Here is a 288,358-nt window from a genome sequence, read left to right as displayed (position 1 = left end):
TTACTGTTTGCTTACTCAGGTGGGCCAACAGGAGTCTCTCTAGGACCTTCATGATGTGAGATGTCAGGGCAACAGGTCTATAGTCATTGAGGACTGATGAGTGAGTTTTCTTTGGTACCGGAACAAGACAGGAGGTCTTCCACAACACCGGAACCTTCTTCTGGGCCAGGCTAAGGTTGAAGAGGTGCTGCAGATTCCCACAGAGCTGCTCTGCACAGGCCTTCAGGACTCTAGGGCTGACATGATCTGGACCTGCAGCCTTATTCCTATTCAGTCTCTCCAGTTGTCTCTTCACCTGACTTCTTGAGACACACAGGTGGAAGGGGGAAGCAAAGGAAGCATCAGCATCTTCTGATATGGTTGATGGCAAACATGTAGAAGGGTCTAGGGCTGAGGTGGAAGATAGAAAATGTGAGGTGTTACTGGACAGCTGTGGGTCCTGTGGGTCAAAGGAGGATGGGATATCTGTTTGGCTGTGAGCAGGAGAGGAGGATGCTGAGCTTCTTTCTGAACTGAACCTATTGAAGAATAGGTTCAGTTCATTGGCTCTGTCCAGACCTCCATTGGTCTGATCATCCTTCTGCTTGAAGCCTGTGATGTTCTTCATCCCTGTCCACACATCTCTGATATTGTTTTGCTGGAGCTTGCTCTCCAGCTTCTTCTTGTACACCTCCTTGCTGTCTCTTATCTTAACTTTAAGTTGCTTCTGTAAACTCCTCAATAATTCTCTGTCTCCCTCTCTGAAGGCTCTTTTTTTCTTGTTAAGCAGGTCCTTCAGGTCACTGGTGATACAAGGTTTGTTATTGGGGAAGCATCTCACGGTTCTGGTGGGGATGATGTTATCCACACAGAAGTTTATATAGTCGGTTACACACTCAGTCATGGCATTGATGTCCTCTCCATGTGGCTGGCACAGTGCGTCCCAGTCTGTAGCCTCAAAGCAACCTTGCAGAGCTTCTTCAGCTTCCTATGACCATTTTCTCACAGTCCTCTTTATTACAGGTTGCCTCTGAACAAGGGGCTTATATTTCGAGCAGAGAAAAACAAGATTGTGATCTGATTTGCCTAGCGGAGGTCTTGCTGTAGAGATGTATGAGTCCTTGACATTTGCATAAAACAAATCCAATGTCTTGTTTTCTCTGGTAGGGCAGCTGACAAACTGTTGAAACGTTGGAAGTGTAGCAGAGAGTGAAGCATGGTTAAAATCACCAGAAATTGCCACAAAAGCATTGGGGTTTTGTGTCTGTAGCTTAGCAACAACTGAGCTGATGGCATCACATGCAGTGTCGGCAACAGCGGAAGGTGGAACGTAAACTATTGCCAAAATAACACTGGTGAACTCTGGGTAAATAATATGGACGAAAACTTACTGCCAACAGTTCAATATCTGGACTGCAGAGTTGACACTTCACAGTAACATGTCCTGGATGACACCATCTGTTGTTCACAAATACTGCCAGTCCACCTCCTTTACATTTGCCGCTCCTCTTTAAGTCTCTGTCTGCTCGTATGGTTAAAAAGCCCGGCAGAGAGACGCTGGAGTCGGGGATATGATCCTGCAGCCATGTCTCAGTAAAACACATGATACTGCATGTCCGGTACTCTGGCTGGGTCCTTTGTAGGGCTTGGAGTTCATCCAACTTGTTTCCCAACGATCTCACATTGCCCATCATAATCAACGGAAGAGATGGTTTGAACTTCCTCCTTCTCTCTCTTCTCTTAGCTCCTGCTCTGCATCCACGGCGTCTCCTTTTCAACTCATCAGGGATTTGGGGTTGTAGTTGAAGTATTATTTGAGCTTTTGAGATATTAATCAGCTGCTCCCGGTTGTAAGAAACAACCCCGTTGCCATGGCAATGCATCATAACAAATGTACAAAAATAGAAAGTATCAAGAACAATCCTCCAAGCTGCACAGCATCCAACACCGGAGTGGACAGTAGTCCAAAAAAAATCAACTGTATCCACCACAAGAGGTTTAGTTCCCAAAAAAGAATAAATCAGAATCAAAAGTAACAGAGCTACTCCAACCTGCTGCCACCTTGAGCGGCGCAATTCTAGAAATATACATGATTCCACTTTTTTTATTTCTCCCAGGAGCACAAGAATCCCATCATCCCTCAGTGTCAGCATCGTCGTTGTACTTCTCAACTTATTATCATATTATTCCCATTCTCTTTCCTCGCTACTCATACATGTCAGATGAACTGCTCCTGGGAATCATAGAAGGGTATCTTTTTTTCGGGCTCGGATTTCTTCTTTCTTACTTTGCTGATCATGCCTTTATATCCTCGTGTGCACACACACACCCACCTACAGACACCCATTCAAATACGCAAATACAATCAGGAAGCACAGACATTTTAAAGAGAGACTGAATCTATTTCGTTTTAATTTTTAAAGCAATACATAATTATAACTATAAACCTAATTTTAACCACAATTGATAAATGCCGAACGCTTAATTTACATGATATGACGGCGTTAGGTTGGACCATCACATTGCATCACACAATGGCCAACCAAGATGGAAGTAGTGATAGTTACTTCAGCTTAAATTTGAGTTCATTTGACAAATAATTATAGGGAGGTTTTCCAGTGAGGGGAAAGAAGTTAGGAGAAATTACCTTACATATGAGCACCCTATACAGGAAATATGGTTCTGGTGGTAGTCCAGTCTGCCTTCAGTTTGCTATAGTGGTGAATGCAAGCTTGAGAAATAAATTTTAAATCATCAAACTTAAATTCTTTCTGTATTGACCTAGAACTGTATTGATAGCATCAAAAGGAGCAGCTCAAAGTCCCCCTTTTCAACATATAATATATCTGTGTTTTAGTTCTGATAGCATAAGTGCACAACAGAAATAAAATTCACACTATTTTGACTCGTGTTATTTATTTATTTTTTTTAAAAGATGCATGTTGTCTGTTCCTAAAATTAAACTTCAAGCTAATAGTACAATGTGTTTGTAAAAGGCAAGTCAAAATAGTTTTTTAATTTGTCATTTATTTGGCTCACACACCTGGAAAAAGTGTTGCAGTTAATCATTGTTGGTAAACATTAAGGACAAATCTTTAGATAGAGCAGTCAATAATAATTCAGACTACAATTAGCAGCAGTTTTGTACAAACTGATAACTCAAAATGTGAAAACTGTATGAAAATGACATTTTCTTTGCTGAGAAACTTTGTGTTTCTAAACAACTTCTACAGTTACCTCGATGGTCAGGCCGCTGACTCCAATAGAACAATGTGTCAGCCATTGGCACTTAGGATGCGCCTTCCTTTCAAGCCAAGATTCCAATGGTTTCATTATCCTTAGGCAAAAAAGTGTTTCAATGAAGAGACTGATTTTGGTGGGGAGGAGAGGTCCATCAACTTCACCTGTTTACTTTTAAGGATATCACGCACTTTTCCTACATAGCATAATCTTAGGGAAAGTAAAGAATGTATTTTAAGGCAACACCTCATGCACAATAATTCCTTGTGTGACATCATGGAAAAAAAAAAAAAAAAAAAGCAGACATGATATCAGGAAGTATATTGTAGACTTTCACAAGTCTGGTTCATTTTTGTGTACAATTTTCAGAAAGCTGAAGGTGCTACTCTCTTCAGTTCAAATAATGATATGCAGTGCTGTGCCATATAATCCTTAAGAAGAACTACTTCTAAATTCAGCTCATCGGGTTAAAATTAATTAATCCATGTCCATAATTCAGCACCTAAATATTTTGAAATATGTTCAGAGCTTTATCCTGCACTAGTTCTTGTTCATTTACTATGGGCCTGATCTTCAAAAGATTTGCAGGTACAAAACCACACGCTAACCTGTTTGCGCCCGCAAAGCTGATCTACAGCCCAGGTGCTAATCTGATTGCATGAGCAAAATCAGCGGAACGACGGGCGCAAACCTTTTAGCTTGTTGCCTTAATGAATATGCAGAACGTATGATAATGACCCAAACGCTCAAATTTATGGGAGGGAGATATGCAAATTTATGGGAGGGAGATATGGAGATATGATCCCTTAACACCTGCAGTGTGATTTATCAAACCTGACAAGGTCTCCGGTGCTGTTTTTGCACCCAGATTTAGCACATTTGAAATGCAGTTGCTAACTGGGACCAAAAATGTCTGCTGTCACTGAGGCATAGATAGAATGGCAGATGACGGGGAAAGCAAATCTTCTGTACATAAGTCAACAGATTTGGATTGTCAAAAAAAAATAAAAAATAGATGAGAATAGAGAATTATCTGTATGATTGTCTAAGATCTCACTGCATGAAAAGCGGGATTATCGGCTGTTAATTATACGTAAAATTGCAGCAGAACTTCAGGGTAGTGGCTGAAAACGGCAGTTTTCAATCTGCACCGTATATTGCCAGGAATTGACGTGAGCTTTCTTTATCAGCGTTGCCCCCCTGACCCCCTCTCCTCAGGTCTAGTGGTTATATGTTTATGTAGTATGTGCAAGTGGGTCTCAGAAGGCCCTTGTTTTTTGGTTATCCTTCCCTGCTTCTATCTGTGTATGTTGCATGTATATTGTGTTTTGGAGTTTACCATTTGTGGTTCCTTTCTAAAGCTCCCCTTTTCTTTAATGAGTTGTAAAAAAAAACTTTTTACTATGAGATATTTGAAGGTGATATAAATTTGTGTAGATTTTGATCACTGTCCTATACATTATCTACATGTTCTAGATCTCAACCACTGTGGAGAGTGGCATAACAACAGTCACCCTCTATACTGTCCTGCTGAAATGGACAACACATCTTCCAGCAATGCGCTCAATGGGTAGAAATGATGCTGGGTATGAGGTGTATATTCCTTGCAAGATTCAAACTTCTATTGGCTTTACATAAAAATGTCTGTCTGGATGGGGATTGAGCCAGGAGACTTGTGCAATGACATGTTTAAATGTAGTACCTTCTGACATAATGTTGAGAACCATAAACTGCTTTATAATGGCTGGCTGTGGTTCTGGTAAAGGGTCAAAGACAGGTTCCTCGAAACTGTTTGTATTTTTTATGGAAGAGGAAGTTTTTCATGGGTGCATAGACCTATCAGGACTGTATGACATGATTAGCTGGGGATGTCTAATGCTGAAAATGACAATAAATACATGACTGTGCATTGACAAGTTGAATAGTATAGCTATCTGTTGGCTATCTCTCTCTATATATATTTTTTGGTCTCTCTCTCATATATATATATATATATATAACGGGTACAGAGTCTGTGATTGATTTAACAATTGTGTCAAATTCTGTTGCTAATAACTGTGAGTGGAACATTGACAAAGATTAGGCAATGATCATTACCCCATTAAAATCATAACAGGAATATTAAGAAATAACAGGAATACAGGATTATATAAAAGACTAAACTTTAATAAGGCTGATGGGAAAAATTTAAAAATTGAAATATTTAAGTCAAAAGAAATTGGAAGAAATAGATGTGTCGATTGATGTGAATAGTTTAAATATAAATATCTGTAAAACAATCTTACAAGCTGCAGAAGAGTCAATTAAAAAAGGAGGAAGACAGAACGATAAAAAAATTGTGCCATGGTGGACAAAAAAATGTACTGAAGTAATAAAACTAAGAGATAAAGCATTTAAAATGTTAAAAAGTAACCCAATTTATCAGAATCTAATTGAGTGCAAAGGAAAGCTAGCAAAGGTAAGAAAGATCATTAAGAATGCAAACAGAGAATATTGGAGAAACGTTTGTAATAACGTAGGGAGATAAACAAAAATTGACCAAATTTGGAAAACAATTAAAAGAATGAATGATATTAGAAAGAAATATGGATATCCTATATTAAAAATAGATAATACAACTATAACGGAAGATAAAGAAAAAGCTGAAATATTAGCTAAAACATTTAGTAAAATTCATAGTTCAAGTAATATTAGTGAACAGGGAAAGAAAGGTAAGGTAATCACAAAGATGAAATATCAGAATCAGAATCAGAAAAGCTTTATTGCCAGGTACGTTTTTGGACATACAAGGAATTTGTTTTGGCGTAGTCGGTGCAATACAATACAAATTAAACAGTATTAACATATCTACAATATAATCTATATAAAGACTTAATGCGAAATAACGTAGATATGTTACACCCCTGAACATAGGGGAGAAAGAATCACGCGAGTGATTACTTGTTGCTTTTCTCTTGCAGTAGTTTAATGCAATGGAGGACAGCGTGCGAAAGCCCCCTAGTGGACAATGGACCCACTACCAATCGATCCCAGAAAAGGCTTACTAGCTGATTCCTGATGCACACATCGCCATTCCATTGAATGAAATTACATTAATTCAACATGAAACCTAACTTTATAACACTTTGTTTTACTGTATTTACATTGTTGTTTAGGCTTATGCTTATTAATATGAATTAATATTTATGTAACCCTTTTTACTGTCAACTCTTAAGTATGAAATCAACATATGAGCACAGCTATATAAAATCTTTTAGTACCACATTGGGGGTACAATAGTAGTCTTTCCAACTTGACACACTCTCCCCCACGCAAAAAATGTCATCCCGACATTAAAACAAAATTATTTTGCACGCTATATGCTCTCATTGTCAGTTATTAATAGTTGAGTGACCCATATTTATCAAGTCTGTGGCTTTAACACCTGCTTCAGCACAGTCCATGACTGAAGACTGGAGACTAAGAGTTTATAACCAGTCCATATGTGAGTCTCCAGAAAACAGTCTATTGTTCATGGTTATGATCCATAAGGAACAAAATAGAAAAGTATGTCATTGTGTTGATGACAGTCCAAAACTAGTCTTTAAGCCATCAACGGAAGACTGTCAACTTACATTTGCTGAAGTCCATACAAACCAATGGGCTGAACATAATATGGCTGCAGAGCCGGGAGCCATGGGGCCAGACCTGGGTACACAGAAAGCAATGGCTGTGCTGGTTGGACACTGTAGCAGGATGGGGTACCCAGTTGGTCGTACGTCATCCGTCTTGGCGGGTATCTTTCTCGCCGTGGCCGCTGGAGTATCTCCTCGGGTCTCTCGGGTGCAGCAGGTGATGGAGGGGCAGGTTCGTAATCGGCAGGCTCTGCCCGCTCACAAGTCGTCACTACAGCAGCTGGGTCAGGCGCCGCCAGATGGTCTCCAGTAGGGGGCTCAGGTGGCGGCGCAACAGCAGAGACGAGCTGGAGGCTGAGGTGTCGCTGTGGCGGGTTCTGGTTTGGATGGCTGAGGCACAGAAAGCCGAGGTAATACGGGTATTAGGTCATGATGACAGCCGTAGTCATCACCACTGTCATCATCTGATGGATTCACCAGCTTTTGTCTGTTTATACTTTGTAGGATTGTCTTTTTTTGGCACTCTTTCAAAAGGTAAGTGGTCACATGACATAAGCAGGTTTCTGTGAAGCACTCAGAATCAGAATCAGAATCAGAAAAGCTTTATTGCCAAGTACGTTTTTGGACATACAAGGAATTTGTTTTGGCGTAGTCGGTGCAATACAGTACAAGTTAAACAGTACAAACATATCTACAATATAATATAAATATAAGTGCACAGTTTTAAGTGAGTGAGAGTAAATATAGAGCAGTATAAGATGAGTCCAGTATAAGAGAGTCCAAGCTGAGCGTTAATGTAACGCATAGTTACAGGTTACAAGTGTCCTGTCAGCAAAAAAAGGGGGGGTGTGGGGGAAAGGGACAGTGTCAGGGTGGTTTCCGGGCTTTGTTAACCAGGCTGGTGGCAGATGGGAAAAAACTGTTCTTGTGGCGTGAGGTTTTGGTCCGGATGGACCGCAGCCTCCTGCCAGAGGGGAGAGTCTCAAAGAGTCTGTGACCGGGGTGGGAGGGATCAGCCAGAATCTTCCCTGCCCGCTTCAGGGTCCTGGAGGTGTACAGTTCCTGGAGCGACAGTAGACTGCAGCCAATCACCTTCTCAGCAGACCGAATGACACGCTGCAGCCTGCCCTTATCCTTGGCTGTAGCAGCGGCGTACCAGATGGTGATGGAGGAGGTGAGGATGGACTCAATGATGGCTGTGTAGAAGTGCACCATCATAGTCTTTGGCAGGTTGAATTTCTTCAGCTGCCGCAGGAAGAACATCCTCTGCTGGGCTTTCTTGATGAGGGAGCTGATGTTTGGCTCCCACTTGAGATCCTGGGAGATGATGGTTCCCAGGAAGCGGAAAGATTCCACAGTGTCAATTGTGGAGTCACAGAGGGTGATGGGGGCAGGTGGGGCTGGGTTCTGCCTGAAGTTCACAACCATCTCCACTGTCTTTAGAGCGTTGAGCTCAAGGCTGTTCTGGCTGCACCAGTCCAACAGATGGTCCACTTCCCATCTGTACGCGGACTCGTCACCATCAGAGATGAGTCCGATCAGGGTGGTGTCGTCCGCAAACTTCAGAAGCTTGACAGACTGGTGACTGGAGGTGCAGCTGTTGGTGTACAGGGAGAAGAGCAGAGGAGAGAGAACACAGCCTTGGGGGGAACCGGTGCTGATGGTCAGGGAGTCAGAGACATGCTTCCCCAGCCTCACGCGCTGCTTCCTGTCAGACAGGAAGTCAGTGATCCACCTGCAGGTGGAGTCGGGCACACTCAGCTGGGAGAGCTTCTCCTGGAGCAGAGCTGGGACGATGGTGTTGAAGGCAGAGCTGAAATCCACAAACAGGATCCTGGCATAGGTTCCTGTGGAGTCCAGGTGCCGGAGGATGAAGTGAAGGGCTAGGTTGACTGCATCATCTACAGACCTGTTGGCTCTGTAGGCAAACTGCAGGGGGTCCAGGAGGGGGTCGGTGATGTCTTTTAGGTGTGAGAGCACAAGGCGCTCAAAGGACTTCATCACCACAGAGGTCAGGGCGACGGGTCTGAAGTCATTAAGCCCTGTGGTCCTTGGCTTCTTGGGAACAGGGACGATGGTGGAGGACTTGAAGCAGGCTGGCACATGACATGTCTCCAGTGAGGTGTTAAAAATGTCTGTGAAGACTGGAGACAGCTGATCAGCGCAGTGCTTCAGGCTGGCTGGTGAGACAGAATCCGGACCAGCAGCTTTCCGGGGGTTCTGTCTCCTGAAGAGTTTGTTGACGTCCCTCTCCTGGATGGAAAGAGCCGTCCTCGGCGTGGGTAGGGGGCTGGTGGGGGGGAACTTCAGGGTGGGGGTTGGAGGTGCCAAGGCCCCTCTTGAGGTTGGGGAGGTGGGGGTGGTGGATTGTGGCTGCAGCTGTTGGGGGGCGTCGTGGGGGATTTTTGCAGGACTGTCCCTTTGTCTTTCAAAGCGGCAGTAGAACTCGTTCAGGTCGTTGGCGAGGCGTCGGTCGTTGATGGAGTGGGGGGCTTTCGGCTTGTAGTTGGTGATTTGCTTGAGCCCTTTCCAGACAGACGCAGAGTCGTTGGCTGAGAACTGGATTTGGAGCTTCTCAGAGTACAGTCGTTTGGCCTCTTTCACTGCCTTGCCAAACTTGTACTTAGCCTCTCTGTATATGTCTTTGTCCCCACTCCTGAAGGCCTCTTCCTTATCCAGTCTTAACCTTCTGAGTTTAGCTGTGAACCAGGGTTTGTCGTTGTTGTAACTCACCCTGGTGCATGATGGTACACAGCTGTCCTCACAGAAGCTGATGTAGGAAGTCACAGCCTCTGTGTACTCGTCCAGACTGTTGGTAGTAGTCCTGAACACATCCCAGTCTGTACAGCCTAAACACGCCTGGAGATTCTCCACAGCCTCACTGCTCCACTTCCTTGACGTCCTCACAACAGGTTTGCAGAGCTTTAGTTTCTGCCTGTATGCAGGAATCAGGTGGACCATGATGTGGTCGGATTGGCCCAGTGCAGCACGTGGGACGGCGTGATAAGCGTCTCTGATGGTGGTGTAACAGTGATCCAGAATGTTGTCCTCTCTGGTCGGACATTTTATAAACTGTCTGTATTTGGGAAGTTCGTGGGTGAGATTACCTTTGTTAAAGTCACCAGCGACGATTACTAAGGAGTCCGGGTTGGTCCGCTCCACACTCAGTATCTGGTCGGCGAGCATGCGCTGTGCGACCTGCACGTTAGCTTGCGGTGGGATGTAAACACCGACCAGGATGAACGAAGCGAACTCACGGGGGGAATAGAAAGGCTTACAGTTTATGATGAAGGATTCCAGGTCTGGAGAACAGTGCTGCTGAATCACTGTCACGTCGTTGCACCAACCACTGTTGAGGTAAAAACAGATTCCTCCACCTTTCGCTTTGCCGGAGAGTTCCGTGTCTCTGTCCGCTCTGTAGAGCTGGAATCCTGCCAGCTGCAGCGCGGAGTCCGGTATTAATCCACACAGCCACGTCTCCGTGAAGCACAAAACTGCCGATGAATAAAAGTCCCTGTTTTTCCCCAACAACAGTTGTAGTTCCTCCATTTTGTTGGGAAGTGAGCGCACGTTAGAGAGAAATATTCCAGGTAACGGTGTTCGTAGTCCACGCTGGCGAAGACGTACCAGCACCCCAGCCCGTTTCCCTCTCTTCCGGCGTTTCACCGCGTGAACAAAGGTGAGCGCACCTTTGACCAGAATGTCCAAATATTCCAGAGCAGTAGGCAGAAAAGTGGGAAATAACTCCTCTGGTGTAGTAGCCCTGATGTTCATGAGTTCTTCTCTGGTGAAAGAGCTCCGGGTACCATCACAGAAGACCGTTTTAAAGCAAAAAACAAAACAAAACAATGCGCACCAACACGCCGAGGCGACCATCTGCGGCGCCATCTTGTTATATAACTCTAGAGCGTCCTTTGCCTCTTTCTGTTCTCACTTCATACATAGGGAGGTCAGGCCCCATTTGTCTGACTACTGTGTAAATAGTGTCTTCCCAATAGTCTCTTAGTTTCCCTGGATCCCCTCTTGGTGCCAGATTTTTGACCAGGACTCTCTCTCCCACTTGTAACACAGAACTTCTGACTTTTGTGTCATAATGTCTTTTGCTCTTTTCAGCAGCTTTCTTTGCATTCTCAGTTGCTATAGCATATGCTTCCTCCATGCCCTTTCTCCATTTCTCAACATAGTCTCTGTAGTCACGGAAACTTGTTTCTGAGTACAGTCCAAAAACCATATCTAATGGTAGCCTGGGTGACCGCCCAAACAGTAGATGAAATGAAGAGTAGCCAGTAACATCACAACGTGTACAGTTATATGCATACATTAGCTTGTTGATGGATTCCTTCCAGTTTGACTTTTGTATTTCAGTTAGTGTCCTAAACATTTGCAGCAACGTCCTGTTCATATGTTCAACTTGACCATTGCCCATCGGGTGATAAGGTGTTGTTCTAGAACCGGACATGCCACAGAGTGTCTTGAGCTGACTAAATAACTGATTTTCAAATTCACCTCCTTGGTCATGGTGAATACGACAAGGGAAGCTGAACTTCAGGGCATAGTCATTGAAAATGAGGTTTGCAGCGGTTTTGCCTGACTTTGAGGTGGTGGCATAGGCTTGTGCAAAACGTGTGAAGTGATCAGTTATCACTAAAATATATTTATAACCGCCCTTGCATTTTTCAAGATGGAGAAAGTCTATACAAATCAGCTCAAAGGGCTGCATAGTAACAATGTTTGTTAAGGGAGCTTTTGTGTCATGACAGGGCTTTTTTTGTTTGACACAGGAACAAACTTTGGTTACATAGTGCTCAATGTCCGCCTGCATATGTGGCCAAAAGAAGCGATCACGTATCAAAGACACTGTGCGGTCAACACCTTGATGGCCCATGTAATTGTGCAGTTCTTCAAGTACTGTCTTTTGTACTGGTCTGGCAGAATTAGCTGTTTACGAGTAGAGGTGACTCTGTACAAGAAACCATTGTTTTCTGGCATTAACCTGCCCCACTCTCTGAACAAGCATTTTGTCTTTGGGTCAAATGTTTTTAACTCTTTGGGTAGTGGCTTTGAATTTCTTTGTTTACACTGTAAAACGGGACTTATAATAGGATCTGACTTTTGCGCTTCACTTAACTGTTCCCTTGGTATGGGTGTGAATGTTTCTTCTGCTGACTCACCTTCTGCCGTGACTGACATAGCTTCAACTGACAGTGTCCATGTAGCAGGTGTGTCTTTCTGTACCTCAATGGCCTGGATCGCAGCCGCAATAGTGTCTGGTGGCAATTCCTCAGAGCAGCCTCTCATTAAAATCTCTACATCAAGTGGCATCCTTGATAAAGCATCTGCGTCACTGTTTTCTTTTCCTGGTTTGTACTTAATGGTGAAGTGGAAATCAGCGAGCTCTGCGACCCACCTTGATGTGGTTGCATTCAGTTTGGCTGTTGACAAGATGTATGTTAGCGGGTTGTTTTTGCTATAGACAGTAAACGTTGGGGCATAGTATAAATAGTCTTTGAATTTGTCCGTGATGGCCCACTTCAAGGCTAAACATTCGAGTTTGCCTGCATGGAAGTGGTAATTTTTTTCAGCTGCAGTTAGAGTACGGGAGCCATAAGCAATAACTCTCAGCTTACCAGCTTGTCTCTGGTACAGCACTGCACCTAGTCCTTTGTGTGAAGCGTCTGTGTGCACGTCAAACGGTTGTGTAAAATCTGGAAAGCCAAGCACTGGTGGATGAAGCAAACAATCTATTAGTTCCTCAAGTGCACTTTGATGCTGGTCAGTCCACACAATTTGTTTCGAGGAGGCCACAACTTGACTGGCTTTCTTTGGTCTTGTCTTTGTCACTTTTGTTGTGTCTGAGTTCTCTGTGTTTTTGTCAGCTTTTAATAGTTCATACAGACAACTCGCTTTTCTGGAAAAGTCTTTTATGTATTGTCTGTAGTAGGAAAGAAGACCTAACATTTTTCTGAGCTGACCAACATTCTGTGGTCTTGTAGTTTTGAGTGCTTTAACTGCTTCAAAGTCTGCACGATCAACTCTACTGCCCTCTGCTGACACTATTCTGCCCAAATAGCGCACTTCTGGTTTAAACATGTTGCACTTACTTGGCTTGAGCTTTATGCCAAAGTCTCTTAATCTCTGGAGCACTTTCCTCACATCCTCCACATGATCTTTGAACGTTTTACTGTAGACCAATGTGTCATCCAGGTAGGGGACGCAGATGTTGTCACGCAGTCTCTCCAAGCACTCCTCCATACAGCGCTGGAATGCTGCAGGGGCATTCATGAGTCCAAAGGGGATGTGAATCCACTCGTACAATCCCCAGGGGGTCACAAAAGCAGTGAGTGGACGACTTTCTTCTGAGATGAACCCCTGGTGGTACGCTTTACCCTGGTCTAAGAGCGAAAACCAGCAGTTTCCACCTAAACTGTTCAAAATGTCCTGGACGCGTGGGATGGGCTGACGGTCAGGATGGGTTTTCCTATTCAAGTCTCTGTAATCTATACACAGTCTTAAAGTGCCATCTTTTTTTCTAACGCACACAACTGGTGAGGAGTATGATGAGTCGGACTTTCTGACCCAGCCTTGTGCTATTAAATCATGATGGTAGTTTTTCATCTCTTGGTAGAGTGGTCGTGGCACAGACAGGTATGTGCGTTTAACTGGCTCTGTTACGGTTTACTTAATATTGGACCCCAGAATGCAGACGAGCAGGCAGCGTGATGGTAAGTGAAAAAAGGTTTGATTACAAAAACTCACTCACAGCAGGAGGCAGGAACAAAACAAACGGGCAGGCAAGACAGGCATGGCATGATCAAAAAGACAAGACCTGGTTTGCGAACAAGACATGAGCATGAGAACAAGGCATGAGAATGAGAAAAATGTTTCCGCCATGACTAACTGAACAGGTGTGTTTAAATGGAGCATTGTACAGGTGGAAAACAACACTGATTAACATGGTGCAGGTGAACCGAATAAACCTAATTGACAGACAGAACAAAATGTGACTGGAGCAAAACAGACTCTTGAACACAAACTAGAAAAACATGAAGCAAAAGCATAACCAGATCCGAAAACCAAACATGAACAAGACGACAAAAACAAAAGCATGACCAGGAAAATAACAAAAGAACAAGTCAAAACCTTATCTGTGAAAAACATAAGAAAAAAACAGAAACCAAAAACCAAACAACCCCTCATCATAACAGGCTCATTGTCTTTGAGTGAAATAGTCATTTTCAAATTTTCAATGCGGCCTATATCACTGTCTGTTTTCGAGAAAGACTGGCATTCCTCTCTGAGCATCTGCTTCACTAATACTTTCTGCTCTTCACTAAGGTGGCTAAGATCTACAGGTGGGTCCCACTCTTCACTAGAGCTACACTGGGCCTGCATACTTGTCTGGTTAACGGTAGCTACACATGTGGCTTTTTCAAACATCTGGGCAGGTAAAACAGCTGTAACAATCTGAACTGAGCCAACTACTGTACGGCCTGAAATGACAATTTCATGGTTAGTGGGATAAGAGACACCTAGTGTTATGACAAAAGGTAAACCACCTTTCTTAACTTTAACCACAGCGTCAAAAAATTCAAGATTGTCTGGCCACTGGGGATTTAAGTCTGGCTCAAACATCATTATCATGTCTTGCTTAAATGGCGCTGCTGCTATGCGACTCTCACCCTGTATGTGACTTTGTTTAGGTACAGTAATAGAGTCTTTCTTTGTAATTACTTTGTACTCATTAACTCTCTCTGCACTAACAGCCTGTACAAAAGTTTTCACCTTGTGTCTTTTGAGGCTAGGAAATGCTTTTCTTACTGTACTGTACTGATTAGCCTGGTCGATCTTAGTCAGAATGTATTCAATGACATTGTAGCCTATAATGGGGAGTGTCAGCTGAAAACCTTTCATTACCAACATGGGGATGGTCAGTTTCTCCACTTCTTTAATCCCAGAAACAAGTTGGAAGGTTGTCTCAATCCACCCAAGATACAGCATGCTGGTCCCATTTGCTGCAGTCAGGGTAAGTTCAGATGCGTCTATAATTTCTGCAACATCTTATTGAACATAAAATATAGGATGAGATTATTAGAATAGAACAATGGGCATATCAAGTATAATACATGAATATATAAACAATTACTATCAATATGTTCAGATTTACACAGACGCATAAAAAACAGATGAAAAAATAGGAGTAGCATTTATATTACCAGAATTTAAAATAAAATAGGAAAAAGAATTACAAATGGATTATCAATATCTTCAGGAGAATTATTAGCAGTGCAGTGGGTGGAGGATGTAAAACCATTAAAAACAATAATTTCTTCAGACTCAAGTTCAGCATTATTAATTTAAAAACATAATCAATCAGATGGTAGGCCAGACATTTTGATGGAAATAAAACATACTTTAGTCAGAATACAAAGGATTGGATTAATATTAGTATTTTTATGGGTACCAGCACATGTAGGAGTTGGAAGGAATAAGACGGCAGACAGGATGGCAAAGAAGGCAACACAAAACCCCATTAGCTTTATAATTAACATTAGTAGGTCAGAGGCGAGAAATATCATTAAACAGAAAATCAAGAAAGAGTGGTAAAAAAAGGTGGGATGAAGAAAGGAAACGAAGATGGTTCTATAGAATCAACAAGATGGTAGAAGAAGTAAGAACTGGAAGAAGGAGCAGAAAAGAGGAAAGGTTAATTACAAGATTAAGATTTGGACATACAGGACTCAATTCTACATTATTTAAGATAAAGAAACATAATACAGGAAAATTAGATTATTGTGGAGAGGGGGAAACAATAGAACATGTAATATTGAAGTGTCAGAAAAATGAACAAGAAAGAACAATTTTGAGGAGAGAATTTGTAGGTATTAAAGAAAATTTTAATTTGACCGATACATTGCAAAGAACTTTAGGTAGCAGACATATTCAAATCATAGTTAGATTTTTCAAGAAAACTAAATTAATAAATAGAATTTGATTATTGTAATAGTAAATAAGTACATTTAAAACCATGAAGAACCACACTCCATACCAGTCGGTGGCCGTAATGCACACCATAAAGTTATTTGCCAACCGCCACAAAGTAATACCAGAACAAGAAGAAGAGATGCACACTAGCTCAACACGACTTCTCCGAAACACGATGTTTGACCTTTCATAGTTACTGTAGTTTCCCTGTGGTGTGAGCACAGCGTGGCGGTTCCGAGCCTGCAACAAGCATGCACGCTTTTTGCTCCCTGGGTGGTAAGGAGATGTAGGGGGAACCCTATCTGATCATACCTCTAATTCGAATTTCAGCCGCTACGACCCACGACAAAGGTAAGAATAACAAACTGTGTGAAAGCCGGTGTCGCTGGAATAGGGGGGTCCAGGGGACCGTCGGCCCCCCCACTTTACGGCCCTGGCCGGCCGTGATCTGGTCCCAACAAAAATTCACCTGGGCTTGACCCGATTGTGCTGAGAGGCTGTGACGGATCTCTCTCTCTCCCTCTCTGGCGCTCTTGCTGTCTAGAGACAGACAAACAAAACGTTTGTGCCTCTTGAAACCTGACAGCATCCGCAAAAACACGAGCAGCGTGATATACTTACATGCGCAATGATATCAGAAGCGCAAAAAACATCCCTGTCCAGTTGCCTTGTGCAATACTGGACGTTTCAGCGCAAAGTTGTCAAATTCTGGGAAGAGTTGATGCCAATATGTTTCTATAACACCTGTAGTGTTAGTATCTCACTAAAACTGCAAATAGCTGCGTTCATTATTAGTCTGTCATCCATGCGTGATCCAAAAATAATCAGGACCTCTTGCAGTCTGTCAGGGTCATTGTTTCGTTTTCTGAATGCAACGCCAGTCAGGAACGGCTGTCACATAATCTCTCCAGACACCAGGATGTACGAAACTGTTTTTAATGAATGAAGAACTTCTATTTTACTTTTTCTTTTATTAAAGACAATTGGTTAATATGAAAAAAAGCAAATAAAACGGTTGTTTTGTCAGCAGAAGTTCTGCAAAAACTGTTTAACCTCATAACGACAAAAGGAGGCAATGTTTTATTTTATTTTTTAATTTTCTTTATTTTAATAAGAAAATATTACATCTAACACATCAGGTGTACAATGAAAACACCCCTCTTTATCACTATTCTACCGGGTTGTGTTTCATTGTAGGCCTAATGATTGTTCTTAATAAATTGTTGGGATTATTTGTGATATAATAATAGCCTGTAACATGAACATACTTGGTATTTCCCGGGCTATATTAGATTTCAATTCAGTGACGTGCGGTGAGGTCCATGACTGGTGAAGCCCTTAGAGTCGGATGTACAAATATATGAACCCAATATAGAAACTGATATTTAATTGTTTTTAACTCAGTTAAAATTTAGTTGTTTTAAAAGCTTTTAATTATGTTTTAATTAATTCTATACTGTTCAATATGACAGCAAGAAAAACTAAATATTTAATATAAGGTCAAATTTGATTATCTAAAATTATTTTGTATTTTCCGCTGATCCTGTGGATCCTCCATGGGTTGCAGGAGGAACTGTGACCCGATCCGGAGGCTGCGGGTTCAGCCGAACTGGAGCAAAACCACAAAGGAGCGTGTGAGGGAAGTTGTCCACTCCTGATGGCGGATCCTCCTGTGGACTCAGTGAGAACCACAGCTGGCCTGGCACTGCGTGTTTTCCCGTGCAGCAAACAGATGCCCTCTGCTCTGGCCACTTGAAGCACGCAGGAGGTTGTTGTGCTGCATCATTATGATCCAGCTGCTGATGTTTTTCCTTCTGTTATGTTTTGCTCCTGCTTTTCTGGATTGTTACAGTTTGTCAAGCTGTGTCATCACTGTCCACAGCAGTAGGTTTGTCCTCCCTGTTCATTTGCACAGGGTGCCTCTGACTGCGTATTTATGCACTCGAAGCCTTTACGCTTCTGGGGTTACATAACCCCAGATTATTTGAGAATAAGCACAGCCCTTTAAGGTCTGGGGTTTACTGGTTCCTTAAGGCTGAAGAAAAAACATCTTCTTGGGAACCATTTGTCCGGTCTCATCATTTATACTGAGAGAAATAACGGGTCATACATAGAGAGCGTGTTCAGTCCACCTGGACCTCCAGTAATCCACTGACCACCACTGTGTCAGATGTTCGATACTGGATGATGATTGTGAGGTACTTTGACCAGTTATTTCTCCAAAACCCTACATTAAAATTATGAAATATTTATTCTGGTTACAGTATAGATGACCCTTTAATATAATCTGAAGAGATTGTGTTGTCACTTCTCATGAGTTTGGAGAAATACATTCCTGAAAGTGACACAAATGCCTATAATGGTGAGCATTAGTAGGTATTATTTCACCAAACATCCTCAGTGAAATGATAAAATATATATATATATATATTTTACGTAAAACATGTATGTGAACGTTGTAAAAATGTCATTAATATAAATGTTCTGAAGGTTACTTTCCCGTTTTCCTCTTATTTTCTCAACTGATCGGCATCCTTTCTGCTCCATTACCGTAATGCACCTTTGTATGCGCGACGCTAATCTTTAAGAAAGAGCTGGTGTCGGCTGGCGTGACCGCGGTAGCAGGAGGAATAAACATAGAGGTCAAAACACATAAACAGAGACTGTAAAGGGCAGCTTTTAAAGAGAGAACAGGAGGAAGGAGGGTTCTGGGCTAAAGCCCCCAATATATCAAGTCTCTAAAACACCCCTTAACTACCCACCGACATTATAGTGTGACTAAATTGAGTATGTGCAACGCAACACCCCCACGGCCCTCCCACCTCTAAAATGAATCCAGCGTCGCTGGTGAAAGCTAGTAATTTTAAGTATGCATTTGCAGGGGCTCTCTTTTATTTTCACTCTTACTTAATTGCGGCGTTTGTTTTCACAGACTTTGTTCGCCATATAACGTGGGGGTCACATCTGCATTGGCCGTGGCCCTGAAGTCAAGCCCAGTGTAACATGGTGTGGATTATGCGTCCATTGTGTGTAAGTATCACTATCATTGTGGTGTGTATGGTTCTGTGTATTTTATTTAATTTAATTTTTTCACTTGGTTATAGTTATTGGTCACGCTATGTATTTACAGCGTAAAATGTTTTCCAGCTGGATGCAAGACACACTATGAAACGGTGCGCCGGAACGTCCGGTACAGCCAGCCAGATCACGCAGAGAAAGCGACAGCCATTAAAAAGTCTGCTCGGTGCCGGTCAAGAAGTAAGTGGATAAGATTACTTCTAAATAAGTAGAAAGTCAAGTAGAAGAGGAAATTATACATAATTTGAATTTTTTTTTTACGTAAACATGCACTGCTACTTTTTACTGTGACACTGCTCTTTTTATTTTTATTTTCTCTCTGCATTTCATGTGCATTCTAAACAAAGTGTCTCCCAAAAAAGTTAATTATGGCTTAGAATGACAAAGACTCGTTATTCTTTGATGCATGGATAATGACTATCTGTTCTGTGTTTTCAGCTGCTGGAGGCGAGGCAGAGTGTGCTAGAAGCAGAGGAGCTTTCATTTTGGAAAGGGGTCACCATTGATCTCATGTCAGATGAGGAAGATGGCAGTTTCGAGGGGGTTTCTGGTTGGATTGTGCGGCCTCCACGTTTCCGCAGCCAGGAGCTCAGTGACCTCTGTGTGAAAGTACAGAAGAGACTGGAGGCAGATCCTAAGTACAGTTTGACCCACCACAGGCGTCTGCACATTGGGGAATTTTCATCAAGAACACCACCTTTACATGGTTCAGAACTGGACAAATTATTTTCCTCTACTGTTTAATTGCATGTTTTATTTTATTTTTTTTTTTTAATAAATAAGTGAGTGAAGCATGCATCTCATGTCCTTTATTCAGATATAGATCAGTGGATCTATATTCGGGCCTTCAAGTGCATGAGCAGGATTGAGAACCATTTGGTTACATCATTAGCCCAGCATGAATGAAACAACATATGAAAATTGTTTGGATAAGGGCTATATTTTTGATACAGGGTTATTATAATTCATAAGGGAGAAAGGCTCAGGTTGTCCAATGAGGATAGAGCTACCTATGGTATGAAAATATGTATGACAATACATTTTCGGTCTTAGGCCTAGATGATGCGAGCTTCGCCTGCCGAAGACGGCTGTAAAAAGCTGCAAAGTAGTGGGATTCATGGCAGTTTAAGGGACCGAAAATCCCGCTGTGGTGTCTGATTTGGAGCCAATCACAAACAAAAGCCATTACATCTCTCCTATTATAAAACTCCTTGCAACACTTTTTCTTGCGTCTGGATCATTCTAGTGCACCATTGCTGTCAGTGAGATCATCTGCTGCTGAAGCACAAACCTGATCATGGTGAAGTGCGCACATAACTGATCAATCGAGAAGCTTGCACAGCCTATGTAACTAATTGCACATCATGTAAAGGACCTATTGTACTTTCATGTTGATAATATAATTAGTAGGAGTAAATAAAGTCATTATAACGCAGAATTAATCCTTCATTTGCAAACTGGATGCTAAAATCACTTCTCAGAAGGTGAAATATCACTTTTTAAGATGCCCTATTCCATATGGTGAGTGTATGCTTTAACCTTGTCACTAAACAAAGACATGGCATTACTGACAATAACATTGTGTCATTGCAGAGCAATTGGAAGTTGATCAGGTTGATTATGTTTTTTGAATGTGGACATCTGCCAGGGAAGGGTTTATACAGTAAAAAAATACTTTTTGTCATCAAATATTGGCAAAACAAATTCAGTAAAACCATTGGAAAAAAAATATTTTTTGTATATATAAATGTCAAATTTAAATTCTTTGCAGGGCAGTTATGTGATGTTATGTTTTTAAATTACCAAAGCTATAACATACAGATAGCCAACTCCTACAACAAGCTATATTTGTGTTGTTAATATTGCATTGGGGCTTGAATATTGTGGCTGTTTATGATAAACCCTGAACTGTTCAAAAACATACTCTAAACAAAAAAACTAACACGGTGACTTTCCGAAAAGAATTAAACGTTTTAAGGGAGGCAAACCTCTAATAAATTCCTTGACAGACATGTTTGTCTTTTTCATTTTTAAAATTGATGGGACAATTTGTAAGATGCAACCATTCAAACCGCAAACATAAAGCATCTGCTCGCAGAACACCTTCAAACTCAGCTTTATGCAAGCACAATTATGCTCTCAGAGGTGCCAAGAGCAAATGAATAGGAAGGAGGAATAATCTAATCAGAGCAGAAGTTGCGATGACAAACCCGCTGCTGTGAATAGCACTGAGAAAACTTAACAAATTCTAACAGTCCAGAAAAGCCGGAGCAGATTGGAACCGAAGGAAAAAAATCAACAACTGGATCATTCATAATGATGCAGTGCAGAAACTCCTGCATGTTTAAAGAGCCACAGTTTTTGTTTGCTTTTTCTCTTGTTCCGCTGGGGGCAGTAGCGTCCAGCCAGTAGCACACACAATTTCCTCATTTAAATAGGGCGGTCTGCCCCTTCTTTTACACCTGTTATCCATTCTATGCATAATCTTTGAAGAATGCGCACAACACGCCCACTTATTGCAAGTGCAATTTATTTTTGCACAAGCAATTTAGCACCCCTTTTTGGGATCTTTGAAGATCAGACCCAATGTCTGTTGTTCTTCTTATGCACAAATAAAAATGCACATTTTGTAAATTTTTTTAAAATTATCCTACTGAGCTGAGCATGCTATTATCAGTAACTATACATTATTTTTCACCTAAAATTTCCATCATTTTATATTGTACATTTGCCCATACTGCACAGTCTGTTATTCTTGGTTTTTTTGTTTTTATATTGTTACCTTTGTGTGAACTTGCATGCTTCCATTTGCCAGTCACTTGGCTGTGGTATACCTGAATTTACCTGCTGAGGGACAATAAAGGATATTTCTATTTAATTTATAAGCAAGGTTTAAAAAATTATATAGACATGAGGTTCTTTTTTAGCATAGCATCCCATTGCCTAGCATCTGTTGTATTCTCTCCTGTTGTCTTTGTTCACATAATCTGCATTTTATAGTGTTTTTTTAATTGCTGAATTCCCAAAACAGTTGCTCTCATACACATATTTTAGTGTTTTAATCAACAAAAAAACAACTTTAATTTTGGCCAAAAAGGAAATGCTTTAGACCAAGTTTGTTGCTATGATGATGTGATTAATAAGAGGGTTACAAGTCACTCTTACTACCATCAAGTCAGCGGAGACAGGATGTGCCAGGAGTTTTGTTCTTTTTTTGCTCTTTAAACTGTTATAGCACAGTAGAAAATCCAGAGTAATATTGAAAACATCCAAAACATAAAGGTTGAAGTTGTCTTGGTCAAAAGTAATCATTCATTAAACATTTTCTGAAAATTCTACAGCTATAAACTCAAAATAAATTAAAGTTCCTTATGTATAATTTTGGTAACCCACTACAATGTTCCGCTTCAATACAATCTTGAATCTGTTTAAGCACATTAGCTGACAACATTTTCAATCATGTAAATCAAGGCCATCTCTGTTCTTTCAGTTACTTATCTGCAGGGTAGTCAGGACAAAGACTTCAGAGCTGCAGCTTCTCTGCACATGGTCCACCTCCTGGCTATAAACGTCAACAAAAAATCAGGCAGCAAAAAACAACCTCAGTGTAGCCTGATTTTAAAGTTGGAGTTTGAGCCATGAGTTATTATCTTTATGTATAAAGCAAAGACAAATGCAACCTTGTCAAGTTTAAAGCAAGAGGGAGGTGCATAGGCCTAAATTACAAAAGTAGGTCCTCACAAAGCTTAACTGAGTCTCTGCTGCCCTTGCGCACACAGACACTGAGTACACCCTGAGCATGTGCTTTTAGGGGAAAAGCTGCAGGTTTGTCTCTGTAAAATATCAAACGTTTTGCCGTAAAAAAACAAAAATCTTTTGTTCACTCTCATAACGAGAGCCGTTAAATAATGTTTAGATTTTCTAAGTTCACTTTACACTCCTAACTTAAAGAACAGCATAGTTTGGTTCAAAGTTCTAAAAAATGTGAACTTTACACATGAACTCATTTGTACACAACTCTGATTATATGCCAGTAAATACACCATGGCAAGGTACCCATTATGCACACTGAAACTGTGCTGGCATTAGCTGAAATTGAAATTAGAGTGGAAGAAGCCATTATTTAAAACAAAACATAAAAAAGACAGATTACAAATAGCAAATGCACTCAGGGCAAAGACCTTAACATTTTGAAGATTTGTCCTGTGATCTGTGAAACCAAAATTGAATGTTTGACCATAGTGGCCAACGTAATATTTGGAGGAAAAGGGTGAAAACTTACAAGCCTGAGAACACCATCCAAACTGTGTAGTAAAGGGCCGGGGGCACCATGTTGTGGGGGTGTTTTGCTGCAGGAGGGACTGGGGCACTTCACAAAATAGATGGCACTATGAGAATATAACTTTATGTCAAAATATTAAAGCAGCATCTAAAGACATCAGCCAGGAAGTTAAAGGTCATGCACAGATGAGTTGAAATTAGTTTCAAAGTAGCTTAAAGACAACGAAGTCAATGTTTTGGAGTGGTCATCATTATCTGATCTCATCTCCATAGAAGGTTTTGTGGGCAGAGCTAAAATTTCTCATTTTTTGTCATTTAGCAAACAGAAATAATTTAAATAATGCTAAAAAGCAGATTTACTAAAAGGTATGATTTACTTTCAGACAATTAAAAAAAGCCAGTGGGTATTTTTTATACAGTGTATGTGAACATCTGGTTTTACCTCTATAGAAGCATGTGCTCTTATTTGTATTTCTATCTGTTTGACCTTTCCCTTTAAACCTTTTCAGATAAATGTTATCCACAAGCCTAACCCATCGTAATAGAACAGCCAACTGCAATGGCTGCAAGAAGACACATAATCCCTACTTGAGTGTCAGCTGGAGGTCATGTAAGTACTGGCGGGCTGATCAGAGTGGTGTCAGGAGCTTGTAGACTTTTTCTTAGTAGAGAGTTGTAATTGCCTAAACTCTGCCTGCAGCTCTCCTTTTAATCTAGAGTAAAAGACATCTGCTGTTCTACAACTACTAGACACAGCGAACAACTTGTATATCCTTTAAAAGATTATAAGGGTACACTGAGTGACTCCACCTCAATTTCCCCCTGCGGTAGAACCAGGTAAAAGCATTAATCGATTATCTTCAGTGGAAAGTTTTTCCTTTGAAGCAGCAGCAAGAAATATTGAGCATTTATTAATGTATAAACACGGTGTAATGCCATTACTCTAAAATAAATGCAGAAGATACCTCACCAAAAGTGAAAAAGTATGTCCTGCAAATTCCAGCAGAGCAATAAGTTGTTACAGACAGTATCATGCATTTAGAAGAATATAGTCTTTCTAATATTTATGACTTTCACATTGAAGCACAAAACAACCCTGAAAGTAACAGATGTGGAGAGTCAAACCCAATTTGGGCCAGCACTGTTAGAGACCTTGGGGCCAAAAGGTATCTGGTGTCCTGATGACCTGATGTGACTGATTAAATGAGACTTCATTCCATTCAACAAGGGCAGGAGGAATGAAACAAATAAGTCTGCATCTTTTTACAGCTGTGTTCTATCGCCCCCTACTGTGATTTTTGGCAATTAATCAGTAGTTCTGAGATAAGTATTGCATCAGGATGAATAGTGAAATAAAAGTGCAATTTAAGTCAACTAAATGGGCATAATCCTTTGAGACGGCAGAACAAACAGAAGCTTTTCCTTACCATGAAAAATGGTCAAACCTGGCTAGACATTTTAGAAAATGGGCTTCTAACGGGCATGTGGGAAAATTCTTCTATGGATCGGATGAAACTAAGGTTGAACTTTTTTGCATTTTATCTAAAAGGTATGTTTGGTTTAAAAAGGAGTCTTTACATCACCATATGAACACCACAGACACATTAAAGCGTTGTAAAATCATCATGCTTTGGGTTGTTTTTATTCACTTGGAACTGGGAAAAGGAACACCAACATTTAGCATGACAATGACCCAAAGTATCCTTCCATATCAATAAAAGAATATGTCTGAAGGTCTGTAGGATTATGTGAACAGGGCTGTGCACAAGAGATACCAAAGCAATCTCACAGATTTAGATGTGGGATGAGAATAGACTTAAGCCCAAAAAGACTGTGCTAATACAATTAAATCTAAAGGTGTTTCAACCATGTATTAATTTAAAGGTGAGCAGCTACATTATTTTAGTTTTTCTTCTTTGTTTTTTGCCTTAAAAGATTTCAGTATTTTGTTTTCAGTTGTATTCTAAAATTGAAAACTTATCATGCTATTAAGTGACATTAAAAGTAGAAAAAGTCATCAAATAATATATCTTGGTCTAATTTGTTAAACCTACAAAATCTTGGCATTATAGCAGGTGTTTGAAGACATTTTATAACAAGTCTATAACACTTGCAGAAATACGCTATGATCAGTAGATGGCAGCAGCTTTCCTATTAAATATTCTAAGCTTCCACCTCAGTCACCACCACAGTAAAGTTGTAGCCATCATTTATTGTAGGAAAGGGGCAGTGCAGTGTTAGAGAAGTAAAAATGACCTCTGATTGGATGAAAGTTTTAGGGATTTTTTTTTTTCTCACTGAGGCAGTCCTTAAAAATCATCTAATGCTGGTAAAGTTTCATTCTTTTGAAGTTTGCAGCAGGTCTCATTTGGTGGATTGCCTGAGGAAAAGCTTACATGTTTTACTGGATTTAACCTTTAAATTGGAATATCAGTTCTAGATTAGATTTCGTTTTCCACATTTTGACAGATTTATTAACCCGACTCAAACATTTGTGACCCTGGGATAAGTGCTCTTGACGCAAGCTTTGTGCCATGGCAAACTCTTGTCTCCAACTGTGCGGCTTTCTTCTCAGCAGCCTTGGCTGGCTCGGGATTGTGATTGCCACATCCACGAACGACTGGGTGACAATGTGTAAATACGGTGTGAACACCTGCAAGAAGATGGATGAGCTGCTATCCAAGGGACCATGGGAGGAGTGTGTCATCTCCACAGCACTTTACCACTGTGCCTCCTTTACACAGATCCTGGAACTGCCAGGTAGACATTGTTCTCTTACTGTACCTCATACCTCTATTTTCTGTTGATTCATTCTTTCACTTGAAGTAATGCAGATCAAGAAATGTTTGCTCATGATTAGCCCACTAACTTCGTATAAATAGGAAAGAATTGCAGTTAAAAAAGGAATTTCGTTCCACAGCCTACATCCAGACTACTCGAGCCCTTATGATCATAGGGTCTATCCTGGGTCTCCCTGCGGTGGGACTCCTCCTCATGTCTATGCCTTGTATCAACCTTGGAAATGAAACCCAGAGCTCAAAGAACAAACGTGCCATCCTGGGAGGAGTGCTGATGCTTATTGTTGGTGAGAAACCTAATTATTTTATTTACATATACTACTTTGGATACAATAGTTCTTATCAAAATGCCACAATTAATAAGAATAATACAAATACTGACATTAACTTCTCTTAACGTCCCCATTATGACCTATTATGACCTGGGCTCAAAAGCATTTTGTGGGTAGAGAGTGTTAAATAAAACTTTTCCTCTGAAGGGTCCACACAGATGCACGTGTTTATGTTCTATTGAACCCTTCCCCCCCAAAAAGACCCCATCACATTCCTCATATCCACCTACTCTCATCCACGCCCTGCTTTTGTCCTGAGCCAGATGGAAATTCCCTTAGCGGCCAACATTTTACTGAGATTACAAGTACGCAGCTGTTGCTACAGCGTTTTTCCACTACCCGCTTCCCTGAAGAGCAACTTTAACACCTTTTTAGGAATCATTTTACCTTTCCAAAACACACAAAAAAAAAAAAAACGTTGCCAACCCCAACAGATATCTCCACATTTCCTTCAAAAAAAGACAATCTAAACATGTTTTTTCGCATAACGTACTTCAGGGAGGATTGTTTTTCTATGTATGTTTGTGTTCTTTTATTTGTCAGATCCTTGATTCTTCAAGTAGCATGCTAGGATAGTGGTAAACAACTATTAGCTCTTCTACCTCTTAATATCAGCAGGGTCAGTCTTTGTGAAGGAGGACTTCATATTTTATAAAGCAGCAGTATTTTCTGACTGATTTGTCCTTTGAATAAAGCCTGTTTGTGCTGATTGCACTCTAAAAGCTAATGGGTTAAGGATAGACGTGCTGATCAAGCTTTCACACCTTCTAAATCCAATTCCATTTTTTCCTTTTTATTCCGAAGAACTCTGACACATAGATGAGAAAAAAATGCTAAAAGTCCTTAGATACAGGTTATAATTTTGAAACCAACTGAAAATGAAGAGTTTATAAGATAAACCCGATGTATTCACCAAAAATTCTGTCTCTAATTTTTACCTGGTTTTTATCAAACTCATAAAAATGTACATGCTGTTAGTTTTGATGGAATACTATATTTAAAAAGACAAATAATTACAGTATTTAACCAAACAATCATAGATAAGGTCTGATCGGAAGAACATTTTCCATTTCCAACTGATTGGTCAATCTCTAGTTAAAAACAACCATGTTTGAGTTATTTTGCCAAACCAGTCCTTGGTCAAATATGCAATTCAGGGTTCATGTATCAGAACAGGGTTGTGTTATGAGTAGCCAGCAACCTGGAGTAGATTTTCAACCCCCCAAAATTGCTTAAACTGACCAACATGTAACGTTTAGGGTAGCAAAGTGTGTTGAAGTCAATAATTTATAACCTGAATTACCAAGTAAGTAATATTTGAGTTTACAATATTGGTGTCTATTTTTAGTTTTATTCTATAAAATAATCAGATAAAATACATAACAACATTATCATGTCAAGTAACACATTTATTAACAATCAACTTTGCATTTTCAAAATTTAAACTCAATATGTAACGCTGTATTTAATATTCTCTAAACAACTGTGTCGACAGAATACTCTATATAAGCAAGTTGTGCAGTGGTTGCATAAAGCATAGTGGCAGGGAATAGAACCAGCTGAAAGACTCACTTTTCTACACATAAGTGGTTTGTGTTTGACTTGTGAAAGTTGAGCAGCATTACAGTATTGTAGCTGTCAAAACATTACTTCAAGAACACCATCTGTCACCCCACTTGGTCTCTGTAAGTTCAGCTAGTTTTCCCACAACAGCATATTATTTGGCACTAAAAAGTAACTTCAAGCAAATGCTACATTTGTGTTGGTTGGAAGGGAGTCTTCCCAGTCTCTCATATATTTGGCTCAGACACAGAAAGAAACTGACATTGCTGCAGATAATTATTGTAGGTAAACATGTAGGATGAATGCTTAGGGAACACCTTCTACAAAATAGATTAGACACTTTTACTGACGGACAACCGCAGGACAGCAATGTATTCTACATTAAAAATGATCAGATAAAAAATAAAAATAAAAGCAACATCCTTGTATTGTTTTAAAAAGACTTATTGGTAAAAACTACTGAATTTGGATAACAATATTCCTCCTCAGTATTTAACACTATAAAACTTTACTTCACTTTATATTTATTTTAGAAAACATTCATTGGTCAAAGTGTGATTCTTTAACAAAGTTAGCAGCTCAGCTAAGTTAAGTACTCAGCATGTATGAGGCTAATGTTATCTTCAGTGAACAAACTGCTCCCTGGAGTTGACTAAAGTCATTAACACATTATTTTTTATACATTTATTATTTTATATTGCAGGAGGTTCAGTGAAATTTTAGCAGTTTGTTGTATAAGTCATTTTGACCATCTATAAAAGACGATCAGGCTCCTTCTAGTCTCTTTTCTAACTCAACTGACTTTGTCACAGTTTTTGAACCAATTTTTATCTAAAGCTACCAGTATTCTGTCCCAACACCTTAAACCCTACATTTGTGTTACAGAAACAACCCAGCTTTTTGTGTGTAGGTGCTACTTTGCATCCTCAGTTTCTTCTGGTGCTGTGCAGCACAGGATCTTTGAGTGTATTTTTCAGAACCATTTGAACTCCCAACCAAGCATTTTTTCTGTCTGCCTCCTTAGCACTGTGCGCTATGGTGCCAACCATCTGGTTCCCCATCGGTGCCAACCAGGAGCTCCGGCTCATGTCTTTCGGTTTCTCCCTCTACACCGGATGGGTGGGCACCGTTTTCTGCCTGCTGGGTGGCATGATGCTCATGTGCTCATCAGACTCCTCCACCTCCTCTTCGCGCACCTACCAGGACAACAACCACTTTTACTACTCCAAACAGGGAGGTGGCAATCAGCCAGCGGCGTCCTCCAACAATCATGCCAAAAGTGCCCATGTCTAAGTTTGGATACATTGTAGATTCTGCATGGTTTCTTGTAAATAGAGACATTTGCACAAAAGCAATCAAAGATTTATGATATTCATGTTCATTGTACAATGTGAAGAAAAACAACCAAGAACTTGACTTATCATGCACACAAATAGAAAATTTGAATGCAAACAGTTTGAGCTGAGCTTTGTTTTTGTCCTGAAGTGCCAATTTTCCAACCTCCTCGTGAGGGATGTGGTGTGGACTCACCCCACTGTTACATAAATGTACATGTAATGTAATACAATGTACATGTAATGTAATGCAAAACTTGTTTAATGAGTACCCTAACGGTCAATCTGATCAGGGCCTTTTGTCATTGAATATAGTTTTTAAACCTGTTTAGTGTTAGGTTGTATTGTTTTGATCAAATATGGGTATGGCAGTGTTAATCTGAACTGAAATTTGTTCTCATTGTTCATGTACATAGACTTTTTTGACAGTATTAATAACTCATAAGTGATGGATGTAATTCAAACAATGTTTGGTAACTGGATTTAAATATAGACTCTAAAGCAAAGTTTTACCAAGCAGTGATTTAATCCATGTATTTGCACTGTAAACGTTTTTTTACTAAAACAGTTAACATAAAGCAAACATTAAACGTCTCGTTTTATGTTTTTACTACTTTTGTTCTGTTTTAGATTTAATGAATAATAGTTTGACCTTAAAGCATGTGGCATTAAACATTTCTCAACTATACGTCTAAGTTCTTTCTGTTTTATAGGTGTGCTCTAAATAATAAATAACCATTTCCTTAAAACTGTAACCACCACTGGTTGTTATTCCTAAATTGAACCTCAAATCAAATACATTTTAAAATGCATCAAATATATGTTTAAGCGTCAGCTATTTACTGTTACAAAGTTTTACTCTTTTATCTTCAGTACTAAATGCCAATAAAGTAAAATTTTACAAAAATATTGTGCTATATATTTAATTTATATCCTGGGTTTATGATGTGGGACTGAAGTTGGTTTTAGTTTTAACCTACCTTGGGTTTGAAAGCGGAAAACTGTGACCCAGTTCTGTCGGTTAAAAGAGAAACTGGAAGGAGTCGCCAATATTGAGCACTTAGCAACTTAATTGCTATATTTAGTTTGTAATTAGACTGCTCCTCTTAAAAAAACCAAGCTGCATTTATTTTTGTGGTGGTGTTGGAAGCATTTAGAGAATCTCAAATGAAAGTATGTGTCATTCTTACTCTGTTTAACAAGCAGCAGGTGCTACCACGGGCCCTCTGTCCCATTCCCAAAGCATTCACGTGCAGCCCTGTCCTTTACCAGACTGCAAATTAATCGTTCCTAAGTGGACACCAAGATTAAAGACACACCAGACTTGTGAATACTAAGCAATAAAACATACAACAATAACAACACAACTTAAAACAAAAAAAGGCAAACCAGAAAGTAATGACTCCAACAGAATGCCCTTTTTTGGTCACTTTTGCAGGTCGCAAGCCAAACTAAAGAAAGAGGACTGGAATTGTGTTGGATATACATAATGAATGGATGGATTAACAAAAAAATCTGTTTAACCCGATATCGCTTACTTGACTATGCATTTTATAAATTATTCTTTTTATCCCACTCTTTGGTATCCTTGACATTAGACTTTAGTAACTTGTAAGCACTTTTTGAGTTGAAAACTTGCTGGCTAAAACCCATTATCTAACCCTGTTATTTTAAGTAGCATCAGGTCTGTTTCGGTCCATATTTGATTCAGGACTGTCAGGGATATACCAAAATTGGAAAATGGGTTCAAAATGTCTTGTTTTAAACCCATTATTTTTTAGAGTGCAGTTTTTTCAACTACTACTTTTTGATGTGATATTTTTATCTCATTCATCCTTTTTGTATAGTAATGGAAACAGATCGGAAGTGATGCATGTGTGAGATAAGAGGTAATGTGCATCGCAATGATGTGTGATAAGATTTCCGCCACAGCTGAGGGACTCAGACTGACTGTCCTACAATTTCTGAGTATTTGTGTGTACATTAGCAATGTGAATCTAAGCTGAAACAAGAAGAAAATATGTTGTTTTGCTACAATTAATCTTTGTGACCTTGACTGAGATAAGGACAGAAGAATCTGTCCCTTAGACTCAGAGAACCTCGGATTCTCTTCTGGTAACCACACACATACACAGTGGGAGATAACTGTGCCCAATTTGTGTACTCCTTAGCCCAAATCAAGGTCACTGAGTCATTGCAGAGATGAAAACAACATGTGACATCTCCTCGTCGTCAGTTTATCTTTAAACAGACACAAACACACACACACACGTCTGAGCACCGATCCTTCTTCAGGTACTGTTTCATTTCTACTTTTCATGTGAATTTCCTGGCATGCCTGTGATTGCAGGTATGTCATCACAGCAGAGTGCGTATTCCCTGAAAAGGGATGGTGTTCCTGGTACAGAGCCATGTCCTTTACAAGAGACAGATGGAAGGATACTGAGCAAATAACCTGCCTTGTATTGATTAAACTTGATGATATTAAATGCACTGATTAAACACTTACTGACAAAAACTGCTGTTGATTTTTGTCTAATTTTATGCTTGAGTATCCAGTGTACATAAGCATAGTGTGTTAATTATATTGCACCTGGAATGACTCCAAAAAAACTCTTTTTTATGTTTCCAGAATTAAAAGAAGAAGGAAAAATGTATACTTTTAAAGCATTTCAGTAGTCCATATTAAAACAGAGGACAAATGACTCCAATCGGTCACAATATGCGACCTATATAACATTTTGAGGTTTTTGCATTGCTTTATGGCTCTTATATCATATGCAGTGCTTTGCAAAACAATTCACATCACTTGACGGTTTTCACATTATGCCACCTCACAACCACAAACTTCAACATGTTTGATTGGGATTTAATCTGATAGACCATGAGTAATTGTAATGGGTAAAGAAATGTATACAATTTTTTAAATTAAAATAAAATTTAAAAAATCTGAGAACCTTTTGGGTATGCTACTGCTTATTTCTTCTTTGCAAATACAGGTCCTTCTCAAAATATTAGCATATTGTGATAAAGTTCATTATTTTCCATAATGTCATGATGAAAATTTAACATTCATATATTTTAGATTCATTGCACACTAACTGAAATATTTCAGGTCTTTTATTGTCTTAATACGGATGATTTTGGCATACAGCTCATGAAAACCCAAAATTCATATCTCACAAAATTAGCATATCATTAAAAGGGTCTCTAAACGAGCTATGAATCTAATCATCTGAATCAACGAGTTAACTCTAAACACCTGCAAAAGATTCTTGAGGCCTTTAAAACTCCCAGCCTGGTTCATCACTCAAAACCCCCAATCATGGGTAAGACTGCCGACCTGACTGCTGTCCAGAAGGCCACTATTGACACCCTCAAGCAAGAGGGTAAGACACAGAAAGACATTTCTGAACGAATAGGCTGTTCCCAGAGTGCTGTATCAAGGCACCTCAGTGGGAAGTCTGTGGGAAGGAAAAAGTGTGGCAGAAAACACTGCACAACGAGAAGAGGTGACCGGACCCTGAGGAAGATTGTGGAGAAGGGCCGATTCCAGACCTTGGGGGACCTGCGGAAGTAATGGACTGAGTCTGGAGTAGAAACATCCAGAGCCACCGTGCACATGCGTGTGCAGGAAATGGGCTACAGGTGCCGCATTCCCCAGACCTGGGCTACAGAGAAGCAGCACTGGACTGTTGCTCAGTGGTCCAAAGTACTTTTTTCGGATGAAAGCAAATTCTGCATGTCATTCGGAAATCAAGGTGCCAGAGTCTGGAGGAAGACTGGGGAGAAGGAAATGCCAAAATGCCAGAAGTCCAGTGTCAAGTACCCACAGTCAGTGATGGTCTGGGGTGCCGTGTCAGCTGCTGGTGGTGGTCCACTGTGTTTTATCAAGGGCAGGGTCAATGCAGCTAGCTATCAGGAGATTTTGGAGCACTTCATGCTTCCATCTGCTGAAAAGCTTTATGGAGATGAAGATTTCATTTTTCAGCACGACCTGGCACCTGCTCACAGTGCCAAAACCACTGGTAAATGGTTTACTGACCATGGTATCACTGTGCTCAATTGGCCTGCCAACTCTCCTGACCTGAACCCCATAGAGAATCTGTGGGATATTGTGAAGAGAACGTTGAGAGACTCAAGACCCAACACTCTGGATGAGCTAAAGGCCGCTATCGAAGCATCCTGGGCCTCCATAAGACCTCAGCAGTGCCACAGGCTGATTGCCTCCATGCCACGCCGCATTGAAGCAGTCATTTCTGCAAAAGGATTCCCGACCAAGGATTGAGTGCATAACTGTACATGATTATTTGAAGGTTGACGTTTTTTGTATTAAAAACACTTTTTTTTTATTGGTCAGATGAAATATGCTAATTTTGTGAGATAGGAATTTTGGGTTTTCATGAGCTGTATGCCAAAATCATCCATATTAAGACAATAAAAGACCTGAAATATTTCAGTTAGTGTGCAATGAATCTAAAATATATGAATGTTAAATTGTCATCATTACATTATAGAAAATAATTAACTTTATCACAATATGCTAATTTTTTGAGAAGGACCTGTATGCTAAGGGGCATTGTCCTGCTGGAAGGTGAATCTCTCTCCCAGTCTCAAGACTTTTGCAGCCTCTCAGGCTGGTTTACTTGCAGGTTTACCTGCCTTTATTTAGCTCAGTTGAGCTTCCCATCAACTCTGGAAAACTTGACAAGTTGAAGTACATTTCCAACAGCATGATGCTGCTACCAACATGGTTTATGATAGGAATGGTGTGTTTAGGTTGATGTGCAGTGTAGTTTTCTTTCACATAAAGCATTATTCAGGTAAGGCAAGAAGTTAAATTTGCATCCCATCTGCCTTCTTTCACATATTTTATGTGTGTTCTACACTGTTTGGCATTCATGGCTTTCGTTCAACAATGTGTTTCTTATTGCCACATTTCCATAAAGGCAAATTTGTGGAACTCTCTACTTCTACTTCTGTGAACAGATTGTGCTACCTTAAGCTGTGGATCTCTACTTCACCTCCAGAATTAAAATGAACCTCTTGACTGCTTAGCTATACCTGCATGTTACTTTAGGTGGGTGGGCATGTTTCCCTAGGTTTGCTTTTGTGTCATCATCATTTCATTTTCAGATAATGAACTGACCACTGCTCGTTGAGATATAGAAAGCTCAGAATGCAGTTTTATGTCCTAACTCTGCTTTAAAATCCACAACTTTTCCTGAAATCATTCTGGTGATTTCCGTCACCTTCATAATGCAGTTTGTTCTCTAATGGCCTGTTTACAAAACTACTGTATTCATATTGTGATTAAATACCCCACTGAGAGGCTCTGTTTTTTATAGGATGACTTCCGTTGGCGATTAGTTGCACTGGATTTTATTCAGAAATTTTAGAATAAAAAGGCTCTAAATACAAATTCATATCTGACTTTTTAAGTTTAAACATTTTAAAAACATTTCATTCTGTTTCTTCAACTTTACAAGTTTGCACTACCTTGTATTGGTCTATTAGATAAAATCACAGTAGTATTGTGGCTGCAATGTGGCAAAATGTACCAATAAGAAAAATCAGGGGGAATAAATACTTTTGCAAGACACTATCACCCTGGAGTTAATTGATTATTAATTTAAAAGTTGGCCTTGCTTAATACTAAAAATATATATTTTTTTTTAATTAGGTTATGGCTCTTTATTTGCCTTATATAAACAAGACTATATTGCGGAAGTCTTTAAAAAACTATATAATAAATTAATAAAATGATCATAAAGGGAAGTAATTGATCATTTACCTGAACAGTTTGCTTAAACAAACAGTGGCACAGATACAAAGACGATTACACTGTACCCCTGAAAAATACATGATGTGGTCATTTTTACCTTGATGTTTACTGTGTAAGAAAGCAAATAGCACATAAATGTAACTATTAATTGATGGACACGCCCTGTTTACAGTCTGAAAACTATTGGGCCACAGTTTGGTCATACCTCCATAAGTTCAGATATTCGAAAATTAAAGGGCTGATTTTAGATACAGTAGTTTATCTTTTTCTTAGTTTTTAATTACTTCAGTATTTTATTTGTAATAAATCTCTTCTAAACATTTACTCCCATAGTGTCATTTGTTTTGTACCAGATTATTGCTGAGTCTTTGGTTCTGCCAGCCGTTTTTTCACTCATAGCTCATGTTGAGTGTGTTTTGTTTACTTAAAATTCTTCTAAAAAAAAAAAACACCCGAGCAGCTTTACCTGTCTGACTGCTGCCTCGCTCTCATTTGTTTGGGACTTTAAAATGTGACCAGTTTGGTTAAACATGGCATCTGGGTCGTTTTACACAAGTTCTTACTCACCCCAGTATACGCATAAATTACAACCCAGTATGCACAGTCAGTGGAATAACAAAATACACCCTTTTCAAGTAAATGCTTTTACATATCAGAACAACCTGTCGTGTTGGCTGATTAATAGCCTAACATTTGGTTATTAGGTGAACACCACATAATATCTAACTGTGATAAAGTAGCAAGGAAGAGAATAACAGCAGCAGTAATTCATGGTACTCCCAGGATTAATATAGAGACAGACAGGGGATGATAAGAAGACTATTAATAATGATGTCAGGACATGTGAAGGATTGCAGCGGTACATTTATGAGCATAACAATGGGATGATGAGCTAACTGAGCTGCTGGGGGACCACCCAAACTGATGTGTTCTATGTCTTTTGTTGTTATTTTGGTTACAATGTGAGATGAGATGATCATTTTATTGGTAATGTGCAAAGAAATTCATTTTCTGTTGTGGCTTTATGTTTTGATTAACTATTACAATTTTAAGAGATCATTTACATTTAATGACATCCTACCTCGATAAATACACATGCACCAGCTTGTGTGCAGCCTGTGACGAGCTCTCCTAATCACAGGATCTCTTTATTTTTCCTACTTTTTATTATTTTTCTCTGACACCATTTTCACTTCAACCAAGCTACCATGAGGGCTGCAAGAGTTTTGGTGCTTTTGTTCGTTGTTGAAAAACCTTTTTTTTACACCAGGGATCAGCTGATTGACCTCTATCATCAAGGGGAATGAGAGGTTCCTCGGGAATAAGTTGGATGAGCTGACGGCACTGGCCCAGAGTCAGATGGAGTACTGGGAGTGAAGTTTAATGTGCTTCATGGAGACATGGCTGCACCTGTTCAAGGGTGTGTAAGCGTGTAGGTGGAGGGCTTGCAGTTCTTGTGAACAACCGGCAGTATATCACCATGAAGGAACTCAGATGTTAAACTTTTCTATTATCATCAAGGTGGCTGTTTATGCCCACTCTCCTCAGCAAACCCCACCACTGTGTATGATTCCCACTTTCACCCAATTAGTGAACTGCACTACCAGAGAGGGAAGAAAAATAGACCTACTGCATGCTATTGTTAAAGATGCTTACAGCTCTTCAACCCTCCCCCACTGGGTAGGTCAGACCACAATCTGATTCACCTCTCTCCCTGCTATGTGCCTCTTGTAAAGACACTGCCTGCCACATCAAAGATGGTGAAGAGATCGACATATGAGACCCTGCAATGATGCTTCGAGGTGATGGACTGGCAGACACTCTCTGATTCCCACAGTGACTTTGATGCGTGCAGAGAGTGCATAACTGGTTGCATCAACCTCTGTGTGGACAACATTATTTCAACTAGGAGTGTCAGTTGTTACCCCAACAACAAGCTGTGGGTAACAACTGACATCAAAGCTATCTTAAATGACAAGAACTGGCATGAGGGAGGAGGTGAGAGGAGTGTAACATGAACTGAGATCTAAGATCAGGGAGGCTAAGGAGAAGTACAGGAGGAAATTGGAGTGGAAACCCAAACAGAAATTCATGAGAGAGGTATGGAGTGGCAAGAAGACCAGTGATGGTCTTCATGCCAACCGGAGGTTAAGGAGTAGATGGCAATGTTGAAATGGTAAATGACCTGAATCTATACTTGAACAGTTTCGAAGGTGTGACACTTAAAAGAACACCGCCACACTCTCTCCCCTCCCAAGCTTCCTCTTGCTCAAACTCATTTCCTCCTCATGACGTTGCTGAGCACACACTCCCAATAAATACTTTCATCCCTCTGCCGCCAGTCACAACAAATATGACAGGAATGGACTGAAAATGATTATTGTTTTTAGTTTTTTATTACCTAAATGATAGTGATCTACTGAACAACATAGTCAGTGAAGCTTAGAACATGGAACAATAATTCCTCGCTTCATCCATTTTTACTTCGTACTCGTATTGTCCATGTTTGTGTGAACAAACAAGGAATTTGACTTTGGTTTTCAGCACTCCGTGGATGGAGGAATTGTCAGCCCCAATAATTCCTTCTCCTGACCTAACTGTTTGTTGCAGTCTGGACCAGCCCTGTTTTGTGGATGAGCCAAACCACACAGAGACTGCACAGGACAGAGTGAATAATAGAAGTGTACAAGATAGCCAGCAGCTCCTGTGGAAGTTGTACTTCTTGAGTTGCCGTGGGACGTACAGTCTCTGCTACGCCTACTTCTGAACAGTGTCTATGTGTGAAGACCACCTCAGGTCCTAAGAAAGGGAGGTTCTAAGGAACCAGAAGTGATCCACAGTAGTTTTTGAGGATGGTGAGGGGAGGACGTTAGGGGTGAGATCTCCAGAAGTCCGCAGTCATCTCCACAGCCTTGAGCGGGTTAAGCTTCAGGTGGTTCTGACCACACAAGTGAACCAACTGATCCTCCGTCTGTCTGTATGCCGACTCATCACTGTCCTGGATCAGACCAATGACAGTGGAGTCATCTGCAAACTTCAGGAGTTTCACAGACGGATCTGCTAAGGTGTAGTCATTTGTGTAGAGGGAGAAGTGGGGAAAGAAAACACCCCTGGGGGGTCCTGGTGCTAATGGTTCTTGTGGGGGAGAAGATGCTCCCCAGCCCCACCCACCGCTGCCTGCAAGTCAGGAAGATGGTGATCCATGGACAGGTAGAGGCTGGCATTGTGTGCTAGGTGAGCTTATAGTGGAGAAAGTCTGGGTTGATGGTGTTGAAGGCAGAACTTAAGTCTACAATCAGGATCCTGTCTTCTGCCCATAGGTGCTTGAGGTGGTGAAGAATGAAGTGTAGTCCCAGGCTGACTGCATCATCTTCTGACCTGATTGTCTTTTAAGCAAACTGCAGGGGGTCCAGCAGGGGACCTGTAATATCCTTCAGATGCTTTAAACCCTGTCTCTAGCACATTTAACACTGTGATAGTGGGCTTCTTGGGTACCGGGATGATAGTGGAGCGTTTATAGCAAGAGGAAACCTCACACAGCTCCAGAGATTTGCTGAAGATCTGAGTCAAGATGGGGGCCAGTTGATCAGCGCAGGCTTTCAGGCAGAAGGGGGAAATACCATCAGGTCCTGGAATTTTTCTGTTCTTCCGATGCTGAAAGAGCCTATTAACATACACTCACCGGCCACTTTATTAGGTACACCTTGCTAGTACTGGGTTGAACCCCCTTTTGCCTTCAGAACTGCCTTAATCCTTCATGGTAAAGATTTAAGAAGGTACTGTAAACATTCCTCAGAGAGTATCACATATTTGTCGGCTGCACATCCATGATGCTAATCTCCCGTTCCACCACAATTCAAAGGTGCTCTATTGGATTGAGATCTGGTGACTGTGGAGGCCATTTGAGTCCAGTGAACTCATTGTCATGTTCAAGAAACCAGTCTGAGATGATTTGTGCATTAAGACATGGCGCGTTACCCTTCTGGAAGTAACCATCAGAAGATGGGGACACTGTGGTCATAAAGGGATGGACATGGTCAGCAACAATACTCAGGTAGGCTGTGGTGTTGACACGATGCTCAATTTGTACTAAGGGGCCCAAAGTGTACCAAGAAAATATTCCCCACACCATTACACCACCACTACCACCAGCCTGAACCGTTGATACAAGGCAGGATAGATCCATGCTTTCATGTTGTTGACGCCAAATTTTGCCCCTACCCTCCAAATGTCACAGCAGAAATCGAGACTCTTCAGACCAGGCAACGTTTTTCCAATCTTCTACTGTCCAATTTTGGTGAGCCTGTGAGAATTGTAGCCTCAGTTTGCTGTTCTTAGCTGACAGGAGTGGCACCCGGTGTGGTCTTCTGCTGCTGTAGCCCATCCGCCTCGAGGTTTGACGTGTTGTGCGTTCAGAGATGCTCTTCTGCATACCTTGGTTGTAACAAGTGATTATTTGAGTTACTGTTGCCTTTCTATCAGCTGGAACCAGTCCGGCCATTCTCCTCTGACCTCTGGAATTAACAAGGCATTTGCGCCCACAGAACTGCCGCTCACCGGATATTTTCGATTTTTCAGACCATTCTTTGTAAACCCTAGAGATGGTAGTGCGTGAAAATCCCAGTAGATCAGCAGTTTCTGAAATACTCAGATCAGCCCGTCTGGCACCAACAACCATGCCACGTTCAAAGTCACTTAAATCACCTTTCTTCCCCGTTCTGATGCTTAGTTTGAACTGCAGCAGATCATCTTGACCATGTCTACACTCCTAAATGCATGGAGTTGCTGCCATGTGATTAGCTGATTAGAAATTTGCGTTAACGAGCAGTTGGACAGGTGTACCTAATAAAGTGGCCGGTGAGTGTATTTCTCAGTGATCTTCATTGCAGGCAGAATGTCAGAGGGGAGAAGGGAAGATGCTGTGAAGTTGATGGAGTTGCAGGTCACCCTTTTGTGTGGCTGTGAGTGGCTGGTTTTCAAATCTACAGAAGAAGCTGTTGTTGTTGCTATTTGCTCATTTTCATAATCGCAGCATTTTCCTTTTGCTTCTATTTCCTCTGATTGCAGCATTTTTCTTTAGCAATGCTTTTCTGTTGCATTGGATTTTTGTTTTGTGTTTTGGAGTTTGCATTATTCATGTCTTTGCTGCACGTTGGCACCTGTCGGTCATCATACTTTTATGCTTGAGACCAGCAAACTGCCATACTTCCTGCTTTTTGATGTAATCATGGTTGCCAATGATCAGGTGATCACACTGCATTTGTTTAACAGCTGCTGGCTGCTATGCCTGTTCTTAAATCATTTGGAGGCTGTATGGGTGTACTTTTTTTGCAGACACAGCTTTTTATATTTTGGCTTCATTATAGTTTAATTAACAATGACAGTTAGGACTCTCTCTGTGTTGTATGTTCATACATCTGAGGTGAGATTTAAATATTAGAACCTACTACACATGTTTTTCATTTTGTTCTGATGCAGCTGAAATCAGATGTTTAAATGCACTGAATATAAATACACACAGCCAAATTCTTTCCTCCCTATAGACATTAAATAAGACAAAATGTTTCCTGTTTTGGATAATTTATGATTACCAAAATTATTTCTAAATGACAGCATAACAAGCAGAAGAAACTTTGCAAAAACTTTAATCCTACCTGACCTTGGACAGGAAATGTTTAGTCTGAATTAACATCAGACAGTGATAACTAAAAACATGCCTTTTTAAATAATGCATGCAACCATCTGGTTTTCAACTGTATGTGAATCACTAGTACTTAAAGAGGGTGTGTTTTTCATTCTGTGACTGTATGTCTCCATTTATTGCATATGTTAATAAATTAACAAACCTCTGTTTAGTTTTTGCAATAAATAACTTTTCATTGATACATGGAAGCAATAATAACAGTTCAGAAAAAACAGTGCAAACCAGGAGAAAAAGTAATCACACATTTGAAAGAAACTATCAAAAACCAACACAGCAATAGTATACAGGTTTGTGGCAAATTCACAGAATAGCAACAAAATATTTAGTCAATCCAAGGGAAGCCAATCTCAACAACTCTAACACACATGGACTGGACACTTGCCTCCAAACATAGAACATGTACATGGCATTCTTTCTCCAACACAAAATAAACACAGAGTAGCTGACTTTAAAAGCAACAGCGGCAATATTTTTGATTATTTCTTTGTAGTTTAGCTCTTATAGATTGGTAATAAAATAATTTCAACATTTTCTTCTATTTTAAACATCCTAAACCATCTAAATCCTATGAACATCTACAACCAACTCAAAAACATTCAAGGGAACGCTTACAAATTAGCTCTATCTTTCTAGAAACTAAGTTTATTCAAAAATATATTTTAGCAGTTTATACCAGGCCTCCTTATGATTAAAGAAACACTCATAAAGTACAGACTAATAACCCCACCTAGTTCAGCTCAGCACACCCATCCAAGGAGGTCCTGTAGATGGGAAACAGCTGTAGAAAAATACTCTTTTTTTCAGTCACTCTTTCTTTATCACTGTACTTTCATCTGGAACATCTGCATGGAGGACAAATTACTCTAATAAAGTCACTGAAGTCTGGAGTAATAATTTATAATTTTGATAAAACATCAGCAAATAATAGCTGGTGAATAAAACCAACATTGCATTTTTGTTTTCTGATTCTCTTATAAAAGAAATTATGTCCTTGTTGTAAAATAGTTTATAAGCTGATAATAACAAAGAAGTCAGCTCTACTGTAGATTAAGAAACTAGCTTTCGGTAAATGAAAAGTGAGAAAAAAAATGTTCTCTGGCTTGGTTGTGGTTGAGAGGATAGATGCACACAAAAAACTGCTGAGTTATTTATTTAACCCAAAGGCTGGATTTATGCTGTTAGGTAGAAGTTGGGTAGTTTAACCAAGCGGGTCAAAAAACTAGTTGGCCAGTTTGTTGTATTTATTGGAAATTCTGAACTACACAAAGTACTGATCCGACTTTACTGAAATCATTCAACTGGATGAAATAAGAACTAGAATGTAAAATTTCAGTGTCAGTGGTTTGTGTTAAGGACTTTTGTTCACTAGAGAACAAGTTTGTTCACCTAAGTTAATATTCACCTTTTACCTGCTTAGTAGTTAGCACAAGCTAGTGCAAGCTATGTGCAACATTCACTCTTGAACCAAAGAACTGGATTGTGTAGATGAAATCAGCAACTGCTCTCTCCATACTTCCCACTGACGTGTTTACCCATGATTATTAGCTGCAGCTGACTAATTCTTTCTTAGTGTCTGAGCCAAATGAATAACAGATAATGTATCAGGAGTTCCCTTCTTACCACCACATATGTAGCATTAGCTTGAAGTGACATTTAGAGTCAAACAACATGCTTTGGGAAAACTAACCATGCAAATCAATGTCCTCAACATAATGCTGTGATAGCTACTTAACTGTAACAGTTAGCAGTTAAATCTTCAAAGGTAAAACATAAACTGATCATGCTCCGAAAAGTGAGATTTTCAGCTACTTCCATTCACTACCACAATGTTTTACGTGTCTACAAGCTTAACCCAGTATGCTAGGTAAAACCTACAAACCCACCCAGATTATGGTGGATGATGAGCAAAATTCCTTCCACTGAGCTGTTTTTAAACGCAGCAGTTTTCAGAGTGTATACGGGAAGTGAGCATTTTATACTGTAGATATCTGAGAAAGGTGTGAAGGGAGTCAGTCTTTGCATCAGACTGTTTGCTACATAGTTCTGTCAAACGGAGCCATGGTTTTCAGTGAACAAGTGAATTATTACCACAACAATTTTACACCCAATTAAAATTTCAGGTTAAAAAACCTAAAAATAACCTTAAAAAAAGACACTAATGCAATTAACATAAACAGAAGAATCCTAGGCAGTGTTTTTAGAAGCTAAAAAGTTTTTAAAACTAAACAAAAAAACTACCTGTACCACTCTCTCTAAATTACTAAAACCAGGGCTCCAAGGCAAAGAAGAACAAAGCCTGAATTTGGATTTGTCAAATGTCTACCGCAACCACATGCAAGAACAATATTTAGAAACTGAGCCTTGTGCACAGGAGCATGCTGAACGTTCACCAGACAGTCACATTTAGGCGCAGGCGTGGACCACAAGTGGACATCGGAACACAAAATCACATACATCTGCACTGCACATGCATTCACATGGTCTTTTATTCAAATACGCAAAACAGAAAAAAAATTTAAAGATGACTGTACAGTCCGAAATCTGAGACATGAAATCAAAAATATTTTCATGGTTGTTTTGACTGGACTGTGACTGCAATTCTATTGAAAGTTATTTAATTCTATTGAAAGTTTTGGACAGAGAAGGGAAGTGATTTGGTCATGTAGGGTGGGTGATATATTCAAAATATCAAATCATATTTGTTTACAATAAAATCAAGATTTTATCAAATGTTCCTATGCAAAATTATAGCTGTTAAAGAAAAAGCATAGAGCATTTAGGTCGGAGAACATTTCTAAGCAGATTTTATTCAGTTTGCCAAATCAATGAAGGAGAGCTCCTTCAATGACAGACTGCTGCATTCTTGGAGCATAAAAAGGCATTACCACAGATCCTTCCTCCCAGTGGCTGTTAGACTTTATAGTCATCACCACTGCCAACAAACACAATGTGTTTACATATCTGCTGTTATTTGCACAGTTTGTCCATTTCTTTTAGTCAGTTGCTCTTTTTTATGCACAAATATACATGCACATGTACATTTTTATAATATATATATCCAGTTGCACATTTCTTGGACTCTCAATATGCTATTTTTTTCTTATGCAGTAAATTTGCCCTTACTGTACTGTCTCTCATTCTTGCTTTCTGTTTTTAAACGTTTAAACTTCTCTGAATCTGCGTGTAATTTGAATCTGAACAACTTGCCTCTCATTTTAGTGCTGGTACACCTGAGTTGAGGAAAAAAAAGGTTATTTCTATTCTGTTCTAACTTGTCAATTTGTGTTAGGCACAATTGACAGTTAATAAGCACATACTTAAGACTTGTTTACCAAGGTAGACAGAAGCAACACTCAAGTAAAGTGCACTTTTGCTACTTAGTGGGGAAATAACTGTATGTAAATATTCTAAAATGATCAGTGTGTTCATTCGTGATGAGTGTGTTCAAATTTATCAGTTATCAGTTTATCAGTTATCAATCATAACAGTTATCAATCGGATGTAATCTAGTTGATGTTTTCTATTTGATGTCATCTCATGGTACCAAGATTAAAATTAAAAGCTAATATTAGCAGTAGTAGTAGTAATATTTTTCATCATTTCACACCTAGAATTGAGCCTGTGGTTTTTATAACATGTTTTTGCTTTGGAAAATATGCTATCATAGGTTTAAGGCTCGGTATACAAATGCTTGAGCCTATAATGGTGAAGGTTTGAAGGAACTAGTGTCTCAGTTTATCAACTGTCTTGACACTATAAAACAAACTCTCCTAAAACTGCTTTAGGCCAAAAAGCCCTATTATCCCGGTAGCCCAGGAGATCTGAAAAGCTGGTAGCAAGTTAAACTGATATATCAGACCCTAGCCACCTGGAGGTAGAGAACTTCTCATGTTGCTTCCCTCCAGGTTGAGTGAGGACAAATATATCTTCATAAAGTCTTCTTTGTGCTGATCTGAAGTCCTAAATACAGAGCTATATTTCAGATTCAGGGCTCTATAGTGGTTTAAACAACTCCCACTTTGACTGGCTTTTTAATGAGTATGTGACAAAGCATGTGTGATGCTGCATTGCATATACAGTTCAAATGCATTTTTCTGTCATTTTAAAGCATTTAAAAAATCTTTACCAGATAATTCAAATAACTGCTGCATAACAACAACTGTACATAGAAACTATCCTTTGAAGCTGAAAGGAAACAGGAAAATGAGGCCTTGCAAAACTACCCCATATATTTTGCAAAATGGAGAGTTTCTGAACCGTTTGCAGCTAATGTCCACACAAAACCCACTATTGGTGCCAAAAACTGAAATATTAAAAAGACCTCTTTAAAGTGGACATTTTTAAAAACCTATAGTTTGCACCTACATGTGCAAAGGATATCCAGAGTGTAACAGAACTAAAACCATAATATGCTTACCATACCATACCATACATGCTTTCTCTGGCTTTCAAAGCCACAACAGCATTAAAGCCATAGGGTTTTTTTCACATCTGTTTCATTCTGCCTCTATTTCCATTAAACCTAATATGTAAGCTGAAGAAGCTAAAGACAGAACAAAAGTTAAAAAGTGTAAAAGAATCTGCTTTAGCAGAACGATAACAAATTCTAATTGTTCACAATCTCATCGTTATAACAACCACCCCTTGCTGGGTAATATACAATAAAAGAAAATGTATGTTTGAATCTGTACAATTTCTTTGAGAGTACTTGTGTAACAGAAATAATGGATAACTCATCATGACCTCAGATTATGTTCATTTCTGATGTATTCAGTCTTTTTGAAAATAAGATTTTACAGTTATTTTCTGCTGATTTGTTTTATATTTTCTTTAAAAATGTTTATCAATAAGAAAAGCCAGACCTTGCAATAAACTAGATCATTTTGATGTTTCATCCTTAGCATTGACAAGCCCCATTTAGCTATGACAGTAAGTTCATGCAACACAAAGCTATGTTTATTTGCAAGTACCTTTAACATATGATATTCCAGAACTGCAAGGAAAGGATCTTTATTTTTCATAGTTTTGATGATTGTGATACAAGGAGAGGCTGGGTGAGGGGGGGGGGGGGGGGGGGATGGTTAGCGTGGCATCCTTAGATTTAGTGCATTAGACAAATAAGGCTTCCCTAATAGGGACTAATGCAGCAACAGAGGGGCGCAAGGAAAAGGTAGAGGGACAGCAACAATCAGGTCAGACAGCAGCACCAGAAGCAGTTGAAGGAGCATCCCCACCCCCAGTGAGATAGCATAACAGTGTGCTATTTGGTGTTTGTAAAAATCCAACTCACTATATAGAAATATCTCTGCATATGTTTCACAATGCCTTTTTATGTAAAGCTCTTTTTCTAACTAGTGCTTGTCTTGTCTTTTTTAACTGTAACAACAAGCCCATGTTTTGAATGCAATAATTAAATATCTTTAGGATGTTGCAACATCTGATACTGTTGGCGTATGCAACATAAATAAAAACTGAAAAGGAGTGAAATAAGTACTCTGGTGACAAATTAGATGACAAATAGCAGACACAATTAAATCAAATTGTGGATCAACAGATCATGAGCAGATCGCTGTTACATTTCCAGAAGGCAAGCCAATCTTTGGTGGTCTATTACTTGCGAGTCGGAGAGGTTACTTCCTGATGACACAGCCCGATTGACATCAAGAGAGGAGTAAAATGGTAAATGGATGATGGAAGAGTTGAGCTGGAGGAGAAAATTAGTGGTGGAAATTTGTAGCAATAAACTAAAGGAAAACCATGAAGGTGGAGCAGAGGAGAGAAGAGATTATGAATAGGAAGGATTCGATTTCAGCTTTTCTTTTCTCCTCACTAGTATATAAGATAGCCAAAAGGTAACAATTTAAATGTTTCAAAATTATAGAGAAAATAAATTTCTTACAGGTGTAAGAACACAGAGAAAGAACCTCAGAGGCTGGGATACAAAAGACACACAGAAAAGACTGAAAAAAACGGCATGACTTTCATTTCTATAAACACAGCAGGTTGCCAACTACGATTCAACCTATGTTCTCTTTCTGTTTATCTACTAAGTCTAATCTAAATCTAAATTAAGGTAAACTGATGAGCAATTTTCATTGCACATTTGTTTTTGGTTGCAAGTGGACTGATTTCATTTTCATGCAAGGGAATAATAGAAAAACTAACAAACATACTTTAAAAAAAAAATCTGAAGAGCCCACTTTGTTCAAACACAGACAGAAAATATATATATATAAAGACTGAGTTTGAGTGCACAAAGTGTACAGTGCCATGTAAAAGTATGCACACCTTCTTACATTTTGTCATGTTAAAACCAAAACCGAACCTTCTGTATTTTAATGAGAGTTTATGTGATGGACCAACACAAAGCAGTTTATTATTGTGAAATGGAATGTAAACTTAAAAAAAAATAAAAATCTGAAACGTTTGTCATCCATTTGTTCTTAGCCCCAATAACCATAAATGAAAATAAGCGCCGTTAATCACCTTCTAAAGTCATCTAATTAGTAAATGGACCCAGCCTTTGTAATTTAATCTTAGTTTACAAACAGCTGTTCTCTGAAGGCCTTGTTATAGAACATGAAGAAACAAAAAGCATCATGAAGACCAACAAAAACACCAGGCAGATCAGAGATAAAGTTATAAAAAAGATTAAAGCACAGTTTGGTAGATAATATCTTGAGCATTTTACGATTACACAGATTAATCCATCATCCAAAAATGGAAATAGTACGACACAGCTGCAAACCTATGAAGATATGGCTATCCATCTAAACTGGCAGGTCAGTATTAATCACAGAAGCAGCAAAGAGTCTTAGAAGCAGCTGCAGAAATCCATATTTCAGGTAGGAGGATATTATCACATTACCACTATTAACTTTAAACTTCACAAATGTGGCTTTTATGAAAAAGCGGAAAGAAGGAACTATTTTTAAAAGTAACCAGTAGGAGGTCTCATTAGGAGTTTGCCATCAGTCTTGTAAGGAACACACCAAACATGTGGAAGAGGGTGTGCTGGTCAGATGAGACCAAAATGAAACATTTTTGTCTATAGGTAAACTTCTATCCTGAGCATTATTCTAAACACACCCCATGGTGAATGATGTTGGTGGCAGCGTTATGCTATGGGAATTGTTTTCTTTAGGAGTGAAATATAGGAAACCTGGAAGAAAACCTGTTAAAGGCTTCCACAGATATGAGGCCAAAGGGAAGAGGTTCACCTTCCAGAAAGAAAACAATTTTAATCTCCAACCAGAGCTACAATTGAATGGTTTGAATACAACTGTTACTTTGTGTTGGTCTCACATTAAATCCCAATAAAATAGGTTGAAGTCTGCATATGAACAAGTTTAAGATATATGACTACTTTTGCAAGGCACAGTACGAAAGACCACACATGTACACTGGCAAAATCAAAGTAGAGAACTGACACAACCAGAAAACAAACACAGTAGATGAAGGCACTATTACAAGCAAAGTCCAAGTACTAGTTGTCACAGAAAACATCAACACCCATTACCCCAAATCCCTGGTAAAACCCCTCAGGCTAGATGTTTAATTTAGGTTTAGGAATATATTTTAAAGTTTTTCCAGATTTTTGTACAAAAAAATGTTAACAGGCAAAGTTAGACTTTGCCATAGGAAGGCATTTGTATTTATCGTACTGTCATTACACTTTCCTGTCTGTCTGCCTGTGCTGGAACAGGAAGACAGTTGCTGACTCATCATTCCACTCCCATCACCCTTTTCTCTCCTATGCCAAAGTTCTTGACTAAACAGTTACAAATATGCTCAGTACAGCATGTAATTTCTTCACTTCATCACTAAAACACATTATATCTTATCTTTCACTTTGTTTGCACTTTTTTCACATGCTTTCCTTTGTTTGGGAGGTTGACTGAAGAGCCTGAATCTCTAAAAGTGTGAAGACATTTATGTCTGCATTTGTGTGGGGGCAGCATGCCAAGCGTAGTTGAGAATGATAAAAGACAAACTGTTCCAACACACAAACACAATCTAGCCCTAGGGATTGATACATAAAATAAATACACTCGTGCAAGCATGCAGACATACTCACACACCCACAATCAGTCATACACTCACATATGACCCCCCCCCCCCCACCCCAGGCAGCAGACAAGGCAGTACATTCAATTTAACACAGAATTCAGTCCCATTAGAAATCCATTGGGTCCTCCTCCGCAAGGCCATTGTTAGCAATGGTTCTGCCTCCACCTTTTGATGAAATCCCATCATTTTCTGGTTTTGCCTTTGAAGGTGGGGTCGCCCCTGATTCCTCCTCGAGTGCACCCCAGGTGTCAGTGGTGGGCGGGTAGAAGTCGTCGTCAAAGCCGCAGAAGCCCTCGTCCACGCCCTGATCGTAGCGCTGGTAGGTGGAGGCGTGCACTTCGTTCTCCCGGGCGGTGATCTCCAAGGTGCTGTTCCACATGCCGTAGCCAAAGTAGATGAGCACACCTGAAGGATACATAAATACATCTCACTAAACAAAAAGGAAACAATGTGAGACAGCATATGAAAAAGTACGCAGAAAGTTCAACTTTTCCACTGATGTCTAAAATGCTTTGCTCAGACACAAACTTGGAGACTGAAACAAAGTGTGCACAATAAGGCATTGTTAACTTTTATTCAATCCAATGGTGATCTTTCATGACTGTAAAGATAAAACTACATTTTTTGCATTACTTTTAATTTTATTTATTTTAATTAATTTAGACACTTTTAAAGAAGGATGCAACAGATGAAACATTTTGCATATTTTGCTAATGTAGTCCTGTTTTTCTATGTCTGTGTAAAAACCTGTAAAAACGTACTCACATAAACACATTTTTATACAAATTTTATAAAATTCAAATTTTTACAACAAACATAAAAAATTTCAATGTAATATATTTGGATTTTATGTGGCCAACATAAAATACCACGTATTTGTGAAGCACAGATTTCAAAGTTTGCTGAGATTTTAGACTTTTCTCCTTTTACTCCGATACCCTAATTAAAATAATGCATGCCACAAACAGGTGGAAGAAGGTGCTTTGGTCAGACAAGGAGCTGCATGAATAGCAAGAGAGAACAACAAGACCTGCAACCCCCAAGGTTTTTTCTCAATACTATTAAAACAGGAAGAGCTGCACAGATTAACAAAGAAGCTTACAAATGAAGAAATGGAAAAAAAAAAAAAAAAACTACTACTTCTTTCCTGCTAAAAACCAAAAAACAAATGTTAGGCTTTCTTGGCAAAGTGAACCACTAGATAAATATTTCCTTTTGTTAATAAAGGTAATTTTAGCAGTTATTGCTTAAAACCAAAACTTGGTTCTCATCTGTCCTGGATGAAAACTGTATTCTGTCTGTCACAAACCTTTCCTGGCAAACAAACTCTTTGGAAAGATGTTGCTTACCAACGAGGCACCAGATTGAAAACCGAATCCAAGTAATGGCAGATAGCTTAAGCATGAGGTAGATATTGACCAGCATGGCCGAAGCAGGTACGAACGGCACGCAGGGGGCCATATAAGGCAGCCTCTTAGGGTTTTCTGGCTGCTGGAGAATGATGAAGATCAGTAGGGCAATGAAGATTATGAGGGAGATTAATAGCAGTAAGGCCCACCAACGACCCTCCGTAATACAGTTCGCTCCTGAAACAGAAGGAAGAAAGAGTGAATGGATGATGCAGTACCCTTGTAACTTGCTGTAAGGTGTTACTGATTTGTTCTCACCAAAAATGATGAAGGAGCAGAAAGCAAAGAACAAGATGAACAGCAGTAGCACACACACAGTGACGGTTTTCCCTGTGACTGGAGTTGGCCTGTCCATTTTTCCAGGGAGGCCAAGACGGATTCTTAACGTATAGTAGTGAGGTCCGATCAGCTTCTTGAGCCGCCGGGACATCCCTCCTTCTGACTCCTCTGCTTCAATGCCTGTTGTCATATCCACTGTGCCATAGTTGGGATGGGTGGCGCTGTATGCATTTTTATCCGGTTTTCCAATCAGCATCTCGTTGTCACCCAGCGATGGTAAGTTTTTGGCCCCGCAGGTGTTTGTGGGCGCGCCTCCGTACTCGTCGGCCTCGCTGGTTGGCGAGCAGGCGTCTTTCTCGCACTCAGCCAGAACGCCCTCCTTCCTCTTCTTAGTCTGTTCCTCGGAGAGGAAGTTTACAAAGCCGTGGATGTCGCCCTCAGGTTGGTAACGTAAGAGGAGCACGCAAAGGCTCACCTGTGCATATGAGAAAGAAAAAGATGTTTTTTTTCTTTAATATTCAGAAATCAAACACTAAGAATGTTTTGTGCATGCTTTGTGCAGTCGTGTTCCCACTACTTAAGCATGTATTTTTATTGGCTCTAAAGCTAACACATACACATACTGAAATTATTCTGCATTTGGTTCAAAGCATTACATCTGAATGTTGCAGATTTTTTCCTGACCCCATTAAGATCATACTGTCACCATTTCAACAGAACTCGGCTTACTTCGCATACAGATCCTAAAAAAAGTTCTACATACACACATTTTGGCATGTTAAAATTCTAAACTTCAGTGTATTTTACTGAAATCTATGTGATAGACCAACACAAAGTAGCACATAATTGCCAGGTTTTAGGCTGGATTTAAGTTTGGACTTTGACTGGGCCATTCAATCAGCTAGCTGTGGTTGTACAGGTCCTTCTCAAAATATTAGCATATTGTGATAAAGTTCATTATTTTCCATAATGTCATGATGAAAATTTAACATTCATATATTTTAGATTCATTGCACACTAACTGAAATATTTCAGGTCTTTTATTGTCTTAATACGGATGATTTTGGCATACAGCTCATGAAAACCCAAAATTCCTATCTCACAAAATTAGCATATCATTAAAAGGGTCTCTAAACAAGCTATGAACCTAATCATCTGAATCAACAAGTTAACTCTAAACACCTGCAAAAGATTCCTGAGGTCTTTAAAACTCCCAGCCTGGTTCATCACTCAAAACCCCAATCATGGGTAAGACTGCCGACCTGACTGCTGTCCAGAAGGCCACTATTGACACCCTCAAGCAAGAGAGTAAGACACAGAAAGACATTTCTGAACAAATAGGCTGTTCCCAGAGTGCTGTATCAAGGCACCTCAGTGGGAAGTCTGTGGGAAGGAAAAAGTGTGGCAGAAAACGCTGCACAACGAGAAGAGGTGACAGGACCCTGAGGAAGATTGTGGAGAAGGGCCGATTCCAGACCTTGGGGGACCTGCGGAAGCAGTGGACTGAGTCTGGAGTAGAAACATCCAGAGCCACCGTGCACAGGCGTGTGCAGGAAATGGGCTACAGGTGCCGCATTCCCCAGGTCAAGCCACTTTTGAACCAGAAACAGCGGCAGAAGCGCCTGACCTGGGCTACAGAGACGCAGCACTGGACTGTTGCTCAGTGGTCCAAAGTACTTTTTTCGGATGAAAGCAAATTCTGCATGTCATTCGGAAATCAAGGTGCCAGAGTCTGGAGGAAGACTGGGGAGAAGGAAATGCCAAAATGCCAGAAGTCCAGTGTCAAGTACCCACAGTCAGTGATGGTCTGGGGTGCCGTGTCAGCTGCTGGTGTTGGTCCACTGTGTTTTATCAAGGGCAGGGTCAATGCAGCTAGCTATCAGGAGATTTTGGAGCACTTCATGCTTCCATCTGCTGAAAAGCTTTATGGAGATGAAGATTTCATTTTTCAGCATGACCTGGTACCTGCTCACAGTGCCAAAACCACTGGTAAATGGTTTACTGACCATGGTATCACTGTGCTCAATTGGCCTGCCAACTCTCCTGACCTGAACCCCCTCGAGAATCTGTGGGATATTGTGAAGAAAACGTTGAGAGACTCAAGACCCAACACTCTGGATGAGCTAAAGGCTGCTATCGAAGCATCCTGGGCCTCCATAAGACCTCAGCAGTGCCACAGGCTGATTGCCTCCATGCCACGCCACATTGAAGCAGTCATTTCTGCAAAAGGATTCCCGACCAAGTATTGAGTGCATAACTGTACATGATTATTTGAAGATTGACGTTTTTTGTATTAAAAACACTTTTATTTTATTGGTCGGATGAAATATGCTAATTTTGTGAGATATGAATTTTGGGTTTTCATGAGCTGTATGCCACAATCATCCGTATTAAGACAATAAAAGACCTGAAATATTTCAGTTAGTGTGCAATGAATCTAAAATATATGAATGTTAAATTTTCATCATTACATTAATGAAAATAATGAACTTTATCACAATATGCTAATATTTTGAGAAGGACCTGTATGTGGTTTATACCAAATGTCAAATACGATTTCCTACAGCTTGCTTTCAACAATTACTTTCTTCTTACCACTCTTTCGAAAGGCCAGATTTGCAAAGTGCACGACTGATAGTTGTACTGTCAAAAGATTCTCCCACCTGAGCTGTCAATTTTTGCAGCTCCTCCAGTTGCCATGGGGCTCTTGGTTGATTATCTGGTAAATGCTCTCCTTGCCCAGCCTGTCAATTTAAATGAGCAGCTATAGCCTTGTAGGTTTGTAATGGCAACTTTCCATTTGTTGACGATGCACTGAATAGTGCTCCCAGAGATTTTCAATGCTTGTTATTATTTTATTGTTTGCTATTGTTTTACAACCTTAGCGTGCTTTAAATGTCTCCACATGTATTTCCCTGACCTATCTCCTGTCTTCCTTAGCCTTCATGATAAAATAAACATGGATGGATTTACTAATTAGATTATTTCTGAAGGCAGTTGGATGACCTGGATTTTATTTAAGGCTAACAGAGTAAAAGGCTCTGAATATGAATGCAAACATTTTAAAATTGTGCCTTTTTGCAGTACTTTGAGCTGGCTTATCACAAGAAAATACCAATAAAATTCCCTGAAGTTTGACAAAATGCAGAAAAAGTACAAGGGGATGAATACTTTTGCAACACAGTCATGTATAAGTCAGGCCAGCTTTAGACCCCAAAGCAGTTAAAGAAATTAAATTTAAGAAGGATGAAGCAGAAAAAGAATGCATTTTCATTTGTGGTCAGATGCTACCCATCCCTACCACAGGTAAAATATTTTCCAGCACCAGTATTCATCACTCACTAGAGTATAGGCCAGCAAAGTGCCTATGGACATCATCTCTATGAGGTCTCTGAGGCTGACCAGAAGGGACAAAAGGGAGGCCAGAAATCCAGACACCACACAAGCCACAGCAGGGGTCTCTGTGTATGAAGAAACACTGGCCAGGAACCTACACACAGTGGTATAAAGTCAGGCTCAGATACACATGATATGACATTTTTTCTGATATGAAAATTCAAAATAATAACGTAAGAGCATATACTTACTTAAACAGGAGACCATCTCCTGCCATGGCGTAGATGACCCTGGGCATGGGGAACAAGGATCCCAGCAGGGAAACAGTCAGCCCAGCTATGGACCCCACAGCAACTATGTACTTTGCAAACATACAGCCATGCATCGAAAACATCTCCATTAGCGGGGCGTCTGCATCTATTTCATTGTATGGGACCATCAGTGTTAGTATCACAGAGACCTGAGGGAAAGGCACAAATATGGTGTTGCTTGTTACCGAGAATGCCAAAATTTTTATCTTTTGACAAAGATGAGGACATTAACACATTTTATATTTAAAAATAAATACAAAGGTGGAGTAACAAATTATCAAATTTTTTATAAAACCTGAACTTTTTTCTTGGTTTGACTAAAGTGCATTTTGTTATCACACAAATATTTAGACTTTAGTGGCTACTAAATGAGAACTATATTCATACATTTGGCTTAACAGAAATATTGTGTTGAGCTCAAGTTATGTTTCTCTCTCTTATTGGGTTTGGTTCTGAGTGTGTGCATGTGCCCATGTTTTTGTCCTTGTGTGTGGTGTGTGTAATCATGCAGGGGCCATCTGTCACAGTTGCTGTGCTTCAACAGAGCTGGATTTGCATAACTGCTACAAAAAAGAGAGAGTGATTAAAAAGACAGACCACACACACACACATGAAATAGAGGAATGTCTTTCAGTAAAAGATTTAGCCCCTGAGAGGAAATGCCATGAACAAAATGTTCACCACAGCTCTCTTTAGAATCTATTAATAGCTTTATGGGGATAAATAAATGTTGGATTAAAAATTACAGCACTGTTGTCATAATGTATTCTAAAATATTTCAGTTATAGGAAAACATGTTCACCCAAGTTGTATGTTATGGGTGTTTCCGTGATCGTTCTTTTCATTTACACCAGCACATACCTTCTCCACCTTCAAACCAATCAATATTGACAAAGCGACCAACATTTGAAAGTATTTATTTTAAAAGGCCTGTATGTGTTGCCAGAAACAAGGCATTAATCGTCAAGCCTAATAAATGGCATTTAGAGTGTTTTTACTGTCAAATTGGGTCTTTTTTTAAAAGAACAGTTTGTCCCTGACAGGCATTTTGAACTAATTTGCTCTGGCAATAACTAAAAAGCAAGGATGTAAAGAAATACATATAAAACACATAAGTGAAAAAACTGGAGGAAAGGAGTTGGGCCATCATGGATGAAGGGGTTTGCTTTACAGTCTTTCAGTCAAGCATATTGAAAAATCAGTGTTACCAGAGAAGGGAGTCAACACTTAATTAAGTCTAGAAAATGAGCTTTAGTAGCTACAGGATCCTCATGGGAGCAGGAAGGTTTCTCCAAGATGCCAAGAGTTTGAGACAGATCAAAGAAAGGCAGAGGTTAAAAATAGAGTAAAAACAATTTAGAGCACAGAGAAGGGGTGATGTGGAGAAGCTGATGTGACAAGGAGAAGACAGCTAAAGTTGATGCAACTTTTGCTTCAGGTAACTTTTGAGTTTTAATTGGCTGCTATTCCACAGAACCCGCAGAGACAACCACTCAAGTACAAGGCAAACTTAATTTTGTCTGAGTTGACTACATAAGGATTGTGGACCAGATATACTCTCCCACAGTTCAAATGTAGAGAGAGGATCTTTTCATCTCTCCATTAGGTAAGCCACATTTGGGACAACCTCAGTTTGTATTCATGAGATGGCCAATAAGAACTGAAAGAAAAGCTGAAATTCAGGTGTGAAGTTCAGGATTAAAAATAAAATGTAATTAAAATTGGAAGTAGTATATTGCTTTGTTTGTTGGTCTGGTGCCTGTCTCCAGGGGTCATTGGGCAAATGGCAGAACACATCCTGGACAGGTTGCCAGTCCATCAGAGGGAATTACTCAAAATATCTTTTATACTTTAGATTCAACAAAATAGCCCCCTTTGCTTTGATTGCTGCTTTGCATTCTCACGATGAGCTTCATGAGGTGCTTACCTGAAATGATTTAACAACAGTCTTAAAGGAGTTCCCAGATGTAGTAATAAAAATAAAGACAAACCATTGAACGACAAGGTTTCAGACGTTTGACTGGTGTGTATTTAAAGTTAAAAAATGAAGACTTTCCAATTTATTTCTGTAAAATGTAATACAAAAAAAAGAAACACTGATGAGGAATAAAGGCGATTTAGGCTATTTTAATTCCATTAAAAATGACCAAAACACACACAGACATATAACATCAGAGGCAGATGATTAGAATATCCACACTCAGCATTTTGACTTTAGTGTATTGTGCTCCCGGCTTTTGAAGTGAGAGGGAAAATCATGGTGATATGAAAATAGCTGCCAGGCCTTCAGAAAGGAGATTACGAGTCCGGTAAGGAAATCAAAAAATCTCAAAAGAATTTGAGATCAGTCATTTCCCTGTACAGAAACTCCTGAATAAGTGGAGGACATGCAAAACAAGTGCCAACATTCCCAGGTCTGGTTGCCTAAGCAAGTTTATCTTAAATTCAAATCGCAACATGCTAAAAGAAGTCTTCAGAAATACTAAAATTCATCACACCAACGGTGCATGCAGATGAAATCGGAAAGAGGCGGCAATGGGTTCATTTTAATGGTGGCAGTGTGAGGAGAAAACCTTGCTTACTAAAAAGAACTTAAAGGTCAGACTGAAGTTTGCTAGAAAAAACACAAAAATCTGGACTTTGAACAGATGAATCTAAAAATAAATTATTACATCAGCATAGAGGATAGTTACAGTATTTCAGGGAAACAATCTAAAACCAACTGTGAGGCAAGGAGATGGAAATGTCATGGTTTGGGATGCTTTTCTGTAGCAGAACCTGGCCCATCATGAAATCTACTGTGTATCAGAGGGTGCTGGAGTAAAATGAGAGACCATATGTAAAAAAATTATTAATGCTGAAGCAGAACTGAATGCTGCAACATGACAACAACAAAACTACCAGTATGGGTCACCATGGACTGGCTGAGAAGAAAGAAAGGGAAAGTCCTAGGTTGAGTTAAAGTTCAGATCTTGATCTCATTGAGGTGCAGCGGATCAGGTGCGTCGTTAGAACTTGGCTTCCGGGCCTGAAGCCCCAGATGTTTTCTGAATAGCCCTGGATCTCTTAAAAAACAAAATTAAGAAGTATTGAAACGATGCACTAAGCCACAAAATGGCATTGCATTTCACACTTTTATCTAAAAAACAAAATGATTTGTTTCTGTTGTGCTCCATATGATCACTGCCCGCTTCACCTAACCTGGGAATGAGTTACAAGACAAAAAATAATAAATTATTTGCGCACACAGACGGCATCGCGACTGCGCAAATACGTGCACAAAAGTTACACTGGGCGCCTCGAACAGGGCTTATTTGAGAGCAACCTCGGAGCCAAACGGAGAGCTGAGTCTGGTGCGTGTTTGCGCACAGGAACAGGTGGAAGCAGAGCAGCATAACTCAGGCTTAAATTAGCAATAAAACCTGAATGCTGACTCAGAATGGCCTGATCGTAAGTTACAGCTAATCACTTGTTCACCCAGCAAGACATGATGCAGAGGTTTACTCTAATGAGCATCATCAGGGTCATGTTCGAGACTTTCATTTGAGCTACATGTAAAGTTAAATGGCCTGGCCATGATAGAAAACAGTAGGAATCCTCTCTGTGAGCTTCTAGCCGGATTAGTCATGATGTGAAAAATATCTGGTCCTTTAGTTCAGTCAAAATAAAAGTTACTAAACACATTAAAAAGGTTCTTCAGATCATAACATTGCATCTCATTGCTGCAGCCAGTCCTATAGTCCAGTTCTACACGTAGAAAGAATAAATTGTTGCTGAATATACCGGGACAATATCTACTGCTGCCACTAAGATATAGAAGAAAGGCTTCTTTTTCATATCTTCTGTGCTGATTCTAAACATACATCTTGTTTAAAGGTTCAGTATGAGAAATAAAAATCATAGAAATTAATCACAGGTGTAGTTAACTGTGTTATTTTTCTGAATAACACATGATATTATATAAACTAATTAAACAAAGATACAGGATTACTCAAGGCAAGATATTCACACCATATGTATACAGTTATTAATAACTGTAATATTAATACTAATAACAGAAAAAAAGATTACAGTCCATAAAAAGGTCCAGGATGAGACTCTATGTTATGTTTCAAACACCACAACTTAACACCCATTTCTCTCTTAAAGTGTTAAATAGTTAGAACTTAACTCATGTCTCACATGCTCAGTGGAGAACAACACATTCTGCTGTAAATGTTTCATTTATTATATTGGCAGGCCACATTTCTTCATAAGTGGAATGAAGGGCTGAAAAGATGGCAGTAAAACAGTACAGGTTCATGTAAGAAGGAACAATCTTAATCAAATGTTTGGAAAACTCTTAGCATACACTTATGGGGTTCCATTAGTGCCACAAATATGTATACGTGTCTATGTATATGTTTATGTGTCTATGTATATGTATATGTGCTGTGCTCATGTCTATGTACGCTGTGTGTGTGAGGTGCTAATGTTAAGTGTATATGTTAGATGCTTATGTTAGCCCCCCCCCCCCTCCAAAAAAACCCAACAAAACAGATGGGGTAGTCATTATATACGGAGAGCTCATTAATTCAAAATGAAAAGAAATACTATTATAATTATTCATAAATACTCCGTCCAATAAATAAATGTCCCCGTGAAATAAAACAAAATATATAATAGAAATAATCTTTTTTTAGTTTGTCAGGTATTTACTTACTTCCAGATTTATGCATTTAAGATTTATTTTGCAATTTATTTCAAGATTACTCTGTTTAATAATGGTATTTTATTTTTTGATACTTTTAGTTAGTAAAGCTACTTTAGGTATTTCTGGGACTTTTATTTTTTAACCCCATTGTGTCTAGCAATCTTCAATGAAAATCCATGCTCTACATCAGAGATCTTTAACATGGAGGTGACACCATATCTGTACTTTGGCAACCCCACACTGGAATAAAATAAAAACAGTTGGGGAAAGTCACTATAGGCTTTATTTGCAAGAATATGTTCCTTAAAATAATGAAATAAATCCACAACCAAAACTGCTCATCTCACAAATTACAAACATTTTGCAACCATAACTGACAATCATGAAAATAACTTTTATTCATTTTAACTGAAAATGCATTATTTTATTTTCTATCGCAGACAAACTTAAACTGATGTCTATAAAACTAACCTTTGACCTCACACACTAGAACAACAACAAAAAAAGTAAATCAAGTTTGATTCTAAAGGAATCCAAACGTTGGAGCCTGTATCAGGCCAGACTCCATGTAGTGCACAAAGCTGTCATAGGTCTGGTGGATGGGGAGGCGCAGAGTGACCTCGCAGGTGTTCGCCTCTGGATAAAGTTTTCTACTGCCATCATCACATTGAAGAAACTCAATGGTTGGACGTCGGGGAAACCCAAGTGGGGGGATTGAGTTCAATCCTGAAACAAACACTAATATTTGTTGCAGTGTCACTGGTCGCGATCCTCTATAAAAAGTAAAACACAGAAAGTAAAAAATGTTACATTGACATTATACTGTGGTTTCTAAGTGTCCTAATTATCAATTGATTCTTTAACTGGTTTCATAACAATAACTACATACATGAGAAAGGCCGGACATTAAAACAGGGATGGCATTTACAGTAAAGTAATTTTGATATTTAAGTATTGATCTTTTAATGCACTAAATCTACAAATATCTTCTGAGCAATGCAATACCTGTATGTTGAGTAAACAATAAAACACTACCTCCACTCCAGCTGTAAGCATGAAATCTAACACAGTTCATTACAAAATAGAAAAGTCATTATCAAAGATTAATTCTAATTAGGCACGCTCATCAAATGCCTGAAGGAAAACTAGGGTATAATTGAAGCATCCAATGTGAAGCCATGCCATCCACCTCAATCAGCCAGTCATTCCTAAACATGACTGTTTGGTTCTGTGCTCTGCGCCTCTTGCTTCCTGGTTCAGCAAAAGATACACTGAAAAGATCCAGGAGGTCCTGGAGCTGAAGGGCTTTGGGTCCACCCACAAATAGTGGTTCCAGTTCCTCTATGTGGCTTCTTATTTTTTCAGCAAGGCCCATGGCATTCATCCCATCCACAAATCTAACCAAACAGAAGAAAGCAAGGCACCTTGTGTTAGTTTTCATATATGACCTGGCAAGAATAACTTAAAATGTCTTGCTGTTTCCCCTTTGGCAAAGTAATTTAAAGGAAATACAAGGTGTAGCAGAATATATAAATTAGAAACCTAAACATAACATTCATATCATAACGTTCCTGCTTGAAGCAGAACATATAAGACATATACAGAACATATAAAATGTAAACATGTAAAACATGTAAAATCTCTCTTTGAAGTCATTAAAAGAGTGTTTACCAAAGAAAAGCTCTTACTTATGTTCAATTGCATAAATTTAAATGGGCCATCTCATTTTCCCACTTTGACATAAAACAAAATATTTAAGATCAAATATAAAATTTTGTTTTTGTTTACTGCTCCAAAGCTTTCTGTGTCCTTCCTTCGACATATGCCCTTAGAGCTTGTTGTGTAAAGTACTCCTTTTCATCCAGACTTCGGAGACCCGCAGAGCAGCCAAGAAGACAAAGAGAACCTGAAGCCTCCGCTTCTGCCAGAGTGTCTGCAGTTATTACCTGTGTAACAGCAAATGGGGAAAAAATAAACATACACTTAATTTTAGCCATTCAAGGAAGCTTATTTGGATGACCAAATGTGATATTTGTGAGCAATTTCAGTTCCAATATGTCATGACCCCACAGCTTATAGACTTTTCTTCAATATCTTCCTGGTCTCATACTCAGTTTACCCAAATATAACAGTATTACCTACCCTTTGCAGTTGCTCCTGCAGTTCCGTCATCCACCTCTTCAAGAGTGACTGGGGGTGTTGGACGACTGGCTATGCTGTGGTATAATCGCCGGGAATAAAATAAGGGCTTGATTCCTCCATGGACAAGGGCCACACTTATCATTTGTCCCAGATTCCTGTAGTCGCCATTATCTACACCTAAAAAATTTAATTGAAACCACCAAACACATGGACACAAGAAAACAGTTTGTCAGAATTGACATCACAGTGCCAAAATGTTAAAAACAAGCAAGTGACTTCAAATCGTATGATAGTGTGGCATACTCCGAGACACCAAGGACAGATTCTTGTTGTAGTCAGTGCCATTAAAAAAAGAGCTGTCTTTTATTTCTGTGATTTGCAGACGAAGGAACTCCCTGGTTGGCCCCCCATCATCCAGAGCTCCTTCTGGTACCCCGGCAGTGTCGACAAAGGTAACATTGAGCCTATGCCAAGGAGAAAATCTTCTTTTGAATGCTCTAAAAGCAGGAGAACTATGTCAATGTGATGAGGGACTCTTATGAGGGACTCTTGAAAGTGCTTTTAGAGCATTCAAAAGAAGATTTTCTCCTTGGCATAGGCTCAATGTTACCTTTGTCGACACTGCCGGGGTACCAGAAGGAGCTCTGGATGATGGGGGGCCAACCAGGGAGTTCCTTCGTCTGCAAATCACAGAAATAAAAGACAGCTCTTTTTTTAATGGCACTGACTACAACAAGAATCTGTCCTTGGTGTCTCGGAGTATGCCACACTATCATACGATTTGAAGTCACTTGCTTGTTTTTAACATTTTGGCACTGTGATGTCAATTCTGACAAACTGTTTTCTTGTGTCCATGTGTTTGGTGGTTTCAATTAAATTTTTTAGGTGTAGATAATGGCGACTACAGGAATCTGGGACAAATGATAAGTGTGGCCCTTGTCCATGGAGGAATCAAGCCCTTATTTTATTCCCGGCGATTATACCACAGCATAGCCAGTCGTCCAACACCCCCAGTCACTCTTGAAGAGGTGGATGACGGAACTGCAGGAGCAACTGCAAAGGGTAGGTAATACTGTTATATTTGGGTAAACTGAGTATGAGACCAGGAAGATATTGAAGAAAAGTCTATAAGCTGTGGGGTCATGACATATTGGAACTGAAATTGCTCACAAATATCACATTTGGTCATCCAAATAAGCTTCCTTGAATGGCTCAAATTAAGTGTATGTTTATTTTTTCCCCATTTGCTGTTACACAGGTAATAACTGCAGACACTCTGGCAGAAGCGGAGGCTTCAGGTTCTCTTTGTCTTCTCGGCTGCTCTGCGGGTCTCCGAAGTCTGGATGAAAAGGAGTACTTTACACAACAAGCTCTAAGGGCATATGTCGAAGGAAGGACACAGAAAGCTTTGGAGCAGTAAACAAAAACAAAATTTTATATTTGATCTTAAATATTTTGTTTTATGTCAAAGTGGGAAAATGAGATGGCCCATTTAAATTTATGCAATTGAACATAAGTAAGAGCTTTTCTTTGGTAAACACTCTTTTAATGACTTCAAAGAGAGATTTTACATGTTTTACATGTTTACATTTTATATGTTCTGTATATGTCTTATATGTTCTGCTTCAAGCAGGAACGTTATGATATGAATGTTATGTTTAGGTTTCTAATTTATATATTCTGCTACACCTTGTATTTCCTTTAAATTACTTTGCCAAAGGGGAAACAGCAAGACATTTTAAGTTATTCTTGCCAGGTCATATATGAAAACTAACACAAGGTGCCTTGCTTTCTTCTGTTTGGTTAGATTTGTGGATGGGATGAATGCCTTGCTGAAAAAATAAGAAGCCACATAGAGGAACTGGAACCACTATTTGTGGGTGGACCCAAAGCCCTTCAGCTCCAGGACCTCCTGGATCTTTTCAGTGTATCTTTTGCTGAACCAGGAAGCAAGAGGCGCAGAGCACAGAACCAAACAGTCATGTTTAGGAATGACTGGCTGATTGAGGTGGATGGCATGGCTTCACATTGGATGCTTCAATTATACCCTAGTTTTCCTTCAGGCATTTGATGAGCGTGCCTAATTAGAATTAATCTTTGATAATGACTTTTCTATTTTGTAATGAACTGTGTTAGATTTCATGCTTACAGCTGGAGTGGAGGTAGTGTTTTATTGTTTACTCAACATACAGGTATTGCATTGCTCAGAAGATATTTGTAGATTTAGTGCATTAAAAGATCAATACTTAAATATCAAAATTACTTTACTGTAAATGCCATCCCTGTTTTAATGTCCGGCCTTTCTCATGTATGTAGTTATTGTTATGAAACCAGTTAAAGAATCAATTGATAATTAGGACACTTAGAAACCACAGTATAATGTCAATGTAACATTTTTTACTTTCTGTGTTTTACTTTTTATAGAGGATCGCGACCAGTGACACTGCAACAAATATTAGTGTTTGTTTCAGGATTGAACTCAATCCCCCCACTTGGGTTTCCCCGACGTCCAACCATTAAGTTTCTTCAATGTGATGATGGCAGTAGAAAACTTTATCCAGAGGCGAACACCTGCGAGGTCACTCTGCGCCTCCCCATCCACCAGACCTGACAGCTTTGTGCTCTACATGGAGTCTGGCCTGATACAGGCTCCAACGTTTGGATTCCTTTAGAATCAAACTTGATTTACTTTTTTTGTTGTTGTTCTAGTGTTTGAGGTCAAAGGTTAGTTTTATAGACATCAGTTTAAGTTTGTCTGCGATATAAAATAAAATAATGCATTTTCAGTTAAAATGAATAAAAGTTATTTTCATGATTGTCAGTTATGGTTGCAAAATGTTTGTAATTTGTGAGATGAGCAGTTTTGGTTCTGGATTTATTTCATTATTTTAAGGAACATATTCTTGCAAATAAAGCCTATAGTGACTTTCCCCAACTGTTTTTATTTTATTCCAGTGTGGGGTTGCCAAAGTACAGATATGGTGTCACCTCCATGTTGAAGATCTCTGATGTAGAGCATGGATTTTCATTGAAGATTGCTAGACACAATGGGGTTAAAAAATAAAAGTCCCAGAAATACCTAAAGTAGCTTTACTAACTAAAAGTATCAAAAAATAAAATACCATTATTAAACAGAGTAATCTTGAAATAAATTGCAAAATAAATCTTAAATGCATAAATCTGGAAGTAAGTAAATACCTGACAAACTAAAAAAAGATTATTTCTATTATATATTTTGTTTTATTTCACGGGGACATTTATTTATTGGACGGAGTATTTATGAATAATTATAATAGTATTTCTTTTCATTTTGAATTAATGAGCTCTCCGTATATAATGACTACCCCCATCTGTTTTGTTGGGTTTTTTTGGAGGGGGGGGGGGGGGGGGGAGGGGGCTAACATAAGCATCTAACATATACACTTAACATTAGCACCTCACACACACAGCGTACATAGACATGAGCACAGCACATATACATATACATAGACACATAAACATATTTGTGGCTCTAATGGAACCCCATATAGTTTAAATAAATGTGGTTTTAGGATCGTACCGTTTGACTAAGTTTTAAATAAGTCAGCTTTATATTTTTTGAAATGTAAAAAATTAAGACCATGGAGCCTCAGGAGTGAAACATTTGGATGAGAGTGTAACATTTAAAAAGGTCATTTCCATAGATGAGAAAAGAAGCACCTTTTTTTGGCCCATAGTAAATATCTCTGAGTGTAAGAACACATTTTTGTCAGCAAAAATTTAGATTAGGTTTTTTCTTCTAAATACAACAAAATGTGTCAATTTCTGCTTCAGCAAAATGTTTTTTAATTAATCCTAAACTCTGTTTCTCCTTCATTCAGCTTCTAAAAAAAAACAAAAAACAAGTACAATTATTGTAAACGTTTTTGTTTGATTCACAATAATTTACATTCAATCAAAACCCTGTCTAGAAAGAGAATTGGTACAACATGTCCTATGTTATTTTAACGTTAAATGACTTAGAAACGTGCCACTGTCTTATGAAAATTAAAATATTTGGGTCTGGGCTAAAGCCCCCAATGTTTCAAGACCCTAAAAACGCCCTTGCAGTGGAGTGATTTGAAATAGGCAGTACACGCAGGAAACCTCTAAGAAAACCTTTGCTCAGACTGATGTCAGACTGGTACATGGCTACATGAAGTGAGATACTTCTTGTAGCCATCTACAAGGGGGTTCTTCTCACCCCCTAATCTAACCACCTTTTGTTTTAACAAAGTGGGGCAAGACTAGTTATTATAAAGTAGGTTGTCCTAACTTCTATGAGCTGTCCTATTTTTCACATGACTGTACAAGAAGGTAGAATGAAGACTGTTAAAAAAGAAAAAGCAAGTTTTTATTATATAAATGATGTGATCATATACAGAAAATCATTTCATGAAGTAATTGAGTCACATTAATATGAATACATAGCAAACACTTAAAGCTACACATTTCAAACTCACAGTGATGCTTTATGAAAAAAAAACTAAAGCAAAAATTGAGTCCAAAATGAGATTAAAAAGAATAAATTACAAATTGAAGTAACTCACGGAGACATAGGCAGTGAGGCAGGTGATGAGCGAGGCAGTGATGGCGTAGGGGATGGAGGTGTTGGGGCTTTTGGCCTCTTCTCCTGTTGTAGCAATGATGTCAAACCCGATGAAGGCATAAAAGCAGGTGGCTGCACCCTGCATTACCTGCACCGCACCATAGAAACCATAACTCATTAAAAGAATAGGAAAAGATGTGCTTGAACATTTTGGATTATATACACAGTGTGAGACACATTGATGGACCCTGGTAAACAATTTTAAAAAGCCTTAAAATAAAATAGCTAAAAATATTTTTTAACTCCAGCCTTAATTTGAGTTTTATTTATTATGTGAAACTAACCAAATCCCTTGTAAGGAAATGAGTGTAAAAATAAAATCACAAGTGGCATGATAGTTGTTAGCCCTTTAAATGGGACAGCCCATAGCTAGATGTTTTGGATCATTACCCTCTTGCAAGACCTAGTGATTCTCAGTTTAATGATTTTATTTAAAACCTCCTGGTATTTCAAAAGGTTTATGATGCTATGCAATCTCTCAAAGTTCCCATGCTTTTGGAAGAGAAAGAGACCTGTGACATAACGTATCCACCAGCATTCTTAACAGTGTGCATGAGGTGCTTTTCCACATGTTTTCCTGTTGTGGAAAATACTTTTTTTTTAAGCATTGTTGTCATTGTTGTCAAAGAACCAATTGGCAAATAGTCTCATGCTGCTATGGAGATTCTGTGACATAAAAATACTACTCTGCTGCAGTTCCCTAACTGTGAGCTTTGACGATTTGTTACCTTCCTTCCCATCCTCCTAAGTATGCATGGTGGCATTGTAACTGTGGTACCTCGTCTAGCCTATTTTCTAGAGGCTAAAAAAAACGGCTTCTGTGTCACAACAAATCTGTAAACTAATTAAGCAGAAAGTCATTGATTACCAATTACAGGCTTCTAGAAACTCAAGTATTTTCAGTAAACTGTTAGGGGTACCATTAATGGTGCTTCAGGTGATTTTGTAAAAACATTATTTAATACTACAAATATATATTCAAAATATAAAAATCCACTATAAGTAAAGGTGGGATTTTTCAAAATTATTTAATTATTTCAGTTTGAAATCATGCCCCTGCATTACAAGATTAATTTATTGTAAGGCTTTTTACACATCTTTACCAGAGGTGCCAATATTTGTTGCTGTGAGTGCATGCATGCATACCCCTGACCAGCCAAAGGGCAGGAATCTCCCTTCATCCCAGTTCTCTCCGTTGACAAAGAACAGCCCAGCAATCATTATGAACACCCACACGATGAGGTTGATGATGTTCAGCGCATTGTTGAAGCCAACAGAGTTCTTCACTCCCAAAGCCACTATCGCTGTCACCAGCAAAGCTATCAGCAGCGCCAGCAGATCTGGGTATGACTGTTCCCCTTTACCTAGAAATAAGACACACACACATTCCTCAAAGCATAAACATGTATGCATGTATTTCATTTAGCAACTTTGGTGACAACTAGAATAAAGATCCCACATACTAAATAAAAAGATCAAAAATGTTTTATGTTTTATGTACTTGCTCTTCTAATCCATGCCTGGGTTTACTCTCGAGACTCCGGCTTCCTCCAAAGGTTCAAGCATATGTATGTTAGGTTACCTGGTCTCTCTGAACTCCCCTTTGGTCTGAGTATGTGTATGGGTAGTTGTTTGTCTTGTGTATCCCTGTGTTGCCCTGTGATAGATTCGCAACCTTTGCAGACAGTAGAAACATGGATATTTTATGCTGAACAATAAACGGAATAGAGGTAATAAATTCCTAAAAGAAATTTGGAGATTGAAAGTTCCAGCAGTAGATTTTTAAATTCACAAAAAAATATTTACCATCAATTCAAACTGTTGTTTAATTCAAAAGCTTAAACTTGTATTTAGCTCACTAGCAAGGCAATAAAATTAAAACATCACAAAATGACAGCCATATGTTCTAATGTGTGCATGATAAAACATATACTATATTTGGCAATAAAACAAATCCAACTTTTCATTTAATCCATAGGCATTAAGATGATCGTGCAATTTTGACCTTGTGTGCATTATAAAAAAAATTTATTGGCAAAGCTTAATATTTGTGTGTTGTTAATTATTCCACCTGGATAAATAATGATTTAAATGAATCCTTAAAAGCTTACATTTATTAGGACATTTATGAAGATGGGGAGTGTACTTACACTTCTGACCAGAACTGAATATTTTTAGCAAAATTCCACAACTTCCCTTGGGTGGGGAGGAACAATTCACCAGCTGGAAAGGGAAACAACACTTCTAATATAATATGGAACAGCTGGTCATGCTGCAAGCCATGTGAGCACTCCTACTATGTTTTCAGTATTCACTGGTAGATTCAACTGGATGCAGGTGCAAAGGGAAGGGCACTTCACGGTTAGCTGTTCAGTTAAGGTTACTTTGGGTCAGATGGTGGAACTGGCTCTGTCTGGCAATATACATCATCCTGGAGTACAAAGTCAGAATCTGACAAGTCAGGGACATTGAAAATAAAATTGCTGGCTCAGAAACAAAGCTGTTTACACCAGAGCGAGTGGCCCTCTTTACATGGCTACGACTTGGAAAGCTATGTTGGAGGACTTTTTTCATAACTCAAGATGGATCAACAGATGCTATTTACCAGTATGCCTTGGTTTCCAAGATTAGCAGTGACATGTCATTAAAATTTGGAGGAAAAGGATATGGTCAATTTTAAACAAGAAATTAATTATTTTTAGGTATACAAATACTGAACAACAGCAAAGGTGAGAGTTTCCTAAACCTGCTTTTTTGGATCTTCAGATTTGCATCTCACTATCTAACCTCTGTTTTTACCACTGCTGTACCAATAGCTTGTTTTCTGTTTTCTTGGCAAAAAATACCTTTGATAAATATCTGGTCATCCCTGTAAACAAAGCATCTGAGTTATTTTCTTAATCCAAATGCTGGGTTTTGCGCTTTTGGGACTGAAGTTGGATAATTTAAACAGGATATGACAAACCCAGTTTGTCCAGCTATAAAAGTGGCTCGTAGAAGCTTCAATCTTTCATACCACTGTTTAGGACAGTTTGTATTCTAATTGACCAATGGTACAAATAAATTGATTTATTTACTTAATTTGCCCATAATCGTCAAAAAAGAACCCTCTGGCACATTTATTTGACAGAAACATTGACAGCGTGACACCCAAGATGCAAAGGCACTGCCACTTATAAAAATTTCCCTCCTTATGAAGCTAAAGTTAGCGTCTCCTTGTTAACTTCCTATCAGCATTGACCTACAGAACTATTTAAGTGTTTTTAGGAAATTTTGCCAAAATTATAATTTGCTAAATCTTTATTTGTTAAAACAAAGAAAATTGATTCTTAGTTTCCCAAAAATATAGCTTAAATTGCACCTCGATTTTATGAACTCAACATCCTGTATCATGTCGTATCATGAGCTTGATATGTTGCCACACCCCTGGTGGTATACATCGAATATACATTTTTCTATCCAAATTCAGTTGTCTGACAATTAAAGTATTTTCAAACAATATGAGATTATTGGCTTGATTGTTTTTGTCTGATAATTTTTAATAGCTTTGACTAAAGAAAAAAGCAGGAAAGGCATCCAGGCTAGAAAGTCCTGGGTTTGAATCCTTGTGTGTGTCGGGTTTACATGTAGGCTTCCTCCTGCTGTCCAAAAACATTTAGGTTGGGTTAATTGTCCACTTGTGTGTGTGCATTGTTAGCTATCCTGTGACTCTATACCCAGGTTTACCCTACCTTTTGCCCATAACAGCACTAAAGATAGGCATCAGCCCCTTATGATGTTGCTAGGATATTATACCTACTATAGAAAAAGATTCGCTGGATACAAATATAATACATTTTATCAAAACTAACGCGTCTAATGCTAGCCTTAGTGTAAGACATTAGTCACTTTCAGCACTTTTGGAATAAACCCCTAACTTGGTATCTTGGGACACACCCATAACCCAAACCTGTTATTTAAAACCAACCCAGGGCTCGATCAGTCCAGGACTGAGCTACCTCAATAACAAACGTAAGGTGGTTTAACCTAGTTTTTAGAGTGCACCTAGAAACATATGACTTTAACTGACAAGCTGTATATTACTGTGAGTCCCAAACAAGGCAAAATTAAAAACAACAACAAACCACTATTAGTTTCATCTCAAGGAATTCATGAATCACCCAAAATTAAATAAACCAATGAAGTTTAAAGCCAAATAAAAAGTGAATTAATAATCCCAAAGCCTCTTACCCAAGCCGTTGAGTGTGCCGATATGTGAAATCATGAAGGTGCTGATGCTGTGATTGGCCAGAGAGTCCGCCATGCTGCTGAGAGCCGACGCCCCCGCCGCAGTGCCGATGAGATACTCCAGGATTAAGTTCCAGCCGATGAAAAAAGCCACACACTCTCCTACGGTTACATAGCTGTAGGTGTAGGCCGAACCTGTAGTCTTAGGCACACGTACCCCAAACTCTGCATAACACACTCCTTCAGTAAAGGGAGGAAGATACACAAAGGCATGCAGATATAACTGAATTATTGCAGGAATAAAAGGCTGAGATAAGGGAACTGATGCTGTAGGGGAATTGAGAGACATCCCTATGAAACTAAAGCTATAATGGCTCCACCCTTGTAATAACATGCATGCTTACTGAAAGGGTCTTCATGAATCAGAGAGGTTTAACAATGATATAAATGTCTGGATCCGATTGTTGCTTTAACCACCCAAGTGTTTGTGAAATAAAGGGAGAGATTTCAAAAGGCTGCTGTAAACCACCATCACTCCTCTTTTCTCACCTGAGAGTATGGAGGCCACAGCGGCGATGATGAACGACACAATGACCCCAGGACCGGCCATCTCCTTGGCAACGAGCCCCGAGACCACATACATCCCCGTCCCGACGCAGCTGCCCACACCCAGCGACACCAAGTCCACCGTTGACAACACCCGGGCCAGTTTGGTGCCATGTGAGCTGGTACCCGACACGGCTGAATCCAGCATGGACTCCACAGGTTTGGTCCTCAGCACACGGGATGTAAAGGTGTTCCATGCTGAGCCCCACTGTATCCTGCGAGGGTCCAGCTTCCCTACCAGACCGCTCATACTGAGGGTGTGAAGTCAAAGAGTAAAAAGCTTACAAGGAAGACTTTAAGTAAGTTGTTCTTTGAAGTTTCTGCTCAAGTTCTGCAACTTCTCTGTAGACAGTTAAGTTATCCTTCATCCATGTGAGGGGAACCTGATTTTCTACCGCTGTCTGTGGCTCTCTTAGTCTAGTGGAAGGCTTTGTTAGGTCTTACCCACATGGTGAGAGAGAACGTTACCTGAAATACAAAAGAGAGAATATTGACTTTTGCACATTGCCTCTGTTACTCAAAAAAACTGCCTAAAACTGAGGCATACTTTCACTTTGACCACAAATGATTTGTACCTTAATTAGTGAGCAGCCTCATTAAAAGGCCTTTCCCTATAGCTCTGTTGCTATAGCAGCTAAGATCATCCGCAACAACCGCAGTTCATCATTTGCTTTCATTGTTTGTGCTGACAAGAGAAAGCAATATCTACATGCTTTATTGTTACCAAAAAACTTAAATGAACCTGTTTGTGTAATGTTTATTGAGCAAGCCAAAATAAAAATTTCAATGACTACTGTTTGTGGTTCAAAAAGGGAATAGCTTGCAAAAAATACAAGTGAGAACCTTCACATGTTGATGACTTTAGTAAAAATGCTTACATTACTGGTTAAATTGTCCTGTTCTCTTAATATTATACAATGATACCAATAACCATACACATGAAAGCAGATATCCAGGAACATTTAAATACTGTCAAATCACAAATACAGTTAAATACTAATAATTTAAAACAATCCGTTGCCCTTCACAAATTAAACTGTTGCAATCTGAGGTTGTTTATTGGTAGTAAGACACCAGATGTTTTTATGATATCAGAAATGTTCATCCTGAATAAACAGATGATGGCACATCATCAATGTTACACATCCCATCCTGTTGCACCATTAGCACAAAGCATTGTACAGTGGCTTTCACTTCACTTTTATGTTTGCAAATTTTTACCGCATAACAATGAGAGGCATCACTGTATTTCATTTGGATTTTATATAGTAGACCAACACAAAGTAGTGCAGAATTATGAAGGGAGGAGCATGATAAATTATTTTAAAGAGATGTTAGAAATATTAATCTGAAGTGTGGTGTGAGTCAACCAACTTTCTTTGCAATTACAGCTGAAAATTGGAATATGTCTCTGCTCCTTATGGACATCTAGACATGGAGATTATCAGTCACTCTTCTTTGTTAAATAGTTCAAGGTTAGTCAGATTTGATTAAGAATGGCTGTGAATAGCAAGCCACAGAATTTCAATTGGATTTAGATGTGGACTTTGAGTAGGCCATTCTAACTCATGAACATGATTTGATCTAAATCAGTCCATTATAGATCTTGCTGTATGGTTAGGGTCTTTGTCCAGTCTCATCTCCTTTGCTGCATCTACCAGGGTTTCTACCAGGATGGACCTGTATTTAATTCCATCCATCTTGATACTACAAATAGTGTTTTGCATGTAGACCAAAACGTTCACATGTTGTTCTTATCTTACCAGTAGCCATTCTTCCATATGGTTGCTGTATCCTCTGATAAACCTCTGCTTCTGATAAACTTTAAAGAGCTTTCTAATGGCTTTTTCCAAAAGTGGCTTTCTCCATGAGTGCACAACTAACAGTTGTCCAATCAAAATAGTCTCCAACCTGAGCTTGGTATCTTAGTAGCTCATCCAGAGTTATCATGGGCCTCTTGATTGAAATACACAAAAGTGAACCCTATTTCCTAATTAAGTGACTTTTAAAGACAACTGAATTTTGTTAGACTAAGGGAGATGAGAATAAATCATGCTCAATACAATGCATGTCACAGTTTTTTGTTTATCATAATAAAACATAACAAAAGACAGGTATCATTTTCCATTCACTTCACAAATGAAAGTGAAAACACAGTCCTAAATAATTCAATGAAGTTAAGGCAAGAAGATGTGAAAAGGCTCACGAGTTATAAATACTTAGCAAATGATTGTAGCTGCTGCCATCTCTCAATCTTAAAATGAAAACCGTAATGCCAAGAAATTAGACACTAACTTTAAAACACACAAAGATACAGCCTGAAAACCCCTAGGTTAAGATTCAATGACAGTGTAACAGAATCAGGTTATAATGCAGCTCTCCGCCGGAGAAGCTATGACAGTAACTACCCACCTAAACACTACTGTAGACTGGCAGTGGCACACCCAGAAAGCAGGAACTGCATCCTGTCAGATGATATGCTCCAAAACAGTGCAAAAACTAGTCATTTTAGTTCATTTAACAAAATTTTATTTAACTCATTTAACTAAAATGTTTCATCATTTTAGTTAAATGATGAAACATTACTGAGAAACTTACTGGCTCTGTGATTCCTTCACCTCACAGTGTTTTTGTGGATAATGATGAGATTTAGGCATACTGCGAAAAAGAGAGCTGTTACAGTTCTCAATTGGAGCCCTCGTCTCTCACTCCCTCTGAGCGGCAATGGACCAGCAATCACAATTCATCTACTTCAAGTGACAAACGCAAAGTAACTGAACAAACACTCATATGTGGCACACCCACGGTGCCTCTCAGCGATGATAACAGCAATTACCCTGCTGTTTAACCAGAACACAATGGGGCCAGTACTGTAGCTGCACTTAGTGCTACACGAGAATGTGTAGCGGTAGAATAAGCTCCAAAGGTGATGTAATTTGAGTGTTACGGTGAGCACCGAGTGGAGTAGGAGCACTTTGACTGACACAAGGGCAACTCGTGTACATTTTAAACATGAGCTTGCAGGACAAGCAGCAGGTTTAGATTGCAGAATACAATATACAAAGTAAAAAGTGTTAAAATAAATTATTTTTTATTGCAATAGCATAATCTCACACTGAAAATGTTTGACCTTTAATTTTAATGCATTTTATCAGCTGAGGAAAAATGCCACACTAAGCAGTAGTTTTTGACAAAATCAGTGTTGATCATACTTTTTGCAACGGTTGAAAATAGGACAACCGTTAACATTTTACGAAGTTGAAGCAAACGGAAAGGGGGATATAAACACAGTATTTTTGTACCTTCCAGGGTTATGGTTTTTCTCTTATGCTTCTGAAGGGATTTAGGTGTGACTGTGGTAGTCCTAAAGAAGAAGATTTGGCCATGTACTTTCTAGATCATTTCGCTGTTGAAAGACTTAATAACAGCCCATTTCCTGTTTTTGGCAGATACCGATAAATTTAGGTTTTAAATATCAAAGTATTTTAAAGAGTTAATGATGTAATGCACTCTAACTATGTTCCCAGGGCCTTTGGAAAGGGCACAGGTCAACAGCATTATACATCCTCATGAGAATTTTATTCCCCACATCTTCACACGTTTTCTTTCTCATCAAACCCAACTGTACTATTTCGTGGCGAAAAAAACATTTGGGATGGCAGGACAGAGAACATTTTGTTTCGGCATGTTCCCAGACAATTGGTTCACATGTAAACAGCATCTAATGGTTGTTGTGGGGTCTTGGGAACACCAGAATATTGCTGTTTGTTGAAGATTCTCTAACAGTGAGCTTAGGAGATTTTCTTTTATCTACTTTGCCACTGAGGGCCAAAAGCCTAACAGTTTAAAACATATTTGTTAAGCAAATATCTCTGAATAAATAAATAACTGGAACAACAGAAAAGCACTTCATCTATATGATTAAAGGTGTAATAAGAGGGTTAATTGACCACACAGGCACAACACTGTGCTGTATCGATTTGTCAAATAAGCAGACTGAGAATTAGAAACTGCATGTAGGGAAGAAGAATCAACACTAAAACGTAGATTTTCCAAAGTTTTCTCACTTCTTACTCTTTAATTAATTTAACAGTTTAATAGACCATGAGGTAAGCATTACTGATGCTTGACAAATGACTGTTCTCTATTGTCTAAGTAGTAGCTGAAAGCAAATTATACACACTCGGATGCTCGTTTAAATAGACAACAGTAAAAATTTAGCAGCTGCCATCTCTCAATCTTAAAACGAAACCGTAATGCCAAGAAATTAGACACTAACTTTAAAACACACAAAGATACAGCCTGAAAAACCCTAGGTTGAGATTCAATGACAGCGTAACAGAATCAGGTTATAATGCAGCTCTCCGCCGGACAAGCTACGACAGTAACCACCCACCTAAACACTGCTGTAGACTGGCAGTGGCACACCCAGAAAGCAGGAACTGCATCCTGTCAGATGATATGCTCCAAAACAGTGCAAAAACTAGTCTGAAGACGCTTGATAAACACAGCACAGACTCAGCAAGGCACTGGCCTGCAAACCCAGATCCCAGTTTGATGGAACATCTAATGGCTGTGCCAGACCAAGCCAGGTCTGTGAAGGCTCCACCCTACAACACAAACATTTTACTGGCAACATTAAGCAGTCAGTCAGTCACCGCAGCTCATTTCCAATCTGTTTGTGCTTTAATAGAGCTGCTACACAAGTCAAGACAGAAGGTTTTACTATGGCTGATCACCATATGTGGATGATGCAATAACATGGAAGCACACAAGGTAAAAAAAATATATTCAACAGCTTCCTGTGTGTAGGTGTTTGTTTAGGGGTTCATTTTAGAAACTATTAGAACAGGATGATAACGTGAAGCTGACCAAAAAACAGCCAATTTGTCTCGTCATTAGCACATAAAGCACTGATCATCCACTTTGGCACTGTCAATAACAAGGTATGCAACACAGAGAGATGCTCCACTGACTTCAGCAGCTTTAATCTGAAACACTGGTTGCTCTCCATTAATCCAATTATCTTCAACAAAAACAACAACAAATAATAATTGAGAGTGTAGGATGAGTGCCTTACAGATTGTCATCATTTCGTATACACACCCCCCCAACACCCCCCCCCCACACACACACACCACCCCCCACACCACCCCCACCCGAGCATCTCTGACTGTAACCGCCACCTGCCCTGTGCTGATTGTATTTTATTTGAACAGGCACAGACCAACCAAACAGAGCTATACAAAGGAGCATGCAGCAGGTGTCCTGTCTGTTCAGCACTGTAGGAAAAAGAAAGCAAATTAAAGATTGTTTATGCAAAACATTATTTCCAAAATTGCAAAGTTAAAAACTTAAATGCTTCAGTGTTTTTTAGAAATAATGCTATTTGCTGCCATTGTAACAGTATCGATTATGCAAGTGGCAGAGCAAAAGTAGAATGTGCGATTTAATCTTAGTATATATACATCTGTTATGTAAAGATCTCAGAGGTTTGTTAAAAGAACAATATTATTTAGATGGAATGGCCTATTCAAAGTCCAAACCTTAAAACAAATTGGGAACTTGTGGCAGTTTACTAATTAGGTGTTGTCTGAAAGCTATGCGTTGGACTGGAATTTATTTAGGGGTATCAGAATACCCCTAAATAAGAGGGCTGGATACAAATGCATGCCAATTTTTTCTGGTTTTTATTGGTAATGGTTTTTACCACGTATCATTTTCCTTTCCTTTCAAATGTGTCCTACTTTTGTTGGTCTACCATAAAAGATTCCAACAAAATGGGAAGTCTTGAGGTTGAAGAAGAACAAAATAAAAGGACACCCTTAGTTCAATTTACATAATAATCTTGTTTTCCCTTAATTATAGCCAATAAAATGTACGCAGATTTAGAAATAATAACTCCAATTTAATGCACGATAAGTATTTATTTAGATACTTAGGTACATGACTGCTGAAAAAGGCTTTGTTTTAGTTTCAAACATTCTTTTTTTTAATATTTGAAACAAACCGCTCCCTCTTATGAAAACTATGTATAATTTACCCTGTCTAACCATTAGGCACTACTTTGTGTTAGTCTCACATAGAATCCACAAAAAATACATTGACGTTTGTGGTTGCAATATGACAAACTGCAAAAAAAGTTCAAGTAGCATGAATACTTTTGGAAGGCACTGTAAACTTATCTTAACCTGAAATGAATGCACACAGGTCAGTGAATGGATGGCAAAACAGGAGAGAATTAAAAAAAGTAAGAGAGTTTTTGCTGAGTTTGGTGTTCTGCCACAAGCCACTTCCTGCTCTGACAGCCAGGTTTTGTTTTTGCAGGGGCCGGGGCGCTTCAGTCAAGGCAAGATGCCAAGTGGGTTTAAAGTTATCAGATAAGCTCTCATGATTATTAAGTCAATGCAGCTTAGTCTTTGGGGAGCAAATATTGGCAGAGGATGCTTTTAGCATACCTGTGAAAAAATTCTTAAGCTGTAATAAAAGTTTGGAATGTGGCTGCCTTTTTTCCTCCAACTTTGGACAATATAATGGAACTATTTAAGAAATCTGTGATCCATCATCCTTGAGAGGGTACCCCCCCAAAAATGGTTATTCAACACAACTGATGTAAACATATGAATGATTAATTATTTTGAGAATCTTCTGTCACTACATCGAGTTACATTCATGGAGGCCACATACATGTTTCCTAATCCTGATGCACGACTATGCCTTGGGATACAAGCACAGTGGCAAACTGCTTCATGAAAAAAAGGTAAAGTCTCAGCGTAGTAGTAATTTAAAATATCCTCAGGATTTACACAGTGATTTCTTAGTTAGTGATAACACAGTTCTTATGACACAACAGGGGCTGCAGGCATTATGTGAGAGCTCAGAAGGTGGCTCATTTTCTGTCAAGTCCAAGCCAAGATAAGATGAAACTACCTGTTTTTATTCAAGACAAGGTTATTTGTGCAGCACCTTTTATACAAAAAACTGTCTAAGTGCCTTTTACAGGAAAATAAAAGAACAAAGGCAAGGAAAATGCATGAAAGTAAAGAAATAAATTGAAGGAATAATATCAAAATGTAAGAATCACACAAAAAAGGACCATTAAAACATGCATTAAAAAATAAAGTAAAAACAAAAAATTGGTAAGACTTGATAAAAATGAACTGATACTACTTACTGCAGTTTTCCTTTAGTAAACAGTCTGTTCTGATGGATTTTAGATGGGTTTAGATACCTGAAAAGCAACTTTAAAATCTACTTAGGCCCAAGGCCCTCTGATTTCTTTTTTGTTTTTACAGAATTCAGAACAGGGATCATTATAATAATCTAACCTACTATTACATGCCATTTTATGCCATTTTATTTAGTACTTGAATTGATAGTGCATTGATCTTTGTCCTTGATTACTACCATCTGTTTGGGTGCTAGGGCATGCAGGTTAGGACACCACCTGGGAAATAGTCAGAGGTACAGACACACTGACTGCAGACCATGTGTGATTTAAAAAAATTGAAATATCACAGCCATCCTCCAGAGTATTAGAAAGCAGTGTCAGTAAAAAATGATATACCCTACCAAACACAGACCACTGTGCTTTCACTAGAAAATCGATAATTGAATTTCTGTCATAATCATCTCCATTGGTGTTATTGTGACTGCTCTTTTGATAAGAGAGCATCTATACTTGTGACTAATCAGCCATAACTAAGCCTGCCTCTGCCGGTATCTGAAGTGCTGGATGAATAACTGGTTGAGCTCTCAAAGCTTCGTCTTTTACAGCAAGAGCTGCATTTATTTAATAAAGGCGAAACCTCTTCTAATCACTCGAAACCAGCTTGGAAACCTGCCTACATTTAATGGCCCTGGAAAGCCAAACTGGCCCCTTCAAAAAGCCCTGGCATAGTTCTTAATGAGTGCAGACAAAACAGTACAAGTCTTATTAAGGAATGTGAAATGTGCCGTTTGTTAATCCTTACCATATATTTAGGATACCATCGGACCATCACTTTATAACTAAATTGCTTCTTTTTAAAGATTTATTGTATGTTTTTCTGTGCTACAATATAATATGAGTTAGCAGTAGTTGTAGTTGTAGTATAATGTTAGGTATCTTGAAGGTTGGACAAATACATACACAGAGAGAAAACCAAGGCTTGCTTACATGAGAAAATATTACTGTGCAAAATACATGTACAGCTGGATGTCAGTTGCTTACACTATCAGGATTTTGTCATAATGGGGTTTTTTGTTGGACCAATATGCGGGGAAGGACTCCAGAAGCTCGAAATTTGCAGGTAAGACGTCACTTCATTACTCCTGGCAGGATCGAACAGGGTAGCAAACACACAAGATCAGACATAATCTCACATGAGGAACCAGCGGGAAACAAAGGAAACAAACGGGCTTAAATAATAACTGAACAGCAGGGGGAACCAATGACAAATGTGACCAGACAATCAGGGGAAAACACAGAACAGGTGTGGGTTTGGGGTGCAGGGAGACAGAAAACAAAGGACTAGACCAGGTCATAAAATAAAAACACAAGCAGGTATGACAGATTTATGAGCATAGTCTCAGTAGAGTGCTTAGAGCTTTCTACAATCTGGATGCAAATGTCTTTATCCAATGGGTATCAATCTCTATAATATAGTTATACACATTTGCTTAATGACATGTAGGTAGGCATTATTTGGAAAAAAAAAACATTTGATCATGTATCAAGCCTCCCTTTGTCTTTTTTTAATGTAAAGAAATCAAATTTATTGTATAACAAACATCTTATTCCAAAGTTTCATGTGTGCAAATATTTATAGAGAATTTCTTCCGGAAAATACCACACTAGATTCAGTTAGTCGTGCAACTGTTAATTAGTTGGGTAGATCTCTGAAGTATGGAGATGTCCATTCTTTTTTCCCTAGCCTGACCGATATTTGTGACAGTGTAGTTGATTTACTGCCTTGGCTGGCTGACCATTGTATCCCCGTGTGAAATACCAAATGAATCTGACATAAAAAGGAAACTGCAGGCTGTCAGGTTGATTTAATTGTATGGATAATCAGCCATGCTTGAATTTTTCCAGTCAGTCTAAATTCTCTGGAGGCTAATTTTTCTATAAGAATTTTGACATTCATTTCACTTTTATGAGTGGGCTGTCAGACAGACTGAGGGCTATTGTGATGCTAGAGGGATGTGATCCCTGCTGGGAAATGGAGCATAGCCAAAACAAGAACCCTTCACCTTTTTGCTGCTGTGGGTGATTATTTTAAAAGTCTGCTAAAGAGAAACTGGTCTTATTGGAATCAGCATCCTTTAACTTTTACAGGATCTTACAAAAAAATATATATATATATCCCACCAAGACTTTTTCACTTTACGTTATGCTTCAAACACAAATTCAGTACATTTTCTTGGAATTGTATGTGATACACCAACAGGAAGTATCAGATAGTTGTAAAGGGCAGCTAAGTATTTTATTGAACAACCTTTTACTGCAATTACACCTACATTTCTTTCAGAGAATTCCACTATCAGAACATCAAGTCAGCATCATGAGGCTGCAACCAACATGTTTTAGTGTTCCCCTCATGGCTTTTGGCAAACTGCCAGCAGGACTTCTGATGGTTTTCCCTTAAAGCCAAAAAGTAAAGCTTGGTCTGTCGATATTCTGACTCTCACCTATATTTAGAGGTCAAATAAGAAATTGTCATGAGCCATTTCTCATGATCCATGTCATATGAAATAGATCGTGGCCAAAAGTCTGATCGTCCTGGATACTAGCAGCTGAAATGAGCTTCCTCCACAAAATGGCCGGGTACAGCTTTAGAGATGGAGTGAGGAGCTCTGAAGCTCTTTCATCCTGAGGCTGCTCAGAGTAGAGCCACCGATCTTCCACTATGGAGGAGTAAAGTTTTTTCTGGGTACACTACACTTGTAGGTCGGGGCAGACCCAGTTTACGCTGGATGGGTCTACCTATCTCTGCTGGCCTGGGAACAATTTGGGATCCCCAAGAATGAAAAAAGAGTGTCACCGGGAGAAGGAATGTCTGGGATTCTCTGCTGAATCTGTTTACCTTGAGATCTTATCTCAGAAACTCAGACAAGCAAAGACGACGGATAGTTGGTATGTTAACAATTCCCCCCCCTCAAACAATAAGTTACCAAAGGCTGCCTAAATGCTTCTCTTATAAAGGCTCTCCTTACTCAGCCTGTTAGTTTAGTTTGATAGAAACTGAACACTGCTCTGAGAGATGTTCAGAACCGGGGATTTTGTTTTATAACCTTGCATTAAACTTCTCGCCAACTTTATCTCAGATCTGTCTCGTGTGGTCCTTGGTCTTCATGATGCAATGTTCTCTAAAAAAACTCTGAGTAGATCAGTGAACAGCTGTTTTTCAACTAGTTGAATTTTGAATACTAATTTGGTATATTCTGAAGGCAGTAGGTTCCACTGGTTTTTATTTAGGGTATGGAAGAAAAGGCAGCTGAATTCAGTTGCACATGGCACACTTGCAGACTTTAATCAATCATTTTCTTTCTACTTAATAATTCTGAGCAACACTGTGCTAGTTCTTTAAGATTCCAAAAAAATAAACTCTTAGTTAAAGTTTGAGATGAGAAGTTTATGTGACAAAATGTAAAAATGTTTAATAGGTTTAATGTGCATATGACATTAATAAAGCTGTATAGATGTGTCCTACGAGATCTATGGTGTGTTGGGTTTGCAACATAAATGAAAGAACTTTAAAAACAGAGAAGAAATTGATTAAATATTTATAAGAGCACATTTTGCAGTATTAAAGCTGACCCGTAAGGTTGACTCAAAATGGTTCATTGCTGTGGGAGTTTTCAGTCTGAACAAATCCAGCTTACAACACTGTAGGAGTACTAAAAATGTGTTTTACTAGTTCTTAAAATACAGAGGTGAAAAAGCATTTAAAGTGTTCTTTTAGAGACTTTGCTAATTTATTAGTTAATCTTCATTGTTCACTTTGTTTGTCGTCTCCAACTCTACTCTGGGGGTAGGGTTTGTCCGGTAACCGGTGGGTCGGACCCCCACTCTGTACGTCTCAGTTGTTGTGTCCTTGGGCAAGACACTTCACCCACCTTATCTGCTGATGGCAGTCAGAGGCCCCTGTGGCGCCAATTGTATGGCATCCTCACTTCTGTCAGTCTGCCCCAGGCAGCTATGGCTACAATATGTGTATTTTCTTCTTTGGAGTCCTTGAACTTGATAAAGCCCTATACAAATGCAGACCATTTACCATTAAATTGCTAACTGACTCATGCGGTGCCCTTCAAAATGGATAATGGAACTTGTTCTGAGGTCAAATGCTTATTTGCAATGATGGCACAAAGTGTAGCCGAGGCTATGTATTGGAGGACAAACAGCAAGTGTAAAATGGCAACATGTGCAGGAGTATTGGAGAAAGCAAGTATAAAAGCCATTATTAAGGGAAGACAGGGCAGCTTTGTAAAGAAAATTTGAAGTTTAATTGATAGACTAAAGTTGACCAGATGATGAACAGCAAAAATACCCCAAATTATGAGCGCTGAGGATGTTGAAAGTTTCCTTCATTGATATAGACAATTAGTTGGTGTTGTCACTGAAGCACACATTTACATTTTATGCCAGTTAGTGGGGTTTTGCTTTTTTAACCACGGTTATATTTTGGTTTTGAAATTACTGATTTGTATCTGTAAAAATGTAAAAGAAAAACTAAAATAAAATAGACTATAACCAGATTGTCTTCATCTTTGTAATTCCACTGATTACTCTTCAGGATTTGTGATTATGATCGGTAAATTATAACATATTTAATCCCGTCTTTGTTTCTAAAAGCCACAGTTTATAACTGCTCATTAACTATATTTTGGAGAAAAACAAGAACTTTGCAGAATGATCTCAGTAGACAGTGAGTGATCCTATAAACAGAACAGTTGCAATGTGTCAACAAAGCCAGTTTATGCACAGTTTGAGCCATCACAACCTCCTCTGTCTTGCCTTATTCCAACACAGAGGCAACTTGAAGCTCTAAGCAAAATAAATCTGGTTCCAGGCTGTGAGGTAAATAGAAACAACAGTGCCACTCCCTAGAGCTCCAAGCTTACCAGCCATGATGGTAACATCTCTGTCTATCTACCCTTAAGTGGCAAACGAACAGCAAGGTCATTTAGAGAACTACTTAATGTTCAAGTATAAATATAATTTGTGAAGATATAATCTAAAATAACCCTTTATACATGAACAATACCATACAACAATGTGCTATGAAAAGGAAACAGTTGCTAATAAAAAACGATCTTACTTTTCATCCCTTCTGTTCAGTCAGAAGCATTTGTTTACCAGTCAGAGAGCATCTCTTTATCATCACGCTCTCTAACCTTCCCAGTGTTTCTCTTATTTCAATTACAATTCTTTACGCACCCACGTCTTCTCTGACAGGGGGGAGTTTATCATCTTACATACAGCTTTCCAGCAAATGAGGTCTTACTGCCTGTCCTGCTCACCGTGTTCAAACAGTCTGCAACTGGTTAAAGGTTTTTTATTCATCTGTCTTACGCCACCCACCCTCAATCACTTTCTGACTGTTTATGTTTTAATATGTTAATTTTAAGTATATACAGTACAGACCAAAAGTTTGGACACACCTTCTCATTCAAAGAGTTTTCTTTATTTTCATGACTATGAATATTGTAGCTTCACACTGAAGGCATCAAAACTATGAATTAACACATGTGGAATTATATACTGAACAAAAAAGTGTGAAACAACTGAAAATATGTCTTATATTCTAGGTTCTTCAAAGTAGCCACCTTTTGCTTTGATTACTGCTCCACACACTCTTGGCATTCTGTTGATGAGCTTCAAGAGGTAGTCACCTGAAATGGTTTTCCAACAGTCTTGAAGGAGTTCCCAGAGACGCTTAGCTCTTGTTGGCCATTTTTCCTTCACTCTGCGGTCCAGCTCACCCCAAACCATCTTGATTGGGTTCAGGTCCGGTGACTGTGGAGGCCAGGTTATCTGGCGCAGCATCCCATCACTCTCCTTCTTGGTCAAATAGCCCTTACACAGCCTGCAAGTGTGTTTGGGGTCATTGTCCTGTTGAAAAATAAATGATGGTCCAACTTGCCGCTGCAAGATGCTGTGGTAGCCATGCTGGTTCAGTATGCCTTCAATTTTGAATAAATCCCCAACAGTGTCACCAGCAAAGCACCCCCGCACCATCACACCTCCTCTTCCATGCTTCACGGTGGGAACCAGGCATGTAGAGTCCATCCGTTCACCTCTTCTGCGCCGCACAAAGACACGGTGGTTGGAACCAAAGATCTCAAACTTGGACTCATCAGACCAAAGCACAGATTTCCACTGGTCTAAAGTCCATTCCTTGTGTTCTTTAGTCCAAACAAGTCTCTTCTGCTTGTTGCCTGTCCTCAGCAGTGGTTTCCTAGCAGCTATTTTACCATGAAGGCCTGATTCACACAGTTTCCTCTTAACAGTTGTTCTAGAGATGTGTCTGCTGCTAGAACTCTGTGTGGCATTGACCTGTTCTCTAATCTGAGCTGCTGTTAACCTGCGATTTCTGAGGTTGGTGACTCGGATGAACTTATCGTCCGCAGCAGAGGTGACTCTTGGTCTTCCTTTCCTGGGGCAGTCCTCATGTGAGCCGGTTTCTTTGTAGCGCTTGATGGTTTTTGCGACTGCACTTGGGGACACTTTCAAAGTTTTCCCAATTGTTCGGACTGACTGACCTTCATTTCTTAAAGTAATGATGGCCACTTGTTTTATTTACTTAGCTGCTTTTTTCTTGACATAATACAAATTCTAACAGTCTATTCAGTAGGACTATCAGCTGTGTACTGTATCCACCTCCTGGACAACACAACTGATGGTCCCAACCCCATTTATAAGGCTTGAAATCCCACTTATTAAACCTGATAGGGCAAACCTGTGAAGTGAAAACCATTTCAGGTGACTACCTCTTGAAGCTCATCAACAGAATGCAGAGTGTGCAGAGCAGTAATCAAAGCAAAAGGTGGCTACTTTGAAGAACCTAGAATATAAGACATATTTTCAGTTGTTTCACACTTTTTTGTTCAGTATATAATTCCACATGTGTTAATTCATAGTTTTGATGCCTTCAGTGTGAAGCTACAATATTCATAGTCATGAAAATAAAGACAACTCTTTGAATGAGAAGGTGTGTCCAAACCTTTGGTCTGTACTGTATAACGACATTTTTCAGCTAAAAAATTAAAATAAGCAACGTGTGTTTTTAGATCAGACATTTTATAATTAACATTGCAGTTACTATAAAATATCATGGCAGTTTCTATTTTAACTGAATTGTTCTCCACATTGATAACAACGACAACAAAATGAGTTAAACAAAGACTACAAAATAACTGATTGTGTGAGTTTAAACGTTAGTACCATAGTTGAAGACCAGTTTCTAAACCATCAGGATTTTCTGAAATCCTGATTAAGATTTGTTTGACCATAAGCAGTTTAGCCACAGGATCTTAACCGTCGTATTTGACACACTTCTGGTTTAACAAGAAACATTATCGTGGTCAAGAAACAATATTGTGGTATCTTGAAGAGACTAACATACAATAGCATTCTGATTTCCAAATCAATCATCTTTGTTCCTATTAGCTAGCAATTTGCTTTCTCAGCATGAAAGGTACTGCTTTTTGTTACTGATTCAAAATGGCCACACAGAACCATCCCTTTTAACTGAAAACTGACAATTTCAAATGTACAGCTTACGGCTAATTCCTAATTGGCCAAACACGTAAAAATGTAATCCGTTTCAGGTCAGTAAATGCCCCGTGTTTACAACGATAAAAGGTTTAGCAAACAACACTCTTCAATGTGGAAGCTGTTAAGTCTGGAGGAAAACATAGTGATCTGAAATTAGGCAGAAACTTTTTGATCGATGCATCTCTAATTGTAACTACTTTTTCACCACTAGATAGCAGATAAGACTCTAACCTTGAAAACTGGCTCAGAGTTTATCTGTTCTTTCTTTCTAGGTGAAACGACTAAAGGAGCTACATCCATTAACATTTACTTTTCCTTCCCATAGAAAGTACTCCTGGATCAGTGCTTCTTTGTTCTTTTTGTGTCTCTGCTCTGTTCTCTCAAACCCCCAGTCGGTCGTGGCAGATGGCCGCTCACACTGAGCCTGGTTCTGCTGGAGGTTTCTTCCTGTTAAAAGGGAGTTTTTCCTCTCCACTGTCGCTACATGCATGCTCAGTATGAGGGATTGCTGCAAAGTCAACGCCAGTGACTGTCCACTGTCTCTACATGCTCATCCAGGAGGAGGGAATGCTGCAAGTCACTGACTGGATGCAATCTGCTGGGTTTCCTTAGATAGAAAAACTTTTTATCAAATTTGAATAAATAACTAACTCCGACTGCACTGTTCAATGGTTAGGATTAATAGGAATGTATGTACCTGACTGTTGTGAAGTGCCTTGAGACAACATGTGTTGTGAATTGGCGCTATATAAATAAAACTGAACTGAATTGAATTGAAATTGAATAAGGTTGAAAATACATTCAGGGGTATATTTCAGATTAATTTCAGATGGATCTGCACAGTGACTAAAAGAACATCATTCTTGAAGACCAAAGCAAACCTCCAGCAATAAGATACTTTTCATGCCTCATCATGCTCTAAGGGTTATAATTACTTGTCTCAATACTTCATGCTTTTTAGGTCTTTGAGCAACTATAGTTATAAAAGTTCAGATTACTATCTTGTGACAGTTATCAAGTCCATTTACCTCCTACACAGCTGACTTTATTCAGTCTTTTTCATTCATTTCTGTTCTGTCTTTCTCTTTCTATTCTCTTAAGTGCTTACTGTAACACAAGGATTCATTGTGTGCACCTATAGACCTTAAACAGAGACAAAGGCAAAAACACAATGTGTAAATGTGTGCAAGGCTCCGATCATATTGGCCTTCATGCGCAGGCAAGTTCTCTGACGTCAGTGCTAACCAGTAACTGATAGAAATAAAGGAGGTGGGGGTAAGCCAGCCATTCATAAATAAAATAGTATATGTGTCTGTGTGTCTTTGCTGCCACGTATAGTCAGAAAAGAGCAAAAACAAGGCTGTTTCAAAGCACTGATCCTTAGTAAATTTATAACTTTTGATTCTTTCAAATGGGCATGTAGAAGGTTTTTATCTCGTGTTGTTTTTTTTTTTTTTTATGAAAACATAAATCAGTCTTTTAAACAAAAATGAAACCAAGCTTTACCTGTTTCAGTTTGGAAGCATTCCTTCCAAACATTAGTGTTTGGAAGGAATGCTTAATGACCAGCAGAATCTGAAGGTCGAAGGGGAGTGGAGGGTTTTCTCACAGCAGACTGCAGATCAAATCAGTCCTCTGCAACAGCCCTCTCTTTCGTTTTGAGCACCTTAGCAGTAACTTATTTCTCTGAAACAAGAAATAAGTTACTGCGGTTATGTGCAGTATTAGTTTTCTGCCGTAAATAGCATTTTGTCTATAGGCCAAAAGGTTTCATTTTTGTTTAATCTTAAGCACCTTCATCCACGTTTGCTGTGTCACCTACTTGGTTTATGGCAAACTGCAAGTGGAAATTTTTCATTTAATCATGGCTATCCTCTGGTCGTTTTTCCAAAGATTTGTAGAGTGCAGCTCCCATATCCCATCGTCTTTCGTTCTTTTTATTTTAGGGTAATCAGTGAGAAGGGGAGTTGTAAAAATCATCATTATAGTCCTTTATTTTTCACGTCATCATTTTGTGTTGGTCTGTTACATAAAATCCCAACAAAACACACTGAGGTTGGTTTTTGTAACGTGACAAAATGTATAAATGGTCTGGTATGAATTCCTTTGCTAGGCACTGTAGGTCAACCGGCATGTTAACACTGTGGCGAACAGACATACTAGGCATGAAATTGCCCATTAGCAAGCAGTGACTGCAACAAGAGCCTCTGGCCCTCCATGTGAATCTGTCTTCTTAAAGAAGATCTGCATGTCTCAGAGGCTGTTTGAGAGTATGTGTGAGGGATATTCAGGGAGACAAACTGCAGTTGCTAAATTGGTCAGTTACATAATCGTCTGTTTATTCCTTCTTATTGCTATTGTTTCAGCAAATTGTTCCACATCAAAACACAATAGTCATAATGTTCCTTTTTTTATTTCTGCTATGCATTCTTTTGTTTTGGGAGAACTGGAAAATCATTATGTCTGGTAATTTTGTAAGTCTACAGGTAAGTAATGTCCTTGACAAGAGATGCAAAAATTACAGACTTTTGACAGATTTTCTTCTTTTAAGATGTAAAATATATTTTTTTGAAACAATGACAAATTTTGAAATTTATGTTAATGAGTAGTGTGGCTTGCATCCCTGGAGAATGCAAATCATCAGCGTAACACGAATCCCCCATGCTCCATTGCAAAGAGAGTTGAAAAAAACAAAATAGCAAAACAGCAACTTTGCTGTAGTCCTTTTACCATCATCTTATCTGCCTCAAGTCTTGCTCTCTCTCAATCTCTCGCAGCAGACGGAATCACAGAAATGTCTCAGGAAGTCCAGACATATTGTAGGAAACAAATAGTATGTTGCATATCGGTGCTTTCAATTACTTCATTTGTAAACACTTCAATGACACTGACAACAGCTGACTCTGAGCCTTCTGCCCTCAGTAACAACTTCCATAATGAAGAGTATTGCTGTCACCCTGACCTGGCACCACTAATTATGGTGTGTTCACTGTTTGCTCCTATTGCCTTTTTTGTCCATAGAGGCTATAGATGTTGGGAAAACTAGAAGAAAACCTAAACAATGGATCAGTGGGCCAGATTGTTTTATTTTATTTTATTTTTTATTTTTTGACTGTTCAGTTTTGAGTGCCGTTTGAAGTTTGGATGTGATTGGTCAGACACTTAAACCACCTTCTGTTTCAGAGAGTTTATAATCATTATAATGTGTTTGCTTAAAAGATGTTATGACCAAAATGTTGCTCAATTAATTTAGCAAGTTTTGCCACTGTGTTGGAGTTTTGTCTATTTATTTAACTGATCAGAATCACCCCCATTCCAATCAACTGCTGAATTATTGATGGATCTCTGGAATATGGCCCTTATAAACAAAGTCATTCAACATGCCAACATATGATATTAACTGAAATATGTCCTAACACAACTTTGTTCTGCACTATCCTCAGCATCCCTGCTGCTGTCTCTTATGGCTTTAGCCAGGCACCTGTTGAGCACTGACAGGCCCATCAAGCTTCAGCGTAGTACTGAGCCATCTGCTGACGCCTGCTTTCAGCACCACGGACAGCACGCCATCACAACTAAGTAAAACAAAGAACTAAGAGGAAGGGGAGGAAAAGTAGACAGAACCTTATGGCAACTAAAAAAACAGACAAATAGATGGAGAGAGGTGGTGGCTAGAGAGAGAGAGATCTGTCCATGTCATTAGGGATTAGCCTAGTTTGACTGCTTGAGGCTGTCAGTGTCTGAGTGCTCTTGTCCTCAAATAAACACAGACAGCCATCCAGTTGAACAGCATGTTACCTTCTTTAGATAGATAGATAGATAGATAGATAGATAGATAGATAGATAGATAGATAGATAGATAGATAGATAGATAGATAGATAGATAGATAGATAGATAGATAGATAGATAGATAGATAGATAGATAGATAGATAGATAGATAGATAGATAGATAGATAGATAGATAGATGATATAGTCAAATATGTTCACTTGCAACAAATTGTGTTTAATTATTTATATCAGCCTATTTAAGTTAGATACCTGTCTGTACAAATAGTACAGTTGCCTGCTGCAGCTTAAGTCCGGTGGGAGAAGCGACACCCACCCTAAACTCTTTCATCCTTTCTCTTCCGCAAAGAAACATCACTTTAGGTGGGGTTTAGATACAGGAAGGGACAATTCCCCGACATCTCTTTATCTGCTACTAAACAGTACGAGGTCCCATTGTTTCCACCGAGTTATGCGCCATACCTCTTGAACAAAAAAAATGGAAAACTGCACAGAGGAAGATGGAAAACAACCGTGTAGAGAGACGATAAAGGGAGATGGTGGGTGGGATAACAGCTAAGTTTAGAAAAAGCGTCACTGTGATAGCGTGCAGGAGAGAAGTGGAGGTAAATCACTCACTGTGCCGCGGCCGGATTAAAGGATGCCCATGTCGGATGCTGCAGTCGGTCGCTAACATCAGCAGCAGCAGCATCTCCGGGCTGCTTGCGCGGCGCATCGGCGGGAGGCAGCACAGGATGGAGGGGGGGGAGGGGGAGGGTGAGGCCGATGATGTAAAACGGTTTAAATCATCCAAAACGTGTGAAGGCAGACGCGGTGTAACAGTCATCCGGTTTGTTTTCCTACCCAGCCAGGATGTCGTCGTTTCGGCCCACCCACCCCAACCCGTGATTAATAAAGATCCGACAATGACACAATATTCCGGCCAGGATTCCCAATTACAGGAAAGAGACGCGTTTAGGGTAAAAAAAAAAAAGAAAAAAAGTTGCAGGGTAAGAATCAAAATAAATTGGTGTTTTTTGCTAACCCAGTTCTAGGTCAAATATGGACCGATCCAGTCCGGATTCAAAACAACAAGGTTTTGCATTGACTCAGCATAATAGATTACATTTTGGATTAAAAAAAAAATAAAGAAATTTAAAAAAAAACAGGTTACAAATGTTCATATGTAACGTTAACAAAGAGTGAATTGGAAGAATAACCAAAATAGGATTTTTTAAGTTAGATTCTGCAGATAAGCAGAACCAAGAATTATTCTTTATCACACTTAATAAAATGTTGCCAGTCTATCTTGACTTCATGACTAATTGGCTAGGTTACAAGACAATATCCTAAGCATTATACAGGGTTCTTACAGGGTTAGGGTATGTGTGAGAATGTGTGACAAGACTTGAAAATTGATGTCCACCCATGCAGTCCGTCAAATTTGATTGAAATTGGTCTATTTTGCAAAGAGAGAAGACTTGCTGCTGTAATTGCAGCAAAAGCTCAGGCAAATGTATTCCACACCTCTTAGTTTATTAGTAAGAGAAAAAAAACACATAAAAAGTGTTGTTTTCCTTCCACTTCACAATTATGCATTGTGTTGTGCTGGTCTATCACATAAGATTATAACATACATCAAAGTTTGTAGTTTCAACATGACCAAATGTGATAAGGTTCAGGAGGTAAAAATACCCTTTGCAAGGCACTGTCAGGCTATGAATATGAATGCAATGCTGTTGCTCTCATTGAGGTGGTGCTCTTCTGTGAACATGTAATTTGGTTTGCTCTTACATAGAAGAAATCAATAAATTGTGAAACTGTCACAAATGATTTTCCATTAAATCCCTCTGACCGGGCACGGTGGGCGGAACAGGTCACACAACATGTCTGTCGTGATCAACATTTTCCAATATAGAAGGTTATTTAACATTTTATTTTCATTTTCCACTGAAGAAGTATCTTAAGGACATCTTAAAGCACATCATTGTTTTTTTTAATATTCTATGGGTAAAGATATTCACCGTTTGTCTCCAAAGGCAGAGTCAGTGAGAGCCATGCAAAGGCCTAATGCTAAATTATTTATCCTGTGCTGGTGTATGATCAAATATTCAGCAGTTTTTTTGTGCCACAGCCTATTTATGTCAGTTGTATTGTGTGCATTTGTGGATCCCAAAAGAAAAAGTAAAAGAAAAAAATCAAAATGCATTTACTTTAAACCAAGTTTAAAGTGCTTGAAAGAATTACCCTTAAAGACATTTAGAGCAAAAATAGATTTTATAAAAATGTGTATGTGTTGCAACCACAAACCCTGCACAGCGGCTCAATATGCATAATGTATCCTCAGAACACTAGATTTCTGCCATTTTCATAAAAACTAATTGGTATGTCATCTTTGTTTAATTTTTGTTTGCTGTCTCCTGATGAAAATAAAACTAAAATGAACATTTGGTGGACAGCTTTGTCTGGATGGGCCAAAATTACAACAAACTATTGTAAGAAGATGGGAAGGGACAGGAAAAACATTTGGCCTAGGTCATACAGGAAAAAGACAATTCTACCAAATAGTAAACATCTGAATCTTATGAAAATGAAAAAATGCTGAAAAAATAAATAATTTTGTTATTTATTATTGGCCTAAGACAGAAAAAATTTAGTCTGATTTATTTTTAGAAAATGGGTCTTTTTTTTACAGTGCACATAAATTTCTGTTTTCAGCTGTATGAAGGAATAAGTGTTAATAAATACTGTACACCACAGCACTTATAACCTAAGTTTATTTGCATTGTCAGCCGCATGTCTGGCCTTTGGTTGCATAATACATACAAGCTATTAACTGAAAAAAATGCAGATTTTGTGTAATTATTTTTATTATGATATTTGTGGACATAAACTTCCATAACACAAGGCCGTGCACACAAAACAAAACAATGGAATCAGCATAAGAGGACAAGCAGGACTCCCAAGCAGTGCCAGACTGTATGTTTTGGTTGCAGGAATCAATAAAATTGGGCTTGGTTGGCATAACATCTTAAGAATAGGGCAACTTATTTTGACTTTTTTTTTCTGCACTTTGAGGTCATTGACACCATCATGGTTGGTGCTCCCATTTTTTTCTCCTCAGCTCCCACTGCTTTTTTTCACTTCTAAATGTCAGCTACCCTGTAGTCCAGCTACTGTGAGTGTGGGACTTTCTGTGAGAGCACGTGTCTGTGAATGAGAGGGAGGCATGAGTCACTAACACGGTGCCCTAAGCGCCAAGACAGATGTGTGAACAAAATGTCACTACCCATAATTCAGAGCAATCTGATCAGGACATTAGACAACAGGGCAGGCATGAACCCTGATTTCTGTCAGATTTGTTGCTGAAAAGTAACATGATGTTGGTGTTTATAGCAAAAGAAATGTTACATACACTCATGATGGGCATTTAATGATGCATTGCAATATTTTATTAGGGTGGATTGATGATACAACAAATAACTTGAATGACATTCAAAAACAAGAATTGGATTTATATGTTTGAATTTGTTGAATATTTTTTTTCTTCATCCACACATGGTCAAAATTATACATAAAACTCAAATATACACATACAAGTCCGATAATATTTGGCTAGCTGTCCCTCAGGAAGTTCAATAAGCTTTTGTCACAATTCTGGCTTTATGTTTGCCCATTCTAATTTAAGAAATGGTGGAGTTTATCTAAATTTGTTGATTTGAGGTTTAGGTTTTGGGAAGCCCATTCCAACAGTTTTCTCCATGTTTTAATGATCTAACAGAAGCTGTAACCCCAAAGGTAAAACAATGTTAAAGGCTTTCTGGAGAATAGTAAGGGATTAAGTAAGGGATTAATAAATCATTTATTATATAGTTACATGCACTATATGCTATTTTCAAATTGCGACTCAGTAGATAGAAGTCCCTGGAGCTGTGCAGCAAAGTGATTTTGTTGTATTTAGCTATACTGGCAACAATGGAAAAGCAATGGTTTCTCCAAAACATATATTGTTGTTAAACTTATAACACTGTTTTCTTACTGCAAAGAAGAGGACAGCAGCAGATGGGACTGTGCAGCAAAGTGACTTTGTAGTATTTAGTATTGTGTGAAACACTGCTATTGTGAAAAGGAATTTCTTGTTCAGAAACATATGTTACAATTCAACTTCAACATCCTCATTGAGCAACAGCAGCTTCAATAAAATGATCTACATAGTTGTAACAGTGAAATTTGGCTTGTTCTGTGTGTGCCTCAAGTTGCTCATTTGCATCTTATCTAAATCTACACTAATTGTAGGGGCAATATTCCTGTTAACAATAATTAATTAAGCATCTGGCAGACAGAAGAAAACACAAATAATATTTTTATATTTAATTGGATGTAAATTAAGGCAGTTAGGGTATAACTACAAAATAAATGCCATTTGGAAAAAACATTTTACAGTCAAAGAAGACAAAATCTAGTTGTTCTTCTTTTGGCTACAAGGGTCACTAGAGGTGTCACTATTACTACTACTCTTAAATGCCTGATCCATTTCGGGAAACTAACCTGATTATATCCGGTCAGAATTACGCTGGAAGCCTGTCGATGGTTATAGAAAGTCTGTAGTTTATCTGTCACTTTGTAAAGGATATTTAACTAAATATCAGTAAGGTTCTATGTATAATTCTGACCACAGGGTAGAGAAAATCCATCTTGTGCACCCAATTTTTTAATTCCTTGAAATGTGTTTTTAGGCAATAATAAAACGGTTCAAATCCATTACTGAGGGGTGGATTACTGAGGGTAGCACTTTTCAACAGCACTGTTTCTGTATGTACAGAAATAGAAAAAGGGCTCTGTTACAGTTTTCCTTTTTTTCCATTGTGAATGTATTAGATTTATAGATTCTCATGTTTCCACCCAATACCAAAACTTCCTACTCATATTTCATCCTAATAAATGCTTCACACTCACATGCTATGAAAACTCCATTCCCTACTCAGTAGTCTCTCTTCCATCTGTGTCAGCCTCCTTTGGTTTGCTTTAACAGACATGTATTATTCACTAAAATCTCCAGAAGTACTCTTCCTACACTCACCGAATGAAGCCAAGAGGACAGAAGCTTTCAAACAAAGGAGCCACAGCAAAAATATAGACTGCATACACCAAATGTAAAGTGAATGTTGGAGAAATGAGAAGGTATTTAGACAAGAAAGATAAGGGAGATGACAATGTTAAAATTTAAAAAAATAAACAGATAATAGAGCATGATGTAAAAGGGATAATAAAAACAGGGAATTGAACTAGATACGAAGGAAAACATGGATGTGGGCTTTTTATGTATTTTTTAACTGCTTGATTGAGGCTGCACAAGAACACTGCCGTTCTCTCTTACTTAAAACCTTTTTATCTCTTTCCAGAATACAGTACAGAAGACGATTTAAAGAATTAAATATATGTGTAAATGTATCTTAAAAAGCTGCCACATATCAGTCTCACGTTAAAAGAAATAAAACCCTGTGTTTTGTCTTTCCTGAATAGCAGTAAAGTCAGGATGCTGTGGTCTTGGAGTGGTTGATTTTTTATCTGCTATTACAAGGTGGCCCTGTAAGCCTCTACCTGGACTTCCTTTGAGTTTGCAACTGAGCAATCCACTGGTCTTCAAGCCCCTTCCTGGTTGACACCACCATGGTAATACTCACCGGGCATGCACACCTCTCACAACGAGTTTACCGCAACTCCTTCACTTCATTACATATGACCTTGACAGAACAATACTCAGTGTCTTCCTAAGAAAGCTGTACACAAGTCCAGTGTTTGCTATTTTCACCAGTTGAACAGTATCTAAAAGTTGTGCCTTTAAGAAAAAGAATAGGAGCAGCAATGATCAGATTTAGGACCTAAGTGATGTGTCTATCTACTTTATGCCACGTTTTTAGCAAATAGCCCTTTCTGAATTCATGCTTAATTCTAAAATATTATAAACTTGTCACACCGTGACAGATTGATAGATGTGGTATTTTTCATAGACTCAGCTAAAGAAGTGGAAACAAACTCTGTCTTGTTTCAGTCTGCTGGTAACAAAGCGGCCAAAGGTATATATTGCATTTAGATGTAGCACAGGTTTATCCCTTGCCTTCAAATGCCTTTTTGCAACAAATTGATTCATAGGTCAGATTAAAAAACAAAAGAACAGTCCTCTTAAAGGGGAGATAATGGAATCAAAACAAGTAGAAATACCAGTAAAAAAAATAAATACAAACTTTGAAAGATATTTAGAAAGCCTGAAGTAATATTACTCAGCTTAAAAGACTTTAATTACAAAAATCCATAAAGAAATGATGGTTGATTCAAGAGATTTAGTCTGTGTGATGTAATCTGCTCTGTGTATTGTGCTCAGACAGGTGTCGCTGTTAGCGGTAGCAGCAAAAAGCATCTTTAAAAGACTTATCCTTAAAGTTTCGGCCTTTCAAAGGAAGCAAGATAGCATTTTATCTGTACACATACACATTATTAACTGGAAACACAATAAAATTTGTCCCAAGCCAAATTATCAACAAACCCTATCAAAACAGTGAGTAAACATGCTAGCGTTAGCTTAGCTCTTCAGCAAACTTCTTCAGATGAAAACAAGGTCTGCAGGACCAAAACGTGAGTTCATAGAAAATTGTAGCTGTGTGTGTTGAGTGAGCTATGTCTTCCAAAACAAAAGGCTGACCTGCAGAAACTCTTCATGGGACAAAATACCTGTCGCTGTCAAGAAAATAAAAAAGTGATAAGAGTGTTTGAACATTTATGTTAGAATAGTTAAATGGGACACAATCCAAGTACTAATGTATATCATGCAAATATAATGTGTTACTTTGCTGCACTTTGAAGCCAACACACACACACGCACACACTTTGTTAAGTACATCTCTTCAATTGCTTGTTAACACAATTAGCCAATCACATAGCAGCAACCCAGGTCGTTTCGGCATCTAGACAACTTGCTGAAGTTCAATCCGAGCATCATGGGAAAGAAAGTGGATTTAAGTGCATGTTTGTTGGCCTGAGTATTTCAGAAAACTGCTGATTTGCTTGGATTGTTACCACTTAGGTTTCCAGAAAGTTGTCTAAAAAACAAAAAAATAATTCAGTGAGCAGCAGGTATCTAGACGAAAATCACGTGTTGATTTTAGAGGTCAGAGGAGAATGGGTAGGATGGTTTCAGATGATAGAAATTAAACACAAGATCAATCTTCTGAGAAATAAATAAACCAAATAACAATAACTTACCTTCCTAACTGAAATAAACAGTATATAACTGGAATAAAAATAAAAGGCAGTTCACTTCCACAAACTTCTCAAAGTATTGGCATCTACTGGACATCTCAGACAAAGGCGTGGCTGGTTGGGATGACCAGAGGAATGAATGACATGCAGTCAACAGCAGTGTCATCTTATGCATCAACTCTGCTTAGGTAACCATTACGTGTTCATCCTTCTTCTGAAGCACCTGCACACTCAGATTCACATAATTAGAAAACAAGGAAAAACAAACACTTTACGACCGCAGTTGTAACAGCATTATTATAAATTCAGATGGGTACAAACATGAAAGCTTGTCTAAACAAGTCTTGTTGTTGATGTTGGGGTAATGGTATGTTATCAGAGCCCAGTGCTAGCCAGGGATACCTGAGAAACGGGCTGGAGGTCACTATGAAGATGACGTTTTCTGGAAGTTGTGTCGACACCTAATAATAATTATAACTGCATTGAAATATCTTACAAGCCACATTATGTGTCATATCAAAACAGGGTCAACATGTTAGCATTAGCATGGTAGTATTGTTACTAATAAAAATTTTGGTATCGATGTTATTAATAGTATTTCCCTGGTTTTAAAAATAAATTTGTTTTTCAAACTACTGGCCTGACTGGGTACCCTATGTAAGTCAACACCTAAGCAAGCTAAAGCTAATCTTGTTAGGTCTGTGCAAATTCAATTTTACAGTCTTGGTCAACAAAAGAAAATGTGATGGAAATTCTTTTATTAAGTGTTCCAAAGTGTGTGACCTTTGGGTTACCTCACTTCTGTGAACATCTGTGTTAGGGAGTAAGCTGTAAAAGCCATTATCAGAAGTTTAATGGTTAAAACCCACAGTTAGGATGATGTGTTGGGAAGGACAGATGGGTTCCCAGATAACTTTGTCACCTCTGAACCCGAGAAGGGTCTGGGGTCGTAAAACACAGACTCTTTGAAGTTGAGATAACACTGTCATGTTCTGGTATAAATACTGTGTGTAAATGTTGATCGGGGCTCTGTTTCACTGACTAACCTCAGTGACAGGGTCTTCAAACGCTGAATGCCTTTGAATAAAACTTATAAAGACAAAGTCCGGATTTTCTCTTGTTATGAGTCAACTTCTACCCACTTTGATAAGGAAATTCCACAACAATTTTAGCGTCACGAACAGGATCTAACGTGCCAGAGGAGACCGCAGGACGGGACACGGACGCCTGGCCAGCCTGAGAGTTGTTCTCAGTCCACTTCCATATTACAGGAGGGGAGTCCGGGTGCCCGCCTGCGGCTTCTGGCTGATTGGATCCGAACTATTTGTCTTCAAATATATCTGGGTGAGAAGTTGCTCTGTATGATATAATGTATATTATTATTTTTATTACACATTAACCATCATCTCCTAACTAATTAATTAGGTTCCAGAGTTGCGAGAGGGAGGACATCAGCTGAGGGCCCGGTCACCCTGCAAAAGGAATTGCAGGGAGGTTCTCATTGGTAACAATGGGATAAAGCAGAACACAGGGTTTTGCGGGTGGTTTTTAGCAATTTTCTACACCTCATAAAGGAGAAAAGCCAGAAGGCAGACGTGCCGCTGAACGGGTAAAAAAAAAATGGTTCCGGAACCTTGAGGCATCAGGGGTGTCTCCTTCTTCATACTCTGATTTAAAAAATAATTAAAGGAAAAAGTGGGGATGATTGTGTTAAATGTGCTTTAATTTGGAAGATAACATTGGTTTTTTACAGTGTGGAAGTTTAAGTGTAAATAAGTAAAAAAAAAAAAAAAGGTTTAAACTTTCCTGAAGGAAGTTTCGTTTGTCTTAAATATTGCGATCAGTCGGTAAAGAAGGTAAAAGTGAAAAGGGACATTAGAGATGCGAAAAGAAAGTTGTTTTAGAAAGGAGTATAATGCATGTTGTGGAAGGAAGTGACAGGCAGGGGGACAACTGACTGACTGACTGATAATATTTCTTTGTGCAAAAATCTGAACCTATACTAAACTTTTTCTTCTGCCTCTCTCACACACATATACACACATATATGGGATTTGAGTTCAACATCTGCGTTTTTGAGTCTGGATTTTAGAAACCTGCCCTTCCCATGGCTACTCCACCAGAGACGCTTCTCCAGCACGGCCTGAAAGAGAGAGATCTGCCTTCCTGCTTGTTGAAAATCGCAGTGTGAGTTTCTACAAAAAGAAAACGAAACTCAGAAGAAGTCTGGACCCACTGAGATGGACAACGATCCATGCTGTTTGCAAGAGCCAGAAGAGTGATACACTGGATTTATATTGAAAGCATCTTATGCGGGCAGAAGAGAAACCGGAGCAAAGTTTCTTCTTTCTCCCTCCTGGAGAAGTTAAAGTGGACAAAGAATGATTCAATGTCTCACCAACAGACCTGGGAAGGGCCTGGTTGTTTTTTGGACTGATAGAGAACTGTGTGCCATGATAGTCTGACTCTGGAGCGATTTAGAAACTGATGGGGGTAACGTACAAACACACACACATTTGCATAAATCTTTTCCTATTTTCTGCAACGAAGAACGCTTATTAACCGCTGCTCATGTGACGCGCTTGCTTGACGTTGACAGATATAGCGGTTTAAAATATTATTTTAGGGTTAGAAAAGTATCTTTAAAAGGGTGATAACTTAGCTCATTTGATACTTTCCAGTTAATTCTTTTAGAGAAACAAGTTCTCTTTCATCGTGGAATATTCAGGGTCAATTATTCTAGTTATTAAAAGTTATTAAAAGCAGAGGAAGTTACAACATCTCCAAAACTCAGCAGTAACCATGTATTTCTATGTTATTCTCAGGACAGCTCTCATGAAGGAGCATTTTTAAAACCCATTGCATGCGTAAAACCTGATGGGTTTCTCCTTCAGGCATTGTTTTCTGTTGTCAGAGTTTGTATTCCATAAATCTAATGGGTAGAGACCTCATTAAAACAGGCTTAGTTCTACTGCAGATGGTCTTCATACAATTTCTGTCACGGTACTTACAGTTTGGTGCAGTTTTTGTCCGCAAGTGCTAACTGACACGTATGGAAAGTACAAATTCATTGTTTTTCACAGCAACTGCTGGGAAGAGGTTATATTAGGTTTTTCTTCCCTCTTCTGATTCATGCAGCGTGTTGATTTACACTGTACCTTATATCAAGTCCTGACAAAAACTATGAAAGGCTTGGTTCTGCAGTTTCCTTTTTTCTCCCTTTGGGGAAGGAAAGAGAAACCAGATCAGTTCTGTGTTGCATAGGAATATTAAAACACTTGTTGTTTTCTAAGATATCACCAGCTAAAAACTTTTAAAACTTTTGAGAGTAATTGGTTTTGTTAAACACATTTCCCTTGGTAAAACAAACCTTTAAAATGAGAATGAAAAATGGGGTTATTTAGAAAGAATCTGATTGGACTGTGGTACCACACAAAAATTAAACTAATCTCATGTTTCCTAAAAGACTGCATAGAAAAGGCCTTCAGAACCGTGGAGTTATTTTCCACCACAGTACCAAGTTTTTTAAGCATGCTTTTTCTTTATTTTAAAACAGATCTGGTTTTTGTTTTCTTTTTGGTTTTTTAGCATAATGATGTCTGAAGCTTCTTATGAACTGGGTTAGGAGCAAATATGATCTGAGGTAAATTAGGAGCTGTGAACTCATAATTTTAAATCTGATTATTGTCCAAGCAGAAATAATATATTTAGCCAATCCTTCAATCTCTGCAGAAAGTTAACACCATTGTTCAATGCAGTAGTACTCAACTTGTGGTTCCTGGACTCCTGAAGCCTGTAAGCCATAGATTTTGGGTCCATAAAATTATAATACTTAAATAAAGGTAGACCGATTACCTATTAAAATAGATCCAAGCCAATGATGAGTTCCAGTCATTTGATGGCTTTGAAATGCAATAATACTCAAAATTTCTACTCTGGGGACACAGATTGGGGTTGAAGAGTTTAGTTTTGGAACCAAGGTTAGGATTTTTATAACAGAATAAAGACAAGTAAAATTCTTTATTTTAGGAAAAGAAAAGAAATAAATGCTCTCTTAACAGTAAGAGGATGGTCGGCTCAAATTCCAGTCTCCTTGTTTGATTTCTTAGGGTTTAAAGATTAAAAGAATACATAGGAGTACAAAGGTACACAAGGTGATTTCAGATTACTAAGAGATAAAATATTGGAACATTTATCAGCATTTGGATTGTAAAAGAGGGTTTCTAGTAATAAGTTTTCCCCAACTCTCAAAATTTAAATAGCCCAAATTAAAGAAAATGATGTTTGTTCTTTTTGAAACACTATGTGGAAAAAAGTCCAGTTTGGAGACAAGCTTCCTATCTTAATTTCTGATTAAGTCAAACACTGCAGTTTTGTTTAGTTTGGGTATAACATAAAAATGTCAACGCTGACTTTTCTAATTTCCCCTCGGGGATCAATAAAGTTTCTTTGAATTTGAATTGAATTGAATTAAAATATTTCTTTGCATTTAACCTGAAATTCTGCAATACAGCTGCAATCAAATTGAGCCAAACAAAAAGAGAATTATAACAATAACTCTCAGGATTGTAGTTATTATTATTACAGAGTTACAGTACAAAGAATTAGCAAAAGGTTTCAGCATCAGTAAATTTGGATTCATTTAAGAGAAAACTGTTGCTGTGCTTCTAAATACTTTGAGATTTTTTGGACTATGTGCACTCATTTTAAAAAAAAGGATCCTGAAGATTGTCATAACAAAATTGATCAATTATAGCATTAAAAGATATGGCTGAGAAAACATATTCTGAATAGAGATTGTTAAAAATGTCTTTGAATTCTTGAAGGTTCAAATTTGGCCATTTGTCTGTCTTTGATGTTTTGTCTTTGTTTTGTTGGAATGAATGTTTGATTATATGTTGCATGAAACAATAATCCATGTTTAGAATAATGTTTTTAAATCCCAGATTGATTAAAACTTTGAGTTTTCAGGAGAGTTAAGAAATTGCTTGTTTCTGAGGTAGGTGCATGTTAATAGCTTTGCAGTTTAAGGATCACTGTGGGTCCCGCCCATAGGCTGCCAATCAGAGGTTAGTTCTGCCTGACTCCGCCCACCTACCAGGTTGGTTCATGCCTTTGCTGTCATGGTAACGCTCAGCACCTCCCTTCCTGAGTTTTAACACTGTTTAAGAGACAATAGAATCAAAATGCTTGTAGTGATTGTTGCCTTAAAAACATGTTTTTTTTTGTATAATAATTAAGGATGTAGCATGACTTTTAGATTTATGTGTTTTACTATTAAAAGGTTAATGAAATAGTTTAAACTAGTTTGAAGAATTAGTTTTGCATGCAGAATCATTGGTGATTTATTAGATTGAAAGTTTATCTGGTACCCTTAAACTAGCTGACAGTTCAAAATATACAAAAGTAAGGAATATATTTTTGATAAAAAATCTGAGTCATGACTTTATACTTGGTGGGAATTATTTATTAGATTCGAATTTGTAGGGTTTATGCATCTGAATTACATTAGATGTCCATTAATCTAATACTCATCTTTGTACAAGACAAATCAGGATGATATGTGACTAATTTCTAAGTGAGACATTGATGAACTGACTAATTAAAGTTTTGTGTTTTGTTGTTAATGGATTTTTTTTAATGTTGCTTTCGTTATATTCATAGTGACACATAGTTATGTCAGAATTCATTTCTTTGGTTCTAGGTTATGTGATCTTGGTTACTAGAACATTTTTGTACAAACTTTTTGCTGAATTGTCGCATGGGTTGAACCCTGCGCCAGAAGAGGGGAATGTCAGAATAAAGCAACATGGGGTTCCAAAAGTTTTAGCACTCATGGGAAAAAGGGTAGCTCAGACCTCCAGTGGGGACTTAGTGACAATGCGAGAGAGACGTTGTACTTTGTTTATATAAATGGTGCATAGCTCCCTAAGACCACATTCTGAAAACCTGTCTGAAATTATGGTGTTGATTCTTTTGTGAAATTTTACATCTCCACAGATTAGACAATTTTTGAACTTCTTTTTGGGTATTCTGAAACTATGGAAATAATGACCTGTAATCAGACCTTCCTCAAACATCATGTCACATTTTTGATATTCAGAATATTTAGCTGATGGTCACTGCTAGTATATTAGGTGAAGTCTGAAGATCAATTCTTTTGATTTTGTTGGATGTTTTGATGAAGTTCATGTAGTTAAGCACTTAGGTTTGAGAATGGGACTTTGAATTGAAACTTAGCCAAGCGTTGTGAAGGCCCTGTTCTCACTTATATGAGATTGAGACAAAGAACACAGGCAAATCTCAGTCCTTTTGAAGTGCTGTGTGGCAGGTCTCCTAATTTGGACATGGGGATATTGCCAAGATCATTTTCTTCCACATCTTTGTGTGAAGATAGGATGTTGTTTTACTGTCAAAACCTGTCCACTGTGTTTTCTCAAGTTTCACAGACAGTGAAGGCTGCATTACCAGAAACAGCCACTTCCACCCTCCAGTCCTTTATTCCTGGCGACTGGATTCTGGTCAGAGAATTTAGGAGAAAACACAGGAAGTCCAGGGCTGGAATGGCCCATATCAGATCCTACTAGACACCCAGGAAAGCTGCAGGAAAGCTCCAGCTCCTCCAGCGTCATCTGGCTTCCAGGATAAGTCATCTTCCAACTGGATCATCCACGGCTTGAAAGGTGTGAGGACAGCGGACCACCACAAGACAAAGAACTGTAAGCTGATCACTGGCGAGTGATTGAAGAGGTGGTTGAAGAACACTGTTCTTACAAGGGCACAATAATCCCTTGGGCAGTGCAACGTTATTTCAGAATCTACTTAAGGCCATCGCATTGCCTGAAAGTTAGAAATCATAAGGTCATTTGCCTCACTGCACACACCACAGTGAGAGATTCTTTCCTCCCACTTTGACAGACTGACTCTGAGGAGGAAATCTCGGATGCTTTTATCTAACTTTTATGTTTATTGCTTGATATTTATCATTATGGTATTATTACAAATTTGAATGTGTTCATTTCCACCATTGTTTAGTTGGACTATGGAAGCTTAACTTCCAGCAGGTTAGAGTTCCTGTTTCTAAACATATTTCTAGAGGAGCTTCCTACGACCGCTCAGCTGTACCAGACTGGTAACAGGGCAGCTTGAAGCCACTCAGGAGAGTGTTTTTTTTTGTTTTTTAAGTTGTGTTTATAATTTGTTTTCTTTGGGAAAAGCTGTTTGCTTTCAGTACCAGAAGAAAGGACATTTCACTTCAAGGTCACAATGCAGCTATATGGAAGATGGTCTGTTCTGATGCTAATGATTGGTATTGCAAGTATTTTTATAACTCTTGTGTTCATTTTGGGAAAGGTACAGCAAAGACAATGTGTGGTTAATCTGACTAATAATACTCATCAGCGGATTCGAAGAGAGATTCGTCACTTTTCTGACTACTATGATCATACTGATAATGTCTGGTGGCAACTGATGCATCAAAACTGTGAGGAATTATAGTGTAAGGGAAAGCAGAAATGTTAGTAGATTTTCTAGTGAGATTAATTTAACGTGTGCGTCTACAGGAACTCTTTATAGAATTCGGGGTAATAGAAATCCGATTATAGATTCAGATATTTGTATTACATAGGAGGAAAATACACCTTATTTCCTTGGGAAGACAGTAGGTTACGAAGCTATTATATCTGTTTTATGGGCTTTAATCAACAGACATAAATTTGAGTCATGTCCTATCAGAACTGATCCTTATACTATTTCAGGATCTTTGTTCCCAGATCCCTTTGTGTTAACTCTTAATCTTACAGCCTTACCGGATAGAGGTAAGTTGTATGGCATGACAGGTAAATTAACCAGGGTTTTTGTTACTTTTCCTTTATGAGATGGGTACTCATGTCCTCAGAACATGGTTTGGATGTGTAATTGGTCTGGAGTATGTTATCTAGCTCATTTACTACCTACGGTCACAACTTATAATTCAATCAGCCTAAGATATTAGAACGATGAGTTTGCAAACTAGAATGGCTTTGGCTTATCTGTTAGCTGAGAGGGGTGATGGTTTTGAAGAATTTTCCTTTAGTTGTGATTATCTTGTAATCAGAAGAAAGGAGTGTGATGGAAATTCTTTTATTAAGTGTTCCAAAGTATGTGACCTTTGGGTTACCTCACTTCTGTGAACATCTGTGTTAGGGAGTAAGCTGTAAAAGCCATTATCAGAAGTTTAATGGTTAAAACCCACAGTTAGGATGATGTGTTGGGAAGGACAGATGGGTTCCCAGATAACTTTGTCACCTCTGAACCCGAGAAGGGTCTGGGGTCGTAAAACACAGACTCTTTGAAGTTGAGATAACACTGTCATGTTCTGGTATAAATACTGTGTGTAAATGTTGATCAGGGCTCTGTTTCACTGACTAACCTCAGTGACAGGGTCTTCAAATGCTGAATGCCTTTGAATAAAACTTATAAAGACAAAGTCCGGATTTTCTCTTGTTATGAGTCAACTTCTACCCACTTTGATAAGAAAATTCCACAACAAAAACTAAAATGCCTAGAGCCTCACATTAGTAAGTGTCAGACCTGCCTTTAATGCCATGCTTTGTGAGGTCTTTTCTGAGGCATGGTGGGCTTAAACCTATGATCCTCTTCAGGTCTTCGAGGTCGTTCATACCCACAGGTGTTCACGCAATGCAATAGGTCATTAGCGACAGGCTTCACTGCTGCTTGGTCTCAGCTGCTGCTAAATCTCTTGCACAATCACATACACACACACACACACACACACACACACACACACACACACACACACACACACACACACAAATAAAACAGGTTATATAAACAATGTCATCTGTCTGTAGTTTATGCCAAGTTTATTCTGATGAGCCCTTCACATGTGCTATAAGGATAGACTCTGTGTTTTGAGGGGAATCATTATTCAGTTGTGTGTGTGTGTGTGTGTGTGTGTGTGTGTGTGTGGTCTATGTGACAGGTGTGTGCCTGTGTGATCACATCAGTCAGGTCAGGCTCATTCTAATTGCCCTCAGCATTCTGAAAGGCTGATAATCAGTGATACAATGACATATGCAGGGCACATTGAGAGAGTAACCATGGTAACCGTGTGTGTGTGTGGGAGGGGGGGGGGGGGGGTTAAAAATGAATGTGTTCATGGGTGTACACAGTTTGTCAGCCAACAACCTATTTATTGTTGAAACAAAGCATGCCTTTTTAAAAATTGTATTCCTAAGTAATATTTACATCACTATAAATCTTCAGTTTTAAATACATTAAACCAGCACACAACAGTATTTTCTGTGATGTAACTTTGGTCTAGAGAATTTCTTTTCAGGCATCTATCAGATCAAGATATTTTCAAATGTTAGAGGGGGCACAAAGAATAAGGAGTTTCTAGACAAGAAGGATTTCGATTGTTCCTTCAGGTTGTCACGGCAGACATCTAGTCTTCAGCAAATAACAGGAAGGCTGAACACAGTATAGCACAGTTGCTATGTTTTTCTGTAAAAGTCTGATTCTATCTACCATGGGATATGTTGGATTTGGAAATGTTGGAAGTCTTTTGGAAATATTGCAGTCAAGGTTAATGGAACATTTTCTGCTATTGGTTAAGGTAATTGCACTAATCGTTAATATAGGATGCTTAAGGCAGTTTAACATTACATAATCATGTTTCTTTGTTTTGCAATGTTAGTGAAATCCTGTTAAACTCCAGAACTGTGTAACACCAACTGTTCTCGCCCCCACACACACAGTGTGACATCGCCCCTAGTCCTACTATAAATAATTAATGATTATTCACAACAGGAAAGCTGCTTAAAGTGCCCGTGACATGCTTTTCCCAAAATGCAGAAATTGAAAGAAAACATCTTAATATTGAAGAAATTGGGCAGTAATTGACATTGTATTAGGATTAAAGACGTGATAAAAGACAAAATAGGAATATTTTGTTGTTAAATTTTGCAAGTCCAAAGGCGCACGGAAATAAAATCAAAGGGGAAGTCTCCAGACATTCAATGTGTAAGGGTCAATGATAAACTGTTCAGGTAGAAGCCAAGTTGTGTTAAAAACAGCGTTAATATGGTGAAACAGTGCTGGTGGTGGCAGCAATACTACAACAGCAGCCGTTAGTCTGCACTATTTTCCTGAAGAGGATCAGAGCTGCCAGGATCAGAGCTAGAAAACTGAGAAGGGACAGATGGGCTGGACCCATCAAGCACAGCCAGTTGTGATCGGAGGACTTGTCAGTAAACTGCTTAGAACAAAAAACCTCTGAATTCAAAAGAGAAATTATGTCAGAGGTCAGAATTTCTTACAAACGAAGGAGAATGTTGAAGCAGATGCTATAGCCACGCTGTTCAGTGCATTCGATGCATTTTATGCATCCAGATATTTTCCTGTGTTTTGTTCTACAATAGGTGAGTACACTGATTGCTGCAAAGCTACATTTGTTGCTTAGTTTGGTGCATTTAATGTTTAATTATATAGTTTAGAATACCTTAGTTAATGTATATAGCCAAGTAACTGAACTAATTGATCTAATGTAAACAATTGCTAATATATACATGTTTATATATAAATATAAGCATGTATTTATTGATATAGTGAGATCTGGTCCGTCTTTAGCGAATTATTTTTAAAATATGGATGTTGTGCTCGATCTGTTTCCTGTTGGTATGGTATGATTGATGCAGATTGACTCCAACCGTGCCCCGGTATCCGGCAAAAATAGGCTCTGGTCAAATTGAATGGCCATCCGCACGTCGCGGCACTTGTGCTCTGCCATCTGATGACAGCTGACTTTCTTCTGACTCTGCTTCGTCTCTCTCTAAAACAATATCAGGTTATTTGCTACTATCTGTGTTGTCAGCCATTGTACATGCCGGGGTTCCCCTTTTACGTCATAAAAGAATGCAAAGGAGTAGTCTGGAAGTGCCTTTTTAGTGAAATGTATGACCATATATCTCAACAACTGCTAATTTCAGCGCCATGAATATACGTTTTGAAATATTTTATTAATATTTCCTTTCCATAAATGTAATTGGATTTATCATAAAAATTCAATGTCACAGGCACTTTAAGGCTGAGGTATAGTAACAATAAATAAAATAACAATATAACCCACCTGACTGTAAATCAGAGCTTTGCTATCTAAAATGTTTTTCAGAGCTTTTATTTTAAAGGGAGCTTTTGAAAAATCACACCTGGAGATATGGCACATTTCTATATGTTGAGGTGTTCACAAACAGTAGTGAGCTAGTATCTGTCTTGTACAAAAATACATAAGATGTGCTGTAATTGTTTTTAATTGAATTTTTATACAGCTTTATCCTATAATCTGAAGGCTTTTTATGTATACATTTCAACTCATGCAGAGACAGATTTTCTGCTCTTTTGGAAGAAATAAAATTTATACATTTTAATAATTGATACAATAACCTTACATTTTATTTAAATTTATATATTGTTATTTCATTTAATTTTTCAATAAATATATTGTTTAGAGAAAAACATTTTCAATACATCCAGTAAAAGTTGACGTTGTTATAAATAGCTCTTGTACGTGCCGGGGTTCCCCTTTTACATCATAAAAGAGGTCTTACAGAAGTAAGAAAACTGGAAACACAAAAATAATTAACTTCCTGCAGCGCTATTTTCTCCAATGCTTTCTAGCGGGCACATAAACTCTGACAAAATGTCTCTAACCTTATTGCTTCTTGTAGTTATAGTCAGCAACATGCAGCCTGCTTCTCATTATGCAGGAACATTTAGACATTTAATGAATGGCTCAATTGTATTGCAGCTTATTAGTGTCCATGGGTGTGTCTGTGTCTCATTCATCAGGGACATTATTTTTCCATGTACTGTGCTCTGTTTATTCTCACTGAAACCAGATTCATGGTCAATTTTCCTGACAAGCTTCCTATCGATTTGATGCTGACCCAGTGCATGCATTCAGCTGTGTGAGGTGGAAACAGCATGAGAGAAGAATTAAGTGGCAATAAGGGAAACATGATTTTTGAGTAAGGCACTGGAATTGTTTCTGTTGCATTTGCTGTATTTCAAATACAACAAAAATTATGGACTTTATGTTGTGCATCCTTAAAGCTACAAAAATGTGTTAAACCCACATGGTCCGGACAGGGGTACTGCCAGAAACACATGGCACCTCAGGCACCTGTTGCCAGTTCTAATCTAGTATAATATTTTTACATCTAATAAATTGTGTAATACCAGTTAACTCAAATGTTTTTAGGTATTGAATTTATGTTTAGAAGATGTACAATTAATCATCTATCTATCAAAGTGGACATAATGCATCACTGGCTATATCTTGGCAAAAATTTAGATCTTTACTATATTGTAATTTTCTGTCAGACTACATGTCACCATGGAGATGAAGGCCAGATGTAGGAGGGGGGATGTTATGCTTTATTAAAATGTGTATAAAATACTGCTCAAGCCGTACCATCATTTATCTTTTAATATGTCTGGAATCTCCCCTCCCGTCGCTCACTTCTTTTTTCTAATGTCTCATTCTCATCCTGCTGTCTCCACGGTTTCCATTTGCCACGTTTGGCTTAATCCTGCAGTCTCCTTCTGATGTACCCTCTTCTGTCTCATCATCTTGTTTTCAGATTGTTGAGATAAATAGATGCTGCTCGACCGTTAATGAAATCCACCTAAGGCAAACGTGACTCATTCAGTGTTTATTCTGAGTGATAACCTGAGTGAAAGGGTCGACTTTATCCATCCCGTGTCCACACAAACGCACAAGACATTTACATTGATGACCTTTTTTGGTTTGTAATAAAAGACGCATGGTTAAAGGACAGCTCTGGTCATTTTAAATACTAGGTTTGTATTGGTTGCATGTGCTGCATTTCCTCATGTTTACTGGTTTATCTGTGTGTTGTTCCGAAATTAATGCTAAATTTGCCAGAAATTTTAAAGAAAAAGGTTTTAAATGCATTTTTAAATGTAGGATTATTAAAAAGTAATACTTAAGTAGACAAAAGTACACATGGACATTAGTCAACAGTGCAGCTTATATGATTTGTTACGCTTCATTTTAATAATATTCTGCTTAATCCTATTTCCAGCAGCAAGAGAAATATACTTTTTAGGAAGTGTGACTTTTTCATTCTAAACTGGTACTGCATGCCTTTCCAGAAAATTGGGACTTTTTCACAAAAACAATTTCACATTCTAGTTTTCTAGCTCAAATCTGAGTTTCTTGCTATTTTCCTTACTAATGTTATTGCTAGACATCAAACAATTTGCTGTGTTTTATCTCTGTTTTATTTCCTCTGTGTCTCCTTTCAGCTTTTAGAGTTACCACCTTATCTTCTTATGCAATTTGCGTCATCTGATTTCATATCCTGTATGGATACACATGTGCCTCATTTCCTGTGAGTGCCCTGATGGCTGGCTGTATGCTTTTGCATACATACAGGTCCTTCTCAAAATATTAGCATATTGTTATAAAGTTAATTATTTTCCATAATGTCATGATGAAAATGTAACATTCATATATTTTAGATTCATTGCACATTAACTGAAATATTTCAGGTCTTTTATTGTCTTAATACGGATGATTGTGGCATACAGCTCATGAAAACCCAAAATTCCTGTCTCACAAAATTAGCATATTTCATCCGACCAATAAAAGAAAAGTGTTTTTAATACAAAAAACGTCAACCTTCAAATAATCATGTACAGTTATGCACTCAATACTTGGTCGGGAATCCTTTTGCAGAAATGACTGCTTCAATGCGGCGTGGCATGGAGGCAATCAGCCTGTGGCACTGCTGAGGTCTTATGGAGGCCCAGGATGCTTCGATAGCGGCCTTTAGCTCATCCAGAGTGTTGGGTCTTGAGTCTCTCAAAGTTCTCTTCACAATATCCCACAGATTCTCTATGGGGTTCAGGTCAGGAGAGTTGGCAGGCCAATTGAGCACAGTGATACCATGGTCAGTAAACCATTTACCAGTGGTTTTGGCACTGTGAGCAGGTGCCAGGTCGTGCTGAAAAATGAAATCTTCATCTCCATAAAGCTTTTCAGCAGATGGAAGCATGAAGTGCTCCAAAATCTCCTGATAGCTAGCTGCATTGGCCCTGCCCTTGATAAAACACAGTGGACCAACACCAGCAGCTGACACGGCACCCCAGACCATCACTGACTGTGGGTACTTGACACTGGACTTCTGGCATTTTGGCATTTTCTTCTCCCCAGTCTTCCTCCAGACTCTGGCACCTTGATTTCCGAATGACATGCAGAATTTGCTTTCATCTGAAAAAAGTACTTTGGACCACTGAGCAACAGTCCAGTGCTGCTTCTCTGTAGCCCAGGTCAGGCGCTTCTGCCGCTGTTTCTGGTTCAAAAGTGGCTTGACCTGGGGAATGCAGCATCTGTAGCCCATTTCCTGCACACGCCTGTGCACGGTGGCTCTGGATGTTTCTACTCCAGACTCAGTCCACTGCTTCCGCAGGTCCCCCAAGGTCTGGAATCGGCCCTTCTCCACAATCTTCCTTAGGGTCCGGTCACTTCTTCTCGTTGTGCAGCGTTTTCTGCCACACTTTTTCCTTCCCACAGACTTCCCCCTGAGGTGCCTTGATACAGCACTCTGGGAACAGCCTATTCGTTCAGAAATTTCTTTCTGTGTCTTACCCTCTTGCTTGAGGGTGTCAATAGTGGCCTTCTGGACAGCAGTCAGGTCGGCAGTCTTACCCATGATTGGGGTTTTGAGTGATGAACCAGGCTGGGAGTTTTAAAGGCCTCAGGAATCTTTTGCAGGTGTTTAGAGTTAACTCGTTGATTCAGATGATTAGGTTCATAGCTCGTTTAGAGACCCTTTTAATGATATGCTAATTTTGTGAGATAGGAATTTTGGGTTTTCATGAGCTGTATGCCACAATCATCCGTATTAAGACAATAAAAGGCCTGAAATATTTCAGTTAGTGTGCAATGAATCTAAAATATATGAATGTTAAATTTTCATCATGACATTATGGAAAATAATTAACTTTATCACAATATGCTAATATTTTGAGAAGGACCTGTATATTTCTACTGATTATGTTACAAAGACAGAACTAAAATAATCACATCTAGGAAGAAATAGGTAGGTTGTGTATTTATGAAACACATTCATACTGAACATGATTCGAATGATACTTAAAACTTATCAAAGATTATTGTGAGAACATGAAGACGAGTCACTAAGGCAATGTCATCTGAGCTATTTGGGCATTTACAAGTGCACATCAGAGCAATTTGAAGTGCTAAATATTTCAGATCCAGAAAACCTGAAACATGAATAAATTCCATTTGGCCTTTCCATTATTTTTCAAAACTAATAAGTAAAACATACTTTTGTGTCACAATAAGAGCCTTTTGACCTACCCACTACCCCTAGATATGCACTTCCATAAATGGGGGGTGTAGTATATGTAACCACACCATCTCTAACCCCATCACTGTCTATTACCATAAGCAGAAAACAGACAAATGGATGTGTGGCCATTTGTGCCTAAACAATGGATTTTTAAACGTGGCACCCACTATTTTGTGACCCAAAGAAACCTCATCATTCCCTTCATTAATTTACAATAGCTCTGTTATGGTCATGATACGTTCTTAAAATACCAAAAAACAAAAATTAAAATAATTTCCAAATTGTCAGTTCCACCCTTCTTCACCTCTGAATTTAACTTAGCCTAAGTGTTTTAAGAGTGCTGTATATATTTCTGTCTGTGTGAAGATGATTGGATCCTCATGTTGTGATGAATGTTTTAGGAATTTCTATGTTTGTTTCTTGTATGCTAATTATGCTATTTATTGGACATTTTACATTCATTTTTAATTTTTTTTATGTTGTGGACTGTTTGTTGTGATTGTTGTAGCAGGTTTCCATTGTACAGAAATGATTTTTTTCAAGGGAGACAAATAAAGAATTGTGAAAAAGTTAATTAACATGAGAAAATATATTACTAATGTCATGATGTAGGGTTGTTTGGTTTTGGGGTTTTTCCTTATCTTTTTTCACTGTTCAAGTTTTGAATCATGCTTCTGTTATTTTCCTGGTCATGCTTTTGTTTTGTCATCTTGTTCATGTTTTGTCAAGTTTGTTTTTTGGATCTGGTTATGCTTTTTGTCTCATGTTTTTCTAGTTTGTGTTCAAGAGTCTCTGTTTTGCTCCAGTCACGTTTTGTTCTGTTAATTAAGTTTATTCAGTTCACCTGCTTCAAGTTAATCATTCTCCTTACTCCACCTGGTTTTCACGCCATATATTCACACCTGTTCTGTTAGTCTTCGCGGAAACATCTTTCACTCTCATGCTCATGTCAAGTTTGATGCTCAAGTCTTATTTTTTGATCATGTCATGCCTGTCTTGCCTGCCCGTTTGTTTTGTTCCTGCCTCCTATAGTGAGTGAGTTTTTGTTATTAAATGTTTTTTACTTACCATCACGCTGCCTGCTCGTCTGCCTACCCGTCAGGCTAGCTCCATCAACCTCTTTGCCTTCCTGTCTCGGGAGGCGGAGAAGTCGTTGCGCCGTTCTGCGGGGCTGTCAATGCCGCAGTCGGCTTATGAAGGATCCAGGTTGGCGATTCCAGTTCCGGGGACAGGTCCCATTCGTCGCCGTTCTCCGCCTCCTCCTCTGGTTGTGCACTCTGGTCCGGCAGTGAGGCCCATGTCCTCCTCCCTCCGCAAGAAACGCCGATGTGCAGCGGTTCCGGAGGTGGTTTCCCAGCCAGCCTACGTGAGGGTTGCAGCAAGTAAGCCCGCATCTTCGTCTGCCACAGCAATGTCTCCCAGGCTTGCTGCAGCTCCGACAATGCCGTCTGCGCTCGCTCCAGCCCGGTGTTCTGGGGCAACACCTGCCGAGCTGGAGCAGCGCTTGAGGTTCACGGCACGCCATATCAAGATCCTCAGGACGACAGGTCTCCTGTATTCCTCTCCTGAGCTGATGGAGATGATAAAGCAGATTGAGATGGAGTATGAAGCGGTAGTAAGGTTGTTTTACCGCCATCCTCCTTCATCCATGTCAAGTCTCCAGGGCGCTGCTGCAGAGCAGCCCACGTCAGGACCCCAGGGAGCTGCTGCTGCAGAGCAGCCCATGTCAGGACCCCAGGGAGCTGCTGCTGCAGAGCAGCCCACGTCAGGACCCCAGGGAGCTGCTGCTGCAGAGCAGCCCACGTCAGGACCCCTGGGAGCTGCTGCTGCAGAGCAGGCCACGCCTGAACTCTGTGCCTGCTCGGGACGACCTCCTGGTCGCCCGCCTGAACTCTGTGCCTGCTCGGGAGAACTCTGTGCCTGCTCGGGACGACCTCCTGGTTGCCCGCCTGAACTCTGTGCCTGCTCGGGACGACCTCCTGGTCGCCCGCCGGAACTCTGTGCCTGCTCGGGACGACCTCCTGGTCGCCTGCCTGAACTCTGTGCCTGCTCGGGACGACCTCCTGGTCGCCCGCCTGAACTCTGTGCCTGCTCGGGACGACCTCCTGGTCGCCTGCCTGAACTCTGTGCCTGCTTGGGACGACCTCCTGGTCGCCCGCCTGAACTCTGTGCCTGCTCGGGACGACCTCCTGGTCGCCCGCCTGAACTCTGTGCCTGCTCGGGACGACCTCCTGGTCGCCCGCCTGAACTCTGTGCCTGCTCGGGACGACCTCCCGGTCGCCCGCCTGAACTCTGTTTTTGTTTTTGGTCTGAGTCATGTTCCGCTGACTGTCTTTTGTCTGCTGCTACGGAGGTCAGTGTGGAGAATGAGGTTGAGGAGACCTATCCGGATTTATCCAAGGTACCGCAAGAATACCATGATTTAAAGGAGGTTTTTAATAAAATCAAGGCCACAGCTCTGCCACCCCATAGACCTTATGATTGTGCTATTGATTTGCTTCCTGGCACATCACCCCCTAAAGGCAGAACCTATTCATTGTCTGGTCCAGAGCACAGGGCCATGAAGAGTTATGTTGATGAGGCATTAAAAGCAGGGCACATTTAACCCTCTTCCTCTCCTGCAGGTGCTGGTTTCTTTTTTGTTGGGAAGAAGGATGGTTCATTGAGACCATGCATTGATTATAGAGGCCTTAATGAGATAACAGTTAAAAATAGATATCCCTTACCACTCATGAACACAGCTTTTGATCAGATCCAGGGAGCCAAGATATTTTCTAAGCTGGATCTAAGGAATGCATATCATCTGGTCCGAATCAGAGAAGGAGATCAGTGGAAAACAGCTTTCAACACGCCTACGGGCCATTATGAATACAAGGTCATGCCATTTGGACTTGCTAACGCTCCTGCAGTTTTTCAGTCATTGGTCAATGACGTTCTAAGAGACATGGTGGGTCAATTCGTATTTGTTTATCTTGATGACATACTGATTTATTCTCAAGATCTGGAAACCCACAGAAAACATGTCAGAGCTGTTCTCCTGCGTCTTCTCCAAAACCAGTTGTTTGTCAAGGCAGAGAAATGTGAGTTCCACATAACTACCACTTCCTTTTTGGGCTTCATCATTTCCCCAGATCAAGTGCTTGTCGACCCCTCCAAGGTTAAGGCCGTGTTGGAATGGCCTGTTCCAACTGATGGCAAGCAGCTTCAAATATTTCTGGGCTTCACAAACTTCTATAGGAGGTTTATTAGAAATTACAGCCTGGTTGCTACTCCCCTAAACGCTCTTACCTCTTCCAAGGTGAAATTTGTGTGGAATAAGGATGCAGAGAAGGCCTTCAATAGGTTAAAGGAACTCTTCACGTCAGCTCCAGTGTTACGGTCTCCTGACCCAGAGAGACAGTTTATCGTGGAGGTGGATGCCTCAAGCACTGGTGTCGGAGCTGTATTAAGCCAAAGAGGTGAGGATGATCGTGTTCACCCATGTGCCTTCTTTTCAAGGACTCTGTCACAGGCTGAGCGGAATTATGACGTGGGAGACAGAGAGTTATTGGCTGTCAAGTTGGTCTTGACAGAGTGGAGACATTGGCTGAAGGGGACTAAGGAGCCGTTTATGGTGTGGACTGACCATAAGAACTTGGAGTACCTGAAATCAGCAAAACGGCTAAACCCCAGACAGGCTAGGTGGGCTTTGTTTTTTGGTCGTTTTAATTTCTCCCTATCTTACAGGCTAGGGAGTAAAAATGGCAAACCTGACGCCCTATCCTGGATTCAAGAGCCTGAAGAATCTCAGTCTGTGGGTGAAGAGGAGTTTATCCTTCCTGAAACCGTCAGGTTGTCTGTGTCCCGAGTGGAGGTGGAAAGGGAGGTCCAGGAAGCCATTAGAGATCTGCCTATCCCACCATCATGTCCACCTGACCGCTGTTTTGTCCCTGAACGTCTTGTGCCTAAGGTACTGGAGTCTTGTCATTGCTCTCGTTTAGTTTGTCATCCAGGAATCAGCAGAACCATTCAGACAGTTCGATCTCAGTTTTGGTGGCCATCGCTGGTCAAGGATGTCAAGGACTTTGTTGCTGAATGCACTCAATGTTGTTGAGCCAAGCCTTCTCGTCGCCCCCCTGCGGGGTTGTTGCACCCTTTGCCAATTCCCCCTCGCCCATGGTCACATATTGCGATGGATTTTATGACAGGTCTATTGGTTTCTAATGGTCACTCTGTACTACTAACCATAATTGACAGATTTTCAAAAATGGTTCATCTGGTGCCCTTGGAGAAGCTTCCATCTGCTAAGGAGATGGGTGAGATATTGACCCGAGAAGTTATCAGGCTCAATGGAATTCCAAATGACATTGTTTCTGATAGAGGACCCCAATTTGTGTCACGTTTCTGGAAGGAGTTTTGTTCTTTGTTGAGAATTTCTGTTAGTCTTTCCTCAGGGTTTCATCCTCAGTCTGATGGCCAAACCGAGAGAGCCAACCAAGAAGCTGAGACCAAACTTTGTATCTTATGTAAGTGTGACCCGACCAAGTGGTCACAAAATTTGCCCTGGGTTGAATATGCCATGAACTCTATGCAATCAAGTGCCACTGGTTTGTCCCCTTTTCATGTTGTGTTTGGTTTCCAGCCACCCATGTTTTCAGTTCAGGAGAGAGAAGCTAATGTTCCGTCTGCCCAAGCGGCTGCCCTAAGGTGCCAAAGAATATGGAGAAAGGCCAAGAGATCGATGATCAGAATGTCACTGGTTCAGTCAAGAACAGCCAACCAGAGACGGATCCCTGCCCCTAACTACCAGGTGGGGCAGAAAGTTTGGCTGTCCGCCAAGGACCTCCTATTAAGGATAGAATCCCGGAAATTGGCACCCCGATTTGTTGGACCTTTCCCAATCTCCAAGATCATCAACCCTGTCGCTGTACGACTGAGATTACCCAACTCCATGAGGATTCACCCCGCGTTCCACATTTCTCAGGTCAAGCCCTTCGTGGAGCCCCGACCTGGGCGCCTCTTGTTCCGATTGTTGACCCTGTTTCTGTCCTTGGATTATTGAGCCAGCCTAGTCCTCGGATTATTCAGCCTGGAGTCATTTCTTACCTGTGCTGTGGAGATCACCGCCTGCTGCCCACTGAGGTTTCCCCTCTGGGTTTCAAGTTCCACTCAAGACAAAAGCAGGTTAGTGGCTTTTCTGATCCCTCCAAAATCTGGAGAGACTACAAGTCACTAATCCCTCTTTCTGCCTCAGTGATTCCTGGAAGCTGTGAGGAGTGTTTCCTGTGTGACGTTTTCCTGTGGCTGAATAAACCTTTTAAACTTTCAGTACTGTGTCTGGCTGAATCTTGGGTCCGCCTTTTTCTGATTCTTAGCATGACCAGGTGCCATTCAGAAAATTACTGATTGTAAGACCTGTGTGGCCAAGACCAAGTTAAATTTCCTTGTGTACCCAAGGGATAAATTGGGCAAATGTGGACATCAGCAATCTTCTCACATATGAAATATACTAGATAACCTTGCTCTCCATCAAATTATTTACTCAAACTTCTCAGTTTGTGTAAAAACCTTGATGTATGTGGATTTCCCAAGATTATAGACAAATGTAATGAATGTGGACACACGTGAATCAAACAGATAATTATTTCCTACCATTTCTTTCCCCTTTTTCTCAGTAGCATAGAGTGAACATTCCTGTGTCAGCTAGTATGAGTTCTGAGGTTGTGTACTGCAGGGTCTTTTAAACAATAGCCTACAAAAATTAAGATTTTTTTTAGAATAATTTGTGTCCAAATTTATGCATGGGTGTTCAGCTATTCTCATAAGACACAGCTCGATATAATATAGGGTTGGAGTGTCCTCACACCCTCTAACTGATTTTTAAAGGCATGTAAAGAGAGGGTTGAAAGAAATAACACATTAACCTGGTCAAAAGGTTATTTATGAAAATGTCCATAAAACAATACAAATTAAGACACTTTATTTTTAATAGAATATTCTTTTTGTAGACTTGTTATATTGATCATTCTGACGTAAAGATATGTAACCTTGCACTGCAACAGTAGTAAATAGTGAGTCAATATAACTGTATGCTAGTTCTGGTTGTTTTTATTTGCAGACATGTATTGAGGAGTCGAAGAGCTGTAAGATTAAAAATCTAAACATTCTTTGTCATAAAAAAACAAAGACATGGTTACTTAAATAAAAGATATAAATTACAATATCAATTTAGTTAGGGATCTTTGTTAAATGTGCACATTTATGCTAAACCAAGTGTAAACACTCAAAGGCATTGGGTCATTGAACATCTGCCTCCCAGACCTATGTCTACACTCCTAAGCCAGGTGCAAAAGAATAAACAGTCCTGTCATGATTTCATTATAACCCCTGAAACCAAACTGCAAAAAGTATTTTTTCTGTCTTTATTTAACCAGCTCTTGTCAACCATCTTTGTTATTTTCTATTAGTCCCCCTCTGGCTTATATAGTGTTTGTTGTTGTGATTTTTACTTACATTTACTGATTTTATCGTTTGTGCATCCTCTGTCATTGTTACCAATGTTTTTTTAGGTACATAAAGATCAACTCAACAGATGTGCCTTTCTTCTGGTGTGTGTCTTAATGTTTTCAAATATGACTACATGTCCATTTAGTCATCTTTAGCCTAGGGGTTACAACAGATCCTATGCTGTTTAGGTAACAGGAGGAAGAGATTAGAAGAGCCAGGTCAAAGGTTGCGGGAAGCAGCGAAACATGGATATTAGGATCTCCATTGGTAATTGCTCTGTCCCTCCTGACCCCAACAGTTTGTGGTATAGTGTTTCAGTGCTTTACCACTATTCATTGTTCTTGTTTTACTTGCAGTAACTCATCATGAAAATTCTGCCTTTTTAAGTGGTTTTATCAACTTCTTTGACTAAAATCTTATAGGTCAAAAGGTTTAGGTTCAAGTGAAGCTACGAGTCATTGTCGTGAAAGTCTAAGTTGAGTCCCAAGTCTTTTGTGATTTCATAAAGCCAAGTGTAGAGTCATGAAATTCTTAACTTAAATCCTAGTTATGAGTCTCAAGGCGAAACCTCTACAAAATAAAAATGTAGACCATAAAATCCTGATGAAAAGTCCTGTATTATCTTGCAACACTTTAGAGCCATTGAGTGTTCAAGTTTATACATGGGATTGATTCCAGTAAAGTATTAAATTAGGGCTTGGTATCATTGACTGCCTTTTCTCAAATTACTGTGATTGGTTTCCCAAATGAATACTTAAAACTGTGACTGCCTACTATTAAGGTTTAGGGAAAAATTATATAGGTTTCATTAAAATAGGGAATGTAGTAATTAAACCTTTTTCCACTTAATTCATGTTGAGTCTAAAGCCAGTTTAGCTAATTTCTCCAACATGGAAACCATTTTCACTAATCTAATAAATCAACGAATTCAACCACTTCATTAGATTATACAGCAGAAAATCATTAACATCCTGGAACACGGGGTCAAGTGGGAAGAGTGTGCAGGAAATATCTCTTTTTGTCTCACTACCGGTGCTGGCAGTCAGTGTGTGTGTTTGCTGTATAGCTAAAAAACCAGAGAGTGAGTCACAGACCAGGGGGAAATTTGATCAAATCAGTCTTAAAATGGAGTCTATCGAAACCAAAAGCAGATGAGAGGGATCAGCTTACATTGGCTGAGACTTGACTCCCAGCTCAGACTGTGTTTTTACATGTGTGTATCTCTGTGCCTCTGCATGCCAGTTTTTGCCATTTTTGGTAAAAACACTGCAAGGGTTTTCTGTCTCCTAAAACCCAATTAAAAGGACTCATTGTGTGATTAGAATTCATCTTTAAGTCAAACAAACGTGGCTGTGGTCATTAGAGTTTTCAGGAGTATATTGGTTGTACCTAAACATTGTGTGTATGCTCATTCCCTTTAAAAATGCCGGAGGCAAGGACTAAAACCAACACATTGGGAGGTGAAATCCCCCAAGCCTACATGTCAGAAATATCTGTGGTGAACAGCCCTCCACAAAACGCCTACATGAAGTTCAATTCAAAGCAGTTACTCTTTCTAAGTAAACAATTTGAGAAAAATTCAGCCGGTAGAGAACATCCCCTGAGATGTTATCTAACCTCCTGGCTGAAAGGTCAACACAGATGAAAGAATGCATCAAAGAGTGAGAACAAGCTGGAAATAGCAACTGGTGGTGTGTGACATGTGTGGGTGTGTATGTACAACACACTCGTGTATGTACTCATGAAATTGTATCTCAGAGTCACTATTTTTGTGTAAAATGTTACTTAGGTTTTATCTTTTGGGTAGTGCACAAAGCAGCTGCCTAATATACATCAAAAACCATTGAAGCCAGACTAACATAGCAAGCAGGCTGCCAACATAACTACACAACACACGTGTGCAAACACACAATAAAAATAAAACAATCATACTCCATAATTGCCCAAGATTTGTTTACACACTCTCTCCGAAACTATAATGACCACTCGTAGTTGTAGAACATTTAAATGGATAAAAATAAATCATTAAAATACACCATCATTGGCAAAGATAGATACTCAAACTGTGGAGAAGCATATTATACAGCTTGCCAAGTATAGATGCTATCGCTACTGCTGAGTGTCAAATTCCTTTCACACACACTCTGCAGACAAAGTAGTATTATTTAACTGCAGGCCAGGCCTAGACCTCATGTCCACTTACCAAGATCATGGTATAATTTTACGTGTTAAGTTCTAATTTCAAGGATAATCACTCCTGCATAAAGGAATAAAGCTTAGTTCACTCTCATATCCAAGCATATTTGACTTAAAGAAAAGAACATTTACACAAGTACACAAATAACCACGTGGTTGTAGAAGATAAGATCTTTGGTGTAGTTTCTGCTTTGTGAAGACAAATGTGGGTTTGGATGCTGTTCTGTTCGATGTGTTTTTGCTTTTGCTGTTACTATAAAAAAGTTATTTGGATGATTGTTACAATAACCATGACAACAATATGTTTGTTTGTTTTTTTACAAATGGGAGCAGCTGACATCTAAAATCTCAAATAATACTTAAATTACAGCCCTAAATCCCAGAAATGTTAAAGAGGAGACATCTTGGATGCAGAGCAGGCATAATGCATAATGTGAGATCTTTAGCAGACAAATTAGATGAACCTCAACTGCTGACAAGGACCAAGTCAGAGTATAATACAGTGTGGCTGCAGGATTATATCCCTAACTCTTACATTTCTCTTCTTGGATTACTGACTATATAAGCAGTGATTGGCAAAAACAAAGGAGGTGAATTAATAGTGCTTGTAAGCAACAGATATTGTAATCAAAGACATGCTGCTTAGAAAAGCATCTCTTTAGCCCAGATATTGAACTATTAGCTGTAAGTTGTGAAGAATTCACCAGTGGTGGCAACAGGATACATTCTGTCATCAGGTGCCGCTGACTTTGCATGGGTCACCAGGTCAGTTGCTGGTAAGGTACAGACACAACACCCCACTGCATTTGTGGTAATATCTAGAGATCTGAACCACAGCTACAGTAACTCTCCTCTACTCTTCCAATGCATCGACAATTTGTCGGCTGCTCTACCAGAGAAAAAAAAAACATATTAGTTTTATGGGAATATCAGGGATGAATAGGCCTCCTTAACAAGACCTCCTCTAGGCAAAGCAGGTTACATTTGTGTTAATCTTTGCATTGTGTATAAACGCCTTGTTCAGGGACAAGCTGTGATAAAAATGAATGTAGTCGCAGGAAGCTGAAGAAGCTCTGCTTGGATTCTTTTAAGGCTGGAAACTGGGATGCACTCAGCCAATCAAATGGAGATGTTACCAATGCCATTGCTGAGTTTGTGACTAAATATTTCAACTTTTGTGTGGACAACCTCATCCCCAACAAAAGATGAGATGCTTTGCCAAAAACAAACCATGGATCATAAGTGACCTAAAGGGGCTGCTAAACAAGTAAAAATAGACTTTAGGGAGGGAGAAAGGAACGTATTGAGATGTGTACAAAATCAACTTAAGTCAAGATGTAAGACAACAAGGAGGTGTACAGGAAGAAGCAAGAGAGCAAGCTCCAGCAGAACAATATAAGGGATGTTTGGTCAGGGATGAAGAAGAATCTTCCAACTAATTCATGGATCCTATTCATTCTCCTTTATAGACGCCTGACCAATGGAGTTAGACAGTTTACAGCCATTCAGATGAAAGGTGAAATGAACAGGATCTGATTCAACTTTTTTCAGTGTTATAACAGCGCTGCATCTTTCTCACTCACCGTAAAACAAATACATTACAGTAGTAAAGTTTGCAGAACATTGGTGTTGGCAGCAGGTAGCTCAGACCTCTGACCAGTCAGCAACAAACCCGCCTGCTGCAGCAGACGTGAATACATACGGCCAAGTGTCTGTTGCTCCTTACAACTTGTAAAAACAGCATCTCGTGGACTGTTTTCGAACTACAACTAGCTGGAAGATCTTTAATGGGCTTATGAATCAGCACAAAACTGACACACCAAAGAAGAAAAATGTGTTAAACTTAGGATCTCAAGCACAAAACAGAGTAAATAATGTTTCTATGCCACTTGTCCCATACTTCTTTTGATTCTCCAAGGAGAAGAATAGAAGCAGTTTACTCCATCCATGTCAACGTGGTGACTGGTGACAGTAGCAAGGAGGGGTAATGTTCTTCCACATTTGCTCCTTGATTTACAACCTAATCAATGCACCCATGTTTTCCATTATTGTCTTCATTCAATCTGGAGATTCTAGTGCTCTCTTTGTATACCTGTCCTGCCAATCTATCTTTACAAGCCAAGTGGCAGACAGCTGGAGAGATTGAACTGCAACAACGCACAAGGTCCAGATGGTATCAGCACCAGAGTCCTGAAGGCCTGTTGGTTTCTTTAGCACCTCTTCATCCTTAGTCTGATGAAAGTGAAGGTTCCAGTGCTGAGGAAGACTCCTATCTTGTTCCAGTACCAAATAAAGCTCTTCCATTAGTCCTCAGTGACTACAGACCTGTGGTCCTGACATCCAACATCATTGGGGTCTTGTTGTAATTAACGATTTTTTAAGGCCACCAAAATACTAATAAGTGCTTAAAAACAGGCAAATTAACCAGAATTTGTAATGTATTTCATAGTCAACCTGGCACTACTGGCAGCGGGACAACATGCACAAATGGCTGCTGATGGTTCCCAAAGTGTCTTAGCTCAATAGTCATGCAATTATTCAAAGGTTTGTTTCCCTTCAGTAGGGAAAGTGCAACTGAGAGCTGCAGAGGAAAGAAAGTTTACCCTGTTGCTCCAATGAGAGCTGGGCTGCTTCCTCCTGGTTGGATGGATTTTATACAGCTCATTGCAAAAAAAAAATTTAAACCATTTCGTCAATAAGAAAACAGTTATGTTGTATTTTCGTTGTCCGATGACCTAACCCCTCCCTCCTACTTCCCCATGTCTAAAGGGATTGCTCAATCCAGTTCTCCATCTAACGGGTCCGGACTTCCCTAAACCTGAAAGATCTTACTAAGCAGGTTTACTGAAAGTTCTGTTTAAGCTGGTGTCGGGAAATGACTCGCCTAGCCTCTGACAGCCTTCATCCAAAAGTCTCGCCCTTCTTCAACTGGAGGTCCGGGCAACCGTGTAGCCTATCGCAGTCATCCACACCCTCGACAGTCACTTTTGTTCACGGCTGCTCATTCCCTAATTTACAACTGGCTCTTGGTATATGGGCTAGGTTAATTTTAGTAGCTCGGCACGAGGGCGCTGTTTTAACAAACTTGGCTAAGGCAACCTATAAAAACCTCTTAAAATATCTTAGAACCAGGCAACAAGACTTTTTACCACCAATGTAAAACCAACAATACGGTGACTCAAATAACTGAATGTCCACGATTTAACTAGAATTTTAAATGCTTTCTTTTATTAGTAACGCTTTCGCAAGGGTCAGTAACAGCTTAAATTCGGCAACACAAAATAATTTCAATAATAGAAATGAATCAATCAACTCAATCTGTCTTTCCCTGATGCTGAAACTAGTGGGTTTGGAGAGGCTTTGAAGACGGAGGCTCATCCATGCACCTGATGGAGAAGATTCTTCTGGTAACGAGTGGTTTCTTGAAGGGAATACGACTTAATCTTCAGATTACTTCCTTTAAGTGGCAGGCACTGATGCTCCAGGCTTTGATGGTTAAACAGGATCTTTGTTGTTATATGTCTCAGAAGACAGTAGTTTCCAGAGGCTGAAGAGTTGAAGGAAACCCGGAGACATAAATAAAGTTGATTGAGGACTTCCAGAAGCCTGAAACTTAGAGCAATCAGCTGTTCACCGATCAAGTTCACTTTTGTTGTCTGGATAAAAAGGCTTTAGATGAAATCAGATTCTTAATTTTGAGGCACAGTTCTTTCTGGGCACACAGGGTGATCCTCTTTTTAATGCAGTCGATCAGTTGGGTTGTGTCTCTGTTCCTTTTCCATCCAAGCTTATTTTCTCCGTCCGATCTTGTTCACTGGTCTTCTGCGAGGAAACAACCCCGTTCCCTCCTTCAGCATTGCTTTTATGGTGCTTGATGCCTTCACCGGTCAGGCCCTTGTTAGGCTTCTCAGTTATTGCGCAACCTATTCTGCTCAGCTTCTTGATTATTGCTCAATACTTTAGTCATGGTCACTGTGACCTACTGATTCTGTTTCTCAGTCTTGGAGATGCCAATAATAGCCACGCTTGTCTGTAGTCGCATCCTCCCTTCCTCCCGTTGCTGTCAGCATGCAGCTGGCTCTCGTCACTCCTAGTCATCCTACAGTTCTTTCCCTAATCTGCTCAGTTTTAAACTTTACACAGTATTACACATTCCATTCTTCAGCTTTCAGCATTTACTTTAAAACACAGTTGCAAAACCATCACTTCATTCTTTTTATTCATGCTTTACAAATGATTAATGTTATATTTCTTTCATATATAGCTGATTGAGAATGTCAAACCTTAATGTTTTTCCTCTAATTCTCAGTTCTTAATCACATTTCAATCATACATCTTTTAACTTGTTAATCAAAGATTACTAATTTTATTCAATACATGTGAAAGAATGTAAAATCATCATACACCATTTCTTTGGATATATTTGTTTATATTTTTGCAAAAGATAAGACAGATAACATGTGGCAGATAATACGTGGCTCCACACAGGCCTCTCCAGTCTCTCAGCTCCAGAATATGAGAACATGCTTGTTTCATTCTCCACTGCTTCAACTGTGTGTTTTAATAATTATTGCATGGATTACACATAAGGATATAAGGATATTTATTGTAACTTTTATGGAGTTAACTGTGAGCAGTTACTAAATGTTGCATGGATTACATGGAAAGATCTCACCTTATTTTGACACCCCCTTCTTGAGATCAGACTGTATCCATGCCTAAAGTCCCAAAATTCAGAGAAAATCAAGGTCTGTATCATAAACACACAAGGAGAGGACCTCATCTTCCAAGTAGTCTGAGTAATGTGGTGATCGGGGCACTGGCGGCGGGGACCAGACGTTGAGAACCTCAAACTCGTCGATGAAGTCAGGAGGCATCAAAAGGGGAGATGACACTGGCTCCTTCTGGAGGACAGGTGGTGAGGGAGACCCATCAGCAGCAGATCCGCCTTTGCCTATCATGTAAGGTGGTGTCAACAGGGCTATGGACAGGCGAAAGGATTGGGGGTAAGGGTGAAGGGGGGGAGAAGGGTTGAGGAGGGATCATCGACATTACCTCGGCCAGCGAGCCATCAGACAGCTGTGGAGGACCTGTCTCCTCACGCATGGAGTCACCTGTTGGAGAAGTCTGGGAGACTAGCTCCTCCAGCGAGACCGGCTGGTGTTGCTCTTCATCATCACCGGCAGGAGTTTGGCAGGTGACGCTCTTGGTGGTGACAGAGGTTTGAGTGCTGCTCTCTGCAGTAGTGATTGACACCTGGCATCCTTGGATCTCTGTGCCCCGAGGAGGCGAATCAGGTGAGCCATGGGCACGAATAGCAACAACCCTCCCATCAAGTAGATGGAGGGTGGGCAACCAGAATCCATCTTTAGGATCTCTCCAGATGTAACTGATGATGGGGAGAAACATTCCCCCTTGCTGTGTCTTCATCCTAAAAGTGTGTGCAGCAGCCCCGAAGCCCGATGTCCAGGTCACCTTATATTGTGTCTGAAGATTTTGGCTCATGGTCATAGAGATATAGGGAAGATCTCCAAGACCCTCAATGCAGAAAACACTTGTCACTGTAGCATAGTTGACAGCGATAGAGAGACAGTGGTGACACCAGTGCGCCTCAAGCATGACCCAGAGGTATCTGAGCACTGAGGCTGGAATTCCACATCTGGAACAGGAGACTGTGTCCTGGAGAGATACATTGGAGGCCTGTAAGTGTTTTTTTTTTTTTTTTTTTTTTCAGGAACATAATGTGGACCCTGGATAATCACCTCCAGGGTTAAAAACTAAACGAAGAGATTAACTAATTATAGAAGCATGCATTCTAGCAGGCTAAAATCAGACTCTAGTGCTAGACTACTTCTCTGTTCCATCTCTGGGCGGCCAGCCAAAGGGAGCGAAAAGGTGGAGGTTGAGTGTCACTCGACAAGGCATCAGGGGAAGCAGCTGAGTAATGGAAGAAAGCTGCATAGGTCATAAGCCAAACCATAATGGCTAGATCAGAAGTGAGTTGCAGCCAATAAAGGAGAGAGAGTACTCCCCATCCTAAGCTCCAAGCCCCCAAGCTAGCCAATTTTGCGAGCCAAATCCATTTGCCTTGTCCTTTGAGAGAGAGTTAATTGCCCTAAATAGGCGATGACGCCAAAAGCTAGGAGTGTCTCCATTATTGCAGTTACTATCCTAGCAGGTGTGCGATGGGTGGCATGAGGTCCGCTCAGCAGTATCTCAAGCACTAAAGCAATGGTGTTGACACAAAGTCACAGTGTAACCATCAGGCTTCTCCTCCACGCAATGCTGACCCTTCCCAAAAGATAGGATGCAAACAGCAACAACGCCACTTCCCATCTACGTATCCAGAAATGGCCAAAAATTAGTTTAGCATAGCCTTGAAGCAGGATGAGAAACCGTAATGGTTGGCTGACCGACCAGGACCCGGTGTGGCAATAGCATAGCCATCCACAGAGAAGCGCATAAAACTCCACTGTACTCACTTGGACAGGCTCGGAGATAGTGGTGGGATTGGTAGTCATGATGATAAGCGACTGCTAAGGCTTAGGCTCAAGTGCTCTTTTCAAACCCGGAACTCAGAGTGACTCAAAACTCCCCAAGCCCTGGGTCTTATACCCGGGGTGGCCTCCCTCAAGGGGAGTGGCTGATAACTCCTCCTTCCAGGGCTGAGCATGGACCGAAGGAATTGTTGCACAATAACTTTACATATTATGACTACAATAATCACTCCTACAGCAGCAAGCAAATAAGGCCAAAGCATCATAAACAAATTAGCGATCCAACCTTCAACTACTGAAACCCCTTCCCCTATAATGTGTCCGGCTTCCTGAGTAACTGTAGTAACTACGTTGCTGACTGAGTGTCCTAATGTCTCATACCAACTACAAGCATGCTGATACGCTCCTTCACCACAATTCTTCCAGGTTTCTTTAAGTGGCTTATATGTGAGGTTGGAGTAGAAAAGATTATATCCAACCCAGTCTAAACCCTTATCTATGCTGCCAGAGCATAAGTGCTGTCTAAAAGCACACAATTCAGCCAGAGCAATTACTGAATCTGGAATGAAAGGCACAATAACATCCATGATGCTTTTTCTATATCGATTGTGACCCAGTACGGTCTCGGCACAGATTGAGCCTCCACCGAGAGATCTTCTCCACATTCCTCCAATTTTCTTCCACACAACTTCATGTGCATAGGTGTTGTACTTGTTATCATAATGGGATCGGCATAATTCAGTCCAACCTGTGAGCTCTTGGCAGGGCCTGCGAGCAAGGCCTATGGTGCACTGAGTATGGGCAGTGTTACACTCCATACGCCAGGGTCTTGGGTGAACAAATCTTTCCGGCCAATAGAAGAGTTGCGGCCAAATGTCTCACTCTTTGGAGTAAATCGTTGCTAAATATTTAACCCAGCAGTTATCAGTCTGAGACAAACAGGGAATAACCCATTCTTTAACATCATACTCCTGCAATCCCCACCAGGTTCAGGACCAATCTCTGCTGTGTCCTTCTGCCCAGGCCTGCAGGAGCATCTTTTCTGTTTTGATTGTAGTCAGGACGGAGCAGTCATATCACTATGTTGTCATTACTGAAAGCTTGCCACAGGTCACATCGGGGGGAAGCTCTATTGCTTGACCACACAGAGTTGTTAAGACTGTCAAAAACTTGTTGTGCCACACACTGGTCAATTCATTGTCAGGAGGTTGTTCCAGCGCAGTGCCGACACCCTCTGGACCCTGGTCTCTTTAAACCCGGAACACCAGGGGATACTGTGTGGTGGTTAAAGGTGGGCGGCTTACCTGGCCAGAGGCTGGATCATATGGCCAGGACTCCCTGATTGATGCTGTCAGCAGATCTGTTGGTCCCCCATCCAGGCCATCATCAGGTGACCCCATCCTTCGGTTCCACATAACCCTTCATAAAGAGGAGGAGCTGATGGTTGAGCTATTAATACCACACTGTCTTGGTCCTGGGTGGCTAGTCTATACAGTGCAGGCCTTCCTTCAGCAAGATGCAGTTTAAAAGATCAGAGTGAGTCATAAAATCGCTTTACTTGTCACCCTTCTGCCTGAACCACCTGCATCACCCTTCCTGATCTTGTCTGGGATCCACACGAGTCACAGTACTTAAGAAATGAACCGTCCCACAGGCCGGTACATTCTCTTGGTTTTTCTTCACGCAGATCCCACTGGGTCACAAAAACCACTCTGGGGAGAGTGGTGATTCGGCACCCCCCACAAATGAAGATGTCTGTTACCTTGACGGGCCTGTATGGCAGTTCGTCTAACTCATCGCCACCCGTGTTATGATGTAGTGGTTTCTCTCGTCCTGGTCCTTCCCAGCGGACTTTGAGCTGACTCGGGCCCGAGCAGATTGCGCAACAGTTCTTGACCTCTCGCCACCACAGCATTTCATCTTCTGTTGACAGGAATCCTTTTTTAGCAAGTTCCAATTTCTTCAAGGCTCTTCCTGCCAAAAGCCCTGAAGTGGTTCTTCTAATGGCAACCACCCCATATACAGTGGCCAGTCTGATGTAGGGTGGCATAGTGCTTGGTTCACTGGCCATCTCTCCGGTTTCTGGTTATCCTTAGCTGAGAATTGGTTTAAGCTGTTCAACTCCTTGGATCCCTCTCTTCTGTAACAACACTGTATTACAATCTAATACTTGCTTCACAATGTCAGTGGTGTCGTACTTGGGTTTCACTGCTGTCGACACAGGGGGATCTCGTGCTCTCACCCACACTTGTTGTCCCTCACGGAATGGCACCTTAGGCGTTGGCTTCCCTGTTTTCTCATTGGAGGTCCACCCCACTTCTTGTGAAGAAAATGGTCGTTGGTTGAGTTCTGCCGCAGGGGAGGGTCTACTGACTCGATGTCTGTCATTCAGTGCCTGCCCTATTTCTACAGCTTTGGTACTCCAGTCACGAGAATTAGCATTTTTTGCTATCCAGTTTTTCACCAGACCTATGGTGCGTTCCACCACTCCGTTTGCTTGGGGAGTGTATGGTGGAGAGTAAACTCTCATTACTCCATGTCTCTGGCACCAGTGGTCAACCTGTGCGTTGCGAAAATGAGTCCCATTGTCTGGTCGCAGTTCCATAGGCACCCCAAGGGAACTACAGACTTGCTCCAGCATGGCAACGACACTGCCGCCGTTGGCTCTCCTTGCTGCTCTTACAGTTACATACCCTGACATTGAGTCAACTAGCACCAGGAGGTATTTCTCACTTTTCTTCCCTGTAATCCCCATGGGACCCGCGACATCCATGCACACTGAGCCCCAGGGGATGGTGCTCTTGATGGTCAGACCTTCCAGCCGCTGTCCACAGCATCCTGCGTTGTATTGACCACATACTTCACAGTCCCGTAGTACGCAGCGGATGTGTTTCATATGGATCCAGAGCTCCTGCTCTTCCAATTCTTTACAGGTAGGCAGCACGCCTGCATGTCCTAAGGTCTCATGCATGGTCCGTACCACCTCATCCACGTACTCTTCAGGGACCGCCCGTCCTTGGGGGGTTCTGTCCCACTTCTTGATCCCAACAAAGATAACATTTCTCTGTTGAACATAGCGATCCACCTCATCGTTTCCACGCCAGTGAGCCCCTTCTCGGGTATGAGCCTTCTGGTGCTCCACTTCAAGCTCCAGGCTCATCCTCAACTCGGCGATCTTCTTCCACAGGTTGTGATGGGCCACTAGCTTTCCTTTGGTGCTTTCAAATCCATTCTCTTCCCAAATGGATAAGTCTTCGTTCAAGGCTTGTGCACAGTAGTGGCTGTCTGTGATTATCTTTGCTGTCTTGATTCTTCTCTTCATAAACTCTAACATTCCTTCCAGCACTGCTGTCACTTCTCCCGCCTGTGCACTACCGGGAGTTTTACCTTTCTGGCGGCACCTCTCTTGACCGTGCTGTTTGAGAATAAACCCCCAGTAGGCCATCTGATCCAGTCCTTTCTTCAACCCATCAGTGTATAGGACCCACTCTGGCGGCCTTTCTGTCACAGACGGCTCTAAGGGTGTTTTCTTGTTGGCTGGTTGTGCTGGGCCAATCTCAAGGTTGGGATCCAGCAGGATGTCTTCCCATTTTCCCCACCTTGTATTGGTTGCTTTTGTGCTTTCCACCGTCCCTTTCCTGAGATACTTATGGACTTGGCTCTGAGTGTTGACTTTAATCTGCTGTCTTTGTGCTAGGTCTTTTAAGGGGCTCCAGTATCTAGCAAGCACTGCTAACTCTTTTTCTTCTTGGGGGAATTTCTTCTTTACAGATGACACAGTGTAACTCCACAACATTACTAACCCCCTATTTTCATTGCTTACTTTCAGCATGGAGTCCTCATCTTCACAGCTGATCTCGGCCACCAACTTTTCAGTCAAGCTCCTCGGTTCCAACCTCACGGCTTCTTGGATTGCTCTTTTGAGCTTATCCAGGTCGTTCTGGTTTGATGCAGTCCATGTCCAGTTTTTCTTTATAATTTTTTCATCTCCTTCTCGCTTCTTTAGGCAGGCATATAATGGCTTAGCATATCTTTGATAATTAGGAACATGACCTTTCACATAATTTCAGAGTCCCACAATCTTTTGTAGATCATTTTCAGATTCAGGTGGCTTGATTTGTCCCAGCTTTTCTCGATATCCTTCTGAGAGTCCCAAATCTGTTGTCACTTGGAACCCTAGGTAGTTCACCTGAAACTGTCCAAACTGGCATTTCTTGAGATTCAGCTTCAAACCTGCTGCTGTGATTCTCTCCACCACTGTTTGCAGTCTCTCTAGGTGCTCCTCTTCGGTGTCGTCTGCGGTGAACACATCATCTATGTACACTGTTGCTCCTAGGTCACGCAAAACTTCCATTACAGCTGACTGGAACACATTAGGGGAGTTCTTGTACCCGTGAGGTAACCTTTGCCACACATAACTCTTGCCTTTGTGTGTAAATGCTGTCTTGCCTTGTGATTTATTTGCAAGTCTGAGGGAGAAAAATCCATTTGCTAGGTCAATGCAGGATTTATATTTCTTGACTCTTATCATCTTCAATGCTCCTTGGGGATTGATTAGGCTTGCTCAGTTTGCTGTGGTTCTTCGATTGAGGGCCTTGAAGTTGATTACCGGCCTCCAACCTCCTCCTGCTGACTCTGGTTTCTTTACTGCTTGAATGGGACCGTTGGTGATGGGATTTAGCTCTTCTCTGATGATTTCTAGAGCGCACAATTCTTTTACTATTTTATCCATTTCTTCAACAGCACCCGCATTCAGGGGGTACTGTCGAACAGGTGGATGCACTCCCCCTTCTATGAGGTGCACATACTTCGGTCCCAAATCTCCACAGTCATTCTTGAACCGGGCCACATTGGCTGAGGTGATGATCTTCCGTAACTTCTCTTTCCCAGCCGGGGAGAAGTTGCTTTCTTTCAGTTTCTGTTCAGTTACTTCTGGCACATCTACTGCTTTGTACCACTCTGCCCCGGTTCCACTCTGAGTCGATCCTACTTTTACTAACCTTGACCGTAGCTGGCTCAGCCTTTGAGATAGAGAGCGGCACTCTCCAAATGGTTTGTTGAGTTCTTTCAAGTCTGTGACGGTGATTAGGTTGTATGGACCCCTCACCCAAATGATTCCTTGCCAAGTTCCATACGGCATCTCTTCTACGGTCCCATTGGCAAATTGGACCGTAAGGTATCCTGTCGTCTTTAGGCCTCTGCAAGTCATGGATACCTCAGCCCCGGTGTCCACTAGATAGGGTTCTCCTCCCACCTTTGTGTAGATTTCGTCCCCCTTCCAGTAGGCATTTTCCAGGGTGACTCGCGGCCGTGTCATCATTACTTGGCTGGGACCCGGTCCCTGATCTGCGGGACTCGAAGAGGGCCTTCTTTCCTTCAGAGGACAGTTTGTCTTACCTTTCTCTAGGAAGAAAGGTGTTTTTCTTTAGTGGGCCTTGCGATGCTGGTGATCTGTAAACTTTACTTTACTTTGTGTGGGGTCATGCTCCCTGTGGCTTGAGGTGTTGGCCATACGTTGGAGGCTTCCCTTATGGCGCTCGAGGGCTGCTGATAAGAGGGCTCTCTGCCCGGCAGTCTCTTGCAGTTTTTGTCTGGCCATAGCAATCTGTTGAAGTATGTCATCCTTCGGCTTTGTGATGTATGGGGTAATAGTTGGTCCTTGGCTGGGTTCAGCTTTTCTTTGGTCTTGCTCTTGTTCTGACTCGTTGCCCTCTTCTTCACTCTCTGTTTCTTCTGTTAAATCATAAGTTGGTATCTCTAAGTGAGCTCTGTGGTCTTTTCTTTGATCCGGTCTGCCAGACTCACTACACTCCTCAAGTACACTCACTTTGTCGCCGTCTTGGATGGCTCGGAGCCTTTCTTTGAACTGGCTCATCTTCCTGATCTCCATTTCATACTCTTTCAACCTTGCCATGGCTCTGGTGTCGGGGTTTGTGAGGTACCCGTTCAGTCCAGAGTCACTACACTCCTCAAGCAAACTCTCTTTGTCGTCATTTTGGATGGCTCTGAGCTTTTCTTTGAACTGGGTCATCTTTCTAATCTCCATTTCATACTCTTTCAACCTTGCCATGGCTCTGGTGTTGGGATTTGTGAGGTACCCGTTCAGTCCAGACTCACTAGAAACCATCTTTACGATCGGGTCATATTTTTCGGATGGACTGTACAGTGACATCAGTTTCCCCAGTCCCCATAGTTCAATGAACCCTGTCCACCACCATAACCATCAACCAATTTCTTCCTTCCTCTGGACTGCCTTGGGGCATGGTACCACAACAAGTCTATATCCATGTTTTATCTCTGAACAATAAAATGCGTCATCTCTTTGGAGGTGATCTGTTAGCTCACTCTCTAGTGCTTCTTTTGATTGCTCTTTGTCGAAATTGAAGAAAATTTTCTTTACCGATGAAGCCCATGTTGAATATCCGTCCCCACCTAACAGCACCTCGGTAGGTATGCAGTGTAGCTCTAACTGTGTTGATGTCAGTTGTTCTGTTGACGGGAGTGGTCCTTCAGCTCCCCGCTCCGTCCATTCCTGCGTTTCACTCTCTTACACATAAGGATATAAGGATATTTATTGTAACTTTTATGGAGTTAACTGTGGGCAGTTACTAAATGTTGCATGGATTACATGGAAAGATCTCACCTTATTTTGACAGTATGTTAGAGTATATGAGCAGAAAAAAGACTAATAACATAAAAGAAATAGTATTTAAAAAAGGGTTAATTTTCTAAAACCTTCTGAGTCAGATTTTCTTGCAGTCTAAAGTGAGTTTTCCTAAAGTCAAACATTGCATATATTTATCTTGCTGTTGTTGTATGCCAGTCTCATGAAGAGGATGCTCAGAGTTCTCCATAATGTTCTTCGAATGTTTTCTCTAAATATCACACTGGCTAATGGCATCCTAAATATTTGTTGGTGGAGGACATTTTAGAATTGGGCCAGTCATGCTGCATTCATATTTGGATTTGGAAAATGTATGTATGTACACTCACCAGCCACTTTATTAGGTACACCTGTCCAACTGCTCGTTAACGCAAATTTATAATCAGTCAATCACATGGTAGCAACTCAATGCATTCAGGTAAGACAATCTGCTGCAGTTCAAACCGAGCATCAGAACGGGGAAGAAAGGTGATTTAAGTGACTTTAAATATGGCATGGTTGTTGGTGCCAGACGGGCTGGTCTGAGTATTTCAGAAACTGCTGATCTACTGGGATTTTCACGCACTACCATCTCTAGGGTTTACAGAGAATGGTCCGAAAAAGAGAAAATGTCCGGTGAGAGGCAGTTCTGTAGGTGCAAATGCCTTGTTGATCCCAGAGGTCAGAGGAGAATGGCCAGACTGGTTCGAGCTGATAGAAAGGCAACAGTAACTCAAATAATCACTTGTTACAACCAAGGCATGCAGAAGAGCATCTCTGAACGCACAACACGTCAAACCTCGAGGCGGATGGGCTACAGCAGCAGAAGACCACACCGGGTGCCACTCCTGTCAGCTAAGAACAGGAAACTGAAGCTACAATTTGCACAGGGTCACCAAAATTGGACAATAGAAGATTGGAAAAGCGTTGCTTGGTCTGATGAGTCTCGATTTCTGCTGCGACATTCAGATGGTAGTGTCAGAATTTGGCATCATCAACATGAAAGCATGGATCCATCCTGCCTTGTATCAATGGTCCAGGCTGGTGGTGGTGGTGTAATGGTGAGGGGGATATTTTCTTGGCACCAATGGGCTCCTTAGTACCAATTGAGCATCGTGTCAACACCACAGCCTACCTGAGTGTTGTTGCTGACCATGTCCATCCCTTTATGACCACAGTCTTCCCATCTTTTGATGGTTACTTCCAGCAGGATATCGTGCCATGCAGGGGCATTTTTAGGGTCTCAAAACATTGGGGGCTTTAGCCCAAATCCAAAATATTTAGATTTCAATAAGACAATTTATAGGTAATTTAAAATTAAAATAATATAGGACATATTGTACCAGTTCTCTGTCTTGGCTGGTTTTAGACTGAATGTAAGTTATTGTGAATCAAACAAAAAAGGTTTACAATAATTTTACTTTTTATTTTTGTTAGAAGCTGAATGAAGGACAAGGAGAAACAGAGTTTAGGATTGATGAAAAACCATTTTGCTGAAGCAAATAATGACACATTTTGAGGTACTTAGAAAAGAACTTAATCTGAATTTTTGCTGACAAGAGTTTTTCTAAAAACTCAGAGATGTTTACTTTGGGTCAGATAAACGCACTTCTTTTGTCATCTACATAAATTACCTTTTTTAAACGTTACACTCTCATCAAAGTGTTCCACTCCTGAGGCTCCATTGTCTTTATTCTTATATTTCAAAAAAGGAAAGTGGTGTAAAGTTTCCTAAATCTTGGTCAAATGGTAAAATCCTAAAACACGTTTATTTTATTATGCCAAGAGCTTTTGAAACATTTTATTAAAATTGTTCCTTCTTTTATGAATCTTTTCAGCCCTTCATTCCACTTCTGAAGAAATTTGGCCTGCCAAAAATAATAAATGAAACATTTTTCAACACAGTCTTTTGTTCTGCGCTGAACATGTGAGACATTAGTTCAGTTCTCACTATTAAACACTTTGAGAGGAAAGAGTGTTAAGTTGTGGTGTTTAAAATATAGCATAGAGCCTCATCCTGGACCTTATCAGTACTAATATTACAGTTATTAATAACTGTATACATATGTCTCATCTTCAGTAAACCTGTATCCTTGTTTAAATAGTTGAGTTTATATAATATTACATGTGGAATTCAGAAAAATAAAATAGTTAACTAATCAATGGTCCACCTGTGATCAAGTGCTATGATTTATTTCTTAATTAAACTGCATCTTTAAACCCAGAACTGTATGTTTAGAATCAGCACAGAAGATATGAAAGAGAATAGGGAGGCTTACTTTTGCTCTTTCTACTACGTCTTACTGGAACCAGGAGATATTTTCCTGGTTTATTGAGCAACACTTTTTTCTGTCTACATGTAGAACTAGACTATAAGACTGGCTGCAGCAATGAGATCAAATTGTGTTGATCTGAAGGACCTTTTAATTTGTTCAGCTATGTTAGGATTAAATGCTTTTATTTTGACCGAAGTAAAGGCCAGATTATTTCACATTATGATGCAAATCCAGCTAAAAGCTCACAGAGAAGGTTGCTGCTGTTTTCTACCACAGACAGATCATTTAACTTCACCTGTAGCTCAGGTGAAAGTTCCTCATCATGACCCTGAAGATGGTCATTAGAGTGAACCTCCACCTAATGTCTTGCTGGGTGAATAAGTGATTTGCTGTAACTTACAATTAGCCCATTATGAGTCAGCATTCAGGTTTTACTGCTATCTTCTCCTGGGTTTTACCGCTCTGCTTCCACCGGTTCCTGAACACACACACCCAGCAGGCTCCCTCTCTCCGGTTGGCTCCGCGGTTGCTCTGAAATGAGCCCTGTTTGAGCCACTCAGTGTAACTTTTCAGGTAATGAAGGAGGCAGGTCGACCTGGAGTAAACTGGTGTTCTGGACTTCTCCAGAATGGAGTCCGTGTCTGGCTGTGCGCATAGTTGCGCATTCGCGGTGCCGCGAGTGCGCAAATAACTATTTTTTGTCTTCTCCTTTTAACTCATAGTCAGGTTATTGTGGAGCGGTATATGATTATATGGAACACAATTTAAAAAATCGGATTGTTTTTAAATAAAAATGTGAAATCCAATACCATTTTATGGCTGCATCTTTTTAATACTTCTAAATTTCTTCTATCAAGACGTCCAGAGCTATTCAGAAAACATCCGGGGCTTCTGCCCCGGAAGCCCAGATCTAACAACGTGCCTGGTGCCATGTCTTAAAGCACGAATCATCTCAGACTGGTTTCTTGAACATGACAATGAGTTCACTGTACTCAAATGGCCTCTACAGTCATCAGATCTCAATCCAATAGAGCACCTTTGGGATGTAGTGGAACGGGAGATTCGCATCATGGATGCGCAGCTGACAAATCTGCAGCATCTGTGTGATCTACAGGGGTTGGACAATGAAACTGAAACACCTGGTTTTAGACCACAATAATTTATTAGTATGGTGTAGGGCCTCCTTTTGCGGCCAATCCAGCATCAATTCGTCTTGGGAATGACATATACAAGTCCTGCACAGTGGTCAGAGGGATTTTAAGCCATTCTTCTTGCAGGATAGTGGCCAGGTCACTACGTGATACTGGTGGAGGAAAACGTTTCCTGACTCGCTCCTCCAAAACACCCCAAAGTGGCTCAATAATATTTAGATCTGGTGACTGTGCAGGCCATGGGAGATGTTCAACTTCACTTTCATGTTCATGAAACCAATCTTTCACCAGTTTTGCTGTGTGTATTGGTGCATTGTCATCCTGATACACGGGACCACCTTCAGGATACAATGTTTGAACCATTGGATGCACATGGTCCTCAACAATGGTTCGGTAGTCCTTGGCAGTGACGCGCCCATCTATCACAAGTATTGGGCCAAGGGAATGCCATGATATGGCAGCCCAAACCATCACTGATCCACCCCCATGCTTCACTCTGGGCATGCAACAGTCTGGGTGGTACGCTTCTTTGGGGCTTCTCCACACCGTAACTCTCCCGGATGTGGGGAAAACAGTAAAGGTGGACTCATCAGAGAACAATACATGTTTCACATTGTCCACAGCCCAAGATTTGCGCTCCTTGCACCATTGAAACTGGCGTTTGGCATTGGCATGAATGACCAAAGGTTTGGCTATAGCAGCCCGGCCGTCTATATTGACCCTGTGGAGCACCCGACGGACAGTTCTGGTGGAAACAGGAGAGTTGAGGTGCACATTTAATTCTGCCGTGATTTGGGCAGCCGTGGTTTTATGTTTTTTGGATACAATCTGGGTTAGCACCCGAACATCCCTTTCAGACAGCTTCCACTTGCGTCCACAGTTAATCCTGTTGGATGTGGTTCGTCCTTCTTGGTGGTATGCTGACATTATCCTGGATCCCGTGGATCTTGATACATCACAAAGACTTGCTGTCTTGGTCACAGATACAACAGCAAGACGTGCACCAACAATTTGTTCTCTTTTGAACTCTGGTATGTCACCTATAATGTTGTGTGCATTTCAATAGTATGAGCAAAACTGTGCTCTTACCCTGCTAATTGAACCTTCACACTCTGCTCTTACTGGTGCAATGTGCAATCAATGAAGACTGGTTACCAGGCTGGTCCAATTTAGCCATGAAAACTCCCACACTAAAATGACAGGTGTTTCAGTTTTATTGTTCAACCTGAGGAATGTTTCCAGTACCTTGTTGAATCTATGCCACGAAGGATTAGGGCAGTTCTGAAGGCAAAAGGGGGTTCAACCCTGTACTAGCAAGGTGTACTTAATAAAGTGACCGGTGAGTGTGTGTATGTATGTGAGTGAATGAGTTCCCTTTAGGCTCCAAGGTCCCCACATCTGGAAGACCTGTTCAGAGATGCACTCATCACTTCATGACATGACATGACGAGCAGAATGGCCATGGACTGATGAGATCAGAGTTTATACCAATTTATTTAGGATTCAAGGATTTTTATTGTCATACCAGCTCACATTTACATGTTAAGGTACAAAATTAACTTTGTAAAGAACTAAATACAATGAAAAGAAACAACTTAAACTTAGAGTTTTTGTATATAAAGCCCACAATAAAGCAAAACTCTATCATAAAAGAAATTCTAACAACTGTCGAAGTGGTTTAAAATGTTTGCCTGGAAGAGTATAATTCAAACTACAAGGTGTAGTTGAAGGCTTTAACCTGAAAGGACAGCTATCATCCATGATAAAACAGTTTTGGATGTGTAGTTGTGTTTTCTTTTTATGAATGAAGAAATTAGGAAAATTGGGGGTGACAAATGTAACGTTTTGACATCATAAGATCTAAAAAGGGCATTTATGTATTTCAGATTCATAAAAACTGAATCAACATAGATTATCTCAGTTTTAGAGCAATTTTCTTGGGAAAACATAGGTAGAAACTCAGATTCAGGTAATTCTTTTTTCAAGAATATTATAAAATCCTTATTTCCACAAATTACTTTATCAATCCAAAACTCAGTTTTCTCAGTCCTCCACTTTCAGCTGCAAAAAGAAAGGATAGTTGCCAACTGTGCATGTTGGTTTTATACATATTTGTTTCAAAACAGTAAACTATAAACTATGAACAGTGAAGTATAAAACCAAACACTAAAGCATAAAACTGTTAAGAACTGTCCGAGGGAGCATTTAAAAAACACAGATACATTGCTCAGTGTGGTTCAGCGGTAGAACAGGCGCACTTTATACTGTGGCTACAGTCCCTGACACAGCTGCCACTGGTTTGACTCCCAGACCTCGGTCATTTCCTGCATCTTTCCTGTTAAGTTGCTGATCAAAAAAAGGTCAGTCTGGAGTTGGCTTTTAATTATTTGGACTGAAAAATATAAATAGCTGTAAATAAGCTATGAATTTGGAAATAAAACATTACCTCCCTCACATTATTCCTGATAGATTATAGTTGTGGTTAGATAATGTATGTCTTGACTAATGAAAGCTTTAATAAAGTGCAATATTAGTAAAAGAAAATAAAATAAACATGACCCAGACTAAAAACAAAAATCATTATAATACAGCCTGCAGAGGCTCTCAAGGTGTGAGCTATTGACTGAAAAATAATTTTTGTTTATTACAAGAAGAAAAAAACAGGTAGCGCATTTTAAAATATTTTTTAGATAATCATTCATAGTGGGTTTGTTTTAGCTCAAAGATGGCTTGTAGAGAACGGCGTCTGAAACAAACAAGGAAAGACCTGCTTGACGCAACCAAATGTTGAGGATTGTTAAACAACTGGATTAGAAAGAGTAAAACAGGTAAGAACAAAAATACTTAGATGTCATATAGTCAACACATACCTGTGTGGTAGTGGATGTATGTTGAATATTACAAGCCACCAGTTTAAGCGTAAATAATTAGGCTAAGATGTACTGTAGTTAAATGTAGATTAATTGATAGCTAATGTCTTGCCTCTAGAAGTAAAGTGATAGACCAGATGAGATGGGGGCAGAAATAACAAGAGACACTGAGCTACAGTCAACACAGGAAGGATGAGACAGTGAGGAAAAAAAAAAAAAAAAGAGTATAGACTGAGAAGAAAAAATAAGGGAAAGAAGAACATGTAATGTAATCACAAAACACAAACCTAAATAAAAGAGATTTAACCTAAAGTTCGGTGGTCAGTTAGAAGTGTCAGTAGGCTTTAACACTAAGGTAATATGTGTCAGCAACTGATTTTCATTTTATTGTCTGCAGTTCATGTTAAAGTTTGATGTAACTGTGCTGTTCTGAATGGACCATCTTAATCTCCACTGTAAGTACAAAACATCCAGGCTTCTTCATTTATTATTAGGGCCATTATTTCAGTGCACTAAAAGGTTGTATTGGGGCCCCTCGGTTTATATTTTTAACACTGTTATTGTTTAAAAACTAAATACGTTCGGTGGTCTAGCTCTCTAATTTACATATTTTGCTAATATGCAGCTTTGAATATCTCAATACTTCCCAATGATGAAAGGAGTCCTGCAGAGGGAAATTCTGATCACAATAAAATATTTAATATACATGCATATGGTGTTGTGTTATACATTATAGTTTTCCCTAAATTTGATTAAATTGTATATCTCCATGCTTACTATTTGAAGTACACTAAAGTACACTGAACTGTAATAGCTGGGTGAGATTCTTGATAGTATTTCACCCCAGAATCTGGCTGTAGAAGAGGAGAAGTTAATGGTCCTTCTGATGCTCGGTGGGTTTTGGGTAAACCCACTGAGTGTCAGTAGAAAAACTGTTCTTGCTTGAAAAAAAACAATTTGTGAAAAATAGCCTTAACTAAAGCAGTAACATGCTTTGCATTGTATGGTGTAAAATAGAGTGAGGAAAAATGATGGACCAACTAAATGGAAAAAGAGAAAAAGTCATGGATCCAAACTAAACAAGACCACCAGAGGATTGAAGGATCAGGCCACTAAGCGTTGTGTTTTATACATATGCTCAGTCAGAGTCCCACTTTCTTCCATGGTACACAGTGAACAATAGTGAAAAACATGTTTTTGGCCACTATATTTGTGGTGAGCATGGTGAGATGAGCACACGCGCTCAAAAATGCACGTACACGCTATTCCATAAATACACACAGCCATAAAGAGATAGCCCTGCTCTACAAATAAAGCCCCTGAAACTGGTGCTGTGCATGGAATTACCTCTTAGACCCTAAATCTGAAAACAGGTTTATATTTTGTGTAGTGATTCACCCCTAAATGACTGTTGCATGTTTAACTGTCTTTAGGGATAGGGAAGCTGGTAGTTAAAAGGTAAATAAATGGTGCAAAATAAAGGGAAATCCTGGAAGAAAACCTGTTACAGGATGCAAAAGACTTGAAACTGGGGTGACGGATTAATTCTTTAGATTAGTGAGTAACTCATGTTTTCAAACACAGAGATTAACACAGCCTTTCCCAACCTGTTAGCTACCTTAGAAAGCTTGACTTTATGGATTAAAAACATGGTGACTGGAAATCCGGGCATGTGTTTACCCTCCAACAAACCTAAACATACAGCCAGAGCTACAATAGAATGGTTTAAATCAAATCATATTCATGTGATAGAATGGCCCAGTCAAAGTCCAGACCTAAAGACCCATTAGAATATGTGGAAAATGCTGAAAATTTAAGTGTCTGTCTCTAGTCGTGCAAAGCTGTTAGAGACATAACCCAAAATATGTGCAGCTGTAACTGCAGTGAAATGGGGTTCTTTAAACTATTTAGTGACCAAACTTTTGATGCTCTTTTAAAAAGCTCCTCTGTGTTTAGTCAGGCATTCTGTTTTTTTCTATATACTCAGTGCTGCTTATCTCCTATAAAAAATCTACTAGTGTGGTTCAAAAAAATACAAAAGACTTATGCATGCCTTACCCACAACTATCCTTTTCTGTTGGAAAGTCAGAGGTGTAATGTCTGTTGCATGTTCCAGATCAGACATTTTAGATGTCTTATAATTGGATTAGGGCCCTTACAGACTGAAAATCAAACCTTTCGACATTTTTCCATCCTCCACAGCCCTTCTCTCCTCTCATCTTTCTCTTTCATCCTCAGATTTATTCTTTCTCAAACCCACCAAACCCTCCCCCCACCATTCACTGTCTGCAACGTGATCTTCTCATGTAGGATCTCAATGTAAAATTCAGAGGGGGCTTTGGAGCCCTAACTGCCACAACAGAGATTGACACACAGTAATTTTCAATAAATTAGAATATGTGTTCCAATGAGACTCGTTTGTCTGCTTAAAAGTACCTTTTGAAAAGAACAACCTTTAAGCCGGTATTAACCACCCTTTCATAAAATCTGCATTTCTGCATTAACAATGTTTTCCTTTTTATTGGTGTGTTGTAATATTCTAATCTTAAATGTGTTTTGATTGCCTGTAAGTGGAAAATCATAATTAACAGAAATAAAGTCTTGAAAACATTAGTCCGTGAGTAATTAATCTACTTGTATTTCATTGAATTGACTTTTTAAAAACATTCTAATTTATTGAATATGACATTTAATGTGACTGTACATCTTGTATAGCTGAAGGATAAGGCTTTTTTTTCTTTCTCCATTTCACTTAATTGTCTGTTTTTTTAACATTCTGCTTAGTTCCAGATTGAAACCTGGAGGTCCAGTTTCTGTTCATTTTCCAAAGTGGCATAATCCTTGCACACTCACAGAAAATGCTCTAAATAAAATCCTTTTATTATTGTTGATACATATCATCATAGAAGCTAAATATCTCTGGTTTTCTTCAGCTTGAGATAGGATGAGCGGGTGATGGTTTCAGGGCAAGCTAAGCCAACGTAAAGATAAATGAATGAACCAGCCTATTACTTTAAATAATTTCCATTTCAAATTATCTGATAACCTCACTGTTACTATAAAATACTATTTAAGAGAACAGATTTCTGGCTTGAAAATAAGATAAGAGTCTAAATTAGCTAAGTCTCATGTTCAGAGATTGATTTCATGTGTAATGTTCATCCCTAAAAACATTATCTGTGTTAGAACAAGAAACCAGCACAATATCAATTTATCATGTTAACTAGATAACTAAACACAAATGTGTTAAAAACAAGCAAGATTCTGATGTTAAACTGCATAAAACACTTCTATGATAAAGATGAAACTTTTTTTAGGGAATTGTTTTTCATAGGCTCATAAAAATCTTTTTAGTTTGACATCCTCTTGTTCCCAAAACAGCTAAAAGTACATTTTTAACTATAATTGTTACCTCATGTGGACTTATTTAAGAGTAAACAGAATGTGAGTCTAGTTTTTCTGTCCATCTATTGCTCCTTTTACATAGAAATAAGTCGGTCACTGAAAACAAAATATTTTAACAGATTGGAGGAGAAAAGACTAAGCTTTACATCTTCCCATCTCACCTTTAACAAAATACACTCAATCTTTATCTGTCACGTCTTTGTCAGATTATTCGTGGTAAATAGATGTAGTACATGGTGCAGGTCTGCTATTGTTTGATGGTCTGATTTTCTTAGGATAGCTATAAGAAAATAAAGTTGCCTAATAATGCTATTTTCCTATACATCCATTGTGACAGAAAACAATGTCAATTGTAGCTTTAACACAGATCATAATTTTCATTAGCATACATAGTTGCCCCATAGAACACGCACAGCATCTAATATTGATCCTATTTGACACACTTCTTTTATTTATTTTCAGTTCAATATTTTATTGAACATAACAGCAGATACTAACAGTAATATTTACTCTTGTACAATATTAACATGTTCAAAGACAGAAGTATAAACTTATATTAACCCACCCATTCCCCTGCAAAGCTATTCTTATCACTTCTTATTCATCAAGACAAACATATTATCATGGTAAAAGTTGTATGATATATGTATTAGATGGTAAATAAAGTATACTAATGAAATACAGACTGTGCCTATGTTGTTCATTGAAGTTTGACATAGGACGTATTATATCTAGAATAGCTTGTACAAATAAGTAGACTTTTATAAAATTGTTGTCCATCGACATCTCGGATGGTGGTTGTTTCGGGGGGGTGAACCACAATCTTGCTATCTGGATAATCAGAGCGTGCTATATGCTAAACTTTTTTATTAATGTATCCCTTTTTTTAAATCTTAAAGAAGCTGCACCAGTGAAGACGCTATCTGCAGCCCACTCTAACAGCCTCCTCTTCTGCAAACTGGTGGTAATCCGCCTCCAGCACAGCTCCTCGTTTTCTTGCATTGTTTGATTTCAGTATTCCTGTTTTGTAACAGATGTATTATTATTAGTGACTATTTGATGCTGCCACTGCCACAGGGATACCAAGACAGTAGGAAACCTGATTACATCCAAATTTAGACCCTAAGTGTTTTCTTCAAATTTCTTTGATCAGTACATTAAATACTTAAATAAGTGTTGAGAAAGTATTTGCAGAATATAGCTATGTGGAGTATCAGTGGCATGTATCAGTTGCATGCATGAACAGATTGCTTTAGGCCGATTGTACCATTGATGTGGAGGAGTTAATTTTAGACAGACAAATGCATCCATTGTTTGCTACATGTTTAGTTGGGAGCACTGTTTTCATTTTAGCAGGAAAATTGTGTATTATATTCAGAAAGATATATAAACTTTATTATTTTACTTTACATGTCCGTATGCCCAGATCGTCCTTCTACTCCTAAATATATAAAAAGTCATGAAAAGAACAATTAACCTGAGATTAGCATTAATTCTTGAGCAGAAGGAATGTTATATTCAACAAAAGGACTCCTCCTGCAAAACTACAACATTCCTAGCTCCCAAAAAAGTTACAAATGTTTCAAAGGAAGAGCAATTTAGTACATGGGCAAGCTGTGAGAATCAAAATCTAGATTTTTATGTTTTTATTATCAAAATCCTGTAAAATGTTCAGTTAGGCAATTATTAGCATGTGTTTGCATTTATCCATTACCAATAAATTTCCTGTAGATAAAAACTACACAGAGGTGATGCTGAATGGGTGTCCCTTAAAATCCTGCTGATTTAACCAGAACATAACATACTGTTCAGAAATAACAACAGTGAAAGATACAGTATCTTATAGTTAAGCCACACATGTTGCAATGTGTGCCTGTGTGAAGCACATCTAATCAGCGATTCCAGCTCTACTCCCACATCTGCCGTTTACTTCCACTGTGGGAAAAAGACAGAGAGTCAGAGACCTCATCATGTGTGTAGGAGATTGTGTTTTGGATTGTTTCAAGTACATCCTAAATGTTTATTATTGAATTCAGTGAAGGAGAGGCTGCTCACTGACCTCCAGCTCACACAGGACACACTGTAACTTATGTTTATTATTGGATGCTGACTAGGCTAGCAGTTTAACAACAGAAGACAGGGAACCAGTTTCCAATTGATGTATAACTTCCATGTTCTTCACACTGAGAGCTTGAAGCTATCACAGGTTGTGCGTCGACATGTTGTTGGTTGTAATCAAGTGTCAGGTTAAACACACACACAGAACAAAGGAAGCAGCATGTCTTGATTGACAACTTGTCTTGGTTTACATCACCTAAGTGTTTAGCATGAGGCTCTATAAAAAGGTCAAGGCTACCCAGATCTACTGTATCTGAGGGAGCTCTTGGTCCAAAGATAATTGCTTGGTTGTTCACCTTTCAAATTTTAATGTCTGTCAAAAAGTGGTTTGAGAAAAAAAGGAATGGTTGTGCTTTCTACACAAATATCTCTGTATCATCTGCAGAGCTATAAAAATAGATGTGTTTTCCTTAAGAGGGTTTGAAAGATAAGACCTAAACCATTACAGTACTGCCCCAATAATGCAGGGTTTTGAAACCAGACCATTCACCGTTGATCTTAATAACATTGTTATGAGTCAGTGGGTAATTTTAAAATATCCGTGAAGGGCTTTACAACCAGATCGAAACCTTTCAAAAAGCTTATGCATGTCTAAACGTTTTGCACAGTTGCATACATCAACAACACCACACATTCCGAAGGTTTTCAAATGACCCTAAAATTTAAAAGGACTAATGAATCAAGCTTTGTTTTTGTTAGCTCTTGCTTTTCTAGCTTTTACAATTTTTACAATTTTGTTGCAGTTAAACCCAAATTATTCATATCCTTATTACATTTAAAATTATTTAAAGACATAATTAGTAGATGTAACGTTTTAAGGTGGTAAAATTAAAAGATTACATTAAACCATAAATCTACAGGTAAATATAAATAATTTTGGCCTTTACTGTATCTCTATGAACATTCTCTCTACAAAATGAATGACACTTGCTCCTAATCTTGTTTATTCCTGGTCTACATCTTTACTACACTCTGGCAGAAAGAGTGGTTTCACTCAGCCTTTAAGTGTTTGACAAACACATCATCATCATTACTAGAAAAGGTACAATTAACTACATATTTGTCTAAATAACAGAAGTACTAATATGTTTTGATCCTACAATTTGTGCATTAATATGCCTCAGATCATCAACTGTCTTTGAAAGTGGGATCCATCAGACAAAAAAAAAAAAAAAAAAAAAAAAAAATATATATATATATATATATATATATATATAGTTCTTAAAAGAAAATGTTCCATGACACCATATTTCAATGGTTTCTGACCAGACTCAGGTGCAGCACAGGGCAGTTCCCTTTAAAGTGTAGATTTATTTGATGCATTGTGGCAGATCCCTCAGTCCTCCCGCTGCCACGGCAACACGATTTGGAAAACAATGATTCAGAGAGGCCCCAAGGACGATCCAGCCTTTTGTGCAAACAGCAGCCAACAGCCACATATACAAGCACAATAATTCATTATATACTGTGCAACGCTAAGTAACTATGAGCATGAGTGTTGTGAAATGGATAGAAAATAGCTTTTGTTCCAGATAGTAGACTAAGCTCAGTCATTTAACTTTTCCGATAATTAAAAAAAAATTATGACATGTTTTTCCTTTTGAGCTTGGGAATGAGTTCCTGGCTTGAGTGCAGGAGTTCAACTATCTTTGACTTTTGTTCATAATAGAAAAACAAAACAAAACAAAACAAAACAAAACAAAACAAAAGAAAAAGAGACCAAAACTGGGACATCTGCAGTTATGTGGTTGATGTACTCATCTATCTCAAGGAGAAGAGAGAACAGTAATTTACCTGTCATTCCATGTTCCAAGATTGTGAGTCGCAGGTCAACTTCACAGGAATGAGATCAAAAAACACAAGCAGTTGAATGAGCTTCCTCTGTGGTGTCTCTATGGGTGAAGAGCATGGCTATTCAGCAAAGACCTCAAGTTGGAGCCACTGCTTCACTGCTCTTAAAGGAGCCAAATTAGGAGATCTACAATAGGCTGGGGGGGGGGATGGATGGGTGGATAGATGTGTTGTTTTGGAAGCATATAATAGCTAATAGTTAACGTCCTTCAAAAATCATGATCATTCTAAAAGATTGTTAGGAGGACCAAATAAAAGACTTTGAAATATAAAGTAAAGTGGCTGATTTCGCAAACACCAAAGACAGTGCTCTAATCCAAACATCTCACACCAGCTTTAGAGGGCGCTAGAGAAGGTGGAGAATTTTAATCTACAGGACATGCCACCCTTGCAGTCTTAGAATCATCCAAAAACATCTGCGTATAAAAGATTTTTCTTGAGTGAGGCCACAGCCTATAAGAACAATGTTCAGGATGGTTCTAACAACAGTTACCAGAGGAAACAGGCATGTTCGGTATAGCATGAAAAAGATTAGATTATGAGTAATGAAAAGTTTGAGTAATGAGCCTCAGGGGAGTCTTTTTAAAGTGTGAAGTGAGATTCATCTGGTTGGTGTTCAGCATCCTCAGCTCTACGTCCCTCTTTCTCAAAGGTTGGTTAACCACTGGAAACTCTTCGCTAGTGTCAGGATTCTGTGCTGATGGAGTGAAATGACTTGGAAAGAAACTGGCAGTAGAAGTGAACGAGAGAAAAAGTGGGAAACTATTGGGATTATATAGCACTGTGTCCTTTCCCCTCATTATTTTATTACTACGTAAGAATATTTGTGTTGCATATTTATGTATAGAAGCCTTTATAGAAAAAATGCATGTTATCAGCACAAATGTCCTTGGGCTGCAAACACTGAACTTCTCAGGGATATAAATATTCATTCATTCATGAATGAATAGATATAAATAAAGAAGGCATAATCAGAAGTTCAGTGCATTCTGAACATCATTCATTTACTAACAATAATAATATTTAGCATAAATATTTAACTCTAGATCAAAAGTGGTTACAGATAATGCAATCTTGATTCTGCCCGATATGTCTGAATTTTGGACACCCGCATTTAAGTCATTTTTTTCACCCTCTTTGTTTTTCTTTTATTGTTTAGTAGATTGACTTAAGATCATAGTTCAAAGATGTAAATACTGCTTAAAAACATGCTGCACAGGTGGGAGAACTTTTGATCCTCACAAGGTCTGGAGTCTCGTGGGAAAACTGATCTCGACTGTGACAGGTGCATTCCAGATGTTAAGAGTTTGTGCTAAAAGTGGTTTGTAGGGAAAAACAGAGCAGACAGATTAGAGAAGAGAATCAAACAGTACGGCAGGATAACGAAAACAGACTTAGAAGGAATATATATCAACAAAAGTTATATTTTTATAATAAATTTAAAACAGAACAAAAGAGGAAGATTTTTTGGGTGAATCTTGGGTGAATATAAAGTTACCTATCTCAGACACTATGGCACCACCTGGTGTTTGAAAAACAAAAGACAGCGTGTCCCCCAATTAATAGGAAAAAATATGCATTGTTGCTGCTCAAGGTCTTACGCTGATCCAACTGGAAAAAACTGAAACACTGCTTTCGCTTGCATTTTCACAGTTTACAGCATTTTCATGACATCTTGACAATATACAGATCTAATGTTGTGGCAAAAAAAATAATCTTTCAGAAAGAATAAAGCAAAACAGACATTTATGTCCATCTATCAACAAGTGATGTAAGGTCCGGCTCAGGTTCAAACATTCTGCTCCTCATTTTGTACCACAGGGCACCTGTATATTTTTGCCAAACATTTTTCATTCAGTGTTTCCAATAAAAAACTTTATTGTGATGAATTAAACGTACAATAGAACTCTAGAAACATAGTCTCGGTCCTCTTCAAGTGAACCAAACGCATGAAGCAGACTAAAATGCTGTGCAGTGTAGGAAAACACAACCAAAACCAATATGCATGCACCAAGATAGCTGAGAGAAATATCTCGCCGTTAGAGGTGGAGTGAGGATGAGGTAAAGACTGATAGAAATATGGTCTGATAAAAATAGATCACATCTGCTGGTAAGCATTCACAAGAACAAAGATGTTTAAAAACTAATTAGCAGGAAAAGGGAGGCTTTTGGATTGATCTATACAGTAGAGCAGTAAAAATCTCTGCCAACAAGACATAAAAATATGTAACATTGTTAGAAGAAGGGGCAGTTCTAGAAAAGGACAGATTTAAGTGGCATGAAAGGTTTCTCAACTCTAAAACAGGCGAGGAGGTGAATGTGTCATTCAAAAGGTTCGATACATTTCATAAACTGTATTGCAAAAGCAAAACATGGCGACCCTAATTGAACTGAGTCCCCATTTGTACCGGGTCTGCTGGACTATTAGGTGTGATGACTACTTTAGAGCCGGCTAGTTTGTGAACACACTTTACTACTTCCAGCACAGTATTCACTCTGCTGCAGTATTCGCAATTATTTCTTATTTTTTGAAACAAAATTGCAGGTCTCCTGACGATATTGATATAGAAGTGTTTTTCTCTATATATAGATATGGAGATATATATGCCCCTCTGCCAACCACCATGTGGAATTAGCCAAGGATTAGGGTGATGGCAAAGAGCCCTTTCCACCTCAAAGACATGGGTCTCATCACCAAAGATAAATCAAAATCAAATCAAAATACTACTGTGAATGTACAAAAAGATTTGCAACTATAAGAAGGGTTTTATTGCTCTAATGTTTAAAAAGATGTGGTATTAACAAATTAAAGTCATCAAGGTATTTTTCATATTAAGATATACAATTCTTTACATAAAAAGTTCCAATATTTAATCAACCTATAAATTACCTGGTTATAACACTTCATGGTGTTAAAATTGGTATACATCACCATTACAGGGTATAGGGGACTATGTCATGTTTGATCTCTGTATGGTTGGGTGTAAAGAATAACACACAACATTTTAACGAGTACTCTAGTTATGAATCAGGAATATGGGATCTTCACTTTAGTTCTCCCCAAGTCCCTCAAAAACATTGCAGGACAAAATTTCTTGAGTCACAAGTAAACCAGAAAGTTTTTATTCGCAATGGTTGTCTGTTCTCTACTGAAGGCTTCTAATATCTCATGTGAGGAAGTAAGCCCTGTAATGGACTAATGACCTGCACATAATGTACGCTGTATCCAGCACATGGTAAAATGTTGTGTGTTTGAGTGCACACCAACTCTAGCTAGAATTACTACAGCAAATAAACAGGTGGAGGAATTTTAAACTACAGCTTTGCCAACAGATATTTACTTTTCTTTTGAACACAAGTCCAGGAACGAGAATATCAGAAAAGACTTTTGAAAACAACTTTATCTGCTGTAGTCATGTCACAGATGTTGATCTCCTCGTCTCTCTCTTTTATGGTCAGTAAAACATTCTTACATAAATACACAAACACAGACACACACACACACAACTGACTACACTATCCGCTCCCTACAGTGGCACAGCCTAACCCACAATCCTCTAGGGCTCTAGCCTGTGATCCAGTGGAACTGTACCCTGAGTAACACTGTTTTCACAAGCGCTCCCATCCCCTCAGTCCGCAAACATACACAATCACTGAACATATGTAGCACATTAGATACTCATTAGCTCACACATCCAAAGATGTAAAAAAAACAGCACCTCCGAATTCAACCCTGAAATATACATAAACACACACAAAACTGCTTGCTCTCTTGTTTGTTGGGGGAAATCTAGCTTAAGGCAGCCATTCAGCAAGCACACAGTGCTGTACTATAAATTAACATCTGTGCTTCTGTAGTACCAGACTTTCCCCTTTCACTCTCATTCTTTAGAGTGATTATCAGCTCAATCCACAGGTGCAGATAATGAAAAATGAGTGTCTTTAAGTATTAGTCACTATTACAGTCATTTCCAGCAAGAAAGGCGAGACCTCTGAATCAGCTACATCCCAGCCTTCTCACTGTGTTTTCCTTCAAGAAAAGACAAAACAACACTGGGTCGTTTAAACAAACGGCAGGCACAGAACGGGAAATTACTGGTTATCCTTGAGGTTGTTTTCTCTGGCTTGGCAGACCATAAATCCCAACAAATGCACATGCAGCAGCGAAATGAGATAGAGATGCATCTTTTATTTTATATCTACAAAACCAATACATCAAATTTTTTCACACTGTGCTCAATGCAAACTTTCACATAAAAGAACAGATGCAGATTTTTCTAAATGTGCAACACTTTGCATATCTTGTAAATCTAACTATATCTGAACCAGATAAGGATAGAAACGCAGACACCTGCTTTTATTTAATGATTCCATCACCTCAGAATTACACCACTATGGCCAGGAGATGCTTTTACTACCACCCAATTCAGAACATCAGCAAGAGCAATAGGTCCAAAGCAGTGATTTGCTCACTATGAACATTCTTTTGAATGCGAGGGATTTCTTCTTTTTTTTTTGCGATGGCATTAGTTTTTCTGATGTTGCAAGCAATGGTGGTTCTTGCATAAATGACACCTTGTGCAAGCCTCTCCTTCTGTCGCCCCCACCCCTACCAAGAACACCAAATGATGATGGTGGAATATCAGTGAAGCAAGAGGAGAACACTGCAACAACAAGGAGCGAGAGCTGACCAAGACAATAGCCCCACTGAAACTTGAATATATCCACATGGCCAGGACCAGTGCCTACTAGAGAAACATTTTAAGGTTAGATGAGACAAAGATTGAGCAATTTGGCCAAAACGTCGAGAAGAATGGCTTTCAAACCTAAGAACACTACACCAGGTCAAGCATGGTGCACTACATCAAGCATGGTGATGGTAGCATAATGCTGGTGGATTGCACCATGGTGAATAAAGGGGACCGTTGGAATATGGACACATTAACAACAGAACAAGGATCCAAAACACTTTATAACTGGTTTTGGAATGAATAAACAGCCTAATATTTAGGTTCAGAAATGGCCATCCCTATGCGCTGACCTCATTCTAATTGAAATTGTGTGGACTTCGGTTAAAAGTCAGATCAATGAGAGATCTATGACAGGAATTTCATAATAAATTCATTTGTTCAATCCTTTTTTTATTGCTTTTCTACTCATTATTTGTCCTAAAATCTCTTGCTTTGTAGAACTGATAGAGAAATATTAATATTTAATCGCAAACTAAACAAAGGAGAAGTAAAAGAAAATACAATGTGGTGATTTTTTTATACCATGCTTCTGAGAAGTTACCCCCATCTGGTTTGAATAATGATCTGTCTGACCCACCAGCTCTTCTCTATGCTTCTTCTGGACTCAGCCTCCAGATGTTGGACTCCAGCTTCGAACATTCCAGCTACTAAATCTACTACCTGCTCTGACAAATATACACAATACTGTGTGAGTTGCATACACACAGTACATACACAGAGAAGTTCAAAGTTGTTCGAGAGGGGAACGTACGGCCAGAAACAACACGCAGTGGCAGGAGGTTTCTGTCTGGATCAAACTCGATTTATCCAAAACAATCAGTCAGAAACAGTAACCAGTAAAGGAGCATATTGCAATAAATTAACAATATGCTTCACCTTAGAGCAAGGCTTTGAGGCAAATAATCATTTAAATGTTCTTATTATGTAGTATTTAGCTTTGCTAAACTCTAAAATGACTTCATAATGCAGTCAAATCTAGATGTTTTCCTCATGAAATCATTGAATGACTGCTCAATAGTGCATCTTCACAGCAGTCTGAGTATGACTAAAATAGAAAGTGCATGCTAAGAGCTCCTTTCTCAAATGAACACATCTGTTATCATAGCTATTTCCCAAGAAAACTCCCCTTCTGATCTTAATCACAGTATCTTATCACTCACAGAGAAACAGAGGATCACAGTGCTCCCGCATTTCTTATGAATGTGTGCGTTTAATGGATCTCAAACGTTCTTCTCGTGAAGCACTTCAAAACAGAAAAGTGGAAAGGAGAGCATTAGTGACAGATTTTGGCCTCTAACATCATTGTCTGGACTTTATGTAAATATATTTCAAATTATTAATAAACTGATATTTACAATAAGATAGAGGTCAAAGTTATTTAGGTTTAGTTGCTAAGAAAACAAAACAGCAGGTCCAACCTTTATTTAGATTTTGTACAATGCCTGGCAAAAGCATTCATATGGCTTGAACTTTATCACATTTATTCGCATAACAAGCACAAACTTCAGTGTGTTTTACTGTTTACATAATTGTGAAGTAAAAGTAAATAGATATATGGCTTTCAAGTGCGGCATGCGTCTGTACTCCCCCCCCCCGTGTGCCTTTCTTTTAATAAGGCAAACCTACAAATCTCTTTTTTGTTTTTGATACAAATAGGACTACTTTATTTGTTTCACTAAAATATTGCATGTTTATATTATTGTTAAGAGTTCTTAATTAAAACAAAAAAATCATACTGGGCCTCAACTTGACAATTTTGGCCCTGTGTGGCAAAAGAATCTGGACACCATTCTCTAACATGCGTACTTCCATCCATCCTCCCAACAATTACCAACAGCATGATGCTGCCACCACCATGCTTCTTGTTTGGGATTGTGTATTAGTTTATCTCCTCTCATAGCATTTCTATGAGTGCAGTGTCCCTTACATGGCTTACGTCAAGCTGCAGATAGAACTTCTAAACTCAACTTTCTTCTTCCCAATCTTTCCTAAAGACTATACAGTGCAGGATTACTAATTATCCTGTTGACAAATTCTTCCACTTAAGCTGTGGATCTCGGCAGGCCCTCCAGAGTTAACATGGGCCTCTTGGCTGCTTTTCTGATTAATGCTCTCATTGGACAACCTGTCAGTTTTGGTAGATTTTCAGCGCTTAGGATATGGTTCTGTAACCTAACCTTGCTTTAAAGTTCTCCCTGACCTGGCTGCTGTGTTCCTTGGTCCTTATGATCATTCTCTAAAAAAACCTCTAAGGCATAACATAACTTCTAAAGGTAATTGACTAGACAAATCTTGGTGGGGATATCATAGTAAAGAGGTTAAACAACCTACTTTTCAACATTTTAGAAACCATGTATCATTATCCTTCCACTTACCAATTATCCCCTAATCTGAGGTGCTTTGTCACATAACATGTGACATAAAATACACAGAATTGTTTTGTTGTATCAGGACAATGTGGTAATGTGCAACCCCAATATCACTGGTGTCATTATAGAATACAGCTACAATCTGTCAAGTGAGCAATAAATGGTCACTTATGTAAAAATATCCCCATCCATCAAAAGGTTACACCAATATTCTCGTTTCTCCTCCTACCCTCCGCACAAACGCATTGAAACCTTCCCAGCTGCTCGTCTCTCTGTGGGACACAGCAGATGAAAGGAGCCCAAAATGCCACCTTCTGTCCTCAATCAATCGGCTGAATGCTGTCAAAGACGACGACAGGGTTTCCGCCTGATCTGGTTTTATCTCGACATTCCTTCAGTTTCAACCTGCTGGTAGAAAAGAGCTAAAAGAAAACAGAAAAATAATATTTCCCTTCATGTTTTATGGCATTCCTTCACACACATATAGAAAGTCAAGCCTAATTAATCCCATATAGTTTCAATAAAAGCACGGTTCACACACTTGCTTTGATCTGCTCTGCCTCCATATTTCATGCTGTTTCAAGAAACAGATCCTGCAGTTACAGAAGGGCCCTTCCTATGCTTGACCCTACCTCACTGTTGATGTAGGCAACTAATGTGTGTAGAACACTTCTCTCCGTGACTTATAAAACAAGCTTTTGCAACAAAACTCTATCAAATATGGAAGCATTTCAATCCAGGTCATCTCTCCCACAAATCAGAGAGGAATCCAGCAGCTTTGCTGTCTGGATAAACAGGTTCAGGACTCTGTGGGATGGTCTGTAATACCTTCGCTAATCCTCAACGCAATCCCAGCTTCACTTTCCACATGAGCCATGAAAGAGTTCTGCATACCCTGGTAAAACATTCCTGGCAGCAAGAAGTTCAGGAGTTTCTATTGTAATGGAGTCTGTTACTGAAGTTCACCCTCAGAGGTAATCCAACGCGTTTCGTCCACTGGGAAACATTGCTGTTGGCATGTGCACATAAACGAGTATATGTGGCATTTTTCAGCCATATTATCATTGTTCTTTAACCATTTTCCCTACAACATTCATGCTATGGCACAGTTAAAATTGGGTTTAATTGAGTCTCACTTAAAAATTCAAAATGATGTGCTAGCATCCACAAAACGTTTTCCACATATGAAGGCCATACAGTTTGACTACTTAAAACCACACTAACTGCAAATCCATCAAAAGTGACGTTTTACTGCCATCTACTGTTAAGCTACGCAGTAATAGAAGCTTAGACTGAGAGTTCATACTAAAAGAGAATGCCCATTTACCTATTGTGTTTTCCCTCGAGTTAAATCTTTTACACACAAACTATAATTGGAATTACTTTTAAGTTTATTATTTAACAGGGACAGTGCAAGTTTTTCACTTCTTAGTAGTTGCCAGTATTAGAAATACCTTCATATTGCACACTAGGAAAAATTTACCTTTAAAAATAAAAGATTGAAAATTGCAATGCAAGTATTCTTTCCAGTTCTTTCTCAACTATTAGTTTTGCTCAAATGACACATTTAGCCTTGTTTTGGGAAAATAACAGTTACCTGTGTTAGCAGTAGACACTGGAGTTATTTGTCAGTCGAACAAACACTGAGACATCTGAATGAACTTTATTTTGTAAAACAATGAAAACAGAAGGACAGGTTCTAGTTTCGGGACAGCAGCCAAACATTAGTCAGAATAGAGAAAGTAGGCATCCAAATATCATTCCTTTCCAGCGGAGGCAAAAGGCCATATTTCCTCCTGGAAGCAGCAAACATACAGAACACAACAGCATATAGGTTGCTTATTTTCTACTTTAAAGATACACTGTAGTATATAATGGTCTAAACATACATATGAACCAGTTTTGTTTTTACAAATAAAAGTAGCCCTATGAAAAGCAAAAGATAATCTCCAACAAACAAGGTATTTAATATCTGATACATGAAAAAATACAGTGAACAAAATCCTATTCCCATAAAATTTCAGACAGAAAACTGTGCAAATATTAGAAAATTCTCTAACTTTAGCATTGGCAAAGAAACGGATCTCCTAATACTTTAGAGCACTTACAAAAAAACTGCACTCAAGATAGTGACCAGAAGTCCTAACAAGCCTGATCAACGATCATTTTTTGAAGGCATAAGGATCACAAACAGAACCGAAAGCAGTCATGTTAACCCTCTCTTCAGCCTCTTTCACAAAACACTTTGTGGTGGGACTTGCAAACCTTCAAGCTGGATGAAGTCAACCTCCCAGTTAGACCTCTGACCTACCAAGCAGTAGATGTATGTGATGTATGTATGTAGCAAACGGCTTCGCTGGCTTCACAGCTCGAGGGTGAGTTGTAGCAATGGCAGATGTTCTATAAGATCATTTGAAACAAACTCTCACCATTCATGCACACTGAACGGATCATGGTGAAGTCCAGTGAGACAGAGCAGATCAATGAACTTCAGTCGGGTAGTTTCTTCAGTGATAGTGATGCTAAAAACTAAAACAAACCTAAGAAGTGCCTTGCATTGTACAGCAGTGGCCAGGTGGCAATTGTTAAAATTAAAAATAACCGAGGTGTGATTTTTTTTTTAACACACCCTTCAATGATGTGTTGTACTCTTTAGGACAGAAGATGCTGTCACAAGTTGTATCTTTGTCTATCCTGCTGAATTGTAGCCTTGTCTGTGGTTCTATGATGATAGTTTTATTTAGAATGCCAATATTTCCATGAAATATGACCCCCATGATTTATGAACTGCCAGAGGACGCTTAAGGAGAGGTAATGATGGCACTGGTGTTGAAAAAACGAGAGGAATGGCCCCTTTCAGAAAACATTTCAAGGTAGGAATGCTTTCTGGTAATCTAAATGAGGTTCTGAAAGGCTCATTCCAGCATTGAGGGTTGAAGTTAAGCTACTGCTCATGAACGTCTGAGCCACCAGGTAAGGTTGTCTCAGCAACTAAACCACTATTTACCAAAGTCAGTCCTCAAGACTGGTGATGCTGCACTGATTCAACAAACCCTAATCAAATGACTGTTTCATTGGTAATGACACATCTACAATCACCCTGAGAATTGGGTTTGGACGCTTCTGACCTTAAATGCAACTTATGCCTTGTCGGCTTTGTGGCTCAAGGATATACAACCAGCTGGCCGGCAGGTTTCAGGCAAAAATCCAGCAGGAATGTCGCTGTGCGTTAATTGATGGCTTTGTTTATGAGCTCTCAAATGTGAAAAGAAGCTGATCGTCCAGAGTTAAGAACAGCCAGAGGCAGCTTTAAGGGAGGCTTGTCATTTTGACCAAATTATTGAAGTGAACAGCTCCATTTACAAAACATTCTGATGTCCTCTGGCGGTCTCTTCTTACGCTAATTTCAAACTACAATTCCGCAAAAAACATGCAACCTTTATTCACTTTATCCTTCCACATCATACAAGTCGATCGGTTGGGATCACAAGCCCTATGCTCTGTGATTACAAAACCCAAGGAGCTTGGTTTAAAACTCGTAGCATTCACCTGGGCAATGAGTAAGATGTGTGGGACAGCTAGGTTTATGTCATGACCCTCACGTAGGTTTAGTGTTTTGAATACAATCATAGTATTTGATATTGTTGGGACCTTACAATTAGATACGAGGCATAAAAACTGCTGTTAATAACAGAACAAATGGATGATCTGCAAAGGACTTTTTATTCCAACCAATTATACACGCTAAGCTGAACTGAAGACAGAACAGAACATTGGACTTTAGCCATGGGTACTTTATTCAGCAACGTTGATGGTTGCAAAAAAGGGTGACAAGTCATTGAGCTATGATCAGAAGCAGGTGCCTCGGGTCTTGGTTGTTATACTTAAAAATAATAAAGCTACATTATTTTGGAGGATGTTATATGCCGCTTATGTGTTTTATCCTTTAGAACAAGAGACAGACTTTTTATGCATAGTGCTCTAAATGGAGCCAGTGGTTCCACAAAGTCAGCCTAAATCCTGAAAGCTCAGATTGGATCATTTAATGACTCAGAGGTATCTTAAAAAGAGGCTTGTCCTTACACCTATATAATGGAACCATTTAGAGAAAGAGGCTAACTGCTGAAAGGAACAAGACATAAACAAAATCTACTTTCTGACACATATTATATAGCTGAGCATAAATGTGTTAAGAAAGACACCTCCTCTTTGGATGCCATAATAGTCATCCATAACATAAAAATAAAATATAGGACCAACTAGTAATTACTTGGTTATTAGGAATTTGTAATACACGTATACTTTTAAAGAGGCAAAACGTCTTTTGTTTTTGTACAGGCACATGTATGCAATAAAAAAAGAAAACTAATTGGACACAGTGAAGTGCTACTGTGTGCTAGAGTAACATTTGTGCAAGCTACTGATTTAGCAAAAAGTTGCTGTAGTTTGCCTATAATCTTCTTTCATTTTACTCTAACCCATTGTAAGTTTCGAATGAGGGATCGAAGTCTTAAATTCTGAGGTTTATTTACAAATATCAAACTGGTGCTTTAAATTAAAAGCTACTTTCCGAAGCTACAATTCCTCAGAGAATGCTATGTAGGAGAAATAACTATACTGGAATGATCACAAATAAAAGACACAAGACCCTTGATTGAATTAAAAAAAAACTAAATCAAATGCTTTAGGCTGACTGAAGCCCAGACAAAAATAACAGACCGGCTGCTGTTGTACAAAAACTGAAGAGAAAACCTTCAAATGTCAGATTACAATCTGCATCTTTACACACATTTAAGAAATCTGTTTAAGATCACCTTTTAAGCAGTGACCTGATCATTAATCATCATGTAAACATTTTCCTCAGCCATTCTAAGGGGCTGAGGGACTATGCTACAGAAACCAGTTAGCTTGATGTATTTTTTTTTTTTTTTACTTTTAAGTAGATTTTAACAAAAAGCTTTATGGCGGAAAACTTAAAAAGTACTTTAAAGTATTGCTTTTATTCTTTGTCGTGCAACTGAAGAACTTTCTCTGAGTCTAAATGTGTCATTACCACATCTCAGTGGCAGCAATGTGTCTCATGCAATCCCTACAGATGAGCTTCTTCAAAACATTTAATGCTTCTATCAGAGCATCGTAAACAACAGACTAAATTCTTTAGGCTACAGGGCTTCCACGATATTACTAATGTAATTAGGAGATGGAGGTCACAGAGGCCGAGAGCAACAAAACAACCTGGTGTCAGAATATCAGCAGTACCAGGAGGCCAAAGTTGAAGAGGATGGCGAGTTAGAAGACAAAGAAGATGTGGCCCAGAGAGCCACCTAGGCACTACAAGGCAACTGCTGATGCCTCAATGTATAAAAGAGTTTGTTTATTGTTTCTAGATCAGTAAATGTTGTTTTAGGGCTGTTGCCATTAGAATTGTTTTGTCCTTAATACTGATTTGAGTAAGTGGAAAGCAGGCTTTTAAACAGGTCTCTCTTGTAAATTAGATGAGTTTAATCCCAATGAGACAACCTGAATAAATTAAGGTTAAATAAGAAGTTTTATTTAAGATTCAAGATTTTTTATTTGGGGATTTTATTAGAAGGTAGCGGAAAACTGACGCTTGGAAATGCAGGTTCTCTTCCAAGCAAATGGATGCAAACAAAGACATACCCTTAAAAGATTTTAGCTTTGTGTCACATTACAACTACAAACTTCAGTGTTTGATTTAATCTGGGTTTTATGTGATTCACCAACACAAAGCGGAGTGTAGTGGAAGCGAAAGGATACATGGCGTTCATTTTTTTTTTTTTTACAAAGAAAAATCTCAACAGTGATACATGCATTTGTACTCAGCCCCCTATACTCTGATACATCAAAAGAAAATAAACCAGTTTAATCCACACACGGCATTTTGCAAAATGTAAAGTGTGGAAGAAAACTAAAACTAACCACCCCCATTTTCTTTCTTAGGGTCTTAAAACCTAGTAAGCTGGTCTTGTTCTCCCCAAATTGCTTTGTGTTGGTCCGTCACAAAAAAAATGCCCAAAATATATGAAAGTTTATGACTGTAATGTGACAAAATGCGGAAAGGTTCAATTCATTTGCACTGAAATGTCCTGCTATTATCCACGGTCACTTTTAACAAGGAGGTGATTTAACTGGAAAAGGACTGTAGCATGGAGAGTCACTGTGCAGCTGTATCTTAGAATTCAAACTCTGCACAAAAGCTCTCTAAAGTGTTTTCTTTAACTTCCCCCGACAGCCACCAAGCAGCGACTTCATATCCCGTTACTTCCCCTTAAATTAGGATGCATCATGCAAATCATAAAATGTTATCGTTTCCTCTATAATTTTGCTACACATCCCGATCTGATCTGATTTGCTAACATTTAAATGTATTTCTATGAGCGATCTCAACGTTTGCTCTTTCAAAATAATTTCTATATAATTTTTAGCTTGTGAAGGCCTCAAGTGAAGAATGAAGTTTCATAGCATAGAGGAGAAAACTGCGCCACCCAGCCTCCTCTGCTCCAGCCTGTTGGGCTGCTGAGACAGCACATTTGTCAGCTGGAAAACACTGACCTTTGGACTGGGCTACATGCAGTAGAAAACTTGCCTGCGAGTGCAGAAAAAGAAATCTTTGCGCCCTACATAAACACATAGCTGCTAAGGCATGAGCTGTGTGCATGTGAATGTCGCTGTAATATTTGTGTGCAAAAGCATAACCCAACTTAATGGAGTAATGCTCTGTTTATGCAAAGTGAAAAGACGATTGAGACGCAGTTTCATCCGAAGGGAGCTACAATACAGTTGGTGCAATATTTAAGAGAAACTGAAGTCAGCTAGTTGGTGTGAAAACAATGCACCGAAACTGGAACTTCCCATATTCAGAGGAATGTTATGATTTTCTGGAGCATGGTCAAAAATACCACTAATAATACCTGGTATGTGCTACACAGTGGTGCTGTGAAAGCATTGGATGGACATCTTAAAGGACTGAGAAGGATGCCACGCTGGCCTGAGTTTGAAGTACAGCTGAAGCTGACTGGGTCCAGTTTCCAGAATTTCAGCTGACAGAGGGGGGACACCAGTGGGGATGTGCGGTGAAGGCCAGCAGCTTTGGTGAAGCTTCAAAACCATATAGGACGTTGAGGTCTCCAACGTTGTCATGGTCTAATTAGTCATATTCTTAGTGCCAACTACATGTTCCTCATCTACAGCTTTCAACACAGACACCTGAAATGAAAAAAATAATAAGAAACCCAAAAAAGTGATTGGTGTTATTTTAATAAGTTAACCAAAAATTACTTTACTACGGGACATCTAAAGGGCCAATCAGAAATGTACATACTGTCATTTTTGATATGGGTGTCATATTCACTGAGGGCCTTTAATGATGGAGCTGAACAATTTTTTAACCACACCTTTAAACCTGGTCCATAAATTTACAACAAGGTTGAGATTTGGGCTGTTCCAGAAGCTTAACATTGCATTAAAAATCTTTCAGGTTACCTAAAATCAACAGATAGATGGTGAAAATTAGAGACAGCTTGGTGTTTACCCAGGAAAATGATCTCAGACACATCAAAACTGGTTTCGGAATCAATAAAACAGGCCAACATTAAGTTTCTGAAATGACCCTGACCTCAACCTTTTTAAAAGGAAGAATAATCCTTAAAATATTTCACATCGAATTTCAGTGCCATGAAAACTGTTGATGGCTTCACAAAGCTGGCGGTTTCTCTGCAACTTGCTAAGGAATGCAAATCTTGGGACTGTCTCTATATTACAGAATTCAAGTAACAATTTAAGCCTGTGTGGATTACAGAAAACCCACAATAATTCAAATTGTGTCAACCATTTGTTGTTTAAAAAAAAAATAATAATAATCTACTGGATTTTAATTCAGTATTAACATTCCACTCTCAGATGCGTCTTTACAAGCCCAAAGTAAATCCCATATTCATTGAGTATACGTCAACTTCTGACTGGCGCTCTATACGCTGCAGATTTTAGTTCAGTGATGGGGCTGTGAAACAAGGCAACACAGCAACTTGTTTGATAACAGTGTCAACCAGTAGAATCAAGAGTGTTTGTGCAGCAGTTGTTCAAAATCAATTCCTACCAATGAGACGATAATGCCACAGAACATGAAAACTCACCATAAACTGTTCTCCGCCGCTGTACTTTTTCTCAATTTCTTTGCCCAGGTCACCATCTGGCACTTTGAGGTCCTCTCTGGTTTCTCCATTGTCATCCATCAGGGCCAGGAAACCATCTGAGACATCAATTACCTAAAATTCGTCACCAGGCAAAGCATCCAAGGAGACAGCAGAGCACAAAAACACACTCCTGTTCAAACATGCAGTTTAAACACGCAGTCGGGTCACAATCAATCCTAAAGGCAGAATTTTCTGGATAGACAGAGCTTTGAACTGCTAAACCCAAATAATTGGGGGGTTTTTTCGGTTGAATGACATAAATATAAGTTTTGATCATTATATGATCAAACGGGTAGCTCACAATAAGCTCCAATGTAAATAATAAGATAAAGGATATGCGACAACATACAACTGAGCAATTTATGTTCTCAGCATTACAGAGTCAATTGTGCTCCCAAGATTCTTGGTATTGTAACTTTTCCATATAGCAGGATGTTTCCACATCTTTCTCAAATTCTGCATCGCTACCTATGCTGACTGAGTATTCTAAAAATAACATGATGGGATAGAAGGTGCCGATGATACAAACTAAACATTTAACAAATAACACTGCACATTATCCTGAACACATCATTCCCACAGAGAAACATGGTGGTGGAAGCATCATATTGTGAGGAGGCTTTTGGTAAACAAGGGCAGGCAAACTAAGCAGTCCTGGAAGAAAGCCTGCTCTAACATACAGAGACTGCGACAGACGTTCAACTTCCAGGAAGACAATAACTGGTTAAAGTCCAGATTTAAATGCTTGCCACACTTTTTGGACCGTTATGCCCCTTTTTTAATGGGCTCTACTTTGGCTGGCTCAACTTCACTCAACACGTCTTGCAACCATTTCCATTTCTGGCTTTTCCAGCCCGTTACTTGCTTTCTTGGTCCCTGCTCATCAGCAGATCCCACTGGGGCTGAGTAGGACTGATATGTGAAGTGAACAGACTGCCGTTTACTGATTGGCCATGAGCATGGTCAGCTGTATGTCAGCGGCACGAGAAAGTGTTTGCCAAGGTAGCAGAGAGAACGATAAGCCAGCGTCCCAGAGTGGCAGGCCCCTGCCTGGATGTCCTATGGCTCCCAGAGGTGTGTTGGGGTTGTTAAAGGCCGCAGGGGATGCCCTGGGCTCTGGTTGGTAACTCACCCTCTAGAACTCTCAGGGGGACAGGCCATCCAGAGTGAAATACAACGTGCCCCTCTTCCTTGGTATCCACAGGAGACCAAGGAGGAGGGTGCTAGGGTGCTGCTTAGTGCTAGACAATCTTGCTGCCAGGGGTTTGTGCTGGACCCGGTCCGCCGGGGGAACCGGCACCCGGACTTGGCCTGCTCGGCTGGGGGTGGCGGTGTATCTGGCTCGAGGGGGACTCGGTGCCCTGCGTCTCGCTCCTTGCCTCTCTGACCTGGGGGCTCTTTCTCTGTGCCTTGCTGGCGGCCTACATCTGTCCTGTGCGTATGGCTGACCTGGGGCAACGCTTTATGTCTGGCGGCCTCGGACTGCTGCAGCCTTCCGGAGCCAGATCTACCTGCCCTTTGATGCTCTTACGTGCTGTGGATTGCAGGCCTTCTACCTTTCTTGCCACACTTACAAATGTCCATTTCCAGATGACAAAGTCGCATTCAGACACACACCCATTCAACACAAATACACCTACTCACACCCACACACAATCTCAAATGATTGAAGGTCATACAAACCACAGGTTACTATAACATCAATGTGGCCTGCCTACTCTGATGCTGGATTGAATACGGAATTAATAAAATTAAACACGCAATTAGAATATCGTCCAAAAAATATCCTTTTGTAGAGCAAAACTGCCATGGCACATGTAGGCAACCATCAGCTCCATATGGTATGTCTGAAACACTGTGACAGGACACATTAAAATGCATAAATAAATAAATGAATAAATAAATATTGTAACCTCTCCAACAGGGTTATCTAACCTGATAGTCTTTTCTTGTCACATTTGGAACATCCATGTTATGAGTAGAAGGGCAGATATCCTCATACTTCTTCTGAGTAAAAATGTCAAGTCCCGTAAGATGCACCTGAGAATAAATTTTATTTATTAAGATATGGCTTCTAAAAAAATAAAAACATACAGCCGAGTTTTACAACAAATCCAGAAAAAACAGGCAAAATGGCATGCACAAGAACCCTTACCTTGGCATGCCCATGCTTTCCAGTCTTAGAGGTAGACATTTCAACTATCTTACAGGGACGTCCTTTCAGCATAACGAAGCCATTCTTCCTCAATGCAGAGCACTGCATCGGGTATGTAGCAGAGGCCCCAGCATCTGCGGTTGAGAAATCATCATCTGCCATAGTGGGCCACGGGCTGCTCCATATACAAAAGGAAAGGAATTCGTATGTTTCTTGAGATGTACTTGCATGAAAAAACATCTTTTTATTATCATTTTTAGAATATGATTATTTTTTACCATACTCATTTTTAGGGACAATCTGCACACAATAATAGTAATCTTGCCACTTGAAGAACGGGTTTCAGGAAAGACAAGCAGCAGCATAGATCCACTAAATACTACCGAAACAGCAATTGGTGATGACATCTTAAGAACCACCTGGAATTTACTGTTTTAAATACAGGAAGTAAAATGACCAGTAAGATTTACAGTGATAAAGATTTACATTTTCTAGAACAAAAAGGGGAAATATTGTTTTCCAGTCAATTCCTTCCGTTAGTTTAATCATACAAAAGGATACAAACAATATGGAGAAATACATGGAAACCACTCCATTTAGATTAAATTACTACTGGGGCAGCATTTAATCAGGTAAACATACAACTTGCATTGATATTCTTGTTTCAATTAACCTTAATATTTCCCCTCATTCTTTGCTGCCTTTCCCCTATCACAACAATGTTGTCAGCACTCCTGGTGAACTGTGGTGTCTTGAGCTAAAATCAATATCAAGTGGGAGTGTGCAGGGCAAATAAAAGCCCAACAAACTTTGCCTATCAGCTCTAATTAGCATATGTTTTACCAATTTAAGCTAATTTTAAAAATATATAGATACAACTATCACAACATACTATCAGTGAGTCTGTAGCTGCCATTTTTGCTCCAATCTCGAGATTTGGAAGTAACAGAGGGCGGTGCCATGTTCTCAAAAACAGCTTTTTATTTGCTGTTGTTTGGTCGCATGTTCAAGTATCCCCGACGATAACCCAGTTAAGGCAACATACCCACAATATAATTCGTTATCTGCGTTTTTTATTGCTGTTAACAACATAGCCGACGCTTAATATTGAAATGTCGGTCTGTTTGATTTACCCTGAAGCTGGCTAGATTTGATTTTATTTGAAATAACCTGATTTGATTGGTGAACCTATGCTTTATCAGCCAAGGCACGATCTGATTCCCATCAAAAACTGGGAATAGTTTTTCATCTCAATTTTAAAACGTAACTATAATGTTTAGGTTCAATAAGGAGACATGCAGAAAGCCTTTTTTTCCAAGACAAATTATTCTCCCCTGTTTTTAATGGTAAACATATATTCTACAGTAATAAATGTGAGCTTTCGGCTTAAAGTACTTTTGGTCTTGAACAGACATTTATTCTAAACATTACAAAAATAAAGAGCATTCCTCAAAGATTGTTAAACATTTAATGACAACATTGCATGCATTTCTTTGAAATTAAACACCTTTTGTGACTTTTCAGCTTCTTCAGCTTTTTTTAACGTTTAAACAAAGCACATCTCAGTCATGTGAAACAGTTCTTTTAATTTGCACTTAATTTTCCATTCCGTTTTGCATGCAGCATTTTTTAAATTGTCTTATGTTATTAAATTTTCTAAGAACCCGACTTTCAAGTTAATGCTCAAAATATGATTCATCATTCAGAACAATTATAATTTAAAGCTGAACTGAAGGGTAATATAAATAGGCTTCAGTCAGATGTAATGTGAATTTCAACCATAGTTCTTCCACCCAGGAGATGCAACCATCACTGTGTTAGCCACTCAGCCCAGAAGCTAACAGCTATAGCCAATTGCTACTGTCATTTGTGTTTGTAGACCAAGATGCTAACTACACAGTTTTATTGCGGTCACTGTTCAGTTGAACAATGCTTACTTAACTATCATACATTTCAGCAGTTTGCGATTTTTACTCTGTAGCGCAAACAAAGGCTGCAATTAGTAAACAGCGGCAAGGCAGACTGCACAGCTAAGAAACCGATTAAACGACGTGGCAAATTAGACACGGGAGCTTAAACTAAAAGCTAGTTTCAGGTTTCAGCATCTGATTTCAATACAGTTAGCCCAGCTAGCTTTCTAACCGGGGCGTACATCCACTGAAACCCCGGTTGCTAATGCTAGCTAAAGCAACACCTCTAGTGTTTTCAACTGCTCAGCTAACATCATTTCATTCGTCCCAAACCACTGCTGGAGCACCCGTGATAAAGAAGCCCACCTATTACTGCATATAAGATAAAGCGACGCTTTACCACCATCCAGTATATTGTTCAATAAACGTTTAGCTTAAAAAACTGTTTTTAAAAGTCTGTTACGCTTACCTTCTGTGTCGTTTACGCCGAAAGAGAAGAATTCGCATGCGTGGAGTTTCAGCACAGGAGGAGCGAGGGGGGGTGGGGTGGTAGGTGAACACCGGGCTGCACCGGCTTAGTGGAGTCAACGCTCCTCACTGACAGAGCGCGTGGCAACCTTCTCTCACCTTTCACAAACGTTATACATTAGCGGCGCCAATTACATTTTAAAATGTGAGTATACAGGTGTATATAGATTGGGTTCTAAAGGGATTATTAATGCTCTGATCTAATGCCAATAACTCGACAGGAGTCAGACATGTGGATGCAGCTGTAACCTGGCACCTTCTTCCTCTTTAGTTTTATTTTCAGCAACTGTAAAAGTACATTCAACTGTCGTAAAACTCAGAACAGACAACTATGCCAAACTAGTCCAAGAGGGAATGGACAATTTATACAGCTTCAGTCTGTCCTGATGCACCACCTGGGTTCCAAGGGGTGCAAAGGGTTTGTGATGCGGTACGTCATCACCGGAGGACAACACCTGCACCACCTGGTAAGGGCCTTTCCAATGTGGGGCCAACTTTGTGTGGCTCTCAGTTGGATTGATGAGACACATCAGAGAACCTGCCTAAAAGACCCTATGACAAACCATTTAATCATAATAAGATTTTTGTCTTTCCGTGGCCTCAGAGGCATGAACCCTGACAGTCTCGAAGGCCACCTTCAACCGCTCGTCTATCCCAGTAACAAAATCAGACACAGACCTGGCCCTTTCACCAACCAGCCCTGGGGGCGACCCAAGAACATTGCCATGGAATCGAGCCTCTCGGCCATGCATAAAAAAAAAATGGAGAAAACTTAGTACTGGCATGTGGAGACGTATTATATGCAAAAGCAACCTGCTTAACAAAACTGTCCCATTCACCCCCCCGAGAAAGCAACATCTTCGCCAGCTGATCAATCAATGTCTGGTTGTAGCACTCTACCATGCCATTAGATTTTGGGTTGTAAGCCATGGTGCGAATTTTCTTAACCCCCAGCAGATAGGAGAGAGTCTGCACCACTTCGGCCTCAAACTGGCGGCCCTTAACACTGTGGAGGACTTCGGGCACTCCACGCACTAGCACATAGTCTGAAAACAAATAGTGAGCCACAGCGTGGGCCATCTGATTGGGCAGAGCATAGAAGTCCACAAACTTAGTAAAATAGTCCTCCACAACTAAAGCATACCAATTCCCCCGAGAAGTCAGGGGAAGCTCCAGAATATCAGCCACCAAACGTTGAAGAGGGCGACACACCTGCATCACACCCATAGGCGCCCTAGCCCTGGGCACCGGGGACCTACGTGTCTGGCAGTCCATACATTGCTCACACCAACGTTTAATGTTCCGTAGTATAAAGGGCCAGTAACAACACTGTCTAGCCTTCTCCCAGACACGTTGCACAGCAAAATGAGCTGCAGCCGGACCCCCATGCAACTGCTGGAGAAGGTCTGGCACTAAGGAAGATGGGATCACCACCTGCAGCACCTTAGCACCAGTAGGTCAGTGAGACACGGTCCTACACAGGAGTCCATCAACCACCAAAAGACAATTAAACTCCGCCCACAATTTTCGTAGCCCAACAGCCATGGGGGCCGTGATCCGTCCATGAGGCGGTCTGTCAAACCCATTCTCAAACCATCCCAGCACAACGGTAATGTCAAGATCGTCACACTGCAAGGACCGCAAACCTGGCCCATCACAACTGAGTGAAACAACAGAAGGGGAAATCGACTGGTCGGCCTCTCCATCCCGACCCAACCCAGTGACATTCACAACCTCCACTGTAGAAACCTCTGGACCAGAAGGCCGGCAAGAAAGTGCATCCGCATTCATATGCCTCACACAATCTCTGTGAACAATTGTACAGTTTAATGGACCAAATTCCAAAATCCACTGACCCCACCAATACTGCACCTACAGCATCTTTCGAAGCAACACCTTAAAACGGAAAGGGAAAAGTCAGGTAACACAACCACAGGTGAAGAGGCCAAGACACTCTTAAAATAGGCAAATGGTGCCTCGCATTCCACATTCCATTCAAAGGGGACATTTTTGTTGGCAGGCGCGTGCTGGGAAAAGTTCTGCACAAACCAGCGATATGAGCAGAGGCCCAAAAAGGCACAAATCTCTGCTGGTGTACGAGGTGTCGGCCAATTTATTACCTTCTCTGTGTCCTGGGGATCAGGACGAAGGCCATCCCCAGACACCACATGCCTCGTTCGAAAAGACAGTGCTGAACCAAGCTGAGCCCACAAGGGCATCAAAACTGCCATCCACTCGCAAAAGAGGATGAGAGTCCTTGATTGTCCCAGCATTAAGGCGATGGTAATCAATACAGAACCGCCACTGGCCTCCCTTTTTCTTCACCAGAACCACTGGAGATGCCCAAGGACTAAAGCTTTCCTCCACCAGGCCATGACCATCTGTCCTTATGTGGTGTTTAACCTGAGAACACCGGCTACAATTACTGTCAGAGGAGCTGAAAACCCCAAACCAACACTGCAACAGCTGCTGCACTTCTACCTTCTGTCGCTCAGTGATGGGGGTGTCCTTCAGTGTAACTAGGAGGGAATCCACAGACCAATCACCGGAGTCTCTAGTGTGACAAGGCCCAAGTTCCGTAATCTTCTGAACTTCTCCTTTCTCCGCACCACGGCACCATTGTCCGGAAATGCCTCTGCAACCAGGCGACTCACATCAGCCGCATAAACCTCCAAACTCTCACCGGGAGCACGCAAATGGGCTGACAGGTTGGTTTTGAAGCGATCCATAAACTGCCTTTGTCCTAAAGCACCACCGAGTCTCTCCTTAACAACCGAATAGTCACGTTTGATCCTGTCGGAAAGGCTATCCCACAAAAGAAATGCTGACTTGCTCAAACGTGTAGGCAAAATCCTGATAAATTCATCCTCACAGTCCCCATCTCCGACATCTGCTCTCAACGCAACTTCCAGCTGCCTGACCCAGCCAAAAAACTCTGGCTCCCATCTCCGGCAAACAGAGGCGGTAAGTCCGCTTTCACATTCTTGCTGGGCAAGTGTCTATCACGTTGCCAAAAACGGATTTGAACGGATTAATGTTGTCTTTCCACATGGTGAACGGGATGAAGTAGCTGCCAGCTAACCTCGTGTAGCAACGCTAACCAAAATAAAAACTCTTGCTGTGACCACTGAACACACAGCGCAGGGGGAAAATAAAAAACAACACAAAAATCCCACCACTGCCACCAATGTAACCGAGCCAATGGATTGGGTTCTAAAAGGATTATTATTATTGACCTAATGCCAATAACTCCACAGGAGTCAGACATGTGGATGCAGACGTAACCCGGCACCTTCTTCCTCTTTATTTTTATTCTGAGCCACTGTACAGTCTCCCCAGCACAACCATAAAAGTACATTCAATTGTTGTAAAACTCAGGACAGCCAACAATTCCCAAAAAGTGTGTTACACAGGTATATTGCATAAAGCATAATAAACATTGAATGCTATGGAAGGTTATGGTCTACACAATCAAATGGAAAAATGCTGACTCTACTTGGCAGTTACTGACACCCTTTACAAGGAGGGTACAGTACCTAAGGTCATTGCTTAAGAAGCTGTATCCAAGTGTATTCATGGAAAGTTAAGTGGAAGGAAAAAGTGTTTTTAAAAAAAAGTTGCACCAGCAATAGTTATTGTGGAGCAAAGCCCATGTAAGACTTTGAAAAGATTCATTTGGTGTGTTTTAAGAGCCACCACACAGAAGTGTAACCAAAACATAAGTTACAACCGCCAGATTATTTGTGTTAAACAGCTCCTGAATCAGATACAGCATCAGAAGCATCCTTCCTGCTTTTTGGATGAAAATACATTTTCCAGAGCCTGGGGGAAGAGTGCAGACTCACATAATTCAAGTTGCTTAATGAGTTGGGGAGTGTTGAAGCACCCCCTCCAAGAGGTCTTCTGCGTGTTCGTTTATTCACCGTAAGCTGAAAGAATTCACACCCATTGAAATAACACACTCAGACACCGTTATATTGAATTAAAAGTACCTGGCCCAGGGAAGCTCTCTGTGGGACACACACCGAGACAACTTCGGAGCTTCTCACTGGGCACATGGCTTTTACTAAAACACATGAAAATGGGCAGCGCCCTGTTTACAGTTTTTTCTCACATATAGTCACGTACACACATTTTCCTGCCTACCATATTAGGACATGTTCCTGTCTCCCAGCACCTACACTCGTATCTACTAATATAAGCAGGGAGTAAGTCAGTCTCTACTTTTTCACACACTCCTTCAGCTCTCCGTATTTTCTGCTTCATCACACTCACAATGTCTTATACTAACACAGGTTATACATTTCATTTCCCACACTGGTTATGAACATAATAATAATAATGCACACACATAATATATCTCCACAAGAGCCATGTCATCTGTTGATGTTGGTTCACTGTGTCTTATCAAGTCTAAAGTCAGCATAGCTTTCTACCAGAGAATTTTGTGCATGCTTCCCTCTGGTGACAAGTTTTATGAAGATGCTGATGTTCTTTTCCAGCAGCTTATGCTGCTAAAATACCAATGTCTGTTTTAGTGATTTTTGTATTAAAAGCATTTTTCATGGGATCCATGGTTAAATCTTTACTTTGGCTTTTCCATAATCATCAAAATAATAGAAACACACACTTAAAACATGAAAGTAAAAGTGTCAAAAATGCTAATACTATTAGCTGATCATTATAAAACTGAGAAATGACAGGGGATGTAAACTTACATACTACTGTTTATTATAACAGCAATACTTTTATTGTTTTTCCAAACGAAAAGAGAACAAAATATTGAAAACTTATAACTTTTCAGATTTTGTTTTCATATTACACTGAAGAAAGATAAATGACAGAAATACATGACATAAAGGTAAAACTTTTGCAATGCAAAATTGTAATTGTATTTTTTTTACTGACATAGATACTGCATACTGCTTTTTTCAAACCTTGTGTGAATTCCAAAACAAATCCAAAGCAACTTAAAAAGTATTTTTAATTCTTTGTCTAAATATAAACATATGTTTATATTTTTGAAGATATTCATTTACAAGAGCTACGTTAACATACAAATATGTGTTCCTTCTGATAATTATGGGTGTTTACACTGTTTTTTATTCCTATAAAAGCTCCTAAGATTATCTCAAGTCTTTCATGGTCATTGTAAACACATTGTGAAATCATGTCAGACTTGGCAGGAGATCTTCTTTTACAGCATATTTTAGATAAAGCAGTGCAATTAAATTACATGTTTGCTTTGCCTTCTCTTGCCTGTTAGTTTATTCACTTTTTATATTCTCCCTCAATTACACCAGCTTTATGGCCGGTCACAGAACACAAGCTGACAAAGCTATAATAGCAGCTGGCACAGTTTTCTCTTGTAGTATCTTTACTCCCTCTACCACTGTTTCGTACTTGTTCTTTAGGACTCAAATGTATTAATGCTGTATGAGCTACTATATTTTCGTTCTGTTTTAGGTTTACATGTCTTTAATTTCTCCAGTTTTAAAAGGTTTTTTAACCTTTTGCCCACATATGGTGGTTATATGGTTTGTTATCATTGTAAAACACTTTACATAGTTGACTTTTACTTTCAATGCTGCAGTAAATGATCATAATTTGAATGCATGTAAACATTGTGCCATTTATAAGTGATATTGTTGTAAAAAAGGGATTTCTTTTGTAAATACATGTACTTTGTCCCTAATAAACAGTACTTCGAGGAAAATATAATGCCATGCAAAAATATTCAAACCCCTTGAACCTTTTTCACATTTGTCATGTTACAAAAGCACACTTCTAAATATTTAACTTGGATTTTATATGATAGAGCTACACAAAGTAGTGCATAACCATGATGTTGAAGTAAAAGGATGAACAGTTTTCAAGGAAAAAAAAAAAATCACTGTTAAAACCTGAATTTGATTTACATTATTTATCCCCCTTCTCTCTGATACCCCTTAATATAGGTCACCTTAATCAAAAAAATCTCTATCTAACTATAGATTCCACTGTTCTGAGAAGGCCTCAGCTGTTTCTAAGAGAACAATAGTGAAGAAACAGCATCATGAAGTCCAAGGAACACACAAGACAGGTCTGGCATAAAGTTAGGTTAAGAAGCAAACCTAGCCAAATGCTAAAAGTTTGGGACAATTCTACACCTACCAACCAGTGGCAATCCACCAAAGGTGACAGGATGAGCAAGGAGAGCATGATCAGAGAAGCTTAAAAGGTCCATGGTAACTCTGGAGGAGCTGGAGAGATCCACAGCTCAGGAGGGATAGTCTGTCAGCCTAACAATTGCTGGTTAAGAACTCCACAAATTTGGGCTTTATGGAAGAGTTGCAAAACACAAGCAACAGTAAGTTCCATTAAAAGTTTGCTTCAAGCCAAGTAGGAGAGAATTATGTGAAAAAAGGTACTCTGATGAGATGTGAACAAAACTGTACTTTTTGACCTGTATGCATAATGCCAGTGTGGCAGAAAACCATGCACATCGCTCTGAACACACAATCCTATACGTAAGACACACTGGTGGCAGCATCATGCTGTGGTGATTCAGAGATGAGATGATGGGCAAAAATGCTGGGTAGCATCGTAGAAAACCTCTTACAGGCTGCAAAGGGCTGTAGACTTGGCAAAAGATTGTAAGCCAATCATCATCTTCTTTGCACTTCACGATTATGCTGTACTTTGAGTTGGTCTATCATGTATTCACAATAAAACACTTCATAGTTTGTTGTTGTAACATGACAAAATGTAAGAGGTATGAATACCTCTTGCAGGGTTGCTGTTACTCGTTTAAGCATCACTGGATGTTTTGAGCTGCTGCAGTTCAGCGTTGTCTTTGTTGATCCTCTGTTTCTTTTGGAAGAAAGCAGCAATCTCCTCAAACGTTTTGCCCTTGGTCTCAGGAACCCGAAGGTAAATAAATATGGTGAAACCAAAAAGCAACACGGCAAACAGAACAAACACATACGAATCCAGCCAAGCCTGGAGAGGAATGAAAATACAAAATTACAGTCAGTGTTTGATCATGTGACCTGATGTGAGATCAGCACTAGTTTACAGAACACTGCATATGCTAGATCTGGCACCCTACCTGAATGTATGGGAAGGTCATGCCTATGATGAAGTTACTGGTCCAGTTGCAGCAGCCGGCGATGGCGATGGCTGCGGGTCGAGGTCCCTGACTGAACAGTTCAGCCACTATGAACCAGGGAATGGGACCAGGACCAATCTCAAAGAAACTCACAAACAGAAAGATGGCTGTCATGCTGACGTAGCTCATCCAGGAGAAGTTATTCTGGAGAAAAAAATAGTTGCTCTTTGCTATACAGCTCATGCTTGCATAAATTTAATTACTGAATAGATTTTGCTTGACAATCATTTCAAGACTGTAGTTATCCCTGTTGCTGGTGCACCCATTCCTTCCATACTTCTTCCTTCCACTCAACTTTCCATGAATACGGTATTTAATTTAATAGATTTTTAATTATCTGTAAAGCCTAATCATCAAAATTACAAGAAAAAAAACCGTGAAATATTTCACTCTATGTGTATTGAATCTATATAATATCTGAGTTTCACTTTCTGAAATAAGTGACAAAAAAAGTTTCCTGACATTCTCAGTTTTTGAGCTGTACTCGTATATTAGTTTGCTTCTAAGTCTCATAAACCCTGCAGCTAGTTTAAGCTGAGACTGAAGATCTTACACTCGGTTGAACAAACCTGGAATCTGAGACCCACTGTCATGGCAACGGCACAGCAGCACATCCCTCCCAGACCAACCAGAGTTAGAGTGCGCCTCCCAGCTCTGTCCACCAATGCAACCTGGGACACAGAGAACATGTTTACAGACAGAACAGGACGATGCAACACATGCACCTGGTGTTGCATATGTGAAAGTGGATTACTCACAGACACCAGAGTAAAGACTGTGTTGATGACTCCCACTCCTATCGTAGCATAGACTGGCTGACTGACACCAGCTTTGGAGAAGATGGCTGTAGAGTAGTAAAAGATCTTGGAGACAAATGCAAAAAGGAAGAATAGATTATCCAACTTGATAAAGTCACATTTTAGCAGTTTGTCTTAACTTGTTTAGAAAAAGTGGTAGAAATGTAGGTATTTCAGTCTGTGTATGTGGATGAAATCAAATCAAAAACTTTGTTACTCACTGCGTTAATGCCAGACAGCTGCTGTGAAAGGTGCATCATGAGGGAAACAAGTAGCTGCTGTCTATATACAGACGAGAGAATCTAGAAGAAAAAGGCAAGACAAAAATCTAAACAACATACATTCACTGACCCCTTCATTAGGTACACCTCTTCAGTTGCTTTTTAACACAAATAGTAAATAAGCCAACCAACTGGCCACAACTCACAGTATTTTAGCATCTAGGGATGCTAAGGACAACTTGCTGGAGTTTAAACTAAGCATCAAAAAGAAGAAAAAGGATTTTTTTCACCCACAACCCCCAGGAATACAGAGAATTGTTCAAAGGGAGGAAATATCTATTGAGCGGCATTCATATAGACAAAAACCCTGAGTTGATTTCAGAGGTCAGAGGAGAATGAGCAGATGTTCTGGACATGATATACAGTAGAGGCCGCAGTAGTTCATACATATAACTACTTGTTACAGCCGAGATATGCAGAATAGCATCTCTGAATGCACAGCAGGTCAAATCCTGGACGCAGATGGACTACAGCAGCAGAGGACCATGCTGGACACCGCCTCTGTCAGCCAAGGACAGGAACATGACATTACAATTTACACAGGCTGACCGAAACTGAATGAAATCAGATGGAAAAATGCTGCCTTTTCTGATTAGTCTTAATTGTGGTGGCAATATTCAGATGGTGGGGCCAGAAAACTTTAGCAGGATAATGTTGGATATGGTGGACGGGAGATTCACTTCATGGAGGTGCTGCCGAGAAATCTGCAGCTTTTTGCAATGCTGTCATGTTAATATGATTATTGTTTCCAACACCTTGATAAATCTATGCCAGAATTAATACAGTTCTGTAGGTGAAAGGGGCTCCAACCCAGTTCTAGCATGATATACCTAATAAAGTAGCCACATATTTTAATACAACATAATGTAATGGTCCTAGCGGGGGTGGACCAAAAAGCAATACAAGACAGGTCAAACTCCAAAAACCAAAGTTTAATTCCAGACCATTAGACCAAGTGTAGTGGCCAAATAAGACAGGTGTTTGGTAAACCCAATCCAGTCCCAAAGTTCACAACAGCAACTGTAATTAGAGCAGAACTTTGACTGAAGAGACAAACTGACCGTGAACAAATAGATTAATGGATTATGCAGACCTATCTGCTGATGATCAATTGCAAATGGAAAAAAAAAAACATAATAAAGCATAAACAAATTTATTTAATATATATATTTTGAAAATAAATTTGTTAGCAGTACCATAACCTCAACGTAGAAAAAAATGGTGTAGTTCTAACTGTGAGCCCTGAAGATATTTTTTTTATCACAGTTCCAGTGGTTTTAAACTTTCTACCTACTATCTCGCTCTGACTGCAACATTTAAGGCGAGTAGCTATTTTCATGGACTTTTTTGACTTATGAAGATATCGGTGTATCTGTGGTAGTTGTAGGTCACATTCTTTTGTCTTTTCCATTTTAAAGAAAGGCAAAGAAAGATGGGCCTTTTGCCACATCATATGCCACAAGGAAACAAGACATCATATAAACCCAAAGGTTCTGCAACACTTTCATAGATTTAAAAAGGTAAGCTTAAAGTACAATGCTTCAGCAATGTTTATTTTGTAGACTTTTTATCATTCATTCATTCATCTTCTATACTGCTTATTCCATAGTGGGTTACGGGGGGGCTGCAGACTCCAGCAGTCTACGGGTGAGAGGCAAGGTAGACCCTGGACAGGTTGCCAGTCGATTGCAGGACAACACAGAGACATACAACATGACAAACAACCATGCCTCCTAAGAGCAATTTAGATAGACCAATTAACCTAACAGTCAGGTTTTTGGACTGTTGGAGGAAGCCGGAGTACCTGGTGAGAACCCACGCATGCACAGGGAGAACATTCAAACTCCATGCAGAAAGACCCCTGGCTGGGAGTCGAACCCAGGACCTTCCTGCTACAGTGCTGCCAACTGCGCCACCATGCAGCCCTTAAGTGTAAGATTATGCAACTCATAAATTATCATCTTATTTTAGGGCATTTAGGACGCTTTTGGTACAATCAGTACTGTAAAAACTTTATGTTTATAGAGACCTACCAAAGAGCGGATTGACACCCGTGGCTGTCTGTCTGCCTCCTCCTTCTCCTTCCTCATTTCTTCCAGATCAGAAGCAGGATCATAGGCCCCCTTTAGACGATGCAGACCTGCAAAGAGAGGATGAAAACACCCAGGGGCGTAAACCTGCATAAATGATTTTTATGCAATAACAGGAAATATTGTTATATATATATAATATTTGACCTAAATAAAGGTCACTATTCCATAATATTTCTCAACTATGAGTAAAATGTTTCAAATACCTTTCCTATGCACTGATGGTAAGGGATGTATTAAAAAGTTTGCAGAATTTACTTATTCTCTGGCTATGAACACATTCCAGCAGAACCATTATCAATGCATGAACCTCTGCTGTTTTTTTTTTTTTGTTTGTTTGTTTTTTTTGGTCATTTTGTATTTTTGCATTTAACAAACTGCTGAATGAAATTTAAAAAAACTTTGCCAAATTTACCAGGCTGCCTCTAGTGGCTGTGGTGGAGTGATGTTGTGATCTGGCACTTTATGCGACGCCTGGCTGTGGGATGCACCACTGACGCACACCAGCTGTACCCTACTTTCATGGCTCGTATGTCGGCATGTATTTTTGAGTGGGATGCTGCTGATGTTAATAAACTGAGAGAGACAAAGAGTGCACAGCTTAAAGGGCATGGCTGGACAGCTCTGACTGAGAAGCAACTAGACGAAGGAAGAGTTGGAGCTGCACTGCAGGACGAGGACGCGTAGAGAAGAGCAAACCATCCAGCTGTTGGATCAGCTCATCGGTGAGCTCATCAGTGACAAGGGAAAGGATTCGCTTGGCGTTCCTCTTCTGGACCCCATCCGAATGCAGCACATCTGGGTTGTTCAGAAGAGGCATGTGAAGTGCATTCAGGATCTGATTTGCGCAGCTACTCTGGCGAACTGGTTCATAGTGTGAACACCGATTATGAGAGGGTTTTCGGCAAAAAGCTGGTTCCCTCTTTTACACCACCTGCAAAATACACAGGTATTCAATACTGTATGTTTTATGCTCATTGTCCTGTATTTAATTATCTGCTGTTTTCTTTTTTTTGTAATCCAAAATTGGTTGTGCATTTTCAGGTGAACTGATAGGAGTGCAGTACCTGCTGAGGCAGAATAATGAACCACTGCAGGATATGGCACCAGATTCTGAGGAGGCAGATGCATTGCTGGAGCAAATAGAAGTACAATAGCCAGTAGAGGCCGATGAGGGCTTTGAGGAACTTGAGAGTATTGAGGTTTCACTTGCAGATTTACTTCTGGACACATCTAATGTGATCTCAGTGGTTCCTGACCACCACCCTATACCTCAGCCAGCTCCACCCCCTGCTGAGTCCCCACACCTGCCTAGGCTCCAGCCAGCGTCCTCCGCTGTGGTCCAGTCCCCTCACCTGCCGGGGCTCCAGCCTGCATCCTCCGCTGTGGTACAATCCACTCACCTGCCGGGACTCCAGCCTGCGTCCTCCACTGTGGTACAATCCACTCACCTGCCGGGGCTCCAGCCTGCGTCGTCTGCTGTGGTCCAGTCCACTGTTTCGTCGGGGTTACCTGGGCAAACTACATCTTCAGAGCAAGTTGTAAGTTAAATATCAGTGTGCTTTGAAAATTAAGGATGTTTCAGCTTTTTGAGATATTTAAAACATAATGCAATATTTCTCCATAGGCCGTGGATGAACACAGTAGGGCAGGAATGGATCGTGTTGATGTGCTTGCGGAGTACTTGGTGGAGCTACGAAAGGAAAAAGGCCTAACTCTTACCAACAAGCAGGCCAAAACCATTGTGGGTCTTTGGCAAAAACTGGAGCAAAATGATAAGGACCAGATTTTGTATGCTGCACGACATCAGGAACGACTGCTCACTGGTCAATTTAGGTCACCCAAAAAGAAGGTTGTTTATGCAGGAGTTGAAAGCACAAAAAGGTGTGTACTTGGTTCTTCTGGTTCTGCTGCTCAATGGCCAGATTGCAGCCGACTTATTGAAATGATCTTTATCAGGTTGTGCAACATTCATAGTAGCCCCAAACAAATTGGACACCAAACTATTTCTAGGTGGTCACAAATTCTAAATGATTACAAAAAAATTCGACAGCTAATTTTGAACAATGGCATTATTATGAAAGACACAACCCTGCAACTTGTCACTGTAAACCAGACCACCTTAATACAGTGGCATAACAAAAGATTTAAAGCACAAGATGTTGCCATTCTGATACAAGGGCTGGTACTGCCTCAGGAACGGCCCATTGCCAGTGAACCACTGCTCCCAGTAAATGCTAGGCCCACTCAATTCACACCACACAAACATGAACACACTTACAACCTGACACCTGACACCACTGGCCAGGCAAAAACAAAACTCACTGTCAGAGACAGAGCTGAGCTGAAAACCATCAGCCAACAGTTTTTTATATGCCACTCCACATGCCATCAACCACTGCAGCAGGCAACAATTTGCCACTGCTTCTGCTGCCACCCCCCACTACACCAAACATCATATGCCCACCATATTCTAAAACAACACCTACAGGCCTTACCCAAACCCAAGAGACAACCCAAAAAGAAAAGCGCAAATACACAAGGACAGTCACATCCAACAGATGCACTAAATGCGGTGAGCCACGCACCACAGAAACTGGCCATAGCCAATACAAAGGCAGGATTTACTGCCCAAACAGGGAGACACTGACCAAAAGAGCAGTGGCTCAGAAGGATGAGAAAATAAGGGAGTACAATTGGGTACTTTTTCACACTAATTTTATTGTGTGTGCGTGTGTGTGTGTGTGTGTGTGTGTGTGTGTGTGTGTGTGTGTGTGTGTGTGTGTGTGTGTGTGTATATATGTTCATTTATATAAAGGATGTGTGTGTGTATATATGTTCATTTATATAAAGGATGTGTGTGTGTATATATGTTCATTTATATAAAGGATGTGTGTGTGTATATGTTCATTTATATAAAGGATGTGTGTGTGTATATGTTCATTTATATAAAGGATGTGTGTGTGTATATATGTTCATTTATATAAAGGATGTGTGTGTGTATACGTAACATGTTTTTAAATAATGAATAACAAATGAAATTTACTCAGCTTATTGACCTCTTTGTTTAGATATTTGCTGATAGTGACTGTAATGTGCTCTAGCATGCTTATGTGAAGGTAACCATATTAAAGGGAAAACAACTATATATTCAGTAGGTCCGTACATGCTAATAGGTTGCTGTATACTCTACATCATGAATAAACTGAGATATCCATGTGCAATAAATGCACATTCATTGGGGCCCATTATACCTTGAAAGTCTTGTACTTCAAACAGTAATGAAGTGTCAACAACCTTAAGTGGACTGGTCATAAAACTTAGAACAAAGGGTTTATCTGAAGGTCATGCACCTGCTGTTCTGGTGTCAAACCAACTTTGACAACTCAAATTAACCTGGCATAAGATTTACTGTGCTTTATGCTCAAATTTCCCATTTGATAATACTGGGTCCTCAATGCAGAGCTTTTTATAAAGCCAAGATCATTGTGCCCAAGTGTGCTTTAGTTACTCTTTTTGATATACATGCAAGAGTTAATGTTATTTACAGATCAATCTGTCTCCTGCCAGGTTAACTAATTGAGTGTAAAATAGAAATCATATTTAGATTACATTATTTTAGCAGTTTACAGCTCTATGATAGCACTTATGAAGCACTAAATTGTAGCTTAAAATAATTTAAAACAGTCTACAATGCACAATAAATAACCATAGTGTGCTTTATTTGTGGCCAAAAAAGTTAACAAAAAATAAGGTGCTTTAGAACGCATGTCCTTTTGGTGCGATCGAACCCGGCTCTCTCACCCCACTTCTCCCCCTCCCCCTCAAATCTTCCCCATCTTATACAGACGATTTTTCCCCAGCTTTGGCGGAGTAGGAAGAGTAGTCATCTTGCAATCAGAAGGTTGTGGGTTTGATTCCAGTTTCCTCCTGCCATATGTCGATGTGCCCCTGGGCAAGGCACTTAACCGCAAGTTGCCTACCAATCTGAGCATTAGTGATGGTGACTGGGTGAATGTGGCTCTAGTGTAAAGGGCTTTAAGTGGTCTGTATTACTGAAAAGGCGGTACATAAGTTCATACCATTTACATCCATGGAGGACAGATGAGAGAGGGGTCTGCCTTTCTTATCTTATATTGTGCAATTTAAGGTATTCACATAAGAGAAAACCAGACACTAAAAACATCATTATTGTTCTTGTATATTTCAATTCTTACTTTTCCGGGCCTCCTGCTCCTTGCCCAGCAGGATGTAAAGGTAGCGCGGACTCTCAGGGCACAGCGGCAGCATAAAGGACTGTAATATTGCAGGAGCTCCTGACAGACCGAGCAACACGTGCCACATTTCATCATTACCAAGAACAAAATCCAAACCTATTACCTGCACACAAACACCATTTATATTAGAGTACATTCTCTCTGTGTTCTTCAAGCACAGGTTATGCTCTGTACTGGTTTAGGTGCGTCAGAGTACAACCTACCTGGCTGAGAAGGATGCCAATGACAATGGCCAACTGATGTAATGTTCCCAGAGCCCCTCTGTAAGCTTTAGGTGCAATCTCTCCAATATACATCGGCACCAATCCAGATGTTAACCCTGAAATGTACATTTTAACAAATTAAAACATTTTTCTGCCAAAATATGAGAGTTGTAAAGTTAAGATAATTTCAGGTGCTTCAATGTACCACAGTAGAAGCCCATGATGGCACGCCCTGTGATGACCATTATGTGGGGCTTCCACAGCCTACAAAGACCCATCAACAGTCCAGCAGCTACAGCCAGAACGTTGATCATCAGCATGCCCTTCACTCTGCAAAACAGACAAATGAATGATCATCCTCTTCAGTGTTTTAAGATTAGTGACAGTGCTATTTTTTTTTCTAGAAATCTCTAACCTTCCTCTAAAGTCTCCGATAAATCCCACCAGGAAGGAGGATATCATGCCGCCAATGGAGAAGATGGCCACCGACAGTGACCAGTACATGACCACATCAGGATGAGTTTGGTCCTCTGAGGAACCTTCTCCCTCGGTGCTGTTTTCCAATAGGGCTGACCTCTCGGACCACACACCCAAAGACATAGCATAATGCCTCTCAATGACCTGGGACATATAAAGACAATAAAGCTGCATTTAATCCATAGTTCATATAGTATTGTTGAGGATAACCTGTAGTTTTGTGGCACAGTGTGAAAAAACTTACTTTATTCATTTTACACTCTTTTAGTGTACTGTTGCTCTATGCCAGTAAAAAAAAAGTTCTATAAAGCAAATGAACAGTGACTTGCAAATGTATTTAAATCATTTAAACTTTCATTTTTCACCACATTACAAATCAAAACGTTCATGCTTTTTATTAGGGCTTCATTTTATTTTAGGGCTCCCTTTATTTAGCTCCATCAATATTCATTTCCATATACTGTATTTCGATGTAACCTGCCTTCCTATCCATGCAAAAATAAATAAATAAATAACTGTGGAACCTTCTTGTGCCCTAATGCTTTTTGATAAACTTTAAATGCAATTCTTGAGGTGCTCCTTTAACAATGGCTTTCTTCTTGCAACTCGTCCATAAAGGCTAGATCTGAGGGGTCAGTGCACAACTGTGGAGCTGTGGATTTCCAGCTCCTCAACAGCTACTCTGGGCTTTTTGGCAGCTTCTCTAGTTAATGCTCTCCTTGCCTGACCTGTCATGCAAGTTGTATGGCCACGACTTTGTAAGTCAGCAGTTGTGCAATAAATTCGGTGAACCATGGAACATTGTCCTTCCATTTCACAATAATGCATTCCTTTGAGTTAGTGTATTACATAAAAACCCAATAAAACACATAAAAGGTTGAGGTTGTAATGTGACATAACATCTAATGTCAGAAGATGTGAATATATTGGCAAGGCACTGTATAGATCCAAGAAATATTAGGTTTATATTTTATTTTAGATGCTTGAGAAGACTGAGAAACATTTGCAATATTTGCACAGTCTGTTCTGAAGAACATTCTTTTCTTTGTAAAAACAATTATGTATCATCTCTGTCCTTGACAGTTGTCTTTGTTAAAGAAGTGTTACAGACTATAAATATCAGACAACTAACTTATTTTGGGTAAAACCAAAAAGGATCTAAACAATGTCTTTAAGGGTTTTGTATTTATATACAGCAGCACAGCAAATAATGATAAAGCACATTTTTCTTAAAGAGCAAATAGTGAGGGTGTAAAAATGTAAGCTATTTCATGGCTCAGTGAAAGTGATGAGGGTATGTTACCTTCTGGGGTGCATTGATGACTCCTAGACTATATCCAAATTGTAAGGACCCCAGAGCTGCTGTGAACACAGCTACAGCCAGTGTACCTGATAGTTGCTGCAAACCACAGACACACAGTTTAATGTCTACATCTACAGCAGTGAGCATATGAGAGTTTTTATAGCATAACTTTATATAGAAATTTAGGAAAAACACTTCTTTTGGATTTATAAAATGCATAAAGAATGTAATTTTTAAGAATTCTCGTACCTTTCCCGTCTCCATGATGGGTCCAGAGTGTTAGCCTGGAGGCTGGTAATGATCAATGAAATCTGCATGCCTGATCACACAGTGTCCACTCTCTAATCGACCAACCAACACACATACACGCACACACAGGTTTCTGCAAATATTCAAAGCATACATTGATCTTTTCCTATCTATGCTGTGAATGAGCTCTTATCATATTATTTCAGATACATTTGATGTGTGTATGTAAAATATTATGTTACAAAACACTGGTTTCAAGATATTCTGTGTGGTAACTACAAATAAAACTTAAATAAATATGGTACTAAATCACAGATTGCCCAAAGTCCCTTGGTGTAATATTCTCATCTTTTGGCAGCTAACCCTTTTCTATGCATATTCATACTTGCATTAAATTCATCTACACTGATACACGTGCAAACATGCTCCAACTTGTACATGCTTGTCAGGTTGTTAATGATATACTAGGCTGGACAAAGTCTGAGGGTCGAGGCTGATACTAACGTGCACAAACAGGCAAACAGACCCCTGTTATGCTAGTCACTTTTATTTCAACATCTCTTTAAGAAAAAAGAAACAAATCAATCCCAAAAACAGGACATTAGTAATGATATTTCAAAATAAGGAAAACACAAATTGAACAGTAAAGTTTACATTGGTTCTAGATTTGATAGAAGAGATTCCGGCATGATGACAATTAATACCTCGCTTGCGCTTGATTGGAAGCTAAGCGTGCACAACCAAGGGAAGACGGTGGTTTCTGTAGGTTGACACATTTTTGCTAAAAAAAAGCCTGCGCAGATCTGTGAACCTAATTTAGAGCTGCATGGAAGACAACATTTACAGTGTAAATGTAGTAAAAGGTGCTTTAAAATACAGCAACAAACATTTCACATGGGTAAAATTTTATTAAAAAAGTGATTGTTAAATCTTCTTATCTCTTTTGTTGACACTATAGAAGAATTTAGTAGTGTTTGCAGGAGTAAAGTTACTATAAGACAGGTCTGGAACAAAATTAAAAGTTTTAGGCTCTTAAATTTAAAAATCTGCAACTGACCCAGTTTTGGAGTAACTATGCCATAATATAATGCATTGCAGCAGATCCTATAATTATTGCAGCAAATACACTTGGAGGAACATCTCCATTATTCTGCTCTTTAACATGGACATGTTAGTATGAACCGGTTAAAAAACATTTATGAGATGTTTGTTTTAAAATGTAAAGGAATCAGGCACAGTTTGTAAAAAATAAAGTCCTGTCGTGTTGAAAAAGTCAGTGTATTGTTATAAGGATGTCCCCTGTTACAAATCTTGTCTGCGTTTTGGGATGAAGGCTGTAAAATGTACGGTTTGATAATACATAAAGAAGAAGTAAGTTACTTTGCAATGTGGCTTAACTGTCGCCGGTTTTCCCATACTTAAGAGTTTTGCCTGTCCATCTTGGGCTGAATGTTTAATGCTCTGCAGACAAGGCATTAGGTCAACATTTTCTCAACTGTTGCAGCAGTGGTGCAAATATGCAGTATGTATTGTGTCTTTAAGTCACAACACTCTGAGGCAGCCTGGATTAGCTGCAGCAGTTCCACTGGGAGAACAATCTGTTTTCTTCAACATGGACATATTAGAATGAATTGGTTAAAAGAAAAACAAAATACATTTGTACCATACCTATGGGCTGCTAAATGTTTTTTTTTTTTTTTTTGATAAAAAAGGGTTTCAATGAACAAAATCAGACTTATATTTATTGATGCAAATCTGTCAGTGAAGACAAAATAATTATCAGCAATGTGTTACATTAACATAATCAAAATCTACCTCCCCAAAACCACTATTAGAGGTAAAGAAGAAGAAAAACCCGGCAATAACAATAAAAGTATAAAACAGCAGTTAAAATGTGATCAGTAATGCTTTATATCGTTTTGGCTTCCGTTTAAATTAAATTTTGCTTACATCATGCTAGGCACTGTACAAACATTTAGGAGCCAAAATCAATGAGCCAACCAGGGGTGGAGCATGATTTAAAAAGATCCCACAGTGTTCAACAGTGAATGCTTTACACATGCACACAGTAGTTGGGACAATAGCTCAGATCCTGTTGAGGTCGAGTTCAGGACAAGCTGTTTATTAAAACGCACACATTGTTAAAGGGAAAAGAAACAAACACCCAAAATCATCTTATTCCTGTATATTGCCTTCTTTAAATGCACACTGCTCAGATGCACAAACTCAAACTTCATACTATGAAGATACAGTAATATCTGTGCATGTAAACAAACTCAATGTTGCTTTGATCGCATTGGGTAAAAGAATAAAACACAGCCTCATTTTGATTTCAATGTCTAGCTTTGATTCTGACTTGATTTAAAGGTTAGCGTCAAGTCAAATATAAACAGATGTGCGCACACACATTGATTTCAGAGACACAGATGTGCTGTATGTTTGAACCAACTTAAAGAAACCACTGATTCCAAAATGTTCATTGGAATAGGAACAGAAATGAAAAGAATGACATCCCGTCATCGTTGATTTAAGATTACAGTAAATATGATTCAGCACCTTCAGAGTTTAAAAAGTACAAAGAGGGAGAAGAAGTGGGGAGGAGGAGAAGATATGAGAGAAGACGGCAAAATGGACCAGTGATTTTATTTTAAAGGGAGAAAGATATCACACTTGCATATTGTTACGACCCATTTCACAGCAGAGTGCGCCGCTCGCTGCCTCCGTCAGGAAAATGCAGTCAATCATGAAATCAGAAGTGAGTCTGTTCAGACCACAGAAAGATGGAACTGCGAGGAAGTGGAGAAGGATGTAAATGAAAATTAAAAAGGTTGTCAACTTGTTTTTCCAAACTTCAGACTAAATTTGTAGTCCTGTAATCACTTATGTCTTGCTATTCAGACATCCTCAACTATCAAGTTCCTTCAGAGCTCTCCAGGAATGAGCTCACGCAAGGTGGATAAGAGGAAAATAGAAGACAAGGCAGTCAGATGATGGGAAATAGAATTGGCAGAAGGAGGCAGGTGTAAAGAGGTAAACCCTAGAATGCACTGGTCCATTTGAGATGAAAAAAGACAACAGAGAGTTGCAAAAGAAGAAGAAAGAGAACATGTGGAAAGTCAGTCCAAGTCAGTTAAATTGCAATGGCTTCTGCATGACCCAGATCAGTCTAGGATATTTAGTCTCTTCTGGAACTTTTTTTTCATACTACGCATTTGTCTCTAGAGCATAAAAAGGTTCATTTGCGACGATCCGGGTCGTTCTGGTTCATTTAGTTTGACGTGCATTAGCCGCATCAGACACAGCAGGTTTTAGGACTGGCCAACAGGACAGCGAGGCAGAGCGGACGAGTAGACACATCACCAGTTCATCATTGAGTTTCTGTTGAGGGTCATGAAGAACACCTGGCTGCTACCTCCCGAACGTACAGACGCAAAGAATACCTGGAAAACAGTCCAGGAAAAAAATAAATACAAACTTTTATGTGTTTTAGAGTACAATGCTTCTAAAAGAATTAGCACCATGTTAAGAGCGTTACAACAACAAACTTTAATATAATGTCCTTGTTTTTTTTTGGTGATTGACCAACACAACATTTTTACATATAAAATCATCAAAAGCTTCTCTGTCCCAACAGTATGAATCTACCACCACCACGTTTCCCCATGAGGATGATGTACACATAGGGTTTTGCATTAACGCCAAAATGTTAGATTTTGGATGCTTTTGACAGTACAGCTTCATCCACATGTATGCTGTGTCCCTTACATGGCTCGTAGCAATCTGCAAACAGGACTTCCTATGGCTTTCTTTCTTATGCTGAGGATGGCTAACTGTTGTCCTGTGAACAGGTTATCCCATCTGAGCAGTGGATCTCTGCAGCTCCCCCAGAGTTACCATAGGCCTCTTGGCTGGTTCCCTGATTAATGCTGTCATTTCTAGGTCTGTCAATTTAGGTGGACGACAATGTCTTCGTAGACCAAATTCTCAGATTTTATTAATCTACTTTGTAAACTGACGTTTGAAGTTGTAACATGACAAAATGTGGAAAAATTTAAGGGATGTGAATATCATTGCAAGGAATTGAATGAATCTATCAAGTCGGTATAAATGTCGGAAAAGTATTTGCTTTTCTGTCCTACTACAGTAAAATTAGTCTAATCTGGCAACTGATGTTTCAAACTCGTGTATAAAGTGAAGTAGGATTTCAATACATTTTCTTATAAAATGTAACATGTGGAGTGAATATTTACTCAAAAGTACAACAACCTATACTGTGTGGTAATTACCTTATCATTTCGCTCACACAGGAACTTAAGTCTCTGGGCTCTCTTGTGCATGAACACTCCATCCAGATGACCCGTCTCCACAGAGCGGATCTCTATGGCTTTCTCACCCCAGCCCATAATCTGATTAGAATGGATATAGGCTGGCAAAAGATGCAAAATGTTTTTAGTTCTCTTAAATCATAACAAAATAGGAACCAAAATATATTACAGATCTCAGTGAACATTGTTTGTTTGAGATATTAGCACTACATGCTGATTTTTTCACAAAACAAATGTCCACAGTTTAAGCAATCCTATGAATCAAAAGTTCAAATGTCACAGAAAGATGTTTCAAGTCACATTCAAAATGTATGTCCTTTTTGAAAGAAAGAGACTTTCTAAAGTAAAACAAAACAAAACAGCGAGTTCAATATTCCTAAATATGGATTCAAATCAACATGTGCAATGTTCCTAGCCGCCACATGAGGGCAGAAAAGTACAAAAAGTAAACAGCATTCTCCTTCTTCAAAGCTGCACTAGCTGCTTTTTCTCTGTCTTTCACTCCCCCCCGCCCGTATTTCTGTCAGACTTACATTTCTTTAAATACCCAATACTGATTATCCAGTATTTATTTGTCCAATATTCTCTACGTATCTGAGATTAGGTGGTAACAGTTCCAGGAGTAAAACTAAAGCATCCTTCTCCCAAATGATACTCTTCAGGTCGGTCAGAGATATCTCAAGGTGTTCCCAGGCTGAAAGGAGCTCCTGGAACTGCTCCACGGTACTCTCCCACTGGTGTCTCCACGCAAAACCTCCATCCTCACATTATGCCCAGACCAATTCAGCTGACTCCTTTGAAATTATTTGTGAACAATCTATCAAGATACTTGAACTCTCCTCCTTGAAGAAGACAAACTCCTGACTAGGAAGCAGTCCACCTTTTCCTGTTTTTTTATGATGTAATTTCCTGGAACTTTAACCTAATTTCTTGCCAAAGATGCACCAAGAAATTGCCATGAGAGTGTAGTCAGTCACTTTTAAACTTTACCAACTGGTTGGAAACCCAAATATCGTATAATCTTTCAATAAGCAGACACACCGTATCTAAGTGCTAACACATACACCTTTCACAAAATTAAGAAGATGCTAAATTAGCCATTTAGAGTGTTACTGTGTTTTCTACAAAGACTGCCTGTTGTTCATATAGGCCCGTCTGTATAGGCTGCTACAACAAAGCTAGACTTCCGTGGTTGCTGATTATTTTACTTTTTTGCATTTTGGAATGGATATTTGAACTCTATTATAAAATAAACCATGCAGTTACTTTTATGACAACATTTCTGATCTATGTAAGACACTAATACATAAGCAAGGGCTACATACGTAGGTTTTTGACGTGAAGCTGAAAAAATGTTTAACTGTAGATCTGGGGATCTATTTTTTCATTTGTTTAAATGCAGATAATAGGTACACATGTAAATTTAAGGAACACACACCAACAGATGTAGGCATCTCTCCCCACTGTAGCACCACATCCTTGGTGATGCGACCGTAGGTGTTGACGTAGACCCCCTCGTCCTCATAACACAGCAGCATTTCCATTCCATCAGTCTTAGGAAGCACAACGATGGCATGGGGTGTCACCTGACTCTGGATCTAAGATAAATACAATCAAAAATATTTCAGAGGATTTCAGCGAGTGTGGTGAAGTTGATCAAAATCAACTTGATATTAGTATACAACTGGCATTAATGCATCATTAATTTTCTTTGCCTACATTCTGTGATCTGGAAAAGAGGTGCCAAGCTCACACAAGCTTCAGATGAAGAAAAGAAAATGTAAATTTTTCTCAGATCTTTAAAGGATTGTTCAGAATTTTTAAGTTAAGGTTCTGTTAAAAGGTTTTAAGCAGTTAATATCTAACCTGTCTTGGCTGAGTTTATAAATGAGAAATGAAAAGTCATCCTGACTTTAAGTTTTCAAGTTATACCTGTTTTTTCATTGACTGGCTGAATTCATCAGACTCTATGGATAAAATATTACTGAGTATCTATGTAAAAAGTATAGAAAAGAACACTGGCTCGAGCACTGGACCTGTGGTACTCCATAACTAACTGTGGTATATGCGTTAGTTATGGAGTACCACAGGGTTTAGTGGTCTTTTTTATGTTTTTAAATACAATTTAATTATTTATTTATGACTTTGGATGCATGTCGAAGAGCTGCTACTGGGTATTTAAATTTCCCCTTAGGGATGCGGAGAGAGAAAGAGAGACTGACATCTGTGTAAAAATGCTAAATGCAAATGTGATGATGTTTTAAAGGTTTATAAAAGGGAAGGCACTGCTATATCATTGTTCAGACTGGAGATAAGGTAGTACAAGTCAGCTTTGATCCTGGCCCCTCTCAAACTACCCCTTAGCTTGGTGCTAGAGGTCCAACTATTATGTTTTTATACTCAGTGGAGACCTCAACAGACTTTACTGCTGGTAAATTCTAACCTCTAAACAGAACCCAACTTTAGAAATCCTAAGCTTTCCACTTGGATATCATAAATCATATCAGAAGATATGGAAAAAGTTACTTAACACAGAATGTTGACTAAGGATGTAATTTTAGCCTGCCGGAAATTAGGAAATTAGATTTTTATCTTTTAAGATTAGCAATGCAACAAGAGGAGCAAAAACTTGTCTCAGCCCATGACGCTCTGCTTTGACACAAGAGCTCAATATGCAAAAAGAAAACTTCTGCTCAATAAGCTGATTTTTTTGCCAAACATCTGCTTCTTCTATCAACAGTAAGAAAGTGAAATTTGCCTTCAAGTGTCATAGTGTTATTTAATTAAAGATTAGTTTTATTTCTTACTGCATGGTAATCACTTAATAGGGCATAATTCAGAGAAATTGCAGTTTAACTGCAAAACTAATATAATTAACTCTGAAACATGTAGATTATATGATTAAACTTGCTGAAATCTTTTTGCTTGGCAGCAAAACGATGTTTGAGAGCCTTGTGATGTCCACCATGGTTGAGACAAATCTTTTCCAACACGTTAATATATGACCAATTTTTGCGTTAATAGCTACACTAGTGGACTGTGCGGAACATGGACACATGTGATGCTGTTCTACATTCAACAGGGAAATTTTACTAAATATCTATTAATATAGACTATAGGGAGCATGTCACCTTCATGTGTTTGGAACACTGGAGAAGAAGTTTGGGAGGGAACGAGAGAAAAGGGATACATTGAAAGATGGAAACAGTAAGAAGACCACGTGTATTCATTCATGTTGACATGAAAGATTTGGACAAGCTTACTCCAACTTCTTCTGTTTCTTTGAAAGCTTAAGTGAGTATATATATATATATATATATATATATATATATATATATATATATATATATATATATATATATATATATATATATATATATATATATAATATATATATATATATATATATATATATATATATACATCATATATAATATATATATATATATATATATATATATATATATATATATATATACATATATACATATATATATACATACATACATACATATATATATATATATATATATATATACATATACATACATACATACATACATATATATATATATATACATATACATACATACATACATACATATTATATATATATATATATATATATACATATACATACATACATATATATATATATATATATATACATATACACACACACACACACACACACACACACATATACAGTATACAGTACACTGAAAATGTATTATTTACAACACAGTTTCAGATTTATGAAACGTTTATTCCATTTGTGAAATCACAAAAAGGGAAAATTACAATGCTGTTTTGGTATTATGATGACCTTATAACCAGACACACCTAAATACAAAAACATACAAACAAGCCAAATCCTAGTCTGGATATTGTACACTATCTAGTTTCCTAAAAACATAGTTTTTTATTTGCGAAACCTCTATTCTTGTCTCTTGTCTCCTTTTTGTAAACCCAAAATAATGTACCTTGTGAGTTGGATATATTGCTTCACCTTTTACAAATAATAGATATTATACTTGTAATAAACAATCTGTTACATTATTTCAGCAAATGCCCGGGTAACTGTTGGTTTTCTGTTTTGAGTAAAACAAATAACATCGTTTCTTTTGTTTATTGGTTTGAATTTTTGTATAAATTCGGTGCTTTATTCACATTATACTGATTTTCAAGCCTCTGCATTGGCTACCTGTCTATTTTAGAATGGATTTTAAGGTGCTCTTACAGGAATTTAAAACAAACTCTTAATCGTCTAATTTAAATTTAATGTATGTGAAAAGTGATCACCACAGAACAACTTAAAAGCTAATGTGCGTTTTTTATTCAAGCAAGTGTTTTCTGGCACATGCTTGAATACGTCATACCTGACAGAGAAGAAGCTGAATAACAACAATTACTCATTTAGTGCTTAATACTTTGACTGTAAAGTGAAAAACTAAATCACAGGCTTGCTGCCAAGACAGCTTTAGACAACTGATGACAAGTTGTGGTTGACATAAAAAACCTGGAAGGTTCTATTATTATGGTCTGTCATAAGATCGGTTCAATAATGTGTGCATTCGGTCTTTTTTACATGGGTACTCCAAGCTCCAGATTTAGCAAACTAAAAATAAAATGGATGCAGAGATGCCATCAATCCCTTTACTCCACCACAGTAAATCAATCAAATAGGTTGTTTCAAGATTTCTGCTCACTGATGACATTGACTGTAGAGGTTAAGCTAATCCTGAATTGCTTGGAATATTAAGGAATTAAACAATCCCTGTTGGAGAACATGTTTTATTTAACAAAAAGACAAGCACATAGAAAAACCATATTAAACTTACATGTGAGGGGATGTAGATGTCGTAAGGATTGCCTGAGTCCACATCGATGACATGGAAGCCCACACAGGAGCCATAGATAACTTTTAACCTCTGGCCTTCTTCCACTGTGAGGTCAACCAGCTGAGGACGGTGCTGCAACTCAGTGAACGACTGAAAATCAGAGAGTGGGGAGAAGAGTTAAGGAAACAGGCTGAAAAACCTTGATATAATGTGTAAGAGTGCAATGAGACCTTATGGCATGATGCATTAAAAGTATTTCTGTCAAAGTAACTTGGTTGCTATGGCAGCATTCCTTCAAGTTGGAGAAATTATCCTGAGCAATTAAAAGGGGTCCTGGATATGAAGAGTTAAGGAGACAACATCTACAATAAAAATCAGTCGACATTGTTTTATCTCTTAGAGCTATTGTGACTGCAGTCTGTAGTGTGTGTGTGTGTGTGTGTGTATATGTGTGGCTTTAATTTAAGAAATACGGTGGACAGAGCGTGTAATTACTCCATAATGAACCAAGTTCTAAAGTTCTAAAGTCTAAAGGTTGAAGTGGTCTAAACTATTGAAGCACTATAAATTAAGGGACAATAAACAGAAGTTTGGACGTTTTAAGTTTTGTTATAAATTGGAGCAGCAGAATGTAATGTAAACAGCACATAGACCCGAAGCTGATGGTAATATCTGTTTGTTCCCTTTTCCTGTTTTTTCATATATATGAGACAGAGCTGACTGTATTTTTGTTAATCAGCAGACTTTATGCAGAAGGCCAGATTAATATCTCTTCTTCCTATTTTAATCACATTATCTAAATAAGTGAAATTATAAAACAGTAAAATTAGTAAATGATACATGCATAATAATACTAGTTACTTTAAAGTCACTGTCTCTATTCCAACATTTTAACTAAAAAGTGTAATAAAAAATATGTTTTGCTTTGGAGTTGTCCTGTGATGGAAGAGCTATTTTTGTTTATAATCAGTTCATTCTCATTATATTTGACACTATGAAAAATCAGGTTTTTTTATTTGTAAATACATAAATAATTAAAGTTGACTTTTCTGTGTTTTTGACGTACTGGAAGCAGCATTTTATATATAAGCAACTCAATCTTTCATTCTTTAAAGTATTATTTACATTTTATTTCACTGGATGCAAAAAATACAAAAAGAAATGTAAAAACGAAACAAAATTGTTTTTTGGAGAAAAATTTTCATTTAGAAGAATCATTTAATTAACAAATTTGTCAATAGACCTAAGAACTTAATGTAAGTGGCAGCCGTACAAAGAATGGATCAGAATTTTGAATATATGAAGTCCGGTTCTTTAAAAGGTTAGAAGCAGTTAGTTCTGGAGGCTCATGCTAACAGCTAGTTCAAAAGGGTCAACAATCAATGGAGACCTCTACTGTCAAGTTAGATCACGTTTGCATTGAGCGGCTATTTATAGAGAAGCCGATAATAATTTCCACAGGGAATGGAGGTGGGAGGCGGTGCACCACCAATATTCTTCCTATGTGAAACATGTACGGAGAATGTAAAGCATTTTCAGTCAGATTAACTAACTGACAAAATGTGATGTATAAGTAAATCTATTATAGTGGTTTAAATGAATGATTTTATTGATGCTTACATTGCCTTACGTTTTAGTCAGTTGCACTGAGCAGAGATACTCTGGGACCATCTAATCTGCATCTAGGCCAAAAGAGTTGGCCACTACGGGAAAGATATTCCCTCTGTTTATAACAACTTCAACATATTAACAAAACTTCCCTTTAAAAATGCTGACTAATCCCTTTAAGCTTCTGAGATCGATGAATCGCTACCACCCTAGTGTTAATATTAAAAGCATGTTTATCCTTCTGTACCTTAAAGGCCATGAACTTGTGGTAAGGTTTAGGTGCCCAGGCATAGATTTCCACTGAGTTCTTAAGTGCAATCACCAGGAACTTGATCCTCTCATACTTCACTGGGAACAGAAAAAAGACACACTTTTAAAAAAAATGGCAGTTCCAGCATTCTCAGTAACAATTTAAGGAAATAACATATCGCTACAATTTGATAGTGTAGTGATAAAAACAGTAACTCACCAACTTTATAATGCACACAGCCCTCTAGCTCTCCAACAGTGATCCAACCCTGTTTCTTCTCGACTTCTGGGTCATTATGCAATATTCTGTTCCTCAGCCAGGATAAATAGTAGACACGCAACTTATTTTTTTTCCCTAAAGGAGAGGAAACAAACACCACCATCTAAATTACTGATAATAGATGATCAGTGAATAAAATAAATTATAAACTGGCTGTATTTACCAGATATGGTGACTAACACATTCAGACCCTCCAGCACTTCCATCTGTAAGAATCTGCGTCTTGTAATCAGGTTGTAGACTTTGCCCTGTCCACTTCGGTCAAGCAGCATTAAGCCATTTTCTGTCCCCACCAACAGGTTCACACCTAAGCACACACAAACGCACAGGGGTGAATAAAAATGAGTACATAGGGATATATAAAAAAAGGAGGACTTTTTTAGTGTGCTACAGAGAATAAACAGTGTTCCTTCCTACCCCAGAGCGCAGCACACAGGATCTCAGAGTTGAAGCGCTTCTTGTATTTACGGATCTCTGGCGTGTCGCTGTGAGGTCTGATGTTTGTAGGGTTCACATTTACAACAGAGATCTTTCTGGCTTCGTTTAGTCGTGCCTGCTCCTGCCTTAGCAGCTCATTGGCAAACATGGCTGGAACGACACGGGATGATTGGGAAAGAATTGAAGTTTAGCGTAGTCTGAGAGCTAATACAGAGTTAAAGTAGCAAAAGTAGCATTTAAAACATTACGCTTAGCTTCTACCTGCTGCTGAGGTCTCATCGTTTTCACCCGGGGAGGTTTGATAGACACGCGGGTCAACGAAGGGACTAAATGATGCTTTGGACCCACTCAAACCAAACTGAAAAACACAAAACGGATTGCTCAGCAGTAGCCTACATTAATCAGCAACACACATGGCTGAGTGTTAATGACCACAACCATGACGTTGTGATTGAGTCTAACCTCGGCCATGTCACTCAGTTCCTGCAGAGCTGTGGTCGGTGTAGAGTTGGGAGAGTTGCTCTGTTGCACTAGGTCAGGGAGGTTACCATGGTTACTGTGATTGCCAAACCCATTGCTTTCAGAGTGACCACCTCTCCTCCTTTCTTCTGCCTGAGAGACACAAGCAGAAGATAATATGAATCTTAAGTGGGGAGATTGTAGAGGAAGTAAATTTGATAGTTGGAGAGCAAAATATAAAACAAAAAACAATTTTTCACTTGAAATACGTTTGTCTATATCTACAATACTTTGCAAAAGTATTGAAAACCTTTAATGTTTTCACATTTTGTCGCATAAATATTTCATTTGGCTTAAATGTGATTGAACAACAAACAGTAACATAAAACTGTGACATATAAAGAAAAATAATTACATGGTTTTTAAATGTTTTACAAATTAAAATGTAAAACATATTGTGTGCCTTTGTACTGACCCCAACCCTTACTTGAATACCCCTAAATAAAAGTTCAGTGCAACCAACTGCCGTAGTCTATGTGCAGTTTATTCTCAGTATCAATGCAGCTTTTTAGAGGTTTGCTAAGGAACAATTGTGCACGAACAACATCTTCAAGACCTATTAACATAGTAGAAAAGTCAAGAAGAACGTTGTGGAGACGTTTAAACCAGGGTTATGTTTATTCTGAGCTCTGGACGGCTCTTGGAGCACAGTTCAATCCGTCAACCAAAAATAGAAAGAGTATAGCACAACTGCAAACCACCTCAGATACAGTAGGCTATCTAAACTGCCAGGTCGCGCAAGTACCACACTGGGCTAGGAGGCCCATCGTAACCCTGGAGAAGCTGCAGAGATCCGCAGCTCAGATGGTTAGTCATGACCTCTGGAAACCAAGCCTTTATGGAGAGGCAAGAAGAAAGCCGATGTGAAAGATAGTCAAAACATCTTACCACCAGCCATTCAGGAACACAGCAAAAATGTGGAAGAAGGCACACTGGACTGATGAGACCAAATTTGAACTTTTGGCCTACATGAGAAATGCTTTGTGGAGTGGAAAACTAACACTGCACATCATCCTAACGTCTCCATCCTCCACCATGAAACATGGTGGTGGTGTGGGAATGCCTTTTTTTTAGCAGGGAAAGGGTAGCTGGTCAGAGTTGATAAAAAGTCGGACTTAAATAAATACAGGGAAATCCTGGTAAAAAGCTTTTAAAAGAGTTGAGGCTGGACCAAGACAATGATCCTAAACATACAGGATCATTTGAATACAAAGGTGCACCATGCTTTTCAGATTTTTATTTGCCAAATGTTTAAAAAAACATGTACCATTGTCCTTCCAATATACAATTGTGTGCTACTTTAAGTCAATCTAAGACAATAAATCCCAATGAAACACATTGAAATGTGTGACTGCAATGTGACAAAATGTGCAAAAGTAAAATGGATATCAATACTATTACAAGGTGCTTTATGCATCCTGTGAGTGTGGATTATTGAGAATGAGTGTGTTTATGTGTTCACATTCATCACCTCTCTCATCATAAGAGTACTGTCCCTTGAGCTATTATAGGCATCTCCCAGAGGGTCCTCTGCCAGCCCTCCGTACGACTCAGAGCTGCTCTGTACTCCCGGCCTGCAGCACACACAGACTCCATCACTTACAAACAAATTCTGCTGGAACCGTGCTTACAAGCGTCTGACACCAAGCAAACTCCAAATGCATGCACATCTTTAAAAGTAATAAAAACTGGCAGGCAGCCCTTCATAAAAAACACAGAGAGAGAAAAATAAAACTAGAAAAGACAGCTTTACATGATGCGGGGGATGTCGCTAACGGCAACAGTTCCGTCGTGCCCCAGCACCTGCCCGTCCTCATCGCTGCTTTCCGAGTCTTCGCTGGAGGATGAGTAGTCCGTGACCTTTATCACAACGACAAACATTAAAATCAATGAAAACCCCTGTTTTCAAACAATGTACTTTAGATTAAGATTATAACAAAAATAGGTTTTTTTTTCACAGAATGTCTACACTTCTGACACACACTCAAGAGAATAAGGTAAGGACAATGCACATTTCTGTCTACACTGACTTCAAAGACATGGTGATTGGCCATTAAAAGTAATAAAAGGAATAGGAATGTTCAAAGCAGAATGGTGCAATATTTTAGGGGGCTATGTGGCATGAAGTTTCTTAGTTTTTGATGTTATCTTATATTCCTATTTTCTGCACTCATTGGGCCACAGATTTAGCATCAAATTAAAAACCTTATTGTGTATTGAATTCCAGCTGCTGGAATTCCAGAGTTCCCAGTCCTTCATGCCCACTTTAAAATATACAATACAAACATTTGAAATAAATTGGCAGATAATTCAAGCTTGTAGGTTTTAAGAACAGAAAGGGAGAAGGAAGGAAGGACACAAAATTTACACAAGGGATACAATGGGATAGATATGAAGAATGATGCATAGTAAAATACAAAAAAGTAGAAATATAAAAACAGAATGGCTAAAATCTTGGGTTGTCAGTTAGGCTTTATTCTCACTTTAAAACAGAGTCAATCTAGAATATCCCAAACTAAAAAATATCGGGATATATATTTTGCTCATTCGTTTCTTTATACCAAATGTGAGTGTACCTTGACTGGAGGCCGGCTTCCTTCCTCTACCCTCAGTTCTCTGAGTTCCTTAGCCAGTGCACTTAAGTCCTTTAACAGGGGGGCAGAGGAGGAGACAAAGACAAAATCCTTTATTTAGTACATTTGCGTGATAGTGTTTCTCTATCATTAGCCAAAAAAGCATGAAGAAAGAGAGGGTAGATCACATAAAATGGTAAAGGGTTCAGCAGCATGACAAGAGGACAATAATTGTGTTGTCACCACACACAGCTAGGCCTATAAACATGTCCTGGAACAAGAGTGCTGATTTTACAGATTTTATTGTAGCTTACCAATTTTACGACAACCTTTTGAGCGATCACAATCAGCACTTTTATTCACTCACGAGCAAATATTGACTTTAAGGACAAAAGTCGCAAGAAGAAGAGAAACACAACAGCTTCAAGGCTAATGTTCTATAAGAGGGCAGCATCTCTAGGCCTCTCACTAACCATCATCCACATGCCAACCGACCCATGGTTCTCCCCAACAACAAATCGGACCAAATCATGCAAACAGAGGTGAGGTGGATCGTCACACGCTATGGGCTTACCAGCTCCTGCTGACCAGCTATCATGACAACAAAACAACTAAGAAAAAAATATTCAGAGGTTTTTCGGGTGCTTAGCAGCTCATCTTTTACTCATATTTCCCACTAACACGCATTAACAAAAATCATGCATGTATGCAACTCGCTCAATTACTCGCTCACATATACTCTTTTAGGTATGTGTGTCAGCGCACACATGCACTGGCATTGCCCTAGCACCCTGGAATTTCAGAGTTGGGGGGAGAATAGTAGATTTGTTGTTAGACCAACTAACTTTACCATGCTAGGAGAGGAAGAGGAGCTCTGACGACTGAGGCAAACCGGACAACCGGGATAAAGACAAAGAAGAAAGGGGTACTCAGCTGTCACTAACCTCATCTATGGCTTTCTTATAGCTCTGAGGAATGGGAAGGAAATAGAGGAGCAGAGACAGAAAGAGAGAGCAGGTGAATAGTAGAAAAATAGAGAGTAAAGGCTTCCCAGAGAGGTGATAGAAAGTGATTACGTCTGTCTGTTCTGCTGGACTCACTGCAGGTCTGCTCGGTCTGGCTGATTCCCGACCCTCTTCTTGATTGGGTTTAACCTCCTCGTTGGCTCCAGGAGGAGTTCCACTTGGCTTGGTCTGGCCTTCAAAACACAAACAACTGAACTTAAATATCAGTTTACATTAAAGGCTGTTTTTGCCAAAGTAGTAGTTTTTGCCAAAGTAGTAGTTATACCCCCAGAAGTAAGCTATTGTTTAAATAAACCCACATGTTTGCTGCATCTTCTAAATGGCTTGTGAGTAACAGGAAATAGGACTTCCTTCTCACCATTCTACCATACAGGCCACATTTGGGCCCTGGTTACCATATGCTTTCTGACGGCATATCTTATAGTCTGTCGGTCTGCTTAGGTCAGGGGTCATCCACATTTACAATCCAATGAGCTATTTCTGTCCTTGGGCTTGCTGCATAAAATTTAATAAAGGAGAGTTGAAAAATTTAATAAAAAACAACTGCAGAAAAAATGTTTGTTTTAATGATGGACTGAACAGCTCTTTGAGATCTTTAAGGCGTAGGATATTATTTTCTAACCTAACCCTGCTTTAAACATCAACTTTATCCCCGACCTGTCGGCTGCGTTCCTTACTCATGTTCCTTAGTAATGATAACAAACCTACGAGGCCTTCACGGCTCTATTTATATTGAGATATAAATGGCAGCCAGGTGAACTCTGTTTTTTGAAGTCAACAGCACTGGATTTAATTTAGGGGTTTCAGAGAAAAGGGGTCTGAGTCCAAATGCACTCCACATCTTGCACCAACTGAAGGCGTGATAAGGATGACTTTTTAACTCCAAGGTACAAAGAATCACAGTTATCTAGACGAGTTATAACAAAGGCATGGATGACTGCTCTGAAGTCATTTTTCAACATGATGCTTTTTATTTTGGCCAGTTGTCATAGATGCAAAAAACGGATTTCACTACTGCACTAAGCTGCTTATCCAGTCTACAATAACAATCCATTTTAAAACCGTTTGTGACAATAGGTTCAAGTGCATTTAATCTGCCAGGCAGCCAACCCCTACATGAGAATGTCTTGGCAGACAGAGATCTGTGCATGCTGTACCTAAAAGATCCCTCTGGCGCTCTGTTTGACACTTTCCCTTACTCGTTTCCTGTCCTTTATCTCTCCATAGGATGAGAGTAACTGGAGTTATCAGGCAAGCTGATATGAGCAGAACTGCAACCAACAATATCATCCGAAAACCTCTGAATCTAGTAAGCGGATGTTTTCATTGTTCTCGGCCCAGCATCCATAATCATTTGTCTGCAAACCTGCACATTTATGTGCAAGTGTAGATGTGTGCATGTATTTGTTTTCTTGTAAATACCTTTTCTCTCGGATGAGCCTCCCTGAGATGAAGGAGAGGAGGAGGAGGATGAGTTAGAGGACGTTCTTTGCAGTATAGCATCGAGGGAGAGCTCAGAACGCCGCAGATCCGGATTACTGTAACATGGGGAAAACAGCTAGTATACTTTGTTTCAAACTTCACATCATCACAGGAAAATAGTTAAAAAGAAGAACAGAGTCACTGGAGTTTTTCCTTGTCTAAATTCCATCTAATTAAAAGTAAAACACAAGGAGTACATACAGTAAAAATTTTTGGGGTAGCGCTGTCAAAGCCAGTTCACTGCTTTGGTCTTTACCTGGCCCGTATGAGCTGAGAACCGGTGCGAGGGCCCAGGCCCACAACACCATTAGGGGAATTCTTTCTAACAAGGGCTGGAGAAATGGAGGTTGTCCTCTGAGGGACCTGGAGAAGTAAAACCACACCCAAAACAAAACATCAGCTGGAAGAACTTGTCTTCTACTACTGGACAGATGTGTTAGCATACAGCTCCTTGAATGTTTTCACATTTTGTCACATTACAACCACAAATTCCAGTATGTTTAATTGACATTTCATGTGACAAATTGTTAATAAAAAAAAGAATCTATCCTTTGTGCCCTGAACAATATTGATAGTGCTATTTTGCATGGGCAAGCACACTGAGCTCCTGTTGAATTAGGCACTTTGTTTTAGTGAGGGTTAGAAGTGACAGAAAAAAAGGCTCGCCAACAGGGTGCCATTCATTCACAAACTGCCACTGACAACATAAATACATTGAAGTTAAGAGTCAAAATGTGTTGTTAGGCACCGTTTTCATCCCTACTATTGCAATCTATGTTGTTAAACACAGATACACAAAATTAGCATCCATAAGATGATCCACAAAGTATGAAACCTCATCAGATTATAAGTGAAACCAGAAATAAACTCTGTTGAAATAAATCCTTATTTAACAAAATCACCAACAAAAATGAAAATCAGTAATTTTCAGTATTTAGTAAGTAAGGATTACCAACCCTGGGGGGAATATCCTGTTCCCTCAACCAAGCAGTCCTGTCCCGATCTCGTTCCTCCCTGCTGCTGATGTTCTGCGTGGGTCCTGGAGTGTCAGAGCTGGGATCTGAGTTCTGACGGGGCATCTCAGGCTTCGGTGACACCATGCCGACCCCGTCGCTCAGAGCCAAGCCCGTCTGGTCCTGCAGAGACTGAGAGCCGGACATGGAGCCGGAGTGGGTCTTCACGGGAATGAGATGAGCCATCTGACGTGAAGGCAAGGTGGCCGATGGTATGCATTTTAAATACAGGGAGTTGATGAGGTGGGTGAAAGAAAGAAAAGATGAAGGTAGAATAGCAACAGAATATAAGTGAGTGAAAAGATTGAAAATGGATAGAAATGGTAATGAGGCATGAAAAAGGAGAGGAAATGAAGAAGACATAACATTAGATAAACAAACACCAAATTATTTGTTGCGCTAAGCTATTAAATAAAGAATACAAACGGGGATCAACAATGTGTGTGATTATTTGTATAGAAACAGATCAGACGTTTACAGCTTTCCTTTTGTTCACACACGCCCAGTCACACACACCTGTGGTTCAATGGAACGTTGGATGGGAGGAGCACGGGAGGACTGCATGCCTCCGCTGCTGAACGACTCGGAGCGGGGAGGAAGGGAAGGGTCGGAGATGCGGTGGGATGCTTTGTGCTGCAGTGCTGGAGAGCTCTGCCTGTTCATCTTAGATCGCTCCTCCACCTGAGACAGGCCACATACCACAGTCACTCACAGCACAATCAATCACCATGCTTCACCCGCAGCTGTTTATTGCCCTCCTGTCACCCCATGCACCACCTCTATGAGCCACAAGATGGTCTTAAAATCCTTCAGGTTTAAAGGGACAGCAGCCAGAAGTTGTCACATCATAAGCAAGGTGGTTTTTCCTGTTTTTAATAACTCATACTCATATAGTGGATTCTGTGGAAGTCTTGTTTTCCTTGTCGTAACCTGCCTTAACGTTTTGCCATCAGAACATATTTGAACCTCATCCAGACTTCCACAGAAACTTGTGTTTAAAGTTATGTAAAATCTGGACTGACAGAGGGAGTGGTGCCAATTTAAAACCTGTTAGCTTGGTTCTCAATCCAAACCAACTGCTGAACCCAATTTTCTGCCAGTCAAATTCGATTCAGTTAAATTGAGCTTTTCTCATATAGTGCCTCAAGTAGGCATGGGCTAGTGTAATGGTACAAAAATCCAAAGTTTCAACAGTGTTACGTTTTTTGTTACAGTCATGTTGTGAAAACTAAAGAACCGTCATTCATTACACCTTTTAAGCTAACACCATTTTAAAACTACAATCAGCAAGCTATAAGAGCCATTAAACCAGTAAAACTGGTATTTTTACTCAAATTTGTCATCCCATGAAAACCTCATACTGGCCAATGCCAAATCTCACTTTCTATTAACACCAACAGGCCTGATTAAAATTGAATTACATCCAGTTTATCCACAATCATGTTTATATTCAACTGAAAACCTAAATCCAATTGAAATTGTAAAAAAGACAAATAATAATAATTTAAGCTCAAATGATGAAACAAATGTCTGCATAAGGAAATTCTTCCAATTGTTTCAAATCTTGGCTTTGCTTCAGTCTCTCATCCTGAGCAACGCATGTGTTGTCCCACATAAAAGCTGAGGAGTAAAAGAGTCTTGTGGCTGTAGGAAAAAGTCAACAATGATCCCTAATCTCCTTTAGTGGGTTTCAAATTCAAACCACGATTTGAATTTGTGCAAGAGTGGGGTTGACGTATGCAAATCCATTTATAAGTACTCAAGTATCTAAGAACGTTAAGTGTCTGGTGTCTCGTAAAAAAAAAAGCAAGTATTTTTAGTCCCACTACGTATCTGTGTGAAAAAGGCAGAAAGCTCCCCTCAGCAGTTTAATCTGATTATCAGATTATCTGCTGCGCTGCAAGAGAAGGCTCCAGGGAAAGCCTTCAGCTGCCAAAATCACACCCCAACTACTCTAGACAGTCTACTCAACAGCAGGTTAAAGGCTGAATCATGGCTCAGCAGGACATAGTTTCAAAACCTTCACCACATACAGTTAGTTTTATTCACAATTACCACCTGGTTCAAAATACGCAGCCTTGCTGAAGTACATGTATTTATACCGCTTTGAGCTTCTCCCTATTTTATAAAGTTGCAACCACTGAACATCAATGTAATACATTGGCATTTAATGTGATACACCAACACAAAGCTGTTCATAATTATGGCATGGACTTTTTTTTATTTTTACAATATAAATTTGAAAGCTGTGGCCTGCATTTGTATTCAGACTCCTGTATTTTAATACATCTAAGTAAAATCCATTGCAATTAATTCAGAAGTCAGCGAATGCCTGTATCGAGTCCAGCTGTGTGTGATTTAATCTCAGCATAAACACAGCTGTTCTGTAAGTTTATAAAATAAAATGCTAAGCTTTGGATATCTCATGGACCACCGTTCAGAGAAAGGGAAGCTGGTCAGTTTATGAGAAGATGGATGGATCTGAAGATCATAGCATATTGATGTGTTTCAAATGACCCAGCCAAAGTCTAAACTTAATTCAGAATCTGTGACAAAACTCTCCATCATATCTGAGATTCAGACCCCAAAAGCATCGACTCAGTGGGGCTGAATGCAAATGTGTGCCACACTTTTCAGATTTTGATTTGTTCAATAAATATTAAAACCATATGTCAATGTTCATCCTCTTCCCAGCTATGAGCTACTTTGTGGTTGTTTATGTTTTATGAAAACCCAATAAAATACATTGAGGTTTGTGGTTAAAACCTGAGAAAATTTAAAAAGGTTGAAGTTGTGCAAATAACTATTTAAGGCACCTATGCCATGCTGTGTCATTTCTCAAATCAGTTTGAGGAAGTTGACTACAATGAACAAAAAATGCCCATTGCCTCTTCTTGAGGCGGAAAAGCTGCCGAACATGTAGTTAGCTGTTTACATGACAAGTCCTTATTATACTGACGAAGTAATCAACATTCAATAAAGGAAACACTGGGAAGGAATCAAAAGGTGTTCTGTGAAAACGGCGAGCTGTAAAGTTTAGTATAAGGTTGACTGTCCTACAAGAAAAAGAGAAACTGTTGTTAGTAGAAGAAGCAAAAAAGCTTTTGGGTAGCCCTGCTCAAATCCTCCCCACCCAAAAACTTCTTCCTTCTACAAAATAAAACAGAATACTAGAGAGTATTAATTCTGGACACTGCTGAAACTGCGTGAGAAGCACCAAGATAGGACAGATCACAGGTTCTTGAAAGATCTTTCCTGACAATTCGGTTTTACAGAGGAAGTCCACCACCACTTGGCCTCCACCAGTCACCAAGATGGAATCAGATAAAGTGCTTTACTGACCTAAACTGGGATGGGTGGGGCTTCCTGATGACCAATGTGTGTGGGAGTGGATCACTTCAGTGAATTTTGGAGATGAGGAGTGAAGGTCAAAGGGGGCTTGTGGGGTCTGGTATACAGGTTGTTTAGATATCAGGTCAATTTCAGCCTACATCTTGAATTCTGCATCTCACCTCCGGAGCTCAGGCCCAGTTTTGAATATTTCTGATATAAAATATATACTGTATATTTACATAAAATTACACTTTGTCTGCACTTTTCCCTTGTACCTCAACCTTTGTGAAGGACGGCCAGCCTTAGAGAATTTTGAGAGGGCATTGTCAAAACATTCCATATTTGTGACATTCAAATTTTGAGTAATGAAAGAGGTTGAATCGAGACAATTTACATGTGGTGTAAAACAACGATAACACTTAAGGGTCAGGAAATGCATAAATTAGTCACAAAATAGAAATACAAATGTATGTGTGTGTTTATTTATGTTCTCTTATTTACATGGATTTATTATTTTGGAGCAAGGTCAAAGACTCTGCTCTAACTGTTCTTCTTAAGTTTAAAGGCCTAGAAAGGAACTCCCAAAGAACTTTGGGGAAGTGCGTTTGGGAGAACGTTTAGCACCAGCAAGTACTGTAAGGACCTTTGTCAAATTTGTCTCCTGAGGAGATGAGCTATTTATGTTGAGGGGCCCAAAGTCTACAAGAGAGGAACTCCTGGACCGGGAATTTATGGACGAGGGTGAGTGAAAAGGAGACTTTTGTTTAGATGTGCGAGGAGAGAGGCCTAGCCAACCAAATGGCGATGATGGAGAAGGGACTTGCAAGTGTTCATTGGAGTGACAACGAGGAACTGGGATCTGTAACTGTGCAGGGACCTCAAGACGATTGGCACTTATGCATTCAGCGGACGAGTTTCTTTGTCTAGACAAATTTAAGAAGCCACTTGCAGGGCAAGAATGTGAAAAAGGATCCATTTCTTCATTATCTTGGGATAACAAGTGTGCTTTCAAGTTGTCATAGCTGTCAGCAGACTTCAGATTTTCAGTTGAGAGGTTTAAATTAAACGTTTGATTTGACGTAGAGTGCTGTTGGTTAGGAAAAGCATTCCCCCACTGAGATGCATTTGTCAGGTGTGGAGGATGCGAATCGCTTTCAGTTTCTATTTCTACCTCTATTCTACGCCGAGGTGAGTGAGTCCTCCGATTTGGAGAGGAACTAACCGATAGGTGCATGTTAGAAGAGGACCCAGACTGCGGTGTCTGGGATTGTCCCGAAGCCTGGGGATGAGGCTGAAGAGCTTCAGTGTCTGCAGACCCATGCGTCTCTTTGGACAACTGCCTTGGTCTTCCTATGCAATCCTCTAAAGCACTGTTCTGGTTTTGGATCTCATGCTGTTTCGGGTTAGGGACATGCTTATCTCGAGGTATCCAATGCTCTCCTGAAACACATATTTTAGGGTGCTGTGGAGTTTGGGTCTGTCCTGAACCGTGGGGATGAGGTTGAAGTGCTTTACCTTTTGAGCCTGCAGAGCTAGCTTTATCTTTGGGTGACCACTTGACTTTGCCTATGTGATTCTCAATGGGCCCTTTGCCAGCATTTTTCTGGATTTGGATCTTACGTTGGTTCTGCTTTGTGACCTGCTGATCTTGGGGTGTCCAGTAATTTCCTGAAACAAATAATTCAGGGACCTTTTTCGGGGCTCGTCTAATTGGTTTGTCAATGACCTGGTTTGCTCCAAACGATGGAGTTTTAAGTGCTTGTGCAGATGGTTTACCAGGAGCACTTGGCTGCTTCTGGACCTAGGAGTCAAAGTCAAAGTCCAACAAGCATTATTATCATAGCAACATATATTTTTAATCAATACATTTTTATTTAGACAAATCTCCTGAATAAATCATTATTATACCTTATGTAATAAACATGCTGGTTTGCACTTACCTCCTTGGCCCAGGCAGGCTTGTCATTAGGATTAATGGCATCCTTGAAATGGTAAAGCTGTTTCTTTTCTGCTTGCCTTCCCTCCTGCTGCTGCTGTTGTAGAGACACCAGGTAGGCTCTCTCCTGCTGGAGCTTCATCTGCAGAAGTTCTGCCTGCCGCTGCTCCACGATCTGTTTACGCTTGTACTCCTAGAGAGAGAAAGGAACAGTGAGGACTGAAAGGCATGATGTGTTGGTAAAAGGCTAAAAGACCATGTGGGTTGGTGTGAGAGTAAACATACAACAAAAGTTTTGGGTGAGGGCATAGGACATGAAAAATAGGGAATGGTCAGCGTTGAAGCAGGTCAAAGTTTATTGGGTTACTTACAACATTAGAATCTACAGTGGCTGTCAGAAGTTTAAATACGCTCATTACTGGCATGAATCCTAATAATGTTTGGCTCTTATTGATTAATTTCAATGCATTTTTTTAGGGTGGAATAATAGGATGAGTGTTTTTAGCAGATTTAGCATTGCCTTGCAGCAAGAAAGTCCTGGGTTACAAACTAGACCTGGGGTCTTTCTGCACAGAGTAAGCATGTTCCTCTCGTGCATGCATGGGTTCTGTCTGGGTACTCTGGCTTCCTCCAAGTCTAAAAACATAATTTGTAGGTTATTTGGTCTTCTGTATGAATTTACATGCATGGTTTTCTGTCTAGTGTGTCTCTGTGTTGACATATGATGGACTGACGACGTGTCCAGAGCGTACTCTGCCTTTTGCCCAATGACCGCTGGAGATAGGCAGCCTATCTCCAAAAGTTAATTTAACACTATCAGCAACTGGGAGGATGCCATGTAAGAAAAAAAAGCCTCTGGTCCAAAAACCACATCTTCAAGCACCAGTGAAATTTACAGCTGGCCACATGGAGAAGCCAAATTTATTATGGAGAAAAGTTATTAGGTCAAATGAGACATAGATTGAGCTATGTCCCCAAAAACACAAGAATCATGTTTGGAGAAGTCAAGGTGAAGAAATCAAAGAAATAAAGACTGCACCAACTGTAAAGCATGGCAGTGGCAACATCATGCTGAGGATCTGTTTTACTGCCAGTGGTATTGGAGCATTAATAGCTAGTTGGTTGATAAAGAAAAACAAAATGGGACAATGTTTCAACAAGACAATGATCCCAATGCACATCTATTCTAGCAGTTTCTGGAATGGCTCCAACCTCAAACTTAAAAAAATGAAAATGTATGGACTATGCTTAATTTCAAGGTCAATAGCAAAAAACCAACCAATTTAGCCATAAGGTCTACCAATTTTGATAGAAAGAGTGGTCTAGTATCCAGCCAGAAGTATACTAGAAGCTTGTTGATGGCTGCAAAAAATGCGTGGATTCTCATTGGGGATATATGGGTATTTTTTAATTAATAAAAGAATAATTATGAACCTATTTGGCTTTTAGAAAGTGCTCAGTAAATTCAACTTTGTCTTTTTTTTTTTCAAAGTAGGATAATTCAAATACATCATTAAAAGGGAAAAATCTGACGTTCATACTAATGATCAGTGTATGTAAATGTCTGACCAACACTGTAACTGTGTATTGGATTTTTTTTTTTTATGTGTGGGGAGATAAAGAGCAGAACTATCAGTTTTCACAGTTTTTAAGGTTCATAACAATGAGTAAAAGATGCCAGCCAAGCAAATGAGGAAGGGACTGGCCGTGGGACGGATGGAAGCCTGGCGATTGAGTGTAAAAAAAATACGAGGTGCTTGGGGTCATCATTTTGACTTCTGGAGTTTATGCTGGTAGGATCTCAAAAGCTCTTACAGAATACAGAGCAACCAGTTTAACTCAATGAGAGTTGAAGATGTTTACATAAAACAATTAAGTACATGACATAACTCAAAATATTAAAGGTTGCGCAACAATCTTCTATTCTCTCTGTGAACTTTCTCAGGGTAATCCTTTAAAATCCAACACATTTATTAAGCCTAAACATGCAACAGTTGCTTTCAATAACTCCGAAAGCAAAAATTCACATTGGTTTTTCCACACTTTTGCCACCAACAAACTGAGGGACTCAGAGTGAGGTTTCCCTCACAGTCAGTTTCCTTTGTCCGGCTGTCCCTCGGGTGCATGCAGCAGGGATGGAGACCATACGCCACAGATGAGGAGCAGTAATTGGAGAGACTATAGTTTACCAGTAATAATGCTTGTTCTTGTAGGAGCTGCTGCTGGAGAATCTCTAACTGCCTCTGTTCCTCCTCGAGCTGTCTACGGATATACTCCTGAGCAGCATGTTGGCACAGGGAGAAAGACAGAAACTGAAAATCTGGAAAAACCACACATAGGTGGAGTAGGAAAGACTGAGACAGAGAGAAAATAAGAGATAAGATAATTTTCTGATGTGGCAGTTAAGGAGGGACTGGATAAAAGTGAGGTCGGATGAAGTGAAGAAGACGATGTCTTCAATCACCTGCAATAACAATGCAAAAGAAAAGCCGAAAACAGATAATGGAAGATATCTTGTCAAATCAGAAAGAAAGCACAAGAGAGCAGTAAAGTAATAAAGACAATGAAGAAAGACATACAGAAAGAGATATCAACAAAAAGAGAAGTTATAGTTCATAGTAAGGACAAGAGAAATATTTAAAAACCATATGTACAGTGTGCAGCAAAAGTATTTAAATCTTATCAATGTACTTTATTGTGATTTTATGTGATAGGCCGATACAAAGTAAAGGAGAATTTTGAATTTAATTCTTTGAATGATAAAATGATAAAAATGTAAAAACTGTGGCATGCATTTGTGTTCACCCCCCTTAATTTGATTACCCATACATGAAATTGAACAGTGTGCCTTTATGGATGAAAGCCACTGTGAAAAGAAAGCTAAAATAATTCCTGCTTCCAGTTTGCCACAAGCCATGTAGGGGACATAGCAAACATGGGGAAGAAGGTGCTCTAGTCTGATGACATCAAAAATAACATTTTTTGCCCTATATGCAAGAAACGATGTGTGAAAGAAAACAAACACAGGACATCACTCTAAACACATTCCCCATCATGAAGCAGGATGGTGGCCTGCTGTGGGACTGTATGTTTTATTTTTTAGAAGAGATACTGGTCATATTTGATGGGAAATGTGATGCAGCTACACCCAGGGCAATCCAGGAACAAAACCAGTTAGAAACTGCAAAAAGAGTTTGCAGAGATTTGCCTCTCAGTAAGACAGCAACCCTAAAATTACAGACAGAGCTACAATGTAAAGGTTTTGTCAAAGCAGAATGGCCCAGCCAAAGTCCAGGCCTAAATGCAACGGAGCATCAAGGCAAGATTTGAAATTTACTATTCAGACACATTCTCAACCCAGTTTGACTGAGCTAGTTAATTTGCAGCAAATAAACTGCAAACATTTCAGTCTTTAGGTCTGCAAACCTTGTAGAGACACAGCCAAAATACATGCAGCTGTAACTGCAGCACAAGGAGTGTCCTGGAAAAAAAGTGACACTGGGAAACTGAAGATAAATGTACCCCACACTTTTCTGGATGTTATTTCTGAAAGGTTTTAAAAACCATATATAATTTCCCTCCCACTACTATGATTACTATGAGAAAAAGTGTGGAAAATTGACAGTGTTTGAATACTACAAGGCATTGTACAGCTCACCATGTATTATGCTACCAACAAATAAACACATTCATTGTGGCTAAATGTTATTACATAACATGCTATAACATATATATCTGCTATTTCAAAATCCTTTTGGTTCTCCATGGCACATCTGATATAAAGTGAAAAGAAACCTCTCGGTGTAGAAATACAAGGTAATCATCTTTATTATGTTGCCTGCAAAAACCCTTAAAGCTCTACTGGACACAAACACAGGATCTTCAAATCAGTAAAATGGAGCTAACTAGGAGTCAGAAAAGAATCCATTATTAAAAATGGGAACCTGTTCTCTGGCTGCCTGCCTTCTCTCCTCCTCCCTTCGGATCTTCTCCATTTCCTCAAAGTGTCTTTTCTCCTGCTGCTTCCTCAGCTCACGCTCTCTCTGCTGCTGCTGTTGACACAGAACAGATATTCATGATTTTCTTTTAGAACTGCCAAATAATGAACTCAAGGATTCTGCACAAATCTTTAAACATTTTTCTTTAACAAAGATTCTAGCAAAGAAATGGTATTAAACATTTACCACCCTCTGCTTTCACGGTTCTTACACAGTTTCAATTGATAAATTTCATATTTTTCCAGACCCAACTTCACTCCAGAGTTCTCAATCCTTCATGTCTATTTTAAAACATATAATACTAAAATTTGCCATAAATTTATGGCAGATAATTCAAGTTTGTAGGCTTTAAGAACAGGAAGGGAGAAAGGAGGGAGGTAGTAAGGAAGGAACAAACGAACAAAGGAAGGAAGAAAGGAACGAACAAACGAATGAATGAACAGAGATAGGACACAAGATAGAAGAGCAGAATGGAGTATACGAGAAAGGAAAAGACAGCAGGAAGAAAGGAGGGACAAAAGCAGAGAAGGATGGAAGGAAGGAAACAACATTTTGAGAAGTGTATAGACACTAAAGTCCAGAAATATAAATATTGTTTCACACTCTTATTTTATTTCTCCATGATTATCCGGACCTGAAAAAAATTCTGAAATCAAATTATATATTTTTTCTAATGTTTTTTCAGACACCAAAGGAACCCTGCACTGTAACAAAATCTTTAAATATGGATTCAAGTTGGAATTGGGATCTTAGCGCAGCTCTTACAAAACTTGGGAAAAAGTGGTGGGTTTATGATAGTTAAGACGCATCATGGTGCTTAGCTGCGTGTTGGGAGGCAAATACTGGTGAAAATCCACAGAGAGCACAAAGATTATGGGCTGAGGATTTAGCCTCCATATGCCTGCTCTCTGGAACTAAAGGAGGGACACTGGGGAAACTGTGTGTGCATTTTTCTTTTCCTCTTTTTCCTCAACCAAAATGACTAATTTGCACATTTTAACACTCAGGACAAGAACAAATTAGTTTATCTTAAGCAAATCAGCTTGAGGGATTAAATAAATCATATATTTTTGCAGCAGACAAGTGTAATCGAGTTGCCCTCTTGTTCCAGCCCCTCTTACCTCTTCCAGCCGTCTCCTCTGCTCCTTCTGCTCCTCAATGCGCTTCTGTCTCTCAGCCAACAGCAAGCGTTTGTGCTCGTCGTTCTGCTTCTGCTCCAGCTGCTGCCGCCGCTGCGCCTCCGAGCGCTCCTTGTTGGCCTGCTGGAGGCGCAAGAAATCTCGCCTCAGGGTCGACTCCCCTGGGACGTTGATGATGGAGCTGGGAAGGCAGCATACTTTTGAGTCAGTAAAAAGAGATGCTGAATGTGTTGTGGGTAAAGTTGCACATATGGTTTCAACTGGACTTGAGAAAAAGACTGACCTCGGTTCGCCTTTTTCCCTTTCTTCATCTTCCTCTTCGCTGCCGCTGTACTCATACTCTGTCTCATCTTACCAGGGAGAAAAGAAGGAGGTGAGTAAAATAAAACATTAACATACAATGATTTGCAAAAGTGTTCGCACCTTTTGGACTCTACAGGTCCTTCTCAAAATATTAGCATATTGTGATAAAGTTAATTATTTTCCATAATGTCATGATGAAAATTTAACATTCATATATTTTAGATTCATTGCACACTAACTGAAATATTTCAGGTCTTTTATTGTCTTAATACGGATAATTTTGGCATACAGCTCATGAAAACCCAAAATTCCTATCTCACAAAATTAGCATATTTCATCCGACCAATAAAAGAAAAGTGTTTTTAATACAAAAAACGTCAACCTTCAAATAATCATGTACAGTTATGCACTCAATACTTGGTCGGGAATCCTTTTGCAGAAATGACTGCTTCAATGCGGCATGGCATGGAGGCAATCAGCCTGTGGCACTGCTGAGGTCTTATGGAGGCCCAGGATGCTTCGATAGCGGCCTTTAGCTCATCCAGAGTGTTGGGTCTTGAGTCTCTCAACGTTCTCTTCACAATATCCCACAGATTCTCTATGGGGTTCAGGTCAGGAGAGTTGGCAGGCCAATTGAGCACAGTGATACCATGGTCAGTAAACCATTTACCAGTGGTTTTGGCACTGTGAGCAGGTGCCAGGTCGTGCTGAAAAATGAAATCTTCATCTCCATAAAGCTTTTCAGCAGATGGAAGCATGAAGTGCTCCAAAATCTCCTGATAGCTAGCTGCATTGACCCTGCCCTTGATAAAACACAGTGGACCAACACCAGCAGCTGACACGGCACCCCAGACCATCACTGACTGTGGGTACTTGACACTGGACTTCTGGCATTTTGGCATTTCCTTCTCCCCAGTCTTCCTCCAGACTCTGGCACCTTGATTTCCGAATGACATGCAGAATTTGCTTTCATCTGAAAAAAGTACTTTGGACCACTGAGCAACAGTCCAGTGCTGCTTCTCTGTAGCCCAGGTCAGGCGCTTCTGCCGCTGTTTCTGGTTCAAAAGTGGCTTGACCTGGGGAATGCGGCACCTGTTGCCTATTTCCTGCACACGCCTGTGCACGGTGGCTTTGGATGTTTCTACTCCAGACTCAGTCCACTGCTTCCACAGGTCCCCCAAGGTCTGGAATCGGCCCTTCTCCACAATCATCCTCAGGGTCCGGTCACCTCTTCTCGTTGTGCAGCGTTTTCTGCCACACTTTTTCCTTCCCACAGACTTCCCACTGAGGTGCCTTGATACAGCACTCTGGGAACAGCCTATTCGTTCAGACATTTCTTTCTGTGTCTTACCCTCTTGCTTGAGGGTATCAATAGTGGACTTCTGGACAGCAGTCAGGTCGGCAGTCTTACCCATGATTGGGGTTTTGAGTGATGAACCAGGCTGGGAGTTTTAAAGGCCTCAAGAATCATTTTCAGGTGTTTAGAGTTAACTCGTTGATTCAGATGATTAGGTTCATAGCTCGTTTAGAGACCCTTTTAATGATATGCTAATTTTGTGAGAAAGGAATTTTGGGTTTTCATGAGCTGTATGCCAAAATCATCCGTATTAAGACAATAAAAGACCTGAAATATTTCAGTTAGTGTGCAATGAATCTAAAATATATGAATGTTACATTTTCATCATTACATTATGGAAAATAATTAACTTTATCACAATATGCTAATATTTTGAGAAGGACCTCTATTACTCTTTGTCACATTCAATGTTTTTTATTGGGATTTCGGGTGATAGACCAACACAAGGTCTATCATTGTGACGAAGAGGAAAAGTGATATTTGTTTTTTTTCCTAGAATAGGAAGGTAGAAAGTAGAATAGGAGACAGATGGTTTAGTTACCACGCTCCTCTCCTCTGGAACCAGCTCTGAATTTTTACAAATAAAAAGTGTGGCATGCATTTGTATTCCCTAAAGACAGATCAACCAATTGCCTTTAGAAATCATCTGATTAGTAAATTTTGTCCATGCATGCATACTTTAATCTCAGTATAAGTACAGCTGTGAGCAAACGACATCATGAAGACCAGTCAAGACAGGTCAGAAATGAAATAGAGAAAAGGTTTAAAGCTTGATTAGATTACAAAACACCAGGAGGTCCATGGTAACTGTGGAGGACCTGCAGAGATCCACAGCTCTGGTTGGGAGAATCTTTACCTAGGACAACTATTTGTCAAGCTCTCCAATAATCTGACCTGTATAGAAAAGCCACAAGAAGAAAGTATTTGTTGAAAGAAAGTTGAAAGAAGTGCCATTTAAAGTTTACCACAAAGACGATTTTTGAGGCTAAACAAACTGTAATCCTGGAGGGAAACCCGTCAGAGGCTGCAAAAATGTCAGACTAGGGCAGAAGTTCATTTTCCAGCCAATCAAGGGTAATAAAATACAGCCAGACCTACAGTAGGTTGATTTAGATAAAAGCATATTCATGTCTTAAATTTGCCAACACAAAAGAACTAACTCTAATTGCGAATCTGTGGCAAGACCCGAAAATTGGAGTTCCCACCCACTCTCCATCCACTCTTACTGAGCTTAAGCTATTTCGCAATGAATAGACAAACATTTTATCTGAAATGTAGCAAGTGTATAGTAGAGACAAAAAGCTGTAATGAGAACCATGTGTGATTATCCTCCTAGCTCATAATTATGCCATACTTTGTACTGATCTATCACATAACAGTTTGTAGTTGTAATATTAACAAAATACAAAAAATCTGAAGGGGTTTGAAGTCTTTTGAAAGAAACTATAAGTAGGAGAGAAAAGGTAATAACCACTAGACAGGAAAACCATTTTGTTTTGTGTCATAGATGTTCCATTTGAATTACCCCTGCTCATTACCGACGATGGCATTCCCACCTTCTCATTCGTCCAAGGCACTTTCTTTGAGCCTCTTTGAATAAGACCGTAAATGGCCGTTTTACCGAGTGTAGCAAGGTGGAGAACATTAGCCCGAGAGCCCTTTCAGTCCAAACGGGCCTAAAAGCATAATGGTCGTAGAAAGTGCTAAGCTCTTCCTCACATAGATCCACGCATTCCTGTCTCCCGGATATGACAGTATGTTAGAGGGGGAAATTTACAGCCTCCAGGTTGGCAGGACGGTTTTATACAACCACCCAGTGTAATGTGGCTTCTTGGGGCAGTTAAGGTGGTGCTTTTCCCTATGTTGAGCTTCAGTCTATCACTCATCATCACTTTTATTTCTTGTTGCTACCAAAGAATGTCAGAGCTTGTGTGCGAGACTATGCATTTGCTTTCTTAAGAACCCCTTGTGTGGTTTTATGCAGAATGATTTGGTTTATAAACCCCCTAGAATGTATTTCCCTTTGGCAAAGCTTCTGCATACTGGCAGTCACCTTGCCAGAAAACAAAGCAGGGGTCTAATCTGCCTTATATTAATAGGAAGTCTTTCAATTGCATATGCATGCCCATATGTTGCCGGGGTTTTGGGCTGGTGCATGCCCGGGCGCCAAGCCCTGGCTCAGGGACCTTTGGTGTATCGGTGGGCATAAGGGCCTCCGAAACTGGTGGGTAGGTCCCATCTCATTGCAGGTGCTCCTTCCTTCAAGGAGCACACTCTGCTGGCAGGGAGGAGGGTCTGCGGGAGGGGGTGGGGCAGGGTCAACCTGGGTGTCCAATGTCTTATGTGCTGTGGGAGTTGTTTGAATGTTGGGGTGGGTGTAGGTTTCCTTCTGGGGTGGGGAGGGGTCGTTGGCCTTGGATGGTTGGGGGCGTTGTTTGGTCTTGGGTGGTTCCGGCTCGGTTTCTGGTTCCTTGTCTTGGTTCCGATTACTGACGCTGGTCCCTTTTCTGTCTGGGGGAGGGGGTTCGGAGGGGTCTGCATGGTTCGAGTGTGCGGGCTGGTCGGGGTTGGTCTCAGGGTGGATTGGTCTCGGCTTCCGGATGGGTTTTGGTTTTGGCTCTGTGGGCTCTCTTGCCTTTTGTGAGCCACAGAGTGGGCAGGGGTATGGGTGTCGGGCATGTTCTAGGACCTGGATGGTGCTGGCCTTCGTTTTTGGGGGGCTGGTGGGGGCACATTTGCGCAGTGTGAGCTTCGGTCTGGCTTGGCTCTATCGTTTTTGCTTGGCTGGTGCTGGGCTGGCTTTTTGGCTTTCTCGGGATCGCTTGGGTTCCCTTGGATCTCGGCCTGCCGGCTGGGGGGTGCCAGGCTCCGGCAGGGGGGTCTTAGCCGGCGTTTATTGGGATGTGGCCCCGCTTTGATGGAGGGGCTGGCCAGCTGGACTGCTTCATGGCCATGCGGGGGTAGCCGTGGTGCGCCATGCAGGGGAGCGTGTGGCCGGCAGGCTGGGACGCCCCCGGGTTTGGGGGTGGGGTTGGCGGGATGCCCGGTAACTGGGGCCGCCGTGGCCTTCTTTCCACTGCTTCCTTCTGTGGTCCTGGCCCGGGGTCGGGCGCTGGGCTGCGGTTGGGAGGGTGGGGCAGCGGAGCATGTCTTGTGACTGCACCGGGACGGCTGGCGGGTTGTGCTTGGCCTGGAGCGGTCCCTGGCCGGTGCATGTATCCCTCTCGTGGACTGGTGGGGGTTCTTAGAGCAGGGCTCTGTGTGGAGCTTGCGCTGTGTGGGTGTGGCTTCATCGGCTTCTCGGCCACGGAGTTCACCTGTGGGGCTGTGCCCCTGCGGGGGTGGGGATTTGTGGCGTTTGGGTTCGGGGGGATGTGTTCAATATCGGTGTCCTTGTTGGGGGTGGCCCTGTGGGGAGGTTCTTGTTGGGGTTCACTGGGGGTGAGAGATTCATGGGGTTGGGATCGGAGCTCGTTGGGGGGTCGGAACTGCTCCGTCCTGGGGTGGCTCCGGTTGGCGGGTTGCTTTGGGCCATGTGGACCCCTCTTTTGCACATAGCCCCCTCTCCGGAGGTGGGTTGGGGTTGTTGGGGACTGGGTTGGGGGGGGGGGGGCAGGAACTGGGCCGGAGTCACCCGGGTCTGGGCAGTACCGGCGCTGTCTGCCTGCCTCTACCCCAGGAGGGTCCGGGGGCCGGTTGCCCCGAGGGGGTACCGGCGCCTGGACCTGGGAGTATAGAGTATGCATGGGGAGTGAGTGTATGACGTCCATTGTTGTTTATCCTTACGTTGGGTGTGAGTGATTTTATGTGTATGCATGAGGGTGGGAGTGGGTGATTGTGACTGCGTGTGCCTGTTTTTTTTTTGGTTTTTTTTGCGACAGGTTGGGTCTTGAACTGCTCCCTCTCCTGGATCAGCTCCTCCCCGCCACACCGCCTGCCGGTGGTTGGAGTCTCTGCCCGCTGGTGTAATTGTGGTTCTCGGTGTCCGCAGCCGGGTGCTTTGGTGTGGGCTGGCTCACTCCCGGTGGCTGCTTGCCAGGGCCTGGCCCCCTAGGCTCTGTCGGGCCTCTGCTTGGGGGGTGGTGTGTCCCGGGGTCTTGGGCCTCTGGATCCATGGCTGGATCTGCCCGGGTGTGGACGGTTGCCGGCAGGGCCTGTGGACTCGTCGCTGCGGCTCCCTTGGGCTTCTGCACTGTCGCTGCTGGGTGGTTCCCCTGGGACTCTCCACTGCTCTTCTCTGGGGGGGTTGCGGTAGTCCCGGCGGTGGTTCTCCTGGGGTTCCTGTGCTTTGGGGGGCCTTTAGATGTCTGTGGCTCAGATTTCCTCAGTGTCCGTCCAGGGACCATGGGGCAGGCCTGTGGGTCATCACACTCGCTATTGCATATTTTTGTGGAGAAGCCTTGTATACAGGAGCGCGTCCACACCCATTCTCACAGGTGTTGAGCTTCAGGTGTTGACAGATACACAGACTTTATTTGGGCTGCACCTCTCAATAAGTACATTTTACATTCAGAATTACTGTGTGCTATTTTGTTAAAAAAATAAAAATAGAAAAAAAACAGCTGCAGGTGTATAAGCAAGCAGGGTGTAATCTTGTATTCTCTTTATCCTTCTTTCTCTCCTCCACTCTTTCCTCCTTTTCTCCCCTTTTTCCCTATCTCTCTCTTTTTTGAGCTGTTTTTTTCCTTTTCATTTCAGTCTCTGTGTCCGTAACAATTGAAATATTCCCAAAGAAGTTTATAATAAAGTTTATTTTATAAATATCAAGCAGAGCTTTAAAGCATTAGCTGTGATGCTCTGCTTGTGAAAGTAAATCTGTTGGGCAATTTCTTGGCACTCAGACAACAATTCTGAGCGATACTCTGCCGGACAGGACACGGTAAAAACAAAAAATAATTGCATGTGCAGATTTTTTTTTTTACCTCTTATTTATGATTCACTTTCAATTGCATATATGAACTCTGATACCCATGAAGCTTATCTCTAGTGCCATCTGATTAAAAAAACAGGTTGAGGTTAAGCAAAGAGCTTGCCTCAGGGTTGTTTTTTAGCTCAATAATGCAAGTAGAATGCAATTCATCATGTCATACAAGTTTACTCTTTCATTACTGCATGTACTTTGGTACATACTGTAGGTGTAAAATGAGACAATATTTGTTATAACCACTTCCCTTTTGTGTAATTCTTTACCATCTTTTTGCATGTTTCCACTGGTATTTCGATATTTAATCTTTGATGATGTGTTCCAAGTCTTTAAGGCTGGAAGGCCTCCTTGTAATCACCCTAATCTTTAGCTCCCACCACAAAGGTAACGGATTAGCAGACAAGGGTCCGGATCCGGACCCACATGCCGTCCAATCCGGACCCAACCTGATTTTAAACATTTATATATTATTGCATGTTGTCCAACTGTGTCTAACTTCACTTCCGCCACATCTCATGTTAATATGGTATAGCCCAGCGGAGCGTCTGGCCCCGGGCTGCACCTGATGCAAGTCAGGCAATGAGCTGCTTCAGTCGGGGCTGCTGCTGCTACCCTAACCTCATTTACGATGTAGATATAAACATTTTATTCCTGCCGGCTGTGCATCTGACTTTTGAAAAGGCGCAAAGGCAGCTATGTGGGTCAGCGACATTGTGGTCCACACTCCCAGCCAGCTGGTGGCAGTAATGCACCACATTGTTGTATACCATGCACCAGAAAACAACAAAGAAGCTATGTGGGTCCTTCAACGCGGGTGGCTAAGTTACTGGGAGCTCACGCTTGCCGATAGTACAATGACTTGGTGCACAGATGAGTGAGTAAAAGAAGATGGCTTCATCTTTCTGCTCTAGGTGGAGGAGGACGCTTTTTCTCTGTCTCCCACACCCCTCCCATATCTGCCCTGTTTCAGCTCTGTGTCTTGTCTTCTTTTTGGAGCCTCTTTTTGCATATCTTCCAAATTCTTAGTTATGGATTTGGTCAGCTGGTCTCTCAATGCAATTGATCAAATTTTCTCGATGAGAAGACAGGGTGAAGGAGAGCCCAACTTGTCCGGACTGGACGCTTTTCTCTGGATACACAATGGACTCCTGGCAGAAGTGGAAGATTGTGTGTCTGTCGATAATGTCAGTCGAGGATGTTGAAGATGTGTATATAATTGGATGTTTGATATCAGGATTTCTGCTTTTTGGAGTCAGCGGTTACCTGGCATATCGAGAACTTCGGAGAATGTCAGCAGCTGTTCTGGCCATTGTAAGGCTGCCTGGCATGTGTGATGGGATCTGCAGGGCGATCAGCACTCTAACTGAGATGTTACGTGAGCTGGATTGCAGACTGGATGTGATCCTTAGGATCGCAGGCAGGTTGCGGTTCCTGGACTCAGGGGTGAAATGGGATAAATCTTGGAGAAAGTTGTTCGCTCGGATCTGGCGAAAGACCATGAATTTGGCTGTTTGGATTCGCCTTTGAGAAGCACCAGCGAGACTCTCAAGGCTGACGGAAAATTAAGAGTCAAATAATTATTGTTTTTCTGAATCTGGCTCCCCTGCACGGCCTCGATGGCTGGCTATCTTCAACTTCTCCTGGAAGTTACGTAAACATGACGCTCTGCTCCCTCTGCCCCCCTCCCTTCCCTGAGGACATCTGTGGACCTGCTCAGAACTTTGTGGCCGGTTGATGAACACTCCAACGTACCATCAAGGACAATGGCCTCTGGGACAGTGATTCATGGACTTACTTGCACACACACTTGCACACACACACATGCTCAAGATTAACATATGCACCCCTCACACCACCTTCACCGTTCCCAGCATGATGTTGTTTTGTCAACTTGTTGCTTCTTTGTGCTGAGGTTTTTTGCAATCTCAAACGGTATCCTGCTAAGGATAAAGTGTGAAATATGATTTTTTTCCCTCTACTTACCTAATGTGGCCTCTTTTCTCATCTAACAAGGGCAGCGCCTGTGAGTGGGCAGCAAAGCCTCAGTGACCCGTCCCCCCCTTGTCTTGTGTCATGATGTATGTTTGGATGGGTTGTACTGGAATTCTAATTTCCCCTCGGGGATCAATAAAGTATTTGAACTGAATTAGAATTGAATTGAAATACGTAAAGCGGTCTATGAAAATCACACATTTTAAAAATGAATGGACAGAAGCATACGGTCTCTAACAGCACAACTGTGAGCACAGTGGATTTTGGGAAAACACAAAAAGCCTTTCACTGACTGGGAAATGATCACAGAGTGCATGGAAGCTGTGGCAGAAAGATGGAAAAGAAGGACAACAACTTAAGGAAAAGGTGAAGCAAATTGCCCTGCCTGTCACAAGCACAACAAGGAGAGCAGAATTATACCAAGTTGCACAGACCCAGCTCGACTGATCCATTCAAAGTGTGTTTAATATTGGTACTTAATTTGGATTGCTCTTTTCTGTTTAGCAGATGATTGCAAGGACATTTGAACAATTGTTCAGTAGTTAAAAAAACTATAGTGTTAAATAAATGTTAAATGAAGATGAAAGAAAATATTTTTGTCTCTTGATTTAAAATGTTCTGACCTCAAAGTGTTTGGATGAGGGAGGGAGTGGACCTCCTGCTATTTTAACTGGGGACCCCTGATCTACTAGATTCAAGTAAGGAATATAGCTAGATCACTGCAAAATTTAAATATTAATACCTATCAGAAGAAAGGTGCTAGTAAAATTTGAAGATCCCTTTAAACCTATATGTATCTCTCCATGGTGACAGGAGTTTAACATTGACATGGATTAAGAAGGGCTAACCAACCACCTCCCTCCCTCCAAAGTCAAGAACTTCAAGCTTGATTGAAATAACTCGACTTGCTAGCTAGTTAAAACTGGAATGTAGCTGGTTCTTGCAGTGCTAATCCCAAACACGCAACTGAACTGGTTTTGGATGGGATAAGGCGGATCAACATTAAATGTGTGGCCTATGCTTAAAAGCCAGGTTTGTGCTAGGAAACCAGCCAACTTAAATGAACTCTACCTAATCTAATAAAATTGGTAAAATGTCTAGGCAGAATGATACCAACAGATTGTTGATGGTCAATCAAATTCTAACCAAAAGTGTAATTCTCTTCTAAATATCAGCCAGGTCCAACCACATTTGAATCTTAAATATTTTATGACACATCCAAACATTAAAGGTGAAACAACTTTCCTCACCCCTCTCTCCTCTCTTCTTCTTCGTGCGGTCAATGTGGTCCTTCAGCTGGATGCGGAGGTGCCTCTCGTTGGGAAGCTCTGTGATGAAGGGATGTGAAAGGAGTTGTTCTGTGCTGGGCCTCTGGGTGTGGTTCTTCACCAGAGTGTTTTCAATGAATGACTGAAACTTCCTTGACCTAAAATCCAACATATATAAATCAGAATCGTAAGTCAAAACTCCTTGTTGAACCAGCAAAACTAACTGCAGTGTATACATAAACTATTAGATGTTTTTGAATTATCAACCAACATGATGAAAATATAAATCATAATTCACACTCACCACTTCTTTGACTTGAGTCTGGGGGCTGGATTGCGTGGAATGAGGAAAAGGGCTCTCATTGGGTGCATATCACACAGTGCTAAAGAGGAAAAACATTGGGTTACATACATACATACATACATAGGAAAGTAAGCCAGGCTTGTTCTTTGAATTTTATTATGACGGACATTATCGTGATGCACAGCAAAACCCAATACATAAGCTGTTAATACAAAAAGCTAAGTGGAACATGTTTTAATCATGGTAAAAAGTGACTCAACATGGGTTGAGCCATCTTTTACAATGAGATGGGCTGTTACTAGGGATGTCCCGATCAACAAATCTCTAAATCATTGGTGTCAGAATCGCCAGCTATAGTCAACCCTCGAAAGCTGTTGTTGGTTTACGGTATTTCATATCTGATGACTGCCAGGGAAATCTGGGTGTTGTCTAACAATAAAAAAGTTTTCTATCTTTTATAATTATAATCACAATGAAGGTAATACTACTGCTGCAGCTTCATGTGATCTGCTCTCAACTGTCCTTATATATCCCCATAGAGTTTTTGGTGTAGGGGGAGAGATTCATAGAGAGCACCAGAGGGACTAGTTATTGAATTGTATGGTGAACAAAGAAATGCACCAAGCTAATGTAGCAGGAGAGTAAGTTTTATTTCTACATCCCTACATATCCGTACTGGAACCACACTAAAATATGCCAAATAATCAATGAATCATATCAGATTACAGAGGAAATGTGCTATTGTTAGCCTAGCACTGCTCTGCATGAAAACACAATCAGCAGGAGCAAGATATGAGATTACTAAACACTCCAGCAAGGCATAAGCTGCTGACCAATATCAGGGTAAATCAAGCTTTTAAAATGATACAGTTTCAAAACCACAAAACCTCCCCATCAGACTGTTCCTACAGTTTATGTTATTTTAACAAGACAATAACCTATTTTGGGAAAAAAGTCTGCTGTTGTCAGGAGAAAAGGATCCTTAATGACAAAGTTATTCATTTAGGACAAAAAATCCTGTTTAGGCCACCCATAATCTTTCCCAAAGTCAAAAGATATTCCCTCCCCCATATCAACAACTGTCTGAGCACCTCTAAGGACAGAAGATAGAATAGACATCAGCCCAGAAATTTGACAACTAATTCTTTTTTTTTCCATCAATAGTATTATGCATTCAAGCAAACAATCTGCCTCCTGATTAAAATAACCTACTGAAGACATCAACAAATAACAGCAACAGAGATGTAGGGTATTTATTGGGCACTTACGCGGTGCTCCTTCAGCCATTTCCATTGCTGTGATTCCCAGTGACCATAAATCACTCTGCAATGAAGGGAGCATAAATACTCAGACTAATCAAAAAAAAAAAATGAATAAGACACATGCATCCCCAGAGGAATGCAATGTGGACATTTTACCTTGCAGTCATAGGTGGCTTCAGGGTTTTCATCACAGGCAATAACCTCTGGTGCCATCCAGTACGGTGTCCCAATAAATGTGTTCCTTTTTCCTACTGTTCTGTCCATCTGAGCCGAAACTCCAAAATCCACTACAAACACAGAAACAAACTCACTGCAGGACTCCAAATCCGTTTGAATAACAAAACCTGCAATATGTTGACAAATCTAAAAATACACAGTAATGAAATCTTTTCTGGGCATTGTGGAAAAAAGCAGAGAGATTCCCTTCTTCAGCATTTTGCATCTTGAACAGCGTATCGGCGACAAAGAGATGAGTAAGCTGGCATTGAGCATAAAAGCGAAAATAAAAGCCCCAAAGTACCACAAGCATGAAACCGTATAGCCCCTACTGCCCTCCCAACCACAAAGTTGTTCTGTCAAGTGGGGGTCGACTGGCTCACCCAGTTTGACCTCGGCGTTCTCAGTCAGCAGCACGTTCTGTCCTTTGATGTCTCTGTGAATGACCTTGTGCTGATGGAGATGAGCCAGACCCTGCAGACGCAGACAGCTATGAGCCATGAAGGAAACTGAGCCAACTACCGATTATTATTCAAGAAAGAGCTCAGAGCAAAACAGGGAAGTGTCCTTCAGCAGCCCCAGCAGTTCCAGTGATGCTACTGTGCAGCTGACCTGGACCTCTAACTGGCTTGATTAGGGAAAATATTAATCTAACATTTTGACCTTTCTTCTGAAGCTCAGTAAGATTGGATGGAGAGCATTTGCTCTCCCGCTTTTAAGTCTTCCTGTAGATTCTTAACTGAATTAAGGTGAATGGGCTATTCTAATACATTAATATAAAATAAAATCAATCATTCCATTGTAGCTCTGGATTATTTTTAGGGTCGCAGTCCTGTTGGAAGGTAAAATTCTGCCTCCATCTTAAAGTCTTTTGCAGCCTCAAACAGATTTTCTCCCTGGATTTTCCTGTTTTTATCTCCACCTATCTTCCCATCAACTGCAACTAATTCTTTTTGCTGAAAAAAAGCATCCCCACTGCATGATTCTTACTCTACCATGTTTCACAGTGGGGATGGTGTTTTCCTGCCCACAGCCATCAGCATCTACAACGGCTCTTTGAAGAAACTTTCATAATGAGCTACCACAACATTTAATTTCCCTTTGGGATTAATAAAGTATTTTTGAATTGAATTGAATTGAATTAAGCCTGACGTGCATGATTAGTCTTCTGGCTCCTAGATCATTTTGCATGTTGGCCAAAGACTACATCTGATCTGGTGTTTTCTGAGCACCTTCTTTCACAGGTTTGCTGCATCCCCCACATGGGCCAGAATGAAAACAGGACGAAGCCTTTAGTTTCCAACTGACTGAAAACCTAACATACAGTAACTAATTTAAGTCAGGACTGAAAACCTTACAGTGTACTGCAGTTTACCCATAGAGCATAGGTGTGCTTTATCATTTCTATCTAGCGCTAGCTTTCTGTTTGATTAAGTATAGTCTTTTCAATGTTTCTTTTATGCGATTACATCTCATGCTTTTATGCAATGCTTTGTTCGTCTTTATGATGTGTCAGGTATTTTTGATCTCTTGTTTCTTTTTAATTATACAGTAAATCCACTCCACAATTTCCTGATTTTTATTTGTTGAAAGACTTATTTTCCTTCTACTTCAAAATTATGTGCTACATAACTTTGACGAAATGTGAAAAGATTCAAGGAATATGACGACTTTTGCACAGCACACCTCGGCACACATGACTTCATATGAAACTCACGTGATTAGATGTGAGAGTCTGAACAATTTCCTAAGAATTCGTGGTTTACATTAAGAGTGATAGAGTACAACTGAAATGTTATTGATGGGGGGAGGTGCTTGTTTACAGCCTTAAAAAAGTACAAGATGTGATTTGGAGCTCACCCTGAGAATCTCTCTGCAGATGTAAGCGTTCCAGTCCTCTTTCAGAGTGTTGCCCTTGGTGTTCTTGATCAAATCAGTCACTGAGCCAGCGCCACAGAACTCCATAACCAGCTATGTACAAACACACAAAACACGTTTTTTTAATCATTTGCCTTGACGAGATCTGTCCTAGAGGAGCCTGAAACACCTGTAAAGCAACTTTAGATGACAGCAGGACCAAGAAACAAATGTTTACTTGTTTATTTACGTGCAACCCAAGTACAAATGTAATCAAAACATGTCTATTACTAATCACCAATTAGTTTGAGCCATTCAAAACCTAAAACAAGACTTATGCCAAGATGAAACAATTGCAAAAGCTCTGGCATATAGAGTGATAATTTACAGCAAAATGGAACCTGAAGCTGTCAGATATTTAGCATGAAAGCTGTTTTTCTCCAACAACCCAGATATACGTGATGCATAACTACTGGTTCTACATTGGTCACGGTGTGCAAGACAGCTCTTAAGACTGTCACAGTTACAGCTCCATCTCCAATGACACTACACTACTACTTAATGATGCGTAGATAGCTAATAGAGAAGTACAATCATCACTGAAACTCTACTCAAATGCTTTAATGTTGTTAAAGTTGCGTTATCTGCTGATACAAACAGAAAAACACACAAGTAATCATGATCCCCTCTGTCTAAGTGTGCGGAACGCTGTTTTGATTTTGTACATTCTATACTTTTAAGGTTTCATTCAATGCAGCTTACTTACTGTGAGTGTGTTTGAAAAACACTTCTGAACAACCGGTTTCTCTACACACTCGACAGGGAAAAAATAAACTACAAGCATAAACTGCCTCATTGCAGTCATAAGCTCAGATACAGAAACGGAAGCAGGATTATGTCTTTATTCAGACTATAATGGGAGCTTTTCACTATGCAAATAGGTCTTCCTCACTTGTGTCTTACTTGCTTTATGTGCTGATTTAAAAGGTGTGAGGAGCAGCCAACATGATAGCGGTGTGGAAGCAAATAATAAGATGTTTTTGAGGTGTGGGTTTTGTGCAAGTTCTGAATTAAGAGATCCAGACTTGGAAAAATCACACCAATAGAAATATTACCATTAACAAGCTATACAGAAACTTTTTAAAAGTTACGATTTTTAAAAGTGCTACCATTTTCCGTCATCTGGTTTCAAGTTCTTTTAATGTGATGCCAAAAAAAGTGTCTGAGTGATTGGAATGACTGCACTGAGCACAGAGATAGTCAGCTGTCTTAAAGAAGGCTCCCATATTTTTTTCACGCTTAAGGCTGGTAAAATTGGATGCCGGGAAATGCTTCCACTTGCAAAAAAACAAAACAAAACAAAAAACAGAGTAGAACTCTCAAGGTGTAGAAATTAATGGAGCACCACCAACCACTTTCGTTAAGTCAACCTTTTTTAAAAAATACAGTTCGCAAGCTACAAGCATCAGAGTGCAGGCTAGCCACCCAGGTAGAAAGTCAGACTAATTACCCAGTTATTATCAGCTGGTTATAGTTGTAATGTACAATAGGCACATGATCTGCTCAGTTCAGTTAATTAATGGAATACTTTTTTTTCTTCTAATACTGTGACACTGTAGTATTTTTTCTGTACATTTAACATATGAGAATCTGATACTGGCCTATGTTGCTATATTAATTTACATTTAGGGAATAAAACTGTTTAATTAATGCAAGAATCCTCCTGTAAATGCGCAACTTAAGATACAAAAAGGGATTCAAACATCTTTTCAGTGGTAAAAATGGAACAATCTTTGGACAGTGGGAATAAAAATACAAAAGAAAAAGTACCCAAACATGTACCCCTTTCCCTTTATGTCCTTTCATCACTGCGCTGCATCCATGGAGACTGGTGAACCAAAGTTCAGCTTTTGAGTCCTGGCTCTGCTTAAAGCCCCCCTCCCTTATATCAGCCCTCTTGTTTAGAGGAGAGGCAATTTGTGTGAAGCAGCCGACCCACTCTCACCCAGTCTGCGGTCTTTTAGCAAGATACAAAAGTAACACACTCACAGGTATGAACAGATGGCACATTTAAAACCCACACTTGCACACACTTATTAATGGTATCAGGGAAACACTGCAGGTGTTGATACAAGGAGAAATATACAGAGAGAAGATTTTGCTCCTTTGTGTTAATGTATTGGTCTGTGTAAGTGTTTGTACTGCCATTGTAGCAATGAATACAACAGGATCAGAGTGAAGAGAGCTACTGAAAAGCTCATGTTAGCATATGATTTGTTGCGTCTGGTCCAGATCTTTTATATTTGTCTCTAACAAATATGCTGTGTGCAGACATCCCACTAAATGCAAACGTACAGCTAATGTGCAACCTTTTCAGTGTTCAGAGGTATAGGTAATTGCCAAAAAGTCACTTTTATTTGTTTGACTGGGAGAATTTGAATCATTTTCTCATGAAAAACAAACATTAACTTCTCTGGTCAAATGTCTGGGGAATCCTGGTAAACTGAGTTAAACCCCCCTAAAATTAAATTTACTTTTTACTGAAATAGCATAATCTCACACTGAAAAGTTTAGAAACACACAACCTTTTATTTGTGCAAATGTATTCAGTGAGGGTCGGGGGGGCACTTGGCCATTTGTTTTTGCTTTTAACAACATAATAATTTATTTTGGACAAATAGAACTGAAGCATGTATTTTACTTAAAACTTTACATTATTTTAGTTGATCAATGTTTAGGGACCTATAATCAGTAATCCAAGACATCCTGGACTAAAACAGGGAACCATTTGTTTTAGCCACAGGCCAAAAGGCTAGTTGAGGACTCATACTGACCTTGCCAGCACACAGAGTGAGGTAAAGATACCAGGGGGGACACAAATGTGGGTGACAAAAAACAAAACCACATGATCACATAAAAAATTATGTCCTACCCAAAGCTGGTCATCGATGCCAGGAGGTTGTTTCTTGATGAATACACCAAAGTAAGTGGCAATGTTCCTGTGATTGCTGTACTTCTTCAGCATGTTGATTTCAGATTTGATCTCTTCCTCCTCATCCTGCAATAACAGAAATATAACCAGGCTTTAAACTTGGACCTTCATTTCTGACCCCGTACACACATTATGGGATGCTGATGGCATTTTCAATCAATTTTAATCAGGGAAAAAAAAATAATAAAAATGAATGTTGCAGAGTGCACAGCTGTGCTCTACATTATCCACACTAACAACATTACTCTTTAATTACTTCCACTTCCAGGGGGATGCTGTCACAGTGCCAGAAGCTGTTGTTTGAAACAAGTTGTTATGGTGGCTGTTAATTAGTTAAAATGGTCTCTTGTTTACTTATAAAATGTATAAAAATGTATGACAAATTGGCTGTAATTTGTGTTATCTATTTGTGCAGGTTTATTAAAAACTGTCTTTTCTTTTTTGTTCAAACTATTTACATCCTGCACATTCATCCAAGCTCCTGTTGCGTTATTCATTCATATGATGTGCCAACAGTTAATTCCAGCACTTTTCATTGTTTTGCTGGCAGCTGAGTGCTAACAGGGATGCATGGGGTTTGAGGATCTCTAAAAATAGCTGAGGTTCCCTCCTGCTTTAGATAACATCTCAGACCACGCTCTTCTCCAAATCATTCCAACTGATATTACCATGGCAATAGGCCTGTCCTCGTTTCATCTCCTCCACATCATGCGTGACTCATCGCTCTTAATTAGATGACATGGTTGACTTTAATATAAAGGTTTGAGATGGATTTTCTGTGTATGAATACGTAGGAGTGTGTAATTCCTGGGTGCACATATGTGCATCTTACCGTAGCGACATCCATGACCTTGATGGCTGCTAACTGCCCTGTCCTAATATGGCGACCCTGGTAAAAAGAAGGAGAAAATCAACTGAGAGAGAGAAGAGCGGAAGATAAGGCAGAAAATAACTTGAATGTTTTCTGAGAATAAAAACAGCATGGTTACAGATCTTCACATTAGCATAGGGTGTAATGGTATAAAAACACATTTTTCCATTAAATTAAAATCTGTTCCACAAAGTTTTCTTTAACTGCCATTGTAGTTTAAGCTATTATTATGGGCCCCGTATATGAAAGTGAGTAGTTCTTAACTTGTTGTCCCCTTGTGTGACTGACTCGGCTAATAGAGAGTGCTCGCTGGGCTAGGCAATGGCACTCTGTTACAAAATTACTGAAGAGGCCTCCACCAGTTTTACATTTTTTGTGAGGAAGTGTTTCAAGCACACAAGCAAAAAGGATAAAGTAAAAAGAAAAAGTGACAGAGTGATGGCGATTTTTAATCACTGTGAGAATAATGTGACTGGCTAACCGTTAGCCGATAGCTGCTCTAACAGCTCTATAGTTGGCATCTGCTAGAAAGGAAAGCATTTTCAGTTATGTTTTTATGCATTAGAGCCATAGAATAATAACACAAACAAAAACAATATGTGGACTCGTCAAACCTGTAACTCGATTATTCTACATAAATTAGTCAAAAACGCATCTCATAATCAATGAAATCTTTATGCTAATAATCTTTACTATTTGTGTATAAATACTTTGTATTGTAAAATGTAGTTTATTATCTCGTCTCATGGGGTATATGGATTTTACAACCGTACCTCAGCAACATCATATAACACTGTAAAAAACAAAACCTAATATCAGTTAATTTTAGATTCTTAAACCAGAGGACTTTGAAAGTCAAATTGTACCTTAAGCTCCTCGTTTTCACCACGTAGAGTTAATTACCCCAGAGCTTACATCCTTTCAAGGCCAACATCCATAAATTAAACTTTTTCTTAAAGGTTATGTCTTCCAAATACCAAAAGATGGTGGGACTAATAATTCACACGTCTCAAAAATCAGTTTTTTTTTGTAGATGTTTAGCAAGGGCTGGTTATTATAATCAATGTATAAACAGGTTTTAAAACACTGTGGTTTCAAAATCACACAAATGTTTCGTAATACCATTCCTACAGTTTAGACCAAGGTGACACAATATGTCACACACTTATCACAATCCGAGTATCACTATTCACCGGTGGTTGGCCGGAAATGTCCAGCAACTAGAAAGACAAATTAGTCTATTTGAAAATATTCCATAACACCAACAGTCTTGGCTAGGACACCACAACTTCTTGAAGCATTTTGACATGTGCAGGGTTGTCATATTTCCCAAAAGAAGACCACAGAAGAAGAAGTTGTACTTCCGCCTGTGCTGTAAAAACAAAACCAACCAAATGCCCAGCATCCAGAATGGATCCCCGTCAGGTTCTGAGAGAGGTTGATTCGTTAATGCTTTTCATAATTAAGCTAGAGCCTCAGCAACACATGCTGTTGCTGCGTTACAGGATGAGAGCACAGGAGGAAATTAACATGCCCCTTCCTCCACCAAAGACCAGAAACCAGTGGTTGTAGTCAGGTCAGTTTGCCCTAATCAGAATCGGAACAAGGATCGGCATAAACCACCCCTCTCGTTCAGAATATAATATATTTCCGACTGAGCTGAATCTGAGGTGAATAAGACCAGAATCTTTTGATTTGTGCGTTTACATTACACATTTGTATTGCGGTCGGCCATTTATTCTGAATACCTATGTCCATATAAACATGCCTTATGAGTGGAGTGTATATTAAGCAGCCAACCGAAGGCTCTAACTGTGCAGATAGCCAGAGTAATTAACCAGCTAATATCAGCATGTTGTACTTGTGTTATTTAATGAAGAGCAGAACTGGTGAAAGGGTATAATGTTCTGTGCAATATGTGCTTGAACACTAATATTACTTTTACAGGGTGTTTCAAAAGTGTATGTATCAAAATCAAGCCGTCAATTAAAAATGCTACACATAAGATTATTATTAAATTTTGAGAATCTCATTCTGACCCATTTTTTATGTATAAAAAGTTAGACAAAAGAATAAACTTGATAGGTGTTCTTTTTTTTTTCTATAGGTAAATCTCAAGAAAATAAATATTTTTGTTCATAGCTTCCTAAAAATAAACATATAAAATGTCCACTTGTAAAATAGGTTAAGTATCTTGACATGCTGACCTGCTTTCAACTCATTCAAATAAACTGTTAGCCACAAAGACTCTAATAGGTGGTAAATGTTCTCCAGTCTGATCCAAAATGTACATTAATAGGAACAAATCAGGTGGGTATTATCAAGGTATACTTAAGGTTCCTGAAGAATCAAGGGAACAAGGAGCTAGGAGAATACAAGCAAAGGTAAAAATATCTAAGAGGATCATTTGCAAGCAGAGCATCTGAGGATGTGATTGACTAATGAAGCAAATACAGACAGAGACACTAAAACCACTGCTGGCTACTCCCTCCACCTGTCACGCCTCAAGTGATTAGCATGCTATAGGCTGGTCAGAGTGGCTTAGGTCACCGGACTACAAAGAAACAAATTCATTGCGACAGACTGGGAGTAAGAACAGGAGCACTTGAATTCAAACCAGTTAGTGTTATACGGCTACCTGTAAAGTAATAGTTTAATTAAAGGGTTGTGTGACTAAATCAAACATATAAAGACCCTCTAAATTCAGCAGTAATTGTTTTATAAATAATTGTGGCACTAGTGGACTTTATTTGCAGTAATCGGACAGGAAAACGATCAAAAAGAGAAGGGCGGAAGACATGCAGCAAAGGCCCCAACGTTGAATCGAACTCTGGTTGACTGCGTCGAGGACTAACAGCCTCCGTATATGGGGTGGCTGCTCTACCTCTATGTCATGCGCTGCCCATTTTAAAACAGCTTTATTCTAATATTGTTTCTGCTCTATGACTCTACCTGCATTTCAGGCTCAGAAATATTTCGAAACAGTCAAATTTCTCTTTGCTGTAAACGAGGTAAAATGTAGCAGCTTGTTTTTTAAGCCAGCTGACGCGCAGTGTGCAGCAACATGTGGGAAAGAGGCAGTGGTGCATCACACTACGAGAGAGAGATAAACTCTTGTCAGGCATTTCTTTTGGCAAATTCATTAAAAAGACTTTAAACTGTTGGAACAGTGTGATGGATAATGTTTGCCGTTTTAAAATCACACCTTTCAAGAACATAGTTCTGCCTTGTTACCAGTAACCAGGTAGTTTTTACCAGTAACAACGCCTAGTTTTTACAATTTCTTTTGCTGAAAGACTTCATTCAAGGCGGCGTGAGCATACTACCATTTTTCACTTTAGCTTCTTTATAAAAAGTTATAATGTTGTTTTAACAGATCAATATCAAATATTGAGTTGAAGTCGCGATTAGCTTGTAAGTGTCATGATATAGAATTTATTATTCTGAAATAAAATGTAATTGCAAATCTGACCTTTGGTACTTCTCAGGAACTCAATATTTATTTGCTCCCAAGCTTTTTTGGGCAATGAGTTGAATTTCAAATTATTGACTGTTGAAGAATGAAAATAAAACTCTCGTAGGCTCCCATATTGTGACTGGTAATATGTTTATGTCCCTGGGGGACATAAATGACTGTAATCCCTTGAATAAACGTTCCTATTAAATGGCTCCACTTTTAAACTTGCTGATTTAATGCTAAAAAAGTTTGGGTTTTTAATATGGTAATTTTGCACTTTATATTGCAAACTAAGCATCACTGGGTGGTTGAAAGTGATCAGCCACTCTCACGCAAAGGCACATAGACACACACATCCAAGTCTCATAAAAAACACAGTTCAAATTCTGAGAGAGTGAAAGAGCTGGGAATATTGACCAAGGATTTCTCATTAGGATCAGACTGCCCCAATTCCAGAAGAACAAGGACCAGCTTTGTTAAAAAGCCAACAAAAGAATTAGAGTCACTTACAAATCAGCAACTCAAACACTTACAGACACACAGAAAACAGAAAAAGATTTCTTATCTTTCAATTGTTCACACAGCCAGAGGAACTCTTAAAACCTCTCACATGTACACACAAAGACATGCAAGCGATAGGGTGAGAGACAGGGGACAGAATGACTGATTAGGTCAGAGTGACACCAAGGGAGAAAGAAAAAGTGAACATGTCAAACAGATATGAAACATGGATATTATCAGACCGAATAAAAAAATTGATTTGTCTGAACCAGCTGACAACGGTCCTCCCTTCGAATCTCTTCATCTCTCCTCCAGGAGCAGTAATGTCATCCAGGCTTATTAAATGACCGTTTTGGAAAGGAGGATCAGAAAGAAATTAGCACAGTCTGCTCATCGTTATCTTCATTGCTGTATTTGCTCTCTCCCTCCTAATTTATTTGCAATCTCAAAAGTGAGACTGGGTTAGACTAAAATAGCATTTCCAAACCAGTTAATTTAACAAGATGATGTAGCAGTGTTACAGTTCTGCGCAAAAGTCTATACCCTTGCACTTTTGCACATTTTGTAACATTATAACCAGAAACCACAATGTATTTTAATGGGATTTTATGTGACGGACAAACACAAGATATGCATAATTGTAAAGTAAAATTAAAATGATGAAGAGTTCTCAAAATGTTTTTTAACAAAATCTAAACGGTGTGTATGCATGCATCTCTGCTCAGCTCCCTTTATAGTGATACCCCTAAATGAAGCTCACTGTGGTTGAATCTCAGTATACATACCACTGGGATAAAGTTAGAACTTTAAAGCAGAGTTTTGTTATAAGACAATATCATAAGCTCTGGACATCTCACAGGGCACTGTCCAATCCTTCATTCATTCATTCATCCTTTATACTGCTTCTTCCATAGTGGGTCACGGGGGGAGCTGGTGCTTGTCTCCAGCAGTCTACAGGCGAGAGGCGGGTTACACCCTTGACAAGTTGCTGGTCCATCGCAGGACAACACAGAGAGATACAGGACAAACAACCACGCACACACTCATTCACACCTAAGGGCAATTAGAGACCAATTAACCTAACAGTCATGTTTTTGGACTGTGGGAGGAAGTCGGAGTACCCGGTGAGAACCCACGCATGCACGGTGAGAACATGCAAACTCCATGCTAAAAAGACCCCCGGCCGGGAGTCAAACCCAGGAGTCTTGCTGCAAGGCAACATTGTTGCCAACTGGTGTGCAAACTGTTCAATCCATCATCCAAAAAGGGGGTCATCATCAGGTTCGAAAATCTGTGAAGAGACTCACTTTTGGTTGTGCACTCCACAAATTAGGCCATTTCGGAAGAGTGGCAAGAAGAAAGTCATTGCTGAAAGAAGCCATGAGACGTTCCATTAATAGTTTACCACGTAGGTGACACAACAGACATGGAAGAAGTTGCTCTGCTTAGGTGAGACCAAAATTGATTTGCACTGTTTTGCATGGTGGTGGCAGCGGTGTCATGCTTTCTTTTCCGCCAGGAGGGAATGGGAAACTGGTCTGAGTCAAAGGGAAGATTGATGGAGCTAACTATGGGACATTTCTGGAAGAAAACCTTGACTTGAGACTGTTGCAAAAGTTAACCTTCCAGCACCACAATGACCCTAAATATACAGCCAGAGCTACAATAGAATGATTTAAATCAAAGCATATTCATGTGTTAGAATAATTCAGTCAAAGTCCAGACGTAACTCCAATTAAGAATCTGTGGTAAGACCCTAAGCTTGATATTCACAGAGGCAAAGAGGTTCTGTTTGGCCGAGCTTAAACTTTTCCGCAGAGAAAACTGCGCAAATATTTTACTCCTTATGCTGTGTGCGTAAAACCATACCCCAAAATATTTGGAGCTTTATTTGCAGCCAAAGGTGGCTTTACAAAGAATAAAACCAGGAGGCTAAATACAAATTCATGCCACCGTTTTCTATTGGGTAAGAACGCTGTCAAAAACAATGTGCATGTAAAGACGGAAATGTGTGCATATTAGTCAATAGTTGTGCATAAGTAAAATCCAAAAGAGGTATTGTAAATTTTCTCTATAAGAATACAAAATAAAATGTTACAGCTTAAAGAAATTACAAACAAAGTTCAAGTTTACAGTTGTGGTTTATTCTTTATGGTTTGCACTCCTCACCGCCAGTAAACATAGTGCCGGGATTGGATGATGGAAAAAGGTAATGGGAGATAATTCAGTCTAAAATGAATATTAGGAACAGGGGGGAGATAGAGAGGAAATCAAGAGTATTATAAATAAAGCATTGTTCTTATTTTTATGAAATACAAAACTAAAACATAGAATATAGTGGGTGGAGTTATACAATGATGTACAGTAGGTGGCGGTATGCACCTCTGAATTCGTTGCTTACCGCCATCAGAAAAAGAGAAGAAGAAGAAGAAGAAGCAGCAACAGCACTAGCGCCAAGATGATGGACCAAGAAACTAAAGTACAAAGCCAGGTAACGTTAAAAAGTTTATATATGTCTTAATGTCTTTAATATATGCTATTGGTCTGACATCTTGGGGCTAGTGCTGCTGCTTCTTCTTCTTCTTCTCCTGGCGGTACTTCCTAATACACGCTTTGTCGCTCCTTACTATGGCAGTATTACGAAACATTAATATTAATCACTGCGATTGTTCCAAAAATGGTTAAAAAAACAACACAACTGAACTTCAGTACTTGTAGGTGGAGACGTTTCACTCTTCATCCAAAGGACTTTCTCAATTCAAAGTTAGTGAGAGAGAAGTTCCAAGCTTTTAAGCTGTTTGGGATGTGCCATTCTGCATATCTAAATTCACATGCAGATTAGACTCCCTAACATTAGGACGTTGTTAGTGCCGTTGTTAGCCTGGATCAAGAAGGTGTGCATTGGTTTGAAACTGACTGGGGATCATGCTTAATGCTGAATGGTAAGTTTTTGAAAGATGAAATCTGAGGCGTTCTCCGTTTAGAGTTGTTTATTCTTGTTTGACGTAAATGGCTTCCTTCACTCCTCTATCAAACCATCTATTTTCTCTGTCCAAAATATGAACATTTCAGTCCTCTAAACATGGTCCTTATCCTTAGTTGCAGTTACAAAAACAACTGCTGTTGTTGTAACCTGATTTTGTCCTCTGTGTTCCTCTAGTTACATGTGTTGGTTTCTGGGCGTGCCTGCCTCTGAGCAGTCATCATACCTGCAGCTTATTTTTATAATGTCTTCGATCAATCTGTCGTTACTGGTAAATCTAATTAAACATTTGGAAACCTTTCTCAGCCCTCCATTGAACAGTTGCATAGCTTGGCACCGTCGCATAAGACTTCTTCTCTGTGTTCCCATGCAGGTCTGGCATGCTTGCCTTGGGTGGAATCCACCCTAGACGTCATCTCCATATTACATGGCAGAGATTCTGTTGACAGACCTTAACTGTCAGAATAAAACATAATCAGCACATGGATCTTTTGACTGTTATGCCAGTGTCAAACCCACCAACGCAAATATGGTAATAAACAAAGCCACAATTTGTGTTATACAAAAAATAGCTATCTAGTAGGCTTGGCAATAATATGGTATTAATAGCAACAGTATTGCTTTAAATACCATCATAGACAACAGTGGTTTTAGCATCGAAACTGGTAGAAAAAAACTCTCAATAACAGCTTGGGCAAGTTCATGGACAAATATCAACTCGTCACAGATAGTCAGTATGGATTCAAAACCAACTGATCTTCAACACTGGAAACAGCTTGATCAATGGAAGAAACTAGAAACTATCAACAAGAAAAAAAAACATTAAGTTAGGAGTATTTACTGACCTCAAGAAATCTTTTGACACAATTGAACTCCACATACTATTAAAATGAAACAATACAGGATCAGGCAAGTAGCACTTAACTGATTAAAAATGTAGGAGACAACAGTTGGTACGTCATTTGTGGCATCCACTAGGAGTCCGTATTGGGCCCACAACACTTTATTATGTCTATACAGTGCTGTGCAAAAGTTTTAGGCAGGGGTGAAAAAATGCTGTAAACAAAGAATGCTTTCAACGATGGAAGTGTTAATCAATCATCATTTTCATCAATCAACAAAATGCAGTGAATGAACCAAAGAGAAATCTAAATCAAATCAATATTTGGTGTGACCACCCTTTGACTTCAAAACAGCATCAGTTCTTCTAGGTAAACTTGCACACAGTCTTTAAAGGAATTCGGCCGGTAGGTTGTTTCAAACACCAGCTAACACCAACTAACCACAGATCTTCTGTGGATGTAGGCTTTCTCACATCCTTCAGACTCTTCATGTAACCCCAGACACACTCAATGATGTTGAGATCAGGGCTCTGTGGGGGCCATACCATCACTTACAGTCTGTCTTGTTCTTCTTTATGCTGAAGATAGTTCTTTGGCTGAATGTTTGGGTTCACTTACTTAGCATTTTGTAAATTGATAAAAACAAACAATCCTCATTTATATTTCTGAAAGCATTCTATGTTTACAGCATTTTTTCACACCTGCCTAAAACTTTTGCACAGTACTGTAAATGATCTGTAATGTTTATAGTGTCTAATTTATTGAAGCTTCTTTTGTTTCCTGATAAAATAAACAAACATCTTTTGAAGGAAAATACAAAAAGGGCACTGCCTCTGTTAAAAATGTTTAAATTGCCTGGAATATATGAGTGACTTCTCATCCATTCTTTCATTTTTTTAGATCAGGTATTGACGTGTTGCTTGCTGAGATTTTATAGGCTCCTTATTGTTCTTAGAGAGGTTTTATTCAATTGATCTCTAGATTCCAGTGGCAGTAGTAAGGTCTAGGTGTGGACTGTGGTTGCTCACAGTTAATGATTCAATAAGGACGGTTGATGACCAGGTTGGGTTGGAAAGCTTTTCAAGATTATCTTCATCTGATGCTGAAATGGGTTTTATTAGCTGAAATATGAAAGACTGACAAAATGGCAAAAAAGAACAAATCTGTTAAACCTAGTCGTTTTGTTTTGTCCCATTTTTCCTTTCCTGATTTAGTATTTGCAGGTTTAAATGCAGCAAAATAGCCCTGTTTTTTTAGATTTTGCTGAAATTCTGTCAAAGACATTTATGTTTTTATCCTAGAAAAATACAAACAGGCAATAACCGAATGTACCCACCAGTGAATTACACTCACTGGAGTCCCCCAACTAGACACAAAGCGTTGCTGTTGGGAAAATAACACCATTACAGAGCAGGAATGGAAGCAGGACAAGAGTTAACAGGAAATACCACGATATAGCTTATGGCAGTATCACTGTATGCAATACTAATACTGCAAAGGACTGTTTAAAATGCAGTAAGTGCTAGCTATTGTGCCATGTCCACACATCATAGATCACTGTGGCCAAGACACTAAATGTCACAGAGCGTTGGGAGCACACATCTGAAAGAGAGGAGTGAGAAAAACTGTGGATTTATCTTAACTGACATCATTATAGTAATATTTACCAGTAACATCCCTACTGCATGATTTTCTAATATCACACATAAACAGACATGGTATATTTAAAGCTTTGCACATAGATATTAAATGTGTAGTGAATATTGTCTATGTTTTTGTATACCAGCCATACCGTATTACACTCGAACGTATTTAACAGTATTAGAAAAAGAAAACTGAAATTCTACCACTGAGTGATCATTTATAAAATAAAACCTCAATTTGCCTATTTCAGTTATAAAACACCTGAGATATAGAAACTATGTCATGGATGTATTTTCATACATTTATGAACAAAAAATGAAAACAGATGCAGCTCTGACAATGATAAATGATCCAATGGATTTTACACTTTGCATTTCACATTTTCTCATAGGCATGGCCCACTCACTCTGATCTATCACATTCAGACCAAACAGCATTAAATCTCACAAGCCTGCTCATCCTTTTCTCCACTCGTTCATTGACTGTGTTGCTTCTCTGACCTAGATCAGCAGTTTCTCCCTCTCTCTCTCTGGCTCACTCTTCTTCCCTCTCTGGTCCCTCTGATTTGCACTGTCATTATCTAAACCCTCTTAGCTTCTTGCAATCTCCTTTTCATGCCATTTCATTAGATTTCACAACGTCTCGCCTGTTTTTTCCTCTCCGTGCTCCTCGTATTTTCCATCTTTCGGAACTTTAATGGCTCTCGGCATGGCCTAGTGGCCTGTGAAAGGCAGGTCCTACAAGAGCATGATTGAGCTGAATGTTAATACCAGAGAAACAGAATTCTGCCTCGAGCTTGACAAGCGAATATGACACGGACTGAAGCCTCATTGCATCCCTTTCACTTTGCATCCTCTAATGCATCGAGCACTCTGTAAACCACAATGCACTCGTGTGGACCTTTGCATGTAGAAAGAAGAACAACCAGAAAGCCCAGTGTATCCTTTGGCACACACATGCTGCTATCTACTACACTGTAAAGGTCATGATGCTCAAAATAATGTTTCAAATTAGATACACAATTCATTAAACATTCAATAATAGATTTTTTGAATTGCTGTTAATATTTGACCAAATATGCCAGCAAAGGTCAAAGACACATCAACAAGGAACTCTGATCCTGATTTAAAACAGACTGCAGACTACCTTTTGATGGAGGAGTTATTGCAACATATCGTTTGAGAACAATTTGACTAAAAATAAAGCTAAGCCTAAAAAATGGAATAAACGTCTCTTTTGATGGAAGCTTAAACTAAACTGTTGGCTTGTAAACCAGCATGCTTTACTAGAGGCAAGCTCCGTCATAGGGATGTGTAATTATCCTATCGTTATCAACAAAAAAGATGATCACGATAGACAACTAGATTTTCATGATAACTATAAACTGTAATTGATGATGGCTAAACCTCAAAATTGGACAGTAGGGTTGGATTTGTTACTTTTGCAGTTTGAACAAAATATTTGTTTGAAAATATGATTCAATGCAATTATTGCATGCTAATTAACAGTGGCATATATGATAATGCGTACTATTTTTGTCACGGTTTTCTGCTTTGAGGCTCTGACTGTATGCAGTTATAGATTTCTTATCAAATACATTTAAAAAAATATTTAAAATTGTTTGAAAGCCGTTTTATGATTTTTACAATAAACCGCACAATATTTTGTGCCACAATTTTAAGCCCATTTCACCTATCCTTTGCCCCTTGCAAACATTTTGTGTAAATGTTTTTATTTGGAGTATTTTTGTATAAACTCTTTTTTTAATTTTTATGATTCCTTTGCCTCTATCTTTATATGTAATTCATAAATGTGACTTTCAAAGCCAATTGGATTTCAGAAGAAATAAATGAAATAATGCTTTGTTTTACACTCAAAATGTTATAAATACTCAATTAGACAGAATTTGAAAAGTCTAAACAATCTGATTTCACATTTTAACATGTGGACATGTTAGCCTCTGGGCAAACTTTGAATTTTCTAAATATAGGCTCCAAAATATGCACAGTTATAGACAATGATATCTTTCCACATGACTGACACAAGTCTTACTACAAAAATCCATGTAAATATGTAGGTGATAAGCTTGGGTTCAGTTTGCAAACTCCAAACTAAGTCCCTGACATGGCCAACATGTTCACAGTCGTTCACATTTCACTTTAGACGTTATGCTGTAGATACTACAAAGTAGAAGAGGAAATATTTACGTTTTGATGTTACTAGTGCTATCTAGAAATTTCCAAGTTGAATTGGGATGCTAAAATTAAAAACAGGTGGATTAATGTAGAAATGACTGGCCCTGATCAGTGACTGGCTAGTCAGAAATGAAATTTTTTAATTTTTCCTGATCAGTGAATGCAGCAATCTGAGAAGTGCTTCTGACCGCACACTTTTTGGTGTGGCAGTGGTTACTGAGTCAGTAAGATGGAAATATAGGGGATGCAGAAAAGCTTTAAGAAGTTATTTAAAAGGAAACAGGATTTTTAAAGGGCAGGTTAGTTGTTAATTCAGGGTGCCACAACACTGAGCTAAACTTCGGAAGGTGCCTTTTTTAATATGTTCAAATCACCCTATTCAGTCACATATTTCATATAATCCGAGTATGACATTATTAATAGCTGTACAGTATTTCCTTTTATGTTTTAAATTCTTTTTTCCCCATTACTGTACTGTCTACTCTTACTTCTTGATTTGTATAGTTTTTTTACATTTGTGATGGTATTTTTCCATTTGCCTGCTGACACACCTGAATTTCCCCACGGTGGGTCAATAAAGGGATCTTTCTATTATATTTTAAAACGGTGTTGAACTAGAAATAACCTTTGGCAAATAACCTTTTTGGTTTGTTTTGTCTGCTTATAGTCCTACATTTTGCCATTGTTAAGTAAAGCATCCTCCACTTGAAAGATGCACATCCACAACTATATACTACATTAGAAAAACCCAGACTGAAAACCAATTTCAGTTTGGAAATCATTGCTGTGGATAATATATCCATCTCTTTTACTGACAGAGGAGCTAGAATATCACAAGAATATATATTCTTACAGTAATTACCATCTGCATAAAACTTTCATTCTGTGCTTTACTTGCACAATGATCACCTGCACTGTTGTATTGCTCTTGCATCTTATACTGCTCTATATTTACTCTCACTCACTTAAAACTGTGCACTTATATTTATATTATATTGTAGATATGTTTGTACTGTTTAATTTGTACTGTATTGCACCGACTACGCCAAAACAAATTCCTTGTATGTCCAAAAACGTACTTGGCAATAAAGCTTTTCTGATTCTGATTCTGATTCTGATTCAACGTATTTGCAAAGCAGAACTAAAAGCCACTGTATTAGCTCTACCTGTTCAAAGAGCTGTGCTGTAAGAGCATCTAGCCTGTATGTTTCAGGTTGAAGACATAGTGGTTGGATGTGATGATTCTTTTTGGAGTTTCTGCTCTGGCTGGTTTGCTGAATGTTGACAGATAAAAGGAAAACATCTAATCACGGTCAACCTCAATCCAAAGAGACAAGCCTGGTGAACACTTCTGTAATGTAATGTAATCTGGAGGTCTATATCATGATCCTGAAAGGCATCATTGAGTCAGTGACAGTGAGATTAAAAGGCATCTAAAGAATGCTTAGATTTAGTTTATTTGTGTTCATATCACTGCCCTTGCCAAGTCAGTTAGATCCACACACCCCTAAACACACTGACTATGCAGGACACTTCCTCTTGTAACCTAGCAACAGCCTCTGCTACCCAGATTACAATGGGCAGGATACTTAAATATAAGTGCATGCACTCGCTTATATGCACATTTAAACACAGATAGACAAAATAAAACGGACAGGGGAGTAACTATGGTCTTGATTTGGGAGAGACTATTTTTGGACGAAGATGCTGGGTGAACAGTGGAGTAACCAAACAAAGTTGAGACTTTGGCTGGGCCATTACAAAATATTATTACTTCCATTCAGAATAAACATGTTGGAACAATTAAAAAATAATCTGCCAGGTGTATGTTGCTGTTTACATGTTGAACACTGTTACATCCAGCATTTGACAGCTGGCTGCAAAATTGGAAATTTTTCCTGCTAGCAACAGATACATTGCAAAAAGTGTTTCCACAGTTCCGATCAGATAAGTATTGTTTTCCACTTCGCTCTTTGCATACATTGCTTTGTAATTTAATATGGCAAAGAGAGGCAGTTTTGATTATTACTTGTCTTGGAAAGTCTAGTAAACTTTACATGCTTTATCATTATGTGCTATTTTCCAAGAACATATAGTATCAGATGAAACACATCTCTGTCAGTTTTGTTTTTAAGATTTGTAAATGCTCAGCTTGCATTTGGTGTCACTCTCTTTTTTTTTTTTACCGTGTCCTGTCTGGCAGAGTAGCGCTCAGAATTGTTGTCTGAGTGCAAAGAAATTGCCCAACAGATTTACTTTCACAGGCGGAGCATCACAGCTAATGCTTTAAAGCTCTGCTTGATATTTATAAAATAAACTTTATTATAAACTTCTTTGGGATTATTTCAATTGTTACGGACACGGAGACTGAAATGAAAAGGAAAACAGAAGCTTGAAAAAGAGAGAGATGGGGCAAAATGGAAAAAGGGGAGAAAAGAAGGAAAGAGTGGAGGAGAGAAAGAAGGATGAAGAGAATAAAAGATTACACCCTGCTTGCTTATACACCTGCAGCTGTTTTTTTTGTTTTTTTTATAACAAAATAGCACACAGTATTTATGAATGTAAAATGTACTTAGTGAGAGGTGCAGCCCAATATAAAACATCTGTGTATCTGTCAACACCTGAAGCCTAACACCTGTGAGTATGAGAGTGGACGCGCTTTTGTACACAAGGTTTCTCCACAAAAATATGCAATAGGGAGTTTGAGGACCCACCGACCTGGTCCCTGGGCGGACACTGAGGAGATCCGAGCCACAGACATCTAAAGGCCCCCCAAAGCACAGGAACCCCAGGAGAACCACTGCCGGGACTAACGCAACCCCCCCAGAGAAGAGCAGTGGAGAGTCCCAGGGGAACCACCCAGCAGCGACAGTGCAGAAGCCCCAGGGAGCCGCAGCGACGAGCCCACAGGCCCCGCCGGCAGCCGTCCACGCCCGAGCAGATCCAGCCATGGACCCAGAGGCCCAAGACCTCGGGACACACCACCCCCCAAGCAGAGGCCCGACAGAACCCAGGGGGCCAGGCCCCGGCAAGCAGCCACCGGGAGTGAGCCAGCACACACCAAAGCACCCGGCTCCGGACACCGAGAACCCCAAGTACACCAGCGGGCAGAGACTCCAACCACCGGCAGGTAGTGTGGCGGGGAGGAAATAGGCCCCCCATAAGATGGGGGGGCCTAAGCTGATCCAGGAGAGGGAGCAGTCAAAGACCCAACCTGTCACAAAAAAAAAGGGTGTCACTCCCTTTTCAAACAATGTGGAGAGCTGATTCCAGGGGTCAGTACGGGTCTCAAGTTTGGGGTCTTAAATTGATCTCCGGAAATCAAACCAGATATAAAAAAAAAATTGTAAATAAGATGTACTATTTGTAAAAAGACAACAAAAGAGAAAATTTATATAAAATACAGTATAACAGTCACAGATTGGCTAATATAGTGGTTGGCTGTTACATTAGGACAGTATTTGCCATTATTCTGGTATTATTTCATGCCCCAAAGAATAGTCAGCAGATACCAGTTGACGTGTAAAGATGACCCGAGGCAATTTTGGGCTTGATCGGCCCTGACAGGTGAATGGCCAGTTCAAAATGCAAATAACCAATGTTATTGTTAATGCACCAAACCAACGGCTACGAGGTTCTGTTGTCAACAACACCATTCAGCATAGACACTTTTACTGATTTCTGGTATCAGCAAGGTATTTAAAATATTGCAAAGTCAGACAATGAACAGAGATGTTAGAAGCCATTTAAAAAGGAAACTCATGAGGCCTTTCAAGACATGTCTGTAGTTCATTCTGACAATGAGACCGCAAGACTTTTAGCAGATAACCGAAGGCTGAGCAGACTAGAGCAAAGGTCTCTCCTATTTTTCTTAGCTTTCAACCTCTGCTGGATTTGGAAACGTCGGCAGCCTTTTGGGAATCTGAGAGCTAAGGTAAAGGGCAACATGACTTTGGAGTATGCACACAGAAACTACCGATTTGGCCATGCTAACCACACCAATTGCTAATATGATGCTAAAGCTAATTTGAAAATCTCAACACTACAATAATTTTGTCTTCAATTATCAGTAAAATCCTGTTTTACGGTAACCACTCTTTCACAGCATGATGTCATCTTTGCTCCTAAAAGCAGAGATTGAAAATTGGCCATAAAACTGTGATCAGTGCACTGCTATCTAAGTGTACTGATGAAATAATAGTTCTGAGTACCAACCTGTAAAAGGCCTCAGACTACCTACTTATATGAGTTTGTTCATTTCAGAAGGAGAAATTATGTGCTACATTAACTTGTAATATTTTGCAATATTTGTAAATTTCAACCAATGACAGTCAATGTCTCTGTTATTTTGTGGACCAAGAGCTGAAACATCTGTGAACCATTAATGTGCACAACAAAAGAACATGTGAATGCAAGCCCTCTACAAATGTAGCAGACTGCCTGACTGTGTTGTTTTGTTTTGTGAAAAAGGAAATGGGTCACCCAGTAATCCCAATCTGTGCTCTTCTGGTAATAAACACTGCCATTCACAAACAGCAGGAATTGGCTGAATGTCTGAGGATTGTAACCCTGACATAGGACTTGTTACCATGCATTATAGAGGAGAAATGGGTTAAAGGAACTGCCCCTGACTTTCAATTTTCATCTCTCTCTGACATGTAGATCCTGGAGACAGACTGCTGTAGACCAGATTTACTCTCAAATAAACCAGACAGCGTCGCTGAAGGTGCTGGAGCATGTGATGCTCAACAAAAGTCATTTTTATGGCTAACAAACAATGAAGAACTCTGAAGAAACAACGGGGCACTACTCCAAGGCACACCTCATCGGAGTTCAAACACTTGCAGTGATTCAGCATCTGCGTGTGCTAACACCGATGCAACAAGAAAATCTGAACATGCACAAAACCGCATGCATGTTGTTATGGAATTAGCAAGGCAGTAAATACAGGTCCTTCTCAAAATATTAGCATATTGTGATAAAGTTCATTATTTTCCATAATATAATGATGAAAATTTAACATTCATATATTTTAGATTCATTGGACACTAACTGAAATATTTCAGGTCTTTTATTGTCTTAATACGGATGATTTTGGCATACAGCTCATGAAAACCCAAAATTCCTATCTCACAAAATTAGCATATTTCATCCGACCAATAAAAGAAAAGTGTTTTTAATACAAAAAACGTCAACCTTCAAATAATCATGTACAGTTATGCACTCAATACTTGGTCAGGAATCCTTTTGCAGAAATGACTGCTTCAATGCGGCGTGGCATGGAGGCAATCAGCCTGTGGCACTGCTGAGGTCTTATGGAGGCCCAGGATGCTTCGATAGCGGCCTTTAGCTCATCCAGAGTGTTGGGTCTTGAGTCTCTCAACGTTCTCTTCACAATATCCCACAGATTCTCTATGGGGTTCAGGTCAGGAGAGTTGGCAGGCCAATTGAGCACAGTGATACCATGGTCAGTAAACCACTTACCAGTGGTTTTGGCACTGTGAGCAGGTGCCAGGTCGTGCTGAAAAATGAAATCTTCATCTCCATAAAGCTTTTCAGCAGATGGAAGCATGAAGTGCTCCAAAATCTCCTGATAGCTAGCTGCATTGACCCTGCCCTTGATAAAACACAGTGGACCAACACCAGCAGCTGACACGGCACCCCAGACCATCACTGACTGTGGGTACTTGACACTGGACTTCTGGCATTTTGGCATTTCCTTCTCCCCAGTCTTCCTCCAGACTCTGGCACCTTGATTTCCGAATGACATGCAGAATTTGCTTTCATCCGAAAAAAGTACTTTGGACCACTGAGCAACAGTCCAGTGCTGCTTCTCTGTAGCCCAGGTCAGGCGCTTCTGCCGCTGTTTCTGGTTCAAAAGTGGCTTGACCTGGGGAATGCAGCACCTGTAGCCCATTTCCTGCACACGCCTGTGCACGGTGGCTCTGGATGTTTCTACTCCAGACTCAGTCCACTGCTTCCGCAGGTCCCCCAAGGTCTGGAATCGGCCCTTCTCCACAATCTTCCTCAGGGTCCGGTCACCTCTTCTCGTTGTGCAGCGTTTTCTGCCACGCTTTTTCCTTCACACAGACTTCCCACTGAGGTGCCTTGATACAGCACTCTGGGAACAGCCTATTCGTTCAGAAATTTCTTTCTGTGTCTTACCCTCTTGCTTGAGGGTGTCAATAGTGGTCTTCTGGACAGCAGTCAGGTCGGCAGTCTTACCCATGATTGGGGTTTTGAGTGATGAACCAGGCTGGGAGTTTTAAAGGCCTCAGGAATCTTTTGCAGGTGTTTAGAGTTAACTCATTGATTCAGATGATTAGGTTCATAGCTCGTTTAGAGACCCTTTTAATGATATGCTAATTTTGTGAGATAGGAATTTTGGGTTTTCATGAGCTGTATGCCACAATCATCCGTATTAAGACAATAAAAGACCTGAAATATTTCAGTTAGTGTGCAATGAATCTAAAATATATGAATGTTAAATTTTCATCTTGACATTATGGAAAATAATTAACTTTATCACAATATGCTAATATTTTGAGAAGGACCTGTAAAAGTGGCAAAGGCCTCGATTCCAATCTACTTCAGCATTACCTGGGAAATATAAAAGCACCCCGGGGCTGCTCTCACACTCAAAGGTCAGAAGGGAGGAAAGGAGGGACATAGACTGAGACAAAATAAGATGTAGGAGAATGGATTTAACAAGTGGGGTAATATGAAGGCAAAGGTGATTAAAGATAAGAAAAAAATATTTAGAATATTTAGAATCGAAATAAGGATGCTCCACTGGGAGAAACAAAACTAATCTGGCTTCAGGCAGAAAATTTTGAGTGCTAAATTATCAGAAATACACACCAAGTAGCTTAATCTGAGATAAAGCAGTAAACATCACTAATGCACCAAACTGTGATCATCCCTGTAAACATCTAGGGAACTGACTTTGAGGTGTGAACTCTTAAGTACCTGGGTATTCACCTGAACAATAAACTGGACTGGAGTCACACCACTGATGCTTATTACAGGAAACGGGAGAGCAGACTCTACCTGCTGAGGTGATTTAGGTGTTCTAGAGTGCAGGGGGTGTTCCTGGAGACCTTTTTTGACTCTGTGGTGGCATCAGCTATCTTCTATGGTGTTGTCTGTTGGAGCAGCAGTTTATCTACAGCTGAGAGGAAGCGGTTAAATAAGCTCATCAGGAAGGCCAGCTCTGTTCTAGGACGCACCCTTGACCCAGTGCAGGTGGTGGGAGACGGAAGAGCTCTACTAAAAATAACATCACTGTTGGACAATGTCTCTCATCACATGAAGCTATTGCAGAACTAGAGAACTCCTCCAGTGACAGACTGCGGCATACTAGGAGCACCGAGGAGCAATATAGCAGGTCCTTCCACCCAGCAGCTGTTAGGCCTTATAACCATCACTGTTCCCAACAAACTCAAACTCAGTAAGTTGTTTACATCCCTGGTGGCATTTGCACAGTTTTTTTACAATTTTTGTAGATAGTCTGTTGTTTTTTTTTCCATACACAGATATTAATGCACACTGTAGATTTTTTAAATTATCCTTTCAGTTCCACATTTCTTTGAAGCAGAGTATGCTATTTTTAATAACTACAGTATTTTTTAATTATGCTGTAAATTTGCCCTTACTGTACAGACTCATTCTTTTTTCCTGTTCTTGTATTTTTTCTTTTGCATGAATCTGCGTGCTTCCATGTTCTTGTCACTTTGCTGCTGGTATGCGTTAATTTCCCCAATGAGAGACAATAAAGGATATTTCTATTATATATTATTCTGATCATAAGCAGAGATATCTGGCACTGAAAAAAAATTGGATAAGGAGATAAGATCCCTAAGTGCCAACTGTGTATACCCATACTTTGAGTGTAAGATCCGAAAATAGCAAATATATCCCCGACATGACGGGACCAAACTGGCACTAACAGGATGCCCTCTTGCTGGAGTGTGTGCAAAGCTGATTTGTGATGGGTATTTGAGTGTCATCCAGATTAAGGGAATCACACATGCATAAGCAGATCCACTATGAACTGCTTTTTAGTTCAATGTTGTTAAATCCACTAAAAGAGCTGCTAAAGCTTCTATCTAAATCGGAACTTTGTTTGTTAAAGACAGTTTTCTAAAAAGAATTGACCAATTTTCACATTAACACACATAAAAAGTATTAATTGTTGTTGCTTCTGAACACACAGTTCTGTTCATAACGCTGGCAGTTTTACATTAAAAGTTATTTTCGTTCAGCCAAGAGGTTTGCTTAAAATTAGAAATTATGGCAATTACAGAAATGACATCAAATGAAAAGTGTTCAACAGGTATTTCTGTTTTAATTTACATTTGAACAAAAAATAGAATTTTATAAATTATTTAGATCCTTAATGTCAATGAAAAACCCTTTATTGTCATTACAGCAATCAAACCCTTTTGTTTTGTTTTTTTGACAATTCACATTTTGCTAAGATTTCCAGGCCTTTGAGGCTGGAAGGACTCCTTACCATCACCCTAATCTTTAGCTCTTCTAAAAGAACCTCCATCATATTCAAGCCAGGATGTCGACTGGGCCTTTCCAAAATGTTAATATTACTTTCAGTCAAGAAACATTATTACTTTAAATTTAAATCTGCCATTTATTTTACATAATAATTGCTAAAATTACAGCTATCAGAATGGATTATAGCTTGTAAGCAATTAATTTATTTGCTGCCTATAGTCCTTTAAAAGGGGACACCACTAAGAACTTACTCTTAATGGGCAAATCCTCTATAAAAATGTTACTCATTTTGCTTTCTGATGGTAAAAGGCATTTTTTTTAGAGACAATAAACGATGAGCATAAATGATTTGAGTTTTATCCAGTATGAGCTGAAGTTAGAACACGCTCTTGTTGGTGGAGAAGTTGCACAACCACTAACTGCTATTTACTTCCCCTGTCTCAGTGTTGCTACATTTCATTTCATGCAAGGTGGCATATCCTTGTGCTGATCAGCTGAGTTGTTAGATCATTTGGCACGGAGCTTTCCCAACCTTTAAACAAATATATGTGCTTACAGTTTCCTAGACTGGCTTTGTTTCTTGCTCATTTGCAATGTATTATAACCAAACTAGCCAATACACCCGTAATGATGCTTACACCTCTACTTTTTTCTTTAGAATATACATTTTTGGAGAGCAAAAAAGCTATGTTGCTGGCTGAGGGGACTATGATTAATGCATGTTTAGAAAACAGATAAATTGCAAACTCAGACACTATAAACAGATGATCACTCATTCTTACGCCAGATTACTGACTCAGTATACCAGCAGTGCATCTGCCTGCTCATCTGTTTGTCTCTTATATTAAATGAAACTGCCTGCAAGATCTCAAAGGGGAACAAATTTCCCCTTGAATGTGGCATTCAGACATACAGGAGGACTTGACTAAGACAGAGTAAGAGAGTCAGGGTTTTCACACATGAGTGAGTGCTACATGAGGAGGAGGAGAAGCTGGAGTATTGCAGCAAAGAGGTAGGTTCAGCACAATTGTATCACGCTCCAGCACCTCCGGAGGTCAAATGAACAGCCAAGCTGATTTACTGTGAATGCTGAAGGTAAGGAAGTGATAGGAGGAAGAACATGAACAAGGTTGTAGAGAAGGATGGAAATCACCAGCGGAAGAAGCATTTAGATAATGCAGAGGGCAGATAAAAAGCAAAAACAAGAGATATAAAAGAGGCTAAAAATTGAGATAACATAGGATATAAGGAATAAAAGAGAGACTTAGCACTGGTGTATGTTACTGAATAAATTATGAAATGGCAATAATCTTTTCAGTCAAAGAAAAAATAATGATGGGGCCCAACGGTATAAGGGAAATATGTAATTGCGATACCATTGCTGAATATTGTAATGACCATATTGATTGTGGTTAACATACATTTTCTTGCATGCCTTTCTTTTTTTCTTCATCATAATGTTCCAAGCAATCTTCTTGAACTTTAGCAAATTAGCAACTAAAATATGCATTAACTGTGGGCTTTAAGGCTACTATAAGTCCAGTCACCAGGCCAAATACAGTTTATTATTGGCATGCAGAATTTGCATGCATGCCACTTGAAAAAAAATATTCTACCAAATATTGCTTCCAAGCAGTTCTTTGTGATTATGATATTGCAACCATTGATATTGTGATGATGACTGCAATTCAATATATTGTGCAGCTCTAGAAAAGAAGAAGAAAGAAAAACAAGTAAAAAAAGAGATTGTTACTGGTTCAAGGCATGGTTAATTGACTCTGGTCTGGGTGGGAGGGATATGGGTAAGTGGGGCACGTGGCCTTGGGGAACACGCAGCATGAATGTGGGTTAATGAACGCATAGCCAGGTGTGAGCGTGTGTGTATATCTATGAATGTGGGCAGAAAAAGACCATCTGCTATTTCACTGTACTGAGCAAAACCCACCTCAGTCAGGGTTCACATTTCATTCATAAGGACTCCAGAGATTAAACTGTGCATGTTTGAAGGCAAGCAATGAAAACGAAGCAATGGCAGTGTCATGTCGCAAACAGCTGCAATACAACTGCATTGTAAAAGGTAACATACAGAATTACTGTACATTTAAATGAGCACAAATCATAAACTTGTTGCCTGCAGGCTTCACAGCTGAGACACTCTGAGAGCATTTTTATTAACATTATGACAGTGCACCCTTCATTGACTTGCATGTTGGTTTGTTATTACACCACCTCAGGTTTTTTATTTTAGAATATTAGCAGCCTCTAATTTCAAGTAGAGTACCACTTAAGTGTAAAAGTGATTTTAGGAGCTGTGTCGTTACCATAAGTTACTCCCATTCATGAATTAATCTTCATTTATACGTTAAAACATTCTATTCAAAATGTCAGTATTACAGTTTCCGTGAAATTGTTGTATTGTATACATTAATACAAATTACTAACAAACAATAAAATATGTGACTCATTAGTTTATTGCCTTCTGGGGCGTATTGCTTCGCCTATTATGCATGTTTTCGTGTTTCAACACATCTGACTTTAACGGAGATAAGAAACGGGAACATTAAGTTCTGTCACACCTTTGAAGTATGTGTGTCGTTTTCTACTCATAGAGGCCACTCAAAGTGTTTACACAGGAGTCACATTCACCTAGCCACACACACAACTAGCACCCAGTTACACAACGATACACAGATTGGTGTGCAACTAGGAGTTAGGAGTTTGTCATATTAACATGTGGAAAGAGAGAAGGTTGGAACTGAATTATCAACCCTCTTATTGTAAGACGAGCAAGGGCACTCGTTCTGAATCCGAATAATACATGTGCATTGGGGTCAAGAGTGTGAAATTTAGGGTTCTGCTATGTCAGGATTACTTTTGCCATAGTTTCACAATCAGCTTTATTTTTTTCATTTTTTCATTTTTGCGGATATACTGATCACCTGGAGATAAAATTCCTATAATCCAATGATCAAATACTTATTAGTTGAATTAATAAAAAGTACAAGGCTTCAATTTTAATTACACGCATCCAGCATGCCAGGTGAGTGATTATTAATCAGCATTAGACAGCATTAGGTCATCTTGTTACTGGGTAATATCTGCAATATTTCTGTAGCACTGGTTCACATGTGCAGTCTGCATGGCATGTTTGCAGCATGTCCAAAACAATACATGAAAAAAAAAAAATCTGTGACAGCCTTGCATATCCGGTGATCAAATTGTTTATTCTACAGTGTCAAATGAGTAGTAAAGTGATGCCTGGAGCATTTTTTCCCCAATGTTTTCTTTTTCCATGCCATGGCAACAAAAGGCAGCTAATAATAACGTGACAGGGATATTCCGGCTATTGTGGCACAAAATTAATCATACATTAATGTTTTATTTTAAAAGTGAGACTATATTTTTTGCTTCAGTTTATGACAGTATTTAGTATTCATTTATTTTATTTATTAAAGTATGACATCTAAAACAACATATGATACAGAAACAATGAGAATTTGTGCTCTGTGTTATAATTATAAAATGCATATGCTTGACGCTTGGACTCAAGGTCTGCACGGTGGCGCAGTTGGTAGCACTGTTGCCTTGCAGCAAGAAGGTCCTGGGTTCGATTCCCGGCCAGGGGTCTTTCTGCATGGAGTTTGCATGTTCTCCCCGTGCATGCGTGGGTTCTCACCGGGTACTCAGGCTTCCTCCCACAGTCCAAAGACATGCCTGTTAGGTTAATTGGTCTCTCTAAATTGCCCTTAGGTGTATGAATGAGTGTTTGTGTGTTGCCCTGCGATGGACTGGCGACCTGTCCAGGGTGTACCCTGCCTCTTGCCCATAGACTGCTGGAGATAGGCACCAGTTCCCCCGCGACCCACTATGGAATAAGCAGTAGAAAATGACTGACTGACTATATTTTTTGCTTCAGTTTATGACAGTATTTAGTATTTATTTATTTTATTTATTAAAGTATGACATCTAAAAGAACATATGATACAGAAACAATGAGAATTTGTGCTCTGTGTTATAATTATAAAATGCATATGCTTGACGCTTGGACTCAAGGTCTGCAAATTCTTATGAGCCACTAATGGTAATAACTAATAATTTCATTACATTTTATCATTCTAAATTCATTGATCACTCAAATAAATTTAAACACTCAAAGCAAAAAAGAATTTGCTTATCTATTAAAACAAATCAATTGTTATGTTTCACAGAAGTACAGCGCCTTTTAATAGTGTTCATATCCATAAAGTTTTTCACATATTGTCATTTTACAACACAAACAATGTATTTTAAAGGAGAATTCAAGTGACAGACTAACAAACAAGTTCATAAATGTGAAGTTGAAGGAAAAGTATTTTTACAAAATTTTCTTTAACAGGGATAGGGAAGCTGGCCAGAGCTTTTGGGAACATGGATGGAGCTAAATACAAGACGATCCTGGAGGAAAACCTGTTAGAGGCCGGAAAGGTCTTGAGAGTGGGGACAGGGATTTTTTTCAGCAGTGGTACAACCCAAACCTACAGCTAGCTTCTACTGAATGGTGTAGATTAATGCATATATTTATATTTTAGAAAAGACAAGTAAAATGTAGGAACTAAATTGAATAGAAAATTTTGTAGCAACCAGAAAGTTAATGTTCACAAACGCACCAACATTCAATCTGCTTGAGCTTAACCTATTTTGCTAAGATAAATGGGCAACATGATCAGACTGCAGATGTGCAAAACTCTCAAAGACATACCCCAAAAGACTTGCAGTTGTGATTGCAGTCAAATATGGTTTGACACAGTCTTTACTTTGCAAAGGAATTGTAGCTAAATGAAAATAAAAGAATGAAATGAGACAAACCAAGCTGACTCGTTATATTCTGTATTTTAAGGCCACCCATTCTCTCTCAGGATAGTACTTTATGATGTGCATGGAAACTGTGTGTATTTGTGTGTTACTCTATGTGTGTAAAGTAGATAGCTATGGCAGGCACATAAAGAGAAAAACAGCCCGTGGTACTTTGAAGCGTGATTTCCAGCAGATAAAGAAGATTAAACCAACAAAGTTTTTTTTAGAGCACAAAACAGCAACTAGGCAGTATATAGGAGAAAGAAGAACACAGAGGAACCAGGCCATTCCTTCCATAAAAAAGTCAAAAAGGACATTGGGAAAAATATTTTTTATTTCTAGGAAACAAAAGAGTTGATAAAGATACGCCTCCCTTTTCCCCTTGGCTTTTTTTTGTCTGCTCACTTAGTTTGACCATTTTAATGTTTTTTATGTCGCTCCATCTATTTTCAATCTCTGTAAAGCAGTTAGTGTACATCAGCGATTCTGTCTGCCTCTCTGGGTTTTCCCTTTAAGGGTTCACGCTTTACAAACACATCCACAGTGAGAGAAAAACCGCAATGGCTGCTGCAGCTTCTTGTCTGGCTTTGTCATGTGACCTGCCCTGTGAGCTTAGCTTTTCAGAGAGCTATTTGTAAAAGAGAAAGCTGCACCAGATGGTAGGTAACACAGTCACTAAAAATAATGTAGAAAATAAACAACTTCTCCTGCAACTATTATTTACACACAATTACATAAAGCTGCACTAAAGTATGTTATGAGACAAAATATAACTAGAAAAATTTGCATTTCCTGTGAAAATGCAGTGTGAATTCTGAAAGCTGGCAGAAACAAGCTGTAATTGACTGCAGAAAATCAGCTTAAATCTGATAAATTAGTAGAAATAGCTGAAAAAGCAAAGAAAAACTGTCATCTGATCTGTTTGAGCAGGAAGACTATTAGCTATAAAACAGCTTAATGTAAAGTTACCTCAAAACTACTTGTTGAAAGAGTTGTTGAAATGCAAGAACTGACAAAAACTTTAAAAAAGCAGGAAAGAGCTGCCATAGATGAGCTGAAAAAGCATAGATTGAAGCAAAAATATAGCCTAAGAAGTTGAAGTCAGTGCTAAAATACACAAAAAATAGCATAAATTTCAGAAAAATTGATCTAACAAATGCGCTGAAGAAACACAAAAACAAACAAGAAATTGCCTAAAAAACGCAAAAGTGTTCTTAAGCTAAGAGAGAGGAGAAAGAGAAGCTAAAATGCTAACATTAGCATATTGGTTATCACTAGCATGAAGGCTGATATTAATTAAACCCATCTACCATGCAAAAAGCAATATATAAGATAAATTTAGCTAAAATTCCGATGCTTACTACAGCGTATATTCAAATGTCTATGAAATTGCCATTTAAAATTATTCACTCTTCAGCATTCACACAATAATAATAATAATAAACTAGAACATTTTTGAAGAAATTTAGACGGGGCCTGCCTCTTGGTCCGTGCTTCTCGGACCAGAGCCAATGGTTGGGGGCTGAGGTACAAAACCAAAGCAACAGAACGGTGTGCATCATGATTGAGGGTAGAAGGTTAAGATGTCTAACTAGACCTGTTCTTGTTTCACCAGTAATCATGCGTCCTTGCATTGCTTTGGCAGTCGCAAATAAATAAAAAGTCCAGTTTAGAGATGTGTAGTAATAGGTGTCACCAGGCAATGACATGGGAGTCAGGCCACTCACTGTTCTCCCTTCATTGCTATGGCAGACCCCAACTAAGGAATGTTGAAACTTTTATTTTGTAAATATCTGTGAGTTTATTTTGAAAGGATAAAGTAGATCTCTCTCCATCACAGAGTCCCAGCAATAGTGTTAAGACCAATGATGCAATTATCGCTGTGTGAAATATGAAGACCGATTATTTTGTAGGGTATGTCTAGGTGTTGTTTTGAAAGTCCAGTATAGTTGTCCTTTTAGGTCTGGCGTACTTCCACTAGATATAAAGAACCTGCTTGCTATTCTACAATCATTGTGTATGTTATCAGCTTAAAAAATCAATACAAACTATGGATCGCTGAGACTTTTATTTTGAAAGTTTCAATAAGCCTTATTTCAAAGGACCAGCATAGTCGCATTTCCAACACTGGGTGAGCTCCAACAGTAGTGTGAGGCCCAGTCCTGCAATTATTTATAATTTAAAATGTTAAGGCTTTTATTTTGTAGAGCATGTTTTGTCTTGTTTTGAAAATCCAGCATGGTTGTCCTTTCAGGTCTGGGTTATTTCCATTGGTCATATAGAACCTGCTTGCTCGGCTGAAATCATTGTTTATGCTATTATCAGCTTTAAAAAAATCATTTGTACATATGGAAGGTTGATGTTCAGTGTAAAAAGAGGCTTTTATTTTGTAGCATATGTGTAGGTCTTATTTTGAAAGTCTAGTTTGGTTGTCAGCTATGACTGACTTATTGAGAACACTCATGGAAGCTTCTGGCCTGAGCTCAGCCTCAGAGCCAGTCTCTGTCAGAGGTTACTTAAGTTCACTGGCAGCTGTGTTCTGTTGCTATGGTAACTAATGAGCACCCAACAGCTGCTGTTTCTCACTCATGCAGCACCACACTGTGTCTCATCATGGCCTGGCTTTATAACATGGTGGCACATGCTCCCGAACTACTGCCCATAACTCAGAAACCGTAAGGGCTATCGACGTTATTCTTGGACCGTTTTTCTCAGAACGGACAGGGGAACGAGAATATTAACACTTATTCTTGAAAATATAATATTAATGGCACAACAGTGGATAATTTTGAAATTTGTTAATTTCAAGCAATTTTGGGAAGGACAGATTTGGTACTCCTAAACAAACGTTTTTTATGACAAAACGATAAAAGGTATCAAATAAATTCCTTCACTGTGAGCGACAGCAAGGTGTGAAGAATAATTGGTGCAAAGCTCAAGTCTCTAACTTGAACGGTTTATGAGAGACGGCGATTCGAAAACGTGTGAGTTTAAGGATTTTTTGCTCTGATTTTTTTCTGAAATTCCTATAGGTTTTCCATTCAGGGTGTGTTGACTTTGCTTTGCTCCTGGGTGTGTTGCATGAAATCTGTTAGTCCCACATCAATGAGGGTGACATTTTCTGAATCGCGATAGAGCATACTACGTTTTGATACATAATTCGTGCCAGTAGAGTGAAAATTGAGCAAGAGAGGAGAGTTTGTTCGTTCTTTCTCAGGTTATTCAAAAACCTAGAGCGTACACTCTACCAACTGACGAATTCCGCCATAGGATTACATTATAAAATCAAAAATGTCAAAAATCTTGCCTAAAAGTTGAATCGCAATTGTAGAGGAACTGTAAAAGATATCAAAACGCTGAATCATTTGAAGATAACCTAATGTCTTGTGAACATTTTAAAAGTTGAATGGTGTTTCTAGCTGAAAGTATGCAGAAGTAGTAAGCTGTTAAAGAGCACAAAGTTTTAGCTGAATTTTGCAGAATTTTTAGGATTTTCCATTCATTTCAATGGGCCAAAAATCGGCACAAAAAGCTGAATATTTTAAAAAGTATTAATACCAAAAGTCATAGCCGTAATGTCCTAAATGAGCTGAACATTTTAAAAGTTGAATGGCTGAAATAGCACAAAGTATGAAGGAGGAGATAGGTGCCAAAAAAAGTGTTAGATATACATAATAGTAAAGAGAAACAGGATCTCTATTGTGTGAATGCCTTCAGCATTCACACAATGAACATAAAGTAGCGTTAGTTAGTGGTTAGCTTCGCACTTTAGCAGCTCTGTGTAAAATAAAAGAATTGTCAGCGGAAGCATGATGTGAGTTTATTGAGGACTGGAGCTGCATTTGTTGAGTCAGGTAACTTTTGCAAATATAAGGCTGTCCTGCAGAAAATCCAGTCAGGATAAAATGTCTGCGCCTGTCAAAACAAACTGATACTGCAGCCTCCAGAACACTATTGTTGAGTGAGATAAATGGGACACAATTCCAGTATGCCCTTAGACCACACAAAGTTTGTAATTTTACTGTGCTTGAGGCATATATATTTCATTGATTTAGACAAAGTGTGGAACTGGGACTTGACTCTTGAATCCCTATTCTTAACTGACTTGGATCAGTGTTGGCGACAAAATAATCTTGATGTGGACATTCCTAACATGGTCCTCTGAAATGGTCCTGGAATCATTAAATAAAATAAAATCTTCTAAAATGATAAAAAGGAATATTGCACTAATCAAGTCTATCTTTCAATATTCATCCTGTCGGTGTGTACTCATAATTCCAGGACAGGAATAATGCATCTTCACTTATTCACAGTAAAGTCATCTGGACTAAGGAAAGGTTTCTCACTTTATGCTCATGGTCCAAAAAATATTTAGACATCAAAAAGAAAAACAGTACATAATCAGAAGCATGTAAATTATACAGTAAGAGAGTCCAGGAAAAGGATCAATGGTTCAAAATGAAGAGAGGAAATACTGACAGAAGAGCAATGGAGAGGCAAGTAACGAGAGTGACAACAGAGGAAAAAGCTAAAGGAAGGAACTGAGAGAGTTGGAGATGAGGAAGAAACCAAGTGGAGAGATAAAGGGTTTAATTATTCAGCAATACCCATGTTCTCTATTTATGGTCCTTTTAAGGCAGCCAGGAGAAGCTATATACAAATATACATACATAGGCTCAGGCTGCTCCGCTTAAGTCCAGATTGCGAGGGAAGCGAGGGAAGGAAACGAGACAAAAAAAACATATCTACACAATGATAAGGTAAAACAACAAAGACAAAAGATGAAAACTGATCTGGATGAGCAAACAGAGGAAATAGAGTAAGAAAACATGACTCTCATGGATATAAAATGACCTTTTCACTCCAGATACTCATCTATCACTGATCCTGTTACAACTACTTTTACTGACAGGGAATATATAACAAAAACAACTTTCCAAGACATTTTTTAATTGAGACAAAATTCTACTTGCAAACATATTACGGCAAAAAAAATCTCCGAGGAGCAGATGTGTATCATCTAACTATACAGGGTAATGGAAAGGTTGATACAACTATTATCTCTTGCTTCCAGGCACACAGAGGTGCAGCGAGACTGCACATTATAGACTAAATATCAGCAGCAAGATTAAACGCATTGCCGACCATCATATATAAGGACAAATCATGTTTGGATGACCCTGCATATCTGACCCAAACCTTTTTTTTCTGCAAAGGGAACAGCATTGGAATCACTCTCAAAAGAAATTGCATAAGTAAGTTTAAATTAAATGTCAAAAATGCCAATCTCTCAGGGGTCGTTTCTTACTTTTAAATCAGTTTCTGCAATCTAATTTAAATGTCAGTAAGGTAAAAGGTAACTAAAAATCCTCTGATTATATCAGCATACTTAAATTAATACAAATACATTTCGGTGTCAAAAGGTAGGAAAGAAATGGTGCATATAGTTTTATCGTTTTCATTGGTGGAAAATGTTAAAATGCGTTTATGCTTGGTTGGTGGCTCAAGCAGAGGTAGACTGTTCGTTTTTCACAACACATGGAGTATACATTAAAAAGCTCAGTTTTTGTCTAATCTGACCAGAGCACTTCCACCACATGTTAACTTTATTCCTTGCATGACTTCTAACTAACCTTCAGTGAGACGACGTCTTTCAACAATAGCTTTCTTCTTACTACACTTCTATAAAAGGCCAAAATCAGGGGAGTGAACCACTAATAGTTTTTATGTCAACAGATTTTTAGCTCCTGCGTTGTGTGTCTCTGCACCTTTACATAGTTACCATGGGCATAAACCTTGTATCAATTTTCTTCCTGTTCACAATTTTCCACTACTTTGTGTTGTGTTCATCACATAAAACTCTAATAAAATACATGTTTGTATGGTTGTAATGTAACCAATCAAATGTGGAACCAATCAAGGATTATGAATACCATTGCAAGGCACTGTACATATAAGACCACACTGCTTAATATCTCTATGGTCTACAATACCTTTCAGTCTACCTCTATTTAATCTGCAGCACACTGACAGGAGCACAAGAAAGCTCCTGGGCTTTCCAATGCAACATTACATTTCCTTCCTTCTGATATAAGAGCTCAGAGATTGATTCTGAGAGAGCCAAAACAAATATAGTATAATCCACCACTCTGAGGGTCAATTTATCATTTCAGTTGGCCAGAGATTTGCCTGCTCAAAAAACAGCAATCCTTCTCAGGCGGTTCAGCTAAACAAGGGACCTGAACCTCAACGAAAATATTGAATAATTGTTCAAGTGACTGAGTCCACTCTGTTCGGGTTCAAATATGTTTGCTCAAAAAGCTTTGCTCAAAAATTAGTTTCGCAACAAACCAACAACCGCATTCTGGGTACACAGGCTGAAGACACCACAGGGGGTTTAACTTTAAAGAAGTACGGCTGTTGTTATACACATTTGTTATTCACTGGTGTTTACATGTATTAAAAATTTCCTGAGCCATATGGGGGAACACTGGAGAGAATTCCAGATAATCTGGCAACTAAACTTCATTAAAGAGGACCAGATGTGGCTGGGATGGCCTTATTTGATGGCAAGTACCAACCATTTATCCTGCCAGGGCCTTCCAATACAGCCACATCATCCTCCACAACTACCAAGAACAATCACCAGTCAAACCGGTTAGTCGCACCGTGCCTCCACCTGCAGTACAACCTATAACACCACAATCATTTCAAGCAACACTAAACAGAAGAAGTCTTTTTTTTTAAGTCTATGCAGTAAACAGGATCCACTGAAAGTTATTAACTACAACATACACAGTGAGGCGCGTCGTCACAGCAGCACCTGCCTCAGTTATGCACAAGTAGTTTATGCATATTCTGTTGGATTTGTTTGTCACCTGTATCATTACTATGCTGCAATTAAATTATCTTGAAACCGGCTTCGTTATGTCAATCCTAGTTGTTTATTAAGGTTTTCAGGGTCTAGTCAAATCATTACAACCCTCTGTTACATTACTATGCAAAAATAACAGCTGTGTTTTTTGCACGCTTTTAAACAATGTTGTGTTTTTGATATTTTGAGATTCTGAATTTTTTTTACCCTCCCATGTTTTTATTTTAACATTTTTCAAAAAAGCAAATGTACGTTGCTTTGAACTTAAAAATAATATCTAAATATTGACAAAGAATTTAAATATTATTCGTGAACATTACTGAACAAATTTTCTTGGATTTTGTTTGAGTAATTTAATTGACAGAGATAAAAATCCCATTGCTTATTAAGCTGTGCAAGAATATTAACTATTTTTATAACACCAAGTAATAATGAAAAAGTAATCAAATTTTTTTTCAGCAGCCCTAAGAGGACAACTTTCTACAATGGGCCGTCCACTAAGCCTTAAACATTGAGTAGCATTCACTCACCTACTGATGTGGACCAGACTATGGACCTGAAACCCAACAGGTGACTAGATTAGCTAAAGGCAATCTGCGGCTCTCTGATGTAGGGGACTGACTTAACATCAGCTGATAAATAAGCTTTCACCCAGAAGGCTTAGCAGCCACAAATGGTAACACATGGCTGTCTCGTTCTCTCTGTGTTTTGCTCTACTTCCTGTCGATTGCAAACAGGCACATGTAAGGGTGTCGTATTATTTCTTGAAGCATGAAGACGAATGTCTGACCCCTGTCTGACCTTACATTTGGTCCAGTCAGCTGTAAGAACAGCTCCTCTCCATCACCACCTGACCATGGCACTCTGGTCTATTAACCACAGCCTCATACAAATGCACACTTCATATACTCATGGGGCCTTCTATTTAAAAGAACACGCTCATTACAGCAAGGGGGCATGAAGTGAACTGGTGCCACCTCCCACAGCAAAAGGGAGTAAAATTGACAGGCTGAAACTTAACACAGTAAAATAGACTTCAACAACTGCAAAAAACAGCTGAGTCCATCTGACAGCAACCACATTAATGTCACAACTGTAGAGCAATATATGCATGAACTGTTGCCTTATTTCCTTTTTAAGTCTCACTTAGAAGTGTGAATGGTAGAAAGGTACTGCCAAGATATAGAAAGACACAGGTGTAAAAAATGAACAAAAGCAGAGGAAGGAAAGTCTCTAAAAATCTGCCCCGTATTTACGTATGCTCCATTTCTCTCAAGCTTGCTTTTATGTCTAGTGTTCTTTCCGGTACTCGGTTTCCTCCAGTCACATTTCTGCTTGTTATTCCTTCAGAATGCATAAAAGGTAAAATGGAAGAGCCTGGTAGAAAAAAGGACTCGACTTCTGGTTTTAAGAGCATCCTACCTTGTACACCTGCCCGTAGGTGCCATTTCCCACCAGCTCGACAAGGTCAAAAATGCCAGAAGGATCCTGCAAATGCAAAGGAAACACAGCAGAATGGTTAGAATTTTGAAGATTCAGTACGACAAATGTTAAAGGTTTGAGAAAGTTTTCTTTTGTTTTTTTTTACATTCATATCTGGAAAAGGATCTGGCTGTACTTTTCACCCCAAAATCTTTAGCCCATATGCCCAGTCCAAATTTAGCTAAACCAAAAACCTTAAAAGTCACGCTTGGTTTACCCATTTGATCATCTCAAGTAACTTTTGAAACACATTTAGACATCAATAGGTAATATAAAACTTACAAGGTTTTGCACTATAATTCTGAATAAATCTCTAATCTTTTAATTTTGCCAACAGGTTTCTTCTCAATGGAAGTAATATTAACCTGTTGGAGTGGCCCAACTAGAATCCCGACTCGAATCTAATAGAGAACCTGTGAAGGGAGCTGAAAATTAGCGTGATGGCAAGTAGGCCAACCCCAAAGACTTGGTGCCAATTGCCAAAGATAAATGTCAATATTATACTGAAAAAGGCCGGAAATTATAAGAATGGTTTAATTGCTATGATGTCAGTAAAGATTTGTCCACTGATCATTGAGAAGGGTGTTAACAATTACTGTTAATTGTTGTTTTTTAACTTGATATTTGTTTTGCATTATTTTATCTTTTGAAAGATGCCTTTCTCATTTTCTTACCAGAAACAAACTTCTTAAAATCTAGATCTTCCCGGAGTATAAATAATTTTGGGCTTAGCTGTAAATAGAAGCATTCTTGTGATTTCTTCATTTCTGTCAGGTCTGTCAAAGAACCCGCTGCAAATTTTTTCAGTTGCAGTCCTTAAAAAACATCGGAATAGGTCAAAATCTAAATCTACAGGTCAGACATCCAAGATAATCAGAAATCAGGGGTGCTAGGGAAAGCCTGATGGGTGCATCTCCATAGATGCTTTTGTTTTGTTTAAGGCGAAAGGTGCCTTTTTTTGTCTTTTTAACCAAATTTTCCTCTGGGGGTAATGGAGTCATATCAGTGCTGGGACAAAGCTGACATATAACATTAGGAAAGATTATAATTTGAGGAATACCATTGCAAAGAGGGCCTTTTATTAGCCTTTTACTATATCCTTGTTAAAACATGTCAACATCAAACATCAAATTTTAAGAAAACAATGCATTCATTCTAATCCTTTATTATTAACAGTTAGACATTGTTAGCATGCTATCAAACACAATGACCATAGGGAACAGGATGTCAGTTTAAATGCCAGTTTGAGGTTATCAAAAAATGTTTGTTAACATGAAAAATCTAAGTTCAGACTAGGGCTGCACAATAGAACGCAATTATACCTTCACTGCAATATAAGGACTGTTTGGAGTGCAGTAAGTGTTGGCTAATATATTTAAAGTGTTATGAACTTGCATTTTACATGCTGGTGTGATATTTACTCTGTTGAACAGAGTCACAGGGCACCAGATGTTCACACTGGACACAAATGTTAAAGGTCACAGAGTGATGGAAGCACAGATGAGAAAGAGATGAAAGAAGAAAATAGGCATATATCGTAACTGATGTTGTCATTGCAATATTTACCAACATTTTCGCCATCGCAAGATTATCTAATATCTAGCAGCCCTAGTTCAGACTCCTAGTTGTTACATTAGAGGCTTTACTACACTCAATAGTACAGAAACAAAGTAACAGAGAAGCATCATCCGGAATCCCAAATAGACTAAAAATCAATGGAAAATGACCATTGTGTCAAATGTGGCCTTTCCATGACAGAATTCCACCTCTTCTGTCAACAGTTAAATTATTTTCTTTTCATCAGCTTACCTTAGCTGGTTTTATCACTGCTTTGCATTTGTTCAGTTTTTGTTTAAGGGAGAACTAAAATTACAGGTATAGCTTTTCATACTAACCTGTAAACAACTGCCTGGGCCTTACTGCGAAGGCAATGGAGGCTCGACTTTAAAGGTTTTACTCATCAGCAAGTCATGCTCTATCCACTCTCCAAGTGTCCGCTGCTTTGAAATGCATTGCTGGGTTGTTTTAGGCTAGCATCCAGACTAGCTAATAATTCAAGCTGTAGATGCTAGGTTGCCAAGATTGAATTGGATGAACCTCGGACATAGCATAAAACCCATTGACCCCTGCAAATTCCCACAAACCTCCCCCCTCCTTCTCCACATGTTGCTACGGCATTCCAACAATAGCCGGCATTTACCATCTCCTTCTCTGCTTACGTTCCACTCCTCTGGCTTCAGTTTTCCAACCAGCTGATGTCCATCTAAGTCTCTCTCTTGCTCCCTCCTTTATCTACATAGCTCTTTTTCACTCCTGACAGAGTCCAGGACAAGTTCTTCCTGCCAACACTCTTTTCATTCCAACAGGAAATATGTTTCAGAGGCCCAAAAACGCTCAGGACCCTTTAAAAGTTTAAAATCTCTTGTTTATCCTTGCATCCTTGGCATTACTAACATCTTAAAGTAGGCATGTTGCCAAGAACGTAAGAGGTAAACAGCAAACTTCATTGTTTATAGCCTACCACCAAGTTTTCTCAGCAGGTTTGGTATGCAATGTATTGCATGCATAATGCATTCAAACTAAATAAAACCATGAAAGCACCACAAAAGAGTTATCATGTTTTCATTCACAGGCAATTCAATGTTTAAAGGCTTTATAAAATAAAAACAAAACATTTCAAATATACTTATTACAAATAAGTAATGATAATGTATTTAGTAACCTATATCGTTCTTCTCAGTTTTTTGATCTGCTTAGAACAGCCAGCTGTTTTTGTAGCATCAAGCACAACCTCTGCTTATCAGTTTATTGGTTTAACTACTTCTAAATCCTAAATTAAAGAAGGTCCCAACCGTACTTGATTTAAATCAAGTAATGGTTTCCTGTTTTAGTTTGACAAGGAAAGTCATGAATAAAGCGCTGTAATAAATAAATAAATACATAAAATGCTCTTCAGTGTGGAAGTAGTTTCTGAATGAAGAAATCAGTGAGGTGTTTAACCAGTGGAGGAATCAATGTATAAGCAGCTACTTTAAAAGGTAGCAAGGTTCAGGTAGCAACAACAACTGCCTAACATGATGGATTTGGAAATGTTGGATCCTCTTTGGAAATCTCTGACAGCATGATATTCTGTATTGTCTAGGGAAAACTGAATGTTTTTTACATTTACTAATGTTAACTAATGCTCACCACAGCAATAAGATGCTAAACACAAAAGTGTCCACTACGTAATTATTCGTCTTCATTAAAACATTAGTAAAAGCCTTGTTTTAGGGTGATATCACCTGTGTTTTTAGTATAAATAATTACTGACCACTCACTGGAGGAAATCTAGAAAGAAGTACATGCTTTTAAAGAAAAATCTGAATTCATTTAACCTGCTTTGAGTTAGCCTGGTGAACTTCAATTGTAATTTAAAATTCCCATTTTAATTGTTGTTATAAAGTGTAGCCGTTTCACTACCACCTCGGCTCTTCAATAGTGCCATCCTGTTTCCTTTTGTGAATCCTGTTTTTTTGGTCAGTAGTGTGTTCCAGCCTTCCTTGATGCTTTTCTCTTCAGGAAAACTCCATTTCAAAGCATCAAAAGGGACAAAACTGAGGACGTTTCACTGGGGGTATATCAAGAAGTTTCAGTCACCCGTACAAACCACACAAATGTTTACAATGTCATTCTGAATAAATGCAAAAACTGAATGGAGAAGATTACATAATACTCTCCAGAACAACTGCTTGCCAGTATAAAAAGCTTATTTTAGTCTTTTTCAAAATGTTGTCACATGTCTCTCTTTTATTCAGTTAGTTTTTTCATCAGTTCTTCTCTTTTTTTTTACTTCACATTCATGGCTTGTCTGCTGACATAACAAGCAGCTCTCTGTGTGCTTCCACAAAGAGCAAACAGCAGGGTTATGGCTAAGGGGGGTAGAAAATTGTGTTTTGAAATAGCATTTTGAAAACTAAAGGAAAGGATAACTTCATGTCTACACAGCTGGTTGAAGATGTTTGCCTGTTTTATCTTTCTTAGCGTGCTTTTGCTCCATCCCTTCTGACTCCCTATTTTCTCCGTCCAATCCTCCCTCCTGCCCTGTCTCTGCATGTTTGTTTCTGTGGGTCTCAGGAGACCTGTCAACCTGTCAGCTGTTTCTGAACACAGAGCCTTGGGCATTTCTCTTCTTCCTTTTCCTGTTCTTTCACCCCATCTCTTCCCCTCCCCCCCCCTCCCCCCCACACCCCCACACCCCCACCTTGTTGTTGTGTGCTATAAACACCAGCCCCTATGCACTTTTCCTCACACACTTCAACACATTCATTCTCTAACTCTCTGTCTCAAGCACATCCTCTCACTGTTTCACTCATTCACACTTTCAAAACCAGAAACCTGTGCACATATTCACACACTGTGCCAAAAACACACTCCTACACGGGGGATTGGGGTGGGGGCTTGATAGTTATCATTTGTGTGTTCCAACGAGAAAGAGTGGGCACAAAACATAAAGTCGGTGAAGAAGCGCTTGCTGAAACCAAGCTTCTGCAATCTGTTTGTCTTGCTATAAGGGCTTTATCTGACACAGGTTGACTTTGCTTCTCTCCCCTCACTTCTTTGCCTCTCTGCAAGTGTGTGTGTGTGTGTGTGTGAGTTTGCATGTAGATTTGGTGCAAATCAGCTCTCAGCACTGCATGCACATTTTTGACAGGGATTCCCGGGATACCTCTGATGCAGTTCAGTTTCTTTTCTGTTGATATACACTGAAAACCCTTCGGACTGGGTCAGAGTAAAACAAAAAAAAAGGAAGGAAGGAAGGAATATTACCTAGAGTTTGCTGTAAATGAATATATGTAGGAGTCACACTGACACACGATGCACACCTACAGGTCCACTATGAATGCACAGAATGAGAAACAACACATTTTTGCTGCTCCACTTCATATATGTCCTCAGGCCTATTGGTGAAAATATAGCACACTATCATTCATATTTTATAGGCCACTTGCACAATGAGCTCTCAACATGTGCCAACCTTTTTTTAGTGTGTTCAACTCTTATTTAAACTTGCCTATGGCTGCGACAATTATACCCCCGTCCTCTTTTTTTCTATTTGTTTCCCTTCCGATTGTCTGCAAGGTTCACATGACTGCCACATGAACTCACTGGTCAGCAATGTTGCAACATTAAAACACATGAGCCTGGCTAATCATACATGATTAATATTCCTGTAATAAACACACATTTTATTTACACTGACAGATCACAGGTTCTAACTAAAAGAGTTTCACTGGTTTCTTAAAGAAAATGCTGAACTATTGAGAAAAGACAATTCATTGCATATGTAAGGACTTTTCGGCACACAATTATTATCATTTATTCATAGCAAAAGCCCCTGTACTACTTCAGTTACTTCTTGACCAGCCTGATCAGTGATCAGCCAGTCAGATACTAAAAAATCCAATCTTTTTCCATTCGGTTAATGCACCATACATATGCCCTACCTGGTCGCACTGACAACAACGCTCTGGAAGTTGTTTTTGAGTGAAAACTCAAGGTTAGATATATTAAATATCAGATATGTGTTTAAAATGAACTCAAGGGCCAGAGAAAAAAGAGTGAGGCTGTTGCTTTTAAAGTGCAACATCGGGGAACGACTTCAGCAAAAATGAAAACAGGAAGCTAAAGATATTGCTCTGTTTTAGACGTTTGAGGCTGGTTCTGTCTGTCATGGACATTATTTTGGAAATCCCACAGTTAAGGTCATTGTCTGATAACTAACACACGCATACAACCTTTTTCCAAGATTTCCACATTTTATCGAAAAACATTACCGTAATAAAATTTAGCAACATGTTTACCTAATATGGCAGGGCTTTCCGGCACGGACTAACTTTGTTAAAGAGATAGAGATCTGATAAACAATATATTTTGCATTATAGGGTTAAGTAAAGTTAATATCTTCTGATGTGGCCCATTTCACATTTTCAGGAGTAAAAAATAAATTAGTGAGCTATAATACTCTAGAAGAGTAAATGAGATATGCTGTAGTTCCTTTTAGCTATAATTTATTTGTAGAGAAAATCTGTCCCTCTGCTCTAACTTTGGGCCGTTTTTAAGAAATCCTTGCTTTATTTAACTATATTCATACTGTTATTTCCAACCCTTAAAGAGAAAGCTAAAGAATCAGTAGGTCAGAGATTTACAAAACCAGTAATTGGAATCAGACATATAATCTCTGATCAGGGCATCTGTGTATGGGTCCACGTTTATTGTTCAAGTATCAATTAGATTGATGGTACCGGCACCACTGCAAATTTTAATGTTATGCTGATGATACAGAAATGTATATAGCAGCATCCACAGTTGGCTTTTATTAGTTTAGAATCAGATTTTTTATTTAACAGAAGACTTGTTTGAAACATGGAAGGAAGAAAATTACTTATTGTCCACCACCACTTTTCACAAATTGAGAGTGTGCCACAATACAGATGACTGGGGCTAAAAATGAGCCCATTAAATTCAGTTGTAATCAGTTTGTTGACATGGGTACAATTTGCAACAAATGTCTTCTCAAGAGACTTTTCAAGACTAACGGGTCAAATGCATACCCAGAAGCATATAAGCAAATCAATCTAATTGAATTATACAGAGATTTGAATTTATTGCTGTACATTCTAATTTTATTCTGGTTAAAATAAAATAAAAATTATTTTATTTTTTGTCTTTTAAGGCCAAAAAAGAAGCCTGTTGCTGCTGCATTTAAGTTGATAGTGGATTATTTTAATGTGATTTAAATATACTTCATTTCAAAGCCTACAACCTCTGAATGCTGATTGTGATTGATTTATCAGATTAATCACAAATTTTAAAAGCCTCTCTCACCATTGTCTTGCCATGTTTGCGTTGGATGGTTTGATGTAGTTACACTCATTCCCAGGATTATCTTATGTCAGTATCAAAGGTCCGAACAGAAGAACCAATTGCCTGCACCTCAAACATAAAAAAAGGTCCTGGGTTCGATTCCCAGCCTGGGGTCTTTCTGCATGAAGTTTGCATGTTCTCCCTGTGCATGCGTGGGTTCTCACCGGGTACTCCGGCTTCCTCCCACAGTCCATAGACATGCCTGTTAGGTTAATTGGTCACTCTAAATTGCCCTTAGGTGTATGAATGAGTGTGTGCTTGGTTGTTTGTGTGTTGCCCTGTGATGGACTGGTGACTTGTCCAGGATGGACCCAGCCTCCTGCCCATAGACTGCTGGAGATAGGCACCAGCTCTCCCGCGACCCACTATGGAATAAGCAGTAGAAAATGACTGACTGACACTCATTATGGCTGTGTATGTATGTAAGAGGTTGAATTTTGGTCACTTGTCCTGTCTTAACCTGTACTGAGAGACTTTAAGAATCTTTTGTATCAGATCTCTATGAGTTCAGCATTCTTCTAAAATTTGAAACAATATCGAACCGAATCATACATGAGAAATGTAAAATGAGGCAGAAGTACAAATAAAATAAATGTATACCCAGTGAGCACATCCCCCAGGGTAAAAACAGCCGAGGTGCAAAGCTGCAGGGGCGGATGTACACCGATAGATACAACATTTAAACCACCTGCTTAACACTGAGAAGGTTCCCCTTGATCCAGTTCTGTCTGAGGATAACAGTCACAGAACTGCCATGTACTTTCAGACACAAATATTGACAATATATACTTTGAGTCATGTAAGCAGTGATGCAGAGGCCTTGAAAATTAGCTTTATCTCCCAGATATTTTCTTGGGTTAAATTTGAAGGCCAAATCACCCCTTAAATTCTTTATACCATCACCTGATTATTTGACTTCTAGAAAGTAGGTCCAAGTCTGGTAATAAGAATCATTTAGGAAAAACTAATAAACATAAAGACACCAAGCTTACCAAAAAAAAGCTGACAGGTTATTTCCAAGTATTCAGAGCAATCCTCATGATGCTTTACATATATTTGGCATATTTAGAGGGGATAATGTTTCTCAGGCATGGCATACGAGACACTCAAAGCGCTGTACATACAATTACAATACAATCACAAAGCAAATAAACACAGATACAGACACAGAAAAACAAATCAAATGATAAAATCAAGCAACAGAGGTAATTTAAAAAAGTGAAAAAAAATAAAATAAAGAGAATAGAATGATGGACAAGAAAATGAAAGGAAAATTGGACTGAAAACGCAACTAATAATGTTTAGATGGCACAGTCAAAGGCCACTCTAAACAAATAAATTTTTAATCTTGATTTAAAGCAACGTAGGGTTTCGGTGATTTTACAGTTCTCTGGCACTTTATTCCAGATTAGTGGAGCATAAGAACTAAAAGCTGCTTCTCCATGTTTAGTTCTGGTTCTGGGTATGCAGAATAGATTTGAGCGAGATGACCTGAGAGGTCTGGGTGGTTGATACACTGACAACAAGTCTGTAATGTATTTTTGAGCTAAGCCATTCAGTGATTTATAGCCTAACAGAAGTATTTTAAAGTCTATTCTCTGAGTTACAGGGAGCCAGCGTAGGGACTTTAGAACCGGGGTGATGTGCTCCACTTTCTTAGTTCTAGTGAGGATGTGGGCAGCAGCGTTCTGGATCAACTGCAGCTGTCTGATTGACTTTTTAGGCAGACCTGTGAAGACACCGTTGCAGTAATCAATTATACTAAAGATGAACGCATTAATTAGTTTTTCAAGGTCCTGCTGAGACATTAGTCCTTTAATCCTGGAGATGTTCTTTAGGTGATAGAAGGCCAACCTAGTTACTACCTTTATGTGCCTCTGAAGGTTCAGGTCTGAGTCCATCACTACACCCAGGTTTCGAGCCTGACTGGTGGTTTCTAGCTGTATTAACTGAAGCTGGGTGCTAACCTTTAAACGCTCTTCCTTTGGTCCAAAGATTATTACTTCAGTTTTGTTTGATTTAGCTGAAGAAAATTTAGGCCCATCTATGCATTGATTTCTTCTAAGCATTTACCCAGCGTTTGAATGGGTTCATAGTCACCTGGTGACATCGTAACGTATAGCTGTGTCATCTGCATAGTTATGATAACTTACGTTGTTGTTTATTAAAATCTGAGTTAGGGGGAGCATGTAGATACTGATAGGAGGGGCCCTAAGATGGACCCTTGGGGAACGCCACATGTGATTTTTGTGCTCTTTGATGTAAAGTTACCTACTGACACAAAAAAGTCCCTGTCCTTCAAGTAGGATTTAAACCAATTGAGTGCTGTACCAGAAAGGCCGACCCAGTTTTGCAGGCGCTCTAATAAAATGGAGTGATCAACAGTGTCGAATGTTGCACTAAGGTCCAATAATACCAGCACTGTGGTTCTTCCACATTCTGCATTTATACGGATGTCATTGAACACCTTGACAAGAGCAGTCTCTGTCCTATGGTGAGCACAGAAGCCTGACTGGAGACATCGAAGTGGTTGGTCGTTGTTAGGAAGTTGTTTAACTGCTAAAACACAGCTTTTTCAATAATCTTACCGATGAAGGGGAGGTTTGATAAAGGCCTGTAGTTCTGTAGTAGCAGCTTGTCCAAGTTGCTCTTTTTCAATAGAGGTTTGACAATTGCTGTTTTTAGGGCCTGGGGGAAAACACCTGACAAAAGGGACGTGTTTATTATTTGTGTTAAATCAGATGTTATTACAGGCAAAGCTTTCTTAAGGAAAGCTGTGGGTAAAACACTGAGACAGCAGGAAGAAGAGCTTAGTTGGTGTACAATTTATTCTAAGATTTTGCAGTTTATTTGGGGAAATTGGGAAATTTTGTCAAAATCAGTTCTAGTTGGAGACAACATTGGTACTGGAGTTGATGTGGATGTGCTGACTGCCTCTCTGATCTTTTGGGTTTTTTCAGTAAAGAATTTAGCAAATTTATTGCAGGCCCTGGTAGAGTGAAGTTCAGATGCTACAGTTACAGGAGGGTTTGTTAACCTGTCGACCGTGGCAAATAATGCACGAGCATTATTAATGTTTTTGCTGATGATCTCAGAAAAGAAAGATTCCCTTGCATTTTTCAGTTGTAGGTTATATCTGCATAGTCTCTCTTTATAGATAATATAGTGAACCTGGAGTCCAGTCTTTCGCCACCTGCATTCAGCTTTTCGACACCCCTTTTTTTTCACTTCTGACTGGTGGAGCACTTCTCCATGGAGACATTTTCTTCCCAGAAACGACTTTCACTTTAATTGGAGCAATTGAATCAATGATGTCCAAGATTTTAGAATGAAAGTTATCTACCAGCTCATCTACAGTGTTACAGGGCAAAGTGGAGGTAGAAGAGTAAATCTGGTTAAAGGTTTCAGCAGCACCGTCCTTAAAGATGCATTTTCTTATCATGTCTCTTTGGCAAACTGAGTCATTGCAGATGATGCATTCAAAAATAACAGAAAAGTGGTCAGATAGAGCAACATCAGTTATAGACACATTGGTAATGTTTAGACCCTTAGTGATGATCAAGTCCAAAATATGTCCCTGTTTGTGGGTTTGCTGTTTAACATGATGAGTCAAACCAAAATTTCTAAGAGTGTCACATAGCTCTATTGTACTTCTGTCTTCAGGATTGTCCATGTGAATGTTGAAGTCTCCCACAATAATTAAACAGTCATAGTCAACACAAATCACAGATAAAAGCTCATTAAAATCACTGATAAAATTTGTTTTGGACTTAGAAGGCCTGTAAATATTCAAGAACATGGTTCGGACCGGGCTCTTTACCTGGAGAGCCAAATATTCAAAAGAGTCAAATTTGCCCAGAAATACTTTTTTACACTCTAATAAATCTTTAAACAAAGTGGCCACCCCTCCAACTTTTCTTTACTGTCTGCTCTCACAAAGAAAATTGTAGTTCGGAGGTGTCGCTTCTATCAGAATGGGAGCTTCATTAAATTCATGTAACCATGTTTCTGTTAAAAACATAACATCAAGATCGTGGTCAGTAGTGAAGTCATTGATTAAAAATTATTTTCCTGACAGAGATCTAATGTTCAGTAAAGCCTGTTTATATGACTTAGTTGCTGATATTAACTCTGTGTCTGGTTGTATCTGACAGTTTATGGCTTTTTTTGATTGTTTATTACTGTCTCTTATCCTTTTGGCTTTGTTCTTTCTGTCACCTATAAGCACAGAGATTTTACAACTATCTCCTATTAGGGGCCCAGGTTTTTCCTGGACATGCTCATTTCTGATAGTTACCACTGGGGCCCAGACTGTATTACAGAGAAGTGATTTGAAGGTCCTGATTAGGAGGAGATAGATTAGGAGGTGGTGGAGGTCTGCGGCATTTGGAAGATGTTGGTTTAGTAGCAGGGCCTCGGCCATGGGGGGTGTTGAATGGAGAAAATATCAGAGCCATTTGGGTCCCGATTTTAAGAGCTCTTTTCATGTTATCAGAATTCAGTAAAGCAAAAAGCAGGCTCAGTGGGTAGATGAGAGAGTTCTGTGCGGTCTGGGTCAGGGTCTGGGGTGAGGGGGGGTTTACCGGGGGGTGTCGGTCTGGGTCTGGGTTTGGGGGGATGGGGGTATAATGGGGGGGTCCACTTCTCCTGTGGATTTCGACGGGGAGACCTTTTGTGATGACCTTTCTTTCTCAGCCAACTGGCTGATTGTTTCTGCTGGAGCTGTTGGAGTCAGCGTTATCATTGTTGTTGATACTCCATGTTCTCTGCTGAAGGTCGAAGCTGCTGGCGGATTATTTACTGAATAGAAGAGATTAGATGCGAGACGTCTGGCTCCTGGCTTGTTCAAACAGAAACCATCTTGCTTGAAGAGTTGTCTTTTTTCCCAAAAAATATTAAAGTTGTCGATGAAGTTCACAGGTGTGGTGGCACATGTTTTTTTCAACCACTTATTAATCATCAGAAGTCTGGAAAAAATCTCATCTCCACAGAAAATCGGTGCAAAGGGTCCGCTGAGAAACACCTTGATATTGAGACCTCCAACAATATTCAGAAGACGAGTGAAATCCTCCTTCAGTCTTTCAAATTTTTTATCAGCCACGTCATCCATGGCTCCACAGTGTATAATAAGGTTTTCTAGAGACGGGCGCTTTTCTGTGATTGCAAGAATATTCTCTGAGATATCAGAGACCATGTTACTGGTACAATCATAACTTCTGTGTTTTTCTTGTTGCAGAAGTTTTTAATTCCATCCACAGCTGTGTTGCCCACTATTAGGGTTCTTGGTCTGGTGGGGTACTTTTTCTCTGGCAATTTAGGAGAAGACTGTTTAGAATGAAGGTTGATCTCAGAAGATGGATAGTTTTCCTGGTTTTCATTCTGAAGTGGGGCAAATCTGTTTTGGAGGAGAATTCCATTATTTCCCACTCCTATCAGTTGTTGTGACAGCAGCTCGCTGTCGAAGTCTCCTTTTCCCAGGGGAAACGGGGGCATTTCTCTGTAATTCTATGTAGTTCTGGCCATTCTAATTTATTAAGTTAAGGTAATGCTGTCATAATCTGAATGCTCCTCCTCCCTTCTGCTTCCTGTCTGTCTCCTCAGTCTTTCCCTCCTGCACCTTTTTGTAAGCTTTGCCATTAAAAGAGTTCTGGTATGATTACCAGTGAGTTTTGTGTTTGTTTTTTCACACCACCACCGCTTTAAAGCTGGCAAGCTGCGAACAATGCCTGTTAAGAAGGAGAATGCAGGCTACCCGAGCAGATAGATCAAATAATAAATATTAAAATAAAATCTGGGCAATAAATATACATTTATAGCCCAGATATTTTGGTACAGACATTATTAGAACTGTAATTGCATTTCTATTTTAAAGCAGGGGAGTAGAGTTTATGGCTATAGAAAAAACTCATTTCAGAACATGAGGTTTATTGAATTTGAGACCCTAAGAGGATCATAGGAGTCGTGCGAGGCTTGGTACGCCTCATAAAACCACTTCCAGTTGACAAGAAAATGCAGTTGTAGCCTAATTCCCTAAACACCCCATCCAGACATGTACTTTACATTACCAGGAGTCAACTTTTAATCACAGATTAACGGCAGGCTAGTGACAACTCATGGTGCCGGATTGTGGTTCTTTTTTTCCCTGCAATGCTTAAGAACTCATATGCTGTTCATATCTTCCCATCCATCTTAGACAACTTGTCATCTCACACCTCTCCCTGCCATCCATTCGTCCCTCTCATCCTTCATCTTTTCTTCTCAATCTTTGACTCTCTCTTTCTGTCATTTCTATCCGTCTTCTGGAACATTTCTTCACTGCATCGTGTTGTTTAACTCATTCTTTTTATAGACTTGCCTTTGAAGCATGCTATTGGTTAATAACCGTTTTGTTCATGTAGTTTTAAAGTCACAATGTGCGGCTGATTATTGGTGTCATTTTTCTAAGCATAATCTATACTTTTTAAAACAGAAATTGCTTATTAAAACACATCCAACAACACATTTGCATATTTTATGCTTGCAGAGGACTCAATGCAACTCCATCACCGACTTGAGAGGGAAAAAAAATAGGTCAGCTAGAAGCAGGCAGTGAGAAAAGGAGGATGGGAAGGGAGAGGGGCATTTCTCAGCGACAAACTGCCATACAGTATATAGACTATTCATGAATAAGCTCTGTGTAAGCCTTGGGCACTGCTGTGGCCCTGTTGCTATGGTGTCTGTGGTTAGGGGGCAAGGAATGTGGCCTTACTGGGCAACAAAGAGAGGGAATGGAGAGGCTCTGAAGAGGGGTCCTTGCCTTGGACTACTTTAGTCACTGGTCACATCAACATCTTTACCCTGAGACCACATTCACCAATTTTCTTTCTCTACTCGGAATCCTAATTTCTTTATGCATTCACCCCTTCCTTGACAGTGGCTTGCAAAACTCCCCACAACTCTGGAACTTTTCATTATTTTGTCACATTACAACCACATATGTTTGTATGTGATTGACCAACACAAAGGGGTGCATAGCTGAGAAGTGGAAGGCAAATGTTACATGGGTTTGAATTTTACAAAGAAAAAAAAAAGCTAACTGTAACTAACTGCCTTCAAAAGTCACTTAATCAGTAAACAGAGCACGCATATGTGTAATTTAATCTAAAATAAATCTAGCTGTTCTCTAAAAACCGTACAGGTTCTTAAAGAACATTAGTGAACAAACAGCATCATCAGATGTGATCAAAACTGAACTTTCTGGCCTACATGCAAAAGGCTATATGTGACAGAAAAATAGCACAGCACATCAACTCACAGTCTCTATGGTGAAACATGGTGGTGACACCATCATGTTGTGGGGTTGCTTTACTTCAGCAGTTACAGGGAAGGTAGTGAGAGCTGAGAGAAGAAGGTGAACAGGGATAATACTAGAAGAAACTTGTTAGATACCACATAAGTCCCCTGAACTCTGCTCCTCATAAATGAAATCCTCAGTTTAACTATCACTTGGCTTCAGAAGTCATCTAATAAGTAAATAAAGTCCAACAGTATGCAGTGTAATCCAAGTTAAATTGCAACTGTTGTAAAAGGTGGTTCTACAAATTATTGACTCAGAAGGGATTAATACAAATGCACACACCACTCTTTTAAGAACTTATTAGAGAAATAGTGAAAAGCATGTCTTATATGATCTTTATTGCACTTCAAAATTAGGCGATTTGTGCATAATTTCCAATGAGATACAATGAAGTTGGTGAAAAAGGTTTAATGAAAAATTTTCCAAGGCCATCTCACTCTTCCTTCATCATAACGTCCTTTTGCCTTCATCTCAGATCTCACACCTGAGTCCCTGTGCAGTAGATCATTCCATCGCCAGTTTGTGTGCACGTGTGTGTGTCAAGTGCTGTGAACTTCCTGCTGGTTCACCATCTGTTGCTCCCGTCAGCTGACAGGGCGAGCCAGTGCTTTGGGCGCCTCTGACCTACCACGCTTGTGTCCTAATAAATAAAAACTGCTGTCTGTTAAAAGAAAATACAAAAAAATGTGTCTTGACCTTGTTTCTTTTGGCAGTCATTGTGAGTCATAGTATGACAGGTAAGAGCCTGGCCCTTCCCTCTCAAGCAAAATCATCTATAACAGGTGCTGCTGGGGTTTCATGTGAGCATCAAATGGTGCAGAGACAGAGGGAGAGAGAGGGCTGACAAAGCTAGTGAATAAAAAATAGTGCAAAGGACGTAAAACATGAAAAAACACTTTTCTCTCCACTGCACTTCCCACTAAGTTCAGTTTATTTGAGTCTTTCTGCGTGTTTGTTTGAGTGATGGTCAAGCAGACACGCGGTTCAATGCTCGATCATCAGCACCACAACCAGAGTAATAATCACAATCCAAAACACCCCCACCCCCTCTGCGTCAGACACAGCTGACCTATTTCCTGTCTAGCAGCCACAGCGATTGACTGTGCACTCATCTTGGTCTCTCTGTGTGTGTCTGTATTGCTATCTGCTGGGAGGAGATACTCTATGGTGGGGCTTGTTCAGACATGTTGGGAATTTATCTGACAGAATTCAAAATTACTCATCTCACCTTTTTGTTTACCTAAGATCTGTAAACCCAAAAAACCTATCAACACAACTAGAAAAACAGGTGTTTGGAACAAAGGAAAACAAACAGACCTGACAGTCCAACAAATATAGCTCAATAAATCTGCTGAGAAGTTCCTTTAACCCAAATGCTGCATGTGCTGCTGGGATTGAAAGGTGAGTATTTTTATCCAAGCAATGGGTGTAACGTTGTGACTCAGAATTGTGTTCGAAAAAAAAATGGGCCACATCAGTTTTCACAGGCAGTCATTTTGAACCACACAATGACCTGATCCTATTTGACTGAACGTCTTCCACAGGATGGAAGAATAAACACCAAGATGAGGAAATTATGCTGTATGTTACAGTTAGAGCCAGTAGGTTGTGTTAATGACTTCACTCACACAAGAGAAAAAGTTTGTTCCCTTAAAATAACTTTAGGTTTTTGCCAACTAAGTAGCTAGCGCACGCTAGTGCTAGCTATGTTCAAGCTTCCTACTTTGGCCGAAGCTAGATTAATTTCTATTTTACATTTTCTTAAAATTATGTTTTAGCCTCTTTTCTTTTTTAGCAACATTCATTTAATAAATAAACTTTGAAATTTTAACCAAAGATATGTTCAAGAAGCACAAAAACATATTTTACATATTTTATATTATTTAAATGCTATTTAAATTGCATTATTTACCAATGAAAGTTTTCATCTTAAGTCATGATAAAGTAGATTTTTTTTTTCTTTTCTTATCTGATAGTTTATAATGCAGAATTAAACTAAGATTAAACAGCTCAAATTGTACTTGTTTACTAATCAAGATCATAGATTATTCATTTCAACCCACTCATTGGTAGGCTCTCCCTGTTGCTTAGGTACCTTTTTTCTCCACACTTTTTCCTTCACTCAACTTTCCATTAACCCTGTTGTATTTAATCAGCCAATGGGCTGGATCAGTCTATTTTACACACAGGAAAACAATCCAAATTGGGTTTCTTTCTACCCCAGTTCTTAAATTATTTGATTGTACAAATGACCAAACAAATAAACACTTGCAGAATGAAATATTAAAAATAATATGGGTTTAACAATATTCTATGAAATATATAATCTTTGAGGTGTTTTTCAAATTTCACCAAAGGCTGCCAGAAACATTTTAGTCCCTCTCAGTTTCCTATACCTACTGGGCTTTGCAAACACCCATCACGCAGAAGCATGCAACAGAAGCCTTGAAGACAATGCATGAGCTGCTAAATAAACATAAATGGACTATAGTCATCTTTGCATATCTTGTCAAATGATCATCCAAATGTTAGCATTTGTGCATGCATGTCCTTGGAGCTGCCCCCAAGACAACCAAGAGATTCAACCTAACATTATGTCTTTAAATAAACAAGACATGCATGCAGTGACTCCCAATGCATGGACACTTCCCCCCTCTTGCTCAGGCGTCTTCATCTCTCATGTCCTCTATCTATCTTAGTGAATACTTTTACATACTGTCTGCCTTTTCAAGAATGTAAACCCCTTTTTCTTTATTCCCACACACGATTCACCTCTCTTATAAACATTGATCTTTTTATTTACCAGCCGGGCAGAGAGGTAGAGTGGCTGATAGACAGGTGGGGAAGTATATTAAATCAAGCACAGGAAAGGCAATCTAAAATAAACAAGAGGCAAAACTGCTAGAAAAGGGAACAACAGCGTGCTGGTGTAAGAACAGATAAGCTGTTCTGAAAGAATAAAGACAAATGAGGAGGCAGGCACATACAGAGTTTCCATTAATGGCATACAAATGGCCTTACAGGCACAATTGAGAGCATAGGAAAGCAGATTACTGCATGCAGACACACCGCAACAGCACTGTGAGAGAAAGCAAGAGATGTGGTTTTGTTTCTCAGAGCTCCTGTGTACAACATCCTTCCCTTCTGCTACGGACACCAACATTTTAAAGAGATGCAAACAACACAAAAACTCAAAGGCTTTAACATGCACAGCTTTCACTGAGATGTTACAGTAACCACAGGTAAACTGAGACACTTTCACAAGAGATAGTCCACTGAGAAACTGCAAGTGGGGCAAACCTAGATGCATTTTTTAAAGCCTCTGCAGAACCAGCAGGGAGTGGTAAAAATAGTTGACGTTTCTTATAAAATGTAGACTGTTAGGCACATAGTGCACAAAATCCAGCTCTGCAAAAATCACCACTACAACCTCAGTTCTGCATCATAAATCCTGTTACCTTAGTAAATACGAGGTGTCAAACCAGCTGTCATGCTTGTTAATATCTATATATAAAATGATCTATGTTATATGTGGGGTTTGTGGCAAAGCAGAGCCCAACCAGCCCCCCTCCCCTCATACGCGCCTCAAGCAGCACGCTGCTCTGCTGCCGGTTATCATTAAGGCTGTACGGTCAGATGCAAGAAATGAAGGATCTATTTCTCAAATATTTCAAAGAGAATTTTGCGGACACGATCTCACCTTCAAAGCCGACAGGTCGATTTCAAACTGACTCTGAGCTGGAGAGTCACACGCCATGATGGAGAACACAAAAAGAAGCCACTCTTAGTTTGTCGGTTATCCAGGAACGGCCTCTGCTGTCACGACCGACCGTGTGGTCCTCCTCTAGGCTGCCCTCCTCTCTACGGTGGGCTCTCGTTGGATCACAGAATAATACCAGCCCCTCTCTGGCTGTTCAGGGCTTGGGTTTGGGAGCGCACTGCTAGCGCGCAAAGGCGCGGAGGACGGAGAGCGAGAAAAGCTCTATGTCTGGAGAGATGTAATAAGGTGCACTGAGGAAGGTAAAGTCCTGCGGAGGATGGATCGCTTCTGTTGCTGCTGCTGCTGCTATGACAGCCAAGCGGTTAATATGCAAGAGGAGGGCAGACAGGAGCCGAGCGCACTGCCTCCTCGGGAAACCACGCCTGTTTACCGGGCGGGGTTTGGCAGCCGAGGCGGTACGCGCTTTCAAACTTTGTTTCCTTATCATTTTTTTTCCTCCTTCCCTTTTGCTTAATAACATTTTTTTTTTCTATTCAAGATAAATGTATGGCACTGTTTTCTGCGGCGGTTCTGTCATGAATGGGCCCCGAGTAATATGGAAAGCCAGAAGGGTCAAAACTATTTAATTTTTCTTTAAGCAAATCCCTTGCCTTAAGACAAATGTCAATTCAGCAAAAATAAATATGTAAATAAAAGTAGAAAAAAACACCCTAAAGCTTGGACTTGGGTCCCTCCTTAAAAATGTACACCCTAAACTTAACTCTGACCACATATGCTCCACAGATGGGAAAAAAAATCGGAGCTTGATTGAGTTATTCCAATTTCTGGCAAACATTTTTCTGTCTGATTCCTCGGTGGCTTAGATGGATAGACTTCTATAATTTTGGTTGGATGAATCTGACCTCGATTCCTGATTAAAACGTTTCAAGTTTGTGCTTCAGATATATGCTGATTTAAGGGGCCCCCTTACACAGTTTACAGTTAGGCTGAGCAAGAAAACAGTCACTGGGATGTTTTGGGGTTTTTTTTCAGTGGGACCAACAGACAGACTGTGTTCGCATGTTGCTGCGCACAAACGTTTTTAATGTGGGTTAATATTGGCGAGATGAAAGTACTCAGGGGCCACACAAATTCATTTTCTAACCTGCATTGTAATGAAACATAGTAGCCGTGTTGATTGTAGATAGAGTTTCCTACATTTCCATAATTAAAAGAAACCCATACAGATTCCACATTTTTATTGGTTACTTGTTTTGTTGCTTAGGGGAAAAAATCTGTCTATGCTCAGCAAGATATAGGTCACTCTTCATAAACGCTTGCTATATTTTGCCTGGTTTAATGAATGGCTGTGTTCAAGTCTGTACTTTGTGGTCCTATTTTCAATGAAATTAAAATAAAATGTGGACAAAAAAGACGAGTCCCCTGTTCTGTACCTAGCATTTTCCATTTTAAGAAAATTTTCATTTGTTAATAAATATGTTGGCTGAAAAAATTTTTGAATTTTGAATTGTGGTCACAGTCACAAACAAATCTTACCAAGGAAATTTATATTTGGCTTTAGTGGACCTTACTAATTCTGAAGTTGTGGATACTTTAACCTTCGTCTGCTGTCAGTTGTATTTGCCCAAAATGAAACTCCCAACATTCAACCAATCCAAAATAAGTAAGTATAAGTAATAAGTATACGTTTTTCGTCACAGTTTTTAATCCTACAAGTGTCTGAGGGTGCATGCTCACCTTACATTTTCCTTAGGTTACCAATTTGCTGAATGCAGTTAGCAACCAGGTGACGCTCCCCTTACAAGCTGAAGTTGGCATGTGATTTGAAGCTGCTGGTTAACTAATGTTTCATTAATTTAACTGGATTTGTAGTTTCGAATCACGTGTGAACTTCTGTGAGATGTTTTCCACCTGCAAGAATTTGAAGTAATGTTAGGACAACCTTTCAGAAGTTTACCAGGTGAATGGTTGTGGAACACATTTGCTCTGTAACAAGTCCAACTAGAATACCTGCCAGGCTCATAGTTGTTTTCTAAAACCTCATCCATTTCTTTTTACCCATGATCAGGCTCATTGTACTTTGCAATGGCCTCTAGTATTCTTGGTACTTTTGTGACCTCCTGGATAAGTTGTCATTGTGTTCTTGGAGTAGTTGTGTGATCTCTGCAGCTCATCCAGAGCTACCATGGCACCTCTGGACTCTGGCCAATCTCTATGTTCTCTGTTTGAGCATGTTGTCCCTCACTGTAGTTCCCTAGATTCCTAAAGTCTTGGAAATTACTTTGTAACCCCTTCCATACTTATTATTGTCAGTGTTTGTTTCTCATCTGTTGTTGAATTTCTTTAGATCAGAGCATGATGTGCTCCTTTGGGAGATCTTTTAGCCTACTTCATGTTGTCAAACAGGTTCCATTTATGTGATTTCTTGATTCCACAGGTCTGACCTTTATCAGGGCTGGTTTGACTAGTGTGGGTAATCACATTTAATCTATATTTAACAAGGACGCAATTACTATTTCACAGGTTTTTTGATGATGTGAAACATTTAAGTGTGACATAAAAGCAAAAACAGAAGAAATCTGCATGGAACCCAATCCTTTTTCACAGAACTGTATTTATGTAAGGAACCTTAATTGTATGGCATCGATTTTAATGTAATATTGGACTTGATATAGGCCAATGCATGTTCTTTAAAAGCTTGGATTGGCATTGGGGCTGCAAAAATCTAGTTTTCCTCAAATCGTTTCATGCTTACTTGTATATTGCCAATATCAAGGTCACAAAAGCTGCATAACTAAAGCAACATCTCTGAGGAAATGTCATAGGAATCTGTGTCAGAATGAGACTTGTCCAACAAAGAAACCAAAAAGATTTGGTTTTGGTTTTGAAAGGTTTTGTAGGCAGATGGAATGACAGTGAGTTCAGTACGCAGTAGGAAAGATAAGCACCTATTGAGGTGTAAGATGTGGTATAGTTTGATATATCCGATGATGATGATATATAGATGATCTAGTTAGACCTGGACAAGTTAAAGATGCACTAAAAGTCCATTTCCACATTCTTTGGTAAATTTCTGAAAGATAATTCAAAAAGGAAATCCACAGCAGTAAGACCATGAGCTCTATATGCAGCACAAACCCACCAATATATTTATTAAGTTTGCCTGCTGGGTTCTGGCTTAGAAAAAACAGTTTAACAAAAAGGTGTGTAGCCTTATCTTTAAAACCAAGAAGGTTTTTCCCCTGGATTAGTCTGCAGGAACAAAACAAACAAAATAGTCCTATTTCAGTCAGCAATCCAGAAACTAACACTGCAAAAGGGAGCAAGTCTACAATAACATTTATAGTTTGTTGTTTTTCCTCTTTACAAAGAATGAAGCTGAGTTTCATTATCCTGCTAGTCACCAAGCAGGATTTGCCATGTGGTAAGCACCTCCAGGCATTTTCTGTTCCTGCTTCTCTTTAATAACATTTCCTTTTCAGTTTGTGACTGGTCTGTCACCCTGATTTGCCAAAGGTAGGAGGTGAAGACAATGCAATCATAATTTTCTAGAATTTTCTATCTGTTTCATGAGATGGAAATAAGTCACAACAGTCACACACCTGTTTTAGTGTGCAGTGAAAACCCCAGTACCACGTCCTGAAAATTTTGGTTGTACTTTTAACTTTTGAACTACTGTTGCTTCCTGCTACTCAGGAAAAATCTAAATTTTTTACATGTTTTACCTTATTTTTGTTTAAACTGTTTTGATGCTGTGTTTACTACTTTTATTAGAGTAAGAAATACACAACTGGGTTTTATTTACTTTTAATTGTAAATAAAAAATATCTGCAGTAATTTCTATATGTACTTATACTCCTTGCCGTTTTTAACATTTTGTCTATTTACCACCGCAAATCTCAATAAATTTGTATTTTATATGATAGTCCAACACAAAGTAGTTCATTTTTGTAAAGCAGAAAGATATTCAGGTTTTCAAAACATTTTATTATGAAGAATTTGAAAGGTGTGGTGTACTTATGTACTCACCTCCCTTTACTCACACACTGCTTGGTATATAAAACTAGAAAATTTCGGAAGAAATTTAGACGGGGCCTGCCTCTTGGTACGTGCTTCTCGGACCACAAAGTTTCTCTGGCCGTTAGGTTTAGCTATTTAAAAATCATTATGTATGCAATAATCACCTTAAAAAATTACTAGTAACTCTGGAAGACTGAGGCTTTTATTTTGACATTTTCAGTAAGCCTTATTTTAAATGGGCAACACTGGGTGAGCTCCAACATTAGTGTGAAGCTCAGTCCTGAAATGATCTATTGTTTAAAATGCAAAGGCTTTTATTTTGTAGAGCATGTTTTGTCTTATTTTGAAAGTCCAGCATGGTTGTCCCTTCAGGTCTGAGTTAGTTCCATTAGTTAAATAGAACCCGCTTGCTATTTAAAAATCATTTTCTATGCACTTGTCAGCTCAAAAAATCCATAGTAACTATGGAAGGGGTGGGCTTTTATTTTGGAAGTTTCAGTAAGCCTGTTTCAAAGGACCAGCATAGTCCCATTCCCATCACTGGGGGAGCTCCAACAGTAGTGTGAAGCCCACTCCTGCAATCATCTGCAGGTTTTGTCTTATTTTGAAAATCAAGCATGGTTGTCCTTTCAGGTCTGGGTTATTTCTATTAGTAATATAGAACATCCTTGCTATTCTAAAACCATTGTGTATGTTATTATCAGCTTTCAAAAATCATTAGTATCCATGGAAGGGTGATGAAAGAAATTGCCCTTTAGGGTTAATCACTGTTGTCTGGATGTTGGAACAGCAATACATGCTGTTTAAGTTCCCCACACAACATGGCCGCCATGTAGTTGCCTCCTATGAAGATGGTCAAAGGGTTAGGGGTCGGGTCATGTTTAAGCCATAGAAATGACTGAAAATCAATGAAAGTAAATGCAAAGTCCTCAGAAAGATAGTAATCCATGCATGTGTGGGTGGGTGTGTGTGTGTGTGGGTGGGTGTGTGTGTGTGTGGGTGTGTGGGTGTGTGTCTGTGTGTGAGACACAGAGAGGCAGAAAGAAAGACAGAATCACATCCAGACATATACAGTAGGAGATACACAGAGCTATAAATAGAACAGTGAGGAATGAATCAGCCAATCAGCAAAGAGCGTCAGTGTAACTTGACACCTGCTGTTTCTCACTCACGCAGCACCTCTCATTTTTCCTGGAAAAATCCCGTCTTTCTACACTCTAGTAACTGCCATCTCCACTGTTAGTGTGATTTTCTCGCAAACTTTGTGTCGCTTGGAGTCTAATTTTAGCGAAACCGTAGCAGTTATCAACAAACCGTTTTCACTTCTGAAAAGCCGACGGATTTTTCTACAAACTGAAAGTCAAACTGTGTTTCTAGGTGAAAGTATGGCGATACAGTAGAGCCTCAAAAACAGTGAATTTTGAGGATTCCTCCGCCCCTGACTCCATTCATTCCTATGGGGATTTTGGGGGGGTGGTTTTTCGTAAATTACGTCGCCATGGTAACTCGAAACGCCAATAAAAGTAATAGCACACCTCCCAGGACCGAGCCGGACGTTTTGATGTATATATTGTGGGGGTGCGCGCTGCGTTAAAGTGGATAGGTTTTGACCAGGTGAATAATAATGCTCTCCTATGCATTGCTATGGCAGGCCCCAATAAAAACCTCCTTTCTGCAATTCATGCACAGTTTGTGCCACTAGTGGCCTTAAGCCTCCGTACATGGGTTGCACACTCTACCCCATGCACCACCATCAGATAACATTAATGAAAACACATCAACATGACAACCACGAAACCCAGCATATAGGTCTGGGAGAAAGTTATGGGAATGTTTAAAGTGGGATTAGCTTTTGAAACAGTATTTCAACAACATCTCATGGATCATTTTCATCTATCACCAATGTAATACTGATTCACAAATATATCAAGACATGGTTTTCCACCTACAATGACCAGATTCCACCAGTTCTGATCAGAGAAGAGAGGGCCATGATAGCTCTGGAGGAGCTGCAGAGGTCCAACCACACACATGATGGCATGCAGATTGTCCACCTCCCCCATTTCTGTCCTGACTTAAACTGTTAAAACCTTGTTAAACCGGCATTTTGAATACAAATATGCACATCTGGAAAATATAGTCACCATGATGGAAGTTGGGCTTGCAATAGATTGTTTTAGTTTAGTCAGTCGTCCAGATCAAAACCGGCAAACATTTCTCTACTGTGATTGACAGTTATTCATCATATGTTCAACATCACTCTACAACAACAAACTGCAAACTTAAGAAACCACAATGATCCTCTTCACATAGAAGAAGTCTGAGCTTTAACAATTCAATTCAATTCAGTTTATTTATATAGCGCCAATTCACAACACATGTCGTCTCAAGGCACTTCACAACAGTCAGGTACATACATTCCAATTAATCCTAACCATTGAACAGTGCAGTCAGATTCAGTTATTTATTCAAATTGGATAAAAAGTTTTTCTATCTAAGGAAACCCAGCAGATTGCATCCAGTCAGTGACTTGCCGCATTCCCTCCTCCCGAATGAGCGTGTAGAGACAATGGACAGTCACTGGCGTTGACTTTGCAGCAATCCCTCATACTGAGCATGCATGTAGCAACAGTGGAGAGGAAAAACTCCCTTTTAACAGGAAGAAACCTCCAACAGAACCAGGCTCAGTGTGAGCGGCCATCTGCCACGACCGACTGGGGGTTTGAGAGAACAGAGCAGACACAAAGAGAACAAAGAAGCACTGATCCAGGAGTACTTTCTATGGGAAGGAAAAGTAAATGTTAATGGATGTAGCTCCTTTAGTCGTTTCACCAAGAAAGAAAGAACAGATAAACTCTGAGCCAGTTTTCATGGTTAGAGTCTGAAAGAGAGCACATAGAGTTAGTTACAGTTAAGCTCAGTCAATCGCCATGTCTAGGAGAGAGAAAGGGTTAAACACTGAAAGATAGGGCCAAGTGTATCATCAGTAGAAGGTGAGCATTAAGTTGTTGCCAGCAGAAGCTTGGACGATGCCCCTCTCCAGAAAGGTGTCACAGGTAGACACAGAGTCAGGCCAGGTGTAGCTTCTAGGAAGAGAAAAGAGAGAGAACAAAGTTAAAAGC

General features: G+C 39.5%; 6 protein-coding genes and 1 long non-coding RNA gene across 24 annotated transcripts; 3 read left to right on the top strand and 4 right to left on the bottom strand.

Moving 5' to 3' along the window:
• The first annotated feature begins 25,511 nt into the window (after positions 1-25,511).
• cldn11a (claudin 11a) lies at positions 25,512-29,889 on the top strand. The gene is made up of 3 exons (XM_047392965.1): positions 25,512-25,934; positions 26,095-26,259; positions 28,892-29,889. Exons 1-3 carry the CDS (start codon positions 25,709-25,711, stop codon positions 29,158-29,160), a joined length of 660 nt encoding a protein of 219 aa, XP_047248921.1. The 5' UTR covers positions 25,512-25,708; the 3' UTR covers positions 29,161-29,889.
• A 10,724-nt stretch (positions 29,890-40,613) lies between these two features.
• Positions 40,614-90,353, bottom strand: slc7a14a (solute carrier family 7 member 14a). Its single transcript, XM_047345432.1, has 10 exons — positions 89,559-90,353; positions 70,334-70,858; positions 69,788-70,024; positions 66,704-66,921; positions 65,499-65,645; positions 54,036-54,244; positions 53,791-53,938; positions 50,428-50,923; positions 50,110-50,346; positions 40,614-49,165 (listed from the first exon to the last, which is right to left on the bottom strand). Exons 2-10 carry the CDS (start codon positions 70,638-70,640, stop codon positions 48,867-48,869), a joined length of 2,298 nt encoding a protein of 765 aa, XP_047201388.1. The 5' UTR covers positions 70,641-70,858; positions 89,559-90,353; the 3' UTR covers positions 40,614-48,866.
• Positions 90,354-155,837: 65,484 nt separating this feature from the next.
• eif5a2 (eukaryotic translation initiation factor 5A2) lies at positions 155,838-167,095 on the bottom strand. 3 transcript variants are annotated; one of them, XR_007035035.1, is made up of 6 exons: positions 166,941-167,095; positions 164,562-164,736; positions 164,342-164,446; positions 162,347-162,478; positions 161,126-161,420; positions 155,838-155,989 (listed from the first exon to the last, which is right to left on the bottom strand). XR_007035035.1 is itself a non-coding variant. In XM_047344925.1 (5 exons), exons 1-5 carry the CDS (start codon positions 166,976-166,978, stop codon positions 161,358-161,360), a joined length of 513 nt encoding a protein of 170 aa, XP_047200881.1. In that variant the 5' UTR covers positions 166,979-167,095; the 3' UTR covers positions 155,838-161,357. The 3 variants fall into 3 exon arrangements, 2 of the variants coding, with proteins under 2 accessions (XP_047200881.1, XP_047200882.1); XM_047344925.1 differs by having other exon boundaries at positions 155,838-161,420; XM_047344926.1 differs by lacking the exon at positions 166,941-167,095 and adding an exon at positions 166,838-166,904 and having other exon boundaries at positions 155,838-161,420.
• Positions 167,096-171,708: 4,613 nt separating this feature from the next.
• Positions 171,709-184,124, bottom strand: slc2a2 (solute carrier family 2 member 2). The gene is made up of 12 exons (XM_047345022.1): positions 183,827-184,124; positions 183,578-183,673; positions 182,213-182,418; positions 182,003-182,127; positions 181,798-181,913; positions 181,535-181,697; positions 177,261-177,367; positions 175,168-175,248; positions 174,908-175,012; positions 174,719-174,820; positions 174,090-174,293; positions 171,709-173,980 (listed from the first exon to the last, which is right to left on the bottom strand). Exons 1-12 carry the CDS (start codon positions 183,839-183,841, stop codon positions 173,789-173,791), a joined length of 1,512 nt encoding a protein of 503 aa, XP_047200978.1. The 5' UTR covers positions 183,842-184,124; the 3' UTR covers positions 171,709-173,788.
• On the top strand, positions 177,733-180,069 carry LOC124855281. The gene is made up of 2 exons (XM_047345021.1): positions 177,733-178,266; positions 178,362-180,069. The coding sequence occupies exon 2, from the start codon at positions 178,972-178,974 to the stop codon at positions 179,965-179,967; it is 996 nt and encodes a 331-aa protein (XP_047200977.1). The 5' UTR covers positions 177,733-178,266; positions 178,362-178,971; the 3' UTR covers positions 179,968-180,069.
• A 1,407-nt stretch (positions 184,125-185,531) lies between the features above and the next one.
• tnika (TRAF2 and NCK interacting kinase a) lies at positions 185,532-281,729 on the bottom strand. 16 transcript variants are annotated; one of them, XM_047345005.1, is made up of 36 exons: positions 281,196-281,729; positions 263,194-263,259; positions 229,893-229,949; positions 229,001-229,126; positions 226,072-226,182; positions 224,595-224,685; positions 224,152-224,282; positions 224,002-224,056; positions 222,734-222,812; positions 222,412-222,587; positions 212,869-212,935; positions 212,568-212,766; positions 211,393-211,500; positions 209,638-209,724; positions 207,453-207,641; positions 206,735-207,313; positions 202,696-202,860; positions 202,123-202,365; positions 201,423-201,529; positions 201,107-201,222; positions 199,736-199,857; positions 199,604-199,627; positions 198,663-198,731; positions 197,840-197,946; positions 197,558-197,660; positions 196,030-196,179; positions 195,829-195,925; positions 195,547-195,717; positions 195,293-195,436; positions 195,070-195,204; positions 194,848-194,948; positions 192,993-193,142; positions 191,283-191,300; positions 189,590-189,749; positions 188,113-188,252; positions 185,532-187,266 (listed from the first exon to the last, which is right to left on the bottom strand). In XM_047345005.1, the coding sequence occupies exons 1-36, from the start codon at positions 281,250-281,252 to the stop codon at positions 187,183-187,185; spliced, it is 4,584 nt and encodes a 1,527-aa protein (XP_047200961.1). In that variant the 5' UTR covers positions 281,253-281,729; the 3' UTR covers positions 185,532-187,182. The 16 variants fall into 16 exon arrangements, with proteins under 16 accessions (XP_047200961.1, XP_047200963.1, XP_047200968.1 ...); XM_047345007.1 differs by having other exon boundaries at positions 199,760-199,857; positions 281,196-281,665; XM_047345012.1 differs by having other exon boundaries at positions 207,239-207,313; positions 211,393-211,497; positions 281,196-281,634.
• On the top strand, positions 260,037-263,761 carry LOC124855283. The gene is made up of 4 exons (XR_007035047.1): positions 260,037-260,152; positions 262,231-262,341; positions 263,122-263,289; positions 263,591-263,761. It is a non-coding gene; the product is annotated as an uncharacterized LOC124855283 (long non-coding RNA).
• Positions 281,730-288,358: the final 6,629 nt, after the last annotated feature.

This window comes from Girardinichthys multiradiatus, chromosome 19 (genome assembly GCF_021462225.1).
Source record: "Girardinichthys multiradiatus isolate DD_20200921_A chromosome 19, DD_fGirMul_XY1, whole genome shotgun sequence".
Lineage (NCBI taxonomy): Eukaryota > Metazoa > Chordata > Actinopteri > Cyprinodontiformes > Goodeidae > Girardinichthys > Girardinichthys multiradiatus.
The sequence above is the reverse complement of the archived record's forward strand: the minus strand, read 5'-3'. Positions and strand labels throughout refer to the sequence as shown.

What these genes read in the sequence shown, in the direction of transcription:
- cldn11a (XM_047392965.1), top strand. Translation starts at nt 25,709, where the DNA reads ATGGCAAACTCTTGTCTCCAACTGTGCGGCTTTCTTCTCAGCAGCCTT. An exon ending in ACAGATCCTGGAACTGCCAG is followed by an intron (nt 25,935 to 26,094) that starts GTAGACATTGTT and finishes TTCGTTCCACAG; the next exon opens with CCTACATCCAGACTACTCGA. An exon ending in AGTGCTGATGCTTATTGTTG is followed by an intron (nt 26,260 to 28,891) that starts GTGAGAAACCTA and finishes CTGCCTCCTTAG; the next exon opens with CACTGTGCGCTATGGTGCCA.
- slc7a14a (XM_047345432.1), bottom strand. Translation starts at nt 70,640, where the DNA reads ATGAGCGGTCTGGTAGGGAAGCTGGACCCTCGCAGGATACAGTGGGGC. An exon ending in TGCCCTTTGGCTGGTCAGGG is followed by an intron (nt 65,646 to 66,703) that starts GTATGCATGCAT and finishes GGTGCGGTGCAG; the next exon opens with GTAATGCAGGGTGCAGCCAC. An exon ending in CTGCTCCTTCATCATTTTTG is followed by an intron (nt 50,347 to 50,427) that starts GTGAGAACAAAT and finishes CTTCTGTTTCAG; the next exon opens with GAGCGAACTGTATTACGGAG.
- eif5a2 (XM_047344925.1), bottom strand. Translation starts at nt 166,978, where the DNA reads ATGCGAATTCTTCTCTTTCGGCGTAAACGACACAGAAG. An exon ending in TGACAAGAAAAGACTATCAG is followed by an intron (nt 162,479 to 164,341) that starts GTTAGATAACCC and finishes GACGAATTTTAG; the next exon opens with GTAATTGATGTCTCAGATGG. An exon ending in GCGGCGGAGAACAGTTTATG is followed by an intron (nt 161,421 to 162,346) that starts GTGAGTTTTCAT and finishes TTTTCATTTCAG; the next exon opens with GTGTCTGTGTTGAAAGCTGT.
- LOC124855281 (XM_047345021.1), top strand. Translation starts at nt 178,972, where the DNA reads ATGGATCGTGTTGATGTGCTTGCGGAGTACTTGGTGGAGCTACGAAAG.
- slc2a2 (XM_047345022.1), bottom strand. An exon ending in ATCGGAGACTTTAGAGGAAG is followed by an intron (nt 182,128 to 182,212) that starts GTTAGAGATTTC and finishes TCTGTTTTGCAG; the next exon opens with AGTGAAGGGCATGCTGATGA. An exon ending in GGAGCAGGAGGCCCGGAAAA is followed by an intron (nt 177,368 to 181,534) that starts GTAAGAATTGAA and finishes CTCTCTTTGCAG; the next exon opens with GTCTGCATCGTCTAAAGGGG.
- tnika (XM_047345005.1), bottom strand. Translation starts at nt 281,252, where the DNA reads ATGGCGTGTGACTCTCCAGCTCAGAGTCAGTTTGAAATCGACCTGTCG. An exon ending in GAAGAAGAGAGGAGAGAGGG is followed by an intron (nt 212,936 to 222,411) that starts GTGAGGAAAGTT and finishes CTCCCTGGTAAG; the next exon opens with ATGAGACAGAGTATGAGTAC. An exon ending in TCTCAGCTCATACGGGCCAG is followed by an intron (nt 201,223 to 201,422) that starts GTAAAGACCAAA and finishes CCCATGTTACAG; the next exon opens with TAATCCGGATCTGCGGCGTT.